We start from the raw sequence: 288,358 nt of genomic DNA, 5'->3' as shown, positions 1-288,358 counted from the left end.
TCCTCCTGCTGGTCATTTCTTACAGAGCAATAATATTCCATAACATTCATGTACCACAATTTACCCAACCATTCTCCGATTGATGGACATCCATTCAATTTTCAGTTTCTAGACACTACAAAAAGGGCTGCCACAATCATTTTGGCACAAACATGACCTTCCTATTGTCGCCTTATATTGTCCTATATTGTTATCCAACCTCGATTGTCCTATTTTTTTGGACAATAAAATAGAATTTTAATTTGGTAGGGGTTAATAAATGTATTAATTTAGAATACACTTTGCTTTATGAATCATGTTGGAGAGAAAAAGTGAAGCAAAAGGAATAACCATGGAAGAGAAAAGGAAAAACAAAGTGAACATAGTACATGGTGCTTTACATTTTTTCTCCTTAATGGTTTTTTTTTTTTTTGTTTTGTTTTGTTTTGAATGAAGATGGCATTTTCTGTCCAAAGTCTATTAGGATTGCTTTGGATCAAAACCAATTCTTTCCTATCTGTCACAAATTCTTGCTGTTATTTCGTACAAAGTATTCTTCCTATTTTTGCCACCCACATCCTTCCCTGTTTCCTAATTTCTTCCCCTTTGCTCATATGTCGCCTTCTTCATCCACAGACTTGGAGCTGCCACTTGGCAGAAGGCTCTGTCAACATGCCCTGGAGGACCTCACCCTGAGTTGACCTCCCCACATGGCACTGTGGTGTGGAAAAGAAAACTAAACTAACTCAACCACCAGGCTAAATGTCTGCCCTCCACAGAATGGGCCCCACTTCCTGGCAGAAGCTTCCACCAGTGGGCCAAGGCGTCCCTCTTCCTCAATCAACCTCACCTCTTTATCACATAATGGGTAAAATTAAAAAAAAAAATCAAAAACAACAAATACAACAATAAAAAAAACAGACAAGCTGACCCACCTCAATCCCTCCTAGGATGAATGTGTGCCCTCCAGAGACTTGACCCCAACACCTGGAAGAGGCCCTTGACAACAGGCCGAATGGAAAGCATTGTGCCATCTTTGGAAAAAGACCCCCCTGCCCCCCGCAAAGACACCGATGACCCTCAACATCCAGTCTGAATGTCTGAACTCTACAGATGTGCTTCCACTACCTGGCAGAAAGCTCCACAGAGGGGCAAAGGGCGCTCCTCTTCCCCAGTTGATTTCCCCAACTTTCCCTTGAAAACCTGAGGGAACAGATGCCTGACATAAACCTCCAGCATTCACCATGATGCCAGCAGCTGGGCTGGCCTTGGCAGTCCCTACCCCTGGAAGAGGCCGGTCTCTGGGCTGACCAATCACCACCCCACCCCTCTCAGCCGCCTCCTCCCTCAGGCTGCAGCACCTGCCTGCCACAGGCTTTAGGGACTCCAGCCAAAGGCCCCAGGAAGAGGCTCAGCCCCTCATAAGGGAAAATTGCAAACACCAGTCCAGGATCACATTCACAAAGATGTGTAAATTGAGAATCAAGAATTGCTAATTGTACATGAAGATTCAGCCAGCCTTGGTCCCCAGGTCTCTGGCTTATTGGATGCTGTTTGGCCAATATCTTAAACATTCTTGAATTACAAATTGAATAAAATTTATTAATACTTCAAGATAATAAATCCCCATCCAAAGAAGGCATATTATTTTCACTTAAATTTTTTTCTTTCTTGTAGTTTTTCCTTTTTGTTCTGGTTCTTCTTCATAACATGAGTAATATGGACATATATTTAAAATTATTTCACATGTATAGCCTCTTATCAAATTCCTTATGGTTTGGGGGAAGCAGGAAATGAAGGGATAGAAAGAAAAAAGTTTGGAACTCTGATTACAGCTGATTATAGAAAGCCTTGAAAAGATTTACATGAATGGATGTTGAGTTAAACAAGTAGAACCAGGAATACATCATACACAACAACAGTAAGAATAGTCAATGATCAACTGTGGAAGACTAGGTATTTCTAAAGCAGCTCAGTGATCCCAAGCAATTCCAAAAAATATTTGGACAGAAAATGACATATGTGTCCAGAAAAAGATCTAAGGAGAATGAATGTCAATCATCACATGTTATGTTTATTTTTTATTTTTTATTTTTTTTAATCTCTCCCATTTGTTTTCCTTTTGCTCTGGTTTTTCTCTGACAACATGATTCATAAAGCAATGCGTATTAAAAATAAACTTACAAGACTGAAACGTGCACTTCCTCACTCTCTCCCTTCATAATCCCTTGTAAACCTGGTTTCATCTTCATCTCTGCACTGAAATTGAAGTTTCATAAAGGTAACCAAGAAATCCTAAACTTATACTCCTTAGGCTTTTTGATTTGATTTGACTTTTTAAAAAGAATTTCTTCTCACTGGAAACTGAGGAGATGCCCCTCACTTAGAGATTGGCTAAACAACTTATGGTATATGACAGTTATAGAATGTCATTGTTCTATAAGACATGATCAGCAGAATGATTTTTGAGAGCAATGGAGAGATTTACACAAACTGATGCTAAGTGAAATGAGCAGAACCAGGAGATCATTATAGGTGGCAACTGCAAGAGTATACTATGATCGATTCTGATGGACATGGCTCCTGTCTACAATTTGGGGATTCAGACCACTTCCAATGATCTTGTGATGAAAAATGCCTCTAGAGCCAGAGAGAGGAGAGTGGGTACTGAGTGTGATCTCTTTGCAGTGGTGATTGATGGATTCTTTCAATGCATATATCCCCTTGCATTTCTGGAATACTGGAACAATTTTCCTTAATGACCTCTTGTGGAATGCTATCCAGGCTCTTTATTTTCATGGCCTGAAGGCCATGTAGACCAATCATTTTTAACTTGTCTCTCCTGGATCTATTTTTTGGGTGGACTTTTTTGCCAATGAAATATTTCACATTTTCTTTGATGTTTTAGTTTTTTGCAGTTAGTTAGGTTGATTCTTTGTTTCACAAAGTCACTAGCTTCCATTTGCCCTGTTCTAGTTTGTACTGTGTGATTTTCTTCTGTTATCTTTTGTATCTCTTTTTTCATTTGGTTTATTATACTTTTTGAGGAGTTAATTTCTCCAGAGTTCCTTTCCCTCATGCATACCTCTTAATTCTTCTTTTCATTTTTGTCTCCTAACACTTTTCTTTGTTTTTTGGAGTCCTTCATGAGCATTGCCTGAGATGCCTCTTTGGGCTTGAGCCCAACTCTTTGTGGTTATTCTGTCCAGGTCTGAATTTGTGTTTTGGTCTGCCAGTCACTATAGTGACTATGCATAGTCAAGCTTCTTTTCTGGTTTTTGCTCATTTTTTTGGGGGGGGGGGGGTTTCCTCTTTTTTTTGCTTATATGGTCAAGCTCTGTCACTGGGCTGAAACAAAGCTTCCTGAACAACTGTGGGCCTTGGCTTTTTGAGTACAGGAGACCTTTGTGTTTGTATGGGGTAAATGTGCTTGCTCTGTGCAAAAAAACAGCCTGGTTTCTCAGAGTTTGCCTTCTGATCTGGGCCTGGAAGTTGCCCCCCTCCCCTGATTTGCTCCTGTATTGAGCCAGGACCAGGTTCTTAGTTGCTGATTTGCTGTGATGAAGACCCTATCACCAGCTTTCCCAGAGTCTGTCTTACCTAGGCTTAACACCTATTTCATCCCAGTGAGACTGACCTTGTACTTGAAGGGTTTTCAGTCTATCTTGAGCTGAAGAGTGTTTTCATTCCATCAGATTCTGTTCAGAAGCAAAGAAGAAAGGAAATAATTATTTATTAAGAGCCCACTGTGTACCAGGCACGTAATAAGCACTCACAAACATTATGAGACAAGGACTCTGGGAGGTAGGTGCTATTATTCCCATTTTATAGTGAAGGAAACAGATAAATAGAGGTTAAGTCCCTTGTCCATAGTCATGTGGCTAGAAAGTGTTTTAGTCCAGTTTTCTTCAATCTAAGCCTAGTCTTCTTTCCACTGTACTACAGCTGCCTTGAGGAGTATGTCAGAATGTCTACTCCAATTGAGAGCCCAAAACTCTCAAGAGAAGAAAAAAAAAGGCACTGTGATCACTCACAAAAACATATGCTTATATGTTTGTGAATGCATGTGTACATCTATCTATCTATCTATCTATCTATGCATATATATGCTTATGTGTATTATTTATATAAATACACATGCCTATATTGTTGTTCAATCATTTTTCAATCATGTATTTTCACGACCCCGGTTGAGGTTTTCATGGCTAAGATATCAGAACAGTTTGCAATTTCCTTCTCCATCTTATATTACAGATGAGGAAAGCAAGGCAAGCAAGGTTAAGTGACTTGCCCAGAGTCCTACAGATAATATCTATCTGAGGCCAGATTCTTCAAATTCAGGAGATGGGTGGTGTGCTTCATCATGTGCCCCTAGAATCACAGTCAAACATTGCACTGATCAGAGTTTCTAAGTTTTCTCCACCATGTTGGTATTACACGATAGGGCATTGCACTATAAAGTTTGATCCCCTTTAAGGCCAATTCCACAACAAACATAGACAAAAGCAAACAGTCCTTTTTAATGTCATTTTTGTCTCTGTCTGAGCCTTTGTGCAGAATGTCTGTATTATGTTTTTTTTTTGTTTTGTTTTGTTTTGTTTTTTTGTGAGCTAGATTCTGCTACCTAGAAAGGTTTAAAATGCAGCCAACAAGAAAAACCTTCAATGCTGTAGTTAAAAAGCTGTGAAAGATTTCCTAGCATCCTTGACAGGGAAAATGCCTAACTTTTTCCTGTGGAACTCAGCTCTGGGAAAGCTGTGGACTACAGATAGAAAATTAACCGATTAAAATTAAAATAACATCTTAGCTTCTCAAAAATTTCAGAGGGATGATTTCAAAGTATGACAGTTAGTCGCTTTAAGATTGCAAGAAAAATTTCAAAGCCATTGCAGACAATTCAAGGAATTTACCCCATTGTGAGAGAAAGGAAAAAGAAAAAAAAAAACTAGGTACATATTTTTGTTATCTCTTTTTTTGACTCCTATTTTTACATGACAACATTAAGAATAGTTGACATCACAACATATCCCATGACAACATTAAGAATAGTTATGATGGGCAAGAGCAAGCTAAGCCCCTTCTCTGGGGTCTCTTGTCAATTCCCCTTAATTTGTAAGCTTGCCAGTTTTCTTGAAGCCATCAGGGTACCTAAGGTCATCAGGCCTGAGAAATGAGCTTTTTTAGGATTTTAGAACCAAAACTAAGAATGTGTTTACTAAGAATGTAAAAGCTTGTTTAGTGACTGGTCCATTGCACCACTATAAACTTAAACATATAAAACATGTTAAACAAAAATTTTCTTATGTGTGTAATTGCTAGTAAAGTTTTAGAAATAAGGTATCTAGCCCTAAGCTGCAATTAGTAGAATTTGCTATTAGATCACTATTGATCAGAGAAATCCAAATGAAGGCAAATCTGAGATACCACTGCACACCTGTCAGATTGTGTAAAATGACAGGAAAAGATGAGGATGAATGTTGGAGGGGATGTGAGAAAACTGGGACACTGATGCAGTGTTGGTGGAATAGTGGATAGAACCAACCATTCTGGAGAGCCGTTTAGAACTATGCTCAAAAAGTTATCAAACTGTGCATACCCTTTGATCCAACAGTGTTTCTACTGGGCTTATATCCCAAAGACATCTTAAAGGAGGGAAAGGAATCCACATGTACAAAAAGTGTTTGTGGCAACCCTCTTTGTAGTAGCAAGAAACTGGAAAATGAGTGGATGCCCATTAATTGGAGATTGGCTGAATACATTATGGCATATGAATATTAGGGAATACTATTGCTCTGTAAGAAACGACTAGCAGGATGATTTCAGAGAGGCTTGGAGAGACTTACATGAACTAATGTTAAATGAAATGAGCAGAACCAGGAGATCATTATACATGGCAACAATAAGACTATATGATGATCAGTTCTGATGGGTGGGGCTCTCTTCAATATTGAGATGATGCAAATCAGTCCCATTTGTGCAGTGATGAAGGGAACCATCTCCATCCAGAGAGAGAACCATGGGAACAGAGTGTGAAACACAACATAGCATTCTCACTCTTTCTGTTATTTGCTTGCATTTTTGTTTTTTTTCTTTTCCTCAGGTTTTCTTTTTCTCCCTTCTTCATCCAATTTTTCTTGTGCAATAAGATAACTGTATAAATGTGTATACACATATCAGATCTAACACGCATTTCAACATATTTAACATGTATTGAACTACTTGCCAGATAGGGTAGATGATGGTGGGAAGAAGGAGAAAATTTACAACAAAAAATTATGCAAACGTCAATACAGCAATACCCATGTAAAAAAACAAAAGCTTTAATAATTTTAATAATTTTTTTAAATTTGCTATTAGAGATAAAATCTCTTGTGAGTGTAACTGATATTCTTTTGAGCTTTGAAGTTGACTACCTGATCTTTAAGTCACTAACCCCCCATTCCAGAGAAATGCCATAAGTTATTCAGAGGAATGCCTTCTTGAATTTTCATAGGTGGATATCCAACCTGGGCAAGAGTTGGGAGGAAAACCGTAGTATCTGCTTAAGGTGGGATCCTTCTGACTCAGTTTCCCAGTTCTGTTTCTTTGTTTCTGACCTGATTATTCCTGAGAATGAATATAAGGTGGAATTGTTACTGCATGATTGGTTGTCAAACAGATCTAAGGATGCTTTATCCTATCATCTATGTGCACTGAGGCTGAAGCCTGAAAGACCCGTTTTGAAGTTATTATAATCATGTCTCTGCTTTTTTCTCTTATAACAAATCCCTATAATAAGATCAATAGAAGAGATAAGCCCAGTCCAAGTATCTCAGTGGACACAATGGTTTTCTGCCTTAGATCTTAAAGATGCTTTCTTTTGCAAACCATTGCATAAAGAATCAGAGTTTCTTTTTGCCTTGAAGGGGCAAATCCAGGGAAATATAACTCCCGCCAATTAACATGGGCATTCATGTTTAGAACATGGAAGTAGTCAGGGTTTTCATGACAGCCCCCTGGCTACCCAATATGTAGATGATATCTTAATCTTCAGCCCCATCCAAGAGGCTTCTCTGGCTACAGCCATACAAACCCCTAATTTCCAGATCCCCTCCCACCACCCAGGATTATTTTTTTTATTTTTTTTTTTTGTCTAAAGGCCCCCATTGCTTATCAGTGTGTTAATCACTCCCTGATCCCTCAAATAAACAGCTGTGTGCTTTCCTGGGTTCTTTCCAGGCCACTCAGACCTAGGTTACAACTATAATACTTCCTTTTCACTAGACTCTTTATCAGGACCACTTCTAATCCTATCATGCTGGCTTCTCCCACTAATAATAATTGCAAGCCAGAACCATTTAGCCCATGAACCTTTGATTCAAAAAAAAATCTACCTTACTATATTAATTATCCTTCAGCTATCCTTAATTATGGCCTTCACTTCATCAGAACTAATTCTATTTTATATTCTATTTGAAACAACTCTAATTCCTACCCTTATTATTACATGATGAGGGAGTTAAAAAGAACAACTTAACGCAGGCCTATAATTCCTCTTCTATACATTAATTGGTTCCCTTCCACTCCTCGTTGCCCTCCTTCATCTTCATATTAACCTAGGCTCCCTCCATATACTAACCATGTCGCTAGCGTCACCGACTCTAGACCCCTCTATATCAATCACCTTACTCTGATATGCATGTATGACAGCATTCATAAGAAAAATACCACTATACAGCCTTCACCTGTGATTTCCAAAAGCGTATGTGGAGGCCAATATTGCGGGCTCTATAATCTTAGCTACCATCCTGCTCAAACTAGGAGGCTATGGTATTATACGAATCACACCTGTGCTACCTATTCATAATTCTTTCCCTATGAGGAATAACAAGCTCTATTTGCCCACAACAGAAAGATCTAAAGTCTCTCATTGCTTACTCCTCTGTAAGCCACATAGGTTTAGTGATTGTTGCAGCTCTAATATAAAACTAAGGGGGGTTTGTATTATTATATTAAGCTGAATTTCATACCTAACTTTAATTTTTGCCAAAGCTCTCCATGATTCTATTCAAGGCTCTGCACAATTTCCCTACCATGGGGACCCTGATCAGGCCAAGGTTTTTAAGACTGAGGTCTTTAGGTTTATCAAGCACTAGATTGCTATAGTTATTGACTATTTTGTGCTGTAAATCTAACCCATTCCACTGATCAACTATTCTATTTCTTAGTACTAAACGGTTTTAATGACTGCTACTTTATAATATAGTTTTAGATCTGGCAAAGCTAAATCACCTGCTTTGGCATTTTTTTTTTTCATTAAATCCCTTCTTGACCTTTTGTTCTTCCAGATGAACTTTATTTTTTCTGTATCTGTACAATAATTTCTTGGGAGTTTGATTGGCATGACACTAAATAAGTAGATTAGTTTAGGTAGTGTCATTTTTATATTCACTCGGCCAATCTATGAGCACTTGATATTTTTCCAACTTATTAGATCTGACTTATCTGGTAAGTGCTTAGGAGTTGCATTCATATAGTTCCTGACTTTCCCTTGGCAGATAAGATTCCCAAATATTTTATACTATCGACAGTTACTTTGAATGGAATTTCTCTTTGTATCTTTTATTGGACTTTGTTAGTAATATATAACAATGCTGATTTCTGTGGATTTATTTTGTATACTTTGCTAAAGTTGGGTATTGTTTCTAGTAGTTTAGTTGTTTTTCTAGGGTTTTCTAGGGATACCATCATATCTGCACAAAGAGATAATTTGGTTTCCTCATTACCTAATCTAATTTTTATTCTTTTTCTTCTCTTATTGACAAGGCTAACATTTCTAAAACAATATTGAATAGTAATGGTAATAAGTTTCACTCCTGATCTTATTGGGAATGGTTCTAGTTTGTCCCCATTACATATGCTTTAAATAGATGCTACTGATCATTTTAAGGAAAAGTCCACTTATCCCTATACTCTCTAGTGTTTTTCACAGAAATAGGTGTTGGATTTTATCAAATCCTTTTTCTGCATCTATTGAGATCTTATTTTTGTTAAGTGTGGTTATTGATATAGTCAATTATGCTAATAGTTTTCCTAATATTAAACCAGCCCTGCAATCCTGGAATAAATCCTGCTTGGTCATAGTGTATCATCCTAGAGATGACTTTCTGTATTTTCCTTGCTAATGTTTTAAGATTTTTGCACGAATATTCATTAGGGAAATGGGTATTTTTTTTTAACCCACCCAGTTTAGATATCAGTACCCTGTGACATCAAAAGAATTTGGCAGGAGTTCTTTCCCTATTTTTTTCAAATAGGCTATAGTATTGGAATTAATTCTTTAAATGTGTGGTAGAATTCATATGTAAATCCATCTGGCTCTGGAGATTTTTTTCTTAGGAAGTTAATAGCTTGTTTTGGGTTTTTTTCTAAAATGCAGCTATTTAAATAATTTATTTCCTCTTCTGTTAAACTGGGCAACCTTTATTTTTGTAGATATTCCTCCATTTCATATAGATTATCAAATATAATGACATGTAATTGGGCAGAATAACTCCTAATTATTGCTCTGAAATTTCCTTTTAATTGGTGGATAGTTCTCCCTCTATTTTTGAGACTATTTGGTTTTTTTTCCTTTTTATAATCAAATTAACTAAAGGTTTATCTACTTTGTTGGGGGGGGGTTTCCGTTTTATCAATCTCCACTTTTGTTTTCATTATTTCAAATTTGCTATTTAATTGAAAGTTTTTAATTTGTTCTTTTTCTAGCTTTTTTGAAAGTAAACCCAATTCATTTATCTTCTATTTTATGCAAGTGAGCTAGCTAGAGATGTAAAATTGCTTCTGACAACCACTTTGGCTGCACCCCACAAATTCTGGTATTTTGTCTCCTTGTCATGGATGAAATTATTACACCTATGATTTGTTATTTTGTAGTAGCAGAGAAACTGCAAGACAGATTGGTTTTTACTCTTTTAATGGAGAGAGTTCAGGCTAAATGACTGAGACAGGACACTTGTCCAAAGCATTCAGCCCAGAGGAACTGAGGCAAGGAACTTATACAGAGGTTTAGCTAAGGAAGATTTGCAAACAGGATACATACTCTGAATATACAATCTTAGAGGAGAAACAAAGGCAGATAAGGGAAAGGTGGTCAGGCAAGCCACAATTGCAGGAAAGGATCATAATCTTGACAGGATAGAGATCAAGCTAAGAAGGTTGAGGGCAGGAGACAGGCAATGGGCAATACTCAAAGGGAGGAGGGGGAATTATCCTAGCAGGGATAGAGATAAGGCACCTGGATTTTTTGACACAATGGCATATAAAAGTGATTGGAACATCAAGGTTTTTCCTGACTCAATTCTCCCAGTCCTAATGGCAAGGAAGAGGAAGCAGAGGCTATAACTATTTTTATTCAAGGTATAACATTTCCACACAGTCTCTAGTGAGTATTCAAATCCTTGAATTATTTTGAGGATCTCAGCACCATGATTTTGACTGACTCTACCTGGGAGCAGATAAGTCAAACAAGATTAATAAAGTTACAAGGGCCTATGGTGAGAGCAAGAATCTCCCTGATAATGCCAAAGTTGCTAATAGCATTCCTTGCTCAGGATGGCACAGAGGCCTCCCCATTGCAAGACGAGCATATAGGGTCCTCTGCAGTTCTGGAGCACCATCTCAGCCAGGCAATCCAGTTTGAGATAGATAATTCAATATAAGTTAGGCTGCAGCCATTTGTGCACTTCACTCGGCATAGTCTAAGAGAGATGGCACCAGTGCTCAAGGCAGTTTGCTAGCCAATCCTTACCCAACCTGGAGGGGAAGGAGAACTGCCCACGACTATCAGAGAGGCTCCAAGGGGGAAGAGTGAGACCTGAAGTGGCTCCCTGATCCCCACCTAGAAGAATAGACAGGCTAGGGAACACCGCCACTAGGACACAGAAAGGGTGTGAGAGCATAAACACTTGAGGAGCCTGACACTAAACTGCAGTGCCCTTTGAGGATATTGAAATATTAATGAACTGGGGATACAGGACTAGAGAATCTGATCAGAAAGGCTCATGGACACAGTCACAAGACAGGTGCTTGTACCTTGGAGATTTCGAAGTGAGATTTTTGGGTTGTTCCCAATAGAGGGTAGATTGAGAAATGGTCCCAGGAATTGAGTCAGCCAGGGCAATTCCAACAAAATAAGGGGATTTGAAATTAAAGCAGAGACAACAAATACATCCCAGCTAGGGTTTAAAAATAAATGTACAGGGGAAGCTAGGAGACAAAGTGGATAGAGCACTAACAATCAACTCAGGAGGACCTGAGGTCAAATCTGGTGTTCTTCCTAGCTGTATGACCCTAATTGCCTCAGCAAAAAAAAAAAGTACAAACAGGAACCTGCTGCCTGAGGTTTAACTTTTGTCAAATTCACTTCCCACCTCTCCCTTGGCTGATGTCCCTTCAATCTAATCCTTAGTGAGTTATCTGATGTAGGTGTTTTCCCATTCTTTCAAGTGCTTCTAGGAAAATCCACCAGCTTTCATGGTCCCTTATCTCTTATCCCCCCTTTTATTTTATCAAAGACATCATCAGAGGGGAAGTAGACAGGGCTCCAATTGTCAAGTAGTCATTTCACATATAAATCCTGAAAGTGAATTCAAGTTCCCATACATAAAGCATTAGTACAGTAAGGGTTTGCTGCTCCAGTATTTTTGTAAAGATCCCTCAAATAATTACATGTTCTGAAAGGAACATTATGTTCAATTATGTAATACAAATACATACTATAAGCATGCTTTTCAGCAACAGTTACCCAAATTTTAACCCAATATTTCCATCCTAAATCCTAAATACATTGCAACAGGGGACCCAGTCATTCATCAACCAAATCAATGGGGCTCAAAGTTCATTAGAAGAAGGGGCGATGGTCTCATCTTCAGAAACTGCTTCCTGCTGAGAATGGGCGTAGACTTGAATCATCCTACAGATTCCTATTTCTTGCGGTGGTGTGCTAGAATGCATTGAAGCATCTGATGAGTTGAGCCAGGTCCTGGAGCAGGTCAATACAGCTACAACTTGACCAAAATCTAGAATAAAAAAAAAATCTGACAAATAAAGGTTAGAGTAGTCAGAGATAGAAAGACTGGCCCACAAGATGTTGAGAGGCCAATATAGATTGGTCAATAGCTTCCCATATAGGGAAACATGCTGGTCTCACAGGAGAGACAAATGTTAAAGATGTGTCAGCTGTGAATAAAGAAAATACCAGTGAGGTCTCACAGACCATTATGTCAATTGTTCTTACATTATTTTAGGAATCTTTATGATCCTTATTAGCTACAAACACACATATCTACTAATTGGTGGATGACTAGGTTAAATACTCATTCACCTAATCATTAAGGATATAATGACTACATATAGTCAGATTGGAATCAGCCAGGAATTATGTAATTGAAGTGTATTAATGGTTTTCATTGACTATTTGTTCTGATTATAGAAATCAGCTCTAGGATGAAAAAGCATGAACATGGCTACAATATAATATAAAATCAGTCAAAAGTGATTCTTCAGCACATAGATGACACAGGATGCCTTAACTCGGTTATGCTTCAGGTAATTGTCCCACTTCCTTTCAGAGGTGGAGTACTGACTTGATGATCTATCACACATTCATATCTGAATTTAAAACTCCCAAATAATATAAGCCAAAGTGCCAAGAGATTTTATCTCCAATAGCAAATCTTGTTAATCAAAGCCTTAGATGGATCCAGCTCTCAAGGATGTCATATCCTAAACAGATATTAACCATGACCTAACATTGATAAAAGTAAGAGTCATCCAAGAAAGTTCACAGCTTATTGTTCATATCTAAGTAGATGCCTTATATAAAGGTCAGCATTATATAAATCGTTTTGCTTTTAAAATGCCCAATACATAGAGTAAGTCTAAATTGCATTTTATCTATAGCAGAAACATGTCCAAAGGGCCAAAGGCAAAAATCTATTATTCTCAGAGTCCCTTTAAATAATGGGTACACTTTAAGGTGACTCCAGACATTCGATTAAAACTCACACAGAATATCTTAATCACACATAAAGGAACATTGTCAGAAATAACCTTAATAACTTTTTCATTCTAAAAAATATTAATTCATCCTTCTCCAATTGAGGATTCCCGATAAACCTTTGGAAATATAAATAAGAGATAGAACAAGATGTATATAAAACAAAAAAATCCCATAAACAATTGGAAATATCCCATCAGTTCAGATAAAAATCCTGCTGCAAATACTTCAAGAAAGCTCTGGATCACATTTGTTATCATAGTCATTAAACATGAAGACCATTATGCCCTTAAATAAAAATTAAATAATATGATGAAGACAGATGGAGACCTTGGTAGAAATAATCACTTTCAGAGAACTTGTAGAATCTATGATACAGTCTCAAAAATGACTTTGCCTGAAAGCATTCATCAACTTGAAAAAATAAAACATTTAGTGATTAACATAATATAATGAAGGCCGTTCCTTTAAAACATAAAATGTTCTCTGCAGCAAAGAGCCAGCTAGTGTGTCTTCCCTTCTAAGAAGCAGCCACAGCCAGGGAGAAGGAGAGTCAGTTAAATCCTCACCTTCCCCTCTCCAGTTCTCATAATTAACTTTTAGAGCACCAAGTCTTTCTCATTATTTAGCCAGTCAGTGTGTTTTCTTTCTCCAAACAAATGACAAGTTTCTCCCATTAAGGGACTTGCCTCTTTCTGTCCAACTTCACTCCTTTCCCCTTTTCCAGCATGCTTTCTCTCGTTCAATCATCAACACTATCCCCCTGTAACACATCCCATCTCTCTCTCTCCTCCCGATTCCCACATGCTTCCAAAACCATTAATCCTTAACCATTTCAACAATAACCCCTACACAATTATCAATTCCACAAGTTTCACACATGATAGCCACAAACATAACATAACCTATCAAAAAAAAAAAAAAAAAAAAGATAGGAATCTCATGTTAAAACAGTCATTTCAAATTTAAATATACACAGCACTTAAAATTACTTAAAATCAACACTTTTCCAGGTGATATTAGTTATTTCCCTCAGCAAATGGATCCCATGTGTGTAAAATCACCTCTTTTCTCCTTTTCTTTGTTTTCTTTTTTTTCAAAGATTTTAAGATTCACAAGATAGTTAATAGCTAAATAACTTTACAAAGCTTATACACATATTCGAAAGAGCTGACAAAATTTTAAAGCATAACTTAAAATATTTACAAATTTCCCAATATATGTTTTAGAAGGTAACATACTTCAACTAATTAGGATATGTGACCTCTTCAGTTAAGTCATCAGAACTTTGCTTTAACAAGCTATTTTAAAACTAAATCAAATAAAATATCGTTTTAAATTTTTTTTTATTAATGGTTCAATATTCAAATTCCCAAGATCTCATACCCAGAATAGATTAAGTATGCACAAGGCAAAAGTAATTTTCTCCTGCAATTTCAGAATCACAATATCATTTTGAAGAAAGACTAAGCCCCCCAAAATTCAGCTTGTAGAGGAAGCTTAGAAAACCTCCCCTGTCCTAAAAGTAGACCTTAGCTTTAAAAAAAAAAAAAAAAAAAAAAAGAATCTTCCTCCCATTCATTCATTAGGATTGGATTATTTCATTTCCAATTAATTTTTGGTCTAGTTTTCCCTGGCCTTCCATTGCATATGATTTTTATTGCATCATGAGCTGGGGAAAAAGGCATTTACTATTTCTGCCTGTCTGCCTTTGATTTTGAGGGTTTTATGTATTGGTATGTGGTCAATTTTTGTATAGATTCTATGAACCTCTGAGAAAAAAAGGAAATTCCTTTCTGTCTCTATTTAATTTTCTCCAAAGGTCTATCATACCTAACTTTTCTAACATTCTGCTTTTTTTTTTTTTTTTTTTTTTTTGATTTATTTAGTTCTGAGAGAGCAAAATTGAGATTACGTCACTAGTATAATTTTTCTGTCTATTCTTGCATCTCTCTTATCTTCTCCTCTAGGAATTTGGATGCCATAGCACTTGATGCATATATATTTAGTATTCATCTTGCTTCATTATCTATGGTACCCTTAGCAAGTTTCAGTTTCCTTCCTTATCTCTTTTAATTAGATCTTTTACTTGATCTGAGATCAGGATTACTTCACCTGAAGCACAATAAATTCTGCTCCAGCCCTTTCCCTTTACTCTGTTTTAAATGTGTTTCTTGTAAACAACATATTCTAAGATTCTGGCTTTTAATGCAATCTGCTATCCACTTCCATTTTGTGGGAGAGTTCATGCCATTCACATTCACAGTTAAAATAGTGTAGTTCATTTACCTTAAGTTATGCTTTTATCTTTCCTTTTCCTCTTCTCTCTTCCCCCATATTTTGCTTCTGATCACCACCCTCCTTCAGCCAGCCTTCCTCCTTTAAACCCCCCCCCCTTTTCATCTTTTCCTGACTACTGTTTTTCCTTCAATTAGTCTTGCCTTTTCTTTTTCCGTTTCCCCTCCCATTTTCCTATAAGATGAGACAAGTTTCTCTGTGAAAACAAATGTCTGATAATCTCTCTTTGCAATACCAGCAGCAAAAGAGACAGCCCGAGTAGGGCTGATGAGAGCGAGATTCACATGATGTTCAACATCCTTCCTTCTTTCCCTCGGTTATAATAGGTCTTCTTTGGCTCATTGTAAGATGTAATTTCCCATAAAAAATTTAACCTCCTTTTCCTTCTTTTTCCAGTGCAATCCTCTTTCCACCTCTAGTTCCTTTTTCATATTATCATAAAAAAAAAATCAAAGTATATCCATACTCTCTTAAGCGTCCTAATACCAGAAATATAGTTCTCAAGAGTTCTTTCCTTTTTTGCCTTTTTAGGCTTCTCTTTGAGTTTTCTGTTTGGAGATCAAATTTTTAGTTCACCTCTGGTCTTTTGATAAGAAATAGATGAAAATCGCCTGTATCCTTAAATGCCCATCTTCTTCTCTGTAAGATAATGTTCATTTTAGCTAAATAGCTTATTCTTGGCTGTAATACAAGTTCTTTTGCTTTTTGGACTATCACATTCGATAGGTGGAAGTTGCTAGGTCCTGGGTAATCCTGATTGTGTCTCCTCAGTATTTAAATTGTTACTTTCTGGCTGCTTGCAAAATTTTTCCTTTGTCTAATAGTTCTGAAATTAAGCCACGATATTCCTTGGATATTCCATTTTGGTGTCTCTTTCAAGAGGTGATCAGGGAATTCTTTCAATGGCTATTTTTTACCTTCTGATTTGAGGACATCAGGGCAGTTTTCCTTTATGATTTCCTGTAAGATAATGTCTAAGTTCTTTTTTTTTCATCATGGCTTTCAGGAAGTCCAATAATCCTTAGACTCTCTTTCCTAGATCTATTTTCTAGGTCAGTTGTTTTTCCTAGGAGGTAATTCATATTTTCTTCTTTTTTCTTTTTCTTTTTTTTGTTTTGTTTTGTTTGACTGATTCTTGAAGTCTTATTAAAGTTATTCACTTTCATTTGTTCAATTCTAATTTTTAATATATCATGTTCCTCATTTACCTTTTTAGGCTCCTTTTGTACTTGGCCAATTGAATTGTTTTAGTCATTGCCTATTTTTTCCATTTCACAAATTCTGTTTTTCAAAAAGTTGGTATCTTTTTCATACCTATTTTGTAAGGAGATAAATATTTTTCTATTTCATCAAATCTATTTTGTAGGGAGTTACATAATTTTCCCATTTCATCCAACTTTTAAAAGTTTTCTTCAGATAATTTCTGGTTTTCCTTTTCTATATCCTCTTGCAAAGATCTCATTTCCTTTCCCCATTTTTTCTTCTCTTTTTTTAAGATCTTTTTTGAAATCTTCCAAGAAAGTCTTCTGAAATGAGGACTAGCTCATTTTCATTTGCAGACTTGATGTGGAGTTGATTGGCCTTTAGGAACCTCAGGGTTTGAGGTCTGTTCTCTCTCTCTCTACCTAAAAGTTGTCTAGATTTCCTTCTTTTTGTTTCATTTTTTTAAAGACTGAGATCTGCTCTTAAGGCAAAAGAGTGACAGATACTTTAGTTTGCCCTGGGGCCAATGTCTCTGACTGACTTCCAATGCTGGGTAATCTCAGCCAGGTGCCAACTCTTTCTGGGGCTCATCAACTTACAGTTTGTGTTTTGTATTCACTTTTCAGTAGTTTTGTAGCATATCTGCTAACACCTGCTTGCAACCAGGACAGAGTAGGCTAAGAGCCTCACAGAAGAATCCCCAGTGGATGTTGCAACACTCTGGCTCCTCAGCCAGATCCTTGCTCCAGGTTTCCTGTGCTGCAGACTGGGCTAGGCAGACTGTCCCCTTGCTTGTTTGGAACACACCTCTTCTGAAGTTCTTCCAAAGTATGGTCTTCTGGGAATGTGTTGTGATCCAGATAGTTGTGGGTTCCATCATTCCAAAACCAGTTGAGAGACTTATAGTTGAATATAGAGGAAGTTACAGGAGGTTACAGAAATCCTTGTCTTATCTCCACCATCTTGGCTTCACCTCTTTTTTATTTTTTAAAAATCTTTTTAATTAAACCTTTTTATTTTCAAAACATATGTATGGGTAATTTTTCAACATTGACCTTTGCAAAATGTTATTTTCCAAATTTATCCCCTTTCCCCCACCGCTCCCCTAAATATCAAGTGATCCAATACATGTTAAGCATATTAAAAATGTAGATTAAATCTAGTTTATGGATACATACTTATACAATTATCTTGATTCACAACAACAATCAGATCAAAAAGGGAAGAAAAATGAGAAAAAAAATAAAATGCAAACAAACAATAATAAAAAAAAGTGAAAATGCTCTGTTGTGATCCACTCTCAGTTCCCACAGTCCTCTCTTTGGGTGAAAATGACTCCCTTCATCAGAAGATCATTGGAATTGGCCCAAAACACCTCACTGTTGAAAAGAGATACATCCATCAAAGTTGATTTCTATTAAATCTGGTTGTTGCTATGTACAATGTTTCCTTGGTTCTATTCATCTCACTTAGCATCAATTCAAATAAATCCCTTCAAGTCTTTCTGAAATCATCCTGTTGATCCCCTTTCTTATAGAAAAAATGATATTATATAACATTTATATACCATAACTTATTCAGCCATTTTCCAAGTGATAGGCATCCACACAGTTTTCAGTTTCATCCCACTACAAAAAAGGCTGCCACAAATATATTTGCACATGTGTGTTCCTTCCTCTCCTTTACTACAAGTGGGTTTAATTGCTTCAGTTGAAAATTGTCTATTCAAGACCAGTCAATCAGTGGAACAGATTAGGTACAAAGGACAAAAAAAGGTACATCTATAGCAATATAGTGTTTGACAAACCCAAAGATACCAACATTTGGGATGAAAATTCATTATTTGAAAAAAACTGTTGGGAAAACTGGAAATTAATATGGCAGAAATTAGATATGGATCCATACTTAATACCATTTACCAAGATAAGATCAAAATGGGTCCATGATTTAGGCATAAAGAATGAGATCATAAATAGATTAGAGGAACAGAGAATAGTCTACCTCTCAGACCTGTGCAGGAGGAAGGAATTTATGACCAGAGGAGAACTAGAGATCATTATCAATCACAAAATAGAAGATTTTGATTACATCAAACTAAAAAGTTTCTGTACAAACAATACTAATGCAAACAAGATTAGAAGGGAAGTAACAAATTGGGAAAATATTTTTACTGTTAAAGGTTCTGATAAAGGTCTCATTTTCAAAATATATAGAGAACTGACCCTAATTTATAAGAAATCAAACCATTCTCCAATTGATAAATGGTCAAAGGATATGAACAGACAATTCTCAGATGAAGAAATTGAAATTATATCCACTCATATGAAATCACTACTGATCAGAGAAATGCAAATTAAGACAACTCTGAGATACCACTACACGCCTGTCAAATTGGCTAAGATGACAGGAACAAATAATGATGAATGTTGGAGGGGATGTGGGAAAACTGGGACACTAATACATTGTTTGTGGAGCTGTGAAAGAATCCAGCCATTCTGGAGAGCAATCTGGAATTATGCCCAAAAAGTTATGAAACTGTGCATACCCTTTGATCCAGCATTGCTGCTATTGGGCTTATATCCCAAAGAAATACTAAAGAGCAGAAAGGGACCTGTATGTGCCAAAATGTTTGTGGCAGCCCTTTTTGTAGTGGCTAGAAACTGGAAGATGAATGGATGTCCATCAACTGGAGAATGGTTGGGTAAATTATCGTATATGAAGGTTATGGAATGTTGTTGCTCTGTAAGAAATGACCAGCAGGATGAATTCAGAAAGGTTTGGAGAGACTTACATGAACTGATGCTGAGTGAAATGAACAGAACCAGAAGATCACTGTACACTTCAACAATGCTGTATGAAGATGCATTCTGATGGAAGTGGATATCTTCACATAAAGAAGATCCAACTCACTTCCAGTTGATCAATAATGGACAGAAACAACTACACCCAGAGAAGGAACACTGGGAACTGAATGTAAAATATTAGCACTACTGTCTATCTACCCAGGTTACTTATACCTTCGGAATCTAATACTTAGCGTGCAACAAGAAAATTGGATTTACACACATATATTGTATCTAGGTTATATTATAACACATGTAAAATGTATGGGATTGACTGTCATCTAGGGGAGGGAGTAGAGGGAAGGAGGGGAAAATTTGGAAAAATGAATACAAGGAATAATGCTATAAAAAAAATTTTTTTCACTATATTAAAGGGTTGTGTCATTCCTCAAGCTAAAATTAATAAAAAGAAATTTAAATTTAAAAAATGAAACTTTGGATGGAAAAAATTGTTTCCTAATTTCCTGCTTCCATCCAATATTGTCTGCATTGATTTTGTTTGGACACAAACTTTTTAGCATAATATAATGAAAATGATCTAATTGACTCTAAGGTTTTTTTGGTCATATGTTTCTTCCTTCTCCACAGATCAGAGAAGTCCACTTTCCTTTGTTCTTCTAAGTTGCTAATATCACTCTTTATGTAAATCATTAACTTATTTTGACATTATCTTGGCATTAGGAGTTAGATGTTGGCCAACTCTGTTTCTGCCATTCTATTTTCCAATTGTCTCAGCAATTATTCTGAGTGAGTTCTTATCCCAGAAGTCTGGGCTTCTCAAACACTAGAGTACTACTATAGTTATTAATTATTGTGTCTTGTGAACCTATCCTATTCCACTGATCAACTACTCTTATTCCTTTCCATTTCTCCAAGGAAGCCCTGTCTACAAGAAAACCGTATTATGCCTATATGGGAAAAGGACTCCCCAAACTCTAGGAGAAACAGTCCTATTTGTGCTCTTACAAAAAGGGAATGGGAGGGCTGCAAGGAGTTGGCTCCATGGATCCCCTGTAGCCGATGCCAATGGGCCTGGGCATGCCTCTTCCTCAGTCAAGGACAAATTGTCCCTTTATGGGAGAAGGACCCCACAAATTCAACAACCTACACTCCGACCCAACTGACCCTAAAATAAGAATATCTTCTCGTCACAGAGTTGGCTCCCCTGCCCAACAGGAACCACTGCCAATGGCACAAGGCAGTACTCTTCCCCAGTCAAGTTAAGAGTTGCCCCTTTATGAGACAAAGACACAGAAATACACGAACCAAAAGGCCAAACCAACTTACATCAATAGAAGCATATGTGCCCTGCACAGAGTTGGCTCCTTTGCCCAACAGAAATCTCTACCAATGGAAAAAGGCCATAATCTGCCCCATCAATGTCTAGTTGCTACTTTGGGGAGAAGGACCTTTCAAATTCACTAAGCAACCCAGACACAACTGACCCCAACAGAAGAATCTGTGCCTTGCACAGAATTGTCTCTCCCACCCAGAGCAAGCTTCAACCAGTGGGCAAAAAGTGCTCATCCTCAGTCCTAGTTATCGAGTTGCCCCTTCCTAAGATAAAGAGCTCCCTAATGCATCAGAGAACCTCACCACAATGCTGAGAGTGTGCCCTGCACACTCGTAGCCCCACTGCCCGGCAGAAGCCTCTGCCAACATGACAAGTAGCTCCTCTCTCCTAAACCATCTACAAGAATTTCCCCTAAAAACCTGAGGGAACACACAGAAGATTCTCCATGGACCCCACAGGGGGAATGCACCAATGAACATTGACCTCTGTTGCCATGCCAGGGGAAACAGGAAACCAGTCCCCCTTTATCAATCACCTATCTACATCTGGAGTATCTGCCATTGGAAAGGACTCCACCAAGAACCCAAGCGGAGAGGCTTAGGCTGCTTATCTGAGCAATGAAGCCAGCCTTGGTCTTAGGGGATGGGGAAGCTGAGTGTGTACAAAAAAAGGACTAAACCAGGCCCTGGCCTGGAGGAGCTCCCAATCTAAGGGAATGATTCCTTGCACACAACTCTGCACAAATATCCATTTTATATGAAATAGAGGAAGGAACAAACTTGTCCTTTGCGCTTCCCTATGAGTGAAATAATGGAGAGGACAAAGAACAGTGAGTTGCAGAGAGTCCAGCTCTAAGCCAAAGGCCAGGTAGGTCTGAGTCCATCTCTGCTCCCTGTACTGCTGCTGTCATTGCCAACCTCCCTCTTCTATTTGCTGATTCCTTCCCCTTTGCTCATGGGCTGCCTTCTTCATGCACAGACTGGGCCCCACTCTCCAGCCCAATAAGTCTCTCCCCACACGCCAGGACACCCAGGAGACGAGTTGTTCCTGCTAGAAAAGCACCCCACAAACTCTAAAATAACAGTCCTCAATGACAGGGCTACACAGTGTTGCCGCCACTAAAAAATAGCAGGAGCTTCTGCCAACGGATCAAGTCTGCCACATTCTCAAGGCAACGCCAGATTGCTCCTCTGTGGGAAAAGGACACTCCAAAATCAAGGGCAAACAGTCCTATTCTTCCACAAAAGGCTGAACGTGAGGGCTGCAAGCGTTGGCTGCACTGAAAAACAGAAGCCTGTGCCTGATGTGCCAAGTGTGCTGTTTATATGAGGACAGGTCAGGTTGCCCCTCTTTGGGAAAATGACCCCTCCAAACTGGAAGGCAAACTGTCTTATCTGTGCTCTTACAAAAATGGAATGTGAGGCTGCAAGGAGCCTGCTTCACTGATCACCAGAATCCTGTGCCAATGGGCCACGGCACTCCTCCAGTGCAGGTCGAATTGCCCCAATTGATGGAAATTCACCAAGCCACACTCCAAATGCACTGACCCAAAAACAATATCTGCCCCTCACAGAGTTGTCTCTCCTGCCCAATAGAAGCCGCTGCCAATGGGAAAAGGCCATTGTATTCCACAAACGAAGGCTAGTTGTCACTTCCGGGAGAAAGACCCTCCATATGGACCAACCCACACTCTGACCCAGCTGATATCAAAGGAAGAATGTGTGCTTTGCACAGAGTTGTCTTCATTACCCAACAGAAGCTTTTGCCAATTGGCCAAGGCCGCCATCTTCCCCAGGCAAGGTCGAGTTGCTCCTTTCTGGGAAAAACACCCCTTAAATAAAACAAACCAATCCCCAACACAACTTACTTCTGAAACTGAATGTCTGCCCTCCACAGACTTGGCTCCCACTGGGCAGAAGTTTGCACCAAGGGCTAGGGCGCTCCTCTTCCCCAGTCAATCTCACATTTCCCCTGAAAACTTGAGGGAACAGATGCTTCTCATAAACCTCCAGCATTCACCGTGGTGCCAGCAGCTGGGTGGGCCTGAGTACTCCCTACCCCTGGAAGAGGCTGGTCTGTGGGCTGACCAATGACCTCTCCTGCCTGCCATGAGAGGTCAAAGAGTAAGCCACTGCATCCCTGTCAGCCTCTTCCTCCCTCAGGCTGCAGCACCTGCCTGCCACAGGCTTTAGGGACTCCTGCCAAAGGCCCCAGGAAGAGGCTTAGCCACCCTTACAAAGGAAAATTGTGAACACCAGTCCACCCTGTTCATCAGATAGATGAGGATGTGCAAATTGAGAATCAAGAATTGCCAATTGAAAATGAAGTTCCAGATAATCTTGGTCTCCAGATCTCTGGCTCATTGGATGCTCTCAACAGGAAAGATATTGGCTGTTCTATTTGCACAGTTTCTTAAAAATTAAAAATTGGATATAATTTTAACTTTTTAGTGTTTAGTAAGTTTATTTTTAATAAGCATTGCTTTATGACTCATGTTGGGAGATGAAAATCAGAGAAAAAGGAATAACCATGGGAAAGAGAAAAGAAAAGAAAACAAGTGAACATATTTCTACTTGGTTCTTTTTCTGAATGCAGATGGCATTTTTTAATCCAGTCTATTGGGATTGCTTTGGATCTCGAAAGCACTGAGAAGAACCAATTCTTTCCTAGTTGTTGATCACAAATTCTTACTGTTATTTTATATAAATTATCTTTCCTTTTGCTTGCTCCACTCAGCATCCTTTCTGGTAAATCATTCCAGGTCTTACTAAAATCACCTTGTTCGTCATTTCTTATATAATCCTAGTATTCCCTTGCCTTCATATACCACCATATTTTGTTCAGCATTCCCCATCTGATGTCCATCTACTCATTTTCCAGTTCTTTCTTACCACAAAAACAAACTGCACATGTGGGTCCCATTTCCTCCTTTATAATTTCCTTAGGATATAGACCAAGTAATGTCACTGCTGAATCAAAAAGTATGAGCAGTTTTTTAGCCCTTTTGTCATACTTCCAAATGGTTCTCCAGAATGGTTGAATCGAATTCTAAAAAAATGAGTGGGACAAACAACAAATCACAGAAATATTCTGAAATTTCATCCAAAAGAATGACAAAAATGAAACAATATACTAAAACCTATGAAATACACAGCCAAAACAGTGAGTTCTTATATTTCTAAATAGCTATGTGAGTAAAATAAAAATTTGATATCAATGACTTGGGTATGCAACTACACAAGCTAGGAAAAGAACAAAAAAACAACAAATTAAAACTCCCGATTAAATATTGGCTTAGAAATTCTGAAATTCCAAGGAGAGATTAATAAAATGGAAACTTAGGCAACTATTGAAAACTAAGAAAAAATTTTATGAAAAAAAAAAACAACAAAATAAATATATCTTCTGTTAATTTGATCAGAAATAGTAAAGAAAAAAAAATTACCAGCATCACAAATCAAAGGCAGGAACGTATCATTATGACAAAGAAAGTAAAGCAATAATAATGATCTATTTTTCCCATCCAAAAGGAGCACATCTGAAGATCTGTCCCAAATGGATCAATACTGAGAAAAATACAAATTGCCAACATTAACAGAAGGAGAAGTAAATTGCTTAAACAGTCCCATTTTAGAAAAAGAAATTGAACAAACCATTTATTAGAAACAATCGTCAGGGCCATTCATAAGTGAATTCTACTAAAGATTTAAAAACAATGAATTCCAGTATTATGTAAATTGTTTGGAAAAAGGGGTCAAGAAGGCGGACAGCCTAATTCCTTCTATGGTACTAATTACCTAAAGCAGGAAGAACAACAAGAGAGAAAAAAGTACAGACGAATCTCCCTAATGTATATTGATGCAAAAATCTTACATGAAATATTAGCCAAGACATTACAGCAAATTTTTCCCAGGATTAATACACCATGAGCAAGTGGGATTTATGCCAGGAATACAAGGCTGGTTCAATATTAAGAAAACTATTGGTATAACTGACTATATCAATAACAAAACCAACAGAAATCATGACAATGACAACAGATGCAGAAAAAGCTTTTGACAAAATGTAGCACCTATTCATAAGAAAAACACCAGCCAGCAATAGGCTTCAAGGGAGCTTTCCTTTAAATAAGCCATAACTCTCCAAAACAGCAAGCATTACTCGTAATGGAGAGATTTATCTGGGTGAATCTAATAAGATCAGAGGTGAAACACGGATGCCCATTACCACCACTATTATTCAACAATGTACAAGAAATGTTGGTTTGAGCAAGAAGAAAAGAAAAAGAAATGAAAGGAATTAGAATTGGCAATGAGGAAATCAAACTATCTTTCTTTGCAGATGAGATGATGATGTGCTTAGAGAATCCTAGAAAGCCATCCAAAAAACTACTGCAATCAACAACAAACTTGCTGGATATAAAATAAACCCACACATATCATCAGCATTTCTCTATGTTACTGATAAAACCCATCAGCAAGATATAGAAAGAGAAATGCCTGTCAAATAATGTATACCAAATGAAATACTCGGGGTCTAACTACCAAGACAAATCCAAGAACTATGTGAACACAATTTCAAAACCCTTCTCATACGAATAAAGTTGGGTCTAAACAATGGGGAAAATATCAGTTGCATCTGGGTAGGGTCTGTTAAGAGTAGAAAAATGCCAATTCTGACTCAGTCTATGACTTCAGTGCCATAAACATGAATCAGGCAAAAATGTATTTTATAGAAGTACAAAAAATAACAAAATTCATATGGAAGAACAAAAGGTTAAGAGAATATCAAGGGAATTAATAAGAAAAAAATACAGAGGCTACAGGCTTACATTCTCCAACTTATAAATGCTCAAAGGATATGAACAGAATTTTCAGATGAAGAAATGTTAACAATTTCTAGGCAGATAAGGTGCTCTAAGGCACTCCCACTACACACCCCTCAGACTGGCTAAGATAACAGGAAAAGATAATGATGAATGATGGAGGGGATGTGGGAAAACTGGGAAACTAATACTTTGCTGGTGGAATTTTTAACTGATCCAGCCATTCTGGAGAGCCATTTGGAACTATGCCAACAGGGCTGTCAAAACCTGTATACCCTTTGATCCAGCAGAGTATCTGCTGGGCCCGTATGCCCAAGAGACCCTAAAGGAGGGAAAAGGACCGACATGTGAAAAAATGTTTGCGTCAGCCCTTTTTATACTGACAAGAACCTGGAAACTGAGTGGATGTCCGTCAGTTGGAGAGTGGCTGAATAAGTTATGGTATATGAGTGTTATGGAACATTATTGTTCTATAAGAAATGATCAGTAATTTCGGGAAGGCCTGGAGGGACTGACATGAATAGATGCCGAGTGATATGAGCAGGACCAGGAGACCACTGCACACGGCAACAGCAAGAGTATACAATGATCCATTCTGATGGTCCTGGCTCTTTCCAACAATGAGATCATTGAGGACAGTTCCTATGATCCTGTCATAAAGAGAGCCTTCTACACACAGAGAGGGGGCACTGGGAACTGAGAGTGGATCACAACATAGCATCTTCACTCCTCTTCTTGTTTGTTTGCATCTTTTCTTATTTTCCTTTTCCTTTTGGATCTGATTTTTCTTGTGCAGCATAATAATTGTACAAATAGGTATACATACGACAAATTTAACATTTTTAGCACAATTATCATGTATTGAATTACTTGCAGTCTGGGGGGAGTGAGGACAAAGGGAGGGAAAATTGGAACACAAGGTTTTGTAAAGGTTAATGTTGAAAAACTATCCATTCCTATGTTTTGAAAATAAAAACCTTAAGTAAAAAAGAAGGAAAATAAAAAAGGATGGTTGCTTAGCATTACCAAACCTAAAAGTATATTATGAAGCAGCAATTATCAAAACCATTTGCTCTTAGCTAAGCTAACAGAGTGGTTGATCAGATGAATACATGATCAAGGCTTATAATTATCTAGTATTTGATAAAGCCCCAAACACCAGATTCTGGCATAAAAACTCACTATTTGATAATAAATCTCAGGGAACAGTAGGAAATCACATCTCAGAAACTCGGCTTCCATCTCCATCTCACACCCCATGCCAAAATATGGAAAAGATCTCCACCCAAACCAAAAGTGGTCGGAGAGCCGTGCCATGGGGCCACTGGGCAAAGTCTATCTGGCAGGAGAGGCAGGCTTCCTGGGAGCAGGTGCTCCAAGAGAGGCCTGCGGGGGAGGGGTGGTAACCAGCACCATTAGGCTTTCTTTGGGTACATATTGGCCAGGCTGACAAAGGGGCCTAATGGTTGCTGGCAGCTTGTGGGTAGAGAGGAGGCAGGTTGGACACAGGGAGTGGAGGCTGTTCTTTCCCAAGGGAGTAATTTGTGGCAGGTCCAAGAGAATTGGATGCTGGCTTGCCTGTGGGAGTGGAAGTTGGCCAGAAGGAGTTGAAAGACCCCGGGGGGGGAAAGATGATGTGCCCTTTCCTTATTTAGCATGGGCCTGTCCCTGGGACCTCTGAGAAGATGTCTAAGAGTCGGGGAGCTTGGAGAGCAGGGCTGTCGTGCCTGAGGGTAAACGTGCAGCAGCCCCTTAGCAGATTCAGCAAACCTCTCAAGGGGAATGAGAGCCCCTCTGATGTCCCTTTCCAAACATTACTGACGACTCTGTGTTGGGCCACGGCTTGCAGTCAATCTCGAATTTCCGCTGCACACTTCATGGTGAAGTCCTGGCTGTCAGGATTCCCTTTCTTTGCAGTTCTGTCGCCCCAATGAGCATGTGAGCCCTGGAAACAGTGTAAAAGTTCCCTCTCAATCGTTTCCCCAGTTTGAAGCTTTGGGGAGGGCAGGGAGTTCGGCCTTCTGAGCAGAGACTCCCCAGGAGAGAGGGTTAGCCCCCTAAGTACTTCTGAGCGTCACCATGGAGTCTCGTAGCCATCTGTGCCCATCTTCCAAAAACCTGGACCCATCAGTAAACTCTTCACCATCTAGGGAAGCATGTCACCTAGAGAGGACTGAATGTAAAGTTTCCTCACTACTATGAATAACATCACTGGGCTGTGTTCTGTCAGGAAACAGGGCAGCGGGTGGCGAGGGTGACACAGGCAGAGGATTCAATTAGGAGGATCTACTAGGAGGGCCTGATAGTTGCCTTGCCTTCAACTGAGATGTCCTGGAGCTTCTAGAATGGTCTGAAAGCCTTGGGCAGTTTTCAACCTGGTTCCTAACTGTTGGTCAGTAACTGTTTTTAACTACTGTTAAAATTTGTGGCCCTATGGCTACCTTGTGCAATTTCTTCTGAATGTCTGGAGCAGCCTAAGAATGACAGTCATGTTGAGGGCAGTGGTCCCTTCAGGTGAAGAGCAGTGCAGATAGGTGTATTTCTTTTCAGTTTTTATATCCAATTTACATTAACTTCATTTGTAAATTTAAAAAAAACTAACTGAAAAGCAGAAAAAATATAGAAATAACAAAGTAAAAATATTGCCCCATCCCAGCAGAACTGCAGGGAGAATTCAAAAGATATATCAATAAATTTTCTTTTCAAGAAACTGTTTATAATTATAGAATTTTGGTTTTATATTATTTGATTTCACAACATGCTGTGGATCTCTCAGATTCATTAGTGCATTGGGTCCCATCCCAATTTCAAGAATTCTCTATTACTTGTATTCTCAAATTCTTATTGCTGTGTTAGAATATACATCTTATTTTCTGTTGTGTCTCAAAAAATATTGGAACTACACTCACATTTTGTGATTTGGGCTGTCTGAGAGAACCTACCCAATCTACATTAAGAAAATGCCACCTGAAATCACAGCCAATAAAGGAACTTGACCTTTGGAGATAAATCCTTTTTCTCTCCATACATACAGACACTTTGCCATAATCTTTCATTCTTTTAGTTTTCCTGTGGTCATACCAGGGAGTCTCTCAGTTGCCTCCCTTCCATTTCCTTTACTGATGAGGAGAGGGGCAAAATGGTTTGGAGAATGGTGGAAACTAGGAAAGGAATCTGAAAGAATTAATCACTTTCATCCATTGTGTTGAGGCTGGCTCTACTTACACTCAACCATAGTAAACACAGAAAAGCAAGGCCTGGACTCTGCTACATTATCTATCAGGGCCTTATGGGACTGCTACTCCTTTAGCTGGGTGGATGGGGTAGTTGGGAATGAGTTTTTAGGACTTAGTTGTTGACATCTTTTTCCCTCCAGGCAAGAGAAGAAACAGGATAGTTGGGGGGGGGGGGGAAGGGGAATGGGAATCAATCAATCAACATTTAGCAATACTTATTCAAGATACAAAAACATAATTATAAATACTAGGACAACAAATACATAAACTAGAACCCACAAGAAAAATACAGAATTTATAGACAGTCACATGAGAAGGCATTATCCTAATAGAACAGTTGGAATCCTTTAGGAAAGAGGGGTACAGGGTCATGAGGTTGATAGCAAGGTGAGTGAAGGAAAGCAAGCCTCTGGGGGAGGAGTGTGGTAGAGGAAGGACTTAGGTTCTGCAGAACTAAATGGAAGAAATGTAGGCTAATTAAGAGAGAAGGGAAGGGGATGACTGATTCTGTAAAGCTGGGTGCCCGGAGTTGAGAATTTCACACAAGGGTGAGTTTGGGGGACCGAGATTATGCAATGTGCTTTGGACACATGGATATTCAGTTGCAAATTGGGTCAGATTCAGAATGTGCCATGTTGGGATTACTAGGTGATGATTTCTGGAGACGACAGCTCGTTACAGTGCCATGGTTATTGTATGGGAATTGGGGAGCACAGCTGAGGAGGTAAACTACAGGCCCATCAACATCTCTGAGAGTGTTTTGCCCAGAGATGACAATTGGAGCCTCATCCATTTCCAGGACATCCGAGTAGGAGCACACAGAGCAAAAAAGTGACTGGTGACAGAGGCGTAAGGGGGTCACCACCCGGGGTCCATGACATGAATAAAGATCCTGCCAAATAGCCAAGCAGGACACACAAGTCAGGAAAGAACCCAGAGAGAGCAGAATCGGGAAAACTCTAAAAGAGAGTATCCTGAGGGAGAAGAAAAGGCAGTCACTCCCCAAAATGCTGCCAGACAGATGCTGAAGGAGGAGAATTAGACAGGGGTCTTTCAGCTTTTGCACTACAGAAGTTATCTTCACTTTTCAATGAGTAAAAGTCATCTGAATGAAGAAGAGAGAAGCCAGAGTACAGAGAGTTTAGGAGAAAGAATATCAAAAAACATTCAATTTCTACTGTGGGTCAAACCCTGGACTAAGTCCTGGTGGTGGGGTGGATACAAAAACCTGGGGAACCTCCCAGTCTCCATGGAAACAAATCTGTACCAATAAGTGGTTTACAAGGAAAATTGAAAGTAAGGAAGTTGTCCCTTGGGCTTCCCTAAGTGTGAAAGGTGGGACAGCACAAGCAAGAGCTGGTTGCAGAGGGTCCAGCTCTAAGCCAAAGGCCAGGTATCTGAGTCCATCTCTGCTCCCTGTACTGCTCCTGTCTCTGCCACCTTCCCTCTTCAATTACTGATTTCTTCCCCTTGGCTCATAGACTGCCTTCTTCATCCACAGACTTGGCCCCACTCTCCTATGGCAGAAGCCTCTCCCCACAGGCCAAGGCTTCCCCAGGCAATGGATTTCGCCCTTATGGGGAAAGGATCCCCCAAACTCCAGGGCAAACAGTCCAACTCAATGTGCGGGCTGCACAGAGATGGTTCCTGTGAACACCAGAATCCTGTGCCAAGGGGCCGAGTCGCTCCTCTTCTCCAGACCACCTCCCAGCATTTCCCCTCAAAACTTGAAGGAATAGATATGATGATGGTTGGGGTCCCTTTAAGATTCCTAATTACCCAACCCATGACTGACCTTGATTCACAAATTCTGGTCAAAGGGACCTTTGAATATCCGGCCCCAGCCCCCACTCTCAGCTCAGCTTCCCCCAGCCCTCACCTGATCTGGGCTAACTGAAAAGTCCGCCAGAACTGGCTACCGCCCATCATCTTTTGGGTATAAAAGAAACAAGCTGGAACGCCCTCATTGCAGGAGCCCTCCCAGCCAACACATGGTATCCTTCCAGTCCTGTAAGGGTCCCTGCCCACCAATGGCCACCTTTGCCCTGGCGTCTTTCTAACTGCGCTTTACTTCCAAATTCCTACAATAAACCTTTTATTTATCAATCTAGGTTTTCAGGCCTGTAAATTCATTTTACAGGGGACGCTGCGCCTCATGGGATCTATGCGGCGACAAATGGGGTTCCCCCTTTCCTTTCCCTCATTAGTTGGTGGCCCTCACGGGGACCCCGAAAATTGTTACCCTGAAAACTAACCTTAACCTTTTCAGGTCTTTCAAAACCAATTTTCGTCCTTAGCAGCTCGAGCAGCCTCAGGGAAGAATATCTGTGTTCCTACCCTCGTCTCACTCTATCTCTAAAACAGCCAGCACCCAGACCAGGCTTGGGGTGCGAGCAAAGTCTCCCATGGAGACTACTTCTCTTTTCATCTCACTCTGTCTCTAGAGGCCGCTTCTAGAGCCAAGGCAATTCTAATCCCTTTATCTTGCCAGAAAAGCCTGCCCACAGGCGGGAGACACTGGGGAGAGTGTCTCTTCTTCACCCCTCCCCCACCATGTGGCCAAGCCTCTCGGGTCCCAGGCTGGCAGTCTCCTTGATCTCTTCTGGGGGAGACATCTGTGTTTGAGCCCCTCTCGCACTCCACCATAGTGGCCAGGCTGTAGCCACGAGGAGACAGTCAATGGATCGGGCGAACTTGGAGATGTGTCTCTACCCAACTGTGTGAGCCTTCACCTTCGCCACCTGAGAAGCACTGGGTAAGATAACATCTCTCCCTTCCCCCATCCTCTCTCTTTTCCAACCTCTCCCATGTGGTTTAACCTGCCATTTAAATGCTCCCATCCTGACCCCTTCTTGGGGTACAGTGGGGAGATTTGGGGACTCTTTTCAAGATCTCTAGAAACGTGTCTCTCATAGATAGCTTTTACCTGGTTCTTAAAATGAGCCAAAACTTCCAGCCCTCTCAGAGAACTAGCTTGTCCCATACCTTTTAAAATGGGACTCGGTTTCCTGACCATGCTCTCTAGGCTGGATTTAAAAACTGCCCATTTTCTTTCTAAGCCTCAGGGCATATTTACCTGCTTTCTAAAGCCTAGACAGAACTTAAACCAGCTGTTCAAGCCTTTCTCTGTCTCAGTAACCTTGCAGGTGGGAGCTCCTGACTTTTCTCTTGGTCCGGGACTTTCTCTCGATTGGATGCCCCCTATGCTCCCTCTTACAATTAAAAGATGCCCTTTCGAAGTTCTGGTCCTGGCCAGGCTAGAGCTTCAGAAAGGAGATCTTTGTAATTTGGGCTGGGGAACAAAATTCTGAATCCAGGCAAATTAATTTTTAAGAGAGTGAAAATAGTTTCTTTTGATTTCTCCTTTTTCCCCCCATCCTGACTGCAGGCAGGCAGGGGTGAATTAAAGTGATTGAAACTATTTAAATGCTCCTTAACTACTTTCAATTTGGCTTCCCGCTAGAATCTTTCTCTGTTCTGGTGTGCGACCGTTCTTTTTTACTGCCTCAGTTTCCTTAAACTGTCTCTTTCTTGACTGAACTTCTCTGGCTTCAGTCCAGGAAGTCAGGGATATAGAATTAAGAATAGATTCTCCCTCTAGCTGCCTTTTAGAGAATGACTACATTAACACCTGAATTCTATATGTAGAGTTCCAATCTCTCTCTACTCCCAACCCCCTACTTGCTTCTGGAGTCGCTTATCTCCAATTAGGGTCTGACCTTTCTAAATGCCCCAAACACCCCCACACCCTAAGAAGGGTGGGGGTAGGGGTAAGGTCTTTTGTCTTCTACTCAGCCACTATTCTCTGTATTAAGTACCTTGTATGTAGCCTGAGAGCTGCCTTCCCCTCCCACAGAGTAGGGAGGGGTCACGTGGGATTTCTCTTCCGAGAAGGTTTTGAAATAGGCCGGCTTTCAAATTAATTGATCTTTTTAAGACTATTGTTCTGTATGAGAAAAACTTTTAACTATTGCTCTGTATAAACCTGTTTATTATTGCTGCATAGACCTGTTTACTATTGCTGTTTCAGGAAATTTACTAGTCTGTTATGCATAATCCGATAATTTCTGTAAACGGGGGGGGGGGGGGGGGGGAAGGAAACTGAGATTTCAACTGGTCAGAAAATTGGGAAAAACTGATGTCTTATTTCAGTTCAGGCCGAATAGGAAACTATTTTACTCTTTGCTTAGAATTTGCTAGACTATGATTGGCTGACTTATGTTTTAACTTTGAAATCCCTTATTCAGTCTTTGGGATTATTCTTTAAAAGCAATCAAAAATCAGACACCTGTCCAAGAACTGGCAGCCTCTCTGATCTGTTTCTCCCTTCCTGTTACCCCAGTTCCTTAATTATTATTTCAGCATTTCGACATCAGGACTTTAATGGTTTGGGGCGGCCTGTCTTGGTCTAATTGCATAATTTACTCAGAAATCTGTCCTCCCTAGAGAGAGAGAGAGAATGAAGCTCTCAAACTCCATTTTTTGTCTCTCTCTCTCTCTCGGAGCCCCAGACTTGGGGTGCCTTCTCAGGGCAGCAGGACCGCCTTGAGCACTGCTACACAGAGGCTGAGTTAAATGCACAAATGACCACAGACCTAAAGACTGTCCATCTCTGGCTGAGATGCCCCCCACTGCAGAGATTCGAACAGGGAGGCTTGTGTGTCTCTCTGAATAAGGAGTGCTGTTCTATGCTAATAATTCTGGGGTTATCAGGGAGAAACTGGTCCTTGCCACAAGTCCTTGCGTTTTCTAATTTTAGTCTGGTTTGTTTATTATTGTCCTAATTCAGTTTCCCTAATTATCCTGACTCAGTCCTGCCTCAGTTTCCCTGCCTCTTAGTCCTGCAAAATCTCCCCCTGCCTCTTTATCAGAATACTTGATATGATCTCATGTTTCAGAATAGCCTCTCCCATCCCAAGCTATGGGAATGTCTTCCAATATTGCTCTTGCCTCTATTTCAGTCTTCCTGGTTTACTATTCATGAGATAACACCCCCCACACACAGACTCTGTCATCGAGGTGAGACAGCTCAATTTCCCGGGACTTGATTGACGCTGTCTGGAGCTCTAACGCTCAAGCCAAGCATTGGTCATTGAGACGTCATGGCACAAGCTCTGGCGAAATAGAAAAGGTAAAAAATTTTCTTTTTTTTTTTTCAGCAGACATTCAAGTTGCTTCAGGCCTGGATACAGATAAGGGAGAGGCTGCAAAAAGTTGAAAAAGCTTTTTACCTGTCCACTAATTTCTCCCTTAGGGACGCCTAAAGGGAATGAAGGCTATAGAGTTGTTGGGGTCTGGTTACTAACAGATTAGCTAATCTCTCTCCACCCACCTTAACAGGGCTTCCCTGCTGTTAGTCCCTTTGAATCGAAAAGGTTGGGAAAAGAACAATAACCACACTTAGCCTGGGTTTCTATGAATGTCATCCATACTTCGGTAGGATTTATTTCTAAAAGTTTAACTGCTAACTTGTTGAATTCTCTTATGTGGAATTAGACATTCTGTATATGATTGTATTTGCTTTGGGTATTTTAAAAACAGATTTGTATGAATATCATCTACTTGGCTATGAACCTATGGGGACAAATAATTAATGCAATTCAATTAGGTCATACCTTGCTGTTTCTAGCCTGATTATATGTGACCATTTTAGCCTAAATGCTTGGCCGAATAAGCATTTAGCCTGGTCATGTCTGCTACTGGACAACTCTGTAAGACCCAAACTGATTTCTAACACCTGTTGGTTTCCCTTTATCTCGCTAACCTAAGACTCTCAGTTCTCTTCTCAGGGCAACTCCTGCCTCCAGACACTCAGAAAGAAGCAGAGATGCCCTTTTAATGCAAATCTCTCCTAGACTTAAGCCTTAGAAGACCCCAGTCTCTGCCCTGAATCCCAGCAGAAGGAGCTGCCTTCTCACCACCACAGCAAACACCACAAAGGTTATGGCCCCCCAGCATCCTGCTCCCTGGTAGGAATTTGAGGTCTGGCCTTGTTTCCCTTTTATCTCAGGACAGCCCAAACACCTCAGGGGCCGGTAAGCTGGGTAGACTATGCTGATACTTTTCACCCCTCCTCCATAAAAAGTGGGGAAACTAGGAAGGAAAAGATTCAGGATCTTTGCTTATTGAATAACTAACTCTCTTCAAGAACAGCACAGTTTTTCCAACATTTCCAAGAGCTTAAACTGCATTCTTATCTTGATCTCCAGCTCTTAAAACTGGGGAGATGCCCATCCCTGGATCCTGCCTTACAGAAGAGCAGTGGTTCATTAAATCTACTAGATAATAAGGCTTCTTGCCTCCTCTGGCTTCTGGTCCATACCCACTAATCCCAAACCCAGGAGAAATTAGCTCTCCTGAAAATTAAAAGTGAAAGAGCTAGGCTACAAATAATCTTTTCTCAGCATTTTCTCCTATTTCTCTGTGATAGTTAGATGGGCCATCAGACAAGCAGCCCACAGAAGGGACCTGATGCATTTCTTGCTAAAGGCCCCATTCTCCTGAATGTCATCATCTCCACCCTGGATGCCACCCCACTTTTAATCTGTTCCCGAGATCTGTTTTCTCTAGGCTTCACACTTTGGATTCTCAGCTGGCCTTTCAGCCTGGAGAACATTGACTGGGGACAACTGACTGGGACACCTCGATGCCCTGCTGCCATCCCCCACACCTCACGCCTCACCTCCTGGCATGGAACCCCAAATCTCTACGACCCTTGTCAGCTCAAAGCAGTTAAAGAGATCGACGCCCCTTTTCCCACATGCATCTGGAGGCGATGGTTTGAGGGAGGAACAAGACGAGAGGACTCCACTACTCTGAAGATCTTTGGAGAAAATCTTCAACCTTTCCTTAAATGAAGGACACTGTCCCATATTTTCTTTTTTCTTAAATGAACTTAAGTTTCAACTGTTTAAGGGGGGAACTGATGAGGGTTGGAGTCCCTTTAAGATTCCTAATTACCCAACCCATGACTGACCTTGATTCACAAATTCTGGTCAAAGGGACCCTTTGAATATCCGGCCCCAGCCCCCACTCTCAGCTCAGCTTCCCCCAGCCCTCACCTGATCTGGCCTAACTGAAAAGCCCGCCAGAACTGGGTACCGCCCATCATCTTTTGGGTATAAAAGAAACAAGCTGGAACGCCCTCATTGCAGGAGCCCTCCCAGCCAACACATGGTATCCTTCCAGCCCTGTAAGGGTCCCTGCCCACCAATGGCCACCTTTGCCCTGGCATCTTTCTAACAGCTTTACTTCCAAATTCCTACAATAAACCTTTTATTTATCAATCTAGGTTTTCAGGCCTGTAAATTCATTTTACAGGGGACGCTGCGCCTCATGGGATCTATGCGCTGACAAATGGGGTTCCCCCTTTCCTTTCCCTCATTAGATAGATGTTGGCTGAGACAGAGAGCATTTACCTCCTTTGCAAGGCCAGGGCAAAAAGGGAGCCCCCCCCCCTATCTCCGCCTACCCACATTTGGAGCCCCTGCCTGCCACAGGCTTTAGGGACTCCACCAAGGCCCCAGGCCCAAGAGGCTGGCCCTGCCCACCTTCAAATGAAGCCACCCCAGTTCCAGGGGTAGAGCCAGGATGGCCGAGAGGACGCAGGTTTCTTTGTGACCTTCTCCCACAGCCTTCAGACAATTACCAAATTCAGTCTCTGAATTAGCTCTTATTCGTAATAGCAGTATCCACAAGTATTGGGAGTGCAACAAATGACCAGAAGAAGATAATTTCAAAGATTGCCAGAAAAGGTCTGTTTTCTGAGGCACGGAGGGAGGTGGTCCAAGCCCAAGCAGGCTGAGCACAGACACCAGTGCAGGCAGCACAGAGCCAGGGCAGTGTGGGCCCCCGATGGTGGAGAATTTACAGGGAGGAATCTACAGAAGTAGTGTTGGCCCTGCCCTGGATGCAAGCCCAGTACTTCAGCAGAGAAGTTAGAAAAAAATTCTTCACTAAAGGTAAATAGTGAACTCGGAAATGCCAAAATCTAACTTGTGGCCACCAAGGCTTATGTGACAGTGAAGTTATGATGACAGTACTTAAAGAATGTGGCTATATGGGATTTGAGGGGAGCTAAAGAAGCAAATGGCAATACAGCTGAGAGTTTGGGACTTCTCCCAGAAAGCATGTTTCTGTACACATCTTCAGTGTTTCAGCTGTCTGTGGATGATTGCTGGCAAGAACTGATGGGGGACTGTGAAAGTAGCACATGCTAAGAAGAGAGGTAGGGATCCTAAAAGACTGGAGTCCCTTGAAGGAAATTTACTGTTGAGGCAATGGCAGAAATCACATGTGTGTAATGGAAGAGTGATCTAGATCGTTGTGCTTTTGTTTGGCTCTAATCATTTCACCAAACAATATTTCATAAGTAATTACTTTACCACTAGGCACTATACATATATATATATACAGAGAGAGAGAGAGATCATTATATATGGCAACATCTAGATTATATAGTGATCAATTCTGATAGATATGGCTCTTTTCAACAATGAAATGATTCAGGACAGTTCCAATGACGTTGTGATGAAGAGAAGCATTTACCCCCAGAGAGAGGACTGTGGGGACTGAGTGTGGCTTATAACATAGCATTTTCTTTCTTTTGTTGTTGTTTGCTTGTATTTTGTATTTTCTCTTTTTTTCCCTTTTTAATCTGATTTTCCCTGGGCAGCATGATAATTGTATAAATTTGTATACATATATTGGATTTAACATATTTTTTAATGTTTAACATATATTGGATTACTTGCCATATAGTGGAGTGGCTGGGGAAAGGGGAGGAAAATTTGGAACACAAAGTTTTGCAGGGGTCAATGTTGAAAAATTATCCATGCCTATGTTTTGAAAATAAAAAGCTTTAATTAAATATATATATATATATATATATATATATATATATATATATATATATATATCTAGTCAGAAGGGCAGCCTTAAGTGAATTGTGTGGGCAATAAATCTGAGAAGCATAGATTCTATGCAGCTGAAATTTTGTTTGCCTTTAGATAACCAGGAAAATACATCAGAGAAGTTGAGGTCAACCAAATCCTAGGGACAGTTTTGCCCTAAGTCAGTTGGAGAGGGAAGGAAAAAGTTGCATTAGTAAGCATTAGTAATAGGGGTGAATGAAAGTAATCATGCAGGTCAAGCAAGTCTGAAGGCAGCCTCTCCATGTACTAGTATGGAAGGAAGCTACATCACAGAATCACTTGATCCCATCACATCTATTTACAAATCTGAATCAGCTATGGAATAGTTTCTCATGCAGAAAAGTGAAATGGTAAGTAGTAAAAAAAAAAAAAAATAAAATCATAGGATGATTAGAAGAAACTCTAATAATTAATTACTACTAGTACAATCATTTGGAAAGCTAGTATTATAACTTTTGTGTGGACAGAAAGAGTTCATGCAAGGCCACTGCAGTTTATATTTTACCTTACAATTTGATCATGCAAAAATGGGATCTTCTTTCCTGTGGCCCTCTCTATGATGCTAACTCTTCCCTGTGCATCAGCCCCTTCCTGCCCCTGCTGAAACTTTCTCTCCTGCCTGTTACACTGTCTGATGCTCATCTTTTTTCTCTTCTCCCAATCCTTTTCCCCATCCTCATCAGCTACTGTAAGTCCACCAGACATCAATGTCAAGATACTGAGGTTGTAACCAGAGAACTCCAGTCCTCCTGGGATCTTACAAGGCTTTGTACCAAAAGGAAGAAAAACACAGCAAAGGAAGTGACTCCCGTCCTAGTTACAGAATTGTCTTGTGAGACCATGTGTTCTGCTAAGGGAAAATGTACTCCCCAGTTGATCCTCCAGGTAGGTCAAAGAATCATCTTCAATATTTAAAGACATAAGGAATAGGCATGCAGAAGGTGAGGTCATTCCTTTAAAGTAGTATCAGCGGAATAAAACAGAATGAACTCAAAACTCAGCAATGAATTAGGAAAACCTAACCTAGTCATAAATAGTGAGAACCAGTCTGAAGGTATCTTCTCGTAATGTTCTGTGTATGCAGGATGTGGAAAAGTCACATCTCTCTCTGTGTCTCTCTGTCTCTCTCTCTTTGTCCACACACAATTTATACATATACTTATACACATACACATTCACTTAGCATCAGTTCATGTAAGTCTCTCCAGGCCTCTCCAAAAACATCCTACTGATCATTTCTTGTAGAACAATAATATTCCATAACATTCATATACTGTAACTTATTCAGCCATTCTCCAATTGATGGGCATCCACTCAGTTTCCAGTTTCTTGCCACTACAAAGAGGGCTGCCACAAACATTTTTGCACATATGGATTCCTTGGGACTTCTAGGGGCAGAGCCAAGATAGTGGAGATGACACATGTTTCTCTCTGACTTTCTCTAAAACCCTCACAATAATTACGAAATCCAGCCTCTGAATTTGCTCTGGACTGTCAGAATCCACAAATATTGGGAGTGCAACAAATTATCAGCAAAAGATAATTTTGAAGATCGCCAGAAAAGGTCTATTTCAATCAGAAATGAGAGGGAAGCAGCCAGTGCAACCAGCTGAGTACAAATGCCAGCACAGACAGCACAGAATCCTGTGGCAGTGCAGACTCTTATGATGTGTCAGAGAATCTACAGGATGAAACAGATCTGTTTCGATCAGAAATGGGAGGGAGACAGCCTAACACAAACAGATGAGTACAAACACCAAGGCAGACAGTGCAGAGCCCCCAGGCATTGCTGACTCCCCTGGCATTGCAGATACCATGTGGCAAAGAATCTCCACAGGAAGGAATCTACAGCACTGTTGGTCACTCTACCCTAGTTGCAAGCCAGTAGATCAGAGAAGTTATAAAACATTCAACACAAACACAAAAGATCAAGGAAATCGTAAAGGAGGAAAAAGGACCCACATGTGCAAAAATGTTTGTAGCAGCTCTTTTCATGATAACGAAGAATTAGAAAGGGAGTGGATGCCCATAGATTGGGGAATGACTAAACAAACTGTGGTACATTAAAGTAATGGAATATCAATGTTTTATAAAAAAATATGAATCAGCTGATTATAGAAAGGCTTAGAAAAATATACATGAACTGATGCTGAATGAAACAAATAGATACAGGAATACATTATGCGCAATAATAGCAAGAATGTGCAATGATCAGCTGTGAAAGACTTGGTACTTCTAAGCAGTTCAGTGATCCGAAGCAATTCAAATAGCAATTTGGACAGAAAATGCCATCTGCCTCCAGAAAAAGATTTTAGGAGAATGAATGTAAATATGCTCTGTGCACTTCTTTTTTCTGTTTTTTAATCTCTCCCATTGTTTTCCCTTTTGTTCTGATTTTTTTCTCTCAACATGATTCATAAAGCATTGTGTATTTAAAAACATATTTACAAGATTGAAACCTGCTCTTCCTCACTCTCTCCCTCCATAATCCCTTGTAAACCTGCTTTCATCTACATCTCTTCATTGAAATTGATGCTTCTTAAAGGTAACCAATAATCTAAACACATAATACTTAGGCTTTTTTATTTGAATTTTTTTTCTGAGGCAATTGGAATTAATTGATTTGCCCAAGGTCACACAGCTAGGAAGGGTTAAATGTCTGAGACCAGATTTGAGAGAGCAGGATTTCCTAACTTCAGGGCCAATGCTCTATCCACTGCACCACTTAATTGCCCTGATTTGATTTTTTTTTTTTTTAAGAATTCCTTCTCACTGGAAACGAGTGCATGCCTATCAGTTGGAGAATGGCCAAACAAGTTATGGTATATGAACATTATAAAATATTATTATTCTATACAAAATGATCAACAGAATGATTTCAGAGCAGGCTGGAGAGATTTACATGAACTGATGCTAAATGAAATGAGCAGAACCAGGAGATCATTGTACATGGCAACAAGAAGATTATATGATGATCAATTCTGATGGACATGGCTCTCATCAACAATTTGGTGATTCAGAATACTTACAAAGGTCTTGTAATAAAAAAAAAGTCATCTATACCCAGAGAGAGGACAGTAGGTACTGAGTGTGAACCATAGTATAATATTTTCACTGTTTTGGTGGTTGTTTGCTTGCATTTTGTTTTCTTTCTCATTTTTCCCCTTTTTGATCTGATTTTTCTTGTGCAGCATGATATTTATGGAAATTAATATAGAGGAATTTCACATGTTTAACATATATTGGATCACTTGCTGACTGGAAGAGGTAGGGAGGAAGAAAGGGGGAAAAATTAGAACACAGAATTTTTAAGGGGTGAGTGTCAAAAATTATGTAGTGAGCTGTTGTCTCTAGAAGCTGCCGGATCACTCTCTGGGAAGAGATCTGCTGTGTCTTCTACTCAAATCTCTCCGACTGATTCTTCTTCCTGTAACAAACCGTTGTCTCCATGCAGTTGCTGTTAACTCTTGTCCAGAGAAGTGACTTCCCTTCCTGCAGAGAGCCCCGTCAAGCCTGATGCAATGCAGAGTCTTCTTCTTGAATCCTGGCTCTGAATCTCCTCCAGCTCTTATCCTTCTCCAGGCCGATCTGCTCTCTGGGCCCAATGCTGTCTCTTTTATCCTCCCAGAGAATGGGCGTGGGATAATGCAAGGGCTTCTGGGAAGAACCACTTCAGCCAATGAGTTTGCTCCTTCTATCAAGTCAACCTGAGTTCTCACCTTGTAATTGTCCAACCTGAATTCTCACCTTGTCACTATCCAGACAACCTGAGTTCTCACCTAGTAATCCTAACAAATTATCCATGTATATATTTTTAAAATGAAAAGCCTTAATTTAAAAGAAAAGGAAAAAAAAGAATTCTTTCTCCTTTAACTCTCTGCATCACTGGAATTAATCTTGCATTCAAAATCACTGAACTGTCTAAGTGTTTTCCTCTGTGTCTAATCATTTCTGGGTATCCTTTATTGGATCTTTAATTGAATAATTCATTCTCTTTAATCACAGAGATCAAAACTCAAGAAATGTGACTTGTCTTTCTAGGCAGCAGCACATGACACTAGCTTCTTCCTATTCAAATCTCTCCATTACACATCATTCTTTCATTGACACATTTTATCCTCCCTCTCCTTCATATAAAAGAAAATTTAGTGCTTTCTTATCTCCAGGCCTTTGTTCAAGCCATTCCTTATGCCTCAGTTTCCCTGTCTGATCCTTCCTCCAACTGCCCTCATCTTTCTCATACACCTAACAACAAAGTCTTAACATGTAATATTCTTGTTGATTTTCTGGAGATCTTGGGACCAGCCTTCGTTTCAACAGAGTAATCACCATGAGAAGAGCCAGATGTTAAAAAAGTCCAAATCCTTATTATCTCCTTCAAAGGGTTGTCTCCTTCTTCTCTTGAGATCCTCCGGAATGTCTTGATTTCTATGGGGGAAGCAGAAGAACCACCATGACTGTCTCTGTCTTGAAGTTTGTCTCAGTCCAAGAGCTTGTGCTCCAGCCTCCATCCCTCTGTCTTCTCCGAGTCTGTCTCCAAACCCTTTCTGAGTCTGTCTCTGACTCAAGAAGGGCCTTGGTCTCATTGGAGAAATAAAGAACAGGCCTATCACCAAGGTGATATGAGATGAAATGAATGAATCTGGCTGAGTTTGTCCCAGCTTATATACTCTTATATTATAATTACATTATCATAGGTGTGAATCTTGTAGAACTATATTAAGTACTAAGTACATGAACTATTTAATCATCATGCTAAACTAGATAACCATTGTATTTTCAATTCCACTGAGTTAGCACCTTGTAAGAATCCTTGTTTCAAGTACAGAGTTTTGGCTCATAACATTAACATATGCACATTTTAATTATGTGTAATGAACTATACTCTCCAAACAAAAAAGAAAGCTAAAAAGAGAAGTTAGATGTGTCAGATATTCCACCTGCTCTTTGTTCTGAGCATCTGGACATTCATAAGCATAGAAGTCATGAAACTTCTGTTTCCTCAGTCTCACTTCTCACCTGCCCCTCTTAGTGAACATCTCCCCACAATGCACGTGATACCCACAGAGTCTATTCTATTGTAGCTAGATGACACAAACGTTAGAACATTAAGCCTGGAGTCAGAAAGGCCTGAGTTTAAAAATGAGCTCAACTACTTATTAGCTATGTGACCCTGGCTAAATCTCTTTAAGAGCTATCTGACTCAGTTTCCCCAAGTGTAAGATAAGGATAAAAAAGGTTGTTATAAAAATCAAATGAGAATTTTTGTAAAGCATTTAGCATAGTGCTTGGCACATAACTATTGCTTATTAAAAGGCTTGTTTCCTTCTTTCTCTTTACTGTGTTTAGGCAGTTATGATAATAGGATTATCCTCTAAGGTACCCAAATTGATATTACAATTTCCTAATTATTTTATCTTTAAGAGAATCTTTTAAAAGATTCTTGAAAATAGGAAAAAATTGTTAAAAAAATGTATCTCTGATAAAGACTTCATTTCCAAATATATAGGGAATTAAGCCCAATATTTAAAACAAGTGCCAGTTCCCAGTGGAAAAATCATAAAAGAATATGAACAAGCAGTTTTCAAAACACATCAAAGCCATCAATAATCATATGAAAAACCATTTTGGAGAACAATTTGCAACTATGCCCAATGGACAATAAAGCTTTGCATACCCTTTGACCCAGCAATACTGACTAAGACTGCATATGTCTTTCAACAAAGGGAAAGAAACTATTTGAACAAAAATATTTGTATCATTTTTTGTAGTAGCAAAGAACTGGAATCTGAAGGGATACCCAGCAGTTTGACATAACTGAACAACTTGTAGGATATGATTGGGAGGGAACATTATTATGTTAAAAAAATGCTAAAGGGAATTGTTTCAGAAAAAACTTAGAATTGCTTGAATAGATACAAAATGAAGAGAACAGAACCAGAAGAATATAGTTCATACACAATAATAGTAATATTGTAACAACAATCAACTTTGAAGGAGCTGCCTATTCTCATCAATACAATGCCCAAGACAATTCCAAAGGACTCATGATGAAAAAAGCGATCCATTTTCAGGAAGAGAACTGCTGAATTCTGAGTACAAATTGAAGCATTTTCTTTCACTTATTTTTCTTTGGTTTAACATGGTTAATGTGTTTTGCATGACTTCACATGTATAATAGATATCTTATTGCTTGTTTTTCAGTGGATGGAGAAAAGGAAGGAGGGTGAGAGAATTTGGAACTCAAAATTAAAAGACGAATGCAAAAAAAAAATGTTTCCTTGCAACAGAACCATTATTATTCCTGTTAATCTCAGGAAACTGAGTCCTGGGAAGATTAATTATCTAAGAAGCATAAGATCTTAGAACAGAAGAAAACAAAAAACAGTAAATACAGTTGGCAAGGGAAATCAAAGATTATTACCAAAAAAAAAATACTCTGGGGGAAAAAAAAAAAAAAGCACTCCACCCACTTCCCAATCAGCACTTTCATTGCCAGGTAAATCTTAACCTGTTTTTTTTTTAAATTTTACTTCAATAGAATCTTCTCTCCTGATCCCTTTTATTATCCCTATATAGTGGGAGAGAAATAAAATTTACATTTAATTGTTTCTATCATACCTATTTCATCTCCCATGGTTCTTAGATACAGACTGACTTCTCTTAAAGTTCTAACTAGTTTCTAACTACTTGGATGGCCTATAGATATGTCCCTGTTATTGGACATTTAAGGGCTTCAAGGGGGCATTGACTTTTTTGCTTTATCCTCTGACTTCAGAATGTAAATGTGCTGGCAGTTGTGACTGTATTTCTTTTTTAAAATTAAAGTTCTTTATTTTCAAAATATATGCTTGTATAATTTTGAACATTCACCCTTGCAAAATATTGCATTCCAAATTTTTTCCCTCTCTTTCTCCTACTCCCTCCTCTAGATGGCAAGTAAGACATTATATGTTAAACAGGTGCAATTCATCTATACATATTTCCACAAATATCATGCTGCACAAGAAAAATCTGATCCAAAACGAAAAAATGGGAAAGAAAACAAAATGCAAGCAAACAATAATAAAAGGAATGAAAATGCTATATAGTGATCCACACCCAGTTCCCACTGTCCTCTGAGTGCAGATGGCTCTCTTCATCACAAGATAACTGGAACTGGCCTGAATCTTCTCAGTGTTGAAAAGAGCCACATCCATCAGAATTGATCATTGTATAATCTTGCTGTTACCATGTACAATGATCCCCTGCTTTTGCTCATTCCACTTAGTATCAGTTCTGGTCAGTCTCTCCAGGCCTCTCTGAAGTCATCCAACATATCATTTCTTATAGAACAATAATATTCCATAACATTCATATGCCATAACTTATTCAGCCATTCTCCAACTGATGGGCTTCCACTCAGTTTCCAATTTCTTGCCACTACAAAAAGGGCTGCGACAAACATTTTTATTCATGTGGGTCAGTAAGCCCAGTAGAAACAGATGTGACTATATTTCAAAACTTTGGTCCTTCAAGATCGGTGATTTCTTTGGTATGCCATAGGGCATATTATATATATATATATATATATATATATATATATATATATATATATAGAGAGAGAGAGAGAGAGAGAGAGAGAGAGAGAGAGAGAGAGAGAGCGCTATCTCTGTGATTTGTTATAATGAATGTGGGAATTGTTATGATCAGTACATCTCAACTAATTTAGGCTGGTTATCGGGTGACAGGTACACAGTCCCTCACTGAACTTGAATTCAGAACTCTCTAGCTAGAGATCTTGAGGTCTCTTGGTATAAAATCCAGCACTAGAGGAGAATTTATCTTTTTTGTTGTTTGGCATAATGAACTTTTGTATATGTGTCAATCTTTTTGATTCGATCTCCTAAGTATCTCTTACATCTGGCCCTCCTCTCCATTCACAACACTTCCTATCTCTAGTCTAGATCATTGCAACAGTCTATTAAGTGGTCACCTAGCAGTAGGTCCCTGCTCTTTCCAATCCAACCTCCTCAAAACTGCCAAAATCTTCCTCAATTCTAAAAACTTTGACATTTAAAGTCTTTCATAATCTAATTTTGGTCTAAGATTGATTGAATTTTATTTTGTTTCATACACATTCAAGCTGGCTGTCTTGTGATTATCCAACCTCAACATTCCATCTTCCACTTCTTTGCCTTTATCAAATTTGCCCTTTATGGTTGAAAGGCTGTCTTTTGTCACATCTGTCTCTTACACAAATGTAGTGCTTTAATAGAAGTCTATTCAAACAAGACATAGGGGAGTGCCTAATACCTGAAACTTGATTTCAACTGAGATGCCCAAAGGAAGGAAGAATGCACAGATACATACACATACACACACAGGATTGGGTATAGAAATGCATTTCATTCAGTGGGGAATTAGGAGAGTATAAGGAGAAGGGGGAATTAGAGGGAGGGTTAATTAAGGGATGGATTAATCCTTAACAAAATTTAAGGAAATATAGAAATATTTAGACATCTTTTTAAGGTAGCAAATACTTATGTCTCAAGTAAAATTTAACAAATTCAACCTGAGGCATTTCAGCAAGATCATATTTATTTCAGGGATATATGCTTCCTGTTAACAAATGGGTCAATGGATTGGCTCTCTTTATGTCAAATGGCTCCAACAAATAGATAACTCCCCCTTTTACAGATTTTGGGGAGTACAAAACAAAGAACAGAATATTTCATCATGATATTGAAGACAATATATTAGTTACAAAGCTGAGATCCAGAGAACAATATGATTCATTGGAAGTTTGGAATGGGGGCTAACAAAGACTCCCCCTTTTCATTCATGAGACTAAGAAGTGCTCATGTGAGTGCAGTTGCAAGGGTTAGAGATGACAGTTTTGGTCATTGTTCAGTCATATCACTATAAACCATTTGGGAAGAGCTGCTGGTTCAGAGTAACAGAACTGTCCTTTTGTTCTCTGCTGTGCACTTTTTTTACTTTATTCTTTTTTCCCCTTTTCATTCTCTCCCACCACCCCTAAGCAGACTATAGTTAAGAAAAGGTATACCTATGTATACATATGTAGATACATACACACATGCACATACAAACCTCCATATATGTACACATGTATAGCTTTCCTATCCTTGCTGATTCTTTGCTTTAATTTGGCTCCTAATTTGCCTGCTCCCCCCATGGATCCCTTCTTTATCTTCTATCACACACTTTGTTTTCTATCTGCCCAGTTCCCCCTTATTTTTTTTAGAAATTTTTTTATAGTATATGTGTAGTATTGAATTATTTAACCCATTCTCAATGTGAGTAGATTTTCAGAACTATGAGCTCTCTTCCCTTGAATTTCTCTGTCTATTCTTCCTCTGCATCTCATTTGTATTACAGAATTACTATTTTTACCTTACCTCTGCCCCAATCTGTCTTTTGAGCTGCCCTATTGTTGATGTCAGTGTTAAACATATGTATTAATTGTCCATGTTGAGTGCCTTGAAACTGATCTTTGATATGGGTTCTTATGTTAAATTTTCTCTAAAATTCATGTTTGGTTGACAGAAAAGTTTGCTGCAATGTCAAGTTTGTTGAATGTCAATTTTTTTCTCATTCGATATTAGATAATTTTGTTGGATATGACTAGCTCCAACACATTTGAATTGTTTTTTAATTGCTTCTTGGAAATTTTTCTCTCTAATTTGTGGGTTTCAAAATTTGGACATAATATTCCTATCTGTTTCCATAAAGGATCTCATTGAGGTGGTAATTAGTGATTTTTTTATATTTCTACTTTCCCCTCATGCTCCATCATTCCAGGACAACTTTATTGGATTATTGATTACATTATTGTGTCAAGGTCCTTTTTTTGGACACAATTTTCAGACAGTCCAATTATTCTTAAGTTTTCTCTTCTTGATTTGCTCTCCAGATCTATTGTTTTTCTTATGAGATGTTTCACATTCTGTTCTTTTTTTTTTTTCATTCTTTATAATCAGTTTTGTCATTTCTTGATCTCTCAACTTCATTGGCTTCCCCTTACCTAGTTCTAGTGTTCAAAGAATTACTTTAATCTTTGAGACTCTGTATCTCCTCTTCTATATATACTTTAGTTTTTCCTCAATAACTTTTGTTTGATTTTTAAATTCTTCTATAAACTCTCTCTGGATAGGGAGCTATTTCAGGCTTTTTAGGGTAGAAGCTCTTTTTTTACTTCAATGTCCTCTTCTAAAAATGAATACCAATATTCCCTGTTCCCCAGTGCATTTCGATGGTGGGGTTCTTTCTTCTTTGAAGATTCATTTTAAAAAAATAAAAGGTATTAGTGTAAGACCCTCTATTCATGGCAGTCATGTCTTTAGTTTTACTTGAACTTTCCCCTGTGACCTAGAACTCCAAACCAAGAACTCCATCCTTCAGCAAGTGCCCACAGCCAGTAGTATCCCTGTCTCACTGCCTCTGCATTCACAGGTGTGCTGGTTCCTTCTCTCTCAGGGCCACATCCCAGCAGCACAGCTGGGCCTGACTTTCCTAATGAGCTGATGTTCCCCTCAGTCTTCCGGGGCTCAGACTCCACATGCAGTGTGGAAGATGAAAATTGTGTTCCTGTTGAGGCTCCAGCCACACCCAGCTTATCCCAAGTCTCCCCACTTAATGTTTTTGCAAACTGAGCTTGGAAGTGTTTGCATATCATATGGAGTCAATCTAGGTTCAGGGTCTTCAGATCTTCTCCATTATATTGAAGGACTTTGTTCTGTCCCAAGTCTTCTTGATTTTTCACCAGTCTATGTTTACTCTGAGATGCAAATTTGTTCTATTTGTGGGAGAAATGTGGAGAGCTTGAAATTACCAACCTGCTCCACCATCTTCCCAGAATCCTCAGTTCTTGTAAATATTTTCCAGGTTTTTCTGAAATCATCTTTCTTGTCATTTCTTATAACACAATAGTATTCCATTACAATCATTCACTGTAAGTTTTTTAACCATTCTCCAACTGATGTAGAATCTAATTCTTAGCCATTACAAAAATATATTTTCGCAAAAATATTTGACCAACCTACTCTGCCATCTTCCCAGAATCCTCCTCTAACCCCCATTCTTTTCAAGAAACTTTCCCACAACTTGGGAATGATAATGTAACAAGCAGGAGTGACAAGGCACAACCTTGGAAAAAGTGTGTGAAAGAAAGGAAGTTGGACCTGATATCTTTATTCCATTATGTCAAGGCCCAGGCTAGTTCCTCTGAAGGGTTCAGAATCAGTCCTTGTCAGGATAAGCAAAAGTCCTTGTCTCACGTTGCACGCCAATATGTAAAGTTCTGTTGTCTCCAGAAACTGCCGATCGCTCTCTGGGAAGAGATCTGCTGTCTCAATCCCAGACTAGACTCTTCTTCCTCCAGAGAGCCGTCCCGACTCTGTCCTAGAGTAGACTTTTCTTCCTCCAGAGAGCAATCCCACTATCCTTCAAGGATGTCTACATTGTCATCCAAAAGCCAGGGCTGCCATCTTGTGCCTTGACCCAAACAATGAGCACTTCTTGAAAAGAGAAAAGGGATCATCATTAACCCCAATTACCAACCTTCCCACTGATTATGTGAACCCTAATCCTACAGTGTTGTTTACCCTGCTCTTTGCTATCTTTCTCTCTTGGAATTTAGCCTGCTTTTACTAGCATTATAATTATAACAAAACTTTGCCTTTCAACTTAGAAATTATCAAAGCTTCCAAAAAAATTTTGGGACACCTGTGACACTAATCAGGAATACCAATTTATTTTTAAGGATCCCCTACCCCCTTGAGTCTCAACATAAGAAATATAAGTGAGATACTTGTAAAGCAATAGCTCATTTCTGGGCACACAGTAGATACTAACTGCTTATATATTATAGATCTACAATCTAATAATCAACAAATACTCATTGCATTAATTGTAAGTAGTTTCCAAATTCCTATTATTTTCAGTATCATGCTTGGCATTGCAGTTAAGGTATTGTTCAAAGATTTTAAAGACCCCAGTCTTTCCTGGTACCCTGTGCCACCATCACCCAGAACTAGGGTGGGGGAATATCTTGGGAGAATCATAATTCTGATGCAACTTTTCCCTACCTATGCACATTTCTGTCTTCAAGAGTACAGCTAAATGTCACTAGTTTCCCTTTTATGTAATCTTGACAATTTTTTTTTTGCATTGGGTGGGGCTTATTCCAAGGTTGTATGGCCCTACCTCTTGTTCTCTGGCCACAAGCCAGCCCTATGAGAATATAAAGCCCTTTTTGGAGGAGCCCCTCACCTGTCCTGGGCTCTCCTTCCAGCACCATGCAGATCACCTTCAATGGACTCAGAGCCCTGGTGACCGGTGCAGGGAAAGGTGAGAATGAAGGGGAAAGGGTTGTCAGGGGGAACTCAGGTCCAAGATCCCAATCCTCCACAAATGTTGCCTAGATTGTGGGAAAGATGAAAGATTAAGCTACAGGATGTTCTTCCAGATGAAACACTGAGAAAGTATTCTCAGGTAATTAAAATATTTGGGAAGAGAATCTGGCTTAGATTATATTTTCCTCATCAAGAACCCATCTGCTGAAGCCTATCCAGCCCTTCTCAGAATGTTTTTAAATGCATAAAACAAAATCATAGGATTACCAAAAAAAGATAATTACATTGAAATACAATTATCAAGAAATATTTTTTGACGTTCCAAGACCTCAGGTCAATAACCTCTGGTTTTAAAGATCAGGGCCTGTGGGGTATGTGTGTGTATGTGGGCATGATAACTGAACCCATCCTGTCTGCTCCTTAAATCAAAAGCACCCTCTTCCCTCATCCATAGTATTTTGTGAAGAGTTTTGGGGAGGAGGGATTTAAGGATGCTACAAATTGACTTCAGGTAATGATAGTGCAGTGAAGAGAGCTCTGGCCTTAGATTTGAATTGAAATTCAGCTTCAGATACTTGCCAGCTGTGCAACCCTGGGCAAGATTTCACTCAGTTTCCTCATCTAGAGAAGTAAATGGCAAACCACTCCAGTATTCTTGCCAAGAAAACCCTAAGTGGGGTCACAGAGTCATATACAGCTGAAACCACTCAACAACACAGGTTTAACAGAAATCCTCAAATCCTGCCATGAGTCTTAAGGCTAAGTCTTTATCCTTCTCATTCAATCCTCCTTGCCAACATCAGGATCCAATCTAGGATATTTAGGGAAGAGAGACAAGAGAAAGGAAATCCTGCAGCCTGCTCTCATTGCTGCTGGAGAGGTTGGGAGAGGGGGAGGAGAGCTTGTAGAAGAGGGCTGGCCCTCTTAGGTATAAAAAAGTTTGTTTGTTTGTTTTTTTCTCCCTTCAAAACTCAAAGAAAAAATATTCAAAGCTTAGGAAGATTCAGAAGGGTGGGAAACATGTCTCTGAAGAATTTGTGGAACAAAGCTAGTATGCATTAATTGGACAGGAATGTATGATTAGCTTGAGATAATCCTAAAGAAAACCACACAGGGGCTATATTTCTAACAGCCCATTATCTTTGCAAAGAAATCTGAACTTTGCTCCATTCAAACCTTGCATAATGAACACGGATTAAAAAAGTGAAGAATACTTGCTAGCACTAGAAGGTATTGTTTAATCTTTTGCAGCACGTTCCAAAAGTCTTACGGCAATTTAAAGCTTAATTTTAAAAGTTTTACGATTTAAATTTTAAGTTAAATTAGTTTAAATTTCAAATCAACTTTAAGTATTTTTAAAGAAGGAACAACCTTGAAGTATGTTGGAATTCACAATGTCCCTTTTGCTCAGTGAGGGACCACAGAGTAGAGAATTAACTGGGATCAGAAGTTTATATAAATTTGTTCAAGTTATTCACTGTAAGGGGCAGCTAAGTGGTGCAGTGGATAGAACACCAGCCTTGAATTATGGAGGACCGGAGTTCAAATCTGGTCTCAGACACTTAACACTTCCTAGCTGTGTGACCCTGGGCAAGTCACTTAACCCCAGCCTCAGGGGGAGAAAAAAAAAAAAAAAGATATTCACTGTAGGCTAAGAACCCCAGCTATGGCAGTTTTTGGTGAGGAGTGAGACAGCAAAGGTAGCATTTTGGAGGAATACTTGTAGTCAGGGCAATGGACCTGAGATGCCATAGATCCATTTGCTCCTACAGGGATTGGAAGGGATACAGTGAAGGCGCTGCATGATTCTGGGGCCAAAGTGGTGGCTGTGAGCAGAACTAAAGAGGACCTGGTCAGTCTTTCCAAGGAGGTGAGGAAGTTCAGCCCTGAACCCCATTCCCCACTTTCTAAATCTCATATCCAGGCAGAGCAGTGCTTGCTAATCTTGGCATGGGGAACCAAACATCTTTTTAAATAAAGAATTATTACATTTTTTTAGTTTTGTACCCCTTCTTATGAGTATCACAAAGGGTATGGACTCCTCAAAATATGTTTTTAAATGCATAAAATAGAATAAAATATAAAGGAAACCAATTATATAAATGCATAAAATAAAATACAGATTATATCCAGAGACCATTATCAAATTACAAAGAAAAGGTAATGGGGGCCAAGGTCAAGAACTCTTGATTTCAACCAACATTTTTTTTTATTAATTACAGTTTTTATTTACCAGATATATGCATGGGCAACCTCACAGCACTGACAATTGCCAAACCCTCCCCCCCCAACCTTTCCTCTCCTTCCCCCTCCCCAGATGGCAGGTTGACCAATTCATGTTAAATATGTTAAAGTATAAATTAAATACAATATATGTTTACATGTCCAAACACTTATTTTGTTGTACAAAAAGAATCAGATTTTGAAATAGTGTACAATTAGCCTGTGAAGGAAATCAAAAATGCAGGCGGACAAAAATAGAGGGATTGGGAATTCTATGTAGTGGTTCATAGTCATCTCCCAGAGTTCTTTCCCTGGGTGTAGCTGGTTCAGTTCATTACTGCTCTATTGGAACTGATTTGGTTCATCTTATTGTTGAAAATGGCCACGTCCATAAGAATTGATCATCATGTAGTATTATTGTTGAAGTATATAATCTCTTGGTCCTGATCATTTCACTCAGCAGCATCAACCAACTTTTAAAGATAATTCTGTTGGAGCCAAAGAGATCATCATGTTCCTTGATACTCCAGATGCCACCCTATGTGTGAGAGATGAGGCAAAGGACTTGGAGAAGCTGATACAAGACAGGGGGCAGAAAAAGAGATTTTAATTAGGGAGTAGAAATAGGCCAACTGGAAACTAGCTGTTTACACCAATTATTCTTACTACCTGAAAGGCTGGCTCATGTTATTTTTAAGCAGTCAACTGAGCTTTCAAAGGGCTACTAAATTTCAGTGTTCTGAGCCCAATTTCAATCTTTAACTAGAAATAAGCTCTAGGCCTTCACCTTCACAGCTCTTGAGACATAAGATCACAGGAGACAAAAAATTTAGAATTGAAAATGACCTTAAATCATATAATTCAACTACCTCATTTTATAGATAAGGATGTAGAGCCATAAGGAGGGTATAATTTTGTCCATGGTCACATAGATCGCTTCAGTTTTCTCTTTACCCTATATAGTTCTACCCATTTCTCCTCTCCCCCTTTCTATTTCCTATTTCCTTTCTCCTCTTAGGGGTATATTCATGACATTTGCCTCTCTTGCTCAACAGTGTCCAGGATTAGAGCCAGTCTGCGTGGACCTGGGAGATTGGGAGGCTACCTCACGAGCTCTGGGAAACATAGGTCCTATAGACCTATTGGTAAACAATGCAGCTGTTCTTCTGAATGAGCCCTTTTTGGAGGTCTCCAAGGAGGCTTTTGACAGGTTAGAGATGGAATTAGAGGGAGGGGGAGAGAATAGAAGAACCAAGACAGGCTCTGGGGGGCTTGAAGGGGCCCTAAGTGGGTCAAGGAGTAAAGGAGTTAGGATATAAACCAGACAGAGAAAAGAAGCATGAAAGTTCCACTCCTTTCTTTTTTGTTTATTAATCTTTTTATTTTCAAAACATATGCATGGATAATTTTTCAGCATTAACGCTTGCAAAGCCTTTTGTTCCAATTTTCCCTCCCTTTTCTTCACCTCTTTCCCTAGATGGCAAGTAATCCACTATATGTTAAACATGGTAGAAATATATGTTAAATCCAATATATGTATACATATTTATACAATTATCATGCTGCACAAGGAAAATAAAATCAAACAGGAAAAATGAAAAAGATAATAAAATGCAAGCAAACAACAAAAAGAGTGAAAATGCTATGTTATGAACCACACTCAGTTCTTTCACTCCTCTCTCTGGGTTGTATATGGCTCTCTTCATCAGAAGAACATTGTTCCACTCTTTTCTAGAAGAAGAGCAGATCTCTGTGCTTATAAGGAAGTGGATGGGGAGGAAAAGACAATGCTGGGGAAGTGGAGGGTAGGGATGATAGAGAGTTGGGAGAAGGCAATAAGAAACAAGATCTCAGCCCTGCTACTAATTACTTATGTGATTTTGAGTCACACTCTATTTAGGTTTCAAATTCTACTTCTCTAAAATCATCTGAGTTAGATGATGATATCTTAAGGTTTCTTCTAGCTCTAAATATGCTATGAACCCTGGGGAGAAGGGAGGCATCCATGACTGATACAGTATTTGTCTGTAGGACCATCAATGTGAATCTTCGCTCTGTGATCCAGGTGTCCCAGGTAAGGATGATAGACCAATATCTAGACTCCAGCTTCTTAAACTATTGTGACTCCATATCGGCTCTTGTAACTGAATGTAGGGGTTGTGAAATTGTGATTTTTATTAGTTAATGTTTTATTTCTTTACCTATTTTATATACCTATATATCTGAGGCCACATAAGAATTTATCAGGGAAAATGGGATCATGAATGGAAAAAGTTTAAAAAGACCTGGTCTAGTTAGAGGCCATGGTCAATATAATTTTGGAGCCTGGGGATCATCAATCAGCAAGTCTGGTGCAAATAAGTCACTAATCGACTTTGTAATTAATGTAATAAACACATATTAACTGCTCCCAGACTTTTTGAAGAGCAATCGGGTAAGACAAATAAAAGTTATGAAAGTAATACTTTTTGACCTAATAAATCCAATATTGAGAATATATCCTGAAAGTGTTATAAAACACACACACACCCAAGTCATGTCTAGTCTTTTCATGGCTACATTATGCTGTTTTTTGTGATTGAGTCATTTCAGTTTTCCCTGACTCTTTGTGACCTCACTTGGAGCTTTCTTATTAAACATTCTAAAGCATTTTCCCACTTCCTTTGCCAACTTATTTGGCAAAGAAAACTGAGGTAAACAGGGTTAAATGATTTGCACAGGGTCACATAGCTAGTATTTGTGTGAAGCCAGATTTGAATTCAGGAAAGTCAGTTTTCCTGACTTCCAGCCCAGTATTCTTCTTTATTGCACCACCTAGCAACCAGACATTGTATGTAATAGCAAAAATAAATAAATAAATAAATAAAAAGCAGAAGAAGAAAACAAAAGAAATCAAAGCAAACTAAATGTCTACTAATAAGAGGCTGGTTAAATTATTGATGGTGCATGAATGGAATGGGATATTAAAATGTTAAGAACAAGCATGAGAAATATAATGAAATTTGGAAACTTGATAGTCTATTCTCCAATAAATTGAGAGGGAAATAAGCAAGTAGGCAGTTTTCCAAAGGAGAAACATATTCTCCAATAGAAACCTTTTCCCACCCCTTAATGTCTTTTTCTTTGATGTGATCACATCAGAGTCCATTCACAATCACATCCTCAGTCCCTGTGACGCTCCCCTTTGTCTGCCCCAGTGTCAGATATAGTTTGCAAGAGTTATAGATACAGCTTTCTCATCTAGGCATGTGAACAGTTTAACCTTTAAATAAATATTTTCCCCTGTTAACCTTTCTATGGTTCCCTTGAGTCCTGTGTTTGCAAATTAAATTTTCTGTTTTAATTCTATTTTATTCTATTTTATTTTTTATTAAATTATTTAATTTATTTTATTCTATTTTAATTCTAAGTACCGACTGAGCACTTAGTAAGAACCTATCATCTCATTATCTCATTAGCACTTAGTAAGAATCTAACATTTTCCAATAGAAATAATTAAGTCTCTGACTTCAGTGAAGATCCATCTTTTCTCCTGAAAGATGATGCTAAGTCTCACTGGATAGTTAATTCTTGGTTGTAACCCCAGGTCCTTTGCCTTCCGGAATATGGTATTCCAGGTCTTCTGATCCTTTATTGTAGAAACTGCCAAGTCCTAGGTAAACCTGACTATTGCTCCTTGATATTTGAATTGCTTTTGTCTACTAGCTTGCAATATTTTTTCCTTGATAATATAGTTTTGAAGTTTAGCAACAATGTTCCTTGTGGTTTTCCTTGTGGAATCTCTTTACAGAGGTGAATGATGAATTCTTTTGACGAGTATTTCCTCCTCTATTTCTAAAATATTGGGGCAGTTTTCTCTAATGACTTCTTGTAGAGTGCTATCCAGGCTTTTTTTTTTTTTTGTCATGGCCTGCAGGTAGGCCAATAATTTTTAATTGTCTCTTCTGGATCTATTTTCCAGGTAAGCTGTTTTGCCAATGAGGCATTTAACATTTCTTCCATTTTTCATTCTTCTTAGATTGTCTGACTGATTCTTGCAGTCTCACAAAGTCATTAGCTTCCATTTGCCCTGTTCTAGTTTTTAATGTGTGATTTTCTTCTGTTATGTTTTGTATCTCTTTTTTTTTTTCATTTGGTTTATTCTACTTTTTAAGGACTTGTTTTCTTCAGAGAGTTTTTTCCCCCCTCAGTTCTTTTCTCATTTTTTTCTTCTCCCTCTCTTCTTTGCCTTTTGGAGTCTTTCATGAGCATTGCCTGAGAAGCCTCTTTGGGCTTGAGACCAACTGATCTCCCTCTTTGTGGATATTCTGTCCTCCTCTGGGTTGGTGTTTTAGTCTACCTTGCCATCATAGTAGCTTTCTATGGTCAAGCTTATTTTCTGTCCTTTTCTTTTGCCCTTTCCTCTATTTTTTACTTTGATGGTTGAGTCTGTTCCTTGGGTACAGGGGGCACTGTCCCAAGCTTCCTGTACAATTCTAACTTTGGCTTTGAGCACAGCACCCCTTTGTGTTTGCAGAGTGTAGCTTTGCCTACTCTATGCAGGTAACAACCTGGTTTCCTAGAGTTTGCCTTCTGAGCTGGGACTGGAAGCTGTCCCCCTGCTATGCTCCTCTGCTGAGCCCTGAGGGTCTCAGTTGCTGATTTTCTGTGATTAAGACCCTCCCACTCAATTTCCCAGTGATGAATAACCCTTTCAAACCCCAGTGAGACTGATTTTTCTTGAAGGTTTTCCAGTCTGTCTTGAGCTGGAGAGAGGTTTCATTTAGTCAGATTCTGTTCAGAGGCTCGATTTTATGTGGTTTTCTAGGGAAACTGGGAGAGCTCCAGCAGCCTCCTGACTTTACTCCAACATCTTGGCTCCACTCTCAGAATTCTTTCCAGGTCAACAAAAATTTTCAAGAGCCAAGGGCTAATTGTCTGCAGAGTTCTGCTGTCTACTTCAGGAAGTAGGAGTGGATTTTTCTACATAGGGGGTCTTCAAACAAAGAATGAATGGCCATTGATCTTATAAGTTGTAGAAGACAAAACAGAAATGATTGGTTTTTATATTTGATCTGAGTCTATCAGGCTCCAAACAATGACCAAATGGAGCTTGGGCTGGGACCTCTTGGTGGTGAGAATCAGAGTAGTTTTAGTTTAAGGCATGGTCCTTAGGAAAGAAATCTAGCTAGTAAACCCCAAGATACTTTAGGAGAGTTCAAAGATCCAAAAGAAACAAAAAATGGCTCTTAAAAGCATCCATAGGAAAGGGTATGATACTCTATGTGACCAGAGAAAGGGAAGAAAGGAAAGAGTGACTTTGCATAGCCCTCCCTCACTTTCATGTCATGCCATCACCTTCCTAATGTCATGGTCCTTTTCGAGAATAAAGGACAATATCAACAAGTTGTAGAAGAGATTCCTGTTCAGCTGATACAATTGTTAGAATTCTGGATCTGGAGTTAGGAAGATTTGAGTTCAAGTCTGACCTCGCTACACTTATTAGCTTTGTAGCCCTGGACAAACCTCTCTCAGGGGATCAAATGAGAAAATGTTTGCAAAAATCTCTTTGCTTATCTTAAAGTGCTATTTAAATGGTAGCTATCATTATTATTGAGGGCAGCTAGGTGGCCCAGTGCATAGAGCACTGGGGTTAGAATTAGGAAGACATCTTCCTGAGTTTAAATCTAGCCTCAGACATTTTTTAGCTTTGTGATCCTAGGGAAGTCATTTAACCCTGTTCGCCTCAGTTTCCTCATCTGTCAAATGAACTGTAGAAGGAAATGGTAAATCTCTCCAGTATCTTTGCTATGAAAACCCCTAATGTAGTCAAGAGGAACTCAAGCATGACTGAACAACAACTACTACCAGAGGAAAAGTGAATGAGAATGAATAAGTAAATAAAATCCTAATGGGAATTTTAAGAGAAAGTAACCAAAAAGTTATGATATTTTATGAATTAATTACAATACATGTAGATGTAAAATATTCATTAGCAAGTTTATTTAGTCTTGGTGGTGTTCAACATTAAGTTTTTAATGATATTTATTTTTTTTTAAAGAATGCATTTGAGAGGAATTAGTTACCCCTATAACTATACTTTTGGCCCTCTAAATTTTAAAGCTCTGGGATAAATCCTATTTACCCCATTCCAGTTATAGCTCTAAGGAGTAGAAGGCAGTGAAATCAGGATCCCTCTCCTTCCATTGGTTTCCAGATCGTTGCCAGAGGGATGATTGCTCATGGGATCGCAGGATCCATTGTCAATGTCTCCAGCATGGTCTCTCAAGCCACTATTCCTAACTTGACCAGCTACAGTGAGTGTCCTCTCTTCTTTGCCTGCTCCTACCCAGTCCCTGAATCAATCCCTGAGTTCTAAGTCCATGGGCAGAATGGAGTCCATTCCTTAGTTAAATTTGAGGCATAGTGCATTGGATTCAGAATCAGAAGAAGACCCATTCTGAATCTTAATTCTGACACCTCTGTGACTTTGGAGAAACTGAGGCTTAGAAAGAGAAATTAATTAGACCCTCTTTAGAAGATCATAACAGAACTCTCCCTGCTAGCTCTATAATCGTACTACCCCATTCTCCTCCTTCCCCTCTAAAGTTCTGGTTTTTCTACTTTCCGAGGAAGCCCCCTACAATCTTCTTAGGGATAAGAATCACTAAGCTTAAGGAAAGCAGTGTGACTCTCCCAGACTGGGTTCCTTATAGTTTTTCTCCTTTCCTTCATTCCTCTAGGTTCCACCAAAAGTGCAATGGACATGTTGACCAAGGTGATGGCCCTGGAGCTTGGGCCACACAAGGTGAGAGCTCTTGGGGAATGAGAGTTACAAGTAAAGATATGGAACTAGGAACTCTTAAGACCTATGGGAATAGGGAGTCGGAAAAATTCAGGCTGAGGGCTGCCTCTTTTGGTATTCAGATCCGAGTAAATACAGTGAACCCCACAGTCGTCCTCACTAACATGGGAAGAAAGGTCTCTGCTAATCCAGAATTTGCTAATGCTTTAAAGGAACGCACTCCTCTGAAGAAGTTTGCAGGTATGCATATGTCTGTATCCATAAGTAAGGTGAGGAGGATGACCATTGTCTCCCTGCCCCAGCAGGATTTCATCAGAGAATTATAGATCCACAGCATAGCTGGGTGGTTAGGCTATGTCATCTCTCCTTCTGCCCAGACCTTCTCTGCTACTCTCCCAACTTCCTGTTAATATTAGGGTGGGAGGAAAGGAGCCCCCAGGCCCAACTCAGCCCCTCCTCTAAACAGAGCCAGTTCTATAATTTTACTCTCTTGCTCCCCACTTTGAAGAAAAACCCTTCCTCTTACCTTATCCCTTCTCCTTGCAGAGGTGGAGGACGTGGTTTACAGCATCCTCTTTCTTCTGAGTGACAAAAGTGCCATGACCCATGGCTCAGGCATTCTGGTTGATGGCGGGTACCTGGCTGCCTAAGCTCCAGTGGGGGGGGGGGGGGGGAGGGAGGAGTCCACAGAGATGAGAACAATGAGTGGGAATTCTGCTTCATTCCCCCCACTCCCTCCCTGCTATAAAGTCCTACACCCTCATTTCCTTCTCCTACTCAATCATTAGTCCTTCCCAAACCACCTATGGTTCCTACCCCAACTAAACAAAAAGGTCCCACCTTCTAATCATCTCCCAGGAGTAGTAGCTTCTTGGCTTTCTCAGAAAAGCCTTCATTTCAATCCCACTTACATTCCCTTCCCCTAATGCCCCAGTGGATAAATCTCAGAGAACACTTAGATTCTACCTGTGATTCCCTTGGCTCTCATACACCAGTAATTCTTTGGGAAGCAAAGTCCTATAACCCACTCTTTTTTCACCCCATTTCCTCCTCTAATTGGTTCTAGATTTGGAATCGGTACATTCCATTTTGATTCTAACCCTAGCTCTAGATTTTAGTGCCTGGTCTGGGAAAGTCACAACCTCTCTGGGCTTAGGGTTAGACTACATGGCCTATAGGCTTCCTTTCCATCTCTAGTCTATAAGCCTAGCAAGCAGAGGATTCAAGCCTGTAACACAACAGTGAGAAGGAAGAGAGTTGCTTCTTTCCAGATACTACTGGGAATGGTGGGAGTCAAGGTGAGCCTGGAGACAGGGAAAGGTAACAATCATCAATAAATCTGACATGGAAAGACTTTGAGATTCTGCATCTCCTTAAAAGTATATGAAATCATGCCCTGAGCTAGGAGTCCTAAGGGCTGGGTTTTAGTTCCTATTCTGATAAGACCTTGGTCAGTGACTTTAGGTTTCATCATCTTTATTTTTTAATAGCATTTTTTCCAATTGTATGTAAAGACAACTTTTAATATTTTTTACTTTTTTAATAATTTATTTTTACAAAATTTTGAGTTCCAGATTTTTCTTCCTTTCCTCTCTCCCCTCTTCCTAAAACAGTAAGCAATTTGATATGTTATACACATGCAATCATATAAAACATTTTTCCATTATTAGTTGTTGTAAAAGAAGAAATATCAAGATTTCCTCATCTTTTAAATGAGAAAGTCAGACTATTGTGATCTGCACTTTCAACTCTGATAATCTAGTTTTGTACATAGAAATTAGGATCCTAATACTTGAATTGAGAGTACCTTTCCCTTGAAAAATCCTTGCTCTTCAACAAAAGCAATTTAACAAGTCTTTATTAAGCACCTATGATATACAGACCACCAACTAGGCAATTGGTGGAGACACAATTCTTTAGTTGTTTTTTGGAGTTTACAAACAAGGGAATGAATCTCTTAATTAGTCATAGTGATGTGAACTCTAAACCAGTCCATTCTGTTCCCTTAATCGGGAAATGCTAGAGGTAAATTTTCCCAGACTATCTTGTTGCATATAATGATGTGAAGCCAGAACTCTTAATCTGATCCTCTGGCCTCCATTGTTAGTAATTCTAATCTATTCATTCAGTCTCCAAACTCTGAAACATATCTCTGAACAAATCTTGGGGTTTGATCAGTCACACCTGGCTCCTCCTTAATCCCTCCCTGGCTTCTTCCCAACCCCTTCCATACTACTGCCCTACCTCTCTAGATCCTGCCTCTGCTTCTCCCATTCCCTGAGATAAAGGTTTCCTGAAGGAGGAAGCAAGATGTAATCATTATGATTCTGCTTTGCTTAGTCACAACTGATTAAGTCCATGAATTATATCATGTAATAAATGGAAAATCTTTGTAACCTGTGATATATGTCTAACCTGATTATTTCATGTTGCGAATCATTATGTCCTCCCAAATCTATTTTATGAATTTATTTCATATTACCACTTAATACAACTAGAGGTAATAGGGACCTCCATGGTCCCCAACTGACACTGATGCGGTTTGCCTGGTGGTCTAGATTCCTGGTGGTTTAGAGGTTAGTAGCAATAAAAGAGTTGTTTGAATCAACTGCAGGTTCTAGGAGTGAAAGAATTCACTCATTCCTGAATATTAGTTGCAAAATGAAAGTTTATTGTTGGATAGAAACCAGTTTACCAAGAGACTGACTTTTATAGTGGCAGATCTATGGGAAAATGGAGTTTTTTTACTGAGAATGCAGTTCTCAGCCCAAGCAGATCAAACCCATTGGGAGCTGGGACAGCCCAAGCAGGTCAGATCCAGTGGGGGCTGGGACAGTTCAGATCTCCTATTGGAATTAACATTTCAAACAGATGCTTTTTTTATTATTAATAGTTTTTATTTACCAGATATATGCATGGGTAATTTTACAGCATTGACAATTGCCAAATCTTTTGTTCTAATTTTTCCCCTCCTTCCCCCCTCTCCCCAATGGCAGGTTGACCAATACATGTTAAATATGTTAAAGTATAAATTAAATATAATATAGATATAGATATATATTTATATATACATGTCCAAACAGTTGTTCTGCTGTACAAAAAGAATCGGACTTTGAAATAGTGTACAATTAACCTGTGAAGGAAATCCAAAATGCAGGTGGACAAAAATAGAGGGATTGGGAATTCTATGTAGTGGTTCATAGTCATCTCCCAGAGTTCTTTTGCTGGGTGTAACTGGTTCAGTTCATTACTGATCTATTGGAACTGATTTGGTTCATCTTATTGTTGAAGATGGCCCCGTCCATCAGAATTGATCATCATATAGTATTGTTGTTGAAGATCTCCCAGTCCTGCTTATTTCACTCTGCATCAGTTCTTGTAAGTCTCTCCAGGCCTTTCTGAAATCATCCCAAACAGGTGCTTTTTGAGCAGGATTTCTAAATGAATCAAAGGTCCTGGCATCCTGGAAAGACAACTTATCTGGGGGGGTATGCCTTCCCCAGCAGGAGCTGAGAATCTGAAAGGGATCACAGATCAAAAGGGAACATAATTTCTTTAAGGGACCACAACCTGCTTCAGCATCTCAATCACCAAGTGTCTTATACACTACAGCCTCATGTATGAAAGTTATCAAAATTATTTTATTTTTTATATGTTGCAAAGTGTCTAATATTCAGTGTATAAGTAGAATGCTAGACCTAGAATCAAAAAGACCTGGCATAACTTCCTAGCAAAGACTACCCTTCACCATTACACTTAAATTTTCTTAGTTTCAAGGATAATCTTGAAAGGAATTACAATCACCACTTTAACTTCTAAGCCTCATCTATTTCCATTTACACAACCCAAGCACTCACAATAATGACACATGTAGATCTTTAAAATAATTAATTCAATTTTAAAGCAAAAGAAAAATACATTACAGATACTCAAATATTAAAGCAAATGTATGAATGGTAAAAGATATTACAATCCATATGTGAGGGATGTAGGAGACCCTTACCCAAAATGATTACTCAGAGATCACTCAGTAGAAGGCAGAAAAGTTGTTTATTAAAAACCTCTGGAGGATGAGCCGTCCCATCATGAGATAAGAAAGAGAAAGCTTGAGGTAGGAGGGCTAAAGAAGTAGTAAAGATACATAATTTTTATACAAGAAATTACATCACATGTAAGAGAGCATTGAGAAGGGGAAGGGGAGGCATCTAATTGGTTGTTGCTATTTGGAGAGATTGGAATGGAAGGTCTCTGTTTCCCCGAAATCTCCTGATTTCTAGGAAACAGAAAATCAGGCCTTCAGGCTTAATCAAGCAGATAGTCCAGCTAATAGACTAAATATCGATAAATGTCAAATACTGATAAATGTCATCAGCTCAGGTTAAGTAAATGTGTTTATAACTGGCCAAGGCTCAAGTAAATGAGCCTGCACATATTATACAGGTCATAGGGGAAACACAGAAATAATGAAAATAAAATACAGAAAAAGAGTTCATACATTCCTGTGAGTTCTTCACCTTATCTCTGTCTATTCCATACACATATATAAACCTGGGGCTCAATTCCCTACCAAAGCTTTCAGTATCTGGCAGGAAAGGGAAAAGAAATCTGCCAAATAGTACATGAGTGAGAAAATTCCCCTGTGCTCAAGATAATTTACAACTCTGTAACTTTAATTTTAATGTCCTATTTTTGCCCATAAAAATTTATTGTGGAGCTGAGTTTCCATGCTAAACAGAAGTTCCTGCTAAAATGATTTGACCCATGCTATAATTGCGTAACAGGTCACTCACCATATAACAACCAAATGAGTAAATAAACTGCTTCTGATAGCAGAACACACATCACATTAAAGCAGATGCAAAGCCTGACTTTGCCTTTCTGTTAATCCTTCTCAAACCAGAGGAGGCAGTGGAGAGAGCAATTCAAGAACCCCCAAGGAATCTCCCTTCTTTGTAATTTGGGATTAGAGAGCCATTAAAGTTCTACACAGTTATCCATTTCCGCATCACGACTTTCCCCACTGGGGTTTACATAAAAGACCAGTTGGCATAAGAAATGAAATAAGAATTTTGGGGAAATTTTCAGGAAGCCACAATCAACATGCAAAGATCAGCAGAATGACATAGAAAAAGTTTAGAAATTCAGAAATAAAAAAATATGTAATATATGTATAATATCAATATCTTTTTAACTCTTCATACCATAATAATTCAGATTTCTTCTCTGGTACAAATGGAAGAGCAAAACATTTTATGCAGATTTTCTAGATCTAGGGGCTACATTAACACCCTGCCCCATCCTTCACCCCAACCCCATATTGTGAAAGATATAACTCTAGTTCTTTACAGAGAAGCAGGATTCAGATCTCTTCTGATGAAGTCACTATAGCTTTTACAGCCTTTCTCCAATTCATCAATAGATCAGTATATTTTTTTTGGGGGGGAATACTTTATTTTTTTTATTAATTTTATAATTATAATTTTTGACAGTACATATGCATGGTAATTTTTACAACATTATCCCTTGCACTCACTTCTGTTCCAAATTTTCCCCTCCTTCCTTCCACCCCCTCCCCTAGATGGCAGGCAGTTCCATACATGTTAAATATGTTATAGTATAGCCTAAATACAATATATGTGTGCAGAACTGAATTTCTTGTTGCACAAGGAGAATTGGATTCAGAAGATAAAAATAACCTGGGAAGAAAGACAAAAGGGCAAACAGTTTACACTCATTTCCCAGTGTTCCTTCTCTGGGTGTAGCTGATTCTGTCCTTCATTGCAGATCTTTTCTCAGCATCAAGTTCTCATCATAGCTATTCAGCTATGTCTTTTATTCTTGACTTGTTGAAACTATTTACTCTCCTGTTTCTTATTTCTTCTTATCACTTCTCAAAAATCTCTTTTTTGCCTTTTTAGCAACTTTTAATATCTTAAATAAGAGTCTCCTGGTAATCAGTAGCTCATCTTTAACTTAAGAGGTAGAACTCCAGTACTGAAACAAGCGTTAGCATTATATTTAATAAACTCAAAGACCTCCCTTACTAGGGAATGAAAACGACTGGGGAAATAGAACAGAAGTCTGGTAGAAATTAAATTCAGATCAACATTTAACACCATATAGAAAGAAAAACTCCAAATAGATTCAAGACAAAAATAAAAAGTCAAATTAGAAGTATAAGGAAGAAATTACTTTTCTGGTCTATAAATAGGGGAAGAATTTAAGATTAAACAAGGATAGAGAGGATCACACAAGATAAACAGACAATTCTGATTATATAATTTTTGCATAAACCTAATGTAGTAAAAATTTAAAGGGAAACAATACTGAGAAAATATTTTTTGCCACAAGTTTCTCTGATAAAGGTCTTGTTTCCAAAATACATAGGAAACAGACAGATTCATCTTTACAAGATCAAAAACCATTCTCCAATAAGTAAATGTTAAAAAATATGAACAGGAAGAAGTTACCAACAATTTTACAAACATGCTCTAGCTCATTAATAATTAGATAAATGCAGATTAAAGCAACTTGGTGGTTCTAGCCCATGCCTATTGTGCTAGCAAAGATGTTAAAAGAAGAAAATGAAAAATGTTGGAAAGGAAGTATGAAAAGATACACTAGTGAACTGTTGGGTGAATTGTAAATTTATCCAACCATTCTGGAAAGCTATCAAATTGTGAATACCTTTGATTCGGTTATATTACTACTATACCTCGAAGAAATAAAAGGAAAAAATTGAATTCACATGTACAAATTTATCTTTTCATGAAAATTAAGGCCTATCCTCTTGTGGAATGGCTAAATAATTATATGAATAAAAAGATATATTGTTGTTCCATAAAAAGTATGAAATCGAAAATTTCAGAGAAAACTGGGAAGACTTGTATGAATTGATTTCACAGTGAAGTAAGCATAAGTAGAAAAAAATATATATGTACAAATATATATAACATATATATTATTGAAGAAACAAATTACATTGAAAGATCTTAGAGCTCTGCTCTATGTAATATTAAATCATGAATCCAAAAGGAAAAAATATGAAGAATGCCCTGATGAGAGAGTGGAGATAAGCTTAAAATGCAGAGACAGCTAGACATAGCTAATGTGGGAATTTATTTTGCCAAACTATATAGATATGTTATGAGAAATTTATTTTTTGTTTTTGTTTTTAATTTTCTCATTTGGGGAAAGGAAGGGGAGAAATACGGATTAATTAAGAATACATGTTACTTGAAATAAAAAAAAATAAAATTCAAGAAATCCATCTTTCTTTCTGGTATGAGCATGATGATCCTTCCCACAGTCCTCTAATAGTTATTTGATTTATAATTTTTTCGGTTAAAAAATTCAAAACTTTAAAAACAATCACATAAAAATGAGCTACCAGATGGACCAAGTGCTTAATGTTCTGTTTTTTTTAAAGGTCTTCTCGGTACATTTATCTGGGCAGTTACTTTGTGCCTCTCCTCAACATTTTTTTTATTTTATTTTTTTTTATTTTGAACTCAAAACAGAAAAAAGATTTATATATACATGGCCAAACACAAAAAGAAGATGGTATATAAAACGGTGAATCTTTTCTTCATACTGCTCTTTTTAAAATATACAAAAAGCCATCTATCACTTCCAAAACTGTCCTGTTTGTCTGAATTTCCTTTTTTCTTTCTTCTGGCATTTTAAAAAAATGTTTCAATGTTCCTCTATTTATTTATTTATTTATTTAGTCTCAGTATTGTTATCTCCCCATAACCCTCCCTTAATTAACCCAGACGAACAGAAAACAACAATTTTTGAGGTCCTCTTAAGAGCTCATAGCATATGAGCCCTTTGATCTCAGAGGCAAATGAATGAGGCAAGAGACTCATAGTGTGTGAAAAGAGCTCCAATTTATTGCAACATACAGCCTTGTTGATATACATTTTCGCAAGCGTGATCACCAAGTGAACGACAATCCCCAATCACCATTCAAGGAAGCAGCTCGTGGCCTTTGCCAAATGCATGATACCTGCCAATAGGAGAGTCAACCCAGCAAATTTAACAGTTCACTCAGAGGCGAGAGGCCCTGTCATGGCATCCCTGCTCGAGAAACTGTGACCCTCAGACTGAACTGTTCCCATGGTCATGAATCATTGCTCCTTGCTTAACAAGGGCATTTCTGCAGCGTGGCAGAAAACTTATTATGCACCAAAGGTCGAGGTGGCCTCTGTACTCCCTCTTGGCAGAGTCTCATAACTCAGCAATTCCCCATTTTTATCTCTTAGATAAAAAGTTCTTTCTTGAGATGCAACCTCTGATGGCAGATCAAGGATGGTGGAGAAAGATCCATAAAAGCATCCTAATATTACAGGGCAACAACAAAGCAATAAGAACATAACACACAGGGCAATCCATGATTTTAAGTTTAATCACCATGAAGAGGTATTATCAAACCAATGTATGATTTTTTTCAGTTTTATCTGGGTTCAAATCTTCATGAGAAGCTTTCTCTATGTCAGATGTTTGTTTATATAAACTTTCTATGTCACCTTCAATTGTGTTATTGAGAAATAAACCATTCAAATGTCTCTTGATACTGTCCCAATCATAATCTTGTCATTATGATTTGTGACCATGGGAACAGGTTCAGTCTGACAGTCACAGCTAGTTACTCCTAAGCAGGGATGCCATGACAGGGCCTCTTGCCTATGAGTGAACTGCTAAATTGCTGGGTTGACTCTCCTCCCATTGGCAGATAACCGTATTTGCAAAGCCCAGGAGCTGCTTCTCTGAATGGTGATTGGGAATTGTCTACTGTTCGGTTGCTGATCACACTTGTAAAAATGTATATCAATAAGGCTGCATGGCATAATAAACTGGAGCTCTTTTCACACTCTTATGAGTCTCCCACTTCATTTATCTCACCTCTGAGATCAAAGGCTCATATGCTTTGAGCTCTTCAGAGGGCCACAACAACTGGAGCCCAGGGAACAGGGACTTGAAACAGTGTCAAAGCAATCCCTGCATGGTTCTACATGGTCAAGACAATCTCCAAGAGGACGCCAGAAGGAGAGCCCGCCAAACTGCGCTGTTTCTGGATCAGGCAGAGTGCAATAGAGACAGTTAACTTAATGGGGCAGAAAGTAGGCACCCTACTCCCTTCAGACAGGGAAGCATATATCAGGACTATATACAAATGCATAAGAGAGCCAGTGTGCCTAGTTCAATTAGGAGATATTAGGAAATTCCTGGACATTGCTTACAAAGTTTCTCCCTGGTTACCTGAAGAATGCTGTTATAATTGTGAGAGATGGATTGTTTTTGATGAACAGCTCACCACTTATGATAAGCAATGCGCAAGAGAAATTTTTTAAAAGTCATTTTACTATATATAATCTCATTAAACAAAGTCTGAAATCAGAACCAGAAAAGATGAGGAAATTTACAGTTGGAGCACAGACAGTCTCATCTCTTAGCAGTAAATGTTTCTCTCCTGAGCCTAAGGATGATAATGAATGGCTTTCCCCCCTCCCCTGCCACCACCGCCTTCAGTCCCACTTTATTTTTGTTTCTATACGGACCTACACCTTTTCAAAGGCTCTCCTAATGTAAAACCTAAAAATAAGAACTGAAGAAAAACTGGAAAAAACTGAAAGACCACAGCGACACTTAGTGGACAAAAAGCAAAAGGTAATCAATATATTCTTTATCTTCAAAAAGTTTTGCAACAGGCTAGAGAAGACAAGTGGGAAGAATTATATCCTGTTATAGAGGACGATGACCCTTTTTAAATATTTTTATTATAACTTTTTATTGACATTAAATATGCATGGGTAAATTTTTACAATTCTTTACATTATCCCTTGCACTCCTGTTCCAACTTTTCCCTTTCCTTCCTCCAATCCCTCTCTTACATGGCAAGCAGTCTTATACATGTTAAATATGTTATAGTTACAATATCACAATGACACAATCACAATAGTTACACAATCTATGTTATAGATACAATATATGTGTGCAGAACTGAACAGTTCTCTTGATGCACAGGGAGAATTGGATTCAAAAGGTAAAAATATTCTGAGAAGAAAAACAAAAATGTAAACTGTTCACACTCATTTCCCAGTGTTCCTTCTCTGGGTGTAGCTGATTCTGTCCATTAATCAATTGGAACTGAATTAGATCTTTGTCGAACAAATCCACTTCCATCAGAATACATCCTCATACAGTATTGTTGTTGAAGTGTATAATGATCTCCTAGTTCTGATCGTTTCACTCAGCATCAGTTCATGTAAGTCTCTCCAAGCCTCTCTGTATTCAGAGAATGACCCTTTTAATCCAGACAGTGAAAACACAGACATGAACCACTTCCCTTTAAAGTTCTAACCCAGTTTAAGGACTCAGTTCATAAATATGGGCCCATCGCACCTTTTGTTATGTAACAACTTGAAACAATGTCACAAGCAATTTTGTGATTAGAAAGCACTCTCATGGGAAATGTTGACTCCAGGCCAGGCAGTGTTCTGGATGACAGAATTTTTAGAACAAACAGATTTTATTGCCACTCAGGTTGCTCCAGGAACAAGCATGAAGTTATACTTTGAGCAACTTAGATGCCCCGTGCAGATACTGGAGATCAAATTCATTTTACTGAAGAGACACACCTCCGAATATCCCAACGTCCCAGAACAGAATAGAGCAGGATTCCTGCAGAAAATGGTGAAGTGGACAACTACCCAAATAAGACAAAAGATGAGAGAACCTTTCACTGATTTTGTTGCTCGATTACAGGATGCTGTAGGAGGTATAGATAGGATATTAAAGGCTTTGTTAAGGGAAAACTATAATGCAGATTGTCATAGAGCAATGATTGGACTAAGAAGAGATTGTACCATAGAAGAAATGATTCAGAGATATGACAGAGTAGGTTCACAGTATATCAAGCTGAGTTGATGTCAGAATATGTGATTGCTGCTAAGAAAGGTCAAAAGGGGAATTGTTAAATTTGTGGTAAACCAGGACACTTTAAGGAACAGTCAATGGGGATAGACCTAAAACACCATGTCCAAAATGCAAAAGAATGGGACATTGGGTTTCAGAATGCAGGAATCAGATAAATGAGGTCAGGGTCCCCCAGGGAGACTCAAATACCAACCTGGGGAATGACAGCTCAAGTTGGGACAGATATAAAGCAGGAATGGAGGAACAAGTATGCAGCTTTAGACATTAAGGGACACACAATAAAACTCAAAAGCAATGATTATTATTGCCTACCCCTCATGCTGTTTGTGAAGTGCCCATTCAACAGTATCAAAGAGGAAAACAACTAAAAATCTTTGATATAAATCCTCTCCTACCCCAGTATTCATTAGCTATCCTGGTCATACAAATATACGAGGAAGTGCCTGTTTCTGTAACTATGATTAACACTTACAATATTGAAACATATCTTAACAAGGGACAATGTATAGCTCAAGTCATTCCATCTAAACTTAGAGTTAAAACAGAAGATAATAGTGAATTAGCCCCACAGATGGGTCCAAATTCAGAGACTATTGTACAAACATATTTTACAAAGGCTATCGCATCACTTAGCCAATATTGACCCTTACTTTGAATAACCAACAGTTTAAAGGATTAACAGACACTGGAGCTGACAGGACTGTGGTAGCTGCTTCTCAGTGGCCCCCTTGGTGGCTTATGATTTCAGCTATCAATGAGTGTCAGGAGTAGGAGTCAGTAAGGAGGCTTTGATGTCCACTAAACTAGTAAATTGGCAAATAGAAATATAGGAACCATTTTTCTTTAATAATAGATTACATTATTAACTTATGGGTAGGGATGTATTATACTAATTAGGGATGAAAATCACAAATTTTTAGGCATTGATGATACAGCTCCCATCACTCCAAAAATGACTTGGACTACCAACACACTGGTATGGGTGGAGCAATAGACCCTGACCAAAGAAAAAACAGCCATTCTACATCAAGAATTACAAGAATTAGACACATTAGAATTGACACATTTAGGAAACAAACAGCCTATGGAACTCCTCTGTATTTGTTATAAAGAAAAAATCTGGTAAATGGAGAATGTTAACAGATTTGAGACAAGTAAACTCAGTCCTGGAAAACATGGGTTCTTTACAATCAGGTTTGTTATCACCAAACATGATCCACAGGGAATGGCCCTTACAGATAATAGATATTAAGGATTGCTTTTACTCTATCCCTCTTCACCCTGAGGTCAAGGATATTTTTTTTCCTCAGTACCAATAATTTTCAAGGACCTGTGAGATTTCAGTGGAAGGTATTGCCACAAGGTATGAAAAACAGCCCTACCATATGCCAATGATAGAGCCATTAGCAAAATAAGGAAACATTATTCTGGTGCAGTCATCCTCCATTACATGGATGATATTTTGGCTGGTCATTCACAGCCTGCGGATTTGGAAGAGATGTTACAAATGACAAAAAGAGAATTAAAACACTTAGATTTGATAATGCCATCAGAAAAAATTCAAGGACACCCGCCTTTTAGTTATTTGAGTTTGACTGTTCAGCCAGAGAGTGTATATCAAAAATCACCTGAATTCCAGGTACACACATTAAATCAGGTTCAAAACTTGATTGGGGACATTCAATGGCTTAGGCCCTAAGCTTGTATACCCAACACTCTGATGTTCCCTTTGTATAAAATGCTAGAGGGCAATCCTTGGTTAGATTCCAGCAGGATGTGGACTCCTAGACAGAATAAAGCAAATAATATAAATAATAGCAAAAGCAAGCACTCAAAGGATGTTTTCACACACACACACACACAAAGTTGCATGGCTCTGTTATTTTAGCTTTTGTACAACCCATAGGATTTATACATAAAAACAATGACATTTTTATGAATGGCTCAAAGACAAAAAGGTCACTAGAATCATACATGATAGCTGAAATAGCAAGGAAAACATTGCTCAGAATTATTCAATTAATAGGAGAAACAGGAATTATATGGATTAACATAGACAAGGGAAGGATAGATTAGATTGTTTAATAGCTACTCAGGAAAACTCGACCATTTTGTGAGGGTTAGGAGAGGTAAAAGCAGGAAAAATCCAATGGATATTTCCCACAAAAACAAAAACACATCCACTTAAAGGCCCTAATGTGTTCACTGATGCCACCAAGCAAAATAAAATGGCTATATATTCCATACAGTTGGGCATCTCTAATGTATTTACTACACCTTACACCTCTACACAGCAACATGAGTTGTATGCCATTATACAAGCATTGAAAATAGACAAACCCATCAATATCATTTCAGTCACTATGCAGTTGGAGTGATCTAGAGAATAGACAGAATATATAAAGGCTCAAACAGGACCTATCTTCTCATTGTTTAAGGAGGTAAAAGTGGTGGTTTTTTTAACTTAGATCCAAAATTGTATTCTAAATTTTCTTTTTTATAAAGCTTTTTATTTACAAAACATGTGCATGGGTAATTTTTCAACATTAACCCTTGCAAAACCTTCTGTTCCAAGTTTTCTTCTCCTTCCCCCATTCCCTCCCCTAGATGGCAGGTAGTACAATATATTTTAAATATGTTAAAGTATATGTTAAATCCAATATATGTATACATATTTATGAAGTTATCTTGCTGATAGAAAAGAAACCTGAGAAGGAAAACAAAAATGCAAACAATAACAGAGAGAGTGGAGATGTTATGTTGTGATCCACTCATTTCCCACAGTTCTCTCTCTAGGTGTGCTTGTTCTCTTCATTACCAAACAATTGGAACTGGTTTGAATCATTCAAGAGGTGATTTTTAATGAGAGTTAATCATTTTTATATAATGTACATCAGCTCTCATATGGATGGGCTGGGACCTATATTCAGAGGGAATAAAATAGTGGATGGTCTGCTTACACAATGTGTTCTCCTCTGCCCTCTAGAATAAGCAATAAAAGCTCATGAACATTTGCATCTGTCAGATCTTTCTGGAGATTGTATGGAGTACCCTGGCAAGAAGCAGCAAGCATAGTAAAAAGATGTGTGGCTTGTGGACCATATACCCAAAGACCTATAAGGCTAGGGACTAACCCCAGAGGTGACAAGTCAAATGATATATGGCAAATGGATGTTACACATAAGGAAAAGACATGCATTCATGTTATTCAGGCTTTGCTCCCCTCTCAACAAGGGGAAGCTGCTTCACATGTAATAAATCACTTATTTTACTGTTTTGCCTCTATGGGTATCCCACATACCATCAAGACTGATAACAGACTCTCATATACCTCAAAAATATTAAAACCGTTCTTACAGGAATTCTCCATACAACCCTACCCGACAGGCCATTGTAGAGAGGACTAATCAGACCCTCAAGAGATTAATCAAAAAACAAAAAGAGGGAGATGAAGGTAGGGTCACTCAAAAAGATATAGATAAAGCAGTGTACACAATAAATTACTTAAAATTTTATTCAAATGATTTAAGTCCAGCTATGAAATACTCTCTGGTGAAAATAGAGAATCACGCAAAGATAACATCTCATCTTCATTAAGAAGGCCCCCTAAGAACGAGACCATGGTAATGAAAAAGGGTCATGAAGGATGAGAGGGACCCCATAGGGTTCTAATGTGGGGGCCAGGATATACTTGTATCTCCACAGGAGAAAATCTTCCCCAGTGGATTCCCACCAAACATAAAACAGAAGAGGAAAAGAAGGAAAAAGAGGTGACTTTCCAAAAGGAGGAGATATGCCCCCAAGATTACTAGCAAGATGATTTTTATATATACCAGATGTAGTGCTCACAGGAAATGCATCCCTAATAATCAGGGACAAATTTCACCTTGAGAAATACAATGAACAAATGAGCAAAGGTAAAGTACAATTTTGCTGGATTTGTGAATAGGCTTCCTTTGTGCTGATTGTGAAGGAATTGTGTTGCACACAAGTGAAGAACGTGACTTTACAAATGCCAATTTTGGGTATGAGGTATCATGTAGATTTTACTTGTTGGAATTGTACAGTAAGTGATTGTTTAGAAAATGAAATTGAAGATCAGACTGTGTTTGGGATCACTAGAACTCATGTATCAATGCTTCCTGTCAAAAATGAGAAATGGTATCATATTAAGACTGATCATATCCAATACCATAATAAAAAAGAAGGAAACAGACCTTAGTCCTGTTAGAAAAAAGAGATGTATCAGTTGTGCCACATTAGGTGTCACTATGTTGGTTTCACTTATAGCTTCATCAGTCTCTCTTGCAATGTCCATATGTAATGTACAAAAAGCATAGTACAAGCGCTTATATAGAGGAACTAGCTAGGAATGTCTCAGTGGGTTCTGCCCAACAAGCTAAGATAGATGAACAATTGTATCAGATGATAAAAGATTTAAGGGAAGTATCATTGGAAATAGGAGCAGAAATAATTACTGAAACTTCAGGTTCAAGTACAATGTGACTACAAATATACAAAGGTTTGTATAGCAAAACCCTTTGCTGTATAATCATACAGGATAAGATTATGATTGGGACAGTATCAAGAGACATTTGAATGGTTTATTTCTCAATAACACAATTGAAGGTGACACAGAAAGCTTATATAAACTATCATGTGACATAGAAAAAGCTTCTTTTGAAGATTTGAATCCAAATAAAACTACTGAAAAAATCATACATTGGTTTGATGATACCTCTTCATGGTGGTTAAAATTAGAATCATGGATTGCCTTTTGTGTTATGTTCTTATTGCTTTGTTGTTGCCCTGTAATATTAGGATGCTTTTATGGATCTTTCTCCACCATCCTTTCAGAGGTTACAGCTCAAGAAAGAACTTTTTATCTAAAAGATAAAAGAGGGGAATTGCTAGGGTATGGGACTCTGCCAAGAGGGAGTACAGAGGCCACCTCTACCTTTGGTGCGTAATAACATGATGCCATGTTGCAGAAACACCCTTGTTAAGCAAGGAACAATGAATGATTCATGACCATGGGAACAGTTCAGTCTGAGGGTCACAGTTAGTTGCTCAAGCAGGGATGCTTTGACAGGGCTCTGGCCTGTGAGCAGATTGCTAAATTGCTGAGTTGACCCTGCTCCCATTGGCAGATACCATGTATTTGCAAAGCCCACGAGCTGCTTCTTTGAATGATTGGGCATTGCCTACTAAAAGCTTGCTGATCATGCTTGCAAAAAAGTATATCAACAAGGTTATATGGCATAATAAACGGGAGCTCTTATCATACTCTATGAGTCTCCCACTTCATTTCACCTCTGAGATCAAAGGACTCATATATATGAATATAATGGAACAATATAATTGAGCCATAAAAAATGACAAAAGGAAGAGAAATGTGGACTCTATGAACTGATTCACAGTGAAGTAAACAGAATCAGGAAAACAATTTATACAATAACAACATTGTAAATACAATTTTGAAGATTTAAGAACTTTGTTTACTTTGGTAATCAATCACAATTCCAGAGGACGGATGATAATTAAATGCTCATTATATGTCAGACACTGTGCTAAGTGTTGGAGATAAAAAGAGTCTGTTCTCAAGGAGTTGATATTCTAATGGAGGAGATAACATGGAAACAGCTATGTACCAAAAATATAAATAAAGAGTAAAGTGGAAGCAATTTCAGAGAGAAGACACTGGCATTTAAGGGAATCTAGAAAAACTTCTTATTGAAAGTATGACTTAAGCTGAGATTTGAAGGAAGTGAAGGAAGCCAGGAAGCAAAAATAGGACAGAAAATATTCCAGACTTGGGGGGCAATCAGAGAAAAGGCCACTGAATCAGGAGATGGAGTGTCTCCTGGGAGAAGCATTAAGAAAGCTATTGTCACTATTACAAAGTACATAGAGGGAAAAAGCCTGAAGAGGCAGGGAAATGTGAAAAACTTTAAATGCTAAATAGTGAGCATTATATGATATGCTATAGATATTTCCTAGGGTGTCACTGGAATTTTTTGCAGGAATTTATCTTGCATGTCAGGGTGGTGCTTTAATCCACTTTCTGACAGGGATGATGGATCCAATATTCAGAATGAATCATAAATATTTTTGGATTTGGCTGATATAGGAATTTGTTTTGTCAGACATTATGTATTGTTAAAAGGCTTTATTGTTCTTTTTCAGTTGGGAAAGGGATATAGAAAGAACTAAAAAATAAATGCTAATTGAAAAATGTTTTTTTAGGAGCAGTTAGGTGGTGTAGTGGATAGAGAATACTGGAGTCAGGAGAACCTGAGTTCAAATCTTTGTTCAGATACTTATTAGCTGGATGAACTTGAGCAAGTCACAACCCCAAATGCCTCAAAAAAAATTAATTTAAAGATAAAAATTGTTCTGACTTTGTGTTTATTGTGGTTTTCAGGAAATTCATTAATTCTTAAATTATATCTCTTGTTTTCCAGGCCACTTGTTTTTGAAATCACATAGGTTATTAATTTTTTCCCCTTTTGATTTTGGGGAAATAGTAATAAGTTTTACTACTTTATTTTCTAAGTTACTTAATCCTCTCCCAATTTTTTTTCTTCCACGCATTTTATTTCATTTTTAAAGCTCTCATTTTATTTCTTCTAGCTATTCATATAGTCCCTGTGTAGGATCCATTTTTTTCCTTTGAGCATTTGATCCAGAGCTGATCCATTTTTTCCCCAGGTATCTTTAGATTTATAATAAGTTTGAAACTGATTAGTGACTTCTTTGGTTTAGTCATCTCTCCACTGTTAGTTCATAAATTGGGATTTTGTGTCAGGGATATACTCTACCCCTTGCTGCACATTTAGGTCAGTGCTGACCTGGATTTTCTTGCTTTAGGTAACCTATATTTTTGCACCGACTTCCTCCTCCTAGTGTGAGCTCCCTCTGTATCTTGAAGATTCAGGAGGCAGTTAGCCTTTGGTTGCTCTAGTTCAAGCTGCATCCCACGGGTCCCGTTATTTGCTATTGGGGACTTCCGAGCAGCCCAGGGACTTTCCTCCCAAAAAAAAAGCAAACGGGCGCCGAGGGGCGAGGTGAGTGACCACCAGGAAGGCCGGCGTAGACGATGTGGAAGGGAAGCGTGTATGTCGGGGCCTAACACATAAACGCGCACTTATTTAATGACATTATACTAGATACGGGTACCCGCACGGATCAAGGGCAGGAGGACTCTCCTCCGCCAGACTAGGTAGTGGGAGACCGGGGCCGGGAGAGTTAAAGAGGGCGGCCCGGGCCTCCCGGACCACAGCTCCGCCTTCGTCCCAGCTTTTAGCCAATCACAACCTCTCGGCCGGCCCCACCCCGGGCCATGCTAATATGGCCGAAGCTATTCGAATGGTACCGCCTCCCCTCCTATAAAGCGACTTCTGATTGGATATACTGTCTTTCCTCCCCTCCTTCTTTCCCCGGGTTGGGCCCGGGCTGCAGCGGTGGACTTCAGAACCCTTTCCAGTGCAAGAGGGATAAAAGCTATCGAAATGCAGCGAAGTTTCGTCGGGCGCCGGGCGCTGGTCACCGGAGCCGGCAAAGGTGGGGCCGGGGCCCATGCTGCAGGTGGGGTTGGGGCAAGAGTCGAGGGCCCTGGGAGCCGAGCGGTCAAAAGGACTCAAATGCGGGCCATCCCTAAAGAATCCATCCCTGCGCCTCTTTGGACGTTTCAGGCATCGGGAGGGACACGGCCAAGGCGCTGCTCGCCAGCGGAGCCCAGGTGGTCGCGGTGAGCCGGACCCAGGAGGACCTGAGCAGCCTGGCCCAGGAGGTAACGGGGCCCAGCAGCGCCTGCTAGCCGAGGCTCGTCCCGCCCACTAGAACCTTGCTCCTAGCCATCTGGGCACGTGAGTCCGGAGGAGGCTGCCGAACGCCCGCTGACCCGCGGGTCAGCCACGCCTCTCGTGCCTGTCTTCCCCACCAAAAACAGCAGCAAAACCCGGGGGTCCCGAAGCCACAAAGTTGAACTTGGTGCAAAAGGTCTAGCGTCACTTTCGCTCTCAGCTCTAATATTAGACCGGGTCCTTATACTTGTTGGACCTCGCTTCCTTATCTTTAAAACGGGGATAATGTAACAGAATCGTGGCCGCGGGCGTTTCACCCGGAGCATTTCTAGGTTTGCGAAGCCCTTTGTGCCAGTCGTGTGATCCTCACTGCCAGGGAGGCTGGGTGTTAGAATTGTTTTTAAGCTTCTCTGTGGTTTCATTCATGAAGAGAACCCCTGAGGAGAAAATCGCTTCTCCCGAGCCGCTGCCCGGGGCACCGAGCAGTTACAGCGCTGGCTCTGGGCTAGGATCCCTGTGGGAACCGGAAGCCAGTACTCCCTTATGCAGGCTTGCCCCCTTCCAAATTCCGGTGCCTCTCGTTTAGTATTATGTCGTTTTACAGATGAAGAAACAAGTCTAAAGGGGCTCAGTGATTTGCTTAGAATTGGTCAATGGCAGATGTGGAATCCCATGTCCCACAAACACAGGAACTCCCGCCAATGCGCTCTTCCGAGTTTAGATGTACCACAAATGGCATGTGCAAAGTGCAGGGCAGCTAGGTGGCGCAGTGGTTAGAGCACCAGCCCAGAATTCAGGAGGACCCGAGTTCAAATCTGGTCTCAGACACTGTGTGACCCTGGGCAAGTCACTTAACCCCAGCCTCAGAAAGAAATAAAACTTTAATGCAGGCTATTTAATATTTCTCTCGCCTTCAATGCCTCTTCCACTCTACAGAGTTGATGCTTCAGGTCTTGGGGCTATACTGTGAGAATCACCTTCTAATTTAGCCCCTAATTCTGTTCTCCTTCTTGTCTGTATTCTACATATCCATGTCCATTCCATCTGAGGACCTCAGAGGTCACACTGGGCACAGCCCTGGCACTACTGGAGCAGAGGCTGCTCCCCCCAGCAAAGTTTCTTAAGTAATCTGACTTCTGGCTATTGTGAGTAGAGGAAGTTGAGTGTGTGAGGAGGTATCACAATGGTTAGAACCCTGGAATCAAGAAGACCTGTGACTCCTCAAATACTTAACTAGAAGCATGATCCTAGGTAAGTCATTCAACCTCAACTGCCCCCTATCTCACCCATCCAAAAAAAAAAGTGTAAGGAATGGGCAGGGCAAGGAACCTTCAGTTTCCCTGAGAAATCCAGCAGTGGCTCAATATTTAGAACTGAGGGATCCTGTTTTCTGAAGGGCCTTAAAGTACCCAGAAACTTTGCCAGGGGCTACAGGAATCTTCTGGAAACTCAAGAAGCACCTCTTCCTGCCAATGTCATTTTGTAAGTCATTTTAAGGTACTTCCACTTCATCCTTTAAATCCATTAATGGAAAAATTCCCAGATTATTGGAGCCTGTGGTCTTTTCGTTATCGTCTGACCACACCACTTTCCCACTCTCTCAATTTTGTTCCTTCTTTCTGAACTCCCAACTGAGTTCAGGAACTCTCCATGGGAAGCTTTTCTCCCATTGTTACCTAACATCTTTTTCAATCCCCTGAAGTGCCCAGGAATAGAGACTGTGTGTGTGGATCTGGGAGACTGGGAAGCCACCGAGCGGGCTCTGAGCAACATCGGCCCTGTGGACCTGTTGGTGAACAATGCAGGTGTAGCCTTGCTTCAGCCTTTCTTGAAAGTCACTAAGGAGGCTTGTGATAGGTAAGTCCTAGGGGGCAAAAAAAATAAAAATACAAAGGGAGGATGGCGGGTTAGGACTCTAGATATCCACACTGGAAGTTTTCCCCTCCAGAGAAAATGAAAATCTACCTTAATTGCTCTAAGGAAGGAGCTAGGTCCTTTAGCTCTGGTTGGGAAGCTTTTTTTCTCTTCTAGCTATGACTGTCTGATGTCTATCCCCAGATCTTTTGATGTGAATTTTCGGTCAGTGGTCCAAGTGTCCCAGGTGAGTTGTGACACCAAATTTGGGGATCACAAGGATTTTTTGAAGTCCCTTGTTCAAACCTTCTTCCCTTTCATTCTTCTGTTTCAATCCCTGACTTTCTCCGATTTATAGATCATTTCCAAGGGATTGATAGCCCGGGGAGCCCCAGGAGCTATTGTCAATGTCTCCAGCCAGGCCTCCCATTGTGCCTTAAAGGATCATGCCATCTATTGTGAGTACCCACCCCAGTTTGCCTTCCTTCATTGTCCTTTCTATAGCAGTTCATTTCAACAATTTGAACCACTAAGCTCCAGTTTCCTGGAGCTGGAAGGAACCTGAGAGATCATGTAATTAAAGCCCTTTACAGGTGAAAAAAAGGTTGCTCAGTGAAGTATCCATAGGAAATTGGTGAAAGGCAGGACTGGATACCAAGTCTTTTGACATTCAGACTAAGGCTTAGTCTTCCCGTTACCCCAACCTGCCTCCAACTGTTGAGTTCCCTAATCCTGACTATCTTGGCCAATCAACAAGCATTTATTAAGCACCTACTGCATGCTAAGCACCGTGCTGAATATTGGGGAGACAAAGAAAGGCAAAAACACAGTTCCTGACCTTTGGGTACTTCTCCCTCTGAATATTTGCCAACTATTTCTCTTAATTCTTCTAAATAACTGACTTAACTCTTTTACTCTCTTGCTTTCCACCCCATGATCTCTCACCAGGCTCCACAAAAAGTGCCATGGATATGCTAACCAAGGTGATGGCTCTGGAGTTGGGACCCCACAAGGTGAGAGCTGAGACATCTAAATCTACTTGTAAGAAAACCCAGATGTTTTCTTCTTATCAGGAAAATAAAGTTCTGCCCTCCTCTGCCCTGGGAAGCCCAGAGCTAGAATAGTCTCTTCAATTCTGGGTGCCACATATTAGGAAGCACATTAAAGAGAAGTTAGGATTTGGAAGACAGGCTGCATGCAATTGTATCTCAAGTTAGTGTCCTTGGGGACTGCTTAGGTGCTGTTGTAGATATGTCATAAGACCTGGAGGCAAGAATATCTGAATTCAAATCTGTCCTCAGACACAAGCTGTGTGATCCTGGGCAAGTCACTTAACTGTTTGCCTTAGTTTCCTCATCTGTTTAATGAGCTGGAGGGGGAAATGGCAAACTACTCTGGTGTCTTGGCCCAGAAAACCCCAAAATGGGGTCACAGGAAGTCAGTTGGACTAAACAAGTCTTTTGGTGAGCTAAGTGGCATGGTGGATACTGCACTGGTCCTGGAGTGAGGAGGATCTGAGTTCAAATGTGATCTCAGAAACTTACTAGCTGTTTGACCTAGAACAAGTCACTTAACCCTTATTGCTTCAAACAAAAACAAGAAAGTCAAGAAGAAAATATTTTGTTATAACTGTGTTCAATATGGTTATTTTTTTGGAAGAAATGTTAGATTTGTTTGCCATGATCCCAGTGCCTGGCTGAATGGATAAAATGGATAAAAGTTTGAAAGAAGCAAATGTAAGCTTGTTATCAGGGGAATAAAGAATATCTTTAGAACAATTAGAACTAACCCCAAGTGAAAGGAGGCTGCTTCAGGAGGAAGTGAAGGTAGGGGTCTTCAGACAAGAGCTGGATAAACAGAGAGGCCTCATGACCTGGAGGGTTGGGCCACTTTCCTGAGATCCCTTTCAGCTCAGATTGTGAGATTTCCCAGATGTGGCCATGGCCCGAAAGGTCAACCCAAATCTTTCTAACCCAGATCCGAGTGAATACAGTGAATCCTACGGTAGTGATGACTGCCATGGGCAGGGCCAACTGGAGTGACACCCAGAAGTCAGAGCCCATGCTACGTCGAATCCCACTGGGCAAGTTTGCAGGTAAGTCCTCAAGGCTAAATACCATCTGCTCCCTCCCTTTTCTCCCCAATTGTTTCTCTTTGGGGGCCTTCCAAGAGGCATAGAGCAGAACTCCACCCCTTGCATTTGCCAGGGGCACAAGAATGCATAATCCTCAAAGTGGAAGGGGCAGGTGGGAGTTGGAGCCTAACAGATCAGGGAGACATACCTGCCTCCCAAGCTCTAGATATCACCCCATTCCCCTTGCAGAGGTAGAAGACGTGGTGAACAGCATTCTTTTCCTGCTGAGTGACCAAAGTGCCATGACTACTGGCTCTGCTCTGCTGGTAGATGGAGGGTATCTGGTGGGTTAGGAGGCCTGCATCCTGAACCAGAGAGAGGAATCTGCTTTGTGTGCCCATTAAATGTTTATAATCTGCTCCTTGAATGCAGGTTATTCTGCCTAAAGAGGGAGGGGTACTGTTGTAGAGGTAGAGCAGGGAAATTGTGACACCAGTGTCCAGCGTCTTGGAGAGTCCAGTCTAGTTCAGGCTTTTAAGTATCCAAAGTCACCCTACACATTAAGTTAGATCTTTGGGCTCAGGACAAGCTGGGTCAAAACCAATTTGGGGCTTTTGAGGAAAAATTGAGACCAGCAATAGTATAGGAAGGACTCTTGGCTTACAAAGTAACCATCAAGGAAAGCTATCGTTCCCTCTGTAATGACTTAGAAAAGCAAGCTAACTGTGCTCAGGACAGGGTCAGCTCCCAAGAAAGGAAAGGCCTGTGTTCATGGAGAATGTTTATTGTATAAAATAAGGGATGATGGCCCTGTCCTGGGACAAGATGAATAGACCCCACAATCATATACTTCCACCCCCACCCTCCCCAACCTGGGAAGCTCATCCCAGGGCTACCCTAGTCATGCCCCTTTTCCTCTCTGAGAGAGACCCTGCTCCCTCCTGTGCTAGCTGGAGACCTGGATTCCTGGATCTCTGGGTACAGAGCAGAGTGGGAGGAAGCTTCAGGCTGTGCTTCCCAGACCTGAGTAGGAGGGAACAGTGGCTTCCTCTCTCCCTTATCAGCCCTCCCTCCAGTCCCTCCAGGACAGCATGGCCTGCTCCTTGTGCTGATCTTTCTTTTCCAGAGCCCCAAGCCTCCCTTTCCCACCCCACTCCCATTCTATATTCCCACTCCCTACACACACGTCATCTCAGACTGAAGGGAAATCAAACATTTGAACAATGACACCATACTTAGGGGTTTGAGACATTATCCCAACCTCCTGGCTCTTGGGCTTCTAGCCCTTCTCACCACTCAGGCCCCCTGGAGTAGGAGACTCTGGGCAAGGTTTAGAACACAGTACACTTCTTTCCAGGTTTCTTAATGGGTGGGGGACACAGCACTGCCCGAATAGCTTCATCAAACACTGTCTTGAGCCCCCGCTGAGTCAATGCTGAGCACTCCAGGTATTTGACAGAGCCTGGGAGCAAGCAGAAAAAGTCTCAGGCTGAAGATGAGAGTGACAACATCCTGATCTTATTAAGTGGCTTATCAAGGGGCTTGTTATCCCCCTTCTACTTCCCATTGCCCTGACTCACCAATCTCTCGGGCCATGGCCAGGCCCTGGGGGTAAGTGATGGGGGCCAGCTTCTTGTCCCGAAGCCGTTCAATGGTGTCCTTGTCATCTCGAAGGTCAAGCTTGGTGCCCACAAGGATTATTGGTGTATTAGGACAATGATGTCGCACCTCAGGGTACCACTATGGGAAGAGGTACAGAATGCTAAGGGGTTTATCCATGGTCCATGTTCTCTAGCCATGGGTCTCTCTCCTTCCCTGGGCCTCATGCTTTTAGAAAAGGAAGAAAAGGGCCTAGTGTTCCTAGGAATGGCCTTCTTTCCTTCCCTTGCCCATATTGTACCTTGGCACGAACATTCTCGAAGGAAGCTGGACTCACCAGGGAGAAACAGATCAGGAAGACATCCTATGTAGGAAAGGGTGATCAGTGGTTTGGTGGTAAAAGAAGTTTTCCCCACCCTCTACTTTACCTATCTTGCCCAGCTGTAGAATCCCAATCCTGACCTCCAAATCTGGATATTGAAATTTCATTTCTTCCCAGAGCCCCAGAGGAAACAGGGAACTGCAGAGACTACATACAGTCTGGGGATAAGAGAGGGGTCGAAGCCGATCATAGTCTTCCTGCCCAGCTGTATCCCAAAGTCCCAGGTTCACTGGCTTTCCATCTACCATCACATTGGCTGAGTAATTGTCAAAACTGGAGGGACAAGAGATGGAAGTCAGAATTGAGGGATTTGGCACCTGGATTCCCTCCTAGAGTTCTGCATAGGGATCTTCAAAAGTTTTAGCGTCACCACCACTGCCCTGCCTCCTCCTCTCAAACCCTTCAATCAGGAACACTATGTCCCCAGGGAATATAGATTGTAGCAAACTTTGTATTTGCTCTCCCATCTCCAAGGCCCTCTCTTCTCTTCCACAGTCAAGGGCCAAACCCATACATGCATTCCTTTTCGGAGCCCTTGTCTTTCATGTCCCTTCTAGCTGGGTGTCTTCAAGTGCCCTGTTCCAAGACCAGAAGATTCCCCAGGTCCCAGATGCTCACACAGTAGGGATGTATTCTCCAGGGAAGGCATTGGTGGTGTAGCTGATTAGCAGGCATGTCTTCCCCACGGCTCTTTAGGGAAAAATGGCATTAACCAGAGGATGATTCCCAAAGTCTTGTCCATAGCCTTCCCCAATGAACCCTCCCATTTGAGGGATCTACCCTTTCTCTTTGGGATGTTGTAGCCCAAGGACTGCAATGAGGAGACAGAAGTCTGGGTTCTACATGGTTTCCCCATGGTTCTACATGCCTCTCCCAGGTCCAGCTTTTCTGGGGAGGCCCAAGAAGTGGAAAGGAATTAGAGAAATGGAACTTGTTGGGTGGGGTTAACGTAAGAACAGGAAGTGATGGGTATTCTAACAATTTAAGTGAATTTAGAAAGGGTACAAAGTGGATGAAAAAAGGAAGAGAGAGGCACCTAAGACAGTGCCAGGCTGATTTTAATGATTGGCTGGCTCAATAGCAACCTCGGGTCTATGGTAAAGAGAGGAGGAAATAAGCAAGTGCTGGAACTCCTCAAAGTCTATTGGAGGGGATGAAGTAGTTATTCCTCCACTGTACTCTGCCTCCTGTGTCACTAGGCCAGTAGGAATCAAAGGACTCAAAAGGAGGAATCGAGGGAAATGGGTTGGGACACCTGGGAAAGAAATTCATACTCAATTCAATAATCTGGGCAAAGTGCTAGGAAAACAAAAGCAAAAAATCATACAGCTGTTGTCCTCGGAGTCCAGCGAATTGAAAATGCGGGTAGACAAGGTCTGAAGATGGGGGGGGGGGGGAATTTTGGAGTTGGAAGAGACCTCCAGGTCATTCCTACCTGATGTAAAAATTAATCTCCGTAGCATCCGCCCCTGACCAACCGTGAAGCAATCACTTCATTTCTTCGACCCCTCATGTTACTGCCCTTTCCTGGGGCCGGCAACCCACCCCACCCCCGCCCATTATTCCCTCTCTACCTCCGTTCCAGACCAGATGCTGACCGAGGGGCCGCCTAGGTTCTTGCTCAGCCCCAAAGGGACAACGCTGTCAGGGCGTGGCACATGTGTGCCCTCCGATGGGGGGCGGCGGGGACACGCCGCGCCCGGCTCGGGCTGTTTCCCCGAGCAGGTGTCAGCCCAGTCACCTGGCCTCGTGGGTTCTCAGCAGCCAGCGGACGTGCCTTTTCATTCCCCCGGACCCTGCCCCCACCCCGAAATGCAGACCCACCCTTAGTAGCCTTGCACGGGACCCAGCCCCAACCTCTCAAGCCAGGGTGGTGCCCCAGACTCCGCCCACTGGCCCCCAGAGTAGATCCCAGTACCCCCAGAGCCAGATTCACCGCCCCTCCGCCCCGGTCCCCTGGCCCGCCCCGGGCTCACCCGTCGCCGACCACCACGCATTTGATCGCCTGCATGTGCCCGGGGCCAGGAGCCGGCTGCGCGGGAGCCGGGGTCTGCGAGCTGAACCGCAGGGAAATGCCCCAGAGCCGCAGCCACCGCGGGGACTGTACAGTCGAAGGGGCCGGGCCGGAGCGAGCGAGCGGCAGGGGCGGGAGACAGCCGAGCGCCGCGGCCGGAGACAGCCGAAGACCCGAGGCTGAAGAGCGGGCGGGCGCCGCGAAGGTGGGAGGTGGAACCCCAGACCATTCCCCGCCCACTCGGGCGGAGGTAACTCTGTGGCCCAGGGTCAATGGGGCGGCAGGGGCTTAGCTCCTCCCAAACGGGCTCCCTAAGACCTCTGGGATGGGTAACTCAATTTTGCCCCGTTTTCTGGCAATGCGGAGATGGTTCCTCCCACACTCACGGGGGGAGTGCCGGGCGGCAGGACACGCCTGCAGGTTGGGATGGAGGAGTAAAGGGATCCTTGTGGGGCCGCAGGACTTCAGCCAGGGCTGTGGCCATCCATCCTCGTGAAAACTAACATCTCCTATCTTCTCGCCAGTTACTAAGGAGAAAACTCCAACAATTATTTTGCATTCTAATTATCAGTGTACTGAATGTACCCTGGCAGGAGATTCCCAAGTTCCTGGAGCTAGCTAGTTTTGGTTTTGTCTTTGTAACCTTAGCACCTAGCTCTGTGCCTCTATTAAGTAGGTCTTGTGCTGTTTGGTTTTAATTTGAGGCATTTGGAGAATGAGGCAGAGGGCCATAGTAAAGGAGAGAAGAAATGTACCACTCACAAAAAGAGAGCAGCAGCTTCTCCCTCACTACATTATCCACTTCCTCAGGGCCAGGCTCTGCTTGCTTCAACATTATGATGCTCTCAGTGTTTACCTTCGAAAGGTGAAGGCACAAAACAAACTCCGATTCCTTTTTCTTGCTCTTATCTACACCAAAGCAATAGCTGGAATATGTTTTAGATACCCCCTGGAGCTGCAAGCAGGGGCCAATACCTTTTCAATAGCAGGCACTCAAATATCAATTGATGAATAAGAATTTGATTGAGTGACACAAACCTTGGTGATGGGGGAGTGGGGAAGGGGAACTTTCAGGAATTCAAAACTCCCTGGAGAGAATACTTTTTACAGGGAGGTAGATTTTGGCATCCACATACATACAAAGATACTCAGATGTTCTCTGAACAAGCCTTTGTTAAACAAGGGGAAATTCCAAGGCCCCTTTCCTGGCAGCTGCTGGAGGTTGCCATGTGGCCACCATTGCCAAAAGGGTGAAGACTTATTAAGGAAGAGTTAAGTCTTTAAGGAAGGCAGCACAAGACGATAGCAGATAGGGTCTTGTGTTCAGGGAGAGCGATGCACAAGCACCGGAAGCCCTGGTGTATCATGAAATGCACAAGCTCTGTATTTCAGAAATATGCCAAACAATTAAAAAAAATCACCATGCCAACTGTAGGGCTGGGCCCCAACAGTGTGCAAAACAATGTCCACTGAGTGAGTCTCAAGGTTCAATTTTAAGAGTGTTCATAACATTATCTGCTTTGTAACTGGCACACCTTTAGGCACACGCAAACACACACACACACACATAAACCCCCAGCTAGCTCTTGGGCAGAGATATCGCAGAGTTCAAATTTAGTTCTGCTCCAGGTTTCCTGTCATCTTCCAGCACTCTCTTTAAGGCACATGATTCTCAAAATAGGTTGGAGGGGCAAAGATTGGTGGCTGCCCTTGGTGCTCAAAGAGGACCAAAATGACATCACTATGTCAGGGTCAAGATACAGTGTGTTGACTGTGGCTGAAAAGACCAATATGAGCTTAGAAGATTCCCACCATAGAGCAAGTACAAATAGTCCATGTGAACATTTGTAGTAGAGATGTCTGAAGCACATCTCACATTTCCTTTGAGCTATAGCAAAGGGCAGAGAAGGGAATTGTTAAGTCCTTGGATCCCAGGGTGCATTTGGTTAGCTGATCTGCTTTATAAACAAAGGCAATGCCCATAGATTTACTTCTGACACAGTGGGCACTGACCAGCCAAGACTTTTCACTTAGACCTAGACTGGGGAAATTCCTTTGGGACAATGAAATTCAAATCACATCTAAAATGCATTTTTCAAAAAACACAGCATGGTAGCCTCCATTCTCCTCGGTCATCAGTGTAGCTTTAAGTTGGAGATGGGATAGGAAAGCCATTTTGCCTTGTGTGAAAGAGGTGAAGGAAGGGAAGAAAGTTGGGAGAAACCCAGATTTCCCACCTCCCTTGATAGTAGTTCTCTGGCATCAACTGTACTTCCATGAGGAATCCTCAAATGCTCAGGAAGGTCTCATTCTGTATTTTTCATCTTAGGTTCCAAGGAGGACCTAAGAAGATGGAGGATGTCTCATAAGCAAGCAGAGTTGAGCTCCTTTTGTCTTGCTGCCACCATTACCTCTGCTTTATACCCAGTCCCAAATCTCCCTTAACTCTTATTAGTTGTCAGGGTTTGTAGTCCCCAGGGGAGAGCCTTGTACATAAGCCAAGATGGCGTTCTGTAGAAAGCTTGCTCGCTGGGCCTCCTCCTCCCGCAGCCTGTTGATCTCAGCATTCTTGAGCCTCAGCTTTTCCCTGATAGAAGCATTCTCACTCTCTTTGTCCAGTAGAGCCTCCCGGTGGCTGCTTGACATCACTGTGGGGAGAGAAGTTCAGTGAGCTTAGATCCCTCTGTCTTGAATAATGCCATGTGCAGCAGACAGACCAGAAGTAAGAGGCATTTGCCTGTCTCCTCTCACTCAGGAAAGAGGAGCCTACCTGTGCTGCTGTTTCAGCTAGAGACCTCACCTTTGATCTGCCTTTCCAGGGCTGCAATCTTCTCCTTTAAGCCTTCCTGGGCTGTCCTCTCTGCCTGCAGGTGGCCGATCTGCTCCTGCAACTCCACTCGCACCTTGTTCACCTCAGCCACCTTCTCCTGTTCCTTGTCTCTCACCTCCTATTGGGGGAAATACTGTGAGGAAAGGAAGTGAGAGCTTAGCTGTGGCCTGTCTGCAGGGAAGGCCCTATTCACTCACCACCTGCAGCTCTTCTAGCTGTCGCCTCACAGCTTCCATCTGAAGGCTTATCTGGTTGTTCTTGGTCTGGCTTTCAGCCACAGCTTGTTTCTGCTGGAGGCAGTATTCCTGAGCTTCATCCCGAGCCTGGGAAATCAGCCGTATTTTCTCTTCCAGATGAGTCACTCGCTGTTGCTGCAAGTTGCAAAGAACAACAATGACTGGGAAAAGATTGGTCAGTACTGTGGACTGTCACCCTGAGAGAGCATCCCTAGAAGGGTCTTGGCTTCCCCTCCTCCAATACTTTCTACTGCATTAGTCCTGCTCCCAGGACTTCTTAAAATCTAATGAATGAACTGAACCCAACTCAATGCCTTCTCCACAGTAACAAAAGAATTTTACAACTTTACAATTAGGAGCAGTTGTTCAGTTCCTTTGTTGCATACAATACTGCTTGAAATCAATGGGTCAATGGTAGAAACTAGGCATGGACCCACATTTAACACCACATACTAAGATAAGATCAAAATGGGTCCAAGATTTAGGCATAAAGCACGAGATCATAAATAAATTAGAGGAACATAGGATAGTCTCTCTCAGACTTGTGGAGGAGGAAGGAATTTGTGTCCAAAGGAGAACTAGAGATCATTATTGATCAAAAAATAGAAAATTTTGATTACATCAAATTAAAAAGTTTCTGCACAAACAAAACTAATGCAAACAAGATTAGAAGGGAAGTAACAAATTGGGAAAACATTTTTACAGTTAAAGGTTCTGATAAAGGCCTCATCTCCAAAATATACAGAAAATTGACTCTATAAGAAATCAAGCCATCCTCCAATTGATAAATGGTCAAAGGATATGAACAGACAATTTTCAGATGATGAAATTAAAACTATTTCCACTCATATGAGTGTTCCAAATCACTACTGATCAGAGAAATGCAAATTAAGACAACTCTGAGATACCACTACACACCTGTCAGATTGGCTAAGATGACAGGAACAAATAATGATGAATGTTGGAGGGGCTGTGGGAAAACTGGGACACTGATACGTTGTTGGTGGAGTTGTGAAAGAATCCAACCATTCTGGAGAGCAATCTGGAATTATGCCCAAAAAGTTATCAAAATGTGCATACCCTTTGACCTAGCAGTGCTACTACTGGGCTTATATCCCAAGGAAATACTAGAGAAGGGAAAGGGACCTGTATGTGTCAGGGTGTTTGTGGCAGCCCTTTTTGTAGTGGCTAGAAACTGGAAAATGAATGGATGTCCATTATTTGGAGAATGGTTGGGTAAATTATGGTATATGAATGTTATGGAATATTATTGTTCTGTAAGAAATGACCAACAGGAGAAATACAGAGAGGCTTGGAGAGACTTACATCAACTGATGCTAAGTGAAATGAGCAGAACCAGGAGATCATTATACACTTCAACAATGATATTGTATGAGGATGTATTCTGATGGAAGTGGATATCTTCAACATAGAGAAGAGCTAATCCAATTCCAATTGATCAATGATGGACAGAATTAGCTACACCCAGAAAAGGAACACTGGGAAATGAGTGTAAACTGTGAGCATTTTTTGTTTGTTTGTTTGTTTTTTGTTTTTCTTTCCAGATTATTTTTACCTTCTGAATACAATTCTTCCTTTGCAACAACAAAAAAATTCGGTTCTGCACATATATATTGTACCAAGCATATACTATTAGATATAAGATATAATATATATGGGAATGCCTGCCATCTAGGGGAGGGGGTGGAGGGAAGGAGGGGAAAAATTCAGAACAGAAGGGAGTACAAGGGATAATGTTGTGAAGAAAAAAAAAATTACCTATGCATATGTACTGTCAAAAAAAATGTTATAATTATAAAATTAATAAAAAAAAGAAATCAATGGGTCAGAGGCAGCTAGTTGGTGCGATGGATAGAGCACCAGCTCTGAAATCATGAGGATCTGAGTTCAAATGTGGCCTAAGATATTTAACACTTCCTAGCTGTGTGACCCTGGGCAAGTCACTTAACCCCAATTGCCTCAGGGGGGGGAAAAAAGCCAAAATGAATGGGTCAAAAGCTGTGGATTAAAAAATTTTTAACTAGGGAAAATAATCACTGCAATGAAATTTGTTGTAATAAAATTTGATCTGTAAATTTTTTATTAAAAAAGCTTTATTAAGCTTTTTATTTTCAAAATATATGCACGGATAATTTGACAATATTGACCCTTGCATAGCCTTGTGTTTCAAATTTTCTCCCCTACCCCCCTCCCCTAGATGGCAAGCAATTCAATATATGTTAAACATGTTAAAATATATGTTAAATCCAATATGCATATAGTTGTACAATTCTTTTGCCGCAGAAGAGAAATCAGATCAAAAAAAGGAAAGTAAATGAGTAAGAAAACAAAATGCAAGTGAACAACAAAAAGAGTAAAAATGTTATGTTATGATCCACACTCAGTTCCCACAGTCCTCTCTCTGGGTGTAGATGACTCTCTTTATAAGATCATTGGAACTGGCATCAGTTATCTCATTGTTGGAAAGTCATGTTCATCAGAATTGATCATCGTCTAATATTGATGTTGCCATGTACAATGATCTCCTGGTTCTGCTCATTTCACTTAGCATCAGTTCATGTAAGTCTCTCCAGGCCTTTCTGAAATCATGTTTCTTATAGAATAATAATATTCCATAACATTTATATAGCACAATTTATTCAGCCTTTCTCCAACTTTTTCCACTCCGTTTCTAGTTTTTTTCCACTATGAAAAGTGCTGCCACAAACGCTTTTGCACATGTGTGTCCCTGTCCTTCCTTTAAACTGATCTGTAAATTACATTGGTACTTGTTTAAATGTCTTCTCAAGCTCTCTTCATGTGTCCTGCCTCCCCCATTAGATTTGTAACCTCTTAAAACTAGGGACTCTTGACTTCTATTCTCAAGCATTCCATTTTTGTCTTATATCCCTCAATACCAATAAAGAGTTCAGATTTCAGTGTTGACCAACTTACCATTTCCAGGCGTACTTGGCTCTTGGCCTTTATCATCTCCTCCTCTGCCTGACTTCGCTCAGCCAATATAGCTTTCTTCACTCGGTTCACCTCCTATTCCAACATAGACATGAAATGTTTAGGTCGAGTTTAAGTCACTCATACCCATCCTCAGGAAGTGACCTTGCTCTAACCACTTAGCAGGACTTTGGCCAAAGTCAGCCTTTCTGGGGGTGGAAAGCTTGGACTTGTAATTTCACTGTAGAAGGAATTTCCCCAAAAGAAAAAACTTTTACCAATGATGATGAACAATTATTCTTAACCTAAAGAATCAGAGTTGTCTGGGGACACTGAAACTTAAAAGACTTGCTAGGATCACCCAGCCAGTGTATGTCAGATGTGAGACTTGAACTTAGTGTGGCCCTAATCAAACTGAGACCTGTTGAAGACCTGAGCTTAAGAAGGCCAAAGTCTCCCACTGCATCCAGGCCATTTCCAGTCCTGATCTATATTCTGGCCACTGGACCCAGATGGTTTTGGAGAGAAAAGTGGGACAGGGGACCTTGCACAATCTTCCTCTCCCTTAAATCCAATTCACTTGCATGTCATGGCATCACCTCCCTGATGTCATGGTCCTCTTGGAGAATGAAGGACGAACAGTAACATCCATTTTGCCATAATACTTTTCAACTTTAGCCCATTGTACTGAACTTTTTTTTTTTTTTTTTTTTTGGCTGAGGCAATTGGAGTTAAATGACTTGCCCAGGGTCACACAGCTAGGAAGTATTAAGTGTCTGAGGTTAGATTTGAACTCAGGTCCTCCTGACTTCAGGACTGGAGCTCTATCCACTACACCATCTGGCTGCCCCTCAGCTATTTTCTTAACAGAGCTTTTTGCCAGGGTATCTCTCACCTCCTACCCCTCCCCCAAATGCATTATGAGAAATAAATGGCCTTAGAAAAAGGAGGATCCTTTCATCCTTTGCCTTAAGCTCTGGGTTGTCACTTCCAATCCAGCTGAAGCCTTGCTTCACCACAGCCTGCTTCCTAGGTCACTTCTGGGTTTCTGGGTATTTCCCTTAAAAAGATCAAACTAAGAAGCAGACACTAGAAGAGAAAATAAGAGGGTAACTCAGAAGTCAGAATATTCTTAAATCCAGGTCCACTAGACTTCTGCTGACCCTGAAGTACAAGGAAGGTAGGAAGGATGGGTGATAACTCCACACTCCAGAGGCTTATTTCCAATTTTTTACTCTGAGATATGTTAGTTGTGGGTAAGAATCTCCACCTACCTACCCCCACCCACCTACATTATGAATGCTTACCTCCTCCAGGGAGATTCGTACTGTCTCCAGCTTTTGTATCCTCTCTTGTAAGGCTCGTTCACTCTCCTCCATTCGACGAGTCAAGTGTTCTACCTGTTCAGTAACAAAGATGTAGTGCTTGAAGACTGGAGAAGACCTTCTCCCTAATAGTTTTCCCAACAGCCTCTGGATCCCTTCTGAATCCCATTTACTTCCTTCTGAAAAGAGCTAAGTTGAAGGCCCAAAAAGTCTCTAATTCTATTATTGGGGGGGGGGGGGAACTGAGGTGGAAAGATTGTTTATCCATTTGAAAGTAAATTCATTTTCAAGGAGAAATTAACTTCCTAATTTTAAGATGTTCTGACTGCTCTCTTTACTGATAGCATAAGTAGGTTTTGAGTAAGGCAGGTAGCCTCAGAATCTGGGAATTAGGAGGCCTCAATAAAAATCCCTCCTCTAACTACTTAACCAGTTGACCTTGAACTAACTTCTCTGATTCTCAGTTCCCTAAATGCATCCAAAATGGGGGTCAATAGTATCTGAACAACCTATTTTTCAAGATTATTATAAGGATTAAATAAGAATGTAGGAAGTTATTTTGTAAATGGTAAAGCACAATTCAGTTTTTTTAGGTTTTTTTAACCAGTCATAAATCAATGTAGAGAAATTCCCAGTAAGGAGCTTCCTCTGCTGGTACAAATCTATACTTTCAGGACTAGAAGGCTAAAGGGATTTGCCCAAGGGTTCACCGCCAGGGTGTGTCAGAAGGATACAAGATCCAACTCTACCTTTAGTCTGCCACACTCTTTCGACTAACTATAAAAAAACACGGTTGGCCTATGAATAACCAAGCATTAGGAGACCTAGGTTTAATTCTAACTCTGCTACCACTTCTCTGAGTGATTTCTGGCAGGCCACTTTACTTCCCTGGCTTTGCTTCCTCCTCTGTAAAATGAAGAGTTTGGCCTAGACAGTCTACAAGGTTTCTTCTCAGTTTTCTGCTCTTCTAAGTCCCTGAAGAACTGTAGTCTTCCAGAAACCACTCCCCAACCCGTCTATCCCATTAGACAGATGTAGTGCAGGTTAGCTTATCAAAGTGCCCCTGGTGGGTTTGGAGACACCAATAAACACAACATAAGCTTGAGAGACTAAGGAGGCTCTAAAGTTCTACTTCTCCACAAGACAGGTTTGGATGCTTCTTTACCTCTTTTAGTCGGAGGTTTTCAGAATCTTCTAAGCTTTGTTTGAATCTCCTCTTCTCCATTTCCAGGCGCTCTGGAAACTCAAAATAGGGAGATATGGGTCACACTTTTCCAGAAAAGTGGACTGGTGTTCCCATGTGATCTTGCTGTCCTTTAGGGTCCTGCTCCCCACTCCCCCCAACCCTCCCCCAGCACTCACCTTCAGCCTGAGTTAATCGTAGCTTCAGCTCCGATGTTATGTTGGTCAATTCCTGTTTTGTCAGGAATAGCCGCTCCTGCTGAGTCTTGCTCTTTCGCTCTAATTCATCCACCTAAAAGGCCAACATAATTTAGAACAGAGGTGTCAAACATGTTGCTCCAGTGCAACCTGAACCAAATTTAAAAATATAATTGGGGAATATTTTAATAAAAATACAAGAAAACATAACTAATGTTAATATGTGTTTTTCTATGTGGTATAGTGGTTTCTGTTTCTTTGTAAGTTTGACATCAGTGATATCAGGCCCACTCAACTCTACCTCTAGACAACTCTGCCTAGACAGAGCTGCTGCTCCTTAGCTAGAACATAAAAACATGCTCCAGTCTGTTAGCCTTGGCCTGATCCCCTACCATACCTGGCTGCGTAGAAGCATATTTCTTTCATTGGATGCAGCCACTTCTTTCAATAGTTTAGATTCCCGATCTGCAGCTTCCTAGGAATACAATAAGATGAGAAGCAACTTGGATAAAGCTCTTTCTGCCATAACTCCGAGGCCTACATGATATCCCTCCTAATTCATCTACCTATTGCCCAATCTTCCCCTGGATCACTGAGTCCCTCGTCCAGTATACCTGCTGCTCTAGCTTCAGTTCCTTGGATTGTCGCTGTGATAAGTTTATTTGCTCCTTCTGTGCAGTGGTCAACATCTCACTTAAGTCTTGGACCTTCTGCTCAGATAGGGCCAAGGCAGCCTCATTCATCTGCAGCCTATACGATTAAAGAAGAGATTTATTAGATTAGAGCTTATCCAGTGCCTCCTGGGTACAGCACAATGGGTTAGGGAGATGTAAGAAATCTGTTTGGGAGGATAAAACAAAATACAAGGAACTATAAAAACATAACAATCGCACTAGAAAACTGCATAACAAAGTGCTGTGTGAGATCCATATGGAAAGTCTGTGTTTAGGAGGGATGCTTTTTAAGACTGTACAAGTTTCTTCTGATCACTGCTTTAAACCCAGCCTGACTTTTAAAAACTCCCCCTTCCTTCTTTTCCATTACCTTAATCTCTCTATTCCAATTAATCTATCTAAAAAACCAAACCCAGCCAAACTTACCCCTTCCATCCTTTCCTTTTTTCTGCCAGTCCATATTCTATCCCACCCCTTCAAAACTTAGCTCTTAAATTCAAAATTCATCCAATCCAACTCTTTATTATGCATCATTTTTTTAAAAGCACACTTGATGCCACCAATTCACTATTTTTCCCTGATGGTCTGAAATGCCCATGCCCGTGTGTTCTCATGTTGTGACAACTCTGTGAAAGTTAGGGACAGAAGAGGTGATTAATATATTTTGATACCTTCAGGGAACCTACTAGGGGTAGCCCAAATCAACATCCTGCCTACTCCAGCCCAGCCTATTACATACTTGGCCTTGAGGGAGTTGATGATGGAGTGACGCTCATTCAGGGCCTCTTGAAGCTGACTCACTCGGACTGCCGATGTCCTAAGGAATGGCAAGAGAGATAACTGTTGAAACAAACCCAAATATTCCATAAAACAGCCACTTCTCATCTCCTTCTGAACTGCTCACCTGCAATTCCTAGAAATCTCTTCTCTCTGTTTATCAATTGTATCCATCAGGTTCAGGAACTGGAAAAAAACAGATATAAGCCATATAAAAATGGTGAATCCTAACATTTTAATTGAAATCTGGGACAAAGGACCTAATTCCAAATCAGCAGAAAACTAAGTAACGATCAGGTTATGCCAAGAAGTCTATCCTTCTAATTTCACACTTCATCTAACCAAAGGACTCCTGTATCACTAGGCTGTCAACTACTAGGAAGAACAAACACTTGGGACTGAGAGATTCTGGGGTCCAAGAGCAGAACATCGAGTCAGAAAAACAGGAGAATCAGATGAAGGGACTTGACTAGGGAGATACTGAAAAAACAAAAGGGAGAAGTGGATGGCATACCTAATGATGACCAAAAAAAGGATGAGCTGATTTAACAACTCCTTTTCTGAGAGGGAGAGAAATCTTAAAAGAGTAGGAAGAAAGGGGAAAGAAGACTTGTCTTCTCTTCACCAACACAATGTCTATAATGAACAGGACTAAGGAAATCATCTCCCTGAGGGTACGCAATACAAACATAAGCACAAGCTGCAGATATATCCTCCAGGGAGGAGTCTATGCTATAAGCGGCTTCCTCCCTGTGACAGAGGTGAGATGGCAAGTGAGAAGGAAAATTGCTTACCTGTTTGGATTTCTCTTCTTTAAGGTTTTGGACTTCTTTGCTTAGCACATAGGTCCGGTTCTGATTTTCCTGGAGTGACACCTGCCTGTCTAAGTTGTGATCCATGGCTTGTTCTGTGAGATGAAAGCAGTGTCAACCCCTTTATCCCTCTTCATTCTGGGAAAATTGTCACATTACATGGCAAAGAGCTAGATAACCCACTTATAGCCAGACTGTTCTTTTGGCCTGTCCAGAAACTACAGCTAAGGATAGGTCTCAGGACACTAAGGACTACCAACCAGATGTGCTATCTATTCTAGTCACTTTTACAAATTTACAACTATTACAATAGATGAGATATCTAATAATCTCAAATGATAAATAAGTATGAACTGCATGTGATACTACTTCAGGAATCTTCTTGAATTTTCATTTAGGGTAATTTTAAAATGAATTTCCATTCCTGAGAATACTGAGAAGATATAGGAAGGGACTTAGAATATGGTAAGGAATATAGAAAAAGTGGGCTATAACTTTTAATTCTTTTTGGACAGTTGACAAACTAGAACATATCTCTACCTCCCCACCCAAGTGAATAAATGAACGTTTAGTGCATCATTATTTTTCCCAAAAGGTAGTTTGGTACAATGGACGGAGTACCTAACTGGAAGCAGACCTGAATTCAAATTCTGCCTCAGAAACGTACTAGCTAGCTAGGAGTCTCTGGGCAACTCATCCTCTCAGAGTTTCCCCACCTGTAAAATGGAGACAATATTTGTACAACTAATCCCTCACAGGATTACTGAAATGAAAATACTTTGTGTAAATTTTAAAACATTAAATAAATGTAAAATTACTATTACAGTGGCCCTTAAAATCTCCAGGGAGTCTTGCTCATATAGATAAGATCCTAGGGTCCTGTAGAAGCATTGACTTCTCTGGCACCAGCCCAGTGAACAGAGAAGAAGAGAAAATTCTCAGGCTATGCTGATTTCATCAATAATAGTTGCTACTACTTACCTGTGCCTTAAAGTTTGTAAAAACACTTTGTATTTGATGTAAAGCATTTTGCAAATCTTAAAACCATAGGATGTTCCACTCTAGTTTGGATTTCTAAGTTACCTCATTAGAAATTACTGATGCTGGAATAAAACTTATTACTTCCAGTGCTTTCACAAAACACTTTCTTAGAGAAAAAGTCTTATACTATCAATAGATAGATATGGAAAAGAAACTTCTCTACTGAATACTAGTCCTATGGAGTTAGATTCTTTCCTACCCAGCTGACATCTCCACACAATATTTAACTTTCTCAAGAGACAGGATTCAATCAGAGGGATTCTCCAGGTCTCAGAACTGTTTTTATATCTCATTTCAAGACAGTTCTGAGCTGTTCCAGTTCCCTACAGCCCTGCCACTTACCAACAGCTTTCAAGACATCCCCTGGGATGTTGTTTCCAGCTAGCTCAAGCTTCCTTAGGGTCTTGTTGTTGGAAAGACAATTTACAATTGCCCGGCCTCCCAAGAGTCCAATGTTATTCCAACGAAGATCTGAAGGGGAAACGTGACAACATCAGGGACAGAGAACACCACCAGAGGACAGAAGAATAAAAAAGAAGTCTTGCCATTAGTTGCTAATTCTCCCATTTTAATTAAAGGTACTATGGAATCAAAAGACAGCAGCTATGGAACCTAAAGTAGAGCAGGAGGCAGTATAAGGGATCAAACTCGCGCTTTGATTTGGGGAAAAAAAGGAAAAGCTCTATTTCAAGTCACCATTTCTTCCTCAATTAGAAGTGTACATTTGCTTACCTGCCACTTTTTGAAAAACATGAAAACTGCAATAGTAAGTAAAGAAGGAGGATGGCAAAATGCTTAAAATGGTCAGGGTACAGAGAGGATGCTAATTTGTATAGGTGTGACAGCAGTATAGGAAACATTAGCTAGTTCCCTAGTGGTTCAATGGATAGAGAGCCAGACTGGTCTCAGGAAGATATGAGTTCAAATGTGGCCTCAGAAACTTACTAGCGTTATGACCTTGGGCAAGTCTACTTGGCTTAGTTTCCTCAACTGTCACAAGGGGAATAATAACAAACTCCCAGAGTTGGTGTGGGATCAAATGAGATGGGATTTATAAAGTGCTTTCACACATCTTAAAAAGTGCTATAGGGAATGCTAACTATTCTTCTTATCGTTGTTCATTTTCCAAATTGTGTCCCAAATTCCCTTTGCACCCTAAGGCCCGCTCTAGTTCTATGGCCAGGAAAATTAAGGAGAGACAACTTTCTCCTGCTGCTAGGTCAGTGGCATCAAGTCTGGATGGAACTTCCTTACCTATATCTTGAAGAGTAGAATTGTTCTTCAAGGCCATGGCCAGCTCTTCTGCCCCCTTGTGGTTGATCTGATTGTTTCGGAGGTCTAGTTGCTGCAGAGTAGTATTGGCCCTAAGCCCCTCACAGAAGAGAGAAAAACTTTCTTCCCACATCCCCAGGTTGTTCCACTCTAGAATAAGGCTGTGAAAAAAGCCATTGTCAGGACTGAAGAGGCTTGACATAGAAAAGCAACTTATACCCATGAAAGCTCATGGAAATGAATAGGAGAATGGTTTGGGAGCTTTTCTCATTAGGAAGAACCCTGAGCCATGTTGATGAGAAGGGAGGCGGGGAGTCACCCTCTTACCTTTGAATGGACTTGTTTTGTCGAAGGAGTTTGCCCAGAGCCTCAGCTCCCATAGCTCGAAGGTTATTACCCTAGGACAGATGGACTCTCAATGTGACTTCCTTTCTTGAGTAAGCCTGTGTACCTTATCCTGCTACACAGAGCTTTAAAAATGCTCCCTAAGGCACTATAGAAGGAAGTTAGGGACTGTCTTCTTTTTTAAAGAAGATATGTTTTCCTCAAAATCAGCATCACATTCTCTCATTTGACTAGTGCCATTTAATCATTCATTTATTCAACACTATGAATTAAGCACTGTAGAAAGTACATGCTCTCTACTTTTGAACTTAAGGATTTTTTTGAATTCAAGATGTTTGTCTAGAACACATTTAGACACACAATTGTGAGACATGTAACCTAGGCCATTCAAATAATATCTCTGTAACTATTCATACTTAGGGAAGGCTAATTTGAGTTCCATAGGCCACCAGAGACTGACTACCTCACAATAAATATTTAGTAATTCCCATTTTCCCCTCTATCTTTCCCTATGTTTCTATCTGCTTACCTTTAAATCCAGATATTTGACTACTGTGTTTGAACAAAGTCCTTGTATGAGCAGTTTAGATCCTGTAAGAAACAAGAAGTTATTTCTTTTCTAGGAATAAATGACTTCTTTGGGTCACTCCTATATTCCATTCCTATATTCTCCTTTTTCTGTCAGCAGGCAACTGGTCAGACCCAAGAAAGAGATTTTTTTTATTTTGTTTGGTCAGAGTTCAGTTATACAAATGAGCCAAAGTTGATCATAGCAATGAAATGCTACTTCAGCTTACTACAATCAGCTAGCCAAACACTAGGTTTACCAGGTTAGGAAATTCTAAGGCTGAGACTTGTAAGGATTCTCCAATTTATAATAAGAAATTATATTTAAACAACATATACTTAAAGGTTGTCAAGTTTCAAGCAAAGAAACTGATGTTCACAGAGGTAAATTGTTATCACATAATAAGCTTATTTCTAAGCCAATGCACAGAGTTTGGTATCTGCCTAGAGGAAGCAAGAGAATAGGATAGTAATCTCATTATTGTGAAAATCTAGAGAGATAGATAAATATTTGGCCCAAAGTCCCTTGCAGAAGAAGGAAAAACTTTCTTCTCATCTCCCTAGACTGTTCCACTATAGAGTGATGTTGGAAGAAGAGATACCATAAGAGCCAAAGGAGCCTTAGGGGATTTGGCTTCTGAGTGGCAACCCAGTAGTTATATTCAGTAAATTAATGCTGATGGAAATATCAGCAAGTAAGTGTATCTGAGGCCAGAACTCAGACAAAGAGATCAGAACTGCATAAGCCCAAAGAGCAGCCAGAGCTTATAGAATCTAACCTGGCTTCTGACCAAGTACCCAGAATCATCATTCACCTTCTTCACTCATCATACAGTCACTTAGGAGGACCATTGAAAACAGGATGTCATTTTGCAGGAGCTTCCCCAGAGCTCCACAGGTGTCAACTGATAAACTCTGGGTGGCCAGGTCCAGCTTGTTCTTGCGATGACCCTCCCGCAAATCATGTAGTTGCTTGAGGACTGCTTCCTGGGGCTCAGCTCCACTGTCCTTACATAGCCGGCTATAGGAACGACGGAACTCCTCCATTGTCCCAGGAAAACTACAGGGGCTTTTTCAGTATGTTCTTTATAGTCCAACTTTTCTGTGGAGAAATTCCAGAATGAGAGAATTAGCAATTCCAAAGCCTCACAAGTTATGATGTGATTCACTCCATCCTTGGTAGAGCTGAATGATGTTCCTGGACTAAGCTGTCTTCACCATTGCTAACTTAAGATATCCACAGATACATAAAACATAAATCAGAATCTGATAAATGCAAAAGAAGACTATAAAATGCCATGAGATTAGGTGATGAATAACAGTACGGTTTCTAATGATTCACACTAATACTAGTTATAGGAGATACTGTCTTACCAGATAAGGGATGCAGGATGAAATTAGAAAAAATAGGACAAGTGTTGAGAAGTCATTAGGTCCTTTTTCGTCTTCTGTATTCTCCTTTCCCACCCAAAATACCACTTCAGTTATTGTAGAACAAGAGTACTAATAATAACTGGATGAGCCAGGGAATTAGGGAGAGGACACATGTAGGAGAACTATATAAAATGAAGTTCCTAGGGATAATCTTGTCATGCTGGAGGTCCTCTTTTTTACTGGGGTGCTTCCCAGGGTAATGAAGAAGGGCCCAAGAAAGTTGAAGAGTACAATGCAGTCCTGAGCATATTAAAAGGCAAACCATCATCATAATGTTTTTATTAATAAAGTTTTTTTATTTTCAAAATTTATACATAATTTTCAACATTCACCCTTGTAAAACCTCATATTTCAAAATTTTCCCCCTCTCTTCCCTCTATTCCTTCCCCTAGATGGCAAGTAATCCAATATATGTAAAGCATGCAGTTTTTCTATACATATTTTCACAATTATCATACTGCACAAGAAAAATCAAATCAAAAAGGGGAAAAAGTGAGAAAGAAAACAAAAAGCAAACAAACAACAAAGAAAAAGTAAAAATATGCTGTGATGCATATTCAGTACCCATAGTCCTCTCTCTGGATGCACATGGCTTTATCACAAAATCACTGGAACTGGCCTGAATCATCTCATTGTTGAAAAGAGCCACATTCATCAGAATTAATCATCATGTAATCTTGCTGTTGCCATGTAAGCCACATTCATAAGAATTAATCATCATGTAATCTTGCTGTTGCCATGTACAATGATCTCCTGGTTACTTCACTTAGTATCACTTCATGTAAGTCTCTCCAGGCCTCCCTGAAATCATCCTACTGATCGTTTCTTATAGAACAATCATATTATATAACATTCATATACCATAACTTCATTTCCCAACTGATGGACACCCATTCAGTTTCCAGTTTCTTGCCACTACAAAAAAGGCTACCACAAACTTTTTTGTCTATGTGGGTCCTTTTCTCTCCTTTATTAACTCTTTGGGATACAGATCCAGTAGAGATACTGCTAGATCAAAGCATATGCACATTTTGATAGCCTTTTGGGGATAGCTCCAAATTGTTCTCCAAGATAGTTGAATCAGTTCACAACTCCACCAACAATGTATAAGTGTTCCAATTTTCCCACATCCCCTCTAACATTTGTCATTATTTTTTCCTTCCATCTTAGCCAATCTGAGAGATATGTAGTAGTACTTCAGAGTTCTTGTGCATTTCTCTGATCATTTGTGATTTGGAGCACCTTTTTATATGACTAGAAATGGTTTCAATTTCTTCCATGTAAAAACTGTCTGTTCATATCCTTTGACCTTTTATCGATTGGAGAATGATTTGAATTCTTATAAATTAATCAATTCTCTATATATTTTAAATGAAGTCTTTACCAGAACCTTTTAATAAAAAAATAAAAAAAATTTCCCAGTTTATTGCTTCCCTTCTAATCTTGGCTGCATTGGTTTTATTTATACAAAAACTTTTTAACTTAAAAAAAAACCTTTAATAAAATAACTTGAAATTTTGCATTCTATAATGTAATCCAGTTCTTGTTTGGCCACAAATTCCTTCTTTTTTCTACAAATCTGAGAGGTAGACTATCCTTTGTTTTTCTAATTTGCTTATATCACTCTTTTATGTCTAAATCACATCATCATCAATCTTACTGTCTTCCCTCTACTCCAGTGAAGACGAACTAAAACCCTGAATCCAAGAATGGCAGAGGGAATACCGGTATCTCCCAAACTTCAAGACCCACAGCCATCAGTGAAAGAAGAAATCATTGTGGAGAAGACTACTTCCTTATGGTTACCAGCAATAATTGCCAACAAGTGGATAAATACAAGAGCCCTGGGAATAGGAACATGCCCAAAATCCATCAATCCAGTTCTACCTCAGACTCCTCTCACAGCAATTGTATGGGAAAGCAACTTCTGTGGGGAAAGGGATAGCCATCGTCATCAAGCAGCTACCACATACAAAAGCAGGCAACCCAGCCAATCTGGAGTAACTCAGCATCCTGGGGAAGAGACAGGAGGCAAGCGTAGGCCAGGCAGGTCAATCATCACCTTGACCTCCATCTCCCCTTGCAGACACCCAGGACTCTGAACCCAAGAGCCTGGGGAATAGCAACACTTCCAGCACGGTGCCCTCAGCCATCACCCTGGGAGTCAGCCCTTGTAGAGATGCAGCCTAGCAACTACTTCTGCAGGTGGTATGGGCCCAGCTCCTGAAGACCCAGAAAACAAAGTTCTGCCCCGGAGTCCTTGACACCGCCAAATAGTTCACCATCAGAAGCTGCTGTAATTTTATCAATGGCAATACCATCTGCTTTGTCTCAGTACCCGAAGGACCATGAGGCTTTTCCCATGTGAATTGCAGCTGAAATCTTCACATGTGTGGTCACTACCTCCGTTAGAAAGCGATCTCCTTGAGAGTTGGAACAGTCTTATTTTTCAGTTTCTAATGCTTAGCACGTAGTTAACTATAATAAAATCCATTTCATTCGTATAAAGAGGAACCTAGACAGAATGCCAAATAGAGGGATAGAAGACAGAGCGGTGTGTAGCTGGGACAGGGTCCCATGGAAAGGATAGGGAAGGGTCTGCACAGAGGAAACGGTGGTGTAGAGAGCAGCGATGTATTAGGGAGATGGGGGAGGCAGCGACAAGAAAGGCAGAGAGAGAGAAGGGGATGGGGAGGAGATAAAATGAAGATGGCAGTATATGAGGGGAGCAAGTGCTGTGCGGGGGGGAGGGGAGGGGGGGAGAGGCACTGAATGGGAAAGGGGATAATGGAAAGAGGAGTGCATTGGAGAAGAACTGGTGTCCTGGGGGGAGTGACTAAACAAGAGACGGCATAGAGGGAACACTGAATGAGGGAGGAGGGACAAGGATAGAGAGGGGCCAGCGGAGTGAAGGGTCGATGACGTGGTGCTCCCCCGTCCCCAAAATTCTAGAGGAAGGTGGGCGCAGTTACTGACTCCCGCTTACAGGGTAGGAGGCTAGCATAGGTCGTGGGGTCCCATGTGCTTTTCCATTTCCCCACACCCCCCACCACAGGCGTGGGTTCGAGGCCACCCCCCAGCCACACTCCAGCGCCCTCACTCGCTAGGAGGAACCGTCAACTCACTCACCGGCCGCCGCCAGCAGCGCCTCGGTAACCAGGAAGTGCGGGGTGCGCTGGGAAAGGTAGTTCAGCCTGGACCTGGAGGCGGTAGGAACTACAAGTCCCAGGAACCCTCACGGGGTCTTGCTTAAGAGACCCGTGGTGGGCGGATGAAAGAGGCGAGAACACGCGTGCGCCGGTTTCGGGAGCTGCTTGGACTAAGAGCTAAGAGCCGCAGCCCGCGGTGCCTCTTGCTTCTTCCCGCCGCCCTTTCTCATTGGCTGGTTCGATACCTGGGGCGGGATCCCTGAGCTGTAAGCTGACTTCGGCTGTCTAGATGGAGGAAGACGGCCCTAGCTTTAGGAAGGTAAGGACTTGTCTGCGTTTTGGGAGGCGAGTGTTCCCCGGAGACTGCGGAGCAAAAATGGGACGGGGGTCGCCTGGGGCTAGGAAGGGCGCAGGAGACAGGACTTATTTGGAAATAAGAGCGGAGATGCTTTCTTTTGGAAAAAAAAAATAACGATCTCCTTAAAGGTCTGATCCTGGCCCTTCCACCCCCCTGTAGACTGCCCTGGTTATTACAGTCCTGTCACCCGCAGATCAAATGCAACTCCCCTGGCTCTGAAACCTTTCCTGAGGCTTCTGACACCTGACTCCTCTCTGCGAGCTCTGTGGCCGGCCGCCTGCGTGCTGGTGCTCGCCCCTGACACGCCCTCTCGCAGTGGTTTCCCTGGGCTGTTCCTCTTGCCTGGAGTGCTCTCCCTCCTCCTCTCCGTATCCCGGCTTGCCTGGCCTCTTTCAAGTCCTGCTAAATCTCACCTGAGAGAATCTGGCCCTGTCCTGCTTATTTTTAGTGACTCCCTCTGTGGTTATCCGTTTAGAATCGGTACACAGTTGCTCGCATAGGGTCTCCCCAAGTAGACTGCGTGCCTTGAGGGCAGAGGCTGTATCTCCAGTTTGGAGCACGGTGCCTGGCAAGTGCAGTTATTGTTTAGTCAGTTTCACGTTTATCAGTTTCGTGTGCATTGGCGTTTTCTTAGCGAAGAGACTGGAGCGGTTTGTCATTTCCTTTTTCAGCTTGTTTTACAGATGAGGCAATTGAGGCAAACAGGGTTTAATGACTCGCCCAGGGTCACGATGCTGCACGAGGGTGTTTGGTTCCTTGTGGCACGGATTCTCTTTAATTCAAAGCTTTATTTCCCCAAAACTAATGGGCCAAATAGCATGGGTAACAACAGAAACTTTTTCTTAGAGCAGCTTAGCCACAGGATGTGTTAAAAATAGAATTAGTCAAAACAGAAACTTGGTTACCTGGTGGTAACTTACAGGATAAGTCAATCTAAACCTACCTATTTTAGTGATTTTATGAAATGTTTAGGTTAGTCATTTTCATAAGCTGTTCTGTGACCCAAGGTTAGGATCCAGCTTGTCTTCTACACCACCGCTAGGAATTGTCTGAGGCCAGATTTGAAATCCTTAAATTCAGGGCTTGACTCCAAGCAGGTCCTGACCACGGAGCCCCCTAGCTGTCCCCTCTGTTAATACTCAATACATGGGTATTTCCTGAATGGGCTTGAGAAAAGACATGTGTGGTATAGTGAATCAGGAACAACTAGATCACATCCTGTCTTGTGACTATAATAGTTTGAGGCCAAATCATTTAGCCTCTCTGATACATAATTTCCTCATCTGAAAAATTAAGATAAAAACCTGTAGTTGTGAAATTCAAATGAGATTTGTGTGTGTGTGTATGTGTGTGTGTGTGTGTGTGTGTGTGTGTGTGTGTGTGTGAGAGAGAGAGAGAGAGAGAGAGAGAGAGAGAGAGAGAGAGAGAGAGAGAGAGAGAGAGAGAGAGAGAGCGCAAATATAAAGTGCTTTGTAAGCTTTAAAATGACATTTTGTAAAGTGCCTAAACCCAGATTCCACCACTAGGCATTTATCCAAAGGAGATTAAAAAAAGAAAGGATCTATATGCCCCATAATATTTACAGTAGAACTTTTGTAATAGCAAAGAACTGGAAACAGACTAGATATCAGTTGGATATCAGTTGGAGACTAGCTAAACAAGGGGTACATGAATATAATAGAATATACTAATTTTTCTAAAGAAACAATGAAATTGCAGTGACCACAAAACAATAGAAAATGAATGTTTGGAAATAACAAAGCACACATGACCTCAAAGAAGATATAGGAGAATTTATAGTACCAAATAGGGCATGAAAGAGGTGAAGGAAAACGCCAAATATTTTAGGACTGTTGGGAAAGGAGAAACTAGGGTCTCTAAACAATAAACAAGGGCCATATATTGATTTAACCCAACTTTATCAGTGTTTTTTTGTATTTTTTTTTATTTTGTTAAGCTTTTCCCAATTACATTTTAATCTGGTGTTAGCCACATTCAGAAGTGATACTGGCGAATGCTGACTCTTCCATTTCCTCATTTCTCAATCCCTTACAGCCCTATTTCAGACCCCACTACTTCATAACTGCTAAGTAATTATCATTTATATCTAAACTTAATATAATCAAAATTTTCTATTTTGTGATCAGTAATGATCTCTAGTTCTTCTTCCTCCACAAGTCTGAGAGGTAAACTATCCTATTTTCTTCTAATTTATATATAAATTCATTCTTTATGTCTAAATCATGAATCCATTTTGACCTGATCTTGGTATATGGTGTTAAGTGCAGGTCAATACCTAGTTTCTGCCATACAAATCTCTAATTTTCCCAGCATTTTTTGTCAAACAGTGAATTCTCATCTTTGGATTTGTCAAACACTAGATTATTAAAGTTATTGACTGTTTTGTCCTTTGAACCTAACCTGTTCCACTGATCAACTAGTCTATTTCTTAGCCCATACCAAATGGTTTTGATGACCACTGTTTTATAATATAGTTTTAGATCAGGTACAGCTAAGCCACCTTCATTTGATTTTTTTTTCATTAGTTCACTTGAAATTCTTGACCTTTTGTTCTTCCACATGAATTTTGTTCTTTTTTCTACTTTTTTAAGAGTGTGATTGATATAGCACTAAATAAACAGATTAGTTTAGGTAGTATTATCATCTTTATTATATTTTACTCGCCCTATCCAAGAGGACCTAATATTTTTCCAATTGGTTAGATCTGACTTTATTTGTGTGCAAAGTGTTTTGCTCAGATAGTTCCTGACTTTCCCTTGGTAGATAAGTTACTTTAAATGGAATTTCTCTTTGTAACTCTTAACTGTTGGATTTTGTTAGTGACATAAAAGAATGCTGATGATTTGTGTGGGTTTATTTTGTATCCTGCAACTTCGCTAAAGGTGTGGATTATTTCTAATAGCTTTTTAGTAGAATCTCTGGGGTTCTCTAAGTATACCATCATATCATCTGCAAAGAGTGAAAATTTGGTTTCTTTGTTACGTATTTGAATTCCTTTAATGTTTTTCTCAACTCATTGCCAAAGCTAGCATTTCTAATACAATACTGAATAGTAATGGTGATAATGGGCAATCTTGTTTCACTCCTGATCTTATTAGGAATGGTTCCAGTTTATCCCCATTACATATGATGCTTGCTGATGGTTTTAAATAGATGCTACTGATTATTTTAAGGAAAAGTCCACTTATTCCTATACTCTCAAGTATTTTTAATAGGAATGGATGTTAGATTTTATCAAATTTTTTTCTGCATCTATTGAGATGATCATATGGTTTTTGTTAATTTGGTTATTGATATATTGAATCACATCTCTTAGTTGTCTTCTATATAGCTATTATACTGAGGCTTTTGTCACCTCTCATTATAGTGTCAAAATAAATCTCAAGAACAAGTTTAATCATAACATACCTCTGTTCTTACCTTTTGCATCTAGGATAAAATACAGATTTCTCAGATGGTAATTTTTTTTAAGTGAAAAAAGTAGTTTTTAATCAGCACTCAGAGTTCATCAGTTTTGGGGGGGGGTTTTGGTTTTTTTTTTTTTGGAAAGTAGGTAGCAGTTTTCATTTTGGGTCCTTTGGAATTGTCTTGGATCAATTTGGAATTGATCTGGATCAGAGTTGCTGCATCTTTAATAGTTGATCATAGTTATAATATTGCTATCACTATGTATCCTGTTCTTCTGATTCTGTTCACTTAGCATCAGTTCACATAAATCTTTCCAGGCTTTTCTGAAATCAGCCTGCTCATCGTTTCTTACAAAACAGTAGTATTCCATTACGTTCAAATAGCAAAACTTATTCAGCCATTTCCCAGTTGATGGACATCTCCTCAATTTCCAGTTTTTTGCCACCATACACACAAAAAAAGCTATTTTAAAATATATTTGTGATTTAAGTCCTTTTCCATTTTCTTTGATCTCTTTGGATTACAGAACTAGTATAGTATGCATAGTTTTTAGCCATTTGGATGTTGTTCCAAATTGTTCTCCATAATGGTTAGACCAGTTCATAACTCTACAAACAGGGCATTAGTATCTCTCTTTTCCCCATATCCTCTTCCCATTTTCCTTTTTTCTAGTAAATGTTAAGCATCTGAGGTGGGATTTGACTTCAGGAGCCACCTAGCAGTTCCTGAATATTCTTTTTTGAATACATCAATCATTTGAAATAAAAGCTCCTTCTCTTTCTTCCTCATTTCTTCATTAATGTATTCCTTTTTCTTGTTAACCCAAACCTTATGTTCATTTAAATTCCCTCTTCTTTGAAGATAGTGAACTTCTAAAGAGACTTGTTTCTCATTCTTTTTGAATGTGAGCACCTTATCATTATATTTAATTCAGATTGCACAGATATGTATAACTTTCTGGGCATTTAGAAATCTCTATTCAGCTCTGGTCTTTGTTAGGAAAGGTGTAAAGGGCTAGAACTGAGCAATGCACTTGGATAGTGAAGCACGTGAGACTAATTGCCAATTGGACAGTTCCCTATTAACTTGTTTGAAGGTTGACCTTCCCCAGCTGTTCTGTGCTGACTTTATTGGTGGGACAAAGAGGGGGGAAGTGACGTGTGTGGGAGAAGTCCCTCCTGGCGTTTGAGGGAGAAAGGTGTGTGTGAGATTGTTAGACCTAACCCCCTGACCTTGACTGTAAAAGATCAAGAATAAAGACGTTTAGTGATCCTGACTCTGATTGATTTCTGGGAAGACAGAGTTCCAGCATTTTTTCTTTTTCTCTGTAGTTTTTCATGGTATATTATCCCTGATTGTAAGCTTTTCCTTTTTAGAATATCATATTCCCAGCATAGATCCTAAATGTGGTTCCATGATAATTGAATTATTTCTAGCTGCTTGAAGTATTTTTCCTTTGACTTCAAGATCTTAATTTTGGCTAAAATGCTCCTGGGAGTTTTCATTTTGGGGTTTCTTTCAGGGAGTAACTGTTAGATTCTTTCTACGTTTACTTTTTTTTTCTATTGTTCTGATAAATTAGGTCAGTTTTCTTTAATAGTTTCTTAAACTAAGCTATCCAGGTTTTTTTGTTTGGTAATTTTTTTAGGTAGTCTAATGATTTTCCTGATCTGTTTTATAGGCCAAGTGTTCTTATAATAGTGAATAGCTTATATTATTCCATTTCTACCCCAATCTTTTGACTCTGTTCTAACATTTCTTATTGCCTCAGGGAGTCATTGAGTTGTTTGCTCCATTCTATTTTTCATGAAGTCCTAATTTTGGTTAAACTTCCCACCACTTAAAATAAGCTATTTATCCTACTTCTATTTTTTTTTCCCTTTAGAAATCTAATTTTGTTGTATTCTTTTGCTTCACTTCATTCACTTGTTTTTTTGTTTTTTTTTCTAGTTTTTCTAGTCCCTGTGATCGTTATTATTATTATTTTTCTCCTGAGGCGCTGCTTGTTCTTGTTGTGGAATTATTTTTCTGAATTTACATTTTACCATTTTAGTTTTTCTTAATTTTTTTTCCCATTTTCTTCAGTATTTTCTTACATTTGTACAATATTTTGACCTGTATTCCAGTGTTTGCAAACTTCACACTAGGGTTTACATTGACTTCCCTGGTGTGTATTGCCTCTCCAAGCCTCACTTACCTAGGCATTTGATTTTATTCATCACTGTTTCATCTGATATGCTATTCATATATTTGATAGGGATGAGTGAAAAAGGGACAGATCTAGACCTTTGCACAACCTTTCTTATTGCCATTTTTACTGTAAATATGAAATGAATTATATTGTAAACAATCTCCACAGATGATTGAGTTGTTTGCTCCATTTTTATTTTTTGTGAAGACCTAATTTTGGTGAAATTTCCCACCATTTAGAGTAAACCGTTTATCCTACTTATATTTTTTTCCCCTTTAGAAATCTAATTTTGGTAAAGGCCCGGGAGCCCTGGGTCTTGGTTACTCAATTGCCAGGCTGAGTGATTGTGGGAGCAGCAACCTTCTGCCTGGTATACCAGGCTCAGACATCTCTATTTCTTTCAAAGATGTCATGATTCTTTCAAATATCCAGGTTTTCAACTTTGGTGTCATCCTAAATTCTATTCTCCCTCCAAATAGCCAATTAGTTGTCAGATCTTGTCATTTCTACCTTCAGAGTAATTCTTGTATCTGTCCTCCTCTTTCTACTCACCACTTTAAGGACCTCATTGCTTCTTACCTGGACTATAAGCACAAGCTTCAAGTTTCTCCCCACTCTGTTCTATCCATCACATGGCTGGCAAAATCATTTTTCTAAAATATGGGATGTTTCTCTGAACACTCTTCATAATCCAGCCCTTCCTAACTTTCCAGTCTTTTTATACCTTATTCTATATATATATATAGAATATACTCTGTCTCTCATTTAAGGAATTTTCTATGACTATTCTCAATGCCTGAAATTTCCTTTTTCCTTTCCTTTTTTATCTTGAATATAGCTTATTTGAACATATTTGTTTGCTTAAATTTTGCATTCCTTAATGGTAGTAACTGACTTTTACTTTTCTTTGTATCCTTAGTACTTGGCTCAGTGCATAGAACAAAATAGGTGCTTAATTAATATCGTTGAGTGACTAACCACGTCACAGCTTTAATCAGTAAACTCCATTCTGCTATTTCAGAATAAAATATAAAGTCCTGTACTTGGAATTTAAATCCATTCAAGGTTTAAAATGAAATAAGCTCAGGAATTTTTAAATCCTTCTAAAAACCAATTTTACTAATAGGAAAAGATGAAGAGAATATGAATATATAAATGCTACTTTCTGCTACAGAATCAACACACAACTCCTAGGGGAGCCATGACTAAGGTGAAGTTCTAATGCCATTACACTCTCTTAATATATCTATAATAAAATGTGTTATGATATAATCTAATTATTAATACAAATCTCTCATATTTCCAGTACAGAAAACCCTTCACCTTTTTAAAGGCTATTTTTATTCACCTACCACTAAAATCCACTCCAGTACAAAATGCTATGCAGGGCTATGGGTAGAAAAATCAGAAAGAATGAAAGGGTTTAGGATCAAAGGAAAAGTAGGAAGGAGCTGGCAATCCTTATGATTTTTATGATAGGCATTATGTTGAGCTTACACTCCACTAGCATGATCTTGGGAAAATCAAGATGAAGTTTTGGGATAGGGCACTGAAGGGATTGCTAACTTTAACATGCAGATCTTTTGGATAAACAGAGGGAAAAGGGACTTGATTTTTTAAAATCTGTCATATATTATTATTGATTTATAGGCAGGCTCTCTCAGTTGTGCTCTCTGGTGGATGAAAAGGCTAGAGGCATTGCTTGGGTAATAGTGAGAAATAGAAATAGAAAGAGGCTTGGATGTTGGAAGCTAGACCATAAATAGACACCTATGGCCTGTCAACAGTTTTATGAACCAGTTTGACAAAAACCAGGTCCCTCTTCTCTTTCCTTTACTGCTACTACCTCTTGGCCTGGTGCCTCTCTTCGGGCCTTGTGATACTTTTTTTTTCCCCTTCTTGTTATATTTTTCCTGAGCTCTCTTAGTCTTTGTTTTTTCTTTTTCAATTAACAAGCACATATTTTCTTTACCTCCTCACCTCCCCCATTGGGAAAAAACAAAAGAAAACCCTCTTGGGCATAAACAAAACAAATCCTGTAGGTTCTTCTTATTAAACTTTTAGCCTTTAAATGAGCATTTTGTAATCTGGAGGTCCATGAACCTGTTTTAAAAAATATTTCAATAACTAAATAGCACAAAATTAGTTTTGTTAGGTCTTTCAATTCATACTTAAAACATGTTGAGGAGTCTATATACTCCTACCTCTTTGATTCCTAAAAATCCCAGATGAAATCCCATTGTCTAAAAGAAACCTTTTCCATGCCCTCTTAATGTTAGTGCTTTCCCTCCATTATTTAATTCCAGTTTATCCTATGTATCAGTTGTTTGCAGAGTTATTTGTATGTTGTCTTCTCCTTTAGGGCATGAGCTCCTCGAAAGCAGGAAACTGTCTTTTCCCTTTCTTTGTACCCCCATGGGATTTTTACATTTTTTTTTGTTTTTCCCCCCAGTTACTTATGAAAATTTTTAGCATTAACTTTTATAAGATTTTCTCCCTCCCCTCCTTCTGAAGATAACAAGCAGTTTGATGTATTTCTACATGTGTTATCATATCAAACCTATTTCCATATTAGTCACAGTTGTGAAAGAAGAAACAAATTAAAAAACACACACAAGAAAGGATAAAATAGAATAAAAAGCTTTGATCTGCATTCTGAGTTCATCATTTCTTTATCTGGTTATGGATATTTTATTTCATAAAGCCTTTGTACTTATCTTGAGTCATTGTGTGGTGATTTCCACTGTTTAGCAAAGTGTAGGCTAAAAAACCCTGGCATGGACATTGATGTTCACTGAGTCTTCTATTTTAACTTTTGTTACCAAGGTATTGCCAAATTAAAAAGTGACATCTTTCCTCCTAAAGTACATTTTCCCTTAAATAAGTTGAACAAAACCAATGAATAGAATGATTATGACTTATAATACATGAGATTTGGTAGCTCTTTGAACCTGGAGTAAAGATGACTGGAGTTCAGCTTCAAGTCTCTTAAACCTTTGTCTCAGCTTCCTCAACTGTGAAATGGAGACAATAGGGATTGTTGTGAGGATCAAATGAGATACTATTTTTAAAATGTTTTGCAAACCTTAAAAAAGCACTATATGAATGCTGTTATAATCTTACTGAGTCATTCACTTACATTTGTTCAATTCTAATTTTTAAGGAATTATTTTTATGTTAGCCTTTTTACTTCCTTTTGCATTTTGGCCAATTGTACTTTTAAAGTTTTGTTCAGTGGATTTTTTTTTTTTTAATTTTGCCAAATTTGTTTTTTTAAAGAGTTGTTTTCATCAGTCATTTTCTGTGCTTTCTTTTCCAAGATGTTGGCTTTTTCCTCCAAAACTTTCATAATTCTCCTGCATGGATTTCACTTCTTTTCCCCATTTTTCTTCTCTCTCTCTTTTAAGATCCTTTTTGAGCTCTTCTGAGAGAACCTTTTTTGTTTGATAGCAGTTCACATCTCTTTGAGGCTGCACACATGGGCATTTTGCCATTGCTGTTCTCTTCTGGTTTTAGTGTTCTTATCTTCTCGTCACCTATTGTTAGCTATACTTTGGCTAAGAGCCTGCTAGATACTCCCACTTTTGCCTTGCCTCTCTGTACCACACCTGACTGGGCTCTTTTTATCCCTGCCAAATTCAGATAGACCTTTCCTGAAATCCTTTCAAGATATCTTAAGCTGGGAAATTATCTTCCCAATGTTTGTGGGTTTTATCACTCCAAAATTCATTCAGAGACTTGACCTAGGGTCAATTCTGAGAGAAGCTGGAGAGAGTTCTGGTCAACCCTAAATGGGGGGGGGGGGGGGGGGAATCTCTCTGCCATCTTTCACTCTGCTTTTTGAATGCTGTAATGATCAAGCACTTGGGTAAAATCTCATTTCCAGAACTAACCAGCAGGTGGTGCTAAGAACACACTTTTTGGGGGGTGGTGGGGTAATAGTTCCCATGATCTTAGTTATCCATCCTACTGATGAAGAGGAGTTATATGTTTCTACTCATAGTAACTACTACAGTGTTATTCTAGGGGGGATAAAAATCAACTTAGCTACCTCCAACCTACTTAATTGCTCTTTATTTGATGGAATTCCACAAGGGTGCTTCTGGGATGTCAAAATTTACAACTGTTCTTCAATTCGTTTAACAAACATTGATTTGAATGTGTTATGGTGAACTGCAAGGGGAATGCATGGTAGACAACATTTTCAAGTATCATATAGTCTAATGAAGAGGAGAAATGTACATAAGTAGCAGGAGAAAAGACATAACTAGAACAAGGTTTATTTGGCTACGCAAAAGTGAGTGGCTTAAGATAAAGCTTTGATTAGAGAAATATGATCAGAGCAGTATATTTATCAGATCACTTTAATAATCTCACATCTGTGTGGAAAATGTGTACTGATTCTTTCAATTACCCATATAGAAATATTGTCTTTGGCCTTTGATTTTACTCTTTATTGGGGGTTTTCTATACACCCTTGTCAGCAGGAGATTCAGCAATTTCCCTTTCATATCTGGGCATTTAGAAATGATCCATTATTAATTCTTTTTTAGACAAGATATCTTTGGGTAGTGGCATTTGCCTAATGATATTGCTGGGTCAAAGTTTAATGACTTTTTGGGTATAGTTACAAATTGCTTTCCATAATGGCTTGACCAACTCCCAGCTCCATCAGTAATATATTAGAATGTCTATATTTTTGCAGTTCTTCCAACATTTGTCATTCTCCTTTCTTATCGCTTTAAAATGCACATCAAGGAAATTTTTAGCATTTATTTTTATAAGATTTTGAGTTCCAGATTTTTCTCCCTTCCTTTCCCTTTTCTGGGGATATAGTTTGATAGTTTGATGATATTTTGATGATAGTTTGATATATTTTATACATGTGCAATTATGTAAAACATATTTCTATATTAGTTACAGTTATGAAAAAAAATTGATCAAAAGAAAAACAAGAAAGAATGAAGTGAAAAAATTATGCTTCAATATGCATTTAGAGTTCTTCATCTTTATCTGGATAGTGTTTTCCTTCAAGCAAATCCTTTGTACTTGTCTTAGATTACTATGTTCTTGAGAAGAGCTGAATAATTCAGTTGATCATCACAGTTTTCCTGATTCTGCTCATTTGCATGGGTTCATGCAAGGCTTTCCAGGTTTTTCTGAAATCTGTTTATTCAACATTTCTGACTGCATAATGGTATTTCACGATACTCATAATACCATAGCTTGTCCAGCCACTCCCCAAATGATAGCCTTCCCTCAATTTCCAATATTTTGCCACCACAAAAAAGGGCAGCTATATTTTTGTACATGTAGGTCCATTCCTCATTTTTATGATCTCTTTGGGATACAGACCTAATAGTGGTATTGCTGGATCAAAAGGTATGCAGAGCTTGGCTGTCCTTTGGGCATAGTTCCAAATTGTTCTCCAGGTTGTTGGATCAGTTCAAAATTCCATCATCGATGCATTAGTGTTCCAGTTTTCCCACATCCTCTCCAACATTTATTACTTTCCTTTTTTGTCATCAGCCAATCTGATAGGTGTGAAATGGTATCTCAAAGTTGTTTTAATTTGCATTTCTCTAATTTAAAATTAGAGCATTTCTTCATATTCCTGCAGGCAGATTTGGTTTCTTCAACTGAAAACTGCCTGTTTATACCCTTTGATTATTAATCAATTGGAGAATGGCTTATAGTCTTATAAATTTGACTCCGTTTTCTACATATTTGAGAAATGAGGCTTTTATCAGAAACATTTGCTGTAAAGATTGTTTCCCAGCTTTCTGATTTCCTTCTAATCTTGGCTGCATTGTTTGTAGAAAAGCTTTTAGTTTGATAAAATCAAAATTTTTTTTTGCCAATCTGATGGATGAGGATGAAGTTGCTTTAATTTATATTTCTCTATAAGTGACCTGCATATTTTTTTAAATTAATTTTATAATTAACATTTTTTTGACAGTACATATGCATAGGTAATTTTTTTTTTTACAACATTATCCCTTGTACTCCCTTCTGTTCCAAATTTTTCCCCTCCTTCCCTCCACCCCCTCACCTAGATGGCAGGCATTCCCATACATATTAAATGTTATAGTGTATCCTAGGTACAATATATATGTGCAGAACCGAATTTTGTTGTTGTTGTTGTTGCAAAGGAAGAATTGTATTCGGAAGCTAAGAATAATCTGGGAAAAAAACAAACAAACAAAAAAAAAATGCTCAGAGTTTACGCTCATTTCCCAGTGTTCCTTTTCTGGGTGTAGCTGATTCTGTCCATCATTGATCAATTGGAATTGGATTAGATCTTCTCTATGTTGAAGATTCCATCAGAACACATCCTCATACAGTATCATTGTTGAAGTGTATAATTATCTCCTAGTTCTGCTCGTTTCACTCAGCATCAGTTGATGTAAGTCTCTCCAAGCCTCTCTATATTCCTCCTGTTGGGCATTTCTTACAGAACAATAATATTCCACTGCATATTTTTATATGCTTTTTGATAAACTTCCTTGAAAATCACCTATTCACATCCTTTAATCATTTATCAAATGGGGAATGTCTTTTGTTCTTGTAGATTTAAATCACGTCTTTCTATGCAGGATATTCCAAAATTTTAAGCTTTAATTGCTTAGAATTGCACTAAGACTTTTGAGATGCACACTGTTTTAGGTGAGACCTTTATCAGAGAAACTTGCTTCAAATGTTTTTTCTCCCATTACATTTTCCTTTTAATGATTTTGGTTTTGTTTATGCAGAGTTTTAATTTTATGTAATAAAATGTCCATTTTTAATCTTCCTCTCTATTCTTCTACTTCATAAACAACAATTCCTTTATTTATGGATGTCAAGAGTCACAATTGCTTACTTACTTGTTCCTCTTATTTATTTCATCCATTGTAACTAAGTCTTATGCATTTGGGCCTTTTTAAAAGAGATGTTGGTTTAAACCTAATTTGTGCCACATTACATTCTACTTATTGTCAAATTAATTGTTCCTTCTAAATCTCAGGTCTTCGGTCTTATTGAACATTATGCTATTATGTTTGCTTCTATGTTAGATATCCCCAAATTTTTTCACTGATTGATCTTTTTTTTTTTTTTTTTTTTTTAACCAACATCAAATCATCTCGATAATTATTGCTTTGTGGTATAATTTGAAGACTTCTGACTTTTTTCATTATTTCCCATAAGATTTCTGCCCTTTCATTCTTCTAGCTGTAATTGCTTTCTTTCAATTATCTTAAATCAGCTTTAGGCTTTTACATGTGGCAGATCTTCATTCTACAATTTTTAACACTGCCAAATCCTATTATATGTTCCTACCTTAAGTTCTTCATCTTGCTATTATTCCTATAGGATACCCAAGCTGACAGTAAATTGATACTTGGACCTGAAGTTGGAGATCTATCACCACCACCACCAAGCTTAGAAAAGGACTTAAAAGAGACTTGGAAGACAGATAATATTTAAATGTATTTATGCTTTTCACTGTAGTATTTGGGATTGTAGATGGGACCCTTCCTAGCAATGGCTGAGGGGTGGGGAGGAAACAGAGAGGGAAAAACAGGAGAATGGCAGAAGCAGATTTTACTTTTGTAGCTGGTGGTTACCATATGTTCCCAACTCTTACTCTTTTTTTTCCCACAGGAGCTGGTCAACAAGTTGCTGTTCTTACACTTTAAGGATGACAGATGCAAAGGTAATTTTTTTTCCCTTTCTTAATTTGTTTTTTAAATCAAAGCTTTCTTTCCCCCTTTAAATTATTGGAGATGCCCTCCCAACTCCCCAAACAGAACCTTCTCTGATAATTCAGGAGCACAATGAAACTAAAAACAAGCTAACATATAATCCATGTCTGACAACCCAGACTTCATTTCACACCTAGAGACCTTTGCTGATGAGGAGAGAAGCAGGTTTCACACTCTGAACTCATAGTAGGCTACTACATTGTTTGGAGTTCAGTAAGAACTCAAGATCAAGTGTCTTTTAGTATGTTCTCTTTTATGGCATTGTGGTTATTGTGGAAGTTTTCTCTTGGTTCTGTTTACAGACTTAAGTTCATAAAAGGCAAAGGTGATTTTCCACTTAGAAGCCAGGTTTTAGAATCAGAATCTTCTGAAGTTGGTGGCACTGAGAATCCACTTAGCACAGCACCTGATCCTTCCCCCCAGTGATATTGAGCAGGCATGTGCTCAATGCCAACGGGATACAAAGAGATTAAAAAAGGTTGCATAATTGGTCAAGAAGAGATGGAAGATGGCATTGATTATCCAGGCATGAGGCCAGAAAAGACTTAAAGCTGGTGCCAGTCCATGAAGAGATAAAGGCAGATACTAAATCAGTCCAGAGCATGCTTAATTTCAGGCTTCTAGGGATGGGGCATGCAAGTAATTCTATTCTGTTTCCTTCCTAGTCAGTGGAGATGCTCTGCAGCTCATGGTGGAAATGCTGAAGATCTTTGTCCAAGGTGATTTGATAGTTGACTCCCTTTTTAAAATTCTCACTAATCTCTGATTTGTGTTAGAGCCACATTGGATTTCTCCCAGTTCCTTAGAAGGAACTAATCTCTGCATGGAATATGCTTTCTTGCATTTTAATTGGCTTTAAATCCTGAGGCCCAAAAACTGGATTAATAACAATTCAAGTCAATTCAACAAGCATTTATTGAGTATATAAGAAATGCTGAGGAAATGCCTAGTTGCTGGAAATACAAAGACAAAATGAAAAAGTCTCTTCCTTCCCTTCAAGGAGCATATGTGGTACTTAAAGCAAGCACCTGGCACAAAATTCAAGACAACTTACAAGGAGGAAAATTGGAAAGTGTATCGGCTTTGAGTTCACAGCTCAAAGTAGCAAAGTATTCCTGGGCAAAATAAGCAGGAGGCTCAGTTGTCTCTCATGTTGAGCTGCTTATAAATCACATCCAAAAGCCAGAATCGTGTACTTCACTCCATCGCAATTTCACTTTTATTCTTCTATGTTCATGTAACAGAAGCTGCAGCTCGTGCAATAAGACAAGCCCAAGCTGAAGACCAGGAAAAAGTTGACATTGAACAGTTTGAGAAAGTGTTGCCACAGCTGGTAAGGAACCACTGGCCTTACTTCTCAGTGCGGGGCTGAGGGATGTGAAAAGAAATTTCTACAAACAAACAGGGTACACTGAAACCAATTTTTTTTTTTTTTTTTCGATAAGTGAACACACTGGCCTAGTTATGAATCTAACCCTAGGTAGGATAGAGCATGGTTACTGTTGATAAGTGGTTTAGTAGTCTAACTTGAAGATACTGAGCTTTCTCTTCTCTCCATCCAGCTTCTTGATTTTTAGAAACAGCAGCATTGGAGAAGATGGAGATTATCGGATCAAGCTGAGCTACCTGTAAACCTTCTCAAGTCATCTACTTGCTTTTAACCATTATAGGACAGGGAATCAACTATACCAACATTTTGGCTGGTATCTTATTTCAATAAGAAATTCTAAGAGGCCAGATTCTGTTTACTTCCTGACATGACTGAACCAAATCAAAGAGAAAAGTCTATAGCCACTGCCTGCCCGATAATTTCTACCACAGCCGCTTAGCATCAGGATGAGGGTCCCTTTCTTTCCCTTCTGCCAGAGTTGGAAAATAAGGAAGTTTTATGTGTTGTCTTCCTTGAAATAGCACATTGGGGGGGGGGGTAAAGGAGGAGGAAAAAAAGGATAGTGGATGAGGTACTGGGATCAAGGAAAGAACTAAGAGGGGGCAAGCCAGGTCATGCTGGAACAAAGTGAGGTGCTCTAGTTCCAGTAGACTTGGATTTCCTGCCCCAGGGGCTTTTCATTTAAAGATCAAGGTGCTGGTGCAGCCATCTATTCTTAGCTCCCTGGAAAACAAAAGCTGTATGTCCATGGTACAAAGGAGTCACCAAACCCCTGCCTAATCTCCAGTGCCAGCCCCATGACTTCAGCAGAGATCCCCCAACTATGGCCCCAAGATGAGCTCCCCACTGAACACCAAGCTCAAAGCCAGGTACCTGATCTTTAGTTTATACACAAACAGAGCTTGGTGCTCGCCTTCTCCCAACATTCTTGCTGCCATCTGACATCAAAGCTAGTTTGTAACCTTTTAACCATTTGATATTCCCCTCAGAAGCTGCTTCCCTGAGCTATAAATTTGTTCTCACAAAGCAACATCAATAAATCAAAACTGTCTCCCTCCCTGGCTTAGCCTTTTCACTGCCATTAATCACCCAAAGTCAAGTTGCTTCAAAGCCTTATTCAGCTCCCTATCCCCTTCTCCCCCTCCCCCCATGCTTTTTTCTCCATCTTTTTAGGACGAAAGCAAAACTCTTAAAAAGGACAGAATAACAAACAGCATGTGTGTGAATGTCCCAGCTCTCACAAGCCAGCTCCCCGCCGGCAGCTGAGAGAAGCTGTGAAATAGGAAACCTTACACATGTGGGCATGAGCCGCAGCCCAGAGCCTGGCTTGCCTGGAAAACGTTACTCTCACTGCAGCCACTGCTCCAGAAGCTGCCGCCGTCGGGCAGGATAAAGTAGTGTTTGTGTGGGCTGGCCTCAGGCTCTTGAAAATTGTGTGTTGGAGCAGTGGCCCGGGGTGTGTGGGGAGAGCTGGGAGGGGGGTGGGGAGAGGTTGATGACATCTTCTGGATGCCACACAGGACTGATGGGTAGAGGGGGGTGCCACAGAGGGCACTGGACACCCAGGTCCACTTGTCCTGTTAAGTGTCCTCAGACATGCATTAGGCAACACATGAAGGAGCAATGAAGGTGGGCTCTTCCAGCTTGACTGAGGTGAAATAGTTTCCTAAGCGCATACACATAAACAGCCCTTGATAGGCATCCAGGCACTATGGTCCCTAAACTCCTGTACAAACGGATTCAAGGAGGGTAAAGGTTCTCTGGTTTTAGGGACTGGGAAAGTGAAAGGGAATAAATGGGCTCTCATCCCAAGTGGAAGAGAAAGTCTGCAATCATACCATCACAAATGTGGGCAAGAAAGGAACAGAAGCCATTGAATCCAAACTCTTTTTCTATAGTTGAAGACAAGCAGGTCCCAGAGAGACTGTGACTTGCCCAAACTTTACAAAGCACCATCCTTGCAATTAGATGGTGATAGGGACCCGACCTATGATTTCACAGGTACAAGGGACTTCCAATTGGCTGAAAAAGTTTGGGTTCTGGGCAATACTCCCTCTCCAGTGCCATCTAGTACCTAATAATCATGGACACCTGACTGCCTTTCTCTGCCTCTTCCTTTAAGAGCCTTTGAACAAATTACTTTGTTCTGTTACCACCAAAATGAAAAAGTGAATCTCTGATTTAGACTAGGGTTCAGTGCAGTGATATAAGAGTTCACTAAGAGGCTTGACAGGGTCCTAACTTCCACAGAACCCAGCAGATGTCTGCTCATCTTCAGCCTGGATGATTTTTGTACTCATGCCATCAGGAAAGGCCAGCAGGCATAAAGCATAAAGATGGTTGGCCAAAAACATGCCTGCCAACTTCTAGCATCCACCCTTTCTTTGCTCAGGACTTAGTCTGAAGGAAGCAGCAGAGGACATTTGCCTCTCAGGCTCACTCACATCTATTTAGCATTTTAAGGTTTATAAAGCACTTTCCACACACAAGGGCCTTGTGAGGTGGTCAATGCAAATACCAATACCTATATGAAAATATTATTGTATGGATGAAAAAAATGAGGCCCAGAAACAGTATTGGAGCTGAACCCAGGTCTCCCAAAGAGCTCTTTCCAAACTGGCTCTTTATTTGGTTATCATTTCCCCAACCCCCTCTATGGGGAAGGAGGGGAGTCCTAATGGAAGTGGACACATTTTAGGAGTCTTCCCACCATCCCTTACATTACGTGCCCCAAACATCACTGAAGAGAGCTATTTGCAGCAGCAGAGATAACCACTCACTTCATAGAAGCCAGGAGTCTAAAAATGAGCCCAGAGGCACTTGCAAAGTCTGCAGCACTGCTTCAACAGGCAACTGCCTGAAATCAGGTGGCTGAGGGAGCACAGCTGCACTCCCACCCAGCCAGAACTTGAAAACAAAATCAGCCCTTTGACTCCACTTTTGTCAGTCTGTGCCTTTGGTGGGCAGTAAGTTTTTGAAGTGACTTTTAGATTCTTGCTAATCTACACCATTGTTTTTCCAGTGTGGGAGCTGTAGCTGATGATGTTCTAGGATTAGTATTGACTATCCAGAAATGGCAGGAGACACAGGGCCTGGTTCTGAATACTCTTCAAAAGAATTTGAGAAAATGGGAGCCTTTTACTGCCTCCCTCTTGTACAGTACTTAATCCACCCCTTGATCCAACACACCCCATCTCTCCACCTTTCTCTTATTCCTTTCCTTCTCTCAGTAAGGTTTTGTGCTTCAAAGCACTTGGGAGCATGTGGAAGTAATTAGACCTGAAGGGAAATGCTGGCTGGTATGGGGAGACAATGACAAGTGCCAGGAACCCTGGGCGCCCCTTTTAGCCACTTTGAAGTTCATTCAGATGGTACAAAGCTCCACTGTGCTTTATTCCTTTGGGAAGAGGTGTGGGTGTGTCTAGCCCAATGAGAAGAAATGGGAGTAGCTACTGGAAACCCCTGCCTGGCCTGGGTACTACTTGCATAGGGCACACCCACAGCTTGGTCTTAGGAGAGTTACAAAGTTCTTAGATAGGGACCTATAAAGTTCTTAGATAGATAGGGACCTACTAGGGAGATCCTGAGGAGTAATAAGATGGCCACTGCTCCATTTCCTTCCTTCTCAGACTCCCTCCCTGTCCTGGTCAGCCAGACAATGAGAGATAGCCAGATCCTTGGCTGCTCCAGTTTAGGCAAATGATCACATGAAAGGTTCTTTTCATTGGAGTTTTGTTCTGTTTAGCAGGGAGGTCATTAATGATGTCAATTATATAAAAAAAGAAAAAATCCAGGGCTAGAGGCTGAAGCTCATGTCATTAAGGATATCTGTGTTTCTTCAAGAATAGAGCTCCTGGGACAGGAAAGTGATTACATTCTCAGAAGGGTTTAACTGGTGAATTTATTTTCTTTCCCACCCTACCAGATCAGAATTTTAAGGACTGGGAAAGTGAAAGGGAATGGGCTCTCATCCCAAGTAGAAGAGAAAGTCTGCAATCATACCATCACAAATGTGGGCAAGAAAGGAACAGAAGCCATTGAATCCAAACTCTTTTTCTATAGTTGAAGACAAACAGGTCCCAGAGAGACTGTGACTTGCCCAAACTTTACAAAGCACCATCCTTATAACTAGATGGTGATAAGGACCAGACCTATGATTTCACTGGTATAGGAGACTTTGGCTGAAGAAGCTTCCTTTACCACTGCAAGTCATTCTCTGTAATTTATAGTCTTGGAATTTCTGAGTGGACTGAAAGAAGAAGTGACTTACTTAAAGGTGTTACATCAATATGTGTCAGGACTTGAACCCAGGTATTCCAAACATCAAGGCTCTCTCTAGCCATATGATCTCTCCTTGAGATATTATTGCCCCTGTCTTACAGATGAGCAAACTCAAAATCAGAAAGATTATATAGTATTTGAGCCGAAGATGTGAATACAGGTTCAAATTTCATTTCATATGAAATTGGAAAGTCCTAATCTTCTGAACCCCTCAGAATGAATTTCTGTTGGGCCAAGAAATCCAAATAGTAAGAGGTAAGATCAATGAGGTTCCTCTTGTTTACCAGCTATTTCAGTTCACACTTTCATCCCATTCCCTTGGCAATAAGAAAGGAAGACACTGGGATTGATTAGGAGGAGCACACCAATTCTTTATTCCCAGCTCAGGTGGGGAGTAGATAGGAGTAGCAGGAGTAGAGGAGGAGTCCCCTCCTTTCATGATGAGCTCTCACCTCTTTCCAGCTGCAGTACAAAAAGGGGAGGAGTTAGTGATCCTTAGCCCCAAGCCATCTTTCCCCCCCATGAGATCCACCTTCCACAAAAAGTACCTGCTAGTTTTAGCCACTTGGGCACTTTGCCAAGATTCCTCCTCACAGGCTGAGCAGTTCCTGCAACAGGCTGTGAGGGTTCTACTGCCACTTCAGTGGGCTCCTCCTGTTCAGACAACTCAGGCTCAAGGGCTGGCAAAAGAGCTGGCGTTGCTGAGGCCCTAGACATACACCTGAGCAGGCAACCAAATAAAAGGAGTGTGGGTAGGTTTAAGGGTTAAATTCAACTTAAACAGTGTTTCCCTCCCCCTCAAATAGTACCTGCTTGGTTCCTGAACCCTCATCCCCCTCTCTCCAATTCCCAAGACTTACCTGGCCACCAGCACATCAGCAGAAGATGGAGAGATGGTGTTCTCCAGCAACTGGGGCTCCAAGTAGAAATCTGTGCAAAACCCCGAGTCCCACCCTCAGGTGGACTGAAGGAAGAGTGAGTCCCACAGCTGTCCCCAGCCTTTAGCTCCGGACAACATTCTCCCATGGCTCCCCTGGTTGTCCTTAAGGACAGTGTGACCAATGTTGATGTCCTATTCCCATGGGGAACACAATCCCAAGGTGGGACATGCTGGAGCCATAGGGTCTGCCTGTCTCCTATAACCTAAATGAAGGGTGCACAGTAGCTCTCAGGTTCTGCCAATATGTGCGGAGGTCCCCCTTCCAGGCCTCTTCAAGAAATTTTGTTCCCTCGCCCTCCCCTTTCAGGACCTTTGCCAGTGATCTTTGAAAAGCTTTGAGGCAAGGCAGGGGTGGAAGGATTACAGTTGCTGGAGTTCTGTCTATTAATTAGCTCAGCACAGCCAAAGGGTTCTCACTCACCTACTGGTTCTTCAGACCCAAAGTGAACAAGGGCAGCAGGAAAGAGGTTAGCCTGCAGGAAGGCAAAGAGGTGTCACAGAAAGACCAGGTGAGGCTAGGGACTGGGAAGGCAGGAAGACACAGGGTTCAGAACAGGGAAATAAATGGCCTTGAGGAGGACAGGAAGGAAGAAAAGAACTCTAACAAAGCCACTGCAACTTTGACAACCCCCTCAGCTCCAGATCTGTGGTATTCCCTAGTGTGTCTTCTGTGCTATGGCTGCATCTCATCTACCTCTGCTTACTGCTTCAGCTTCAAACATGACACTCTTAAGTCCTAAAGGAAGGGGTCTCATGTGGAGGAGTAGGACAAAAGAATCCTACTGCCCATTCTCCCAGTACGTGGCCTTCTAGATTGTTCCTTTTATGTCAGATGTAATCTGGAAAAAAAAAGTTCTTATAGGGAGTAAGTGTTGGAATTTTTTAATAACCTCTTCCTTATATGCCCAATTACTGAGGTGAATAATTAATATTCTGAAGGAGATAACTAAGTACAGCATCTCCCAGCTCAAAGTTCTTTAGTTCAAAGCCCAGCCTTTAGCTCTTCATTTCCCCACTGCCGCCACTAAAACTTCCCCGTCAATCATGCTCTGGGCACACACATCAAAGCTGTGTGTGGGAATGGCCCCAAGGGGTCAGAGAAAATTCATGGCAGGATCTATGAATGAGTCCAGGAGACAGAACGACAGAGCTAGGAGCAAGGGGAGGGGGGAAAGGGGGGGGGGAGCGGGAGAAGAAGAGGGAAGGAGAAAGGGGAAGAACTTTGAAGGGAGGTAGGAGGAGAGCAACCGAATAGGAAAAGGCAACCTCACCAAGTGTTGGGAGTGCTGAGATGATCTGCTACTGACAAAGAACAAACTGCAAATGACAGATTCCCATGGATAGCCACCAACCGTAAAGGGGCTATAACTGAAAGAGGAGTTAGCTACTTCCTCAATTCCTCTCCCACTGCCTGATGTTCTTCTCCCCAGGATCCAACTAATTCATCATTGTTTTCCCTTATTCTTCCATTCCCCCCAATGCTTTGCTTGATTCTTTTGAATGATTTGTGGAGCATACAGTATCAGGGTAAGAAAACTAAAAAAGGAAAATAATTCCTTCAAATTCATTTCACTTACTAAATTTCTAAGTCCCATCCAAGGTATCCCTGGGCAATGGGAATGGATGGCTTCTGAATAAAGTAAGGGAAGCCCCCACTTCCTTGGCTCTTTGCTTTCTTCAATTCCTGTGGATTCCTCTGGAATCCCGATCACATTCAAGTGTGGCAACTGGTTTCTAATGAAAGAATAGTACCTAACACCTAGCCATACACATCAACTTGCATTCTACAAGTAGACAGCTATGCTGTCAATCTTCTGAGATTCTCACTATAGACGAATGCTAATCTCAGACATTGAGCGAATAAGAGTACTAATTAGGTTCTGCACTCCTCCTAAACTGCCAAACTAGGCCTGATAAAGATTGATCATAAGGTCTGCAAAGAGGATGTAAGGGGCTAAGGAAAGGATTACCATCCCACATCCCTCAGGTTTCCTCTTTCCACCTGTGAGAGTCAGGCACCAAGTTTTGAAATACTATCATCTTTGCTGAATGATTTTCTACTTCCAGGCCCATGAGGGAGTGCTATAGTGACAGCACTCAGTACCCAAGGCCAAACATAGACAGGTGGTAAAGAAATGCAGCCTTAGTCCTAGCAGCTAAAATCCTAGCAAGCTGTTAACTAGTCTAAGGTCAAAGGCCTCACAACCTGGTACCACCTTAACTTTTCTGCCTTAAATCACAGCATGACTCTTCTCCTATTCTCTACTCTGGCCAAATTACATTATTTGATATACTGTACTATTCTCATCTCCCTTTGTTCCCTTGCCCATGCTGTTCTCTCTCTTCAGGATTGGAATGACTCAAAGGACACTTCTAGAAAGCTTCCCAGGCAATAACCACCCTTTACATAGTTCTCACATTTCACATAGCACTTGGTTTGAATTTCCTTTAAAATTCTGCATGGTGATTGATATCTACTATTTGTGTCTATAACATAGCCCTCCAAGAGATAGCTGACATCTCTAATACTATCTTTTCTATCCTCCCTAGTACTTAACAAACTTTAGGTACTTGCTTGACATTGTTTAAATATGAAGTTTTGCCTGGGATCCAGATGCATTTGCCTGTGAGGGTAAAGCCTTCTCCAGTTTGCAGCAGAGCTGCCCTTTGGATCCCCAAAGTGAGAGTTTTCCTCTCTGATAAACAAAAGCCTCAATGGTTACAAAACAGATATCAGATTCCCAGTCCCGGCTGAGGGGAGCATTTCCTGGAGCTAAAGAAAGGTCCCTCTTCTGAGATGTCATGTCTTAAGCTTCATTGTAGCTAAGTAGGCTTCCTTAGCATGAGAGAGGTGGGACAGGAATGACCAAGGAGGGTATGCTTCTATGGATTCAGTTTATGCCCATGACCAAGTAAATTGTAAAACATCTTGTGGGCAAGAACTGTGTCCCCTCTTGTTTCTATTTCCTAGCACAAGACTTTTTCTATGCTAACTAAATCTTTATGAAGGATGAGCTAGTTTTGTCCAGAATTGCCTAGACTTGTGGCAGGGAGGGGTAACATGTTTTTCTGGGGATGAAAGGGGACGTTGAATCTGTAGAAAATAGTCCTCTAGGCCTTGCCTGGAGCTTTCAATGACTCCTATATGCCCCCCTAAGTATTCTCAGTGAAATCACTCATTCTTCATCCTACTTATGCTATTTCTACTTAAATATAAGTTCTCAAAGAGATTACAACTGATCACTGAAATACATATATCCTGTTACATGCTGAGTACATGAAAGGGCAAGCTAATAAAAACAAGTCTGGCTTTCTTTAATACTTCCCTAATAGGGAGACTTAAGACTTCTTTTTCAGAAAAAGCAAAATGGAGATGATGGTCCTGAAGTCAAGCCTGTATTAAAAAGGCCCTTCTAAAGATCCCTGACATTGCCACTCTACCCTCAATCCTTAGTCTTCTGAGCCATATACATCAAACAGCCTGCCCCAGCCTTCCTTTAAATTCCTGCTACAATTCTATTTCTTTCACTGATTCTTCCCTAGCCCTCACCCCTACATTATAATAACCCTTCCTCCTCCAAATTTCTCCTTCATAACCCCTTGCCATCTAAGCTCGGGGTAATGTGCAGCTGCTAAGACAGAAAACATTCTTTCCATTTGAGACTGTGAGCAGCTTTAAAGTGCATTTAGTCCATTGGAAGAAAGGGGGGAAGGGAACATTAAAAGATTAATAAGAAAATGAGAGCTTCAAAGAGCTACGCACATGGACACTGAAATTTAAGCTACCGCCCTGCTTACACACACAAAAAAGCAACGAGCCTTTTGAAAATCCAACTGCTGAAGATCCAGGATAAGAGAACAGCCTGGGGTGCAGAACTCAGGGGTAACTTGTCAGCCTCTTTAGGAGGCCCAAAACATCTAAAACTTGTGAGCAAAAGAAGAAATCAGAGTGGTCAAAGAGTTTTTTGGAAACCTCAATGTCAGAAGTGTCACAGACACCATGCCCACACCTTGCCTGTGGTTTTGCTTTGGTGTTTTGAGTTGTGAAAAGAAGGCCTTTCCTCTCTCTTGACTTTCAATAGTGGCACAGGATAATGGGCTTTAGTTTAGAACCCAACTTTTTAGACTGTGGTTCGACCACAGATGGAGTCTTATAACTGAATGGGGGATTTTTGCAAAATTATGATTTATTTATCAATAAATGTTTAATTTGTATATCTATATAACAGGAGTCACATAAAAATTTGTCAGGCAAAAGGAGGTCACTAGTGGAAAAGTTTAAAAAGCCCTGGTTTAGAACAGGAAATAAGGAAAATGAAGTGTAAAAAACTCAAGATTACATGGGTTGTAAGAGGCAAAATTTAAACCCAGATCCTTGGGACTACAAAAATCCAGCATTCATAAACTACAAGCCAGCTATTCACTGCAGCAGCCTTTACAAGTCTCCAGTATCACTAGCTCATTGTTCAAGAACTATTTTCATCTGGTAACCCTGTAGACTATCAGGAAAGAAAAAGGGACAATACTCAATCACCTGCTTTCCCTCCTTAGTCAATTACATAGAGATGAGCCTGGAGAGCCTTGTGTGCTCACCCTTTGGAATTCAAAGGGATGTTTTTCCCTTTTAAGTTGTTATCAGAGCTTAAAAGAATTCCAAGCTCTAGGAACAGGAAGGATTTCTCCTGGCTCCATATATTCCCAGGATATCACCATCCTTTTTTCTAGAATCTGGTTAAAATTAAGGCAGCACTAGGCTGGGAATGGAAGCCCAAGGACCCAAATGGCAACTCAAGTGGAGTAAAATGGAAAAAGGCCAAAGACAAGATGAGGAAAGTACCAATCAGACAGTTTCTGCCTGATACAGAGGCTCGAAGGGAGGAAGAAAAAAATCTGAACCTAGAGTCTATAATCTAGCCTACACTTGAAACTGTGACCATGATGTTATTTAAGTCAATTAAGCCTCAATTTTCTCATCTATAAAATGGGGAAGGAGGAAAATACTTACTTCAAGGTATTTGTGAGAATCAAATGAGAATGTATGTACTCAACATTTTATAGCACTTTATAAATGTCAGTTATTATTATTGCTAGGATATGGCAGCACAGCAAGTGACCAACTGTTCTCATTCAATCTTTAAGAATATGGTCATGGCCATGGCCCTCTGGTCTGTTTTTTCCAATTAGTATTCTCTTTCTAATCTAAGAGGCCCAGCTCTAAGGAGATATAGTGCTGTTCAGCACAGCAAAAAGGAAAGCAAAGGAAATTCTTCTTTACCAGTTTGCTCAGGGGCTAAGGACTAGAAGAAACAAGGAGTCCTAACTGGTAAGCCCCTGATGCATATTCTGAAGCAAGTGAGGGCACAAACACAAATACACACCCTTCTTTGTAACAGTGTTGATGGCAGAGATTCCTATGCCCGTCACACTTCTCTCTATTCCCAATTCTTTCAGAGGTGGTCTATCAATAAAGCTTATCTAGATAGGTGAACATATAAAGCAGACATATCTGTTTCTAATTTCTGTATACCTTTCTCCAAGTCTAGGACATGTTACAATATGACCCTTTATGATGAGCTTTCCTCTCAATACATGCAAAGTAGCAATTGAATAGTGGTGGATAAAGGCCACAAACTTCCCTGCCATCACCAGAGCCCAATCACTCCTCTCCTCTATCCAGGCTTCATTTTTTCCCCATCTATAAAATGGGAGAGAATAAGACCTACTTATCATTTAATAACATACTAAAAAGATTATTTATCTTTCCCTTTCTCTAAACTTCTCTATTTCTGTTGAGGCTACAACCATTCTTCCAACTTTTGTAAGTGAACAATCACTACTATGTCAACCTCAGCACTTATTTTCCCTTCCATCAGTCCTCCCCACCAATATTCAAAGCTAGTAAGCTGCCTGTCTTAGCAATTCTATTTCTACAATCTCTTTTAAATTCATCCCTTTCTCTTCATACACCTGGCTGAACACCCTAATTCAAGACAACACTGATAAACTGTACCTATGGAATCCCAAAGATTTCCCTGCCTCATGTCTCTTCCCAACTCCCACCCATCCATCAAACAGAAGCAAAACTGACACTCCTAAAAAGGCCTGAAAATGCCCTTGCCTTGTTCTAAGAAGTTTCAGTGGCTCCCTATTACTTTTAGATAAAACACAAATTCGTCTGTTTGTCATTTAAAGCCTTCATAGGCTCATGCCTATCTTTCCAGGTATTTCATACTCTTGATTCTCATATACTATCAAATTGTCTTATTTGCTTTTCTCCATATACATCATTCCATCTACCATCTCTGGGCCTTTGCAGATGTTGGACTCCCCAGGCTCCTTCCTCAAACTACCTTCTCTCCTCTTCCCTCACCTCTTCTCCAATTCTTGGAATGAAATCTTTCCTCAAAGATACCTCCTAGGATCCCTAGCTTGCTTCAATAATCAACTGGGATCCACTGATTACAAGGTCGTTCTCATTCCCTCAATTGTTATAGCAATACTTTCTGGCTTTAATTAATAAGTATTTATCTGTAAGTCTGTTGTATACTGTACTCCTGATAACATAAGCTGATTTAAGGTAATTATGACTATTTTTTATTTTTGTATCCCCATCACATAGCACAGTGCTTTGCAAACACAGACACTTACATGCTGAGTTGAACTGATTAAAAAACCCAAGTCAGAGAAAGCAATCAACCAACAAGAATGAATTGTTGATTTAATTAGAAAAGGTGAAATTTGAACCAAATCTTGAAGAAAATGGATTCTCAAGAGGCAGAAAAGAGAGAGGGAGGAGAGTGTTCCAGACATTAGGGACAATCAATGCTAAGGCTGAGGGATGGGAGATGAATGTATCTTGTGTGAATCAGCACAGACAGCCAGTTTGTTTAAACTGTAGAGTGTGGGAAGAGGATGAGACAATATAGAGAACACTGAGACCTCAATGATATTACAAAACATTAAGAAATAACATTAGGATAGCATCCTATTCTAATAAGTTCTTGGTGTCCCTTAAATCAAAGGCTGAATGAATCAATCAATCGGTTTTGGGGAAGGGATCTTAATTCTCTAGACTAGATCACTAGAGTATCTTGTTTATTGTAAACAATCGAATGTTGGGAATGTGAGAATATTTTTTTGTTTATAAAACTAAGAGGAAAGGTATCCCTTTGTTTATTCTGAAGAAGACTGAAAGAGAAAGTAAGTGCATAGTTTGGTTTGGGGATATTTTTTTCCAAAAGTGCACCCCATTATTTAGTAAATCAAAAACACCAAATTTAAACTATGTATCTTTGTTTTACTTTGTTGTGAAATTTCATTTATATTGTATTTTTTAGATTTTCAAAGCATTTTACTAGCATATTTCACTTGATCCTTGTAATCTTCGGAGATGGACACTATTATTCCTACTTTATAGATAAGAAAATTGAGACTGAGAGAGTTTAAGGATTTGAATTCACCACTACCTAGAGGATCTATAAAGCTTGGATTGGTGGCAGCTAGGTGGCACAGTGGATAGAGCATCAGCCTTGAATTCAGGAGGACCCAAGTTCAAATCTGGTGGTCTCAGACACTTAACACTTCCTAGCTGTGTGACCCTGGGCAAGTCACTTAACCCCAGCCTCAGGGGAAAAGTTTGGATTGGAAGCTGCATGATTCTGCATAACAGGTGAAAACTCTGCCTGCCTGAATCTCTCTCCATGCAAAAATGTTTACATATTAATAAATTGTCTCTGATGGATTTTTGTTCCACAAGGAGTGATATATAATGGGGCTAAAATAGCAGGTCAAAGCCAAATTGTGAAAGGCTTTACAAGTCAAATAGATGAGAAATGAAAATAGCAGAAAAGTCCTCACAAAGGGCTCTGTAATTCACTCAGTCACCAAATGGGTCTACAATCCTCAGGCAAACTAAGTCCCCCCCAAAAGCAGGACAGAATTTTTTTTACCACTTAGCAACCATCCACCATTCTACTAACCTCTCCTTTCCTTAACCAGCCCTCACCTGAGACTCCTGCTTCTACTGCAAAGCTTTGGCTGTGATGTTTCCTTGGCTTCTCGGGCCTCACTTTATAGCCTTAAAACCATCTGCTGTAATTTACAGATGAATCTTTTAAAATGTGGCATTTTATTTTGATACCACAAAGCTCTCCACACAAAACTCAAACAACCTCCATGTCTCATGTTCCCCTTACCAGATCCCAATACCATTTCAAAAAATTTCTTTCAGTCTAGGATACATTTACATAGCACTGTAAGGTTTACAAAACACTTTCCTTACAATCAGATAGGTAATACAAGTAATTCCAATTTTAAAGACAAGGAAAGTGAGGCTCAGAAAAATATAATAGCATCAGAGAATCTCAGAGTTAAAAGGTTAAATTACTTTTCTAGATCATATGGCTTATTAAGACAGAATTAATTTTCTAGTGGTAAAGTTGGGTCTGAAAGGATTATGACTTTTAATACAATGTAAATTGGGAAAGAGAGTAGGGGAGAAAGGGAAGAGAATAGAGGAGAGACTAGATTATTCTTAAAGTCCATTCTTACAGACAGACAAAAGAATCATGAAGGACCTCTATGAAATACAGGTGGCAAATGAAATTATGTAAGAATGGAAGGCTAAGTGAAAGAGGAAAGGTTTGCCCCCTTGCTCAAAGGGCTCTGAATTTAAGTTTAAATCAAATAAAAGATCCAAGAAAACCCTACTAATTTGCAGAGGATAAAAAAAGCACTGAGAAAGTTAAGGGGGAGACAGGAAAAAGGTCTTAATTTCAGATAAGAAATATTACTGAAACAACAGACCACTAAGCATAAAGGAAGAAGCAAATTCATGCACTTTGGGGAAATGCCTGAAAAACCAATTCTCATAAATGGAATGCAGAATTTAATTTCTCTCATCCAGCACTTTGATTCAGTAACTCTCCTGGATTCTTCTGAAGTGTTTCTAATGCCTAGAAATTAATATTCTTTCTCTTGGGGCACTAGAAAACCAATCAACAAGAACTTAGCTCTTATAATTTGTTTTGTTCTGAGAGCTAGAGATACAAAATAAATACAAAAAAATGCCTGATTTGACAGGCATTTTCATTCCACTTGGGAGGATAACATGTATATGAACAGGATTGTATAAGACTCATAAAGTAGACAAATGGCTACTTTAGAACAAGGTTCTTATTTTAGGAAAAAAGGAGGGGGAAAGGGGTCCATGAACTCTTCTTGTTTTGTTTTGTTTCAAATTTTGATAATTATTTCATTATAGTTCATTTCCTTTGTAATTTTAAGTATTTAAAAACATTATTATGAGAAGAAGTCCATAAGCTTCCCCACACTGTCAAAAAAAAGCCACAATGTGACAAAGGTTAAGAATCCTTGCTTTAAAAAGAAAGGCACTAGCAGTGGGAGGGGCTCAGAAAAGGTATCCTGCAGAATGCAGCCTTTTGGGCTGAATTTTGAAGAAACCCAGAGATCCTAAGAAGGGCAAGTGAGGAGAGAGAACATTCCAAGCAAAAGGGTCAAACAGTATGGAGGCACCAAGATGGGAAATGTCATGTTCAAGTAGGTCACTATTGCTGGACCCAAGAAGGGCAGCCATGAACTATAATTTAGGAAAACTACTTCGGCAACTTCATGGAGAATGAAATGGAGGTGGGGGAGGGAGGGACTTAGGCAAGGAGATCAATTAGAAAGCTGATGAGATTAGGGTGTGTGAAGAGAGAAAAGGACATATGCAAGACACATTGTGGAAGTAGAAATAAAGTGTGTATATATATATATACATATATATATATATATATATATATATATATATATATATAATACACACACACACATATATGAGGATTCAAAGATGACAATAAAGCTGTCAATCTGGGGACCGGGAGAATAATGGCGTTCCCTATAGAAGGAATTTGGGGACTGGAGTGGATAAAGGAGAAAAGATATGCGTTTTATTTTGAACATATTGAGATATCTGGGCAGTATCCAATTTAAATATCCAACAGGCTATGAATGATATGGAACTGGAGGGCAGGGGAGAGACTAGAGCTGGATATTTAGATCTGGGAATCATCAACCTAGAAATGATAATTATGCTCATACATCTCCCAAGGATTTTCCACTGAGATCTCCCTAACTTGCTGGGACCATCTTTCTTCTAGGTCTCCTTACATTTCATGTTTCACAGTGCAAGTAAGATCACCAAGTGAGATTGTATAAGAGAACAACAGAACCCAGAATAATAAAGAGGAGAGACCCAACCAGTGTTGCAACAATTCTCTACCTGCTTCTTCCTTTACTACCTTTACTACCAGCAAAGTCTCCAAAATTAAATCTCACATGGTTGGCAAGCATACTCCCAAAGCCTTTCCAAACCATCCTAATGAATTAGGGAGGGGCAGTTAGATGGCACGATAAATGGAGCAGTCTCCCTAGAGTCAGGAGGACCTGAGTTCAAATGTAACCTCAGACACTTGATACTAGCTGTGTGACTGTGGGCAAGTCACTTAACCCCAACTGCCTTAAACAAAAGAATGAAGGAAAGGTAGAGATTTAAGAAGAAAAGGGATACTCCTCTGGATGATATTAAAAGTCTCCCAGAACTAAACAAGGAATTTTCTATATACTATCAGGTAAAAGAATTGTTATCTCTCTGGATGTACCAAAGCTGACTTTTAACACTCAGGATGATGTTTTTCTCACCTAGAAGGATCCTGGACTACAATCACCTAGCAGTGTCTATTCAGGGAATTCAAATTAATTTTGAAGATTTCATTCAGTTCAATGATCTGTGGAAAGTTCTATAAATAATACTAAATTCCATTTGTTTAACTGAAAGTATATCAGCTACCACTTAATTTCAAGCTAGCTGAATTAACCACAAATCATATTTAAACCATGTGCCACATTTTGCAAGAATCAATTGCCTTTAAAGTCACTGTGGGAAAGATAAATTTGAATTCCATAGTGGTTAAGCTGAAACAGAGCCTTTGCTTCATCCAGCATTTTACCTAAGCCAAACATAACTAGAAAAGTGCATATGAAGAGAAATAATTTCATATTACAAATTCCTAAGTACAACGAAAATGATTTTTTTACCCATAGACCAAACTACTCTATTAGCAAGGATAATAAGAAAGTTTGGAATCACTGAAGAAAGAACAGAATCCTCTGCTGAAAAGGTCTGTCTTGAACAAGTCTGGCTGATGTGACTGACTAGGAATTACAAGCTCAGGGAATAACAGTGACATTAAGGAAAGCTGGCAACTGTTTCTGAAGGATTTTCTCTTCCCCTCACACCTACATTGACAGTTAAATCCACTCTTTTCTTTAGAGCTAGGACTGTTGGGTCTGGGGAGGCAACAACTGTTTTGCCAGATGTCATATGACGCCCTGTCTCCCTGTTAGCCCTGGGTAGCTGCTTCTAGCTCCCCAGGGATACCAAGTTTGTCCAAAGATTTCCAAGTGTGCTCAATTCTTTATCCAAGCTGGAAACACAATTTCTTTCTTTGGTTCTTTGTGGACAGCAAGTGTCTGAGGAAAACAGGCAAGGCAGACAGTAAGGAGGCTACTAGGACAGAGGAATGAATAGCCCAAATAAGTGTCTGGCCTCACAGAATGACAGTCCACTTTTTAGTCCCTTGATCCTGAAACAACTTCTCTTACAGCTCTTTTGTTGTCTTCCAACAACCTCCCTTTGCTTTTTTTATAGTAAAATGAGCCAGAGTAATCATACATGCACTCTGTGGAAAACAGGAAACTCCCTAAAGGCATGTGAGAAAGGAGGCACAATTAATTAGTGTTAAGAAAGTGCTTTGAGATCCATGGATGAAAGACTCCTGAGCTACATACAGTATCATTATCATTATATTGGACTTCAAAGCCCAGATTCTTTAGGATTTCATGAATTCCACCTGACCTGAAGAAATGTGAAAAAAGGAGAAAAAAAATAAAGAATATATATATACACAGAACACACACACACACACATGCAAATAATGTGCAATGGATTATACACATATGCCATTCAAAATCTAACTGGCCCAAGTTTACAGCCCTCAAGCAAGTGATGTCTGCTCCTAGACACCAGGAAGGAAAAAAAAAAAAAAGGAGATATCACCAAGAAAGCTTTGGAAATGAGGAATGGACGTCTGTATCCTATCTCCTTCCTTTCCCAAGATCTTGCTCAGGTACTCAGTAATGAGCACATAAAAAAAGAGAGGGAGAAAGAGACAGGGGCAGAGAAAGACAGATTCCACAGAAGAGTTAACTTCTATAAAAAACTATAAAGATGGTATTTCCCGTTAGCCCTCAGAACGACTTTGGAGGGTTGGGAGAAAAAATGTTAAATAGGAATATGGACATATAAGCAACCCAATTACATGAAAGAAAAGAAAGGCTTTGACGCAATACCTATTCTTTAACCAAAAATTCCAGATTCCTTTAATAACCCTCAAACCTTGTTCAGCCTTCTATATGCTATTCTGTGAGTCTTAGACTCACTTGAAAAGAGTAAACTATAGGCTATAAGAATTCCTAAAGATCATCAAGAAAAAGATATCTCAGAAACACCTTTACTGATTCATTCTAAAGCAGATGATTTGGTTCAGGAAGTTCTCACTGGGACTAACCTAAATTCCTCTTCTTCTAGTTTAGGTCCATACCTTTTTGTTTCTTAGTATAAAATAATTACCGATTGCCTATACTATGGCCAGAATTATATTAGGATTCTATGAAAACTAGAACTGGAAACAGAATTTTTCTTGAGAATAAGCAAAGTATACTTTCTCCATTAGTATCTAGAAAGAAGATCTAGATCCTTACTTCCGGCTGAGTGACCCTGAAGTCTTCCTATCACCCCAAATCTGCTAAAATACTCTTTCTTTAGGAATACTAAGTTACAGACATGGGAGTGATGGAATAGCTCAAGAAGTCAGCTCATTAGCAGAATCTCTTTGACCCTTAATAGTGTTGCTAGGTACAGGACAAAGGAAAAAGGAAAAAAGGCTTATCAAGAACTCAAAGCAGATTTTAAGAGCAAGAAGAAACCAAAAATCTCCATAGTAAGCAAAGGTAAGAGAGCAAAATCTTAGCAGTAGTGGGAGGCCAGAGATGCTTGCAAGAGCTAAACAGTTCTAAGCTGGAAGCTAAAGGAGTAAGGAAGGGGACAAATGCTGCACTTTTCTGGGAGTATTCCTCTATCATTCTGATTGTGGGAATAGTTTGGGCACATGAAGGTAAAAAGAACAAAGGTCCCTACTACCTTTGTTTAAAACTTAATCAGAAACAGACCACCATACCCTTCAATAGCTGTTTCCCTGCCCTCAACTCTAGCACAATCCATGATGAGATCACAGGGCTGGACTCAGGTTGGGAGGGATCCATTCCTCTGTTTCAGGCCTCAGTTTCTCTTCATAAAGGAAAAGTATCCTCAGGACAAATAATGAATTGAAAGAAAATGCTGAACTTCATGGAGAAAGGCATCAAAGCCCCATCAAGGATAACATCCATTTTGGAAGTCAGACACCATGGGAGAGGCTGCATGGGTGGAGAAGGCATGAGATGAGGGAGAACCTATAGAGATTAAGCCAGCTCTTTAGGTGTCTCAAGTTCCATGGGAAAGGCTAGAAGATAAAGAATGTGTGTATGTGTACATGTGTTTAGTTGGGGGGCAAGGATTGCTACAAACCTCTTTATCATACACTCACCATCCCCAATCCCCCTCACCCATAACACCCAGTCCCTCTCCCCAGCAAACTCTAACATTATTCAAATCTTACAAGACAAATCCCTATAAGTTTGTCTTTCCCCAAGGCAAATGTCCCTTTCCTGGAGTATGCAAGAGCCTTCCGAAGCCTCCTCTCAATCAGGACCAGCCACTAGCAAGAAGGGGGGGAGGGGAAGAAGGGGAGACCAGCCAACAACAACAAACTTGCCAAGGAAATGAAAGCCCCCTCAGCTTCCTCGCCTACCACTCACCAGGAGGAGAAAGACCTCCCTTTAGTCACTGCCAGCACTCTGATCTCTGGCAGGAAGGAACATACTCCTGGCAGAAGTGGTGCCAGGTCTGGCTGGCCCCCTCTGCTGATTGGGGGCAAAGCTGACAGATGAAAGGAGATGGTTGCTGGTAGTAGAGAGCAAAGTGTCACCTGGAATCAGGCTTCTCCAGGTGGGATGGGGTGATGGAAGAGTAAGTTCAGTGTCCAATGGACTCCACAAGTCTGGGGCCTCCTAATTGGAACCATATGGGTCATGGGGCCCAGAGCTCTAGTCCACACTCTACAATGATGCATCTTCCAAATTAAATGTTTATCAACAAGCTAGCTGCCAAGCAGAGAGACTAGGGAGAGGAGTAGGTACCTGCTCATGAAGTCTGGTGGAAAAGGGGAAAATTGAGCAGAGTTAAGGGAGACATATGAAAGTTTCCTGGATATATATAGGGAAGCTCAACTTATGAACACATAAGGAGGGAAGGAAATATATTAAGACAAGGTTTAAAAGAAAAGCAGAGCCCTCCCCCACTACAGATCTTGGGCTCCTTTTCTTGAGTTGTTTTTCAGTCATATTCTCTTTGTGACCCCATTTGGGGTTTTCTTGGCAAAGATACTGGAATGGTTTTACATTTCCTTCTCCAGCTCATTTTATAGATGAGAAACTAAAGTAAACAGGGTGCAGTAACTTGCTTACAGTCACAGAGGATTGAGGCTGGATCTGAACTCACAAAGAGGATCTCCTTGACTCCAGGCCCAGAACTCTTACCTATTTGGCCATTAGCTGTCCTAGCCTAACCTCCCTTTCAATATTTACCCATCCCTTCCCTCTTCATTATAAGATCATTTCCATTCATTCCCTTTCCATGAAACATCTTTATTTGGGTTCTTATTCATCAACTTTATCATTTTCCCCTTTATTTTCCGCTCAGGGCAGTACCCTTTTCCCCATAGTGGTCATGCTTCAAAAGATAAAAGAAAAAACGGGAGGCTCCCCATTCATAAATCATCCCCACTTCAAATTTAGGTACCTCCTGCTTCAAAGGCCCATGGAGTAATCATCTGTCATTTGAAAGGGGTTAATAGCTGTTATTAATTAAAATATCTGTATTGGCTTTGAAAAGGAAATCATTAAGGCAGCTATGCTGGGGAAATACATGAAGAAACTCTTGGAGGAGTATGGGGTAAGGAGGGGCAAGGAAGAAAATGCTTTAGAAACATTCCTCTCTAGCTCAGGGTGCCAGTTACTAGTAGGATTGGGATCCAACTGCTTCTTACCTTGACCCCATGGTTAAGGGGGAAAAGAAATGGAAATGGCAACATTAGTTAAAATTAACTTCTAAACATTTGTGACCTGGGAAGGTACCCTGCAAAGCCCTAATATCCAAGGAAGAAAGGCTGATGACAACACCTACTTCCTTCAAGTGGATCCTGAGGGTACATGGTGCCCTGTAAATCAACCAAACTTAGCCAAGCAAGAGAAAACCCCAATGCCAGGGTAAGTTGAGTCCCATAAAATAAGGGACAGAAAGTAAACATAAGCCCAAGTAAAAACCTAGAATCAGTCTTTCTGATTCTATTCAGGGACTCTATGCACATCAGTGTGTCCCAGCTCTTGGGACTGGACAACAGTTACAAACTCATCCCCTTTAGTGGGGCCCAGGGAGGAAGTAGAGGATTTTTATAAAACTCCATTCTAAATAACTTCAGAGTGGGCCTAATCCCTTTTTAATTCAATCTGCCTCTAAAAGGCTTTATTATATACTTGGCAAACAAGCTGCCATTAACTTTCTTTCCAAGTACTTGGAGCCTCATCCAGCAGCAGACCTTCCTAACCCAGCTGAGAGACTGTAGCCCAATGGGCAGACTCCTATGAGAAACCAGAGGCAGAGTCTGTACTCAGAAGGAATAGACAGATAAGACATGAAACTGGCCCTAGTACCACAGAGGAAAGTCAATCCAACTAGCTGTGACATTACCTGCTATATCTGGTAACCACTAAAGCATATATGGGACATTCCCTTAGCAGTCTTTTAATTGAGCTAGGATACTATTTGGCACACTTTGGATAACCCACTATCAACCAACACCCAGATTGGGGAACAGCCCTGGTACCTGGAAGAGAGTCAGCGTGTTGTCACTCAGGATAGTTTTTGGAGGGGCAAGGACTGTGGAGAGAAAAAGTTGATTAGATTAAGAGTAACCTCTGCCCTCACTCTTTCTAGCTCCCAAAACAAAGAAGCCAAGATATAGAGGTAAAACAGAATGGAGGAATTACTGATTGTGCCCAAATTGGTCCAAACCATCACTTGGCAGCATCCTATCTTCTGTATAGAGGAAAGAAAACAGATTCAGAGTAAGTCCCTTTCTTAGAAAGGACTCATACAAATTAGTCCTTGCTCTCCCTTGGTAATTCCCCTAAGCAACAGAAGATTTGGGAAAGGAAAACTACTACATAAGGCAACTTTCCTACTATTATTTCAGAAATAGAAGGGATTTAAGGGAGGAGGAAGAAATTAAGAAAGAACTTACACAGGTAAAAGGACAATTCAGGATTTCTCAGGTGACTTCTCACAAAGTCTCGCAAATCTCCTACTGTAGGACAAGATGAAAAAAGGATTAAAAGGGAAAGATACATCAGTATTTTAGCAGGACAGACTCATGACTTGCCTACAAAGAATCAGAAACAAATTTTAAGATCTGAGCTCCCTAAAACTCTCCGTTTTCCTTTAGGAGAAAAATAGGAAGAGGCTGGTGAATCTGGCTTGAGACATTTTTTCTGGATCCTCCATCGGCCTTACAATATCAGCTTGCAGAATTCAGAAATTAACCTTTTGAGAAGTCTATCAGTAACACTGTGTTGCAAAATAGGCAGGTCTAATCCTTTCTGGTCCAAGGTAGCAATGAAATTTTCATTTTCTCATTTAATCCAAGCATCAACAATAAGAATTTGAACCCTTTTCATCTCACACAATCTAAGTATACTCTTCCTTGGAGTGCAGGGAAGCAGCACAGAAAGGCAGCTGTTAAGCAGCAGGGGCTCCTTTACTACCAAAATGTCAAGGTTTTTATTTGGAAAGGCAGCAATGCTGGGAGCTATGAGAGAATGCCAAATTATGTCTTCACCAAAGTATACTCCTCTATCTTCTTTGCAATGTATACCTTAATTTTGAGCTCTCTTTATCTGCTCTATTTTTCCTCTCTTTCTGCTACACTGAAGCAATCCCACTAACTAACTATATCCTGAATTTGCACTATTTAGCATACAGATTTCCATCCTGCTCCTTGATTAAAATAAAAGTCTGTATAGGGTTAAATTTCTCTGATACAGGAGTAGATAGCTAAGTAACAGGAAGGTAAAACTAGATAAGGATGAAGAAAAAAGCATTAGTGTACAATAATAACCTTAACCATCCTCAATAACACCCCCATTCTCTCCTTTCATTTGATCTCTGATAATGAGCTGACATGCTTTTCTTGCCAACACAAACTCTCAATCCCCCAATCTTTTTCAGAACATATTCTCAATGTATCCCCTCTTTCACCTTCTCCTCCTCTTTCTCCATATATTCTTTCCTCCTCCATCTTCTGTCTTTCTATCTTCTCTGCTTTTCAAACATACCCAAGTCTCTTTATTAAGAAAAGCCTTCAAAAGACCCTTCCATCCTCTTAAAATATTACATTATTTTCTCCCTTTCTCAGTCAAAAGACAAGATAAAGTTATCTACATTACATATCTATCTCTCACTTTCACTAACTTCTCAATCTTTTGTATTCTAGCTTCTAACTTCATCAGAAGTAAAGCTCCTCTAATCAATTAATAATGATCTCTTAACTGCTAAATCTAAATGTCTTTTTTTAATTCTCCTTTTTTCCATCCTCAATATAGTTTCTTCTCTGGGTTTTCATATTACTTTCTCCAGTTTTCTTCCTATTTAGCTACTTCTCAGTATGCCATTAGTGGCTTATTCATATCATACTACTTAATACTACTTATCTCTAGGTGTTTCTCAAGAATCTCTTTCTACGCTGTCTTCATCAATCTCATGTGTTTGTTATCTCTATGCAGACAATTTGCAGAACTACAGAACTACCTCCAGTCTCTCCCTTGAGCTTATGATGCTTATCACTAACTGTCTACTGGTCATTTCAAACTGGATATCTCAGAGAAATCTCAAACTCCACATATCCAAAATAAAACTCATCTTTCTTCCGAATATATCCCTCTTCTTCCAGGCCCCCAGGTTTATCGTCTCAGTGTTGCTAGCACTTACCACTATTCTGGATCCCACATACTCAATCAGGTGCCATATCCTGCTATATCTAACTCTACAACAGCTCCTACATCTAATCACTGTTACTTTCTCATACCATACCTCCAGTTCAGGTCCTCATCACTTCTCATATGGATTATTCCAATGATCTCCAAACTGGGCTAACTCCAATTTGCTTTCCCCCCTTCACTTCTTTTCCTTCCACTCTAAATGGGTTGCTTCAATCTTCCCTCAACTAATAAGGCACCCAGCCAATCCATGTCTCACTATTATTCTTCTCACTTAGGTTAGACCTTGTATAACTATTCTATTAGCTCTACTATCTAGGGTCTTTTCTCATCAAGGTTCTTGGACAAACCAACATAGTATGAGAAATTAAGACATGGGAAGGAGAAGTTTCATAAAATCTAAAAATACTACTAAAAGATTTTGTAGCCTACCTGTTTCATTTGGGCGAAAGAAGCCTTGTAGGATGTATCGGTCAGGGAATAGAATTCTCAGTGCAATCTAGGCCAACAGAGACAGCCCACCCCCCAAATAGCAAACTCAGATTATCATGAGGAATAGTAGCAGCCAACCCCAAAAACCCTGAGCCCAGTCACATAGAAGAATAATCTATTTCTTAGTCTCCTAATTTTCTTAAAACTTCTGAGGTTGACAAAAAAAGAAGGAAAAAAAACACCCTAGGGCAATACAGACCATAGAAACCACCATTTCCTGCCAGCAGCTAATTCATTCCTCTATGGTTTTTGCTACATAATATTATAAAATCACTCAACTAGGTCCTCATAAGATCCCAACCCCATTCAAAGCTTAGTCCTGAAGAGGACTGGCTGAATTCTCCTAGGGCCCAACCTCCCATACCTTTGGATAGCGCTCTAGTTTTTCTTTCATCTGAGCTTCTCGCAAAGATCTGGTCACCAATGGTGCTTCTTCTAGGCGCTTCCTGAGATGGAAGTAAAACAGAGGGATATAGGAAGTAGAAAGCAGGAAAAGAGGTTTCAAGTTTCACTCTTTCACAAAAAGCTCTCAAGTTAAAGCTATTTCTGGGGTTCATTTTATTTGTCCTGACCCCGGAAAATTTACTCCTTTCTACCCATAAAGAAGTTCTAATTATATATGGAAAATGCTAGCATGATCTATGAAGCATATCTAGGAAAGATTTGTGTTCTCCCTGAGTTCCATCACATCCTTTTTCCCCAGGCAGATCCCTGGACATACTAATAGGTATCACCTATTAGGACATCTATGAGGTGTCATTTAAAAAAGCATTAGATCCCATAGCTCAATGTCCTTTTTCAAAATACAGTTAGGAAGAAAGTATATCCTTTCTGGAAGAGGAAAAACATTCTTGTACATATACCTTTTCCCCATCTACTTACAGCCTTTGGAAGTAGGACCTGAGGCTTTTTGGGGAACACAGGATAGATGTAACAGTATATAAAAATTGGAGAGTAAGGAAAAAGAAGATAGATGGCAGATGGAAAATCAAAGATTCACCTTTCACTTTTCAACTGAGCCAAGCGTCTCCTCACATCATCCACAGTGATCTCAAAAAATTCATCAGGAAGCTCTGCTGGCCAGGCCTGGAACAGATCCTCCAGATCTGGGTGGCACACCACTGTCTCTCGCTCCACAGGCTATAGATTAAGAAGAGAAGTATATACTTTAGCCATATTTTTGGAGAACCTATAAACAAGAATCTTCCAACTGTTCATTTCAGTTTAGTAGTAAGCCATGTTGCTAGAGAAGTTGAATCCAAGTAAGCTAGAGAGGGGAGAAAAATGGCAATTGGTACTACTATAAGCCACCCTTATGCTGACCTTTTTTTTTTTTTTAAAAGGCACAGAGGGATGTATAATTTTATTTGTTTGCACACACATACACATGCGCACACACACAGATCTACATGTATATATCTATCAGTTCTTTTTCTGGATACAGATAGCATCAACCCTTAGAATTATTTGGAATATTTATAAAAGAATAACAAGTCAAAATCATTCTTAAATACTGCTATAACTATATATGGTGCTTTCTTACTTCTGCTCATTTTGCTCTTTGTTATTCATGTTAAGTATTTATATGTTCATTGAGCTTCTCGGTTTTTTTGTTTTGTTTTGTTTTTTTGGTAAATTTTGTTTTATTTTATTTTTCCAGTTACATACAAAGAGGATTTTCAACATTCATTTTTTATGACTTTTTCCCTACATTTTCCTCACATTTTTTGACTTACATCCTATCCCCCCTCTCCAGCTAGCAAGTAATTTGTCATAGGTGATACATGTATTTTCACATATATTTTCACATCGCTTGAGTTCTGCATTTCTTTTTTTTTTTTCTTTTTTTTTTTTTTGAGGCTGGGGTTAAGTGACTTGCCCAGGGTCACACAGCTAGGAAGTGTTAAGTGTCTGAGACCAGATTTGAACTCGGGTCCTCCTGAATTCAAGGCTGGTGCTCTATCCACTGCGCCACCTAGCTGCCCCCCGCTGACCATTTCTATAGGCAATTACTGTATTAAGAAGACTACATAGGAACTATTATCTATAGATGAGATTCCTCAGCCTAAAACTATAGATCACTGTGTCTTACACCCACATGGGATGAACAGGAGCTGCTCACTTCAACCAAGTCAAGTTTCTTGACTTGAGAAAAACGATGATTAGAAGCTTCTCCAAAGGTAAATGAAGCCCCGATCTTCTTTTTCGGACTAAGGCAGTGGACATAATCTCCCTCCCCAACCTCTTCCATGTTTAGCAGGCACACCAAAGATGTAGTAAGCATTCAAGAAGAGGTCTATAGTCTCCTGGAAAGCAGAAATGTCATTCTTGTTACATCTCTTTCAGGTGTCCTGAACTCTCCTAATTTGCGAAATGTCTATTCATGGAAGAGATGGTCCTTTAAGTCTTTACTCTAATTTGTCCATGGCTCTTGGCAACTGTGGCTGGGATGCACTGTCATCACTACTTCCTTCATAGGAAAGTACTATAAAGTGCTATGAGGAGGTAGGAAAAATAGTACTGAATTTACACTCTGTGCACCAATCCTTAGCAATTGTCTACTTTGGCAAAGGACTACACAAAGTCCCAAAGACTACTTGTCACCACCTTTCAAAAATCTATGCCCCTAAAATGAGGTATTGAGTTGAATAATCCCAGAAAATATGCTGCCCCAGACCCATCCATGTTAGGGTCTCCATTCAGTGCAGGGAGGAGCAAGAGCCAAATTAGAGCTTTGGCAAAAACCAGGACACTACTGAACTGGCTGCTCCCTCAGACATCCACCAGTCTGGCCCACCCTTCCTTCCCCTTCACGAGGCCCCCTCCCTTTGCTCACCCTGGGGACACAGGAAGGGAGAGAGTCACTCCTGACTGTCAGCAAAGACAACACAAATTACAAGGCACAGCCAGCTCCATTTGTGGTCCAACTGAGTAATTTCAGAAAGTTAAACCAGTGAGGTCGTGTGGGTGGGACACCTCAGTGGCTTTGAGAAAGCCCAGTGGAGCCGGGCCTAACTAAAGGGTAAAGGAGCTGATTGTAGCTTTCCTCAGACCCGGAGGAAGCTTACCATCTGCCAGTCTTTCCCCTAACAAAACAGCCAGACTCCTTTCTATTTGCCTGCTTTGGTTGCCAGAGGAGAAACAGGTGACCTGAGATGGAGAGCAAGTGAAAAGAAGGATAATGGGAAAAGGCTCATTTTTTTCAGGAGAGGTCTCAGACAGACTTTGGTATCAGCTTACAGAGGGGCTCTGGCACTCCAGACTTTGTAGCCATAAAGAAAATTAATCTTTTCCTTACTCTGTTCTGAGTTCTCAGGACCTCCTCCTCACCCCCCAGCCAGGGCTTTGTTTTGTGTTTTTAACTGCTTTGAAAAGAGAATCACACATGTCTTGCTTGCTTACCTGACAACTTTAAAGGAAAAGGATTATTTGGGGTACCATATTTTCTATAATTTTCTATAAGACTTTCTTCCCATCTAAACCCATATACTGGAAAACCACTGGCCCTTCTCTTTTAGAAGTGATGCTTTCCATCCTATAGCTACCTAGTCCCCTTTAGTTCCTTTTTTCTGTCTCCCACATGGATTTTTTTCCTCAATTTATCTTTGTCCTCTTCCTAATGCTAGCTGGTCTTAGGCAAGAGAAGGCAAAGGATAATTTCCACTTCCCTGGGAATATGAAGCTTTGGAGAAAGGACAGGTCTTATAATTACTATGTACCCAGCACATTGCTTACCACTTTTTTTTAGGAGTGCCTCAACCCCTGCACAGAGGAGCTAGGTGGCACTGTCATAGATCACTAGGCAAATCTGCCTTTAGACACTTACTGGCCATGTAACCCTGGAAAAGTCACTTCGCCCTGTTTGCCTCAGTTTCCTCATCTGCAAAATGAAGCAGAGAAGGAAATGGCAAATCTCTGCAGTCTTTGTCAAGAAAATCCCAAATGGAGCCACAAAGAGTCAGATATGACTGAATTGACTGAACAACAACAGCCCCTGTCACCTTAGCAGATCTGGTTAACAAGAGCTGGAAAAGGCCCACACAAAGATGACTCTTAGGTTGCTAACCAAGGCCCCTGGGGTCTTTAAGGCTAACCTTTCCAAAGCCACAGCTAACTTCCCAGCCATTGTGGGCAACCAGTGTTAGAGTTTTTCATAATGGAATGCTAGGCGCCAGGCTGCCCCCCATGGCCACAGAGCCCACATTCCTAAAAGACCAAGAGAGCCAGCTTCTGTTTCTGAGAGAGAGAAGAAAAGAGACATTGCTCCTCAACCCTGAGGCCTCCCTCTCTACCCACAGAGACAGCCCATGGGGAAAAGGCCTGAGAGGTTGGGCCCAGTTTAGGAACAGCAAGGGCAAAATTGGTACGTGGCAGATTGGAATTCTGAACTCTTTTCAGGTCCTTTCCATATAGGAAGTCAAAAAGCCTGACTTAAGATCGATAAAGTACTTTGGATTTAAAGTGTGGCATAGTGGAAAGAGTGCTTGTTTCACAATTAGGAAGAACAGGGTTCAGGTCTCACATTGGCCATGGGCTATCTAGGGGACCCTGAGTTACTCCCCTATAGGGCTCTAGGACAACCTTCATAAACCACAAGCTGCAGAAAAAGCGCTGCTCAATATAGGAAAGGAATTCTTCACTGGGAGTTCCCTTTACTGATGACATCACAAATCAAGTCAAAAACAAAATATGCAAACAATTGAATAATGATTTTATTACTAGGGATATCTCTTTAATAGAGAAACCACAGGTTTTGATGAAAAGATGAGTTCTATTTGGAAAGGAATGGAAATTATTTTTACAAATAATCATTTACATCCATCTCATTAAAACTCATCAACCACTTGTTTGGATGTTAAAAATTAACACAGATTTGTGATCTCATCAACATGAATCCCTCCAATGGTAGAAAAGCAAGCTATCCATGCATTCTTATTCCATGTGAACTTGTCCATTGTCCTCCAGATGTTTTATTGAGGATTATCCTAACATGCTACATGTCATCCTTCCTCTAGATCTTTTTATATTTCATAGTACAATTATATTTCTGTTATGAGTATAATGTAGTTCAGTTTAACATACATTTTACACACTGACTACTGATGTCATGCATTACAATTTGGGGGCAAGTGATGGGACTGAGACAGGAAAGAGAATTTACTTGAAATAGAAGAAAGTTAGTAGGGCTACAATCTGCAGGTTTTAACTGCTCTCAGGTTTCCTCAACTGCTAAAGAAGGTTATTTTGCATCCCTACTGAGGAAAAAATAATGAGTTTTGGTTTTTTTAAAATCTGATTTGGGATCTGATTTTTTGTTTAAATTACTGTTGAAGCTTGGAGAGGGCTCAGAAACAAGAGGGGTAAAGCTAAATGAGTAATTTTACTAAAGCTGCCAGAAAAAGCCAGATCACCTACTACTCACATGGGTCTAATCATATCCTACAAGAAAGGGAAGCTCTGTGGCATTTCTGGTAGGAAACACCACTTTGACTCCAAATATGGGAATTAGAAGCCAAGAGACACATCACAAGTCAAGGAGCTTTAAGCACGAGCTCTTGGCTTTGGATACTCTCCCAGGAAACAAGATTTTTAGCAAAATGAAGAGAAATGGCTTAAAAAAAAAAAAAAAAAAAAAAAAAGATAGACTTCATATCACCAAACAGAACAACCTTTGGAAGCACAAACTACAGGAGCTAGAAATCAAAGTAGGACTTAATAAGAATGCCAAGAGTTGGGCTGAGTCTTTTTTCTAAATGCTGAGTAAAAAGAACCTATGGCCCAGAGAATTCAGCAGGTAGGTTCAAAAAAGCTATACCCTAACAAGGTCAGTTGCCCAAAGCTATGGAATACATCAGCTACACTCAATTTTATTTCAGATTTCAGATTTGGGTTCTGGACTTGTTACTTCTGATTCTTTGCCTGGCAATCTGGTTCTGATTTTAAATTCCTTTGCCCTCTGTTCTGTAATCACTGCAGTTTACTGTAACATCCATCCTAGGTATATTTATGGGGAAGCCTTTAGAGCTAAGATACTTAGATATCATTTTTAAAAATTTGTAATTGGTAAATGATGATGGAAAAAACTTCAAAAGTTTGAGTTCACAAGATTATCAACTTAAGATAAGACCTTAGAGAACAATTAGATATACCACTTCATTTTATACGTGAGCAAACTGGGTCCAGAAGTAAATAACTTGCATGAAGTCACAAAGTTCAGAAAAGGCAAAGATGAGATCAAATCCAGGTCCTGTGATTCCAAATCTAGATCTTTACCTTAAACTATACTGCTTCACTATTATTAGAATGTACCCATATAAGCTGGAACAGATAACTATCTCTCTCAGACAAGTTTGTAATAAGAAATCCCAGCATTAGTAGCAAATTCAACTGAAGGTAGAGGTATCTAAACTAAGTTTAACTTATTTATTGCTCCTAATACAGGGGTGAAAGAGAACAAAGACAGAAAGCATATTTGGAAGGCTGAAGAAGTAAAAAGTCAAAATATTCTGGAATAAAGAAGACTAATCTAGGGAGCTGAATTTACGGGGGAGGTTGAAAAAGACGAGAAAGTATAAATGGCAGGATTACTGAACTTTAAGGGAGATGTGGTTGCTGAGTGATAGTGGTACACTTTAAAAGTGGCAGTAAAATACAAAAAATACATCAACTCCTCTCCCTACATCAGATAAGAAAAAAAGTTTCATAGTACCATGAATTGTAGTATCTTTAGAAAAAAAAAAAAAAATGTGTGAAGAAATTCAGAATAAAGACCAACAGTGGGGTGGTGGGTGGTCCAAAAGGCACACCAGAAGGGAAGAGCAGACGAAGAAAAGGACTAGGGGAGGTCAAGAAAAAAAAGACAGTAGCTGGCAAAGGCAGCTTGTTAATCTTTTACTGATCACAGGTACCTTATATAGCACAGTTTTTGGGACCATATAGCACATTGGGATGCAGTCCATCCCGATGGAATGGAGTTGATGGCATCTTAGGAACAAAAAGACCAAGAAGAAAGAAGTCCCTTGGTTTGAATAGTATGGGGGAGGTGAAATTATCATTGCAAAACTATGATGTTATATATTTTATTTGGAAGAAGGGGGATCCTCTAGCTGACTTGCTAATTTGGAGTCTTTGAATAGACAGAGAAGACCTCCAAAAGGGCAAAGAGTTTGTATTTTTCCCTTAATGGTCCTCTAAGGAGGAGCAGAAGTTTTGATGGATGAGCTAGGGAATAGTGAATGCCAACTTCCCAGGAAGTGGCTTATGAAGTCTTTAGTCACTTCACTATAACTGATCTGGATACACAACAAAGAACGACTGACTGTTCCAGAAGAGCTATCATCTGTGTTATGCCCTTGATATTCCTGCTCCTATTCTGGCTCATCTACTTACTATCATCAGCTATTAGGAGAACCACTGTGAAATGTGTAAAGATAAGAGTGTCACATGGATGAGATCACTGAGACTCATGATTTCATTATTCCAAAAAGGGGACAAAAAGTCTAAGGTTTCTGTTTTTTCTTCTTCTCCATGTTACTATCTATACTAGAGAGTTCAGTCAAGAAGATATCGCAGCATCAAAAAAGAAACACAAAGTCTCTGGGATCAGCATGCCACTATAAGAGAAAGTAAAGGAAAAATAGCAATCCAATGCTGGCATACATGGAAGGGGAAGAGGAATATTTTTGATTGCAGGCCATGGAAAAGAGAGACCCTGAGAAAGGAGGGGATATCATCATTTTGTTCCAAACCTTTCCCCTTTTGCCATTAATACATTTAAAAATAAGATTTGTACTTCTTATAAAACTTATTAAAAATTCTCAAAGAATCCAGTCACAAATGTCAGATACAAGATAGGGTAACAAGAACAATAACATAATTGGGGAGATACCTGGATGGACATGACCTAATGGGGGGAAGCACCTAGGATAACATAATGGGAGGTACTGAAGAGGCTCCTGATAGTCTAATGATGTCTAAAATGGATAAAGACCTTTATCCCATCAAACATTAAGAGGGAATAGTTATAACCTGAGGCTTAGAAAGATAGAAGAGTACTGTAGATAACAGGGGCTGCCTAGAAGCACAGCACAGACTACTATGACACTGGCTATGGGTCTAGGCAATGGCAGAGATGATAAGGGGTCAGAACACTTGATCAGAAAGAAATTCCAGGCTCAGAATCAGGTGCTATTTGGCAGTTTCATTACATAGTTCCAGTGAGGAAAGGTGTGGCATTAGTGACCAAGGAATAGGTATCATTACTGGATAAGAATCAAAAGGGTAATGACCAAACTTTTCCTAGATGACATTAATTTCAAAGTACTGAAAACTTGTATATCCCCATGATGAGGTTTAAATGCCCTCAATTTCTGGTGGTAATGAGGTTAGTGGAAATAAGAAAGTTGTTAAAATCCCCTTTATGCAGCCGCAGATTTACAATGAAAGAATTCACTTATTCTCAAATTATTAATTGTAAAATGAAAGTTTATTGTTGGATACAAACCAGTTCTGTCAAGGGACTGACTTCTATAGTGGCAAAAGAAATGCAGTTTTACACTAAGAGAATCAGCAGGTAGAGTCCTAGCAGCTGAGCAAGCTACCATAGGCCTTCTGCAAAGAACTGAGCTGAAAGAAGCTGTTATAGGACTTCTGGCCAAGATGGCGGAGAGGACACACACCTATTTAGTCTCTGTCTTTGCTCTCAGAATTTATTTCATGACAAGCCTCAGAATTAGTGCTTGATTGGAAAAAAAAAAAATCAACAAATAATTACCAACAAAAGACATCCTTGAAATTCCCCAGAAAAGGTCTGTTTTTGCTCTGGGGTGGGGATGACCAGATCAGGTGCAGGCTGAGGGCAGGAAGCAAGAGCTTCACAGGCAGCTCACACTGCACAGATTGGAGGGGGGAGGGGTACTATCTCTGCCATTTCTGGGGAATAACCTTTACCACAGTGTGGATATTCTGTCTTGGCAGCAAGCCAGGATCAGCAGAGAAGCTGGAAATAGAGGAGGTAAAGACTATAACCCCAAAAAGCTAGGGTCTCTTGGGATCTGGTGTCTCAGCGAGTCTTAGAGCCTCAGAGTCTCAGAGTTTCAGAGCGCAGACGCAGCGCAGCCATTGCTGTCCTGCTAGTGCCACACTGCTGCCCCCCGCAGCCCATAGAGGAAGCCGGATAACACCATCCAGCCCCCCCCAAAAAAAGCAGGGTACATTTGTTTTTCTTGTTAGTTTATTTTCTTTGATTCATCTCTGACAAAATGAGTAAAAAATTAAAAAGGACTCTAACCATTGACAGCTTCTATATGGATAAAGAGCAGACTTTAAACCCTGAGGAGACTAAAAACAGACTATCTCCAGATGAATCCCCAAAGGGAGATATGATCTGCTTTCAATACACAAAACACTCATACAAGAAATCAAAAAGGCTCTCACAAGAGAGCTAGAAGAAAAATGGGAAAAGGAAAGGGAAGCTTGGCAAAAGAGTCTGGTTAAGTCATCCCACTCATTTAAAGATAGAGTGGATAAAGAAATCAAAAACTTGAAAAACAAAATTCGTGAGTTGGAAAAAGAAAATAGCTCTCTAAAAAATCAAATTGGAGAAAAGGAAAAAAAAAATTCCCTACAACAAAACAACTCACTTAAAAATTCAATTGGATAATTAGAAAAATATATAAAGAAAGTGAGCGAAGAAAATACATCATTGAAAAGCAGAATTGAACAAATAGAATTGAATGACTCGAGAAGACACCAAGAATCAGTCAAGCAAAACCAGAAAAATGGAAAAAAATGTCAAATACCTCCTTGGGAAAACAATAGACCTAGAAAATAGATCCAGGAGAGACAATCTGAGAATTTTTGGGCTCCCTGCAAAATATGATGTAAAAAAGAACATGGACACTATTCTCCAGGAAATTATCAAAGAGAAATGCCCAGATGTTTTAGAAACAGAAGGTAAAATAGACATTGAAAGAATTCATCGATCACCTACTTAAAGAGACCCTAAAATCAAAACACCAAGAAATATAGTGGCCAAATTCCAGAACCATCAGATTAAGGAAAAAATACTGTAAGCTGCTAGAAAAAATCAATTCAAATATGGAGGAGCCACAATAAGGATTACCCAGGATCTAGCAGCATCCACATTAAAGGATCAAAGGGCTTGGAATATGATATTCCAAAAGGCTAAGGAACTTGGTATGAAGCCAAAAATAACTTACCCAGCAAAAATGAACATCTTTTTCCAGGGAAGAAAATGGGCATTCAACAAAATAAGTGAATTTCATCTATTCTTGATGAAAAAACCGGATCTAAACAAAAAGTTTGATCTCCAAATATAAAACTCAAGAGATTCCTAAAAAGGTAAAAAGAAATCTTGAGAATTATATTTCTCCCATAAGGACATATAAAGAATACATGTGTAATTTGTTCTAGAAATTAGAGATGGAAGGAAATTGTACCAGAAAAAGGGCAAAGTGGTGGTATTCCAAAGAGACAAAAGTAACCTGTTATATCTGAGAGAAAGAATGGAGGAGGATGAACATAGTGTGTATCATATTCTCATTAGAATTGGCTTAAAGAGAAAAATATAGACATATTTGATTTGTGGTGAAACTCCTTCAATTTCATTGAAAAGTGGGAGGGGAAAAGTGAAAAGGGAAGGAGTAAGCTAAGTAGAAGGGAATACAGAAATTGTGAAGAAAAGGGGTAAAATAGGGGAAGGAACTCTAAGGTGGGGAGGGATACTAAAAAGGGAAGGCTGTGAGAAGCAAGTGGTGCTCACAAGTTTAATACTGGGGAGGGAGGTAAGGGGGAAAGAAAGGAGAAAAGAATAAGCAGGGGTTAACAAGATGTTAAGTAATACATTATTAGTAATTTTAACCATCAATGTGAATGGAGTAAACTCCCCCATAAAGAGGAAGCGGTTAGCAGACTGGATTAAAAGTCAGAATCCTAAAATATGTTGTTTACAGGAAACACACCTGAAGCAGGGTGATACATACAGAGTAAAGGTAAAAGGTTGGAGCAGAATCTACTATGCTTCAGGTGAAGCCAAAAAAGCAAGGGTAGCCATCCTCATCTCAGATCAAGCAAAAGCAAAAATTGATCTAATTAAAAGAGATAAGGAAGGGCACTATATCTTGCAAAAGGATAGCATAGATAATGAAACAATATTAATATTAAACATATATGCACTAAATTGTGTAACATCTAATTCTTAAAAGACAAATGAAGAGAGCTTCAAGAAGAAATAGACAGCAAAACTATAATAGTGGGAGATCTCAACCTTGCACTCAAAGATGATAGATCTTTGGAGAAAACTAAATGGAGACAGAAAAGAGTACACTTTCTTCTCAGCAGTTCATGGAATCTATAAAAAAAACTGACCATATATTAGGACATAAAAACCTCAAACTCAAATGCAGTAATGCAGAAATAGTAAATGCATCCTTTTCAGACCACAATGCAATGAAAATTACATTCCATAAAAAGCCAGGGGAAAATAGACCAAAAAATAATTGGAAACTAAATAATCACACATTAAAGAATGATTGCGTGAAACAGCAAATCATAGACATAATTATTAACTTCACCCAAGAAAATGGTAATAATGAGACATCATACCAAAATGTATGGGATGCAGCCAAAGCAGTAATAAGGGTAAATTTTATATCTCTAGAGGCCTATTTGCATAAAATAGAAATAAAGAAGGTCAATGAATTTGGCTTGCAACTAAAAATGCTAGAAAAGGAAGAAGTTTAAAAAACTCCAGACAAACACTAAACTTCAAATTCTAAAAATAAAAGGAGAGATTAATAAAATTGAAAGTAAAAAAAAAAACTATTGAATTAATAAAACTAAGAGTTGGTTCTATGAAAAAAACAACAAAATAGACAAACCCTTAGTAAATCTGATTTAAAAAACAAAAGAGGAAAATCAAATTGTTAATCTTAAAAATGAAAAGGGAGAACTTTCCCCTAATGAAGAGGAAATTAGAACAATAATCAGGAGTAACTTTGCCCAACTTTATGCCAATAAATTCTATAACTTAAATGAACAGGAAGAATACCTTCAAAAATATAGCTTGCCCAGATTAACAGAGAAAGAAGTAAATTGGTTAAACAGTCCCATCTTAGAAAAAGAAATAGAACAAGCTATTAACCAACTTCCTAAGAAAAAATCCCAAGGACCAGATGGATTTACATGTGAATTCTACCAAACTTTAAAGAACAATTAACTCCAATGTTATATAAACTCTTTGAAAAAACAGGGATTGAAGGAGTCCTACTAAATTCCTTTTATGACACAGACATGGTACCTAAACCAGGTAGGTTGAAAACAGAGAAAGAAAATTATAGACCAATCTCCCTAATGAATATTGATGCTAAAATCTTAAATAAAATATTAGCCACAAGATTATAGAAAATAATCCCGAAGATAATACACTATGATCAAGTAGGATTTCTACCAGGAATTCAGGGCTGGTCCAACAGTAGGAAAACTATTAGCATAATCGACTATATCAATAACCAAATTAACAAAAACCATATGATCATCTCAGTAGATGCAGAAAAAACATTTGACAAAATCCAACATCCATTCCTAATGAAAACACTTGAGAATATAAGATTAAATGGACTATTCCTTAAAATAGTCAGGAGCATCTATTTAAAACCATCAGTAAGCACCATATGTAATGGGGATAAACTGGAACCTTTCCCAGTAAGATCAGGAGTACAACAAGGTTGCCCACTCTCACTATTACTATTCAATATTGTATTAGAAACACTAGCCTCGACAATAAGAGTCCAGAAAAAGATTAAAGGAATTAAGAGTAGGTAATGAAGAAACCAAACTATCACTCTTTGCAAACACTTAGAGAACCCCAGAGATTCTACTAAAAACATATTAGAAATAATTCACAACTTTAGCAAAGTTACAAAATAAATCCACATAAATTCTCAGCATTTTCATATATCACCAACAAAATCCAACAGCTAGAGATACAAAGATGTCAGTAGTATAAAATATTTGGGAATCTATCTACAAAAGGAAAGTTAGGAATTATATGAGCAAAATTACAAAACACTTGCCACAAAAATAAAGTCAGATTTAAATAATTGGAAAAACACTAAGTGCTCTTGGATAGGCCAAGAGAATATAATAAAGGTGACAATACTCCCTAAACTAATCTATTTATTTAGTGCTATACCAATCAGACTCCAAGAAACTATTTTAATGACCTAGAAAATATAACAACAAAATTCATATGGAAGAACAAAAAGGTCGAGAAATTCAAGGGAATTAATGAAAAAAAAAAAAAAAAATCAAATAAAGGTGGCCTAGCTGTACCTGATCTAAAACTACATTATAAAACAGCAGTCACCAAAACCATTTGGTATTGGCTAATAAATAGACTAGTTGATCAATGGAATAGGTTAGATTCACGGGACAAAATAGTGAATAACTATAGCAATCTAGTATTTGACAAACCCAAAGATCCCAACTTTTGGGATAAGAATTCATTATTTGACAAAAACTGCTGGGAAAACTGGAAATCAGTATGGCAGAAATTAGGCATGGCCCAACACTTATCACCACATACCAAGATAAGATCAAAATGAGTTCATGATTTAGGCATAAAGAAAAAGAACATAAATAAATTAGAGGAACATAGGATAGTTTATCTCTCAGACTTGTGGAGGAGGAAGGAATTGTGACCAAAGGAGAACTAGAGATGATAATTGATCACAAAATAAAAAATTTTGATTACATCAAATTAAAAAGCTTTTTTAACATGAACTGATGCTGACTGAAATGAGCAGAACCCAAAGATCATTATACACTTCAACAATACTGTATAAGGATGTATTCTGATGGAAGTGGATATCTTCAAAGAGAAGATCTAATTCAGTTCCAATTGATCAATGATGGACAGAATCAGCTACACCCAGAGAAGGAACACTGGGAAATGAGTGTAAACTGTTTTTCTTCCCAGGTTATTTTTACCTTTTGAATCCAATTCTTCCTGTACAACAAGAAATTCAGTTCTACATATATATATATATATTGTATCTAGGATATACTATAACATATTTAACATGTATAAGACTGCCTGCCATCTAGGGGAAGGGGTGGAGGGAAGGAAGGGAAAAATCAGAACAGAAGTGAGTGCAATATATAATGTTGTAAAAAATTACCCATGCATATGTACTGTCAAAAAAAAAGTTATAATTATAAAATTTTAAAAATTTAAAAAAAAAAAGAAGAAGAAGAAACTGTTACACTGAGTATCTTGGTGGGGGTTGGGAGAGCCCAAGCTGATCAGACCAGGAATCCTCAATTGAATGAGAATCTAAAATTTCTATGAGAGTTGATTTGTCCGTGAATGGTATTGCTTCCCTTATCCTGGGAGGATGGGCCCTGTCTCTAGACTTCTTGGAGCCTGGGAAATCCTGATCTCTGAGATCAGAAAAGGGTACACAATCTCAGAGTGATAATTTTAAAGGGAACACAACTTCAGTAAAGGGAACATTCCCCTCCCTCTTCACCCAGACCTTTTAAAAGGCCAAATTGGTCGAGTGGAAGCTAATGACTCCAAGAGACATCAAAAAACAGTAAAATCAAGTGAAAAGATTGGGGGGGAAATTAAAAGTTAATATGAAATACTTCAAAGAAAAACAAGTGACTTGGAAAACAGGTCAAGGAGAGAATTTAAGAATTACTAAACTATTTGAAATCTATGATTAAAATAAGAACAGAGACATCACATTTCAAGAAATTATAGTGGAAAATTGTCCAGGTACTTTAGAAACTAAAGGGATATTTACTACCAAGAGGAACTGATTTAAATTCTGTCCTCTTTGACTTTTTTTTTTGGGGGGGGGGGTTAGACTTTTCTCCCTTTTTGAGGGAAGTTCCAAAGTCTCAAACTCTCCTCTGAAAGAGCCTCTCCTTTCAGGGCAGTTAAGTAGTCCCATTAAGTTGGAGGTTGTGGGCCTTCAACTCTACTGAGTTGAAGATTAGTCCAGAACCACGCCCAGTACCTAACACTCCCAAGATAAGTAATCTCTTTTCAATTGGAGATCTTGGCTCAAAGCATTGTCAACATTGACTCCCATCTTTGACACTCCATCTTTGACCATCCTCTTGAATCTCCTGACTTCTTCACTCCTCCATTAAGACCAAGGCTGGTCCCAAGATCCTCCAGAGAACTAGTCTAAATAGTATTATTTTGGCACCCCGATATATGGGGGCTTTAGAAAGCACACTACATTTTGGCTCCCAAACAGGGACCTCCAGAAGGACGCAACATTTTGGCACCCAACGTGGGGCACTAGAAAGCAGTACATTACATTACTTAACTCCCAATTAATTTTGAACTGAATTAAAGAATTAGCTGGATAATAAAAGACAACTCTATACCCCAATCTTTGCAAATATCCTAGACAGTGCCCACTAAGAAGTCTGTCTTCCTAGCAAGTTGGCTTCTCAGTACCAATAAATCCCTTTTTGCTACACAGATTTCAGGTTTGTGAATTCTTTTGCATAGGATCTGCATCTCTCACCAGAGGGGATTTTCCACCCCAATTCTTGTATGTCATTACAAATATCACTGACTTCATCAGAGCCAAGATGATGGAATAAGGCAGGGACTCCCCTGAGCTCTTCCCTAAATCTCTCCAAATAACCTTTAAAAAATGACTCTAAACCAATTTTAGGAAGTCAAAACTCTCAAAAAGATGGAGTAAAAGAATTTTCCAGCCCAGAACACTGGCAAGAAAGGTCTATCACACCAGGATGAGAATGGAGCACAATCAGATCACCAGATCAGCATAGTTCTGGCCCCAGCAATCCAGGAACAGATCTTAGAAAGACTGAATCATTTATGGTTTCCAAACCTCTTAGCCCACAGAAGCCAAAGACAATTTAGAAGGTCAGCAGAAAAGCGTTGTCACATTTCCATGACAGTAGAACACAGTCCAGTGCAGGCTGCACCAGCACACCCCCAGCAAACCAGGAGCAGATCTAATCAGCAGCAGCAGCAGAAGCAATGGCTTCCAGAGCTTTCAGCTCATAAGATGGTAAGGGAGGATCTAACAACTGGTCAGAAGGAAATTACATGGATCTCTGCTATCACTGAAGCAGGGTCTTATATCTTACCCAATGTTTCCCCACTGACTGTGACCTTCTACATCTTTACACTTTTGGTAATCACTGGAGCTAGACTCTAACTCCCAAAGGATAAATAATCAAAGTTTCCAGATCAAGTAATTTATAATCATATGGGGAAAAAAATGCTCACATTCATTACTGTCTGGAGAGGCAAATTAAAACAATTCTGAATGAGCATCACTCTATTACTTTGCTCATATCTGAAGATCTAGGCTGCAGTGCTGGGTGGCAATCCCAGGGCAAGGAAGAATACTAGCACACTAGAGCCTGTAGCTATACACTGGGAGTGGTGACCTATTTCATAATTCCAAAGCAGAAAAGTGTGTTTTCTTTGGTCACAGAGCAGAGCACAGGCCAGGAGAATAGTAAACACTTCTTCCTACATCATACTACTTTGAAAGAACTGAAAACATACAGGTCCCTAAAAGTTTCTTTGAAAACAGCTGCACAAAACCCCTGAAGTTTAGGACAATGCATCCTCCATTCTGTAAGCAGAGCCCTATGTTAACAAAGCGTTAAAAGCCAAATAATAGCCTGTGGAAATGAGCAAATAACAGAAAAAAAGATTCTGACCTACTACAGTGACAAAGTAGATCAAAACACATACTCAGAAAGTACCAAAGTCAAAGGTCCTACATCCAAAGCCTCCAAGAAAAATATAAATTATTCTCAACCATGAAAAAACTCAAAAAGGATTTTGAAAAACAATTTAGAGAGGCAGAGGAAAAATGGGAAAGGGAAATGAGAGTGATACTAGAAAAAGCTTTTACTATGGAGGGAAAGAAGGAGGAGGAAAAGGGAGTGAGTTAAACTCTCATTAGAATTGGCTTAAAGAAGGAATAACATATACTTAATAGGTACAGAAATCTATGTTATGCTATAGAATGATAGGAAGAGAAGGGGATAAAGGGAGAGTGATAGAAGGAGGGTAAATTAGGTGAGGGGGTACTCAGAAATAAAACACTTTTGAGGAGGGATAGGGTGAAAAGAGAGAGAACAGAATAAATAGGTGGGGGAAAGAAATACAGTTAACAAGAATAATTGTGGGGGGGGAACTGAAGCAATATTTTCTGATAAAGACCTCATTTCTCAAACATATACAGAACTTTATAAAAATAAGAGCCATTTCCTGTAGAGAGCCAATACTGAATAAGTCTATGATATTACTTGAGACCTACTCTCTATTAGTGGGATCGATTCAAACTATTGAGTCACTATCTCTCTAACAATTATAAAGACATACTTGGTAAATTTAGGACAATATGAATGGAGAATTCATGCAACAGAAACAAGGCATTTTATCCATACTATTTACCACTTAACAATTAATTAAAGACATACTTGAAATTATTATGCATTAGTATAATAATTTCTGCTATTTATTAGTCTGTTTAGACAAGTACTTTGATACCGATAAAATATCACAACTACTTACAATTCTGTTGATGTTAATGAGCATCACAACTAGACTATTTACAATTCTGTATTATTAAGTATCCTAGTATTGATAGTTAAGCTAGATACTGAAATGTCAAAGTATGGATTGTGCATTAACCCTAGAAGATATATAATATCACCTGAAGATAACTAGTATACTGTAACACTAGCCTAAAAAGTATATTAAAGGTATATATATATTTGGCATTCAAATTAATAAATGGAGATTACAAAGCGTATCTTCCACCTGGCCTCGGATATCCTTTTTTTTTTTAATTTTTAACTTTTTTTTTTTTTTTTTTTTTTTTGGACAGTACATATGCATGGTTAATTTTTTACAACATTATCCCTTGCACTCCCTTCTGTGCCAAATTTTCCCCTCCTTCCCTCCACCCCCTCCCCTAGCTGGCAGGCATTCTCATATAGTATGGATAGTAGGATAGTAGGATATAGTATATCCTAGATATAATATATGTGTGCAGAACCGAATTTTGTTTTGCACAGGAAGAATTGGATTTAGAAGGTAAAAATAACCTGGGAAGAAAAACAAAAATGCAAACAGTTTACATTCATTTCCCAGTGTTCCTTCTCTGGGTATAGCTGATTCTGTCCATCATTGATCAATTGGATCTGAATTAGATCTTCTCTTTGTTGAAAATATCCACTTCCATCAGAATACATCCTCATACAGTATTGTTGAAGTGTATAATGATCTTCTGGTTCTGCTCATTTCATTCAGCATCAATTCATGTTAAATCTCTCCAAGCCTCTCTGTATTCATCCTGCTGGTCATTTCTTACAGAACAATAATATTCCATAGCATTCATGTACCATAGTTTACCCATTCTCCAATTGATGGGTATCCATTCATTTTCCAGTTTCTAGCCACTACAAAAAGGCCTCAGATATTCATGTTGTGTCCTATTTTCTAGAACCCCCAAGTTGGGGTGACAAAACATACTAGTGCTTTCTAGAGCCCCCACACCAGGGTGATTAAATATACCTTCCTAGTGGAGAAGGGATGAGGCAGGACTCCCAAAGATAGTGGGGAAAGGAGTCCATTTATTTCAAGGGCTTTCCCCTTAAAATAATGTAACAAAAACAAGTCTGAGCACATAGGACTAATATAAACAATTTGCTATGTAGTTTGCCACTTGGTATCACTCTTCTACCTGCTATCACTCTGCTTCAATCTTAACACAGGTTGTCACCACCCCCTGACTTCTCAGAAAGGCCAAGAGTCTAATTTAAGGGAGATGGGGAGCTAAACCAGACATTGTTAGCAGGTTCCCTCTGGGCTGAAGGGTCTTATACCCTTATATATATCTTATACCATACTCAGAGTTTCCCCACTGACTGTGACCCTCTCCATCTTCACACTTTTGGTATTCACTGAAGCTGGACTCCAACAATTCTCCAATAGATAAATAATCAAAGTTTCCAGATCAAGTAATCTATAGTCATATGAAAAAAATGCCCACATTCACATGCACTAGAGAGGCAAATTAAAACAATTCTGAAGTACTACCATATACCTATTAGATAGGCTAATAGAACAGAAAAGAAAAATGAGAAATATTGTGGGGAAAATAAGATATGAATATGCTGTTGGTGGAGTTATGGACTGATTCAACCATTTTGCAGAACAATTTGGAAGCATATCCGAAAGGCTATAAAAACTATTCCTATCCTTTGACCTAGCAATGCCACTACTAAGTCTATATCCCCCCAAAATATTATTTTTTAAAAAGGAAAGGGACCTATAAATATTTATAGCAGTTCTTTTTTTTTGGGGGGGGGAATAAATAGAAGTTAAAGGGAAATCCATCAGTTGGGAAATGGCTGAACAAATTGTGGTATGTAATTATGTTGAAATATTGTTGTTCTATAAGATAGCATAAGCAGCACGCTTTCAGAAAAACCTGGAAAAACTTCCATGAGTTGATATAAAATGAAATCTATTATGTGCAAAGTAACAGCAATATTGTTAGATGATCAGCTGTGAATGACATAACTATTTTCAGCAATACCATGATACAAAACAACTTTGAAAAACTTATAATGAAAAATGCTATCCACACCAAGAGAAAAGTGATGGTATCTGAATGCAAACTGAAGCATAATTTTTTTTAAATTTTTTTTCCTGAAGGTCCTCCCCCCACAAAATGACATTATTTCCTTTCCTCTATCCCCATCACCATATAGAAAATGCAAGGAATTCAATGTAAGTTATACATGTGTAGTCATGGAAAATATTTCTATAATAGATTCAAAAGTTTTAAAAGCAAATGTTAAAAATTGTTCTTACATGTAGCTGGTTAAAAAAAAAAAAAGAAAAAGAAAAAAAGGAAAGAAACAGAGGATAAAGCAGAAAATGAAAGAATCCTACATGAAAACTCCAAATAAAAACTCCCAGAAATATTATAGTCAAATCCTAGAACTTCCAGGGCAAGGAGAAAATGTTGCACTCAATCAGAAATAAATAATTTAAATACTATGAAATCACAGTCAAGAAAATGCCCAAGGCCAAAAGATAGAATACCTTGTTTAAGGGGGCCAATGTCACTGCATCAAAGAGTACTTGGCAGGGAAAAAGGTAAGGAATAAAAATATTGAAAAAGTAAAAGCAAGCTAGGTTATGAAAGGCTTTCAGTGTTCAACAGAGGATTTTTTAATTGATTTTGGAGATGACAGGAAGTCATTGGAGTTTACTGAATAAGAAGCATGGTCAGACATGTGCTTTATGGAAAATGATTAGTGGCTAAATGATTTGGAGTAAAGAGAGACTTAAAAAGTAGCCAGGACATTACTACAGTAGTTTAGTCTTGAAGTGATGAAGTCTAGACCAGAATGGTGGCAGGATCAGAGGAGAGAAAGATCAAATTCAAAAGAGGTTGCAAAAGTGAAAACAACAGGTTGGATATGGGGAGTGAGAGGTAAGAAGTTGAGAGCCTAAGGGATTGGGAAGAGGAGGCACCTCTCTATAGAAATAGGGCAATTGGGGGAAAAGAAAAGGCAGAGAAAGGAAGCCTTCAAGTATTCCTGATAAAAAGAACAAACTATGGAGAAGAGAATAAAGAGAAATCTAAAGCAATATATATATATATTTGGTCAACTGAAATGATAAAACAATGACATAAAGTTGACATTCTAACTGAGAGAAAAGACATGTTATTATTAGAATTCTAATAACTTCAAAAATCACATATAGAGAATTAAATAAGAAAAAAGGAAGGATTGAGGGTACTTTTATTCTATTTTGATGGACTTAAGAAAAAACACATTGAGGAAAAAAAGAAAAGGAAAGAAAGTTATTTTCCAATATGTTCATAAGTGAGACATGCTGAACTAAGTATACACAAAATGAGGAAAGGGAAAAGAGAGTAGCCATCACATGAATTTCAGACACATTTGCACACAACAAAGGAGGGCTGAATATACACACACAGACACACATACAGATACACAGACACACATTTTGGTGTGCAATTGCATTTAAAATAAACAGGAACAAGTAAAAAGGAGAGAGGCACTTAAAAGGGAGGCTAGTGTTGAGGAGGAAACTCAAATTTCAACTTGAAACAGTGAATCATTTAAAGAAAGGAAGAGTATTTTTGTTCATCTGCATTTTTTATTTCCTTCAAAGGCTAATTGTACACTATCTCAAAGTCCTATTATTTTTGTACAGCAAAACAACTGTTTGAACAAGTATACATATATTGTACTTAATTTATACTTTAACATATTTAACATGTATTGGTCAACCTTACATCTGGGGGGGGGGGAGAAGGAGAAAAATTGGAACAAAAGATGTGGCAATTGTCAATGTTATAAAATTACCCATGCATATATCTGGTAAATAAAAACTATAATTAAAAAAATAATAAAGAAAAAAATAAAGAAAGGGGAAGGGAATAAGCATTTATTAAGTGCCTACTGTGCTGGGTTATTTGCAAATATTATCTTGAACTTCACAACAATTGAAAGGCAAGCACTTTAATTATCTCCATTTACAGATGGAGAAAATGAGACAGTAACTAGCCCTAGGTTACATATTAATTAAGGGCCAGATGTGAATTCAGGCCTTCCTTATTTTGGGCCCACAGCTCTATCTATCAATGGAGGGGCCTGGAATTGACAAGGGAGCCTCAAAACTCTCTAAAACTCGTTCAAGGAGAAAGTCTCCTTGAATCCTGCCCCAAGAAACCAAGATAAAGTGGTTTATCCTGGTGGGAATAGTTAAAGTAATCTCATGAAGCTGGACATCTACATTTCTATTGATCCCTATTATTGGCTCAAAACCACTCCCAGTAAGTGGTCTCATCTAGGCCTGAAGGCAGTGACAGCATTGAGGGAATGTCATTGGACTGAAACTTCTGTCTCAGATTTCCTTATAAAAACGTCAACTTGGGTCTCAGTCCTTGCAGAGGACCTAATATGCCATCCCTGGCATAGCAAAAAAAAAACTCTGCCTGCTGAAATGATATTCTCTTTCAGCGTTACCCTCTCTTTAGCTTTCTCATTTATTTCCCTAATGGGACTTTATACCTCTCTGTTGGGATCTCTCTACTAGAAACTTTACTTCTCTGCCAAAAACATTGCCACTTAAGGAATTCAATCTTTCTATTCATGCATAGCAAAGTCTGATTTCCCAAAGCCAATAATAAGCCTCTTTTTATCAGTGTAGCTTTTCAGGTTTGTAAATTCCTTTACGAAGGACCTCTGTGCTGCCAAAAGGGGGTTCCCATAACTCCCTACCCTGTGTCAAATCCTAAAGGGGATTTAGGGAACCAAATCTCTTCATTTGGTTCCCTGAACCCCAAACATGTCACTAACTTCATCATCAAACTCCCTGACCACCAGGACCCCTAATCTGATTGTTTTAGTTCCTGAATCTAATCTCATCATCTAATTCCCTCACCAGGAACCCGGAAATCTAGATCTCATCATTTTAACTTGTTATTTCATGTCACCTTAGTCTGAGATTATGAGATTATGCTTAGCTATACTTATTTTTTTAGTTCACCCAAAGCATAAAAAAATTCTACTTCAAACCTTTATTGTGAATATTTGTTTCATGTATGTTTCTTTAAAACAACATATTATCAGATTCTTTCTAAGCCATTCTACTTTCCTTTTAAATTTTGTAGATTGGTTTAACTTTTTCATCTCAATCACATCATTTCTTAGCTTTTCAACCTCCTTTTTGCAGAGAGAGTGAAGGTAATGGAAAAGAAGAAATAAGACCAACACCAGAGATATGTATTTGAAGAGATCTGCTTTCATTCTGATAAAATTAGATTCAGGGAACCTAAATGATGAAATTAGGGGTCCTGGTGGTCAGGGAGTTAGATGATGAGGTTAGTGACAGGTTTAGGGTTCAGGGAACCAAATGAAGAGGTTTGGTTCCCCTAAATCCCCTCTCAAAAAGAGATAAACAAGGAAATTAATGATAGTGAATTAGTAAAAAATGCTAAGACTATCAATGAAGCATTTTTGAAATTTACTGGAGATACAAGACTAATTATACATGAAACTCATTTTTTAAAAAATATACAACATATCCCTAAACTGTTTCTAAATCTCCTTCTATTTTTGTACTCTGTACATACAAATCAACCTCTTTAAAAATTACCCCTTTGTAACTCATTAGAATTGTTTATGTCAATTTCATTCTTGAGAACTTCTCATTCATCTCAATGTGACCTCTTTTCTATAAACCCTTTGAAATCTGCCCTCCCAAAGTCTAAGAGTATTTCTGGTTATTCTTATCTCTCTTCTCCTATATAATACATTTTAAAATGAAGAGGCTACTTCCCCTCCAAGGTTCTGATTACTTCTAGTAAACAACTTTTTTTTTCCTTGCTGGTGATATTCAAATGTATAACAGAAGTGTTCCTTCTTAATTCTGCTATCTTTTTTAAAATTTAGAATATTTCACTGATACCTTTTATTTTTATATCATCTACCCTTCCCTTTAAAATATCTCCCCAACAACTGCTGAAAGCCATCTGTTATAAAAACTTTAACAAATAAATGTCTAAGATAATTCAACAAAAGCAATCAATACTTTTAAAATATATGTAATGTTTCAAGCATACTTATGGCTACCCTATCCCGTTGCAAAAGTATTTGTGTTTATGTGCCCATTCTTATATCTCTTTTTTGAAGTCACTTATTCTTTTGAATTTTGCAACTTTAAAAAAATTATTTTGTAGTACATGAAGAATCCTTTCAATATTGTTATTGCCCATGTCTTCCATAACTCAGATGTCTCCTTTCTTGAGTTCTTTAGAATTCGTTTTTTATTATGATATATGTTCTATAAGAAATAATCAAGGGGAGACTTTAGAGAGGCCTGGTGAGTCTTACAAGAATTGAAGCGAAATAAAGTGAGCAGAACTAGATCATTGTACATGGCAACATCAATATTACATGATAATAATTCCAATGAATGTGACTCTTTATAACAATGAGATGATTGATGCCAGTTCCAATGATTTTGTGATAAAGCCATTTGCATCCAGAGAGAGAACTATGGGTACTGAATATGCATCATAGCATATTTTCACCTTTTTTTGTTGTTTGCTTTTTGTTTTCTTTCTCATTTTTTTTCCCTTTTTGATTTGATTTTTCTTGTGCAGTATGATAATTGTGAAAATTGCATCAGTTTATAATATAAAGATTTTGCCATGTTTTTCTGAAATCTCCCTTTCCCATTATTTCTGTTACTATTATTACTGTTATACTAAAGTGTTAGGATTACCAGGTGAGAACTCAGGTTGTCTGGACAATGACAAGGTGAGAATTAAAGTTGACTTGACAGTTCTCTGGCTCAGACCTTTGGTTTGGGCCTTTAAAGGGAGTTTACACTTTAGGAATTCTAGGAGGAGCAAGCTCATTGGTTGAAGTGGTTCTTCCCAGAAGCCCTTGTATGATCCCACGCCCATACTCTGGGAGGATAAAAGAGGACAGCACTCCAGAGATAGAGGGAGTCTCTGCTCTACATCAGGCTTGACGCGGCTCTCTGCAGGAAGGGAAGTCACTTCTCTGGACAAGAGTTAACGGCAACTGTCTGGAGACAACGGTTCTCTACAGGAAAAAGAATCTGTCCGAGAGATTTGAGTTGACACAGCAGATCTCCTCCCAAAGAGCGATCGGCAGCTTCTGGAGACAACAGCACAGTACGCTAAAGTATCACAGTACTCCATCACAATTATAAGTCACTTACCCAATTAATAATCATCCCCTCAATCTCCAATTCTTTGCCACCTCAAAGAGAGTAGCTATAAATACTTTTCTTTTTCTATGATCCTCTTTGATGTACAGACATGTACATGGCATTGCTGGGTCAAAGAGCATATATAATTTTATAACCCTTTGAGCACAGTTTCAAATTATTTTCCAGAATCGTTAAACCAGTTGACAACTCCCCCTGCAGTCTGTTAGTTTTTTTGTACCTTCTTTTACCAGACTGTTAGTTCTCTTTTCATAATTTTCTTGCACCACACTTCTTTTTTCCATTTTTTTTTTTCTATCATTCCTTTCTTTAGCCCTTCCAAGAATTCTTCCTGGGCTTATGTATAATTAGCATTTTTCTTTGAGGCTTTGCTTGTGGCTTTTTTCAGACAAATATCTTCTAAATTTTGGTACTCCCTGCCACTATAGTAGTTTTTTATGGTCAAGTTCTTTTTTGTTTGTTCGTTTTTCAATCAATTTCTTGACTTTGAACTTTATGTTAAAATTGAGCTATATTCACCCTGGGGTGGTAAGGCACTGTCCCAGTTTTCAGACTTTTTTTACTTTGTGGTTTTCAGAGCTATTTCTGGAGGTTTGTAACTTTTTGGTGCTTCCAAGGTAGTGTGATCCAAGAAAAATTGTGGTTACTGTTCTACTGGTTTGTGCTTTACTCTTTCTCTTTCTGCTCCCTTGCAATCACATGAGCACTCCTCTTAACCCAGGTTCTCTGATCTTCCAAAGATACAAACACTAATGCTCTTTTTAACCCTGGAATTTAAACTACAGCCCCTAATCCCTTCTGACTGATCAAAAATGCTCCTCTCTATCCTAACTGTATATGGATAATAGTTGCCAACCACCTTACTGGCTAAGCTGAGAGCTCCCAAAGCTGATGCTACTGGGCTCTCAATTCCACTGGTGATGCTGCCACCACATTCCAGGCCAGTTCCTATCAAGTGTCACAAGATCCCTCCTGCCAATCCCCTACATTGTCTTACTCTGACTTTTTGTTGGCTCTGTGACTCCAAAATTTTATGTGAAGAGGTATTTTAAAGTTGTTTGGAAGGGAATGTTGGAAGAATTTAGCTGGATTGATCTCAGTACACTACTATCTTAGCTCTACCTCCACGTATTGTCTTCATTATTTATCCTCTTTCTGTTTTTCTAGATCACCTCTGGTTCATAACTTGTCTAGTCACTCTCTATGTTCTATATTCTTTACAGTGAAAACTTCAAAGGTAACCATTCTGGGCCCTTCTCACTAAGCAGTTTCTGCCCATCTCACAGAGTTTGCTGCACATATTCCCATTTTTCACTGTGCTTTGCCAAAGGAAAAATACCAATTTCTAAAGAGAAAACATTGTCACATGGAAGTTAAAGCAGCTAAATCTTTAACCTGTATCATCCACAGTTCCCTTTATTCCCCATGTATCTTAAAACCCCTCTGTGGGTCCATACCCTCCCATTCTCCTAAATATTAGTTATCCCTAAAAATTCTATTCCATTCCCACCCCCATCTTAAGGCAAATATTAATCTTTTCAAGTACCAAATCTCCACAGATGACTCATCACAAAATCCCAATGCTCTTCATAGAACCTCTAATTCTCTTCACTCATTGGAGTATTCATTGGTGGAACACCTGCCCAATATTAGAACAAGACCTTCTTTTCCCCTCCCTTTTAATTCTCCTCTTTTCTCACCCACTTCCCTATCGACTCTTCTCTTCTCTTCCTAGATGATCACAGAGGTCATCTTCACCTCACTGATAACTTATATCTCCACTATTATCTCTAGCCCTATCTCTGTGTGTATATTTAGAAAGAAGTCTTTTTCTGGTCTCTGTTTCACTGTTGCTGTGATACCCTTGGCTGCATTTACTTTACTTTCCTGTATTTCTGTTATCAGGAGTATTCAATAACCAAATAATCTTCTTCAGGTTTGGTTTTCAAAGACTGTTTTGAGCACCTCGTTGTTACCGAACATTTCTACATTTATTGTTAAGTTCAGATTTTCAGAATAGGTCACCCTGTACTATATATACCCTGAGCTCCACCACTTTTCAGAATATATTCTATTCCCTTCTATGTTTTGTGATGGACAAAGAAGAGTAATGTTTTATTCAAAGTTCCTTTGTATCTGAAGGCCTTTCTTCTAGTCATATATATAACTGGTTGATTCTGAATTAAACCATTAAATTTAACTACTATTATGTATTAAAATTGGCAGCCTCAGACTGGGGTTTGTTTGTTTGTTTTTTTTTTTTTTTTTGGAAGCAATCTATTCATTCTTTCAATTGGAATTTCCTTCTCTCTGTTCAGAAGTTCTAGGCAGTTTTCCTGTAATTTTTTGCATCTGATAGTAAAAAATTTTTGACTTATCATCCTTTCTTTGGAACTTATACGCCTTGCAGCTTGTATTAATGCATCCTGCTGTTAAATAATCAGGTTTTGTTTGAATGAAGAACATGCTTTCTTTTAGTGATTGTTTAAAAGTTTTCTTCTTCTAGATTGTCCTTCACTTCTGCATATCTGCACTCCAAATCAGCTGTTCTTTCTGAGTTTCTTTCTTGATTTCAAGAGTTCAAGATTCAAGTTTTTCCATTCTACTAACTTATTTCTAATGTACAGGGACTTAAATTCTCCTCTCATAATTCTCATATTATGGATCCATCATGATCTCTTCAAATTTATTAAGTCCTCTTGATACATATTGTGGTACCTTTACGAAACCAGTCCTTTTTTTGTTTCTTGAATGAATTTAACTTTTAACTGTTTGAGGGGGGAATGGTGCGGGTTGTGGTCCTTAAAAACTAGTCCTTTCAGATTGATTTATTCCTTTCTGATTCCCAACCCCTCCTAGCTGATGCATTACCGATTCAAGAAGCTAGGACCTTTGATTCAAAAATGCTAGTCAAAAGCACCCCTTTGAATTTCAATAGGAGATATCAGGGCTCTCCCAGCCCCCATAGGATCTGAGCCAACTTGGACTGTCCCAACCCCCATTCTAATGATCTGCTCAGGTTTCCCAACCCCCACCAAGCAAATTCTAGCCATCACTGAAACCCTGCAAGGAGCCAACTTGGGACTCTATCCACAGCCCCAGACTTAAGTGGAGTCCTCTCTTTGCAAAGATGCAAACATGGCAGCCTTAAACCTGGCATGCCAAAGATCTCTGCCCACTGGAATCCTGTTTCTGGTGCCCTCTTATCTCTACCTTCACCTTTTACTAACTAGACTTTAACCTTACTTCCAAACCCATAATAAGCCATTTTTATCAATCTAGGTTTTCAGGTCTGTAAATTCCTTTACAGGGGACTCTTGTGCCACTACTAGACTTCATTTAACTTCATATCCTTGCGCCAAATCCAAAGGGATTGCTGGGGAGCTCTATTTGACTCCCTGTACCCCAAACCTGACACTAGACTTCATTTAAACCCTAATTTCATTTGGGTACCTCAATTCTAGACCTCATCACTCTGTCTCATCAAATGTTGAATTATTTTCCATGTTTTGCAATATTTATCCAGAGGCCTGAACACATGAACGAATTAGGAAAGCCATTTTTTCTTTTCTTAATGTTTTTTCTCTGTTCATTTAATGGCTTATATCTAAGATCTTTGAGCTTTCTTCTACTGAGATCTTTGATAATTTCAGTCAGTTTTTTTCCCCTATTTCCCCCTATTTCTAAACTTGTGACTCCCTTTCTTTTGATGATAGTTCTTCCAGGGAATTAGTTTCAGCTTCATCCCATATTGGATAACTCATGATTTGCCAGCCTAGGTTTCTACCCTACGTGACTTTTCAGGGACAAAATTTATTTCAATTCCAAATATGTGTACTGTCCTTTCCTCTCTGTTCTTTTACTCTCCTGGAGATCTTTTGCAGCAAAGAAAGTTATTAGAATGCTAGCCACCAATGCCTCAGCAAATTTGCAGTCCAAGGCCTGGATCCCTAAGGTATTACAGTGTAGGACTAAGTTTGTTGCTAGCTCAGGGGTCAGAATAACTAGTGTAGTCATCAATGCATGGTGGGCAAGGGACAAGTCAAGTGTCATGAGTCATTAGTTCATGGCTTTTTTGTTTTGTTTTTTAAAACCTTCTTTTAGGTTCTTAATTTCCTATGGAAACCACGACAGCTTAAGATGCAGGCTTTGTCTTTGGTACATATTTTTTGCTTTAAGTTGCTTTGTTTTTGGTGCATACTTTTCTGTGTTGGAGAAGTATAAAAGATCATGAGAATCAGAGAAAATGTCTTCTCCATCTTGTTGGTCACCTAACCAGAATTCCAAACTATTATCATAGAAATTTGATGCAAAATTTCCCTACTCCTCCCTCGATGAATACTTCTTTTCTTATTTTTGTTGCATTTTTGTGTGAATGAAAACTCTTTCAAATGTATTTAATGAAAACTATTTTATCTTTTAGAATTATCTTTCTACCTTGTATGTTTATATGAATTCACCTCCTTGTCAAAACAGCCAAAGATGGTTCACTAGTGTATCTTCTAATTATTTTTATGACATGATCTTTAAAAATATTCAAGTCATGCACCAATTTTGAATTTACTGCAAAATGTGGTGAAGGATATCGGTTTAAGCCTAATTTCTGCCAGACTACTTCACAGTTTTCCTAGCAGTTCTTATCAAAAAAGGAATTCTTTCCTAAGTAATTTATATTTTGAGGCTTATCAAATATTGGGTTATTGGATCCCATTATTTCTGATTCTCCCTTTTACTTTGCTATTTTTTTTTTTTAAAAAGCTAATACGGGGACAGAGCCAAGATGGCAGAGAGGACCCACATTTCTTTCTAACCTTCTCCTACTTCTTCCCTCACACTAATTATGAAATCCAGCCTCTGAATTAACTCTGGACTGGCAGAATCCACGAATATTGCAACAAATTACCAGCAGAAAATAATTTTGAAGACTGCCAGAAAAGGGTACATTTGGTTGGGATCCAGAGGAGGCGGCCAGGCAGAGGCAGGCAGGAAGAGCACAGAGGCCAGCATACACTGTAGACTCAAGGTAAGGTATGTTTTCTGCAGGGCAAAGACTCTATAGGGAGGAATCTACATCAGGGTTGGCCACTCTGCCCTGGTTGCAAGCCAGTAGATCAGTAGAGAAGTTATAAAACATCCAACACAAACACAAAAGGTAAATAAATAGTGAACCCGAAATACCAAAGTCTCTTGGGACCTGGCCACGCCTACAAAGCAACTGGAGTGAGTCATCATGGACCCAGCTGCTTGTAGAGGAAGCTTGGAAAACCTCCCTTGCCCTAAAAGCAGATCATAATTTTTTTTTTTTAAATCAATAGAAAGGCAAAGAGATCTATAACCATAGTTTCTATAATGAAAGAAGACAGATTTCAAACCCTGAGGACACTAAAAGAACAAATTATCTCCAGATGAAGCTCCAAAAGATGGTATAACACGGTCCTCATCACACAAGGCTCTTCTAAAAAAAAATAAAAAAGGATCTCAAAAGAGAGCTAGAAGAAAAATGGGGAAAGGAAAGGAAAACTTTGCAAGAGGGTTTGGAAAAGGCATATAACTCGTTAAAAGATAAATTTGATAAAATGGAAAAAGAAAACAACTCCCTGAAAAACGGAATTTGTGAATTGGAAAAGGTAAATAACTCCCAGAAAAACAGAATTTGTGAAATGGAAAAAGAAACTCCTTTAAAAACAGAATTTGTGAAATGGAAAAAAATTCCATAGAACAAAACTCATTTAAAGGCTCAATTGGACAAACACAAAAAGAAGTTTTAAAAAAAGCAAATGAATAAAATTTACTAAAAATCAGAATTGAACAAATGGAAATGAATGACTCGATGAACATCAAGAATCAGTCAAGCAAAACAAAAAAAAAAAAAAAAGAAAGAAAAGAAAAGAAAAGAAAAAATAGCATTAAAATGTAAAATACCTACTTGGGAAAACAACTACCTAAAAAATAGAGCCAGGAGAGACATTCTAAAGATTACTGGACTCCCTGAAAACCATGATGAAAAAAAGAGCCCAGACATTATTTTTCAGGAAATCATCAAAGAGAACTGCCCTGATGTCAGTGAATCAGAAGGTAAAATAGCCATTGAAAGAATTCACTGAAAATCTCCTTAAAGAGACCGCAAAATTAAAACTCCAAAGAATATTATGGCTAAATTTCACAACTATCAGACCAAGGAAAAAATATTACAAGCAGCCAGAAAAAAAAACAATTCAAATGCTGAGGAGCCACAAGAAGGATTACTCAGGATCTAGCAGCTTCTACCTTATAGGATCAAAGGGCCTGGAAGGCAAAGGCAAAGGCAAAGGAACTTGAAATGGAGCCAAAAATAAACTACCCCGTTAAATGAGCATTTTCCTCCAGGGAAGAAGATGAGCATTCAATAAAACAGGGGAATTCCATTTATTTCTGATAAAAACACCAGAGCTTTAAAAAAAAAAAAAAATCTACAAATATAAGACTCAAGAGAAGCATGAAAAGGTAAAAAGAATTCTTGAGAACTGTATTTCTGTTATGAGTATACACAGAGAGTGTATGTACAATTTGATTTTACTGTTATAATTTTTAAAAGAAACCAGAAGTTGAAAGGGGATTGTACCAGAAAAAGGGAAAAGTGGAGGTAAAAAAAACAGGGAAATTACATCTCAGGAAGAGACAAAGGAAACCTATTATATTTGAGGGAAAGAAAAGAGGGGAATGAACATTGTGTCGATTACTCTCATCAGATTTGGCTCAAAGAGAAAATATTAGACATATTTGGTTTACAGAGACTTTTCTCACCTTATTGAAATGTGGAAGGGGAAAGGTTAAAAGAGAAGAGGTAGGCTAAATAGAAGGTAATACAGAAATAGTAGAGGAAAGGTATAAGAAAAGGGGAGGGACTCTAAACAGGGGGGACTGACTAAGGCTAGTAGTGCTCAAAAGTTAAATATTGGGGAGGGGGGAAAGGGAAAAGGAAAGAGAAAGTATAATCTGGGGATGATAAGATGGCAGGAAATACAGAATTAGTATTTTAATCATAAATGTGAATGGGGTGAACTCTCCCATAAAGTGTAAGCAGATAACAGACTGGTTTTAAAAAGCCTGAATTCTACAATATGTTGTTTACAAAAAACACATTTAAAGCAGAAAGATAATAGAGAATATAAAAGGCTGGAGCAGAATCTATCATGCAAATACAAAAAATCAGGGGTAATCATCCTGATCTCAGAACAAGCAAAAGCAAAAATTGATCTAATTAAGAAATAAGGAAGGAAAGTATATCTTAGTAAAAAGTACCATATGATAATAAAGCAATATTAATAATAAACATGCATCAAGTGGTAAATTCCTTAAGGAGAAGTTAAGAGAGTTGCAAGAAGAAATAGACAACAAAACTATAATACTGGGAGATCTCAACCTTGGACTCTCAGAATGAAATAAATCAAACCATAAAACAAGTAAGAAAGAAATTAAAGAGGTAAATAGAATACCAGAAAAGTTAGTTAGGTCTTTAGAAAAATTGAATGGACACAAAAAAAAAGAGTACACTTTTTTCTTGGCAGTTCATGCAACCTATACAAAATTTGACCGTATATGAGGACATAAAGACCTCAAAATCAAATGCAGAAAGGCAGAAATAGTAAATGCATTTTTTTTTATTGAATGTAATTTTTATTGCATTTTTTCAGAACAGGATGCAATAAAAATTATAGTCAATAAAAAGCCAGGGGAAAACAGAGCAAAAACTAGTTGGAAACTAAATCTCATCTTAAAGAATGAATGGGTGAAATCGCAAATCATAGACACAATTAATAATTTCATCCAAGAGAATGACAATAATGAGACAACATACCAAAATTTGTGGGATGCAGCCAAAGTGTTGATAAGGGGAAATTTTATATCTCTAGAGGTTTACTTGCATAAAATAGATCAATGAATTGGGCTTGCAACTAAAAAAGCTAGAAAAAGATCAAATTAAAAACCCCCAACTACCAAACTAGAAATTCTAAAAATAAAAGGAGAGATTAATAAAATTGAAAGTTAAAAAAAAAAATCTATTGAATAAAACTAAGAGTTGGTTTTATGAAAAACCCAACACAATAGGTAAACCTTTGCTGAATTTGAAAATAGAAGAATAAGAAGAAATAGAATAAGAATAAGAAAATCAAATTGTTAATCTTAAAAATGAAAAGGGAGAACTTTCCACTAAAGAAGAGGAAATCAGAGCAATAATTAGGAGTTACTTTGCCCAACTTTATGCCAATAAATTTGACAACCTAAGTGAAATGGAGGAATACCTACAAAAATATAGATTGCCCAAATTAACAGAGGAGGAAGTTAATTGTTTAAATAGTCCCATTTTAGAAAAAGAAATAGAACAAGCTATTAACCAACGCCCTAAGAAAAAATCCCCAGGACCACATGGATTTATATGTGAATTCTACCAAACATTTAAAGAACAATTAACTCCAATGTTACATAAACTCTTTGAAAAAATAGGGATTGAAGGAGTCCTATCAAAGGCCTTTTATGACACAGACATGGTACTGATACCTAAACCAGGTAGGTTGAAAACAGAGAAAGAAAATTATAGACCAATCTCCCTAATGAATATTGATGCTAAAATCTTAAATAAAATATTAGCAAAAAGATTATAGAAAATCATCCCCAGGATAATACACCATGACCAAGTAAGATTTATACCAGGAATGCAGGGCTGTTCCAATATTAGGAAAACTATTAGCATAATCGACTATATCAATAACCAAATTAACAAAAACCATATGATCATCTCAATAGATGCAGAAAAAGCATTTGACAAAATCCAACATCCATTCCTAATAAAAACACTTGAGAGTATAGGAATAAATGGACTATTCCTTAAAAAAGTCAGGAGCATCTATTTAAAATTGTCATTGTAATGGGGATAAACTGGAACCTTTCCCAGTAAGATCAAGAATGACACAAAGTTGTGTCATTACTATTCAATATTGCATCAGAAACGCTAGCTTCAGCAATAAGAGTTGAAAAAGAGTAAAGGAATTAGAGCAGATAATGAGGAAACCAAACTATCACTCTTTGCAGATGATATAATGATATACTTAGAGAACCCCAGAGATTCTACTAAAAAGCTATTAGAAATAATTCACAACTTTAGCAAAGTAGCAGGATACAAAATAAATCCACATAAATCCTCAGCATTTTTACACATCACCAAGAAAATCCAACAGCAAGAAATACAAAGAGAAATTCCATTCAAAATAATAGTCAATAGCATAAAAATATTTGGGAATCTATCTACCAAAGGAAAGACAGGAATTATATCAGATAAAGACAGGTTAGGTTCACAGAACAAAATAGTCAATGACAATAGCAATCAAGTGTTTGACAAACCCAAAGACCCTAGCTTTTGGGATAAGAATTCCCTATTTGACAAAAATTTCCAGGAAAATTGGAAACTACTATGGTAGAAACTAGGCATTGACCCACACTTAATACCATATACAAAAATAAGGTCAAAATGGGTTCATGATCTAGACATAAAGAATGAGATTATAAATAAATTAAAAGAATATAGCATAGTTTACCTCTCAGATCTGTGAAGGAGGAAGGAATTTGTAACCAAAAAAGAACTAGAGATCATTATTAATCACAAAATAGATAATTGTGATTATATTAAGTTAGTTTTTGTACAAATAAAACTAATGCAAACAAAATTAACAGAGAAGCAATTAACTGGGAAAACATTTTTATATTCAAAGGTTCTGATAAAGGCCTCATTTCCAAATTATATAGAAAATTGACTCAAATTTATAAGAAATCAAACCATTCTCCAATAAATAAATGATCAAACGATATGAACAATTTTCAGATGATGAAATTGAAACTATTTCCACTCATGTGAAAGAGTGTTCCAAATCACTATTGATCAGAGAAATGCAAATTAAGACAATTCTGAGATACCACTACACACCTTTCAGATTGGCTAAGATTACAGGACTTTTCCTGTCATAATGATATTTTTTTCATTCATAATGATGAATGTTGGAAAGGATGTGGGAAAACTGAGACACTGATACATTGTTGGTGGAGTTGTGAATTGACCCAGCCATTCTGGAGAGCAATTTGGAACTTAAAAAGTTATCAAACTGTGCATACCCTTGACTCAGCAGGGTTACTACTGGGCTTATATCCCAAAGAGATCTTAAAGGAGAGAAAGGCACCCACATGTACAAAAATGTTTGTTGTAGCCCTTTTTGTAATGGCTAGAAACTGGAAACTGAATGGATGCCCATCAATTGGAGAATGGCTAAATAAATTACGGTATATGAATGTTATGAAATATTATTGTTCTGTAAGAAATGACTAACAGGATGATTTCAGAGAGGCCTGGAGAAACTTACATGAATTGATGCTAAGTGAAACGAACAGAACCAGGAAATCATTATAGATAGCAATAACAAGACTATACAATGATCAATTCTGATGATTCAAACCAGTTCCAATTGTTCATAATGAAGAGAGTCATCCACATCCAGAGAGAGGACTATGGGAAATGAGTATGGACCATAACAGCATCTTCATTCTTTCTGTTATTGTTTGCTTGCATTTTTGTTTTCCTTCTTAGGGTTTTTTTTTCTTCTTTCTTTTTAGATCTGATTTTTCTTGTGCAGAAAGATAATTGTATAAATATGTGTGTGTGCATATGCATATATATGATTTAACACATATTTTAACATATTTAACATGTATTGGACTACCTGCCATTCTAAGGGAGGAGTTGGGGGGAAGGAGGGGAAAATTTAGGTTTTGCAAGGGTCAATGTTGAAAAATTACCCATGCATAAGTTTTGTAAATAAAAAGTTATAATAAGAAAATAATAATTTTTTTAAAAGTAATACCAATGATTTTGGGAAACTATTTTACAATCTATTTTAAAGTATAGAATCCTCTATCTCTTAATAAACTAGATTATTAGTAATACAAGCCAAGAAATCATTAGCCACTCTGATTTTACCAAAAAAAAAAAAGCATTAGCAGATGCCTAGACAAAATTAAAGTACCAATAAGGTACTTCAATAGTCCTAATTCATGTTTTCATGTGATCTGTGTTTCACAAATTCATTTATTTCTGCCTTCTGTACAAAATATTTGTAGCGTATTTTAATATCACTTTTGGTTTTGCCTCCATCATCTTTACTCAAATGCTCTGCAATGCTTCTTTCTTTTGTTTATTATATGTATTTCTTCAACAATCTATTTTTTTTTATTTTGTTATTTTTTAAAATAAAGTATACACTGGGGTAGCAGTTTGGTAGCATAATAAGATTACCAGGTCTAGAGTTAGAAAGACTTTTCCCCCTTTTCCAAAAATTTGTTTTGTTCCTTTTCCCTCCCTAGACATTACTTTGAATTTAATACTGTCTATTCACATTCCAGTTTAGTCTCCCATCATTTTTGCCTACATGATTCAATGCCTCCTAATTAGTCTCCTTCTGATCTTTTCCCTCACAATCCCATCTTCTTCACAGCTTGTCATATTCCACTGACTCTTCCACTTGTTCTACCACATCATTCAATAACTACTCTTCCTTTGAAGTTTATAAAATCCATATTTATCAGCCAATTGGAATTTTGGTAGCTGCTATCGATCCCTAGGACCTTCTCCTTCCTTCCTTAATGAGTTCAATGCCTGGTTCACAGTCTTTTACCCCCAACTCCTAGCCTCAAATTAGAAGACTTCAACATACATATTGATACTTCCTCAAATCTAGTCACCTAGTTCCTCAAACTTCTCATTTCCCATGACCAATTCCTTCCACCATACACCTACACAAACGAGATCATATTTTGATTTTGCCATCTTCCTCAAATGCACCATTTCTGTGTTCATGAAATCTGAAATTCCTTTTTCACCTGGCTTCTCAAACTTTTTCCTCTCATAATTCCTTTTTACCTGAAAAATTATTACGTGACCCTATCTCTAATCTGAACTGAGGTGTTTTTGGCAGTGTGCATGTGCAGTGCAAAGTGCACAAGTGTGTTCTGACCCAAGGCTATAATGAAGTTGCATGCTGCAACACGGACAAGCTCTGCCAGAAATACCTTGGATTCATTACATGTTTGATTTTGAATTAAACTTTAGTCATTGCATTCAGAAATCTTGCCTAATTTTTGCAACTCCCACATTGCAATAACCCACAATTTAAGAAGCTTTGCTTTATCTAATTCCAATCTGCTATCTTTCTATCTCTCACTTTGACTTAAAATCCCAAAAATCAATTAATTCTCTGTACTTACTTCCAATACTTCTACCCTTCAATTCTTTCCCAGGTTGCTCTGTTATCTTTTAATTGCACTGGTCATAAACTTCTTCCTTTCCTATCCTGATCCTTTGGGGAAACCAGTTCATCTCTATTATGTCCTCTTCTCAAGTTCTTTGTCCCTTAATCCTACTGGAGATTGGCCAAGGGGGGGGGGGGGAATCACAAAATTGTACTAACTAGATCTACCAAGACAAACTTTCACACTTTCCTTACTGATTCACTATTGCAGTCACCATGAGAGCTCTTCCAAACTTTATTATCCTTCAAGACTCCCATGGTTCCCTCACTCCCACCTCCATAATCTCAGCTGTGCACTTTGTCTCATATTGACAAAACTGAAACTGTTTATTGAGTGCTTATTCTTCTGGCCTATTTATCTCACATCATCATTAAAATACTTTTTACCACTTTCTCCATCACTCATTTCACACAAAGAAGTGGCCCTTTTCCTGGACAAAATTAACCCTCCTCCATATGCACAGGTGATCCCATTCCATTCCAATTTCTACAGTATTGACTGTCATCATCCCTAATCTCTCCCCTAGCTACTGGCTGCTTCCGTACTACTTACAAACATGCTGTCTCTCCATCTTCAAAAAAATTTAACTTAATCCATCCCAGATAGCTATTATGCTCTATCTTTTCTCCTTTCTCTGTCTAAATTTCTAGAGAAAGTATCTATAATTGATGCCACCATTCCCTTTCTTCCTATCCCTTAACTCTCTTCACTCTGGTTTCCAACCTCATCACTCAAATGAAACCATGACCTCAAAAGTTACCAACAATCTCTATCATCAATTCTAATAGTCTTTTTTTCAAAGGCTCTTCTTGCTAGTTTTTTTCATAACCCTAATGTCTTCTAGACTAACGTTTTCTGGTTTTCCTTCCTGCCTTGTTGTTCCTTCTCAAGCTCTTTGCTGAATCTTCATCCAGATCACACACATTTACAACATGAGTTCCCAAGGTTCTATTGGGGCTCTTTTCTCTTCTCCCATTACTTACTAATGTGATCTAATCAGCTCTCATAGTTCCAATTATCTCACATCTGATTCACATCTCCAACAGTCTACTGGACATTTCAACATAGACAGCTAACAAATATCTTAGATTCAATGTATACAAAACTGGACTTTTTTCCTTTCCCCCAAACTCTTAAGAGTTTCACTACGCGTCAAACAAACTAGCAATCTAGGTGTATTTTCTAAGTCTCCTTATTCTTTTGTACTTCTCATTTCCAATCAATTGCCAAATACTATAGATTCTACCTTTACTACATCCCTCCTATAAGCCCCATTCTTTCCTCTGATACTGAAACTCCCATGATCCAGGCCTCATTATCTCATGCCTACACAACTACAATACAGCAACCTGCCTCTTAATCCCCTTGACTCAAGTCATTCTCATTCATCTTCCACTCACTCATCAAAACCTAAAAGGCAAAGTTTGACCATGTCACTTTATTATTCAGTAAAGTCCAATGACTCTCTATCACTTCTAAAAAAAATATATGACTTTGAAAGCCCACCATACCCTAACCCCTATCTATAATGAACTGGATCATTCACCAGAAAAGATCAAATATAAAAGCCAGAAAAAAGTCTGGCTTTCATTCTCCTATTTTAATAAATATAATTTTAAATCAAATAACCTGAGCCAACCCAATAAGGCATAAAAATTAATCAATGAGTAAGTATTTGGTAAGTGTCTTACCATGTGTACAGTTTTATGCTAAGCTCCAAGTACACACACAAAAAAATTAAATAGTGTCTTCCCTCAAAAAGATACTCTATATATACGAAGACAATATGTATTACATATACACATTATATATAACATATACACATACAAAGAAGTTACAGGGAGGCACTAACATTTGGGAGAGAAGGCAGAGTCTTAGACTCTCTAGTTCTTAGAAAGACAGCAAATTGGTATCTAAATTGAGCTTTAAAAGAAATAAAGATTTCTAAGAGATAGGATTAAGGATAGAGAATACTCCAGATGTAGGTCACAACCTATACAAACATATGGATTTATTAAACGACTTCTAACAGCACTTTTTGTGCTAGCAAAGAATCAAAAACAAAGTGGATGGTCATCATTTAGAAATGATCAAGCAAAATGTAAAACACAAATATAAAAGATTATTACTCATTGTAAGAGAATGAACATGAATGCAGAGAAGTACATGTAATCTAATACTAAAAAAAAGTAAATATTATCAGGAAACAAGTGCTAAATGACTGCAACAATATAAATGGAAAAAAAAAAGAAAATGGATAGGGAGAAGTATACTAGGAAATATAGATGACATAAAAAATTCTTACTTTCAAAAATATATTTGATAACTTTGGGAAAAGTAGGTTCAGTTGAACAATCCTATCAGAATAGAGACTACAGAAGTTGAGAAGTCATGGGAAGGAAAAGAAATAAAAGCAATGAATACAACCAGTAGTTTACTCCCATGAGAAAGGGAGCAAAAAGAGGTGAAGCAAAGGTGTTTTGTTGTTGTTGTTGTTTGGGTTTTTAAGGACCTGGGCGTGTTTATAGGCAAGAGGCAAAGAAACAATACATAGAGAGAAACTGAAGATTAGGGAGAGAAAAAAAAGGAATATCATTGTGGATGTAATTTACCAGAGGAGATGGGAAAGAATGGGATCAAGGTTACAAATAATAAGGTTGGCCTTGCTTGCAGTTCTTGGAACATGCAAGAACAGATAGTGTTTGAATTTTAACTATATGTAAAGACTCATTTGCCCAAAAGCTTCCAATTATTTTCTATATATACTCAAGAATCTTACCTTATGATGTCCCAAGACTAGACTTTTTCTAGCCCACAGGGCAATTGTGGGGACTAACTAGAGAATGTTTGGAAAATACTTGTGGTTTCTGGAAAAGAAAATTAATACCTATAAAGAAACATTAATGAAATTAGAATAAAAGAAAATGTGGTACAATGAAAACAGTATTCAGAGTTAGAAGACTTGAGTTCCCACTCCTTACTCTACTATTGATACCCTATGTTAACAGTGAGGGAGCAGCTAAGTGGTGCAGTGGATAGAACACCAGCCCTGAATTCAGGAGGAGCCGAGTTCAAATCTGGTCTCAGACACTTTAACACTTCCTAGCTGTGTGACCCTGGGCAAGTCACTTAACCCCAGCCTCAGGGGAAGGGAAAAAAAAAAACAAAAAAAAACAGTGATCACTTTACCTCCCTGGGCCTCAGTTTCTTTCATTTAAAAAAGCCCTTCTAGCTCTGAAATTCAACAATTCCAACTAAACCAAAAACTAAAGAAAAGGCTTCAAAGTCATCAACAAACATAAAATAACCATGTTCTTCATCTACCCAGAAGCCTAAATAAAGGGCCTAAATGGCAAAAGAATATTCAGTAAAGACATTATTTTTAAAAATGTTCTGTATAATAATTCATTATCCTCACTATGAAGAGTACTTTGGGGAACTAAAGAATCTTCTTGTCTGGAAATTAAGTTCTTATGTGGGATCAAGAAAATAGACTAGGAGACCTCTGGAAGTATATTTTAGAGCTCTTCAAAATTATCTATTGATAAAACATAGAGCAAGGAAAAAAAGAAAAAAACATTAAGTAGTTAATGAAGTGCATTGACAATATTAAAGTGATGCATAAATATGAATTACAATATTATTATTATTAGGAGAAATATGAGAGGTTTCTGCAATTGTGGTTTAGTAAGAACCCAAGATGGCAGCTCCAATGACTGGCTAGGTCCAAGATAACCATTATGTAAAAACAGTATCATATGGTCCTTTAATCCTCACATATTTTTAGGTCTCCACTTTACCAGATAGGAAGCACTATTCAGAGTAAAAAGCCATGGAAGTTGAGTTGTGAGAACTGCAAGGTGCACACGTAGTTAAAGATAACTCTCTGGAATATTTGGGACAGCCTTTTTCAATCAAAATTGCAATCAAAAAATTGCAGAGTTTGGACTTGTAGCTGAATGAATGGCTTAGAAGATTCACATGGGCTTCAAAGTTATGTCATAAGTGGCTTTACTGGCTCAGTTAAGGTTTCATTTTCTGAAGAATTATTTTCCAGTACGTTATTACCCATAAAGAAAAAACTTTAAAAACTATTTGGGGCAACCTCAACTTGAGAATTTTTAGCTTTTTCTGTATATGTGATGCTTTATTAAAAAAAATTTGGGGTATTCTTTGAAAACTGTTTTTGCTAAAAGAGAATTCTTGCCCTTGAGGCTTTGCTTCTTAATGAATCATTACAAGAACATAGGCCAAAATCTTCCTAAGTTACTCACACTCCACCTAATTCAGATCTTTGCACGCATAGCAGCTATTAACTGAAGAGAAAGGTGCCCACAGCACATGGGGATAGAATCAAAGGCAACCAACTTCTATGAGATCATCAAGCAAAAGACATGCCCCAAGAGTATATGAAGTCCTGAACCTTTCATTTCATAATAAAGATGTTAACATGTCTTTAAGATTTCTTGATGTTACAATTCAATGTGCAAATTCAAAATCTCTACAGATTCAATATCAGAACAAATCTAAAAAGTCACAGATCTTGAGACCAAAGAAATGAGTGATAACTTAACAATTATTAAAAAAAAAAATACAAAACCTTGGGCTATTTAGAACATTTTAATCATCAGAAAATAGTGTGAAACATTGTTGCTTCAGAACTAGAATTCAACAAATAGTATTCACAACAGGCTATAAATGAAACAAAAGAAAGCTAAAAGCAGGACAAATCATAACCAATACCACCAAAGACTTAACAATTTGACAGGTATTTATAATTTATCACACTGCCTCTCAGAATTACTCACAAATGATCCACTACCTAATTTTTTTAAATGGTGATACTCCTCTTGCTGACCATAGATCTCTATAGTCTCTACTACTATCTCTACTTATACCTCATTCCTCTGTGTTAAATGTTTTTGATCTCTATGCTATATTTCACAATATAGCTCTTTCCCACTGAAGTGGTTATAGGTTATATCTAGGTTATATCACAGGACTCTATCCTAATTCTGCTATTTTCTCTTACCATTCCTCAAATTTCCTTTGCTAGCTCATTATGAGTATCATGTCCCTTTACAATGGGGCATTCTCCAAAAATCTGTCCCTTTCTTCTACATTCTCTTTTCCCATCCACTCCATGGATTCAATTATCATCTATTCAGATTCACATATATATAACTAATGGATATTTCAAATCGACTATTAAAAAGTCATCTTTTAAAAAATCATCTATGTGTGATAATCAACTACGATAGATTTAGCACTTCTTAGCAATACAATGATTCAAGACAAATCCAATAATCTTGGGATGAAAAATGTCTTTCACATCCAGAGAAAGAACTATAAAGACTGAATATGGATCGAAGCATATGGTTTTCACTTTTTTTTCTTCTCATAATTTTTCCTTTTTGTCTTGATTTTTCTTTCACAACATAAGTAATATGGTAATATGTTTAAAATAACGATACATATGTAACCTATATCAGATTGTGTGCTGTCTTAGGTTGGGAGAAGAGAAGAAAGTGAGGGGAAAAAATTGTAATTTAAGATCTTACAAAAGTGAATATTGAAAACTATCTTTCCATGTAATTAGAAAAAAAAAGTAAATAAAAATAAATTAAATCCATCTAAAACTCAACATATATAAGACAGAACTTATAATTTTCCCCCTACCCCCTTCCCAATTTCCAAAGAAGGTATCATCATTCTTCTAGTTGTTCAGGTTTATAACACTGATAGTATCCTCAACTCCTTATTTTCACTCACTCCACATACCTACCTAATTAGTTGCCAAATCTTACTGTTTCTATTTTCATCTGTTCTGTTCTTTCTACTCATATAGTCAATATCCTTAGCTCAGGAACTCTTCACCTCTTGTCTAGACTAAATAAACTCCTAAATGGTTTCTGTGTTCTGTCTCTATTGCAAACCATCTTCCAGACAAGTATCAAAGTGATTTTCTTTAAGTATAGATGTGACATCACTCCCTTAATGAATGAACTCGTATCATTTCCTATTTCCATTGTAATAAAACATAAATGTCTTTGTTTGCTTTTTAAAGTCCTACACAAACTGGCTCAAACCTATCTTTTTAACCTCATTAAACATTACTCCCCTTCTTACACAGTATGGTCCAGTCACACTGCCCTTCTTTCAGTTTTCCAAACATGATACCTCATCTTCCATCTTTATGAATTCTGGAATATATTCTTTCCATACTTCTGCTTCAGAGAATCCCTTCCTAGCTTCGAGATTCAGTTCAAGTAGTTACTTCTACACAGCCCTCCTGTTCTTTCCACCTGCTAGTGTCTTCCTTTCCTCCCAGCCTTGCTTAATCAGGTGCTTAATAAACTGCTTATTCATTGTCTGATGTCTTTGACTAGTTAGAGGCTGAGGGAGTCTCAATGATGCTGCAATGAGAAGGAGCCTGGACCCAAGGGAAATGTGAAATTTGCTCTGCCTATTTATCTGGCCTCTGAAGTAACTAAGCTGATCTATCTGATAAATGCCGGAATTCCATGCTTCATCCTATCTAGCCATTCTCCAGGATACCTTTGCCTAATTAATACAGGCATCATGACATCTACCCTACCCATCTCTCCAGTGGGAGCAGCAAAACTTCAAACCTAAATTTCTTTTTATTTTTTTAATTAATTTTTATAATTATAACATTTTTGACAGTACATATGCATAGGTAATTTTTTTTTTAACAACATTATCCTTTGTACTCCCTTCTGTTCTGAATTTTTCCCCTCCTTCCCTCCATCCCCTCCCCTAAATGGCAGGCATTCCCATACATATTAAATATCTTATAGTATATCCTAGGTACAATATATATGTGCAGAACCGAATTTTGTTGTTGTTGTTGTTGCAAAGGAAGAATTGTATTCGGAAGGTAAAAATAATCTGGGAAGAAAAACAAAAAAAAATGCTCACAGTTTACACTCATTTCCCAGCGTTCACCTTCTCTGGGTGTATCTGAGTCTGTCCATCATTGATCAATTGGAATTGGATTAGCTCTTCTCTATGTTGAAGATATCCACTTCCATCAGAATACATCCTCATACAGTATCATTGTTGAAGTGTATAATGATCTCCTACAAACCTAAATTTCAAAAGACTTGTCTACTCCACTCCAGAGAGGTTAATCTACTCAACTTTAATATGAGACTACACAATTTAAGCAAGATAATATTTACTTTAATTTTCTATATGTAGCCAGCTCTAGATCATGCCTCATCCCATATAGTCAATCATCAAGGACTAAGCAGCATAGGGCATCTTGCCATCTGCCTTGATACCAAGAGTATATCCCATATCCCATCCCTACTTTTCAACCTCTTGCGCAGGGAACAAGAGCAAAGCAACATTATTAATGCCACTGGAAAAGGCAAGACAATCAACAGCCCTATGGCTCTGTTCACAATCCCTATCACTATTTAAATCAAAGTTCCTTTTCTTGGTTGCCACTCCCCAATGTGTGTTATATCTTCCATAAATTCCTTGAAAGCAATGACTATTTTTGTTATTTTCTAGTCAAATATAGTACAGATTAGGTACTTAATAAAATTTAATTTCACATCATGTATACAAACCAGACAGGTGGATATTTTTCTAAATAATGTGGTAATGTTAGCATAAAATGATGAACAAAATATGATCCCAGATTTCAAGGAGCTTATAGTCTAGGAGAGAAGGTAAAATGACTATAATACAAATTAGAATAAAATAAATGACTAGAAAAGATACAAAGGACCTCCTGAGAAAGGGAGGATTATTTCTGGTTAGGTAATCAGGGAAGGCTTCACTAATGAGATGGTGTTAAAAATGGATCCTGAAGAAAGGCAAAGATTTGAAGAGACTCCTGAATATTGTAACAGTAAGCAAAGATGATATGGACAAAGATGAAAAGGAAGGAAAAGGCAACATGCATTCAGGAAACATGGGGCATGCAGCTGTAATGTAAAGTGTATGAAGGGAAATCCATTAATTAGAACCCCAAATACTCAAAAGCATTGATGATTTTATTCATTATGGTATTCCCTTCAATGACCCAACTCAGAACACATTCATTCCTGCCCATCCTATGGTACTCTTTTCTATGTCTTCTAACACAAAGGATCCACTTAGCATGTTGGAGGTTTTCTTTCATTTTGACACAAGGATGCCGGAAAGTCCAGCCATCCCCTAGTCATCCATTGTTCTTCACCACACACTTCATCTTATCCATCTTCTCTCCCTATTGTACAATTTTTATAGCAACTATGACTCAAATTCTTCAAAGTTTTTCATTGGTTGTATATTGAAGACTCTTCATATACACTAGGCATTTCACCATTTCTCTCTTGCTAATACTCATTTTTAATTCTTTAGAGAATACTATAATCTTTCTGTCACATAGCAACATTGGCAAATGTTGGTATTAAAGTTGGTTTTGCTTTCATGGATGCTAAGAATCACAATCCAATGGGGACTAAACAGTAGTGTCTAATATAATGTAAATAACATGTGTATGGTATAATATAAATAACATATACGTACATATATGATAGATATATAAAACACTAGATGGTTTGAGATCATCTATTTTGTGGCTATCATTACGTACCATGCCATCCAATCCTCTACTTTGTTCCCAATTAATCAATAAGCATTCACTAAATACTTATCAAGTCAGATATACTCAGTAATTGTAAATTCCCTGAAAGCAAGAACTGTTTTACTTCTTAGTTTGTATCTCCACTAGTTCAATGCCTTGCACAAAATAGGCCTAAAAGTTGGTTGAACTAAATTCAACTGGTGATTTTGTATACCAGATAAGAGGAGGGAGATATTCCACATAGCCACCACTTCCCTTTGTTTTTTTACCACTATAGTTGTTGATTAATCTCTGCATTTCATGAGAGAACTACAGAAAATACTAACCCTAGAGAGTTTGGAAAAAATTGAAAGTCATTTTGCTTTCAGTCATTAAAAAGGTCCAACAAGATCTGTCTCTTGCCACACTGCTTTAAGTACTAGTCTCATAGATCTCAAATCACAAAGACCTCTATTTCCTGATGAAAGGGAGAAGATTCACATCATCAGTGACCCCACTCTAGAGCACAAGGTTCTATACTATTGATAATCATAAAAGGAAAATCTTTTGCAGAAATATCAGCTCTTAATTTTGCTAATGTCTTGGATGACGTTCTTCATATGGTACAAAGTAAATCAGGAGCATAAGGGTGGGCAAAATTTCTACTGAAAAGGAAAAGTACAAAGTCATTCTCCCAAGGGAACTTGCCCTTTTCATTCCTCTAACTTATTTAAAGTTCAGAGCACAGAATCACAGATTTCAGACTAGGAAGGATCTTAGAGGTCATGAACTATACTAAGTTCATTTTATAGGTGAAGAAACTGAGGCCCAGAGGGATTAAAAAAAGTTGTTGAAATATGAACCTGGGTTAAGTAATCTGACTCCAAACTCAATGTTCTTTAGATCTTCTACTAAGGTTAAACCCTGGGGATAGGATTAGAAAACATTTTGGGCACAACTAAAAAAAAAAAAGGATGAATGATGATTAAGTCAAAATGAAACCTTGAGAAAAATTCCAGATCAATAATAACTCCATGAGATACAAAATAAAATTGATAGACAGCTTGGATTGTGGTTTTTACCTTCATCTGAAGAGATGACACTCAGTATATATCAGGTAAACAGGTAATAAGCCTGGTAAAAATTCACTACTGATATAATCCCCAAGTCAAGGAAGGAATCTGCCTGACTGCTTGAAAAGACCTAAGCCCTTAGCAGGCCACTTTAAAAAAGAAGCATTGCTCACTTTATACCCAAATCACAAGACAACAGTGAAAATCTGATTCTTCCCTAGGAGGTTGGAAGATGAAGAATTTATCAGTCAAAAAAAGAAACTAGTTTCTAGCCATGTTTAATAGGGAAAAATTAGAAAATTAAAAAAAAAATACATGAGTAAAAAAAAAAAAGGCATGTAACTCTTCTCAGATAACTCAAAAGGAGTAAGATGAAGGAAAAGAATTAAGGCCTAAACAATGACAAAGACACAGAATTATCCTATAACATGAGGGTTTATTTTAAAAGATTTCCATAAATTCTTAACAGTGGGGTGATGAATTAGAAGTTCAGAATACATTTTCAAACACAGCTAATGTGTAGATTTATTTTGTATATCTATATTTGTTAAAAGAATGTTATTTTTTGGGGGGGAACAAGGGGAGTCAGGGAGAGTATGAAAGGTGGGAGATATTTAAAAAATTATGAAGAGAAAAAAAGCATTAATAAATCATTTTAAAAATAGACACAGGAATCAGAAGAAAACTCAAAAGGTAAGACAAATATTTAGAGCAATGCTGGAACTATTACATCCTATTTTTCTGTTGTTCTTTGTATAAGGAAATGCTCATGTTCATTAAATTTTGTCAGATTTATTTAAAAAAAGAAAAAAGAAAATCCCAAAGAATCAACAACAACAACAACAACAAAAAAAAAAAACTGACAGTTAATAGCTCTGTCAGCCACAAGGTATAAAATAAATGCACAAAAAGTATCATTATCTCTTATAATTTAAAAAAATCCAGAAAGAAATAATTTTAAAATAAATCTCATTTAAAACTATAAAATCATAAACAATTTAAATCAATCTACTAAAGACATATAAATACAATCACAAAGTACTCCTTAATAAAATAAAGGATGTTTTTATAAAAAGATGGATATTCATAGTTCTACCAATATAATAAAATGTTAATTTTTTTAAATGACATACCACTAACTTAATTTACAGATTTAGTGCTAAAGCAAATCACCCAACCAAAATTAATTTAGAGGAAGAAAAGTCCTAGAAATAGAAACAAAATAGGGGGGGGGGGAGGTTTTGGATGGAGTAATAGCACTTCCAGACCTCAAATTACACTACAAAGCAGCAACAATTTGGATATGGCTAAAAATGAAAAAATACACTAATGAAACAAACTAAATAAGCAAGTATCAGAATGAAGTATTTATCTCTATAAGTTCAAAATGAACATGACCTGAATAGTAAAGGTCATATTACAAAAAACAAATTTTAAACATTCTGATTACATATTTTCCATACAGATATACATACACATATATACACATGCACATATTTATATAAAAACTTCATAAACAGGAATCATTACAAAATATAAATAATTTCAATTACATTAAACTGAAAAACATACACAAACAAAATGAATGGTACTAAACTAGAAGAGAAGGAAAAAAAATTAAGATATGATATCCTAAGGCTATCAAGGAAATTAACATTACTTTATAACAACAAAAGTCATTCCTCAATGAAAAAGTGATCAACTGTGATGGATTTGGCTGTTAATGAGGTGATTCACAATGGGAGGAGAGGGAGGAGAGGAAGAGAGGAGGAGAGGAGAAGAGAGGGAGAGACAGGGAGAAAGAGAGGGGAGGAGAGAGAAAGAAAGGGAAGGGAGGAAGAGGGGGAAAGAGCACTGTCTGCACTCAGAAAGAAGGTTTTTGGGACTGAAATGTGGATCACAATATAGTATCTTTTGTTGTTTACTTGCTTTTTGTTTTCTTTGCCATTTTTTCTTGTGCAGCAGTGTGTGTGTGTGTGTGTGTGTCTCATGATAAATGTGGAAATATGTATAGGAAAAAAAGTGATTAAAAACAAACCTGAGATTTCAATTTATACTTAGGAACTGTCAATTAATCAATCACTAAGCACTAGCACTAGCCAAATGTTGTGCTTAGCACTGAAGGTATAAAGGCAAGACCACAAAAACAATTCCAGTCCCCAAGAAGCTTACAAACTAAATGGGGGGGGGGGGTACAACATGTAAATAATTGAGAACATATATAATAGATACAGAGCAAAGGAAGGTCACTTAGAAGGATCAAGTGCCTAAGGGGATCAGAGAGGCCTCCTAATAGAAGGTAAGTCTAAGAGCTAAGTCTTGAGAGAGAGGGTTGCCAAGAGGCAGAGGTGAGGAAGATTAATCCAGGCCAACTAGTGAAAAGGCATAAAGACACTATGGAGTATAGTGTGCAAGAAACAGCAAATAAACATGCAAACATGCAACAGGGAAAAAAAAAAAAAGCAATCAAAATGAAGCGAACAAACCTACAAACTCACAAGAAACCATGAAACTTAGACTGCATAAGCTTATCAGACTCAGTTAAGTGTTAATTTTTCTAAATTGCTTTTTTTGATTCTTTTCGTGGCTTGTAGATAAGAGAAAGGAAAGATATAATTTTGTAGATAAAGGCAATATAAAACAAAAATACTAATAAAAATAACATTTTTAAGAAGTCAGTTCCTAGAAATAGCAGTCTTCCTAATTGGCTGACCAATCAATCTACCAACAAATTTCATTAGACATTCCAACTGATGAGTATGCTTGAGCTGCTTGGGACAACAAGACCCCATTATACTGCCAAAACATATGAGGCCTCCTCCCCTTTAATTGTCTCATGTAGCTGACAGCCCAATTCATACTGGCGATCATCAACAAATTCACTACCAGTTATAACAGCAACTAGTTTTGACCCTAGCTAGATAAGTCTTAGCAAACAATGGGTCTCTTTTAAATTCTATTTTTCTTCTTATACATGGATATGGAATTAACCATGGCATGTACAGTACGGGAGTCAGAATGGTCTCATCTACTGCCAGCATAAATGAAAGATATGGTAAACCAGGCAAGAGAGTTTTCCAAAAGTCAGATTTTTGCCACAGTATGACCATAAGTATATCAAAATACTCTGGGCCAGGCAATACATAGATTGCAGATAGCCATTTTACATACTCTAGAAGCAAGTGAATAAATTCTCTCTACAGCAATTAACACCATATTATAGCATTCTGAATGAAGTACCCCTGAAAACTTGGGATGGTACCACTTCAAGGTAACTGCTACCTTTCATTATTTTTACTATGTCCACTAACTGTGGGGAACACATCACAAACACAGAGAGAGGTTAAAATGAAAATGGAACATACCTGAGATAATCAACTCACATCAAGTCTCTTTCCCCAGAGGGAAAAGAAATACACATATTACAGAAATACAGAATGTCTGATGAAATTCATAAGTGTAACCCCTGAACAACAACAATTTTTTTTAACCAATCTATTTATGCATCCTTACCTGGTTTGTTCATGACTGAAGTGTTCAAAAAATGCTTGTCCCAGAGCAAGCAAAATATTCACAGTTCACATTTGTATTGTATCTTAAGATTTATATACTTTTCCAAATAGCAAATCTATGAAATAGATATTGTAAGTATCATTATCCCTCTTCTACACATAGTAAGACTGAACCTCAGAGGTCATATTACTTGCTCAGGATTACACAGCTACTAAATGATAGAATTGGGAGCCAAACAGTTCTATCCCTACCCAGTATTTCTTTAAAAAAAAAAAAAAAAAGTGAAAGAGATCAATCACTCTTTGGGTTAGAAACAAGAGGGCAGGTATAATTAAGGACACAGGCTAAGCTTTGCAGCTTCACCTAGAGCAAATATCACATATATCTTTGATCAATGAACTGGACCTTTCACCAATGTGGGTCACTAAAGGCCATGAAATCTTCAACAGGCTGAGGCCATCAGGAGGGAAATTATCAGTATCTGTTCCCGATCACTGCTCTGGCCCGGAATGGAGAATCATAAGAGAATTAAGGAGATGAGAATAAGGTTAGAAGGTGGGGGGTGGGAGTTTTCCCAAGCACATCTTATTTAACTTCAAAGAATAGGGCTGGATGTTTCTGGACAGCGGCAACCTCTCTCAGTGCATCAAGTTCTGATCTCCAATATAGTATCTTCTAATAATTAATGTTTTGACATCAAAGCCTAAAGCGCTTGGGTCTGTAAACCATCCCCTGTCCCTAGCTTAGGACCTGCCCATATTTTATCCTGTCTCTTTATTTAAATCCCAAAACTACTCACAGGCAAAAACATTAATGGGAAACTTGGAAACTTTTTTTGATTACTAAAGTGTACCTTTGATGTTCACCCCCCCCCTTTTTCCAAAAACTTGTTTTGTTCCTTTTCCCTCCCTTTCCTTTCCCCCCAGGACTGAAAAGGGACACAAAGCAGATGTCATGTGGCTAGACAGCCCTCTGGGTGTGCTGCTGTTAGTGACAAGAGAAGAGAGAATGGAAGGAATGGGGGAGGGAAGGCTCCATAATCAATCAGCTGCATAAGCTTATGAGATCAAAGGCTCTGAAAGCAACTAAGTCACACACTGTTTAACATGAGGGCGGAAATCACCAAACCCTAGGCACCCCCCCCAATATACTGCACCCCACCCCCAAATTCTGCCTAGGCAGAATTGGCAGCTATGCCAAAAGGATCACTCTGTCCAATTGTTAAGAGTCTGGATTTAAGGGATTTTCTTAACAAGAATCTTCTTCCCACTGGGCAAATATATACAGGAAGACCACAGCCTCTCTCCTATAGAAATAGGAACTCAGGTCTACCTGTTATCTATATATCCTAAACAAAAATAGCCACTAGTAAGTCTCTGGAAAATCAGAGCAGAAGTTTTGGAACTCAAAGGCAGAACATGCAAAATGCCTACAATCATTTAAGAATGAATACTCAAGTTGAAAGAAACAACATAAAACATTTTCCCCTAGAATTCTGAAGACCTGGGGGAAGTCATCCAAGTAGAAGAGGCAGAAGTCTATACCTTTTACATAAGTACCAAATTAGTATTCAACACATGCTACTGGTTTTGATAGCAGGAGGCTTAAACAAAGAGACAAGCTATATTCCATATGGTGGTCAAAATATAGAACAGAAGTTCCTAAAAGCATAGGAACCATTGCCATTCCTGATTAAAAGCAGCCTTGATTTTCCCTTTAGTACTAATTCACAACTAAGTCACATTACTTCATTTAATGAATATTTTTCTAAGCACTTACTAAGTATAAGGTCCCATACTGAACATCATTTGGTAGGGAAGGGGATAGATTAAGGGACAAAAGATATCAAAAATGTATGGGACCATATCTTTCTTATCTTCAAGACTCTTATTCCCACTAAGACTTATTACTATATTGAGGGAAAAAAGGTAAGAACACAGAAAACCAACACTAACTCTGAAACCACGATTTGAATGACAATAAAATAGCATTAAGGGCAAAGTCTCCCAACTTGTTCAATGATAAATTTATTATTTCCATTAATATTATGTGAAAAAAAATTACAAACTGGATTCCTTCTGGGAATGAGAGGCTGTTTGAAAGGTTTGAAAGAAGATGGCAACAAAACTTTTCCCCCCCTGAGGCAACTGGGGTTAAGTGACTTGCCCAGGGTCACACAGCTAGTAAGTATTAAGTGTCTAAGACCACATTTGAACTTAGGTCCTCCTGACTTCAAGGCTGGTGTTCTATCCACTGCACCACTTAACTGCCCCAATGGCAACAAAACTTTAAGATGAAAGTATACAAAAACCTGTTTCAAACTGTATCCATTCTTCTCATTGATCCATCCTCAGGAAAAGTAAAATTGGCTCAATGAAGAAGTATTTGATCAACTGACCCTTTCCCATAAGTGGATTCTGTATTAGAAGACCTTGGGAGAACAAAGGTAGAATCTCTGACCATAATTTCTCCACCATGATGGTATTCCACCCACTGCAATGCTACATAATGCAATCAAGATCAATATCTATGAGGAAATCTATAAAAAGCTACATTAAATAAAGCAAGGAAAAAAATATACATTGACTACAATATAAAAAGGAAACAGAGACAAATGAACAAAAAAAATTAGTTATAAACATTTTATATGGAGAAATTCATGTAATAAAATGTAGAAATCTATAAAGTATATTTAGCTGGTTTATTGATGATTAAACAATCTGATGGCCAAGAGTGGAAAGTGAGGGGATGGCTAAATAAAATATGGTACATAAATATGAGGGAATTTACTATGTTATAAGAAATGATAGAGAGGATGGTTTCAGAAGAACCAGGTAAGACTTATATGAACTGACACAAAATAAAGTGAACAGGACTAGGTAAATAATTTATATAATAACAGCAATACTGTGAAAATAATAAACTTTGAAAAACTTAGTAAATTGGATCAATACATTGAACTACTTTAATTTCAATGGATTCATGATGAAATGTGTTATTCACTTCTATGTAGAGAAATAACAGACTCATAGGGCAAAATTATTTTCTTCTCTTTATCTTTTATTTTTTGGAAGGAGAGACATGATAAATATATGCGCTTATTTTGCATGACTACATATTTATGCTGAGGTTTGTTTTTCTTAACTTCTCAGTGGGCAAGAGGAGGAAATGAGGGAGAGAATTTAGAACAAAAAATAAAGTAAAAAAATAAAACTAATTTTATAATCTTTAAAAAAAAAATAACAAACACTTAAATGCCTAATTCACAGCCTCTATCACAATATAACTGGGGTAGAGCTTCTATACCTAGCTTGAATGCACACATGAGATAAGAAAAGCTAATCCCCACAATAGATTGGTATCTTTCAGACTGGTTCTGCCTGAAAGGCTTATCTGTCTTCTACCAAATCCATAGTCCTTTTCAACTACTCTAAACCAGAAGAACCATGGAATCACCAAAAATGAAAGGTGAAAATATAAGCAGAATCATATATTGCTAAGAGCCAAGAGATTGGAAAGAATAAGATATTTCAGAGAAAACAGGTTTTTTTTTTTAGGGCTTTTTCTTTTTTGAGGGGGGGAGGGAAGAGCAAGGGACAGAACTAAGAGATCAAAAGATGGCCATGAATGGAATGTCTATATAAGAATACATCTTTCTAAGAGTGTTCTATCAAGTCTCCTTCTCAATAATAATTCCAACTGGTTTAGGACATTAACAGTCATATGGACTGACAGAAGGGGTCAAGAAAGGGCTGACTTCTAAAAAAGCAACAAGATTCAAAATGGGCCCAATAATGTTCACTAATGATCTGCACTAATGATCAGGCATGGGGAGGACAAGTAATTTATCAATGAGATTCTCAGACTACAGGAAACAGGGAGGTGTTTAAAATATCAGTAAGAAGTGAGGAAATCACACAAAAGGACTAGGAGAAGCCCACAAAAGAAGCCATAATATGAAAACCAACCCATCCCAAACCATACCTGAAAAATCAGCCCTGGGCAACTCACTTTGGAGTTTGGGAGAAAAAAACTGGACCATAAGCAATTAAGAAATTGAGTGTAGTAACATATGGCTCTCACAGAAGAATGTCTCAATTGGGACATTGCAAGAGTTAAACAACATAGGACACTCACTCAGTCCTATCAGATCAGGGAAGGATTGGTTCTTTTCACTACAACGTCTAAAAGAATATATATCAACTATATATCAACTGTGCCACAACTGCACAGAAATCAGACAAAGGGTAGAGAAACCAGGAGTTTGAAGAACAGGAAGTTATACATAACCAGGCTAGTGAATGGTCCAAGAGATACAAATTCTGGCCCAAATATAAACAGAACAAAATAATTCTGCAACAGTACTCATAAATCTGATAGGCAGGGTCAACTGTCTTTGTTTTGCTTAAGCTTGTCATCTTTTTAGGCTACTGTCCAATCCTTCTTTTCCCTGCCAGAATTCTCAAATGACACTTAAATTTTAGCCATCATCTCTAATTCCTATCCACCCAATTTCTTTGCCTCATGAACATAGTTTCTTCTGCTCATGCTAAATCCCAACATTTCTGTCACAAAAGGTCATGAATGAACTCCTAATTAACATATCCAACAGCCTTCTCTCAGTTGCCCTCCTACTGATCTCTCTATGGCACTGACATTACTGACAACTTTTTTGAAATTCTATTCTTCCTTCACTTCTAACACTGTAGGATGCATTTTCCTATCTTTGGGTTTTCCCTTTGTTTCTTCCTGTTTTTCTCCCTAAGACTTGCTATCACACAGTTCACTGATGTAATTTTAAATGCCACTTCTACAATGATGACTTCTAGACTGACATCACAGTTCTAACTTCTCACAGAAGTCACAGGCAGGATGCCAACTCATATGTCTTCACCTTATGCTCTCACCATGTAAAATGGCAAATCTTCTCCCACTAAACAATGTCTTTTTGTTGACATTACTATTAATAATATCAAGATTCTCTCACTCTTCCAGGCTAAAAACTTTTGAATTGCTTTTGATTATTCCCTCTACTTTAATATCTACCTTTAACTTTCCTTTTCTTGATTTTTTAGTTTTCCTTTCAAAACATATGCATAGATAGTTTTCAACAGTCAAAACCTTGGGTTCCAATTTTTTTTCTCCCTCCTTTCCCCACACTCCCTCCCTCAGACAGCAAGTAATCCAATATATGTTAAAAACATGCGATTCTTCTATACATAGTTCCACAATTATCGTGCTGAACATGAAAAATAAAATCAAAAATGAAAGAGAAAAAAAAAAAAACCAAACAACAAAAAAGGTGAAAATACTACCTTGTGATCCACATTCAGTCCCCACAATTCTCTTTCTGGATTCTACCTTCAATTTTTCATCAATTTCTGTCATTTCTTCCTTTAAAATATTCCAAGTATAAAAATTGGGCATAGCAATAATTTTCATATCATTTTATTCTGTGCCAGCAAGATTCATGTTTCTGCTGACACTACGCTGACTCAGAACATCTAATCTTGATAAGATGAAACCAGACTGAATTGTTTTCCCCACTTTTAGTTAGTTCTGTCAGCTGAGTGCTGAATTTCACATCATACATATAGGTTTCACTACTCAAGTTTTCTTTTGTTTTTAATTATGACCTTTAAGGATGTATATTAATAAATCCATATAAATATGTATCTTAAGGAGCACAACATAATGATTCTTAAAAAGATGTTAGAGCATTTGTTACAGTTGCTATAGGAAGTCAAAGGTTCAAGGATCATTCAAATTCACAATGAAATGCAAAGGAAAGTACTGCTGAAAACAAACAAACAAAAATCAACCAAGAACTGATATCTATGAAAAGTCTAATATTTTTAGAAAACAAGCAAAAAACCTTCAGACTTGTCAGTGGAAAGGTTTTTCCTGATACTTCTATGGTATAATGTAGGCTTCTTGAAAATGGAAGAATAACAAAACCACCCAAAAATGTTTCAAGGATATTTTTAATTCCACTGGGTCTGAAAATCTTGTCTACATGAAGGGAATGATGAATTCTGATAAATATACTGATAGACCAAGAATCTGAATTATTCTGAACTTTATAGAAATTCCTAAGAGAAGATGGAATCTTGTACAATAAGACTTTGCACCATGCCACATAGTATCAAAAGTTAAGAAATTTATCTTCAAGATGGAAATAAATATCTTTTAATGAGTTGCCTACTTTAAATCCCATTGAAAATCTAAGGAACAGTTAGCTGTAAAAGTAATTTACTATACTATGTGATTAAATTGTGATTTCTTGACAAAAAATTAAATAAAATCTGTGCAAAATCTGTGAAAGCAATGACATATCACGTAAAGCAAGTAATACAGCAAAAGGACATTTGCAAATTAAAACATTTATAAAAAATCTAAATTTATTTTGTTGCCAATAATTCACTTACAGTCATAATAGGGCTGCTACTTGCTTTCCATTAGATGGTGAAAGGCATCAACCTGTACCTATATACTTTTCCATTCTTAATTTTTCACATCTTGGAATCTTGCTTCTCATTTTTGAAAATTATATTTTAAAAAAAATATTAGAAGAAATCAGACTCATGGCCCTGAATTTTAAATTATACTTGTAAAGCTAAAGAAATAGCATTGGAATATAATGCAGTGAAAAGCTGAAGGAAGAAGCCCTGTGTTCAAATACTAAACTTGCTACTTAAGTACTTATGTAATTGCATTAAGTCACCTTACCTTTTTGGTCCTCAGTTTCCTCACATGTAAAATGAAACAGTTGTACTAAATCAGCTCCAAGTTCCCTTTCAGCTCTAATCCACTGTGATTCATCCCTTAATTCTTTATTCATACAGCCACTATCTTTATTTAGCTCTTTACTACTTTACACCTAGTTTATAGTAACACTGTATTTACTAATCTTGCTATAGCTCCTTCCCACTCTAATGCATCTTGCTGCCAGATTACCTAATATTCTTTTCACTATTTTACTCCCTTAGTTAAGTATCACACTCAAACTCTTGACCTTCCATAATCTGACCCTATCATGACAACTCGAACTTATTTCTTTCTAATTACAAATATAAGCCCATTTCCAATCAGATTATTCTTTGTATTGTACACAATACACAGCAGGCTAATTTCCACTTGTAAGTTTTTGCCCCTGATACTTTCTCTACCTATTATACATTGATTGTTCCTCTTTACTTGTCCAATGTGTTATACTGAAACAGTGGACTCAGAGGTAAGAGGCCTGGATCTGAAACCCAGGTCTAACACTGTAACACAACAACAACAACAACAAATCATCTGACACCTATGGGCTTCAGTTTCCTCTTCTGTAAAATAGTAATATCATTTCCATTTTTGATCTTGTAGAATGGTTTGATTACCACAAAACTCTCCATAAAGAATTCCTCCACAACTCTAATCCACATAGTTCACAGAACTCTTCTAAGATGTCTCCCTTCTTTGAATTCCTAAGGCACTTAGAGGAATGCAAAACTGTTTAGTATTTAACTGCTTCCAAATTATTTCAAGTGTTGGTATTTTCTTCTCTTCTTAGATCATTAGCTCCTAAAATTCAGGAATGATATCTTCTATCTTTTCCTTCTCCCTCATATTCCCTAGCTCATTGCTGGACAAAAAGAAAGTACTAACTACTAAATCTAACATGGAAAGCACACACAACACCAGCACGTCCTTTTAAAGAGTCAGAGCTTAATACTATCTGTTCTCCCTAAAAAGGAAAAAGTATCCCTAATACCCAGTAGAAAATAGATTTTTCATATTAAAAAGGGGAAAGTAGAGAAGCCATCTTTGAAGAAATCACACTATCACCTCAACTAAGGAGTAGATTTGTAACATCAAAGTATTCTACTAGCCTTCCAGAGGCCTCAGTTGGCTGAAAAGGATATCCTTTAATAAATCTCATTTGGACACATAACTACTATTTCATGGATTTTCTCATTTTCCTTGCTCTAGTATGGACACTGAGTTACCAAATAATCATTCATGTGGAGAGGCCTTTACTGCCAAATACAAGAATTAAACACAGGCAGGTGAAAAAAATTTTGCTTAGCTTTTTTTGTTGTTGTTGGCCAAATGAAATGAATATGAGAAACTAATCAAGTTTTTTTCATTTTGGAACTCCTAGAAAATTTTCATTCAAACTGACATAATCTATGGGCCTAATTAATGGCTGATTTTGCTTAATTATTTTTTTCTTTGTCATAGAAGAGGGTTCAATCTGAAGATAACTGTGAGATAAAGAAAAGACTAATCAGTAAAATATTTATTTTAAATAGCAATTTATGAACCCAACAAATAAATGATGCAATTTGATGATTTGGAACCAAACTTGTAACTTGATTTAAAAAATATAAATATAGCTATAACAAAAATTTTCATCCTCTTCTATTTAGTTCCACCCACTTTCCTATTCACTTGCCAATTAGCAGGTCAATGATAATCATACCTACTACATAAATAATCAGTAGTAATCATAGTCAATGATTAAGAGAAATAAGCATTCCCTTACAGATATACATATTCAGTGCAGAGGGCTGCAAATAGTGGGGGAACTCTGGGTAAGGTATAAGACCCTTCAGCCCAGAGGGAACCTGCTAACAATGGTTTGGCTCCCCACCTCCCTTTCATGCTGCCACCCTTCCTAGGAGAGCATGACCGCCCGTGTTCTACTTGAAGCAAGAGATATTTACAGTAAAGAGAGGCAATTACATATACAACTAATACTAGTACTAATAGTAGTTGTAGTAGTAGTAGTACTAGTAGTATTAGTAGCAGTAGCTGTAGTAGTAGTAGTTGTAGTGTGCTTCTCTAGAGCACCCAAATATACTGTCTGGACTAGCTCTCTGGAGGATCTCAGGACCAGCCTTGGTCTTAGTGGAGGAGTAAAGAAGGGTGGAGACTCAGGAGGTCAAAGATGGAGTCCTTATTTCACATCCTCTCAGCCCTTAAATACCTTGGTATGATTACATCATTACAGCATATTAAGTATGTGCCAGCTAGAGAACCATTATATTATCACATCACACAGAGCAAGTGATAACTATAAGCCACCCTGCTATTGATATGTAAATGCCTCTCTTTATTCTAAGTGTCTCTTGCTTCAAGTAGAACTCAGGTAGTCACACCCTCCCTGACTTCACAGGAAAAGTGAGAGCACCAAAAAGAGGTGGGGAGCCAAACCAGACATAGTCAACAGGTTTCCTCTGGGCTGAAGTCTTATACCTCACCTAGAGTTTCCCCACTATCTGCAGCCCTCTACATCTCCTGCTTTCTTTTGTTTTAATTAAAACAGATATACATAAATCCATCAGCATGGGAGGTATTGTACAAGCAAGTAGTAATGTAACAAACAATATGACTCAACATGGTATTATAAAAGATTTCCATGAGTCCCTAGAAGGAGGGTATTTAAATAACAATCACATATACACCTCCTTCAGCAGCCAAGAAATAGTCCAAAATCAATCTACTGTCCATCACTTAACGTGCCAGATTGTCCATCACTTAATGTATCAGAGAATCTAATCATTCCTGCAGGTTTTAATGAGTCCTGTATCAGTCTCATTAACAATTTTTGATGTTCATGAGTTGTTATGATACAGGAGCCACCTGCCAGTGGCTGCTGAAAGTCTAACTCAGACCTGTGAAATGGTTCTTTTCATGTGAGAGGATGAGAACAATGATACAAGGAGACTGAGAGGCTGTTGCATTGTCTGACCTCTCTCCTCTTCCCTCTTGCCTCCAATTTATTTCATTCCCAATCCACAAGAAACATCTGTATTAGTAAAGGCTACTTATTGCAACTCCTTCAAATGTTATGATTCACAAAAGTGGACGCTCTCTGAGAATTGACCTGTCTCTTCACCTAGGCATGGTCCTTAAGAATGAGTCAAATGGCATACACATTGGGTTAATAGCCATGCTCTTTCAGTGGCATAGTCAGAGATGGAACCACCAGATGTTTCCTAGTTCTCAGCAGGTTCCCTTTGGGCTAAAGGGTCTTATACCTTACCCAGAGTTCCCCCACTATCTGCGGCTCTCTACAATTCAGAGATCCACTTCTATTACAAATCCCCAGGAAAATCCAAGCAGAAGATATTAGAGACAAATTACATTTCTTGAATCCCTCTTCCTGGTTTCTTTTATACCACTGAAAGGAGCCATATATATTATCACTGTACCGTATTACTTCATGTCACCCAATATCACATACCTCTTCATACATAAGTCCTGTAATTTTGGGAGGGAAAAGAAGTGAGATGAGGTAAGGAAAAGATCAAGGAATATCATTATTTTCAAATAAAAATCAATTGACAAGTTCTGAGTAAAATTTAACATTAATTGTCATGAAACCAAGACTAAAAACTAGAAGGTCATTTTTCACTGTTTATTCCTTTTTGCTGCAATGTGTCAGTAGTCTATTATAGTGGAGTAAAAGGACTAAGTAACAAGGAAAAGAGGAAGAGAGTTCTTATTCATAAATAAAACTTGTGGTTTTCCACAATGTGTGCAAGAATCACACTGAGCAACATCCTAAAGATATTTAAGCTGAAGTGAAGATTTGAAGAGATTAAAACTGAACCCCAGAAAAGTCCCTGATGATAAGAAGTCTTAGACCATGAAAAAATTTCCAAAGGATGCCAATAAAAATTTCATTTTTTGAGTCACTGAAAATAAGACTGGAAAAAGCCCTTAAAACTAAGAAAATTATTCTATAGTGTCCTTCAGGGAAAAAACTGAATAGATGTGTCCTAACCAGCATTTCTCTTTTGAGTGTCCTTTTAAATGTTTTTACATGATTGCAACTAGCTAGGATATGACTTAGACAAGGTCAGTCTGATTCATAATGGATAAGAGGCAACCTTCAGAAGCATAATGACATTGACTATCATCCAAAAGTCTTAAAACAGATGATCAGACAATTTCAATGCTGGTATAACTATGAAAGTTTACCTAAAGTCAAGAAAAATGTCTTCCTGGATATGCAGCCTAGGGGCAAGTTTCCATCACAAGTTAAATGGATAAATTGTGGAAATCTCCTTGGTTTGTCTAGACAGCTTAAGTTTCTTCATTTCCCTTTGCCAATATTTGATAAGAGAGGACACAGATGAATTGAGGAAATAAAGTAAACTAGATAAGTGTAACGTTAACATGCATATGACATGCTGGGGTGTGAATTGCAAATGGGCTGATGATCTGAATAACAGAGTAATGGCATAAAAATTCCTTAGCACAATCCAAAAGGCAAGACTGTTAATCTAAATCACCTTTTATGGCAATCCCAACTATTGCCATGGGCTCAATTATCACCTCTAAACAGATGACTCCCAGATCTATAAATGTCATCCTTATCTTTCTTCTGACTCCAGTCTGGCACCACCAACCAAGCGCTAATCATCACTACTTATGTTTCATAAGTATATATGGCTCAGCATGTCCAAAAATGGAACTTAATATATTTCTTCAAATGTCCATGCCCTTAATACAACATACAAAAGAAAACTAATATTGCTATTAATAACAGATAGAATTATGCTATTATTCTATCAAACCAAGGAGTCCAATTACTCACTACAACAAAAACTTCAGGGAGTACAAAGCACTGTGCTAAGTACTTTATAATTATTATTTTATTTGCTCCTCACCATCACCCTGGGAGATAGAGGTTAGTTACCTTTATCCCCATTAAAGTTCAAGAAACTGAGGCAAAAAAGTCACTGACTTGCCCAGAGTCCCATACCTAGCAAGTGTCTGAGGCCAAATGTCAACTTATGGAGATGAATCTCTGACTCCAGGCCTGGCACTCTTTCCACTGTGCCATCTAACCACTCCTGAAAAAGCCCAACAAAACATATATGGTAGAAGAGTTGTGATTTTTTTTTTCTTTCTTAATGGGGAAGAAGAGGTAGAAAAAAATAAATAAATGCTTGTCATTTTTAAAAATTGTGCTAAAACACCAATTTCTTATACCAAACTTTCTGATTTCTGCTAAGGCTACTATCAACTTTTTTCAGTCCCACTGCCTTACAGCCTCAAAGTTAAGCTTGCCTCTTCCCTAACAAGTCCTGTCATGAAGGGCCAGGTGGCACAAAGGATAGGGTACTGGGCCTAAGTCATAAGTTCAAATCTGGCCTCAAACACTTACTAGCTATATAACCTCGGGCAAATCACTGAAGCTCTATTTGCCTATTTCTTCAACTACAAAATGGGATAATGATAGAATCTACCTTCCAGGGCTATGGTAAAGACAAAATGAGATATCATAAAGCCTTTCACACAGTGTGTGACATACCCACTCACATAGTACCTTACACTTCTCATCTACACTACAACACAATCCCAATACTACGTCCTTCTCCAATACATATTCCATTTAATACCAATTAATATCCTTAGAACATATGTTTCACCACATCAAAATCCCTCCCATTATTTAAAAATCATCAGTGGTCCCTAAAGCCTTTGAGATAAAATATAAACTATTCAATCTGCCACTTTCACAATGTGGCAGTTCTCATTTACCTTTTCCATATTTATTTCATATACTCTGCATCTCACCCCAGGCCCTGGGCTCTACTGGTGAGCTTTCTTCTGATTGACCTAGGTAGCCTTGTCACTTCTCTGGTATCTCCAAATCATGTGTCTACCCCTTTTATCATTTTCATCCCATTGGAACCCTGGGATCAGGGTTCTAGTAGGTGGAACTCTCACTCTCTTTTGCCCAAAACCAAGTCACCCCTAACACAGCCAGATAGCTTCAAATTCTTGGCCAACCTCTCCCCTCACCTTTCTATCCTCCTGTATTCAATGCTAATCCCTTTTATTCAGGAAGTCCCCAAGTCTTGCTGGGGGTTTAACTTTTAACCATCTGTATAAATTAAGATTCCTCTATTAGAAGATCAGCTCCTTAAATAAAAGGATTGTCTTGCCTTCTTTTTGAGAGCACATAATAAATAAATGCATTTTTCTCTTACTCACTCATTTACAAAGCCTGTGATCCAGAGAATATGAACTATTTAAGCTGTTACCCAAATCTGAAAATCTACAGGGCTGCTAGTTGACTTAGCAGATACAGCACCAGCCTTAGGGGCAGGAGGATCAGAGTTAAAATCCAACCTCAAACTCGTACTAGTGACCCTGGGCAAGTCGCTTATCTCTTAACTGACTCCAAAAAAAAAATCTACTTCTAGTCTCCATGCCTTTAAAAAGGCAACCAGAAATGCACACACTCATGCTGGGACTTCTTTCAAGGCTCAGTTTATATGCATCCATGTGGCCTTTCCTGGAATCTGTAGTCACTAATCTTTTCTCCTTCATAAATATCTTTGTTTTTGTTTATTTACATGTTTCATCCTAACCCTATCAAACATAAGCTGCTAAAGCGCAGAACTTGTTTTACTTTTGTCTTTGGTTCCTCAGCACCCAGGAGAGAACTTCAGACTACATCCCATGATTTTTAGCAGTGTAGCAGTTAGCAGTTAGCTAAATTTAGCAGTAAATTTAGTATCTAAATTCTGCTCTATTTAAGCTAATACTCAAATTAATTTGCATTCTCTGAACATGAAACGGCTGAAAATATGGGAGAGGGTTAGGGAAGTGGGGTCAGTTTTAAAAACTGAATTAATTCATAACCTGGAAAAACAAAAGGTCAGACAAAGCAGAAGATTGGAGAAGCTATTAACTCAACCTTACCACATGACAGATGTAATTGTTTAAACGAGGTGTCCCAAAGCTCCCCTCCCTGCTCTTTCCCCACCACTATTCTGATTAGTGAGTGGCTCCTGTGACTCACTATATCCTTACCTCCTGGATTCTCAGTCCTATTCTTCCCATCCCTACTCCAGCTAATTTTGAAACCATAATAAAATAACACTACCACTGATACTGAAAGCATTATGTCAATTTACTAATCTTGGACTCCATCATCATGCTGTTAATTTTCTAAATCAATATGCAATCTTGCTCCAGTCTCTTTTATACATTGTCTCTCCTATTAAGATGTAAGTTTCTCAGGGCAGCTAATGATGCAGTGGATAGAGCACCTCCCTGAAGTCAGGAGGACCTGAGTTCAAATGTGACCTCAGACACTTAATACTTCCTAGCTGTGTGACCCTGGGAAAGTCACTTAACCCCAATTGACTCAGCAAAAAAAAAAAAAAAAAAAAAAAAAAAAGATTTAAGTTTCTTGATGTCAGAAAGTCTCTCCTTTTATATTTGTATCTTCAGCACTTAATACAGTGCTTAGTATGAATTAACATTTAATAAATGTCTTTTCACTTGTTCATTCTCTAATCTTTAAGCCACTGAACAAGGAAAAAATATACCTTCTTTAGCACTATTATTGCCTCCTATGCTAATGGAAATGCAGATTTAAAAAGACTCTTGAGTCCCATGTACACTGAAATTTCTAAAATATTTCTTACCTCTTCTGGTTCTTGTTCCTCCTCCTGGCCAGGCTTGGATTTCTTTGGTTTAGAAGGGCCTCCAGGACTAGAAAGAGATTTTGGCAACTTGGCTGAAGATGGCACCAGATGTCTTGAAGGTATAGAGGAGCCTCCAAGACGCTGCCCGCCCCCAGAGAAAGGAACAAAGGAAGGAGATACTGATTCCTTGGAACTCAGCCTCATTTCATCATCCAACCGTTTAAGGCCCAGACAATCTATTTGGCTGATCCCTGAAGCAACTGCATCATCTGGTCGGCTCAAATCACCACTGCTTAGCTCACCAGAGCCCAAAGAAAGCAGAGAGTTGCTGGTGGCCTGATCAACAGAGACAGATGGGACAAGGTTTCCTGAGAGTTTAATCTTGGGAACCACAGCCTCCTGCTTGTCAGGTGATTCACACATCTTCATGGAAAACCTGTTGGGAGAAAACCAAGACAATAGTAAGCAATATTAGAAACAGGAAAAAAAAAAACCCACCTCCTCATTGCCCCTAGGATTTCCTGAGTCCCACTTCTTAGCCCATAGTGATAAAGGGTAAATGGCTCCAAACAAAGCCTTTCTGATGGAATCAGCAAGTTAACCCAATTAGCTTGACTGAACAGCAGAGGATTTGGTCTGTTTCCCCTTCTCTACACTGCAATGAGCAAAAGTAAACACCAATTCAATATCATGCACAAGTGAAATTCACTCAGGATCTAGAAAGCTCTTTAGCTAACCTAAACAAATTAGGAGGAGCTGATCTCAAACCCAACCAGCAAGCAAAGCCACAGGAACCAGCTTTCCACAAAAGCTGTCAGAGCCAGGCTTCAAACAATCTTTTAATTAAATATTATTGAGATCTCAGACAAATAACTTGCATTTCTCACCCAATCAATACAGTACCTATTAATTTGTACCTACAAAGAAACAACTAAAAAAAAATTCAGAAAGATGCAGAAACAAGTAGGTCAACTTTGGAACAAAGAATGTTAAATTTGTTACATACTTTAAAAAAAAAAAAAAAGCTTTACTTAATAGATTCATGGTTTCATATACAATCCTCTTGTTCAGCTCTTCTTTGTAACTAGAAATATTCATGTTGGTTGATGTCTGTCAAACTCATAATAATACATTTTCCAAAATTTGTATCCAAATAACATTGTAAAAAGCCTGAGCCAACATCTGCAACCATGGGAAACACATCTGGGCAACAGTTTTAGATAAACAGGCAAATGCAGTAATTACTGTGAGGATGCAATTTTTTTTTTTTTTTTTTTTTGCCTTTGAACTTTTTTTAAAACACATTTTTCTGATGTCTGAAACAAAACAAATTTACCACTATAAATTCACCAAAAAAAGTCTCTGACAGGAAGACTAACTTCCTCCACCTAACCTGATGATGGCATTGCCTCCAGTTAAGCCCAGTGACTTCAGTGTGGTCTTCTGTAAAGCAGCACTCCCAGTTATCTGAAAGGAGACAAAAATGGGGAACAGAATATACTTTTGTCCAAGATACCTAGAGGATAGCTGGTCAGATAATAAGTAACAGGCAGCTGCTAAAAGAACTCTTGAAGAATCATACATTTAGGATTAAAAGGATTAAAAAAGTATTAAAAAAAAAATACATTTAGGATTAGGACCTTAGAAACCACTAAATCCAGTCCTTTCGTTTATTAGATGATGAAACAGGCACAGAGCAACTAAATGACAGCTAGTAAGTATACAAGATAAGATTTAAACCTGGCTCTTGCTGACTCCAAGTCCAATCTCTTCTCCACTAAATTACACTACCTCTCTTCTACCTCCCTCTTAACTCAAAAAATACTCTTTAGTCTTTTCTAATTTAAAAGATTTCCCATCTTTCTAACTAGGGCCAGAGTCCTTTCTCCAATTCCCTGTATATCATGTGATACTTTTTCTTCCAAACTTTTGACTTTCTCATAAATGAAATGGCAGAATGATATATTACTAAGAAGTCAAGAAACTTCAATATTCTATTGTCACATTTATCATTAAGTAGTCATTTAACCTCTCAGCGCCACATTTCCAAATTCATAAAATGACTGGATTAGAGTTGATGATCTTTTAAGGTCCCTTCCATTTTATGATTGGATGCTCTATAAATCAAACTACTCACACTGAATGGAATAGATAAAAAAGGGAATTCAATAGACAAAGTGCCAACAGATTTGGAGAAATTTTCTGGTCAAGCTTGGGTAGGAAAAAACCTGGAGTATTATTAGGGATTGAAAGCTGAAAATGACACATGGAGATCTCTGTCAAAACATTTTAGGGAAGAAATAAGAAACAAGTCAAAATCAACTACTGCTTTTCCATCTCTAGTTAGCCCTTCCCCACAAAAAGCCTGACTCCAAACCCAAAAGAAAGGGAAAAAGGGTCAAGCTTTCAGACTTCTAAAAGGTCATATCCAAAAACACTCTGCAGAGTTCCAATCATGAGCCAAAAATCAAATCTAAAAATTATTTCAATGATTAATGTTCTTTCTAACTTAAAAAAAAATTACTAGTATATAGCCATCAAAATTATTGTTGGATTTTTTGGTTTGTTTGGAGGAGGCAATTGGAGTTAGGTGACTTGCCCAAGGTCACATGGCTAGTAAGTGCTAAGTGTCTAAGGCCACATTTGAACTGGGTCCTCCTGACTCCAAGGCTGCTGGCTGCTACTCTACTCTATCCCTGTGCCATCTAGTTATCACAAAATTATAGCTTTTTTGCAGGCAATGTAATGGTTTTAAAGAAGACTACAGATTCAACAAAAAATTAAGAGAAATAACCTCAGGAAAGTAGCAGAACAAAAAAATTGGCAAAAATCATCACTTTATAATTAACAACACTCAGGAGGAAGAGAAAAAGGAAATTACATTTAAAATAATTACAGAATATACACAAGGTCTGAGAGTCCACCAAAAACTACAAGATTCCACAGAACAAAATCTAAATAACAGAGAAACAGATCTAAATATTTAAAGAGAGACTAATTGCACATGGTTAGGTTCCATTAACATAATAAAAAATGTCACCTTTAGTTAACTTACTTATTCAGTATCATACCAATCAAATCACCAAAGAGTTATTTTGTAGATCTAGAAAAACAATAAAATGTATCTGAAGGAACAAGATCAACAATCTCAGAAAGAAATAATGAAAAAAAAATTTGGAAGAATGGGAGAAATGGGATCTAGCATTAACCATACCTCAAACTACAAAGTTAATCACACAAAGGTAAGTAAATATAGTAGCCTAATGTTTGATAAATACAAAGATACCAACTAAAGTATTAAGAATTCATGAACTGAGGAAAATGCTGGCAAAACCATAAAGCAATCCAGCAGACATTAAGTTTGTACCAACAACTCAGGCTATGTATCATAAAGAGCTCCAAGTAGAAGTGTGACTTAAGTATAAAAGTTGGCATTATATACGGAATTAAAGGAGCAAAGGAAAAATTACATTTTTCTGCAACTATGGGTATGAAATGATCAAATAAAGGATGGAAAAAAATCACAGAAAATAAAATGGGATAATTTTGATAATGTAAAATTAAATCATTTTTATACAAACAAAACCATTATAGTTAAAATTGTAAGGGAAACTGTTAACTGGAAATAAATCTTTGTAGCAAATTTCTCTAATAAAGGTCTAATATCTACTATGTACAAGAAATAGATTCAAATATATAAGAATAAAAGCTATTCTTCAAAAGATAGTCAAAACATATAAAAAGGCAGTTATCAAAGGAGAACTATGATATATACAAAAACATGCAAATCACTAAAGAGAATTCCAAGTTAAGCAACTCTGAGGCTCCATATCTCATACCCATCAGATTAGCAAAGGTATCAAAAATGGAAAAATGATAATTGTTGAAAAGATTATGAGAAGATAGGCATGACTGGTAGATCTGAATTGGTCCAGCATTTCTGGAAAGCAATTTGGAACTATGTCCAAAAAGTGACTAAACTGTCCATATGCTTTCACCTTTCAATACCACAATTAGGTATATACCCCAGGGATCAAAGATAGATTTAAATGTCCCAAACATACAAAAATATTTATAGCAAGTCTTTTTGTTATAGCAAAGAACAGAAAACCAGGGAGATGTCTATCAATTGTGGAATGGCTGAGTATAGGATGAAAAATGAACTAATGCACTAATGATGCCAAAAAAGCATTAAAAAAAAAAAAAAAAAAAAAAAAACACTCAGGAGCTCAGGAGACACAAATAGGACATTTTTTCAAATGAAAACTATGTAATGTAGTCCTAATTTCAAACAAATCTTTTTTTTTTCCCTCTATATATATGGAATTGTCTTCTGTTCTTCTACAAATACAAAAATAATCCACAGGTTGATTGATGTTTGTCAGCTTTAAATAACAATAAAAATGTCCAAAAAAAAAAAAAAAACTTGACTGTTACATGAGCAAAAAAATTCAAAAATAATGAACATATATGAAATAGGATTTACATAAATTAAACCAACTCATTTAAAAATATGCATAATTGTTACTATGATACATGGTAATTAGGCATAAATAGTAAGCAGTTTCCACAAATGACTTGTAATCAGTATTTCTTTTATACAGCCAACACAAATTTTAAGTCATTATCTTTTCTTTGTTAGTTGTCCATTATCTTATCAGCATTGATGGGACAGTTTGGTTTGATACAATATAGATTTAATCTTTGTCCAATAAATACAAAGATCTTGATCATTCCCCTCCCCACAAAGGTCTAGAGCTGTTTCCTAATATTCTTTCCTATAACAAGTACCTACTGTTCCTTTTGAGTTACCCCTAAAGTAATCCCATTTCCCAAGTAAAGAACTGAGGGGGGCAGTCTAAGAGAACAGAAAATGGTTCCTTAAGTGGGATCTAAGATATCTGTTACTCATACATACAATAACTCCATTATACTTACTCTTCTACTCCACCCCAAAATGGAGCTTGAGCCTCATCCTGACCAACATTTGCTTCTCAGGGGACAAACTATCTTTTATCTTCATTGGGACTATATAAAAATTAGGGGAGTGAGGGAGGGGAACCTCACTAAAATTTGATTTGCCCACAAATCTTGAGTGGAGATATAAGGGAACAATATAAACTGGTATAATGTATGATCGATCACCCTTACTAGACAATAGGCCCTAGAAACAGCAAACACATTGTTGAAATGAAGAATACTCAAATCCAGACTCATTTACTAGCTATATAATATAGGCAAGTCACTTAATCTACCTGCTTTTATCTATTAGCTGAGGATTTTATCTATAAAATGAGAAGAATCATAGCCTTTACTTCCTAGGGCTATTGTAAAAATAAAATGAAAAAATGTGTGAAATATTTTACATACCTTAAAGTATTATATACATGTTGGCTATTATTATAAGATGGTTCATATAAGAAGAAAAGATAATGAGAATGGATTCTGGATTCCTAACATTTATACGCTCTCAGACAGATGGAAGGAGAAAGGGATCAACTCAAGGGAGTATTTCTTTTTTCTTTTTTTTTTTTTTATAATATTATCCCTTGTATTCATTTTTCCAAATTATCCCCCCCCTCCCTTTACTCCCTCCCCCCCATGACAGGCAATCCCATACAATTTACATGTGTTACAATATAACCTAGATAAAATACATGTGTGTAAATACCATTTTCTTGTTGCACAATAAGCATTAGATTCCGAAGGTACAAATAACCTGGGCAGACAGATATTAGTGCTAACAATTTACATTCACTTCCCAGTGTTTCTTCTCTGGGTGTAGCTACCTCTGTCCATCATTGATCAACTGGAAGTGAGTTGGCTCTTCTTTATGTTGAAGATTTCCACTTCCATCAGAATACATCCTCATACAGTATTGTTGCTGAAGTGTACAGTGATCTTCTGGTTCTGCTCATTTCACTCAGCATCAGTTGATGTAAGTCTCTCCAAGCCTCTCTGTATTCCTCCTGCTGGTCATTTCTTACAGAGCAATAATATTCCATAACATTCATATACCATAATTTACCCAACCATTCTCCAACTGATGGACATCCATTCATCTTCCAGTTTCTAGCTACAACAAAAAGAGCTGCCACAAACATTTTGGCACATATATGTCTCTTTCCGCTCTTTAGTATTTCTTTGGGATATAAGCCCAGTAGTAGTACTGCTGGGTCAAAGGGTATGCACAGTTTGATAACTTTTTGGGCATAGTTCCAAATTGCTCTCCAGAATGGCTGGATTCTTTCACAACTCCACCAGCAATGTATTAGTGTCCCAGTTTTCCCACATCCCCTCCAACATTCATCATTATTTGTTCCTGTCATCTTAGGCAATCTGACAGGTGTGTAGTGGTATCTCAGAGTTGTCTTAATTTGCATTTCTCTGGGCAGTAGTGATTTGGAACACTCTTTCATGTGAGTGGATATAGTTTCAATTTCTTCCTCTGAGAATTGTCTGTTCATATCCTTTGACCATTTATCAACTGGAGAATGGTTCGGTTTCTTATAAATTAGGGTCAGTTCTCTATATATTTTGGAAATGAGACCTTTGTCAGAATCTTTGCTTTTAAAAATATTTTCCCAATTTGTTACTTCCCTTCTAATCTTGTTTGCATTAGTATTGTTTGTACAGAAACTTTTTAGTTTGATGTAATCAAAATCTTCTATTTTGTGATCAATAATGATCTCTAGTTCTCCTCTGGTCATAAATTCCTTCTTCCTCCACAAGTCTGAGAGGTAGACTATCCTCTGTTCCTCTAATCTATTTGTTATCTCACTCTTTAAAGGCAGTATTTCTAATAGAGAAAACTCAACCCTTCATCTTCTTTCTGGGTAGCTTAATAGATGTAAGTCTGGTTTACTTTCAGGTCTGTCAAACCCTAACTGCTTCATTTTTAGTCCATGTCATTTTCTTAGTTTTAATAATCATAGATATTTTGTCTTGCTAATTCTCTTACCTTTTCTACCAGAGAATTCTTCTGCCCTCCCTGAGGCAATTGAAGTTAAGTGACTTGCCCAGGGTCACACAGCTAGGGAAATATTAAGTGTCTGAGGCCACATTTGAACTCAGGTCCTTCTGACTTCAGGACTGGTGCTCTATCCACTGTGCCACCTAGCTATCCCCCAGAGTACTTAAAGTGAAAAAAATTAAATTCAGTTTCAAAGGAGTGTCTACATGGGGCAAAGGGCTCTGCACACTCAATAATTGCTTAAGACTAATACTAAAGCCAATAGCCAAAGGCTCCCTCTCCACTGCATTAATTTAGCTGTTTTTAGGCAACACAACCAATAGGTTTATCAGTTATCTTTCTAGGCTGTCCTCAAAGACCTTAAATACAGGAATCTGAAAACTGTAACAGCTAGGTCAACACTTAAAAAAAAAATTCCTTTTCTAGGTAAATAAGACAAAAAAGGAAATGGGATAAATAGAATTGAAGAAGGGACCCAGAAACTCTAAAACTCCTTATAGGAGAGATTCTCCTGGGACCCCTCCCAAGGGAAACAAGATAACAGCTTCATTCTGTGGTCTAGGTGGGGCTGGTTCAGTCCTGAACTAAAGAATTCCAACCCAATTCAATTGAAGATTTTCTATTCAATTCTAGGTGGGGCTAGAGCTCAAGCTGAAAACCAGCTTATAGATAAAAAACAGCCAACTTGGAACTCCACCCACTAGCCCAGCTCCCATGGAACAGGCCTGGCTTATAGCCAAAGCTACTATTATAAAAAAAGCCAATCTTAAACCCTCTTTTTGCAGAGGTCCTAATGCATCAAGCCATGCCATGCCATGCCATGGAAACCTCTGCTTGCTGGAATATGTTCTCTTCCAGCGCTACCCTCTCTTTATCTCCCTCACCTATTTCCGTAAAGAGACTCTATGCCCCTCTGTTGGGATTTCTCTAAACTTTACTTCTCCGCCAGGACTCCTCCACTACTTGCTGGACTTTGCCACTATAGAAGTCTGCCTTCCTGTTCATGCATAGCAAAGGGTGACTTCCCAATGCCAATAATAAACCTCTTTTACCAATCTGGGTTTTTGGGTTCATAAATTCCTCTCTGTGCCCGGGGGGAGTTTGCAAAACTCCCTACCCATGTGCCGAATTCCAAGAGGGTATAGGGGAGCCAAACCTTTCCATTTGGTTTCCTGAACCCCGAATCTGCCACCATACCGCATCATTTAACTCCCTGACTACCAAGAACCCTAATCTCATCATTTGATTCCCTGACAATCCTAAATCTGAAACCTCATCATATTTTGGTTCCCTGACAAAAGGAAACCCCAAAACCTAAATCTCATAAGGATCCTTTGTGTATCATTTCAATTAGACTAATCAGAAAGTAGAACAGTTTGTCCAAAAGTAAAGATTTACCTAAAGTTCACTGAAGAACAAGTAAAATTGTCTCAAGCTTTTTTTTTTTTTGGAGGGGAGGGGGGTAGCACAAGGTACTGCTTTTAGCATCCTATTTGGGGGACACATTGAGGAGCATTAGCCCCAAGGATGCAGAAAAGAAGCATGGACCAAGGCAAAATTCCTATGAATAAGGATGTGAACTATGAAAACTCCCCTTCTTCAGTCATATAGAAGAGGAGTAATTAAATTGAACAGTCCTGAGTGCTTCAGTGCAGAGATCCGATGGCTTGTTCCAAATACTTTTTGATTTTTAGACATCCACCACAGTCTTCTAATCAATTCCCCAAGACTATCTCTAGAAGTCTCTCCTGCACTAGTATGCCAATATTCCACTCCTTAAAGATGTCATGGTCATAGCAATAGATAAAACCTCCAGATGGAAGGCTTCTAGAGAAAAGCTCATGAAATCCCGTATCTTCCATGAGCCTTTCAGGAAAAGATCAGATATATTGATTACTTCCCCTTTCTCAGGAGATCTAAACACAAAAATTTCTCAGTTTACCCTCTGCCACTCACTCTCCACCCATATCCCAAAACTTTTCATTTGACCAGTCTATGATAGATGCTTTACTTTAATTCATGTATTTAACATTTTCCTTCTAAGGCACATTTCTTATAAATATGTCTATGTCCATGTACCTCCCTCAAATCATAAGATCAAAGAAAACAGAACAGATGATATATCTTTGTGCAATGTATATCAGAAACAATGTATATAAAAGCAGGAAATGTCAAACTTTAGTTTAGTATTCGACTGTTGGGGACACAACTTGATTATCTCAATAGCAGAATAAGATTCAACAACAGTGGTTTATGAGAAAACCAGATTTCTAGAGCTTCCACAAATTCCTTCTGAGGACCCAAGTTTGTGCATTTGTAAAGTAAGAGTTGAACTAGGCGATCTCTTTTACTTCCTTCTATTTTTAACCATCTACAATTCATTCCCCCAGTCAAGATCCTCCTATTTGATCCCAATCAAGGAAACCTCTTCTCAGACTTCTGGTTAACCTATAGGTATTTGTTAAGTGCTTATTAGATTGCTAAGCATTGTGTTATAAGGGGAAATGGAAATAGTCAGCTATGCATTTAAAATGATTTCTGGAAAACAAATCATATGTAAATAAAAGGACATTTTCTCTCTTCATCAATCTCCACTCAAGGGGAGAAGCTCTGCTCAGGGTCAAAACAAACAGCAACAGGGACTTGGGGGTTGGGAGAGACCTCCTATAGCTAAAGAAAGCACTCCTTAAGCATCAGTCTCAGAAAGAAAAGAGTTAGAAAGAAAAAAGAAGAGGGGAAAAGGAGGGAGGAGCCAGTAGGAAGAAAAGCTAGGCTTCAAGAGCCAGGACTGTTGAACATCACACAAAAAACCTCCACACTGCAAAAGGTTTTGAAAGAGATCAAAACATGGTGCAAAGCAAATATTTATTAAAACAAAACCACTTTTGTGACTCTTGGGCTTTGAGAGACATTGAAAAAACAAACAGGGCATTGAGTGAGGTTTATAGGAGCAGCCGCCAGGCCAGTCTATGGTTATGTTCCAACGAAGCTTGAGCTGCTTTTTTCTTCCCCCCCCCCCCACCTTTTTCCATAAAACACATCAAGCTTTGAAAAGATCTAACTTTTCTCAGTCACACACTTTAAAGACAGGTTTGAAGAAGAGAGAATTTTCCAAGTCGGAAAGTGGCATTAAGTTTGTATAGTAATTTAGGAGAGGTCATAGGGAAAGGGAAGCCAGAATTCTGAAGGGAGTGGGGGGGAATGGAGGATGGGAGTTATTGAGCCAGAGAAAGCTGCTAACCTACCTCATCCCTCATGTAAACACAGACTGGAGTAGATTCACACAGCTGCTCCACACACTCCCTGTAAGGAGAGGAAAAGAAAACAGCTTAGGTTCTCTGAAGCTGAAGTACAGAGAACACCCAGGTGCCAGTCACCATGACTCCTAGCTCACAGGACAGCTAGGAGGGAAGCAAATGAGATTCCCGCAGCACCCAGACTAGTCAATGTGGGAGGCATTACCCATGCCTTCAAAGCCTAAAAAGTGAAGGAATAAAGCTACCACACACACACACACACCCACAATCAAAGCTGTATTCTGAAGATACAGGACACGAAATTTTCTCTCATGCTCCTGGTTATAACACTCATCCTTACTCAGACCAAATCTGGTATTGCCAACACTCAAATTAGAAACAGACTATTCCAATATGGAACACAACAGAAAAACACAGGTCTAGAAATCTAGAAATCTGTGTTCTAATTTTTTCTTTACAATTAACTGTGGGACTTTTTAAAGTCAGGTAATTGTTCCAGGGCTTAAAGAATTATGTAAAATGAAAGGGTGGGCAAGAATGACAAAAGACAGATTTCTGAAGAAAAGAATTTTGCTGTGACCCAAACTAAATAACCACTTTTTGTGTTACTATGCAAAAAAAAAGCAATTTAAGATTATTAAACACATACACACAGGGAGAACTGCTTCAATATCAAAACAAAGGAGAAAAAGGTTCTAATAAAACAAAAGGGAATCCTAACTTATATCAGAAGAATACAGAATAGAAAATATGACACAAGATAAAGGACCAATGAATAGCTGCAACTAAGTAACAGATAATATGCTTCTTACATAGGACAACACTGAATCCTCTTTTCTTCCCCCTGCCTCCAGGCTGGGGTTAAGTGACTTGCCCAGGGTCACATGGCTAGGAAGTATTAAGTATCTGAGATCATATTTGAACTCAGGTCCTCCTGAATTCAAGGCTGGTGCTCTATCCACTGTGCCACTTAGCTGCCCCATATGGCTTAGTTTAAAATTAAAAGAAAAAAAAAAAATCCAGGATTTTTGTTTGTTTGTTTTGGGTTCTTTTTAAGGATGAGCTAAGATGGAATTATAGAACCAGAAGGGTAAAGCAATGGAGGCAAAATCTAAAGGGACTGTCACCGTTTTGCTGGATATAAACTGAAAAATTACATGAAGAGTTCAGGAAATGGATCACAAACTTCAATCCCAAAACATGCTGTAATAATAACAAAAGATAGCATCAAAAATTGTTCTTCATTTGCCTTAATAGTTATATAATTCAAAAAGTAAAAAAATGAGAACTTTTATTCCAGATTCAATTATTAGCACTAAGAAGGAACTGATCAATAAAGTGGTAATTATGGAAACCCTGGGAGTATAAGACTTCTACATCTAGAGTTGATGAGAGAATGTGGAAAGGCAGCTTTTATAAAACTGAAAGGAAGAATAAATAGAATTCTACTCAACAGAAGTCGGCCAAGAAAAGATGGATAAATAAAATTCTGAAAATATAAAAACAATACAAAGAGGGAAAAAAGGGACTAAATCTGACTGGGAATTTAGCAACAAACCAGAATTTTTCAATAAAATGTACAGAAAATGGAAGCAGAGGTGGGCAAAACATGGCATAATTTTATATGAATACCATTTATATTACTACCAATAGTAATCTTAGAATGAGGTAAGGCTGATAGTAACCCACCCCCACCCCAAACCAAACCAAGCCAAAAAAAGGGGTATTTTCTTCTTAGCTACACTGGGAAAAGAGATCAAAAAAAGCACAGAAGCACTTTGAAAAGTACAAATAATGAATGATGGAGAAAAAGCAGATCTACTCAAATTTTAGCTTCTGTTTTCTCTACCAACAATAACCTTTGGGTTATAAAGATCTACAGAGAACTGGCTAAAAGGAAATTGATAAATAAAAAGGTATAATAAGAGTACTTACTATTTGCTGTCTCTACATTGTCAAATTTTTACAATATGTTGGTTAGTTTTAACTAACTTTTCCCCCCATTTTATCTTTTGTCAAAGGAATGGCTCAAATATAAATAATGTAACAACAAATAATCAATAGAAAAAAATTGTTTAATTACCAGCTAAATCACATCCCAGGATACTGAAAGAAAAGGGATGTGCCTAATGCACCACTATCAGTGATTTTTTTGGAGAAACATGGAGAACTATTACTGAATAAAACAAAGGCAAGTTTTGAAGCTGGTTTTCAAAAAAAAAAAAAAAAAAAGCAGGGAACAGAATGGAATATATAAACTACAGTGAGTGAAGTCAAGACAGCAGTAAGAAAAAAACATTTTTACCTCTCTCAATATAAGTCCTACATGATAACCTAGCTAGACTGAATTCTGATCAGGAAAGCCAAAAAAATTCACAATGAATCATTTTCCCAGCCCAGGGCAGCTTATAAAGACAGAGCAGTCTAAGAACTCTAAGGAGGAAACTGCTCAGGAGTAGCAGCACTGGCAGCAATAACAGGACTAGGATCATTCCAGTGCCCAGGGACCAAAAGGAAACCTAGATGAAGCACTGGGAAGAAAGAGATCCCAGAGGACTCTTGAACTAGCAGGAATGAATGCTAACTAGAAGTCATATTGACAAAAGGACCCCAAAACTCTCTGAAAACTCCTTCAAGGAGAAATTCTCCTTGAATCTTTTTCTGTGAGACCCATCCCAAGGAACCAAGTTAAAGTGGTTTATCTTGGTGGAACTAGTTGAAGTATTCAATTCCAAGATTTTCTACCCTTATAGTTGGCTCAAAAACCACTCCCAGTAAGTAGTCTCATCTAGGTCTGGGGGGAGTGACAGCATTGAGGGAATCTCATTCAATTGAAACTTCTCAGATTTCCTTATAAATCCGGCAACTTGGGGCCCAATCCTCGAGAGGACCTAATATACCATTCCTGGCATAGTAGCCTCTGCCCTTTGGAATGATATTCTCTTTCAGCACTACCCTCTCTTTATCTCCCTCACCAATTTCCCTAACGAGACTTTATGCCTTTCGGCCAGGATCTCTCTACTGGAGACTTTACTCCCCAGTCAGGACCTTGCCACTAAGGAATTCAGCCTTTCAATTCAGGAATAGCAAAGGCTGACTTCCCAATGCTAACAATAAACTTTCTTTTTATCAGTCTAACTTTTTGGGTTCGTAAATTCCTTTACGAAAGGACCTCTGCTTTGCTAGAAGGGAGTTCCTACAACTCCCAACCTTGCAATTCTAAAGGGATTTAAGAGAGCTAAACCTCTTCATTTCGTCCCCTGAAACCTGATCCTGCCACTAACCTCATCATTTAACTTCCTGATTACCAGAAACCCTAATCTCCCTCATTTTGGTTCCCTGAATCTTATCTCATAAATATCATTTATTATCCAGTTCTGGGTAACAGAACCAGGGTGATATAGCAACAGCAACTGAACATGAGGCTCAAGGTGACTAGTAAGTGCAAAAAAAAAAAAATTCCAGAAATTTAGTTGTGGAGTTATGAGTACAGAAATCTGAGCAGGAACTTTATTCTGACATTTAGCATAGCATATAAACTTGAAGTGGAAAAAACCTGGAAACTGAAGAGATACCCAGCAATTAGGAAATCACTAAATAAGTTGTGTTATATGAATGGTAATGGAATATTACTGTGCTACAAGAAATGATGAAGGAGATGGTTTTAGAAAGATCTGGAAGACTTAAATGAACTGATACATATACAAGGAGAATGAAGAGAATAATGTATACAGATTGGCAATCTTATAAAAATAATTAATTGTGAAAAATTTAGCATTTTTGATCGATACAATGAATCCCTCAAAATTCCAAAAGACTCATGATGAAAAATGCTATTATGGGAGCAGCTAGATGACACAGCAGATAGAGCATCAGTCCTGAAATCAGGAAGACCTGAGACAAGAAATGCTTCCTATAGCTGTGTGACCTTGAGCAAGTCACTTAATCCCAAATGCCTGGGAGGAAGGGGGAATTAAGAAAAGAAAATGAAAAATGCTACCTACTTCCAGATAGAGAATTGATGGACTCTGAATGAAGCATATTTTTTCCTCTTTTTATTTTCACAACAAATGTTAATGTGGAAATATATTTAGTGTCACTTCATTTGTACAATAGGTATTATATTTTTTGCCTTCTCAATAGGTGAGGAACGGAATGGAAGGGGAGAGAATTTGATGCTGAAAATAAAAATTTTTTAAATGTACAATTTTTTTTAAAATGTAAGAAAGAACTAAAAATGCTTTTTAAAACCAAATTAGAGGGGTAAAGGAAGAAAGTGGGAAAAGAAATGAGAGCTCTACAAGCTAAAAAAGGACACTTACTAAAAGAGGTACAAAGTCTTACTGAAGAAAATAATGCATTAAAAATTTAAATTGGCCTTATGGAAGCTAATGACTCCATGACACATCATGAAATACTAAAAGTCAAAACTTTTGTTTTGTGTTTGAATGTCAGATTTTCTGGAAAAAAAAAAAAAAAGAAGAAGAAAATATTAAATATCAAGTGGAAAAAACTGGAAAATAGATTGAGGTGAGATAATTTAAATATCACTAGACTATCTAAAGCCATAAATGCATCAAGATATCATATTTTTAGAAATCATAAAAGATAAATGCCCAGATATTTTAGAACTAGACATCAAAATAGAAACTAAAAGAATATACTAGTCATTTCATGAAGAATATTCCAAAATGAAAACTCCCAGGAATACTGTAGTAAAAATCCAAAACTTCTAAGTCAAGGAAAGACCACTACAAGCAGTCAGAGAAAGAATTCATATACCATAGAACCAACCACAGTCAGGACTAGACAAGTTTTGCAGGGATTTTTTTTTGTTCATTTGTTTTTGTAATAGCAGCTTTTAATTTTCAAAATATATGCAAAGATAGTTTTCAACATTCATTTTTGCAAAACTCTTGCGTTCCAAACTTTTTGCCCTCCCTTCCCTCACCCCATGCTTAGAAAGCAAGTAATCCAATATATGCTAAAAATGTACAATTCTTCTATACATATTTCCACATTTATCAGGCTGCGTAAGAAAAATCAGACCAAAAAGGAAAAAAAACAAGAAAACAAAAAACAAGCAAAAAAAAAAAAAAAAGTGAAAAAACTATGTTGGATCACACAAGTTTTAACAGCAAATACCATTAATGAAAAGAGGACTTGGAATATGATATTCCAGAACACAGGGGATCTAGGATTATAGCCAACTATAACCTGCCCAGAAAAATTAAGGATAATAGTTCAAGAGGAAAAATGAATATTTAATGAAATAGAAAACTTTCAAGCATTCCTAAAAAAAAAAAAAAAAAAAAAAACAGAACTAAACAGAAAATCTGACATTCAAACACAGGGCTCAAGAGAAACATAAAAAGATAAATATGAATGAGAAACTATAAAGGATTTTTTTAAAAGGATTTAAATGTTTACACTATTATATGGGGAGATATTATATGGGGTGCTTGGGTATGATTCTACGTTTGCATAATTTCAAAAGAAGAATGGAAGAATATAGAAGAGAAATAGAGTGAAAGAGGAGTTAAGAGAATGGAGGTATAAGGAGAGAGTAAAGGGAAGCAGTAGAAAGAAACATGACTTTAATATGGGGAATAAAAGGGAAAAAAGAAAAGAAAAAGTGTAAGAGCATAGGATAAAGGGAAATATACAACTAACAATCACAACTATGAATAAATGTGAATGGGATTAACTCATCTGAAAAATGAAAAAGGATAGTAGAATGGATTCGAAATCAGAATCTAAAAATGATGCTTATAAGAAACACACCTGAAATACAAAGTTACACAGAGTTAAAGGGTACAGTAGAATGTATTATGCTTCACTTGAACTGAAGAAGGCAAAAATGGCAATCATGATCTTAAAAACAAAAAGCAAAAGCATAAAAAGATATAATTAAAACTTTATTTTATCAATAGATGCCATACACAATGAATCATATGCTCATTTGAGCATAAATGTACTAATTGACATAGTATTTAAATTCTTAAAAGCTAATGAGTTACAGAAGGAAATAAAAAGCAAAACTATCATAGAGAAGGTCCTCAATTCATCCTCTCACACCTAGATAAATCTAAATATAAAATAAACAAGAAAATAAATTAATAGAATCTTTTGAATAACAGATCAAAAATTCATTGAAAACTAAATAACATAATCCTGAAAAATGGGTGAGCAAAAGAACAAATCACAGACACAATAATTTCATTAATGATAAAGACAAAATACTAAAATTTGTGAGATAAAGCCAAAGCATTTTTAGAAGGGGAAAAAAATCATTCTCTCTAAATACTTATATCAATAAAGGAGAGAAAGATAAATAAGATCAATAAATGAGGAATACAACTTAAAAATTTAAAAACTAACAAATTAAAAATACTCAGTTTAAAAAAAATTAAAGGAGAAACTAACAAAATTAAAGTAAAAAAAAAAATCCCACTAAAATAATAAATAAAACTAAATCTTGTTATGTGAAGAGGAAAAAAAAACCAATAAAATAAATAAACCATTGGCTAATTTGATTTTTTAAAAAAATCAGTATTAAAAAATGAGAAAGGTGAATTTATGATTCTTAAAGATGAAATAAAAGCAATTATCAAGGGCTAAACTGTAAGCCAATAAAACCAACATTCTTAATGAAATGAATATTTTTACGAAAAGAGAAACTAATATTTTAAAAATAACCTATCTTAGAAAAAATTAAATTAAACAAATCATAAATTAACCCCCTAAGGAAAAAGACCCGGACCAGATGGATTGACAGGCAAAAATCTTCTACCAAACATTAAAATAATTATATGTATCTTAGCAGGAAAATTACCAAATAGTTTATGGTAGCTATAGTTATTTTTATGACAATTATGTGAAAAAACAGGTAAGGAAGGAAAATTACCAAATTCTTTCTTAGATACAAATATGGTCTTGATACCTAAACCAGGGAGAGTCAAACAGAAAAAGAAAGCTAGCCCAAATTCTCTAATGAATATGGTGCAAAAACTTAAAATACTAGCAAGATTATAATAATGTTATCACACACATCATATACTATGATCAGGCTGTATTAATACCAGGAACGAAAAGCTACGTCAACATCAGGAAAACCATAAGCATAACTGACCATATTGGCAACAAAATAATTATTTCTTTTTTTTTAACTTTTTTTTATTAATTTTATAATTATAATTTTTTTGACATTACATATGCATGAGTAATTTTTTAAAAACATTACCCCTTGTATTCATTTTTACAAATTTTTCCCTCCCTCCCTCTGTTCCCTCCCCTAGACAACAGGCAATTCCCAAAATAATTATTTCAATAGGTGCAGATTAAGCTTGGGAGAAAATAAAATACTTATTCCTATTAAAAACACTAGAAAGCAAAGGAATAAATGGAGCTTCCCTAAAAATGACAAGTGATATTTCTCTAAAACCAAAAGCAAGAATTATCTATAATGTGGATAAACAAAAAGCCTTTCCAATAAGATCCAATGAAGCAAGTATATCCATTATCACCACTGCTATTCAATATTCAACAAGAAATGCTAACTATAAAAATAAAACAAGAAAAAGAGGAATAAATGTAGGCAATGAGCAAACAACTATTACTCTATGTAGATGATATAACAGTTTATTCAAAGAATCTTAGAGAGTCAACTAAAAGACTAACTTCAACAAAATTGTAATATAAAATAAACCACACAAATCAACATTACCAACAAAACCTAACAGAAAGAGTTAAAACAAATTCCAATCAAAATAACTATTGATAATATAAAACATTTGGGAGTTTACCTGCTAAGACACACATAAGATGAACACAAATAAACATTTTTCATACAAATAAAGAAAAATCTAAATAAATCATGGGTAGGTGAATTCAATATCATAAAAGTGATAATACTCCTAAATTAATTTGCTCATTCTGTGTCAAATCAATGAAATTACCAAATGACTTAGAGAGTTAGAAAAAAATAACCAATTTCATCTGGAGGAACAAAAGGTCAAGGCTAGCAAGAAATTCAATGGAGAGACAAAGCAGAGACTAACACAAACTATACTACAAAGTTGTAACTGTCAAAACAATTTGGTACTGAAAAAGAAATAGAGAGGTTGATTAGTGGAACAGGTTAAATACACAATATACAGAAGCAAATGGGCAAAGTAATCTAGTTTTTATAAAGCCAAATTAAGCTACTATGGCAAGAACTCACTAGGTGACACAAAGTATTGAGAAAACTGGAGAAACTAAAAGCAGACCAATACCACATAACAACATAAGCTCCAAATGGGTACATGATTTTAAACATAAAGGGCAAAATAAAGAAATCTGATGCTGAGCAAAACAAGCAGAATCAGGAATACATTGTACACAATAACAGCAAAAATGTACAATGATCAACTATGAAAAGCTGGGTTCTTTTCAGTAATTCAGTGATCCAAAGCAATCCCAATAGACTTTGGACAAAAAATACTGAATTTTTCTGCATCCAGAAAAAGAACTAAGACAACTGAATGTAAATCAACACATACTAGGATCACTTCTTTTTTCTGTGGTTTTTTATTTCACCCATGATTTTTTCCTTTTGCTGATTTTTCTCTCCCAACATGATTCATAAAGCAGAGTGTATTAAAAACAAACTTTATACAATATTAAAAAAAAGAAGTAGAAATTTGTGGAGCTTAGAAGAAATTATCTGTAAGATATAGGGATAGGGAAAGAGATCTGGAGGTAAAATGGATAATTTTTGATTATGTAAAATTTAAAAGTTTTAGCAATAATAAAATTAATGCAATTAAAATTAGAAGAAGGGCACTAGAGGAAAAGCATTAAAATTTTTTCTGATAAAGGATTCATTTTTCAAATAGAGAACTGAATCAAAAATAAAAAGTAATCTCCCAATTAATAAATGGTTAGAGTATATAAAGTTTTCAGAAGAAGAAATCTAAGCTATCAACAATCTTATGAAAAAATGATCTTTGTTGTTTTCAACTGCATTCAACACTTCATGACTGCATTTGAGGCTTTCTTGTCAAAAATAGTGGAATGGTTTGTGGTGTCCTATTCCTGCTCATTTTACAGATAAGGAAACCTCAGCAGGCAGGGTCACTTGGGGCATGATGGCAGCCGATGCTACACCCAGAGAATGCCCAGAGAGAAGTTCAGTACCCAGAAATGACCAATCAGCCAGGAAGCAACCTGATGGGAGAAAGGGATCACAATTGGGGAGAATAGAATTGTATGCAGCTGGAACAACTGAGATATTCCCTGGAAAATGAAATCTGTTCCTCTCCAGCCTATGGATCCCTTGCCTACAGGCACTGTAGGCTTGACTATTTCACCTCCTGAGAGTACTTACAAAACAGTATCCATCCATACACTGATGTGGGAAACTGGGTAACGTGTAGCTAATATCCCAGTTACTAATATAGGTCGACAATGTGTGACTTATCAACCAGGAGAAGTACTAACATCAGGTTTATTGATATAGATCCCTAATAAGCAATCTGGTGAATTCCCAGTATTTGTTGTAAGAAAGAAATCTGGAAAATGGAGGATATTGACAGATTTAAGAAAGGTAAATGAACACATGGAAACATGGGAACTCTTCAGCCTGGACTTCCATCTCCTACTCAATTACCTAGAGAATGGCCTCTTTGGGTTATAGACATTAAGGATTGTTTCTATTTTATCCCTCTAGATAAGGAGGATATGAAAAGATTTGACTTTTCAGTGCCCAACATTAACTTAGCTGAGCCTTATAAAAGATATGGACAATTTTGCTACAGTGAATGAAAAACAGCCCTACTATGTGTCAAATGTATGTTGCTGCTGCTCTTACTCCAGTAAGAAAAGCATTTCCAAAAGTAATGTTATTCCATTACATGGATGATATATTGGGATGTGCACCTGAGGAACAAATGGTAGAAGCATGTGTACAAAAGACCATAGAAACACTAAGGAATTACAAATTGAACAAAGCTCTAAAAAAAATTCAAAGGCATGCTTCTTTTCAATATTTAGGATATGTAAGGTGCTTACAGTACAAAAACTTTCCTTAAGAACAGAGAAGCTAAACACCTTAAATGACTTCCAGAAATTGATAGGAGATATCCAATGGATGGGTCCAGTGTTAGGCTTGACGACCTATCAATTACAACCATTATATAACATTTTAAGAGGAGACTGTTTTAAACTCACCACGTCAGCTTACAAAAGAAGCTCAAGAGACTTTGAGAAAAATTGAACTGGCTTTATCCAATGTGGTTGAAAGAGTCACTCAAAAACCCTTGGAAATATCAGTTTTTGCTACACAAGAGGCACCCACAGCAGTCCTTCATCAAGGAGACAGTGTGATAGAGTGGGTAAACCTCCCAGCACAAACCAGAACAAAGTCTTATTCCTTACCCAGTGCTTGTGGCTAGAATTTTATTGAAGGCCATTAAGTAAGCAGTACAATTATCTGGGATAAGACCTAACAAGATATACACCTTTTATACTAATGCACAAATTAATGTGTGCTGTGAAACCATCCCAGAGTGGTAAATTTTATTAGCCATGGCTCCAAATTTTACAAACGGGTCTTCATTAAAGATAACTAGACTATTACATAATTGGCTGTGAATTCTTGAAGAAAAGGTTTTTAAAGTTCCTCTTAAAGGATCAACTATCTTTACAGATGCATCCAAACATAATGCGCTGTATACTCTCATGACAACTATAAAGATAGTAGTCAGAACTCCTTTTCATTCCATTTAGCAGAATGAATTGTATGCAATCATCCTGGCTCTTATTTATTATCCAGGAGATATAAATATAATATCTGATTCGGCCTATTCAGTAGGTGTGGTACAAAGAATTGCCACAGCCCAAATAAAATTTGTAGCCTCTAATACATATCAGCTCTTTTAAGAACTTCAAGAGCAAATGAGAAAGCATCCAGGTGAGATTTATATCTTGCATGTCTTTCAAGAAGCCCAAGAATTTCATTCTAAATATCATCAGGCTGCCCGAGCTTTACGGTTACAATTTGGAATAACAAGAGAGGAAGCTAGAAGCATAGTAAAAGCCTGTCCAGCTTGCCTTCCTTTCCATGCTCCAACACTCCCTCCAGGGAAGAATCATCGTAGTTTCAGACCTAATAAAATTTGGCAAATGGATGTGACCCATTATAAATCTTTTGGTCATCTTTTATCCATGTTGTGATAGACACCTTTTCAGGATTCACTTTTTCAATATCAGCAGCAAAAGAGACAGCCCGAGTGGTCACTGAATTTCTTATGCAAGCATTTGTTATTATGGGTGTGCCACAAGCAATAAAAACAGATAATGGACCTGAATATACTTATAAACATTTTGCACACTTTTGTGCACAATATAAGATTTTACATACTACTGGCATACCCTTTAATCCTCAAGGACAGGCAATAATAGAGAGGAGAAACAGAGACATTAAGATGCTCCTCCAAAAACAAACAAAAAGGGGAGTCAAAGGTAACCCTATAGAACTTCTAAATCTAGCCCTTTATACTATTAATTTCTTGATTTTTGACAAAGATGTATTGGTTCCGGCCGGAAGGCTTTATAACCCACCAAAAGGGCAGTGTCCAGTGCGAGCAGGTCCACTATCTTTAGATAATCGCCAGATAATATGGAGAGACCCAGAAAGTGGTGAATGGAAAGGGACCAGATAGGTTAACTGCTTGGGGGAGAGGGTTTGCTTGTATCTCTATAGATGGAGAAGGAATCAGATGGGTGCCAACTAGCCGTATTCACTTTGTCCATCGGAGAAAGACGGAGCAGATCCTTGAAACGAAGAAGACGCAAGAAACATCAGGTGGTTCCGTCGCTGACTGTGCCCACCACTGAAAGAGCATGGCAGTTATGGCGTTTGACTCATGGACATCAAAAATTGTTGGACTTCAAAACCCAGGAATCATTGGATTTTCTGAGAAATAATAAGACTGTTGCAGGACTTCAAAATCTGCATGAATCATTGGATTCCCTAATATATAAAAAGACTTGCAGGACTTCAAAATCTGCATGAATCATTGGATTCCCTAATATATAAAAAGACTGTTGCAGGACTTCAAAAACTTGGGGGAATCACTGGATTCCCTGACACGTGAAGCAATGAACAATAGATTGGTTTTGAATTATCTCTTGGCTGCTGAAGAAGGCATATGTGTGACAGTTGTTTACATACCCTCTTTCTAGGACTTCTGGAAATCCTTTACAACACTATGTTGATTTATATTGTTTGTTGTATCACTATTTGCATGTACAATTCATGTTTGTTACACCACATTGAGCCTGCACTGACTGTGGGAAGAGTCGCATTATTGCTATATGTTTGTGTAATACCTCCCATGCTGATAGGTTTGTGCATACCTCTTTCTAATAAGATCCTCCAGCCAAGAAACATGCTAGCAATCCCCACCTCCCTTTGATGCTTTTCATCTCCCTTCCTGAGATGTCCAGGGGGGTGCATGATCACCTCATTTTTGGGGTTCTCACCTCCCTGAGAAGTCAGGGATGGCATGACCACCTGTGTTCTAAAAACAAAAGAAAGCAGGAGATGTAAAGGGCTGAAACTGAGTTGATGGACTGAGGTCCAAGCACTTAAGGCTAATTACCAATTGGATAATATTCTATTAGCATATTCTTGGAGAATGGCCCTGTCCAACTATTCTGTGCTGGCTGGATCTATAGGTATAGACAGAGAATTGAAAGGGATCAGAGGGTGAGGTAAGACAAGTGGGAGTCACCTTTTGGCAGTGGTGAGAGAAAAAAGAGGTGTGGAGATTCCTGTGTCCATTCCTCTCATTTCAACCAAGAATAAAGACCAAGGACTTTTGCTTATCCTGACTCTTATCCAGGGTGCTAACTCGGTCTTCACAAGATGGCACTGAAAATACATTAGGAAAGTCATCAAAAGTCACTGGCTTGAAGAAAGAACTGCAGAAGGGATAACCTGGAAGCAAGAAAACTGCTTAGAAGGTTACTTATAATAGTCTAAAAAGAAATGTATTACCAATATAACTAAGATATGGAGATACAATGGATGGGACTTAATATATGACAAGATCTGTGGAATGAGAGAAGAATCAAAAACAATTCAGAGCCTTGACAGGTTTATTCCACATCAAAGATTACTGCTGCAAAAAAACTACCTTCCTCATTTAAAAAACAATTGGACAAGAAGTGCAACCAAATTTTACAGAGAATAGATGGAAGGCTGTATACTAGAATGATTATGAATGTAGAAGGGAAGAGGTAATGTGCAAGGGAAGAAGATGAAGTCACTTAAAGCTGTCCTGTGCTACATAAAGATGAAGCGACATTCTAAAAATATTCAATAATTCTTAATGTCACTAATACTAATACACTTTTTCCGCTTAATCTTTCTTTGTCACTCCTCTCATAGTCATAAACATATATTACAGTGAGGCAAAGATATGGGTTAAAGATAGATAGATTCAGAACTGCTTGAATGGCTAGACCAAAAGAGTAATCATTATTGGTTCAAAGGTTTCTAGTGAAACACTAGAGGGAATTATGTGCTCGCCCCTATATCAATGACATGATAAAGGTATGGAGAGCATGCTTGCCAAATTTGCAGATGACACAAAGCTAGAAGAATATTTCACATTTTAGATGAAAGAATCCAAATTATCACAACAGGTTAGAACAGGGGAATGAACCTAATAATATGAAATTTTAGGGGAATAATGTTTCTATCCCAAGTGTACCTAGGACAAACATGGGGAAAGTTGTGGCTAGAAAGCAATTCTTCTGAAAAGATTGTAAGAATTTTAGTAGTAGCTCAGTAGAAAAGTAGGTGGTAAAATGTATAGAGTGCCAGGCCTGGAGTGCGAAATAAATCTTCCAAAGTTCAAATCTGGACTGAAGACACCTAATAGCTGTGTGACCCTGGTAAAGTCACTTAACCCTGTTTGCCTCAGTTCCTCATCTGCAAAATGAGCTGGAGGAAGAAACAGCAAACCAATCTAGAATCTCTGCCAAGAAAACTTGGGGTCACAAAGAGTCAGAAATGACTAAAGCAATTGAACTCAATACAAGTCAACTAAATAATCTGACATCCCAAAAAGCTAATGTTTTGAACTAAATTAAACTCAGTACAGTGTCCAAGAGTAAAGAGAGAGTAGAATACAGTAGGATTGTACATCTACAACATTCAGTGCTGAGCACTACATTTTAATAGTTTATTTAAGTTTATCCAGGAAAAGGGTGATCAAGTTGAAAAGGCCTTAGGATCAAAACACAAAGATGTGAACTAGATAACATTTAGCTCAAAAAGAAGAGATTTGGGGCAGAAATGCTGTCTTCTGTAGCTCTCTTCAAGAAACTAAAGAGCTATCACATGAGGGATTAGAATCCCCCCTGCTTGATTCCAAAGGCAGAGGTTAGAAATAATAAGGTAGAAGACATAGAGAGACAGATTTAGGATTCATACAAGGAAAAACTTCCTAACTACTGAAGCTACTCCAAATTATAATGGGCTGCCTCTAACAGTAGCATATTTGCTCATGAGCAAAGATTAGATGATAATTATGGGTATGTTCTAGAATGGATTCTTGATCAGTCTGATGTTTAAGTAGATGGTCAGTTTCAATTATTAATTTTTTTTATTTTGATAAGAATAAAAGCTTCTGACAAGCCCATCACTAAGGTCCCTCAAATACTAACATTCTGAGTCTAAGATTACATGAACCATTTCTTGGCAATCCAAAACACTATTCCAAGGCACAAAATTAGTTTGATCCCAACATTCTTCAACCAAGGATATTCTTTAGAAATAAAGAATAAAGGATTTATGATAGGATAACTTAAGACATCATTGGGTACCTCAAAAGCATACAGAAAACTCAGCATTTTGACTTCTACTCCTGGTATGAATAATATAATAATAATAAGTGTAGAAAATATTCTAGGATATCTCAAAATACATCAATTCCATCTTGCTAATAACTCAAACCTTTCCACTTGTACTCATACACTTTCCCTTTTTTATTTATAGTTTGGTCTGACATTGGCCTACTTTGGGGTGGCACTAAGGACCTATAAGGTCATGTAAATTTCAAAACTGGCACCAAAATAAAAATATCCTCATTTAATTCTGCACCAAACCCTTTACAAATAGCAAGCCTTCACTTTAAAATGCTATATAAATATGAGCTTTAATGTGGAAAATAATAGCAAGAACAAGTTAGAATCTGGAATTGTTTAAATGAGATTTCCAGTAAGCAAAGAATTCATTCCATTAAATACATTTTGAATACCTACTATGTAGGCAATAAAAAAATAAATTATGACATGGTTTCCTGTCCTCAAAGAGCTTATAATTTAGGTGAGAAAACAAGACTTATAAAAATGAAACAATTAGAAGAGCTAATAATTAGGTTCTAAAGAAAAGAAGAATTAGGATAGGCACTTCAAAAAAGAATTACACAAATTTGCAAACCTAGCAGAATAAGAATTTTTCTTTAAATCTGGGCTAGCAATGGCATGGAATTCAGACAATATTCCTAAGTTAAGAGAAGAAACAAGAAAACAAAGGCAAGAAAGCCTAGAGACCTCAATATGTTTCTGTCTCTGAAACAGCAGAAACTTCATTTCAAGACAAAGGAAACAAAGGAAAGAAAGATAGCTTTCACTACATACTCTTTAATCTATAGAGACTTCTGCTAGATATATAACTCCCAAAGAAATCAAAGGTTAAAAAAAAGGTCCCAAACATACCAAAATATTTATAGCAGCACTTTCTATAGTAGCAAAAAACTAAAAATATATTCATCAATGCAGCATGACCAAACTACAAGGAACAAGAAAGTATTGAAATATTATTGCACCATAAGAAGCAATGACTGACAAAGAGAAGCATGGAAGACTTATATGAACCTCCATAAAATAAGCAAAACCAGGAAAACAACATGTACAACTACATCAATATAAATGAAAAGAAGAACAACCACAAATCAAAAGTGAATGTCGTGAAATTATGAAACTTTGATAACCAAACAGCTTGGCCCCAAAGAAGGAGCATACAATTCCCCTCCCTTTTCTGCAAGAAGGAAAGGGAAAGGAAAGGGACAGTGTGGAACAAATAGATTGTTGGATAAAGCTGATGTTTTGCTGAACTTTTTTTTTTCTTTTTTATTCATTATTATAAAAGATAACTGGAAAAGGAAAAGGATGGCCAAGGAAAAGAAATTAAGTAATGTTAAAAGCAAAAGCAACCAATAATAATTAAAAAGAAAAAGCACATGTAAGAGATTGTCTTACTGTACCCCTTTACCTTCTGAAACACAAACCTAAACAAGATGAGAATATATCCTAGTTGAAAACTAACAAAGGAAATTCTAATACCTCTCTCAGTAAAGTTACTCTGAATGGAAAGAATTAATCTAAGTAAACCAGTTCATTCACTTCCAGGAGTACTCCTATTTCAGAAGACAGACCTAAGGGCTACTTATTCCTAGGAAATTCTTCCCTCCCACATATGGATCTTTCCTCTTTAAAGATTCTAAAGAAATATCAACTTTGTAAAATACACTGACCTGAATAAGTAGAAGAGGAATTTACAAAGGCTTATCCTTTTCCTCCCTCCCCTTGTCCCCAAAACAAAATGTTCCTGCCCAAAGTATACTTTAGGTTTCATGCAAAAAAGCACAAGGAAGCAAGACAGAAAAGGTTCAGTTTGAGGGTAAAGTAAAAAGTGCCACATGGAAAAGAGATAGAAAGGATAATTTATTAAGCAATCCCCAAGGTCTTGGAAGAAAAATTGAGAAGACATTTGACAGGCACGAACAACTAGTAGGACAATTGAAAAAGACAATAAACAATGAGAAAAAGATGACAACAGATGTACTGGGTAAAGGGCCTAGAATACAGCCTCAAGTTGAAATCAATCATTCCCTGGCTGAAGTTCCAACTGAAGAAGAGGTTTTGAATGTCATTAAGGCTGTTTTCATATGGCAAAGCACTAGGTGCTGATTGTTTCAAGTGTGATTTACAAGGTAGGGGGTCCATTCCTCATATAAAAGCTGACTGAAATTAGATTATATACCAAGAAAAAGTTATACTTTAGGACACCTCCATTACCCGTCAGTATAAAGGTAAATGGAATCCTGTGACAATTACCTGCCATGAGAATGGTCTCTCTCTCTTAGTCATTGCTGGCAAAATTCTTTTCGGAGTCCTCCTTAATAAGCTAATCCTACCTAGAAAAAAGGTCATCTTCCTGAGAGCCTGTGGGCCAATGAACAGTTAATAAGTATTTATTATCTGATAACTCCAGGAAAAATTCCAGGAGCAAAATAGAGGTCTACATACAACATTTGTAGATCTGACCAAGGCCTCTGGCATTGTCAAATAGTGAGGGCTTATGGAAAATTATGTCAAAATCCAGTTGCCCAGAGAAATTCATCAGTATAGTACATCAATTGCATAAATGACATTCTTCTTACCCAGGGTTCTAGAATACATCCAACTAATACAAATAAGGTAAAAGAGCCTATATATCTTGTTAGAAGATTTTCCTACAATTTATCCAAAGGGATTAAACCTTTAGTTAATCATATTCAATTTGCTCTTTTATTCCATAATCACTACATTAACACAAAATCCATTAAGAACTATACTGGAATCCAACCATTCTGGAGAGCAATTTGGAACTATGCTCAAAAAGTTATCAAACTGTGCATCTCCTTTGATCCAGCAGTGTTTCTATTGGGCTTATATACCAAAGAGATCTTAAAGAAGGGAAGGGATCCACATGTGCAAAAATGTTTGTGGCAGCCCTCTTTGTAGTGGCAAGAAACTGGAAACTGTGTGGATGCCCATCAATCAGAGAATGGCTGAATAAAGTATGGTATATGAATATTATGGAATATTATTGTTCTGTAAGAAACGACCGGCAGGAAGATTTCAGAGAGGCCTGGAGAGACTTACATGAACTGATGCTAAGTGAAATGAGCAGAACCAGGAGATCATTATACACGGCAACAAGACTATATGACAGTCAATTCTGATGGACATGGCTCTCTTCAACATTGAGATGATTCAAACCAGTTCCACTTGTGCAGTGATGAAAAGAGTCATCTATACCCAGAAAGAGAACCATGGGAACATAGTGTGGAACACAACATAGCATTCTCACTCTCTCTGTCGTCATTTGCTTGCATTTTGTTTTCTTTCTATTTTTCTTTTCTTCCTTTTTGATCTGATTTTTCTTGCACAATAAGATAACTGTATAAATATGTATACATATATTGGATCTAACATGTATTTCAACATATTTAACATGTATTAGACTACCTGCCAGCTAGGGGAGGGGGGGGGGGAAAGAGGGGAAAATTTTCAACAAAAGGTTATGCAAGGGTCAAAATTACCCATGCATATGCTTTGTAAAGAAAAAGCTTTAATTAAAAAAACAAACAAACAAACCAAAAAAACCCTATACTAGACTGATAGCAGAGGTCTCAACTGGGATGAACTTTTTTCCCTGGGACCATTTCAGAACTCTAGTCTAATCCCTGAAAGGGAAGTTTGCTACTATACCACCTGAATCTATTATTACTTCCTTTATTTATTCCCCCTTTCCTAAAATATCACGAAGAAGACAGAACTATTCATTCTTATGGCATTTCCACTGTACTTTAAGCCAAATGGTCTATGGAAAACTAGTCAACTCTTTGCCCATTCTATCTTCATGTTTTCTCACAGTCATTGCCATGAAATCTATTAAAGCAAACTCAATAAAGAAGGATTTCCAGAAGTTCTTGGTTAGGTCTCCACTCTCAAAGACAGAGAGCTCTAGACCTGAGATGGAATCTGGACCATTGGAAGAAAACAAGTTACTAGTTTATGAAGCTGGCCAGCCAACAGTAAGGTTTTTGAATCTAAAGTAGTCATTTTAAAACTTGTGCAGCAGGTCAGCATCCCTGCTGTGATAGGATTAGTATTGTCAAACATTGTTTCTCTGAGTTCACTGAATATGAGGTATGTGCTCTTCCTCATTACCAAAGAACAAAAGAACAAAAACACCAGGAACCCAGGTTTCATCAAAAGAAAACAAGACCAAAGGGGGAAATCAGGACAGTCTGGTCAAAGACCAACCAATTCTATCTAACTCTCCTCTTGGAAGTCAAGCAGCTAAAAATCAGAAGGCAAGTTGAATTCTAGTCAAGGTAGATTAAAAGTCATAAAGAAAAATCCCTAAGTAAAGGAGAAGTGTTTAAAAACTAAAATGATAAATGCAGGTCTCTTCTATAAAACAGGCGTTTCATACCACATGAATTGAAAAAACTGGCTATCCCCAAAACAGTCATACTATCGTATCATCTCCAAATCCAGTCAAAGTCTTGAGATTTCAGGTTGAAACACTAGAATTCCTGGGAAGGAACTCATTCTAAAACCAAACAACATTGCATTCTTATTCTCTCTCTCTCTCTCTCTCTCTCTCTCTCTCTCTCTCTCTCTCTCTCTCTCTCTCTCTCTCTCTCTCTCTCTCTCTCTCTCTCTCTCTCTCTCTCTCTCTCTCTCTCTCTCTCTCTCTCTCTCTCTCTCTCTCTCTCTCTCTCTCTCTCTCTCTTTCTCTCTCTCTCTCTCTTCTCTCTCTCTCTCTCTCTCTCTCTCTCTCTCTCTGTGTGTGTGTGTGTGTGTGTGTGTGTGTGTGTGTGTGTGTCTCTCTCTCTCTCTCTTGTGATTCTTCCCATGAGAGAGAACTTCAATCCATCTCTGGGAACTACAAATCACAAACAGAAAAAAAGAGGGAGAAAAACAAACAAGAGATCCTTAATGGCTTTGTTTTCTTCCCTGAGCCCACTGGCCTCCCTCTTTCGTGATAATACATTACATGCGCCTTTCGAGGCTGTCCAGCACATCAAACGCCCAGCAATGGCTTTGATGTGTGGCTCCTCCAAAGGGAAATGGCAGGCAGATTAGATTCCCTCATGTTAGGATCTGAGAGGGCCTGTAAACATCTTGTGTGTGAGGACTGCAGCACGCCGAGGGGAGGAGCAGCTTGCAATCGCTTCCAGACCTTCTACAGTCCCAATTAGCAGAGATCTCCCTTCAGAGGACAGTGGGGACCCGGGGGGGAAATTCCAGTGGATTTAGGAGACTTCCCCTCACGCACTAAGAAGAACCATTATGCTTCCTCTGTACAACTTTTCCCAAAAAGTTCTAAACATCTCCAAGGAGAAAGAAGGCTTATAGTTTATGGAGAAGACCCAGAAACCAGGGTTCATACCTAACATGCAGGAGCCCCATGGCAAAACAGAGCTGTATAGATGGACCATGGGAGAGTATATTACAGGAATATTTTATCACAGGAATATTTAAGCCACTTAAAACAGACAGACAGACAGACAGACACACACACACACTTTTTTTATCTCTTCAAAGAGAGTACAATGGGCATAGGAAAGGCCAAGTATGTGCTGATTGATTTGTCTATGAGAAGCAACTGAAGTCTACATTAATAGACCTATTGTTTACATAACACCTACTAGCAAAGGTAAACAAATGTATTCTTTTAGTAAAAGTTAAATGCCTGGTACTATCTGCTTTTGCAGAAGCTACTTTTTAACTAAAGAGCTCATCATATTATATGTCTATCCATCCTACTTCCATAAAATGTACAGTTCTTGACAATCAGGCTCATTAAGTCAGGGTAAGGTATGGTATTTGAAGCTCTTTTGTATTCTTGGACCTTCTGTTTTGGTTTAACAGAGCTGGAGTTGGGACACACAAAACTGCAGCCAAGTTAAACCAAAAACCATAGCCACTCCCTACACCAGAACAAAGAAACTGACAAAGGTGCAACTTCAAGACTTAAGCCGCTCTTCTCTGCCAACTCAGATGCATCATCAAGAGAAAAGGCAGCATCTCCAAGATGTGGGATGGAGACTCCTTCAATAAATCAATCAACAAGCATTTATAAAGTACCTACTTTATGCTAGGCACTTTGTGTGAATACAAGCATAAAAAATTAAATAATCCCTACTCATAAGGAGTTTTACTTAATGTGGAAGGCAAGTACATATAAACTAAATACAAAGACAATACAACTTAATACGAGGAAGTTAAATACAAAGTATTTACGGAGAGAGGGCACTAACAGTTGAGGGAACTAGGAAGAGCTTCACATAGAAGATGATATTGAACCTGTGTCTTGAAGAAAAAGTAGCATTTTATGTGGAAAACTGAAGATATAAATTCCAGGGATTAGATAAAGTAAAGGCCCAGAACCAAAAGATGAGACATATTCGAGTAATGATGTAAAAGGAAGCTACAAAAAGAGGTTGAGATTAAGCTCTTTGGGGTCCAGCCAGGTTAAAAAAGCTAAATAGAGAAGCTTATATTTTACTCTAGTAGCAAAAGAATCCATAGAAGACACTGAACAGAAAAGAGACATGGTCATATATGTATGATTACCAAAAATCACTTTGGCAGTTGGGCAGAGGATAAATTCGGACATCACACAGGAAGGCATAACAATAACTTAAGTGAAGGGGGATGAGGGGTTAAACTAAGCAGGAAAAAAGGAACAAAGGAGAAAGATGCTGTAGTAAAAAAAAAAAAAAAAAAAAAAAAAAAAAAAGGAAAGACTTGGCAATTCTGCTATCCAACCAAAGTGACTTAACACCGTGCTTTACACATACACACACACACACACACACACACACACACACACAGAGCAATCTATCTCCTATCTCAAAGTCAGTTCCACCTTCTTCATGAAGTCTTTTTAGACTATCTCAAACACTAGAGTACTTCCTCCCAGGTTTATCTTGTATTTAACTATTTTGTATATGTTTGTATTTTTCACTTGATATTCATTTTGCATAGAATTATATACATATATATATATAATTATAAATACATAATATATGTACTTATACTTATTGTCTTCTTCCCCCCAGCAAGATTCTTTCAATCTTTATACTTCTATCCTCAGCACCTGGCTTAGTAGTCTAGCACATGGTAGACACCTAATGAACTGCTGAATGATTGAAAAAGCATGAACAAAAAATCTACAAAAAAAAGTGGGAGAAGACCAGAAGGTGGTGCCTTCAACAAAAATAGAAAGGCTGAGAAAAAGTATTGGATTGGGGGTAAGAAAACAAATTCTATTTTGGATTCAGTGTAATGAGAATACATTCAGGAAAGCAAATGATGAGATTAGGGTTCCTGAGGATCAAGGAGTTAAATGATGAGGTTAGTGGCAGGTTCGGGGATCAGGGACCCAAATGAAGAGGTTTGGCTCCCCTAAATTCCCTTGGGATTCGGCACATGGGTAGAGAGTTTTGAGAACCCCCTTCTGGTGGCATAGAGGTCCTTTGTAAAGGAATTTACAAACCCAAAAAGCTAGAGTAATAAAAAAAAGTTTATTAAGGCATTTGGAAGTCAGCCTTTGCTATACATGAATAGAAAGACTGAATTTCTTAGTGGCAAGATCCCAACAGAGGAGAAATCCCGACAGAGATAAAAAGTCTTAGGTAAGGATAAAGAGAGGGTAACGCTGAAAGAGAATATCATTCCAGTGGACTGAGGAAACATTTCCTTGGCATAGCAAAGCATGGCATGGCATGGCATGGCATGTTAGGTCCTCTGCAAGGAGAGGATTTAAAATTGGCTCTTTTATAATAGAAGCCTTTGGCTACAAGCTGAGGCCTGCTCCCCCTCCTGATGGGAGTTGATGGGTGGAGTTTGAGCTGGAATTGAATAGAAAAATCTTCAATTGAATAGGGTTGGAATTCTCCAGCAGGACTCAACCAGACCCACCTAGATAACAGAATGAAACTGTATGTCCTGTTTGGTGGGGTCTTTACAGTGACAGGATTCAAGGAGAAAGTCTTCTTGAAGGAGCTTCTCAAATGTTCTACCTCATGGCTCATTCCCAAAATCAGAGACAGAGAGAAAGAGTTTTGGGGCTCCCCGCATCAAGTGAGTTTGTGAAACATCTAGTTTAAATTAGGGCTCAGGGAAGAGATCGGGGCTGATATATGAGATCTGTAAATTATCTGGAGAGAGATATAATTAAACCCACAGGAGTTGATGACATTAATGACAGAAAGTACAGGAAGAAAAAAAAGAGCCCAAGAGAGATCCTAAGGTTGGATATGAATGGTGAGTAAGCAAAGTATGCTTATGTTATAAAAACACAGGAAAAGAGAATATCCAGGGGGAAAAAGTGGGCAGGAGTGTCATATGTAACAGAAAGTTCAAGAACAGTAAGGATTAAGAAAAGATAATCAGATTCACAAATATGAGGAAACAAACTGGTTTTATAATGAAATATTATTGTGCCATAAGAAACAAATATGATGAATACCGAGAGGCATGAAAAGACGACATAAATTGAATGCATAGTGTATTAAACAAAGCCAAGAAAATGATATAAAACAATTACAACAGTGAAAATGTAAAGAAAAAACAACACAAAGTAAATATGCAAAATTACAAAGAAAACAAGCATAGTTTCAAAGCAGAGATAAGAGACGATATCTCCAAATCCTCCATTCATTTCCATAGAAGAGAGAGGTCCCCAGATGTACAAACTGAATATATTTTCAGAATTTTCTTCAATGTATTAATCAGTTCTACAAATTTCTTTTTTCTTTTTTTTCCCTTTCTGTTACTGAAAAAAAAAAAAAAAAAAAAAAGCATGAAATGACTATCTGAGAAGGAAAAAGAGAAGAGATAAAAGGGAAATTTTAGATACTAAAAATAAAAGATACCAATATTTTTTTTTTAAGAGGTCACTGATAACTTTAGAGAAAGCAGTTTTAGTTTAATAAGGCTGGAAATAAGAGGAGAGAAAATGGGACAATGAGCATGGATATTTTCCCAGGTTTAGTTTCATAGAAAGTGAAAAGATATAAATATTTAGTCAGTCAACTATCATTTACTAAACAACTACTGTGTGCCAGGCACTATGCTTACCTGGTAAGCTGTGTTTTAATGGTTTAAAAAAAACAATACTCAAGAAACAATAGTCTTAACTGAAGAGAGAAATTGCAAACAACTATAAGATATATACAGAATAAATTGGGAGCAATTTCAGAAGGAAGGTATTAAGATTAAAGACTGAGAAGGCTTCTTGCAGAAGGTAAGATTTTAGCTGAAATCTTAGGGGGGCCAGAAATGCTAGAAGAAAAGAAAAAAGGAGTTAAAGGTAACATGACAAATTGCTAGTGAAAAAGCTAGAATCAAAAAGAACTGCACATGAGGAACAGCAAGAAAGAAAATATCCCAGAAACTGGAAACTACGTGGATGCCCATCAATTGGAGATTGGCTGAATAAATTGTGTATATGAATGTTATGGAATATTATTGTTCTATAAGAAATCATCATTTAACTCCCTGACCCTCAGGAACCCTAATTATCATTTGCTTTCCTGATGATTTCAGAAAGGCCTAGAGAGACTTACATGAACTGATGCTGAGTAAAATGAGTAGGACCAGAAGATCATTATATACTTCAAAAACAATACTATATGACGATCAATTCTGATGGATGTGGCCATTTTATACAATGAGATGAACCAAATCAGTTCCAATAGAGCAGTAATGAACTAAACCAGCTACACCCAGCAAAAGAACTCTAGGAGATGATTATGAACATAGAATTTCCAATCCCTCTAATTTTGTCCGCCTGCATTTTGGATTTCCTTCACAGGTTAATTGTACACTCTTTCAAAGTCTGCACAGCAAAACAACTCTTTGGTCATGTATACATGTATTGTATTTAATTTATACTCTATCATATTTAACATGTATTGGTCAACCTGCCATGGGGGGGGGGGCGGGAAGGAGGGGAAAAATTAGAACAAAAGGTTTGGCAATTTTAAATGTTGTAAAATTTATGCATGCATATATCTGGTAAATAAAAACTATTAAAAATAAAATAATTTTTAAAAAAAAAAGAAAGAAAGGGAATATCACTAGATTGCAGAATACATGGAGGGGAGCAAGATATAAGAATATTGTAAAGATTGAGGGTAGGGAGGAGTCAGGTTATAAAGGGCTTTAAAAGTTAGGAAGAAGGGATGTTTGCAAAACAAATTGAAACTATAAATGGGACTTGTCATCCTTAAAGGTAAAGAAATAGGATATAGGCTGACAAAAGGACCTCCTCTTCTTTCCCAGCCCTAGATTAAAAAAGAGTTCATTACTGAACTGGACACAGTGAGTTTAATATGTCTACATGACCACCAGTGTAATATATATCCAATAGACAGTTGAAGAGATGCAAGCCTGGAAACAAAGAGAGAGATTAGGGCTAGAGAAGCAGATCTGAAACCCATCTGCAAAAAGATAAGTGAATGGTGGGGTCTAGTGAAGGTTTTTTTTTTTTTTTTTTTAAGATTTTTTTAAAGATTTGAAGATGATAGGAAAAAAAACTAGTAGACAGGGAAAGGATGAAGATTAGCGAGGGTATAAATGAGTGAGCAATTTGGAGAAAACAGAAGGGCACAAAAAAAAAAAGGCACATGAAGAGGGAATGGGCTCAGGAAAAAGAGTCTTAATCAGAGACTTGAGTAAAATAGGAGAGAATGGGAGATGATATGCTTTACCTCCTTTTTTCTTCTAGCATTTCTGGTTTCCCTCAGATCCTATCTACAACTCTACCTTCTCAATTTTTAATCTTAATGCCTTCCTTCTGAGATTGCCCCCAATTTATTCTGTTTTCATGGCAGATGGCCACAAATCTCAACAAAGTAGGAGGTGAAATCCAAAGCTGAGAGGGAGAGGTAAAAGAGAGATGTGGGAGCTTTGGGGGGGAAGGGGGAGGGTGGTGGAAGGGAAGATTTGGAACAACTACTGTGGGGAATGAAATAAGAAGTAGAAAATGAATTAGATAGTAAAAGGATCTATTTGTGGCAGTGACAGTTCAGTTGAAAATGGAGAATAAATTTGTAGCAAGATACCTGAGTTGTGTGAATTCCTTTACCTTTATTCAACATCTGTGGAAGCAGCTGTAAGAGTAATAGAAGGTTATAATTTGACAAGGAATGGTATGTGATAGAATAAAGTGATTTAAGAGTTGATGACACTAAGGAAATGAATCAATTAACCCTAGGATTAAGACTAAGAAAGAAAGTGAAGTCCGAACATGGATAAATAACCTGTGAAAGTACTGAATGGTAAAAGGATTGAGGCAGGGTCAATTCAGAAAAGGCTTAGGAAGGGTGAGGCAGATGGAAAGATTTAATGACTGGAGGTTATGGTTAGAGAAAGGAATGTCAGAGCTTTTGGTCATGGAAAAGGACCATTTGTGGGTAATGGTTAGATCCATGGTATGACCACCCCTTTTTGTGGTTGAAGTGGAGTGAAGAAGTAGGTCTTAGAATTTAAGGGGACAGAAGATTTGGAGGTTAGGAACTTTGAAGAAGCATCAGTATGAAAGTCAGAAGTGTTCTAGTTTATGTGTCCTAGTTATACTCTGTCTCACTTAAATGCAATTTGATAGCAAGTCAAGACATCACCCTGTTGATGTACCTGGTTCTCTTCTAAAAGAAAGACAACAACAATGATAAGGGCAAGAGTTGAGAAGTAAAGGAAATAAGTTGAGAAGTAAAGGAAGCAAGTAGGTTCTGACTTCCTTTGGAAAGAAGAAAAAATGACTTGAAGAGGCTGATATACAATAGTCTCCATGACTTGAATACGACTAAAAAATAATCTCAGCTCTGCCCTCACACAGAAGTACAATACTAGCCTATGAATGGGCTTCCAGGTCAGGCCTTTACATAAATGAAAAGAAGATATTACATATATATTAAAAGTAAACTATCCATGCCCCTTTATTCCCCTTGCTGTCACCCTCAGAGGCCAGTGAAATACTGTCTAATAAAAGAATTTAATCCTCTTGCTACAGTTGAAAGAAAGGAGGCTACTTTAAGGAAAAAGCAAAATAAAACCAAACTAGGATACTAGACCACTATGTAGACTTCAGGGAAAGAGGAAACAAATACCCAACCAACAAATGTACTGAATCCCAAACCCTTGTTAGCTCAGTAAAACCTGACCTCTAAAGAGAATTCTGCCTTTTCTATCTCATCTGGGTACCATAATGAAAGCAAGTTAGAGAGGCCAGGACAAATCAGGAATTGGGGTAGAATCCAGGCAATTGGGAAAGAACAAAGAATAAATTCATTACATTGAAACTTTAAAAGTGACTTGTCCCTCTAAGGACACAGAAATAAATATAGGTTGATAAAACGACTTCCCCAATACACATTTATGCTGCTCCTCGCCCCAAGGTCCAAGAATAACAACACATTTTCTATTCATTTTCAAATGTATAAAATGAATGAAAGGGAAAAAAAATTCATGTTGCTTATTTGCGTGAGATCTACAGACACTAATACCAATGATCTCTACTTTCTGATAAAACAACCATAAAAATTTTGGAGGAAAAGACCAAAAGAATCATAAGGCAGTATGGTTTAGAGAGAATCTGGGACCCAGAGTCAGTAGATGCCTAGAGTCAAACCCAATCTGTATTTCATCAGGAGTAAATCACTAAACCACTATGAACATCAATTTATCCACTTGTAAAAATGAGGATAATTATATTTAACAGTGCCCACCTCACAGGGATGATTTGAAAATCAAATGAGACAGTGTTTGGAAAGTGTTTTGCAAATTCTACAACACTACATACATGTCTATTATTTATTATTATTATTATTATTATTATTATTATTATTATTATTAAAGGGGCAAGTTAGCCAAACAAGGAAAAAGAAATGAACACACTATAGTCTGCACAATTCACACCAGTCTTAGCATCTCAACTAGTGCAGTCTTCCAAAGCCACAAAGAAAGCAGAGAGGAATTATCTTTGGAGCAGAGTTTATTACTTTGACATTTACAAAAAAATGCTACATTGTTCTTGAATCGACTTCAGACAAAATGCAGCTTCAAGCAAGGGTGTAGCAAAAGAGAGGCAAATGGAACACCCCAACCTCACTAAGCCTGAAAAATCTCAATTAAGTACAGGTTGCTGTCTAGGTCTGATCAGGTCATACCATTATCAGACAAATAAAGCAAGCTCTGAGCTAAAAATGTGTTGACTGTCTCTTCCATCAAATCAGCTCTACTTCTCTTCTAAACTAAGATGATATCAGTGAAGAAGGCTCCAGAGGGAATACCTTGCATGAAACTAGTAATTGGATTTCATGCTTGTGGGTCCTTGTTGTTCATGCTCTTGTTTTCTAATTCTCACACTCTAAATGGGATCAGGAAACCTGTGTCCAAGGAAGAAAAAGCAGATCTGGAGAGCGGGGCAAAACAGAAAGAAGGTGGATGCCATTAAGTTTGCATCTCTTACATCTTGAAAGCAAGTGGTTTTCCATAGTTGTCAGTCCCAAGGCTTATCCAAGAGTTACCAAAAGGAAGAAAAAATACTACAACTTGCTTCAAGTAAGGAGAGGAGACAAAGGCAATTTTGCTTTATCCTTCAAACAATGTGCTGTGTTTGTACTTTTGCCAGTAGCATGTAACCTCTATGTATGAAAAACTGCAAGTCAGTCTTCATTCCAGAAAATAAAATGTAAAGGCTGGAGGAACACATCTACTCACCAGGTTAACAAGGAGACTGAAGATTTTAGAGAAATGCTTCAGAGATATAACAAAAAAGGAAACAAATAATTCTCACTTACTTTGTATCAAGACAGTAGAAGAATATAAAACCAGAATAAAAAAAAAAAAGACTCAATGAACACTTGAACACATAAAATATATACAGTTCTTTACAGAGAAAGGAAAACTGAAGGAAACTCCACAGAATAAGGAGATAGATGACATCAGGTGGCTAGTGGCTTTTTGTTAAAGAGTACTGAAACAACTATGTAATATCATAATATAAACAAAAAAAATACATGTATTTGGGAAAAGACCAAAAGTGTCCCAACAACTAATGGCTATTATCCACTTGTGGTTATTCCGAATACATGAAAAGATTAGAAGAAACAAAAATAATATTCCTAAGGATTATTTAGTCCTAGTTTAAAAAAAGAAGGTAGGGCAGCTAGTTGGTGCAGTGGATAGAGCGCCAGCCTTGAATTCAGGAGGACCTGAGTTCAAATCTGACCTCAGACACTTAACACTTCCTAGCTGTGTGGCCCTGGGCAAGTCACTTAACTCCAACTGCCTCAGGAAAAAAAAAAAAATGATTTAAAGCACATAAGGACACTTACTAGAACATTCCCTCTAGCAAAAGCAGAGAAGTCATACGTTTCTTAGAGTATTCTAATAACTTTATCCTCCAAATGATGGAGATAACAAAAAATAAAATGCTATTCTGAAACTGATCCTGACCAACAAGGAGAAACTGGTTGATGAATTAAAATTAACAGGAATGTTAGAAGCAAGTAATCCATCTGTCATAGTTTATGAAATTGACTTCTGGTGAGAAGAAATCCAATTCCTTCACAGCTAGTATATATTCCTCTTTTGAATAGCTCTAACTGCCCGAACCTTTCATCCCTCAATTTCTATCAACTGCTCCTAATTCTGTCCAATGATGCCAACAGAGTAAATCTAATCCTTTTTCTATGTAATTGTTCTCCAGGCCTTCAAATACTTGATCATAGCTCCAACATGCCCCCTAAAGGAGAAATCTTTGAAGAGGTACAACTCCCTGCATTATTCACTCAGCTCTTAAAGTTGTTAGTTCTTTCATTTTTATGAAGTATTTATATCTTTTTGGTAAGCAATACATTCTAGATAGCTCTTAGCAATTAGACACTTATAAAGTGTCTGGTACTCTGCTAAACTCTGAAGATACAAAGATAAAAGTGAAAAATAGTCCATGCCCTGGAAAAGTTTAATAGGGAAGACATGTACATATTTAAATATACACCTACTATGCATAAAATAAAAGACCAGCAATCTAAAACATAGACTGATTTCACATGGCTAAAGGTAGGACATGTTTGCCTATTTACCTTCAACAAATAATGCTGTAATATCCTGCCCAACTTGAGAGTGTTAGATGGAACTAACAGAGCAAAGCACAAGCTTAGCAGAAACATTCCCTTCAGAGCCAAATGATGAAGGATAGCACTGTTTCACATAAATATGAAGCTTTGGAGGAAGAAAGCTTTGGTTTGTTTTTTATAAAAGATAACCAACTCTGTTGTAAAATATGTTCTTTCCTAGAGAGTTTATTAATAAAGGAATTACTATCTTGCTTTCTCTTCCATTTAAAGATTACCAAAGTATTATGTCACTTTCTGAGAGAAAATCATCCCAAACATCTTATTTTTCCCCTAAAAGTCCACTGACTACTTTGCATGGCTTCCAGAATCTTCAAAGAAAATTAAAGCTACTTTCTTCACTAGTATCCAAAATTAAGGACCACAACTGTGAACAGGAAATTTAATGAAGGACTTTATCCCAACCTTCCTATAGAGAAACTGCTAAACCACCATTCCAATTCCAAGTAAATTAATCTTAAAGTCGGTTTTCTCAAAAAATAATCCTAGAGCACCAAAAGCCAGAAAAATCCCAAAAATCTAGCCCAATTCATTTGGAATAAGCCAATCCTCTTGATTTACAATCACAGGTCTGGCAATAATTAAAGAGAGAATTAAGGATCTCCTAACCCCTTAAGAAAGAGTGTCAAATGTTCACTTTATTTCTTACCTGGTTTGTACAAAATGAACAAGAATCTCCCAGAGTGTCTGTCGAGAACAAAATGTATCTTGTAACCTAGTGCCATCATCCAATTGCAACGCAATCCGAACCTATGGGAAAAGAGAGCATAGAATTAGATCCATAATTAACAAAGATGACAGCATTTTTTTTTTTTATCCTCAAACCCTAAATCAAACAACCTAATTGCAAAGATACAAAGAAAAAATGCTACCTGATGACTTTCCCTCAAAACATAATTTGGGATTTATATGAAACATTGGGGATAGAAAGTATTTTAGAGAAAAGTTTCTTCCTCTCTGACAACTGATAACAGACACAGAAAAATCACCAGTCCAGGAGTCATCTAGATTTCAGTTCCATATTTTCAAGTATTTTTCTACTTCAGAATGGGCACTGGGGAAAGAATGAAACTACTTTTTTCCTAAGTCCTACTGACAAATCCCATAAGACTGACCATTCAACTTGGCAAATGAGGAAATGGAGAATAATACTCAACTCTCCCAGAGCATTAAAAACAAATGCTGAGATGGTCCCTGCTCATAATAAATTTCTACTCTACTAAGAATCTAAATATTTTTTTTGTTTTGGGTTTTTTTGTTTTTTGGAGGTTTTTTTGCTGAGGCAATTGGAGTTAAGTGACTTGCCCAGGGTCACACAGCCAGAACGTATTAAGTATCTGAAATTAGATTTAAACTCAGACCCTCCTGTCTTCAACGAAGATGCTCTATCTACTAGGTAAGCCTAGCTGCCATTAAGAGTTTAATTATTAACTATTAATTTAGAAGACACTAATTCAGCATTGTACAATAAATTTCTTTTCCCCAATTTTATGATCAATCTCATTCCATGTTTTCAGATTCCCTTCTGGGATCAAAGCCCTGCTCAAACAAAACTCCCAAACTTTGAAATATCTCTTTCCTACACTGTTCAGAGGCTTGGAATACAACTAGCTTAAAAACTACAAAATTTTTCCCCCTGATAATTTCTTGACATCCTCCTATAATCCAGATATTTCTATAAAATCTCTGAACAGGCCATTTTCACTTCTAGAGCCTGCTTCTTCAACTCTATCCTAATTCCTGTATTCTGCATAGGGATTCTTTTCACTATCCCTTTCTACTCAACCTAACCCTCTTTTAATAATCCTCAAGCTACATAATTTCATTTCTAATAGGTCCCATATTTTAAAGCAGAATTTCTCAAATTGTGTTCCATGAAATGTAAAAAGAAGTTCCATGAGAATTTTCCTTAGTAATATTTTTCTTTCTAAAATAGTCATGAAATCACAGATGTATCAAAAATATTTACCATATACAGCAAGTTTGGAGTATGAAAACAACCTTCATTTCCCCCTTTTCTGCCCCCAAACTTCTGGGCATTCTTTATCTCTAAGGCATTTCACAGCACCACTTCTCTTTGAATTAGCATTGTTAGTTCTACTCATACAGCTCAAAGCCCTAAATTCTTCTGTAAAATAGAAATGATAAATAAAAGTATTTGTTTTTTCAAATAACAACACGGTTCAAACTAGTACTGACTTTTCTATCCAAATAATCCAAATCAGCAAACTACTAACATCCTACCACCTAACATCCTTAGTAGGAGAGACAAAAAATGGGAAAAATTGGAGGAAATCTAGAGGTATTAGAGAAATCCAGATGTGAAGTACTAATATCTTAGACTTGTCTGCAGTAAGAAAAAGAAAAGCTTATCAAAAAGAAACTGTAAAAGAAACAATATCTAGCTATACAAAGTTAAGAAGATACAAGTTAAATAAGACCTACAAGGGTTTCAGCAAGGGACAAAGGGGAAAAAGAGGATGGGAGGATCAAGAGAAATAGAAGTACCAATGGTAGAAATAGACTGGGAAAAGGAATCAACCTAAAGCTAAGGTGATGAGTTCAATTTTTAAATACAGCAAGTTAATAGTGACAATGGGCTATTGAAGATGTCCTAGAATTAAGATACTAGATCTCATAAATGAGCAAGACTAGAGAAACAATATTTGGAAGTACTCGAATTATAATTGGAACAGGTGAAATTGATGAATTCTTGAAGGGAAAGAATCACAAGGATAAGAAGAGATCCAAGAACTCAGCCCTGAAGAATAGCCGTAAGAAATAAGACTAATCAAAAAAAAAAAAAAAAGAAAAAAGAAAGAACACTTAAGAAAACAGGAGAATCAGAAGAGTATAGTATTGCTTCCCTAAGTCTTTTCTTCCTTAAGCTTTTCCTAGACACAACCAGCAGAGGTACATATAGCATTAATAGTCACATAATCTAATAAGGTAAAAAGCAGTTTAACCTAAAAAAGTTGTTTCTTATGAAACTTGCAACCTATTAGAAGTTTCAGTGACTTCTAGGTCACATAAGCAAGAAACAATTGTGATGGACATTTTTTCTGATACCCACAATCTTTCAAAACTCTCTAAAACAGAAATTATATATTAAAGATAAAGCAATTTTAGCTTTCTCCAATGATCTAAAACACCCAGAAGCCCAAAGAAAGTTTTAAAAAACTATAGATTGACACTCACTTCTCTCAGTACTTCTTAAGGATGATACACGAGTAGGGATTTACAACAAAACCCTGCCCCACACCTACATTCCCCTTCTTTCTTCCCATGCCACAGTCTATGGCTATGGAGATTTGTTCAAGGAATGACAGACAAAAGCATGTGGAAGCCCTTCAAAAGCAAAAGTCTGCTGAGAGACATAACCCCAAAGCACCAGCATAGTAATTCTGCCAATGGTGAGCAGATAACCCCTTAACACCAGCACTGCAAAACCATAATGTGCTAATGGAATCCCATAACAGCAGCACAGAGGAAGTAGAATAGGACAACAGGGCAGACTACCAGAGAGAGAGTGGGGAGTAAAGCATTCCATTAAGAATGAGAGAAAAAAGCACAGCATCCAAAAAGGACCAGAGACCTAAGCAGGTGAATCATGGATTACACTGCATGAAAGGAAGCTAAAACACTTTGAGATCTAACCTCCAAGGAAACCGCCATCAGAAAAGACAGGATCAGAAAGTAAACAGGGAAATTGGGAGAGAGGGGAAAGAGATTCAAAATCTAAGGAAGAAGAAACATTGAATATAAGCAGATAAATCAACAAGTAAAAAATTATCAACAATAAAATTAAATATGGCCTTCAGATCTAGTCAACAAGTTCAGGTATCTATAAATAAATACTGCAAAACAAAAGAAAATGATCCAAAATTTGATGTGATGGAGGACTCTATGGAATGGAACCACAACATGTTCCTGAGTATTGATAAGAAAAATGAAAATTATGAAAGCAAAATTTGTGGCTTGCATAACAAATATAATAGAATAAAAGAATTGAAATCTGCACAAATAAATCTCACCAAAGAAACAAGAGAAAACCGATAGAGAATATAAATATTACAGAAATGAAGGACAATCCCAGAAGAGAAGAAACAAAAACACTATGAAAAATATGCTAACTATTCAAGAAACACACAACTGATCATGAAGATAGGACATATAGACACAATCTAAGAATCATAGTCCTCCCAGAAAAACATAACAAAACAAAAAAATTTAACATCAAAATGCAGAAAATAATAGATGAAAATTATCCAGAACTTCTGAACATAGAAAATGAAATACCAATTGAAAGAATTCACAGATCACTATTGGAGGATAGGGGGGCTGAGAGGGGCCACACACTCTCTCCACACTCCCCCAAAAAACTAAGGGTGTAAATTCTAAGACACAGCAGTTCAATTTAACGATTCCATTTATAAGCAACAAGTTCTACAAGTAATCAGGAAAAAGACCTTCAAATACAAAGGAAAGGAAATCCAAATAATGTTAAGACTATTATGCACCCACCAGAATATATAGAAAGACATATAACAACAACGTGTTTTCAAAAAGCAAAGAACTTCACAACGCAGTCCAGGGTGTCCTACTCTGAGAGTCTGAGTTTAAGCATACATGGAAAAAAAAAAATCAGAATTAAAGAGATTAATTGCTTCTTGAATACACCACACAACAGAAGTGCAGAAGGAATAAATAAATGCAACAATGGGATGGATAGCAACAAAGTGCAATACGAGAGAGCAGCAAGAGACTTCTTTCTAAACACAAGAAAACAGAAATTCCATGAAGGTAACAGTGAAGAGGTGGAACTGAGGCATTATGGACAGAATATGTGACACCCTGCCTATGATTAATGGATATTTTTTGGTGGAACTACATTATAACATAAGAGAGTACACAAAAGAAGGAGAAAAAATAGGAGCATAATGAAAAATGTATGATATGCCAGAGTCAAATCTAAAGTTAACAATGATCAGAAAGTAACCCCTGTGGTCTCAGAAAGAGGAAAGCCTACAGAGAAGCAGGTGAAAAGAAGACGATGAATTGAAAAAAGGGAAAAAGAAATAGGCCTTGCTTTGGTGGTGAAAGGTTACACTAATGAATGCTCCTATGGGTAAAATGAAATGTTCTATGAAGGGAAAAGAGGACACCTGAAATAATGGGCCTTATTCTAGGAGTGAGACAAAATGGAAAAGGGGAATTCATGCAAATTCTAGATAGAAGTAGCAAGAACTACTGAGGGAATCTGAAAGCCTGCAATAGGTAGGTACTTTGGAACTTCTATGGAATACAGAGAAAAGAGAAAGAATAGCCAATTATAGGGTTTATGAATCAGAGAATGAAGGTGTAAAATAGACAAACAGAATGGATAATGAAAAGAGTAGGAAAAATTTCTTTTTGGAAAATGGCAGGAAAAAAAAATTTTAAGTGAACAGAACTAGTTGAAGGGCAGGAGATGAGGGGTTAATCTACTTGACTGAGAAGAAAAAACAGGGGAGGGAAGAATTTCCAGATAGAATCAGGAAAGAAAAGGAAATAATAAAACTCCAAAAGTTAAGAGGTAACAAACAAGAGAAGATCAAACTTAAAGGAAAAGAGCCAGTGGGAACACAGCCATCTTAAAAAAAAAAAAAAAAAATTAAGATAAAGTAACTGAAGGAGCATGGTACTTAACGAGGAGGAGGAAGAAAAACTTACCTAAAAAAAAAAACCCACAAATATAAACTCTCACAACTTTAAATGTAAATGGATGAAACAAGCCAATAAAACAAAAAAGAGCTACAGACTAGATAAAAAAACAAGATCCTACAAGTTATTGTTTACAAGAAAAAACAAGACATACACAAAATTAAACTGAGAGGATATGCCTGGAACATAATAAGCACTATAAAATATTAGCTATTATTAAATAACTGGGGAAATATTCAATGCTCATAGCTAGGCCATGACAATATAGTAAAAAATTACAATAGTACAAAAATTAATTTATATTTTTAAAGTTATGTCAATCAAATAAGCATCAAGGGAAGATTTTATAGAACTTAACAAAATAATAACAAAATTCAAGTAGAAAAACATAAGATTTAGAATATTAAGGGAAACAATGACAAGAAGGAAAGATGAAGGTGGACTAGTCCTTCCAGACTTCAAACTATATCATGAAGCAGCAATCTTCAAAACCATTTGATATTGGTTAAAAAAAAAAAAAAATAGATCAATGAAAGTTTCAACAAAGGACATACAAAAATAATAGAACTCAATGATTCAATGTTTGATAAAAAAAAAAAAACAAAAAAAAAAAAAAAAAAAAAAGTTATCCTAGTGAAAAAAGCCTTTTTTAATAAAAACTACTGGGAAAAAATGGAAAGCAGCCTGACAAAAATTAGACTTAGACTAACACCTTACACCATATTCTATGGATAAGTGAATAAATGGATATACAACTTTAATATTAAAGATCTTACTATAAATAAAATTAGGATATAAATAAATTTACTATAAACAAAATTAATAAAATTAGTCTTAACCACATAACTGAAAGAAACAATTACAAAAAATAAAATAACTTAGATTACTTTATGAAAAGCTTCTGCACATTCAAAATTAATGTACTTCAAAGACGGGAAGTAATCAAATAGGAAAAAAATCAAATTTCTCTGACAAAAATTTGGTACGTACACACATATACACACACACATTTAACACATAAACACTTAATAAATACAAATAAAAATAAGTAATTTCCCAATAGACAAATGACCAAAGGATTTCAACAAATCTCAAAAGAAAAATTTCCAGGTATGTACAATCATATGGAAAGAATGCTCTAGATCCCTAATAATAAGAGAAATATAAATTAAAATAACCTTACCGTTTCATTTCATATCCTTCAAATTGGCAAAAATGACTAAAAAATGGAAACAGTCAATATTGGATGGTTGTAGAATAATCACACTAATACCCTATTGGTAGAGCTGTGAAACATTTTAAGGTTTTAGAAAGCAATTTAGAATTATGCAAATAAAATTACTAAAATTACTATTCCCTTTGAACCAGAGATTCCATTATTGGGCTTATACTCCAAGCAAGCCCTTGTTATAAAGAAAGTCCCCACATAATCCAAAATATTTCTAGCAGCCTTATGTGTAGCTAACAATTTGGGAACAACTAAAGAAATTGTGATATATGAACGTAATGGAATAGTGTACTGTAAAAAACATTGCATGTGATGAATACTGAAAGCATGGAAAGATCTATATGAACTGATATAGAATGAAGTAACCTAAACCAAGAAAATAATATAAGCAGTAACTACAACAATAGATGATATAAAAGAATACTTTGAATCCACTCCTTTAAGGTGAGAAGTCCACTGGTGCTATACATTATACAAGTTTTCATATTTTTTCACTGTATTGATTAATCAGACTGATTATTTTCCCTCTTTATAAAATATCAAATGGCTTTCTCGGAGGAGGGGGAAGCGGGGGAAGGGCAGGGTACTTGAGATAACTAAGAAACAGAAAAGATCAATAAGAACTTGGGATTTTTTAAGTTTTAAAATAAAAATAAAAGCTTTATCTTTTCACAAAGAAAACACAATAAAAACAACAAAGTGTAAAAAAGAGCTTTAAGGACCAGTGTAATGTTTAGTGAGAAGAGAATCATTATAAAGTGATGACAGCATTGTTCATTCTGTAAGTATTTATTGAATCCCTACTGAAATCCAGGCATTGTCAGGTGCTGTGGAAAATACAAAAAGTAAGATATGATTCTTATGCTCCTACAATTCATGATCTATTAGGAGATAAAATGTATAAAAACCACTATTGTGCAAGATGTTATGTGAAGGGTTCAATATGAAAGTTATAAAGTGTTATGCTAAGTTGGTGGAGAAAGAGATACCATGAAAAGTTATAAGTTATATGTACCATCTTTCTCATTTCCTTTACTTGGCCCTCTACCTTCCTTTCTCTCCTCCCCATTAAGGAATTAGAATACCAGACAGCCAATCAGAAATAGTATGAAAAATAGTTCTACTCCAAAATTCTAAAATTTAGATTTTAGAATTTAGATAAATATAAATAAAATTTAGATAAATCTAAAATAGATTTCTATTAGGCTAACAAAGTTATCTTCTCCAAAAGAATTCAGTATTTTTTTTACATTGAAGCATAATCCTAAAGCAAGCCTTTTGACAATACAAGTATATCATAGTTCTGGAGTGTAGCATTTAATAGGTATATATTCAAGCATCAAAAGTTTTGGAACAAAATGGGTCCATACTAAATTTTGTCCAAGATATCACATTAGCCCTAAATAATGTTTTATTTCTCCCTTAAAATAGAAAAACACTAATAGCAAAAGCCAATGAGGATCTGACAAAGCAATCCAAAAATCCATTAGTATTCTTGCAGAATTATGCAGAAATATCCCCAAAATAACTCCTATCCGAGGTTTCTGGTTTGGATGAAAATATGCCTCTTTTATTCTTTTTGACAGTCATGGAGAGGAAGGCAGGTGACTCATTTATTTACAAATACAAGAATAAATAGTGGAAAGCTTAGCCATTCCCACCCACCCCCCCATCAGTGGAAGAAACTATCTACTTGGAACTAACAAAGATGCCACTTGTGATGATCCTCTCTAACCCAGAGACCATGTCTCCAACTACAAGAGTCACTGAGTCAGAAGGAAGAATGTGATAACCCAAATGAGCAAAGGCAAGTAAAATAACAGGTCTTAACAGTAGATGTGTAGCTAGATTTTTGTGAGGATGAAAAGACTGAAAATGTACTTCTTTACACACACACACACACACATACACACACACACACACACACACACACACACACACACACACACACACACACACCACAAGACTACAGAGAGGGGAAAATTTCTGTAGTATATACATGACATGCTGGAATAAAATTCCAACATATCACATCCCTGACTTCTCCAATATACTGGCTTTTCCTTTATGAGCGCTAATGAAATTTTATTAAAATCCTGAAGTGTAGTAAAAAAAAAGAACAATGAATAAAGAGATTCTATCCCAGGTTCTGCAATAGTATGGCTTTATGAAAGTCATTTAACTGCACATAATATTCTACCTCCTATCTCCCCACTTTTGAACAAGCTGCCTCCTATGTTCAGTGTTCTCCTTCATCTCCACCTCTAAAAAGTATCTATCTTTATTGTTTCATATTTCACTTCTCATTCGATTACTCTCCTTAGGGAAAGGGACTGTCTTTGTCCTCTTTTTATAGTCTCAGTGCTTAGCACAATACTTAGCACATAATAATAATGTGTGTTAAAAAGAAATTTGACTGACCGACCTATATGAGGCCTTTCCTGGTCCTCCCCACTGATAGTAGTCTACCTACCAACCCCAAAATTACTTTGAAATTACTTTATGTAGTATTTGATCTAACAAGTATTTCAACATATTTAACATGTATTGGACTACCTGCCAACTAGGGGAAGGGGTAGGGGGAAAGAGGGGAAAATTTGCAACAAAAGGTTATGCAAGGGTCAAAGTTGGAAAAATTACCCATGCATATGCTTAGTAAAGAAAAAGCTTTAATAATTTTTTTTTTAAATTACTTTATGTACATTGTGTTTTCACCTGGTAAAACATAAGCTTTTTGAGGACAAGAACTACTTTATTTTTGTATGTTCAGTGCCTAATATTGGACCCAACACTTATCAGTTACTCAATAAAAGCTTGTTGAATTTAACTGAATTAAGTTCTCTGGGGACTCATTTTCAACATCTATAAAAGGAGGGAAAGGGGCCAGATGATATAAGAGGTTACTTGCAATTATAATTTTTATGATTCTATGACCAGAGAGTTAAAAGAATTGTCAAAACAAAACAACAACAACAACAAAAAAAAACCCAATAAGCATAACTAGAACATTTCATATCTCATACTCCAAACTGCCCAAAAAACCATACATTTCAGAGAAAGAATCTGAATTTCTAGTTCTTCCCCAATCAGAGCATTTACCTAGACCTGCCCCAAAAGAAAAAAACTTTCTCTTATTAGTCTTCTTTGTAAATTAAGGCACTTCTTAGAACAACAAAGTTTTCCTCAGGACTCCACATCTAGGAAACAAAAGATGCACTAAACATCCTGACTTCAACCTACCTAAAACTACTGTCATCACTATCTACCACACCATATCACTTTTTCTCAGCTTGTTCTTGAGGAAGCTATCTACAATAGAGCTGCCTCTTCTCCTCTCACTTGTTACTAAAGCCTCTGCAATCTGGCTTCTGACTGCATTATTTAACTGAAACTGATCTCTCCCAAGTTATCAATGATCTCTCTATGACCAAATCTTTTCTCAACCTTCCTCTTTCTTGACTTCTCTATAACATCTGACACTGCTGGTCATTTTCTCTTCCACAGGAATACTCACTTTTCTCTGGATTGTCATGATATTGTTTTCTCCTGATATTCCTGCCTATTGGGTTGTTCCTTTTCTCCTGTCTCCCTCCTTACTTGAGAGAGACTCTCAAGGCTCTATCCTAGACCCTCTTCTTTTTTTTTCCTTTACCTCACCAGCTCCCATGGGTTGGATTTCCCTTTCTATACAGATGACTCACAGATCTACACATCTAGCCCCAGTCTCTTTCCTTCATTCCAGTCCAGCTGGTATTACCAACTGCCTTTTGGTCATTTTGAACTCGATGTTACACAGGTATCTCCTATTCAACATGCCCAAAAGAGAACTTATCTTCATCCCTAAACTTCTCATATTAATTTTCCTGTTACTGTTGAGTGCAACACGATTCTTTCAGGCACACAGGATCAAAACTTCATTGTCACACTCTATTCCTCACTCACATTCATTGCATATTACCTAATCCATTGTCAAATCTTGTTTGATCTACCTTCACAGAATTTCTTACTGATATCCCCTTCTCTCTATGCATAGTCATGCATTCAGTCATCACCTCATGCCTGGATACCTTCTATAGCCTTCTGACTGTCTCAAGTCTTTTCCCACAACATATTTGATACTCAGTTGCTGAAGTGGCTTTTCTTAAGACCTAACCAAGAACCCCCCACTACAACATAAACCGCAATGTTCACTACCTCCAGTACCAAATATAAACTCTTCCTTTCGATATTTAAATTTCTTCTTAATTTTATTCACACACACACACACACACGCACTTCTCTATGATCTAGATACACCAAACTCATTTTTCCATCTGCCATCTCCCTGCCTTTGTACCAACTGTCCCCCATGAAAAGCTTTCCCTCCTTACTTTACCTTCTTAAATCTCTAAGATTTCCTTCAAATTTCAGTTGAAATATCATTTCTTCAAGAAACCTTTCCCCATCCCTTCATCAGCTAGAACCTTCAGTTCTGAGGTTACCTTCAGTCGACACTGCATATATCTTGCATACATCTAGTTATTTACACATTGTTTCCCCCATTAGAATGTGAGTTCCTTGAAGGCAGGAACTGAATTTAACATTTCTTTGTATCCCTAGTGCTTAGCAATATGTCTGGTATATAGTAGAATTTAATAAATACTTTCTGACTGAAAAATAAAAAAGGAGTGGGAGGGAAAAGAGAATAATTCTGGTCCCTCCAGAAACCCACATACCGTATTTTCAGGTCCCTCCCGACTACGGGAGACTGGCACCATCTCCAGCTTGGCATTGTTAGGAAGATTGGCAAATCTCCACTGCAGGGAAAGATCAAGCACATTCCTCTGAAACCTGAAAAACAAACCAAAGTCCTCACCACAAGCTGATAGCACATTACCCTGAAACCATCTGCCACACCCAACCCCAGTTAAATCCTCCAATAATAAGGAAAGAAGACTAGCAGTTTATCTGCCTGGAGAATCCCACAACCACTGACATTTTCAAATTAGACTAAAAGTTAAAAACCTGCAAGTTTAAGGCAGTCAAAAGCTAGAGTTGTCAAAGTGCAAGACAGACAGAAAGACAAAATCAGCTTTGAAATTCCTCCAAATGTGATGGTCTTAACATGTCACTGAAGCTTGCAAGGAAAATGGATATTCCCCAAGGTTTTAAAGTTACTTGAGGTATTGTGAACGAACAGGGCAAAGGCCAAAAGACACTGTCTTCATTCTCATCAACAAATTATACCTATCATGACTGCTAGTCCTGGATATGGGGGAAGGAAAGGAAGAGAGTAGGAGGGAGACAATCAACTATGTGATCAAAAGCCAGGTAACAAGGATGAGGAGGAAAAATGGGATACTGACAATACACAAACCAGGTAACTTTTCAGTTATCTGAAATTTGGTTAACTGGTAAACACAAAACTTTTTCCACCAATTGAAAAAGAACAAATTATCAGATTAAAAATTAGACTAGAAATTCAGTTAACAAAAGTTCTAGTCTCAGAGCCAAAACTAATTTCACACATCATCCTGAACAAGTTACTTAATATCTCTATGTCTCTTAGCTTTGCAAAAATTAATTACTATAGATATATAATATCTATATATACTATATAGATATAGCTATATAATTTAATAATCATTAAAGCCTTCCACCAAACTAAAGAAGCTGCCAGTCTGGATCAGCAACTAAAAGAACATAGCATAGGTTTGGAAGTACCCTGATCCTTACGCAAAGGATGGAATCAGAGAACCCAAGAGTTGAAGGAGATAAGGTTTCTCAGAAGTAAATGAGGGAAATTAAGATACCAAGATGTTAAGTAGTTAGATGAAATATCAGAGTCCAGGAGGGGGAAAGCAGATCACAGAGTCATACAGGACATGGGTGGATCTCAGAAACAGGAAACCAAAACTTCCACTGATCTTTATTAGTGAACCCTCCTTTCCAATTATAATTTTGGGATGCATGATCTATCACTATTATAACTATTTTACAAATAGAGAAACAGGGATGAGAAAAGCCAAATTAGCTTTGGCCCACAACAATGGTAAAGCTAGGATTACAGTAAACAAAGAAGATCCTGACTTCTAGTTCAGATCAAATGTGGATTCATCACAAAATATATCCTTATCTATACAGAGTAAAGAAAAATAATAATAAAAAAAAAAACCCACTGGAAAGGGAAGGAAACAGAGGGAGAAACAAAAAAACAGTAAATTTCAGAAGTCATGATAAGAAAACAATTCTCCCAGTTACCCCTAATTTATCCTTCCTAAAAATAAAAGAAAAACTACAGTGGAAGATAGAATGAGAACAAAAATAACTTTCCTTCCACTTACCTCACTCCAATCCCCACCAAACTTATAAGAGTAAGGATTTTTTTAGCCCTAGTTGTAGAGGGCTTCAGATAGTGGGGGAACTCTGGGTAAAGTATAAGACCCTTCAGCCCAGAGGGAATCTGCTGACAAGGTCTCCCCACCTCCCTTTGATGTTCCCAACCTTCCAGAGAAGTCAAGGAGCAAGGGATATTTACAGGAAAGAGATGCATTTACATATCAATAGCAGGGTGCTTATAGTTAACCCTAACTCAGTGAGACTGAGTTCCAATGTACTTAGTGTGCTGTAATGATGTAATCATAATGAGGTATTTAAGGGCTGAGATGACTGGAAATAGAGACACTCCATCTTTGACTATGCTCATGGGTCTCTTGCCTACTCCTCCTCTAACACCAAGGCTGGTCCCAAGATCCTCCAGAGAGCTCGTCCAGATGGTATATTTTGGCAACCCAATTTGGAGGCTCTAGAAAGCATACCACATTCTGGCATCTGAACAGGGACCTCCAGAAAGGCACTACACCTAGTAATGTCCCAGTTCTAAGAAAGCACAGCTACTAAATATCCAAAAAATATTATTGAGTCTCACCCCTGATGTGTAAAGAAGAAAGACTGTGTGAATCACCCAGAAATAAAACAAAACATACATTACTATTTTCAAGTGTCAAACTGAGCTCTATTTAGAAAATATCCAGGGTCAGCTAGATGGTGCAGTGGATAGAGTATCAGCCCTGAAGTCAGGAGGAACTGAGTTCAAATCTAGTCTCAGACACTTATCACTGCCTAGCTGTGTGACCCTGGGCAAGTCACTTAAAACCCAAAAAATTGACCTCAAAAACAAAAAAAAAAAACAAAAAGAAGAAGAAGAAAGAAAAGAAAATATCCACAAAAGCAAGTAAGAACTCTGAGAGAGAGAAATTTTAAAGGCCAGAGAGGGAATCTGTATGAAATTTGAAATTGTACAAAGTGGCCAGTACTGAAAACAACCAATGACTTTTCTGAATCAATTAACAACTAATGCAGGAAAGTTCAAGAAAACTGAGAAATCAGTAAACATCAAATCAATATTTAAAGCTGGCTCAAAAATAACTTTGGAAATTGAAATATATTAAGTTAAATTTCGGGCAGCTAAGTGGTGCAGTGGATAAAGCACCAGCCTTGAATTCAGGAGGACCCGAGTTCAAATCTGGTCTCAGACACTTAACACTTCCTAGCTGTGTGACCCTGGGCAAGTCACTTAACCCCAGCCTCAGAAAAAAAAATAAAATAAAATAACACAGTAAGTTAAATTTCTAGTGTAAAAGTAAAACAGATAGTGAGAAATTCAAAAAGAGGTTAAGAGATGTATTTGAGGTTGGAAAAAAAAAAGTGACACAAAAAAATGCCACACTAAATTTTTTTCTATCAATTATGGCATTTTAAAAAATAATAAACATAACTACTTAGGGGATGAAAGCAAAAAAAAAAAAAAAAAACCCTAAACTATCATGATGTCATAGGGAAACACACTCAAGAAATTAATTCCATTTGGCTCCAGACAATCTATGACATGAGCCAAAAACCAGTTATAAGTATACAAAGTGAAATGGCAAATTTTTCTATAGCTGGATCTTCAGATATGACTTAACATGTTCATTAATAAACTGTCAAAAAGAATAGACATACCAGCATATATAACAAATTATAGCAATGAATTAATTAGATATCCCAATATGTGACAAAACAAAAATCCTACCAATGGACATTATAACAACTGGAGATTGTCGAGAAGAGAGATTTAACTTGGAATCCTATAATTAGCTCATATAAAATATAGCTATTTTCCTAAAGAAATAGAGACTGCAAGTTAGATTACTGTCACAATATATGGATGCAATCAAGAAGCATATTCTAGTGGAAACATTTGTTTTTTCATCTGTAAAGTAGGTATTATGCCACTTATCTATCTCACATATTTATTAGATTCTTTGCCTCAAAGATATTATTTTCGCATAGTTATTTCCTCCATAGAAAGTGAAACCATTCTATCCCTTAGCAAAAGATATGTGATCAAAAGTTATCATCTAATCAGCAATCTTCTAATGAGGTGCCTCTCTAACTTAGCTAAACTAAGCTTCTGAACAATAGTTTTTTATTTTTTGTTTTTTGAGGCTGGGGCTAAGTGACTTGCCCAGGGTCACACAGCTATGAAGTGTTAAGTGTCTGAGATCAAATTTGAACTCGGGTCCTCCTGAATTCAGGGCTGGTGCTCTATCCACTGCGCCACCTACCTGCCCCCTGAACAATAGTTATAGTCTTCTGACAGAAGTTATATTTATGTTGTGAAACAAAATTGAAGAAAAAAAGATGTAAAAATATCTTTAAAGTTTTATTTTTCTTCATTATACCTAAAGTAAATATAAATATATAAAACAAAAATAAAATTCTAACAGATTATGGGATATATTGTTTTTCTTTCCAGTCTTCTATGTTCTTAATTCTCAAAATCCTAAGCAGTAGCTGATAAAAACATACTTAAAGACTCAGTGAAGTTAGTGTGGTAACTGCCTTCTTCAATGAAGACTACAACCTCCCCATCTTAACAGAAAATCTTCGTGCATATCTATGGCTTAAAAAGACAGGTATTTTGGAATAGTGGATAAATGAGAAAAAATAAAGAAGACACAGGTTCAAAACCTGATCCTAATACATATAACTTATGTAACTATAGGCAAATTATTTAACCTGTTAATACCTCAGGTTATTTTCTAAGTTATAAGTTTTTAAAAAAGAGTTACTAAATTGCCCCTCTTTATAGATATAATAAGTTTCCACACTAGGAACTCTCTAAATTGAAGAAATTATGGGGGCAGCTGGGTGGCGCAGTAGATAGAGCACCAGCCCTGAATTCAGGAGGACCCTAGTTCAAATCTGGTCTCAGACACTTAACACTTCCTAGTGATGTGACCCTGGGGGGAAAAAAAAAAAAGAAAGAAATTATGAGTTTATGTCCCAATATAACTGAAAAAAAAAAAAAAAAACATTATCACACAGTAATCAAATCCCTGATGATAAACCTTTCCAAAAGTAAAATTCTCCTGACATCAGACATATGTCATTTATTCCATCTGTACTTAAGGATTTCCAGCTTAGTGGGACTAGCCTGAGGTTATATTCCATTGGCTCAGCTTTCAAGAGCCCAAGATCAACACCACAACAAAATTAAATAATGGAGTAGAAAATTAGTGGGAGAAAATTAAGCATACTATGAGAATAATCCCCTAAATCCCCTTTGTGCTTTTCAAATTTAATTAATTAATTTAAGGGCAGGGGGTACATCATCCATGTTCTAGAGATCTAGGTACTGGTCCTAGTAGCAAGAGTCCTACACTGAAAAAGGCAACAATATAAAATCTGACTCACTTCAGATCGTATTCACTTGGATTGAAGTTCTGTCGCCGACAGGTGTCCTCCAAAACCTGCCAAAAAATAAAGGGGGATTAAATCAATGTCTAAAGCAAGCAATTTAGTTATCAGAAATTAGTACTATTTAGTAGCTATGAATTTGCAGGAACTCGAGTCCAGTCCTCCTATTTTACAGATAGAAAAACTGCAGCTAAAGTAAAAGTAACTAAAACGACACAATGATTTGTCAACTGGTATGGGACTAGAAGCCATATTTCCCAGCTCCTCCAGCATACTTCTTACCAAGTCACTCTATGCTACTCTACAAATCCTTCATTTAACTGTTATAGGAAAAACAGCTTTATAGTCCACCCTCAATCTATCTAGTCATCTGGGAAACGCAAGTGGCTGTGGATTAACAAGGCTGAACTGATGAAAACACAAGAGGTATTGATCAAAAATCCAGTCCTACAGCTACAGGGGAAGAAGGGGAGGAAATAATTCAAGAGTTCATGCTCTCTTAAAAGGGAAGGATTGGGGGGAAGGGGAAGGGGTCAATAACCTCAACTGCAAATACAAAATATCAGAGCATCAAATGAGGCTAAAGATTGGACTCCCAAGGTTCAAGTGAGAGACAGGTGGCTATGAAGGCCTTAGACCAGACCTATGGGTTTTGCTCAAAGGCATCACTATGCCAGAATTGGAACTCATCCCTAACCACCTCCTGGATGGAGAGGGAAGGGTGCTGCAGGAGACGCCCAGGCACTGCCTCCCACTTCCCCACCTCACGCCAAGCAATTCCCGCCACTTCCTCAACCCATTCGAGAGGGTTCGCTCCCTAGAGCCCCTCCCCTTCCCCAGAGCCCGCAGAAAAGGTCCGCCTCAACGCAAGACCTTTCGAGGCCTCGCCCTATTGGTCACCCGAAGCCCCGCCCCTCTCTCGGACACGCCCCCGGGACATCCTACACTATCCTATCCTATCCTACCCTACCTCTACCCTACCCCCACCTTACTCTTACCCTCCCCTCCCCTCCCCTCCAAAAGTAAACCGCAAGAGCCCGGGCCTCAGCCCGCCCGCCGCATCTTAAGACTCTCCGAAAGGCAGCCATCAGCCTCTTCTCGCCTGCCGCACCTGCAGTAACGCGGTGCTCGGCGTCACCTTCACCGTGAGACGCCTCCCGTTCGGGGTCAGAACCGACACCGCGGGGCCCCCGCTGCCGCCCGGGGCCGCCATCTTCCGATCACGTGACCGCCCCCCTCCCCGCCGGCTCTTATTCAAATAACTTTATTGGCAAAAGAGCCCGGAAGAACATCTACAGCTCGGGAGGGGGTGGAGCCTTAACTTCACTTCCGCTGCTGGGCCAATACCAGACGGAGAAGCCTACTGTCCCCTGTTCCCCTTCACTACTGACACATCCTCTCCAGAGATCTGCCCTACCAGGTGCTCAGCCCCCCAGCCCTTAACTTTAGAGCCAAGTCTACGCCCGCAAAAGAATGAATAATGTGTATATATAAACGCTTTAAGATTTGCAAAGCGCTTTATAAGTACCTCATAGTAGTTAGGTGCTATTATAATCCCCATTTTGCAGATGCGAAAACTAAGGCAGAGAGGTTAAATGACTTGCTCAGGGCTACACAATTAGGAAGTATCCAGGACAGGATTCAAACCCACTTCTTCATTACTTCAAATCCACTTATTTGCCTCAAGAGCTATTCTGTTGCCTTGACAACAAGTATTTATTAAATATTTACTATGTGCTGGGAACTGTAAACATTTGGTAAGTGTTAGTGTGTGACAGGAACTGCATTTTTGTCCCATGGAACCCAAATCAGGGCAGTTTGGAGTAGAGGGGTGGAGCGAGGAAGCCCTGAGTTTAAATCCCAGGTATGAAAGTTATGTGGCAAGTCCTGATTGGATAAAGCATCACTTACCCGGGCGCAGTAAAACAAGGAGACAAAGGTCTCTTTTAGATGCAAATCTCTAATTCTGGGACCTAAAATAATCCTTTCTCCTTCTCTCTCATATCCTATAAGCAGCCTTGAGGAGGAGGAGGAGGAGGAGGAGCTGGGAGGGAGAAGGATTCTTCAATATATATATTTAAATTTAACATTTGTTTAGCTTCTTCTATGCACCAGAGTGCGTATATGCCTGCACTAAAATGCGTTCTATGTTCATAAATACTATCGGTTCAGCTGCCCTCGGGGAGTTTACCATCCCGTCTCTTGAATGTACAGATAAGTAAATACAAAACCGCTTTGGGAGGAGAGCTTTGTGGAGAGCATCAGTGGTGTTCCTGAGATGAGGGCAGGGAAGAGTAACCTGTTAGAAGGATGGGTTTCAGAGGAAAGAAAATTAATTCTATTGTAGAAAGGTTGAATTTTACATGTCTACTATAATTAATTTTGAAATGTTGAATGGGCAATTAGTGTTCTAGGACTGGAAGTAAGGAGAAAGATTAGGGCTGGATATACAGATTTGGGAATATCAGCATCAAAATGATAACTCAGTGAATCTGATGGGGAGGGGAGAGCCCCTAAAACTGTGCTCTCTGACTTTGGGGGGGAAGCCATGGGAGAACTCTGAGAAACTCTCCTCTGGGGAAGGCCCGTCTCAGGGAATCAAGATAAAGTGGCTTCATTCTATTATTTGGTGGGACTAGCTGCACCTCTATTGAGCTGAAAATTAGTCCAGGACCACTCCTATTTAGCTGGAACTTAAGTGGTCTCATTCAACTGGAAATCTAGGCCCGGGGACAACATTGAAGGAATTTCATTTAATTGATCTCTTATAAAAGAGGCAATTTTAAATTCATACCTTGCAGAGGCCCAAAGCAGGACCATGCTTTGTGAAAGAACCTCTCTGTCCTTGGCGTAGCTGCCTACCAGGACTCCTGCCTTCTGTGAAGACATTTTCTTCTCAGTATTAACACCTCTGCTTATTTCTCTGCCAGGATTTCCCTACTAGGACCTTTATTTCTCTGCCAGGACTGACTTCTCAGTGCCAATAAACTTCCTTTTTGCCACTAATATTTTGGGTTCATGAATTCTTTCACATTGAACCTTTGCCGACCAGAAAGGGATTCTCACACCTCAACTCTCTGCACTGCTACAAACCACATCAAATCTATGTGAGCTCATAAATCACCAAGAGAGAATAGATAAAGAGAAAAAACAAAAATCCAGGAAAATCTCTTGAGTGGATAGAGAATAAAGTAAAGATGACAATCAAGCAAAGGCCATAGAGAAGGTTCTATTTTCTCCAATTGCCAGACTGAAATTGTATTTTATTCTAGAAGCATCAGAAGCCACCAAATTTTTTTTAGTCAAACAGTGACTCAGTAAGACATCCTTGGAAGATACCAATATTTAAGGGACAGGAGATGAATGATGTTCAATAAATTAATCAATAGACATTTATTAAGAGCTTAAAATGTGCAAGGCACTAAGCTAGGTATGGGTGACACAAAGACAAAATGAAACATTTCCTTCCCTCCTGACTTAGCTTATATTTATTCTATTTTGAAATAATGTATCCATAAGTAAACAATTACACATATGCTTATTTTAAATACAAAGTGTGTTGGGGAAAAAGAGAGAAGAGAGCCTCTGGGGTGGCTGCGGAAAGATATCATTTAGAAGATAGTGTTTGAAGAAAATTTTAGAGAAAATGAGAGATTCTAAAAGATGGAAAGGAAAAGAGGGAATTCCAAACATGCAGCATACCAGTGCTGAGGCATTATACATGGAGTGTCATATGTGAGGAATAAGAAAATGAACTTGTTTAGATGAGAACGTACAAGAAGAGGATTTATAGCAAGATTGGAAAAGTAGGCTGGGAACCAGATTGTAAAGAATTTTAAAAGCCAAACAAGGACATGATTTGATCCTACAAGTAATAGAGAGCTTTTGGAGTTTATTGAATTTGTAAAGTGACACAATCAAGACTTGCATTGTAAGAAAATCACTTTGAGAGCTGCACATACATTCATTTGGAGTAAGGGGTGACATGATATAGGAGTCTAGAAGGTTATTTCAGAAACTCAGATTGAAGGTAATAAGGTCATAAATGAGCATCATGGCCATATGCGAATCAGAAAGGCACTGATGGAAGTGGAGGTAGAAATAACATTTGGGATCTGATTGGATATTTGGGTAAGGAAGAGGAGTAAAAACAAGGTTGGAAACCTGAGATGGGAAGAATGGAGGTGCCCTTGAGAGAAATAAAGAAGTTTAAAAGAAGGGGAATAGGGAGGGAAAATAATATAAATTAAATTTTGGAAATGTTGAGTTTAAGATGTCTGAAGGATACAATTACTTTCTGATTTGATCAGCTTCTCAAATAATACTACCATCATTTTATTATAGACTTTCCTTTATTCTTAACTTTCATAACAATCAGTTTGGATTTGTTGTTATTCTTTCCATCTACATTGTTGTAGTCAGGATATATGTTATTTCCCCAGTTCTGCTTGCTTCACTTTGCAGGAATTTATGAAAGTCTTCACATGTTTCTCTGTATTCATCATGCTCCTCATTTCTTACAGCTCACTAATATATATACACAACATGTTATTTAACCATCAATAGGGATACACTTCTTTAAGTTCTTTCCTACTATAAAAAGGACTGGTATCAGGTTTTTTGGCATAAATGAAACCTTTCTTTTTATCACTGATCTCTATGGAGCCTAGCAGTAAGATCTCTGCATCAAAGGTATGACTTTTTAGTCACTTTCTTTGCATAATTCTAAATTGCTTGGCAAAAAGTTTGGATCAATTCACAGCTATACCAATAGTACATTAATATTTCTATTACAAACTTTTCAAAGTTAACTTTGTTAATTAATTTTGTGATTTTTGCCTCACAGCTATCTTAATTTGCATTTGTCTTATAATTAGTGACTTGGAACAAACTTTCATATTATTATTATATGAGTTATATTCACTTAAAAATTAAGTTCGGGCAGCTAGGTGGCGCAGTGGATAGAGCACCAGCCCTGAATTCAGGAGGACCCTAGTTCAAATCTGGTCTCAGACACTTAACACTTCCTAGCTGTGTGACCCTGGGCAAGTCACTTAATCCCAGCCTCCAAAAAAAAAAAAAAAAAAAAAGGAATTAAGTTCATATTTATATGAATTCCAATCTTGGGAATTATTTGGTTTTTTGTTGTTGTTGTTTTTAATATTCCTTAAGCACTTCTCCATCTGGAAATGTATTTTAGTTATATATTTATGTTCATTCCCTATATATCTTGAGCATTAAACCTTTATATTTAATACAAAGTTTTTTAAATTGACTGTCATCTCTCTAATCCTAATTTCAATAATATTTTGTTTTTTTTAATTTTCAGATAAAATTGAATGTAACAAAAATAATACATGTAACCATTTGTGATCACTCTATTTTTTGTTCATTTAAAATTCTCTTTATATCATAGTTATTAAAAAAGTACCTAATTTGTTCTCTTCTAATTTTTTAATACATGACCTTTACTATTCTGGTCACTTGTTCCTTTTGAGTCTATTGTGCTAATATAGTATAAGACAGTGATCTAGCCCTAATATCCCAAAATGCTTTCCAGTTTTCTTGCAATTCTTATGACATAGGAAGTGCTTCCCTGAGTACTTTATTATTTTCAAAGTTGCAGAACACTATTTCAATTGAGTTCATTTGTTTTTTATTCTTTCTTTACTAATCTGTTTCTGTCTCATTGTTTATTTTTCTATTTTTCTCCAGTGAGTGATAGTTTTGGTGATTCTTGCTTTATTGTATGATTTAAGGACAAGAAAGAAGTGCTAATATTTCTACTGTTCCTATTATATCCCTTGATATTCTAAATCATTCGTTCCTCCAAATGAATTTTTTTATTGTTTTTCTAATTCTATACAGTATTCCCTTTGTGGTTTTGATGGAAGTGAACCCTGAAACTGTGTCCCCTTTAAACTGTAAAAGAAGGGAGATTTGGGGTCTCAGATTCTCCCCTGGGAAAAGCATACCTTTCCCAGACAATGCCCTCCCCAAGTTAAGTGGTCTCATTCAGTTGGAAATCTTGGCCTGATATTGAGTGGCTGGAAACTCCAAGATAAGTAATCTCTTTTCAGCTGGAAATCAGCCCCAATCATTGACAACATCAAAGAAATCTCATTCAATTTTGAATTGAAGCCTTAAAATGGGCAAAAGACTGGCCCCCTAATCCCCAGGTCAGGAGGGCCTCAGGCATATAGAGAAATGTTGCTCAACTATGTTCATATGGAATGCTTGCCTAACGAGGTCAGACATCTTGTAAGCTCCCCAGCATCCCCCTTCTCAAGTGAGAAGTCAAGTCACTTGTAACCGCAAAGCAGAACAAGAATTGCTTATAAGCCTGTCTCTACTTAGGTTCGGCACAGAACTCGATCCAGAGATCCGGCCGGTGAATAAACTGCTCTCTAAATTGCAACCACCTTGGCTGTCCTGAATTTTACTGCCTGGGCTATTTCAGCCCAAGCCTCAGACTGCTAATAAAAGACAACTCCGAACTCCAAATCTTTGCAGAACTCTGAAACAGGACTATACTTTGTCAAGGAAGCTCTCTTTTTGGCAAAGCTGCCTGCCAGGACTTTGCCCAATGTGAAAATATTCTTTTCTCAGTGTTAACCTTTGTTATTTCCCTGACAGGAGGACTTGCCACTAAGAAGTCTGTGTCTTCCTAGTAAAGCTGGCTTCTCAGTGCCAGTAAAGTTTTCTTTTCTTGCCACACAGTTTTCAGGTTTTTGAATTCTTTCACATTGGACCAGAGGGGATTCCCCACCCCAATTCTTGCAACTCTTCACTACCACTAGTCTTATCATTTGCCCCTCATCAGTTTGATTGGTATAGCACTAAACCTCTAAGTTAATTTTGTAATGTCATCATTTTTGTTATATTGGCATGTTCAAACTATGAGCTTTTTGAATATTCTTCCCCTTATTTAAGTCATTTATTATTTCATTAAGGAGCATTTAGTAATTGTATCTATTTGTTTCTTGAATGTACCTTGATAAATTGATACCCATATAGTCTATATATTTTAAATGCTATTTCCTTTTCTGTTATTTATGCCTGAATTTAGTTATTTCTATCTAGAAATGCTATTGCTTTTTTTTTTTTTTTTTTTCCAGCTGAGGCAATTGAGGTTAAGTGACTTGCCCAAAGTTACATAGCTAGAAAGTATTAAATGTCTGAGGCTAGATTTGAACTCAGGTCCTCCTAACTTCAGGTCTGGTACTCTATCCACTGTGCCATTTAGCTGCCCCAATGCTATTGCTTTTGGTAGGTTTATTTTTTATTCTGTTTTTCTGCATCTGTTTCAATTAGCTGGAGTTTTGTTGTTTTGCCTCTTCTCTAGGATTTTCTAAGTAAACAATTACATCATCAACAAATAAAGGCTTTGTCTATTTTTTGCCAATATTTATGCCTTTAGTTTCTTTTTCATCTTTAGTTGCTATTGCTAGAATCTCTGAATGACCTGAGAGAGAGAGAGAGAGAATATCATGTTATATATTTAATATCAGAATTTTTATGTATCAGGGCTTCTGCCATCTAACCTCAATTCAGTCCTTATTTATTGTAGCCAAATATTGGAGAAAAAAGGACAGAGTAGAGAAGGATAGCAAGGGGTCTTGAGATAAAGAGAATTGTCACAGAACTAACTCAAGGAGCCTTTTCTTAAATTTCCTCAATAAAATAAGAGGTGATATCTTCAACTGAGACGATGGGATAAGAAGGAGGCATGGGAAGCTTGAAGAGAAAAGAAAGGATTTGGAATAGTTTCTGTGGAGAATGAGACAAGAAATCACTTAGAGAGGAATTAAGGGATTAGTTGTCCAAAGAAAAGGCCCACATATGATTAGTTGATATAAATTCTCAGTGTACCAAATCACCTGAATTGTGTAACTTCCTTCAGCTCAGCAAATATGTGAGTAGGAATAGCTATAACAAATGATGGGAGTAATCCAGGGTTGGGGTTTGACAAGAAATGAGTGGCAAAGGGCTCATCAATTCAAAAGAAGAGTACTATATGGCTTTGAATTAACTGTAAGGTCTCAGTTGGAAAAAGAGAAAAGCAAAGTCAGGGAAGGGATAATGGCCTGAGAAAGCACCAACACCTAAAGGGATTAAAATACATTATAAAGGCCAAGAATATCTTATAAGGATTGAAACATAGGGAGAGAAAGAATTCTTTAAGATTATGGACAGATAGAGAAATGTTAAGATTTTATCATGAGATAAAATAATATGAATAATGGTAAAATCCAGGATATGTCTAACATGGAGTAAAAAAATAGGTCATAGAATTTGAGAAGATCTAAATTTGGGATGTTTAAGGGAGCATCAACATAAATTTTGAAGTCCCCTAATATAAAAGCAGAAGTTAGAAGGGAGAAAACAGTGAGCCAAGAGAGAGGAGGGTAGTATAAAACAACTACCAAAATGAATTATTTTAATTTTTTAAAGGCAATTGGAGGTGACTTGCCACAGCTATTAAATGTTAAAAGTCTGAGGTCAAATTTGAATTCAGGTTCTCCTGACTTCAAGGCAAGTATTTTATTCACTGTGCTATCTAGCTGCCCCAAAAGATTTTAATGAAGTAAACAATAAAGGAAGTGAGACTGATGAGTAATGAGAACAAAGGGAGCATTTAAAATTGGCAGTGAAATATGTGAAGTATTTCAATTCCCCCTCTAGAACTACTGTGAAAGGAGTGTGAGAGATGGTATGGCCAGCACTGGAGAGAAGGACCAGGAATGCATTAATCTGGGTGAAAGCAGATATTGCCCAGTGTAAGTAGAATAAAGGAATTTGAGAAGAAGAGGCTCTGGAGAGACTTACATGAACTGATGCTAAGTGAAACAAGCAGAACCAGGACAACATTAAACTTAGCAATAACAAGATTATACAATGATCAATTCTGATGGACATGGCTCTCATCAATAATGAGATGATTCAGGCCAGTTCCAATGGCCTTGTGATAAAGAAAGACATCTGCACCCAGAGAGAAGACAGTGGGAACTGAATGTGGACCACAACATAGTATTTTCACTCTTTTGTTATTGTTTGCTTGCATTTAGTTTTCTTTCTCATTTTTCTTTCTTTTTGATCTATTTTTTCTTGTGCAGCATGATATTTGTGGAAATATATATAGAAGAATTACACATCTTTAACATATATTGGATCACTTGCCACTTAGGGGAAGGCATAGGGAGAAGGGAGAGAAAAAATTAGAACGTAAGGTTTTGTAAGGATGAATGTTGAAATTATCCATGTATATATTTTGAAAATAAAAAGCTTTAATTTAAAGAAAGAGAGAGAGAAGAAGAGGCCCAGAAGGAAAGGAAAATTATTCATTATGGAAAAGGAATTCCCAAACGCAAAGTAGAAGGGGTGGGTAAAGTTAGGATGGTATATGAAGAGGATAGGTTTGGGGAAAAGAGTATCAAAGTGAGGGTAATGTAATTCTAAGCCACCAGCGATAAAGTAATATAGGAATGAAGAGAAAAGCAGAGTTTGCTATTTGTAAGGGTAGCAATGGAAGTCAGATGAATTGGGATTTTCAAAGTTTCAAAAGCTGTACCTCAAGACCTTTGTAAATCTTTGCACTTCACTGGGTGGTATTGTTGGGATCAAAGCTAAGATGATGGAACAATGGACTTGCTACCTGCTCCCTGGGGTTAGGAGCTTAAAACTTTAAAAAAATTTTTTCTTATTTGTATATTTTGAAATCTCAAAAACATGAATGGTCTCATGTACAAGGAAGAGACAAAAATATTAATGTATAATGTATAATATATATATAATTAATGTATATAAAGCCTTGACTCTTTATTATATATAGTTTAGTTGTTAAAAGTTTCTTATGGTTTGGACTCATACAAAGTCATGGGGAGAGTCACAAAATTATGATTCTTATCTATTATGATTATCATATCAAAATTATGAATATAATTCTTATTATTATCAAATGTTTGATTTGAATAACCACTTTATATACCCATATACCGGGAATTGAATAAAAATTTTTCAAGCAAAAAGGGATCACAAGTTTTAAAAAGTTGAAGAAGCCCTGATAAATATTAAATTCAATATAGTAGTATCAATACTGCCTTGAAAGGGTTGTCTTTATTCCTTTCTGAATTTTCTTCTGCTTCCTTTGGTTCCTTTTTTTCAATCTTTCATTGATGCTCTTTTCTTTTTTTCTTCTTTTTTTTCTACTCCATTACTTCCCATGTTCCCCTTCCTCAAAAAAAAAAAAAAAATCCTGCCTTGTAAAAGAATAGTTTACTAAAACAAATTCACATATTGTTCATGTCTGAAAATGTGTCTCATTCTGTACCTATCACCCATCATCTCTTTATCAGGAGATAGGAAATATGATTCAGTCTTTTGGAACGTATTCTTAAGTCTTTCACACTAGCTTTCCTTTAAATGTTGTAACTTTTGTGTACAATGTTCTACTGGTTATTCTCACTCCATTCTTCATCAGTTTACATAAGCTCTCCAAGATGTCTCAAAACCTATCCTTTTATCCTTTTTAATAACATAATAATATTACATTATATTTATATACCATAAGTTGTTTAGTCATTCCCCAACTGGTGGGGGTACACTATTTCCAGTTAATTGTGACTACAAAAAGTGCTTTTATAAATATTTTTGTATATGTGGGTTCTTTCCTTCTTGTGATGTTCTTCTCTAAAATATAAGTTCTTTGGGAGCACATTTCTTGGGGGGCTTCTGGGAGCAACTTTCCTTTCAATTCTGTTTCAGTAATCCTAAATGCATCCAGAAGTTAAAATCCAAATCCTTTACTGTCTCTTTCCAAATCTTATCTCCTTCACTTGGGGCTCTGCTAGTTTTCTGAAGGCCTTCCAGATCTTGGTTTCAGTGTTCTCCTGCCACCACTTCTCTGTCTTCCTTCTTTCTGCACAACTTGTGAATCTGCTCTACTGAATCCTAGCTCTGAATCTCCTGAAGTCCCCAGTCAGCACAAAGGTGGAAGTTGGAATGAATCTGGTTTCTGTGGGCTTGTGGGCTTCTGACTTGCGAATCTTCCGAAGTCAATCCTAGTTGAGGCTCCTAGCTTATATATGTTCTCTATAGGTGTGAATGTGTGAACTAATGTGTGAACTCCTTTAAAGGTGTGAACTAAGTACATAAGCATTAGCACCTTGTTTCAAGTTCTGGCCCATAACACCCTCTTCCTTTGATCTCTCTGAAATTACATTCCTTTAATAGAGTATTAGTGGAGCCTTTAATAGAAAAGGACCGTTAATAAAAATGGAAGACTTTCAAGTATTCCTAATGAAAAGAGCAGAAGTGAGTAGAAATTTTGAAATACAAACACAAGAGCTGTGGGAGGAAAAAAACTAGAGAAATAAATATGTTTGTGCAAATGGAAGAAACTATATGATGAAGGGCTTATATTTTAACACAATAGAGAAGAATCAAGTATCCCTATAGAACTTTAATGTCTTCAAGGGTCATAGAGAGAGCTAAATAGGAAAAGCAGAAATTTGTAATTATAAAAGGTGAAAAAAGAGAGGGAAAGAATATATTAGAAAAGAAAGGAAAAAAGGTAGGGAACTTTGTATTTATTTTAATCACATTCTTAAGAAGAGTATATAAATATGAAGGAAGAAGGGGAACTGGTACTATATGAATCTTCTTTTTATCCAAATTGGTTAGAGTATTGAAAACACAAACATACCAAGTTTTTGGTATTGAAATCCATTTAACTTACAATGAAACCAGATGGAGACAAGAAGAGGAGCACTGGGGTTAATTTAAAAGGAGAATTATATTGGGGAGGGAATATAATAAGCAAAACAAATTTCAACTTCAGCAGATAGATGATGTTAGAAAAATGGAGGAATAAAGAGTAAAACTCAGTGATCAAAGTGTAGAAGAGAAAACAGGAATGTATAATCTTTGCCTTTCACTACTATTCAGGAAGTCATGTGTAATACAGGGGCAATTATAATTCATTAAAGATTTCTGAAGAAAGGACTCAAACTTAATTTGAAACCAAAAAGTCAGTAGGTGAAATAACAAATCATAATTTTCATTTTATCACAGAAAATAACAATGAGGCAACCTGTCAAAATGTTTGCAATATAGCCAAAATAGTCTTTGGGAAGAAATTTATATCTTCTGTCAATAAATAGAAAGAATAGATCAGTAAAAGGAAATTTTTTTAAAAAAGCTATTTTGACAAATTACATGTCAAAAAACTTTACTCATTTCAATAAAATAGGCGAATATGTATCACACTATAAAATCCTCTGGATTAAAAAAAAAAAAAAAAAAAAAAAAAAAAAACAGAAATTTTAGGTAACCTAATCTCAAAAGTAGAAATTCAACAACCCATAAAGGAACTCTCAAAGATGGAAAAACCCATTCCAAATGGATTTATAAGATATTTAATCAAATATTCAAAGAATAATTAATTCTTATTTAAAATAGTTTCCAAGAAATAAGGAGAGAGTCTACCAAACTTCTTCTGAGATAAGTATGCTTCTGATGTATAAATCTCAGAAATGTCAAACAAATAAAATTCTAGAACAATATTTTTAATGAATATCAATGCAAAAATAATGAACTAAACACTAGCCAAGAAACTATAATAACACATTAAAAAGATTATGCACTATGGCCAGATTGAATGTCTGTGTGTGTGTGTGTGTGTGTGTATGTGTATCAGGAAACTAGAATTGGTTCAATATAAGAAAAACTACAAAAATAATAAACTATAATAATAATAATAAATAAAACATGATTATATCATGAGTTGCAGGAAAAATATTGATAAAATACAATAACTGTGACTTTATCTTTAAAAAAATAAGCTGAGGAATAAATGCACCTTTTCTTAATATAGCAAAGACTATATATCTAAAAATTAAGGGTTAGCATTATCTATAATTGAATAATACTAAGAGCCTTTGCCATTGAGCAAAGATGCTAAAGCAAGAAGAACCAAAAGTAATGATTTTTATATATTTTCTAGTGTTTGAAGTAATTAGTGACCAAAGAAGTAAGATATAAAAAAAATCCATAAAAATCATCAACTTTTCTGTATGTTACCTCCAAAAATCGATTAGGACAAGGCAAGAGGGGCAGAGCCAAGATGTCAGAGTAGAAGCAGCAACCCAGTGAAATTCTCTAAAAATTCTCCTCCAAACAACTTTAAAATGATATATTAAGTAGAATTCTGGAGTGGCATTGCCATTGAAGGTCCAGGTAAGACATTTTTTCCACTTCAAGACAATTTAGAAGATTAGGAAAAGTCTATGACACTAGAGTAGGTGCTGGCCTATGCCACATATGATAGCAGCATTAGGGGAGGATCTTAGAATTGGCTGCTTCAACAACAGCTTCAAGAACTTCAGCTTAGAAGTGGTTCATTTGCAACTACAGGGAAGCAGGGCCTTTTCCTGATATATAGATAAACGTGAAAGTGAAGATCAGGAAAGCAGTGCCACAACTCTACCCAGATCATGCCATCTGAGAAGTACAAAAAAAATTATCCAAGACAAAGTAGAAACTGAAAGAATCCACCAATCACTTACTGAAAGACATCCCAAAATGAAAAATCCCAGTATTATTATAGCCAATTTCCAAAAGTTCCAGGTCAAGGAGAAAATACTGCAAGCTGCTAGAAAGAAGATATAGTTGAGCTATAGTCTTCATTAAACAAAATTTAGTATCTTCTACATTAAAGAAGTGGAGGCTTGAAATATAATATTCTGGAAAACAAAGGAGGCAGGATAACAACCAGGAATAACCTATCAAGAAAAAATGAGCACATTCTTCAGAAGAAAATGGATATATAAACAAACAATGGACTTTCAAGCACACCTAATGAAAAGACTAGGGCTCAATAGAAAATTTGACATTCAAACATAAGCATAAAAAGGTAAACAGGAAAGAAAAATCATAAGCCATTTAATAAAGTAAAACTTTTTGCATTCCTATATGGGGAGATGATAAATGTAATTCCAAAGAGTTTTATCATTATTAGGGCAGTTAAAAGAAGGGCAGGGGTGTGAATCAATTATGTTGAGATAATTTTTTTTAAATGAATGGATGAGAAAGAGGGATTCACTGGGAGAAGAGTAAGAGAGAGAAAAAAAGGGAAAATTATCTCACATAAAAGATACTCAGGGAAGAGCTTTTTTACTAATTTTTTTTTATTTTATAATTACAACTTTTTTTGACAGTATATATGCATGGGTAATTTTTTTACAACATTATCCCTTGAACTCACTTCTGTTCCAAATTTTCCCTTCCTTCCCTCCACCCCTTCCCATAGATGGCTGGCAGTCTTATACATGTTAAATATGTTATAATATATCCTAGATACAATATATGTGTGCAGAACCAAATTTCTTGTTGCACAGGAAGAATTTGTTCAGAAAGTAAAAAAACCTGGGAAGAAAAACAAAAAGGCAAACAGTTTACACTCATTTCCCAGTGTTCCTTCTCTGGGTGTAGCTGATTCTGTCCATCATTGAACAATTGGAACTGAATTAGATCTTCTCTTTGTCAAAGATATCCACTTCCATCAGAATACATCCTCATAGAGTATTATTGTTGAAGTGTATAATGATCTCCTAGTTCTGCTCATTTCATTCGGCATCAGTTCATGTAAGTCTCTCCAAGCCTTTCTGTATTCATCCTGCTGGTCATTTCTTAGAGAACAATAATATTCCATAACATTCATATACCACAATTTACCCAACCATTCTCCAATCGATGGGCATCCATTCATTTTCCAGTTTCTAGCCACTACAAAAAGGGCTGCCACAAACATTTTGGCACATACAGGTCCCTTTCTCTTCTTTAGTATTTCTTTGGGATATAAGCCCAGTAGTAGCACTGCTGGATCAAAGGGTATGCACAGTTTGATAACTTTTTGGGCGTAATTACAGATTGCTCTCCAGAATAGTTGGATTCGTTCACAACTCCACCAACAATGTATCAGTGTCCCAGTTTTCCCACATCCTCTCCAACATTCATCATTATTTTTTCCTGTCATCTTAGCCAATTTGACAGGTGGGTAGTGATATCTCAAAGTTGTCTTAATTTGGATTTCTCTGATCAATAGTGTGATTTGGAACATTCTTTCATATGAGAGGAAATAGTTTCAATTTCATCATCTGAAAATTGTCTGTTCATATCTTTTGACCATTTATCAGAGAATGGCTTGATTTCTTATAAATTAGAGTCAATTCGTTATATATTTTGGAAATGAGGCCTTTATCAGAACTTTCCCAGTTTGTTACTTCCCTTCTAATCTTGTTTGCATTTGTTTTGTTTGTACAAAAGCTTTTTAATTTGATGTGATGAAAATTTTCTATTTTGTGATCAATAATGATCTCTAGTTCTTCTTTGGTCACACATTCCTTTCTCCTCCACAAGTCTGTGAGGTAAACTATCCTAAGTTCCTCTAATTTATTTATGATCTCATTCTTTATGCCTAAATCATGGACCCATTTTGATCTTATCTTGGTATGTGGTGTTAAGTGTGGGTCAATGCCTAATTTCTGCCATACTAATTTCCAGTTTTCCCAGCAGTTTTTGTCAAATAATGAATTCTTATCCCAAAAGTTGTGATCTTTGGGTTTGTCAAACACTAGATTGCTATAGTTATTGACTATTTTGTCTTGTCAACTAATCTATTTCTTAGCCAATACCAAATGGTTTTGGTGACTGCTGCTTTATAATATAGTTTTAGATCAGGTACAGCTAGGCCACCTTCATTTGATTTTTTTTTCATTAATTTCCTTGAAATTCTCAACCTTTTGTTCTTCCATATGAATTTTGTTGTTATTTTTCCTAAGTGATTTAAATACTTTCTTGGGAGTCTGATTAATATAGCATTAAATGAATAGATTAGTTTAGGTAGTATTGTCATCTTTATTATTTTTGCTTGGCCTATCCAAAAGCACTTAATGTTTTTTCCAATTATTTAAATCTGACTTTATTTTTGTGACAAGTGTTTTGTAATTTTGCTCATATACTTCCTGACTTTCCTTTGGTAGATACATTCCCAAATATTTTATACTATCAACAGTTATTTTGAATAGAATTTCTCTTTGAATCTATTGCTGTTGGATTTTCTTGGTGATGTATAAAAATGCTGAGGATTTATGGGGATTTATTTTATATCCTGCTACTTTGCTAAAGTTGTGAATTATTTTTAATAGTTTTTAGTAGAATCTCTGGGGTTCTCTAAGTATACCATCATATCATCTGCAAAGAGTGATAGTTTGGTTTCCTCATTACGTACTCTAATTCCTTTAATCTCTTTCTCGACTCTCATTGCCAAGGCTCGTGTTTCTAATACAATATTGAATAGTAATGGTGATAGTGGGCAATCTTGTTTCACTCCTGATCTTACTGGGAAAGGTTCCAGTTTATCCCCATTACATCTAATGCTTACTGACAGTTTTAAATATATGCTCCTGACTATTTTAAGGAATAGTCCATTTATTCATATACTCTCAAGTGTTTTTATTAGGAATGGATGTTGGATTTTGTCAAATGCTTTTTCTGCATCTATTCAGATAATTATATGGTTTTTGTTAATTTGGTTATTGATATAGTCAATTATGCTAATAGTTTTCCTACTATTGAACCAGCCCTGCGTTCCTGGTATAAATCCTACTTGGTCATAGATGACTTTGTATAATCTTTTTGCTAATATTTTATTTAAGATTTTAGCATCAATATTCATTAGGGAGATTGGTCTATAATTTTCTTTCTCTGTTTTCAACCTACCTGGTTTAGGTATCAGTACCATGTCTATGTCATAAAAGGACTTTGGTAGAACTCCTTCAGTCCCTATTTTTTCAAAGAGTTTATGTAACATTGGAGTTAATTGTTCTTTAAATGTTTGGTAGAATTCACATATAAATCCATGTGGTCCTGGGGATTTTTTCTTAGGGCGTTGGTTAATAGCTTGTTCTATTTCTTTTTCTAAGATGGGACTGTTTAACCAATTTACTTCTTTCTCTGTTAATCTGGGCAAGCTATATTTTTGAAGCTATATTCTTCCAGGTCATTTAAGTTATCCAATTTATTGCCATAAAGTTGGGCAAAGTAACTCCTAATTATTGCTCTAATTTCCTCTTCATTAGTGACGAGTTCTCCCTTTTCATTTTTAAGACTAAAATTTTGATTTGCCTCTTTCCTTTTTTTAATCACATTTACTAAGGGTTTGTCTATTTGTTGGTTTTTTCATAGAACCAACTCTTAATTTTATTAATTCATTCAATAGATTTTTTTACTTTCAATTTTATTAATCTTTCCTTTTATTTTTAGAATTTCAAGTTTAGTGTTTGTCTGGGGGTTTTTAATTTGTTCCTTTTCTAGCATTTTTAATTGCAAGCCAAATTCATTGACCTTCTCTTTCTCAATTTTATGCAAATAGGCCTCTAAAGATAAAAAAATTCCCCTTATTACTGCGTTGGCTGCATCCCACACATTTTGATATAATGTCTCATTATTGCCATTTTCTTGGGTGAAGTTAATAATTATGTCTATGATTTGCTGTTTCACCCAATCATTCTTTAATGTGAGATTATTTAGTTTCCAATTATTTTTTGGTCTATTTTCCCCTGGCTATTTATGGAATGTAATTTTTTCATTGCATCGTGGTCTAAAAAGGATGCATTTACTATTTCTGCCTTACTGCATTTGAGTTTGAGGTTTTTATGTTCTAATATATGGTCAGTTTTTGTATAGGTTCCATGAACTGCTGAGAAGAAAGTGTACTCCTTTCTGTCTCCATTTAGTTTTCTCCAAAGATCTATCATCTTTGAGTGTAAGGTTGAGATCTCCCACTATTATAGTTTTGCTGTCTATTTCTTCTTGCAGCTCTCTTAATTTGTCTTTTAAGAATTAGATGCTACACCATTTGGTGCATATATGTTTAATATTAATATTGCTTCATTATCTATGCTACCCTTTCGCAAGATATAGTGCCCTTCCTTATCTCTTTTAATTAGATCAATTTTTGCTTTTCCTTGATCTGAGATGAGGATGGCTACCCCTGCTTTTTTGGCTTCACCTGAAGCATAGTAGATTCTGCTCCAACCTTTTACCTTTACTCTGTATGTATCACCCTGCTTCAGGTGTGTTTCCTGTAAACAACATATTGTAGGATTCTGACTTTTAATCCAGTCTGCTAACCGCTTCCTCTTTATGGGGGAGTTTACCCCATTCACATTGATGGTTAAAATTACTAATAATGTATTACTTAACATCTTGTTAACCCCTGCTTATGCTTTTCTCCTTTCTTTCCCCCTTACCTCCCTCCCCAGTATTAAACTTGTGAGCACCACTTGCTTCTCACAGCCCTCCCTTTTTAGTATCCCTCCCCACCTTAGAGTTCCTTCCCCTATTTTACCCCTTTTCCTCACAATTTCTTTATTCCCTTCTACTTAGCTTACTCCTTCCCTTTTCACTTTTCCCCTCCCACTTTTCAATGAAGTGGAAGGAGTTTCACCATAAATCGAATATGTCTATATATTTCTCTTTAAGCCAATTCTAATGAGAATATGATACATACTATGTTCATTTCCCCCCTTTCTTTCTCTCAGATATAACAGGTTACTTTTGTTTCTTTGGAATACCACCACTTTGCCCTTTTTCTGGTACAATTTCCTTCCATCTCTAATTTCTAGAACAAATTACACATGTATTCTTTATATATCCTTATGGGAGAAATATAATTCTCAAGATTTCTTTTTACCTTTTTAGGAATCTCTTGAGTTTTATACTTGGAGATCAAACTTTTTGTTTAGATCCGGTTTTTTCATCAAGAATAGATGAAATTCACTTATTTTGTTGAATGCCCATTTTCTTCCCTGGAAAAAGATGTTCATTTTTGCTGGGTAAGTTATTTTTGGCTTCATACCAAGTTCCTTAGCCTTTTGGAATATCATATTCCAAGCCCTTTGATCCTTTAATATGGATGCTGCTAGATCCTGGGTAATCCTTATTGTGGCTCCTCCATATTTGAATTGATTTTTTTCTAGCAGCTTACAGTATTTTTTCCTTAATCTGATGGTTCTGGAATTTGGCCACTATATTTCTTGGTGTTTTGATTTTAGGGTCTCTTTAAGTAGGTGATCGATGAATTCTTTCAATGTCTATTTTACCCTCTGTTTCTAAAACATCTGGGCAGGTCTGTTTGATAATTTCCTGGAGAATAGTGTCCATGCTCTTTTTTTCATCATGTTTTTCAGGGAGCCCAATAATTCTCAGATTGTCTCTCCTGGATCTATTTTCCAGGTCTGTTGTTTTTCCAAGAAGGCATTTGACATTTTTTTCCATTGTTTCATTTTTCTGGTTTTACTTGAGTGATTCTTGGTGTCTTCTCAAGTCATTCAATTCTATGTGTTCGCTTGTGATTTTCAATGAAGTGTTTTCTTTGTTCACTTTTTTATATATCTTTTTCTAATTGTCCAATTGAGTTTTTAAGTGAGTTGTTTTGTTCTATGGAATTTTTTTCCATTTTGCCAATTTTATTTTTTAGAGAGCTATTTTCTTTTTCCAACTCACTAATTTTGTTTTTCAAGTATTTATCCACTCTTTACCCATTCTATCTTTATCTACTCTATCTTTAAATGAGTGGGATGACTTTTCCAGACTCTCTTGCCAAGCTTCCCTTTCCTTTTCCCATTTTTCTTCTAGCTCTCTTGTGAGAGCCTTTTTGATTTCTTATATGAGTGTTTCATGTATTGAAGAGGAGATCATCTCTCCCTTTGGGGATTCATCTGGAAATAGTCTGTTTTTAGTCTCCTCAGGGTTTAAAGTCTGCTCTCTATCCATATAGAAGCTGTCAATGGTTAGAGTCCTTTTTAATTTGTTACTCATTTTATCAGAGATGAATCAAAGAAAACAAACTAACAAGAAAAACAAATGTAGCCTGCTTTTTTTGGGGGGGGGGCTGGATGGTGTTACTGGGCTTCCTCTATAGACTGCGGGGGGGGGCAGCAGTGAGGCACTAGCAGGACAGCAATGGCTGTGCTGCATCAGCGCTCTGAGACTCTGAAGCTTTAAGAACTCACTAAGACATTCTGGGTTGGGGTGGCCAGGTCCGGAGAGACACTAGCTTTTTGGGATAATAGTCTTTACCTCCTCTATTTCCAGCTTCTCTGCTGATCCTGGCTTGCTGCCAAGACAGAATATCCACACTGTGGTAAAGGTTGTTCCCCAGAAATGGCAGAGATACTACCCCTCCCCCCTCCAATCTGTGCAGTGTGAGCTGCCTGTGAAGCTCTTGCTGCCTGCCCTCAGACTGCACCTGACCTGGTCATCCCCACCCCAGAGCAAAAACAGACCTTTTCTGGGGAATTTCAAGGATGTCTTCTGTTGGTAATTATTTGTGCGGTTTTTTTTTACGGTCAAATACTAATTCTGAGGCTTGTCATGAAATAAATTCTGAGAACAAAGACAGAGATTAAATAGGTGTGTGTGTCTTCTCCACCATCTTGGCCGGAAGTCCTAGGAAAGAGATTTTATACTGAAGAGGATAATAAGATGGGGATGGTGAAAATACTTGCAACTCACTCATCAAAATTTGTTCAAGGAAGGAAGAATATACGCACACATACACACACACACACACACACACACATACACACACACAAATTCAATTGGATATAAAAATATAACTTACTCAACAGGGAAGTAGGAGGAAAAGGGGACCAAGGAAAAGGAAAGGAGGTGAGAAAGGGAGGGTAGATTAAGAGAAGCAAGAGTCAGAAGCAAAACAAATTTCTTAAGAAAGAAGGGATGCAGATAATAGATAATAGAATGAATTAAAAGCCAGAATCCAAGAATATGTTGTTTTTAAGAAACACACTTGAAACACATACAGAGTTTTTTAAAAAAAAAATAGTCAGAGGCTAGAGCAGAATCTATTATGCTTCAGCTCAGGTTTTTAAAAAGGGCACAAGTAGCAATCATAATCTCAGAAAAAGAAAAAAAAAAGTTAAGTTATAATCAAGGAAACTACATTTTGCTAAAAGTTACCATTGACAGTAAAGTAACCTTATTATTAAACATATACCCACCAAGTGGCAGAAGATCCAAATTCTTAAATGAAAAGTTAAATGACTTAAAGGAGGAAAAAGAAAGTAAAACTATACTAGTGGGGGAATCTCAACCTACCCACTTCAGATCTAGATAACTCTAACCATAAAATAAATAAAGAAGTTTAGGAGATAAATAGAAAAACTTAGATATGATAGGCCTCTGGAGAATATTGAATGGAAATAGAAAGAAACATACTTTTTTTTCTCACCTGTACATAACTCCTTCACAAAAATTGACCACGCCTCATTTCTAAAATATATAGAGAATTGACTCAAATGTATAAGAATTCAAGCCATTCTTCAATTGATAAATCATCAAAGGATATGTACAGACAATTTTCAGATGAAGAAATTGAAACCATTTCCAGTCATATGAAAAGGTGATCTAAATCACCGTTTACCAAAAAAATGCAAATGAAGACAACTCTGAGATAACACTACCAACTTCTCAGATTGGCTAAGTTGAGAGGAAAAGATAATGACAAATGTTGGAAGAGATGTGGGAAAACTGGGGCATTAATACATTATTGGTGGAATTGTGAATGGATCCAATCATTCTGGAGAGCAATTTAGAACGATGCTCTTTGGGCATAACAAACTGTGCATAACCTTTGACCCAGCAGTGTTTCTACTGGGCTTATATCCCAAAGAGATCTTAAAAGAAGGAAAGGGCAAAAATGTTTGTGGAAGCCCTTTTTGTAGTGGCAAGAAAATGGAAACTGAGTGGATGACTATCAGTTGGAGAATGGTTAAATAAATTATGATATATGAATGTTATGGGATATTATTGTTCTGTAAGAAACTATCAACAGGATGATTTCAGAGAGGTCTGGAGAGACTTACATAAACTGATGCTAAGTGAAAGAGCAGAACCAGGAGATCATTGTACACAGCAGAAATAAGATTACACTATGATCAATTCTGATAGACATGGTTCTTTTCAACAAAGAGATTATTCAGACAAGTTCCAATAATCTTGTGATGAAGAGAGCCATCAACACCCAGAGAAAGGACTGTGGGAACTGAATGTGGTTCACAGCATAATATTTTCTTTCTTTTCTTTTTTTTATTAAAGTTTTCTATTTACAAAACATATGCATGAGTAATTTTTCTACATTGATCCTTGCAAAACTTTTTGTTCCAAATTTCCCCCTCCTTCCCCATCTCCTCCCCTAGCTGGCAGGTAATCCAATACATGTTAAATATGTTAAAATATGTTAAATACAATATATGTATACATATTTATATAATTATCTTGCTGCACAAGAAAAATCAGATCAAGAAGAAAGAAAAACTGAGAAAAAAACAAAATGCAGGGAAACAACAAAGAGAGTGAGAATGCTATGTTGTGGTCCATACTCAGTTCCCATGGTATTGTCTCTGGGTGTAGATGGCTCTCTTCATCACTGAATAATTGGAACTGACTGGTTCTGGTTTCTGTTCAAATACAACCTCAGAACATACTACCTCTGTAACTCTGGGCAAATCAACTCTGATTAATTCAAATAAAATATAAAATAAAGTAACTGCAGACAATATAAAATATTTGGGAGTCTACTTGCTAAGACAAATCTAGGAACATAATTACAAAACACTTTTTACACAAATTTAAAAAACTGGAGAAATATTGTGGATAGGCCAAACTAATATAATAAAAATGACAATTTTACTTAAATTAATTTGCTAATTCAATGCCATACAAATTAAACTACCAAAGACTTCTGAAAAACAATCAAAATTCATTTGAGAGAATAAAAGGTCAAGAATATTAAGGGAATCAATGGAAAAAATGTGAATGAAGTTCTCTTGGTTTTTTTTCTTAAATTTAAACAGAAAAAAATACCATTTCCAAAGTACTAAGTAGAGCATAAAAGAAGATTATGTGTAACTATGGATCTCTATCCTGTAAAGCTTGTCTCTTTAAAAGGATGTCATAAGGGAGCAGCTAGATGGT

At 37.8% G+C, this 288,358-nt stretch overlaps 6 protein-coding genes across 11 annotated transcripts; 3 read left to right on the top strand and 3 right to left on the bottom strand.

The window, feature by feature from the left end:
* Positions 1 to 49,935: 49,935 nt before the first annotated feature.
* On the top strand, positions 49,936 to 61,397 carry LOC141538734 (carbonyl reductase [NADPH] 2-like). The gene is made up of 8 exons (XM_074260477.1): positions 49,936 to 50,001; positions 51,779 to 51,876; positions 53,285 to 53,439; positions 54,261 to 54,303; positions 58,426 to 58,525; positions 58,952 to 59,016; positions 59,136 to 59,253; positions 59,560 to 61,397. Exons 1-8 carry the CDS (start codon positions 49,950 to 49,952, stop codon positions 59,661 to 59,663), a joined length of 735 nt encoding a protein of 244 aa, XP_074116578.1. The 5' UTR covers positions 49,936 to 49,949; the 3' UTR covers positions 59,664 to 61,397.
* A 15,977-nt stretch (positions 61,398 to 77,374) lies between these two features.
* On the top strand, positions 77,375 to 82,108 carry DCXR (dicarbonyl and L-xylulose reductase). Of its 2 annotated transcripts, none has more exons than XM_074260470.1 (8): positions 77,375 to 77,517; positions 77,649 to 77,746; positions 79,462 to 79,616; positions 79,818 to 79,860; positions 79,972 to 80,071; positions 80,562 to 80,626; positions 81,591 to 81,708; positions 81,937 to 82,108. In XM_074260470.1, the coding sequence occupies exons 1-8, from the start codon at positions 77,466 to 77,468 to the stop codon at positions 82,038 to 82,040; spliced, it is 735 nt and encodes a 244-aa protein (XP_074116571.1). In that variant the 5' UTR covers positions 77,375 to 77,465; the 3' UTR covers positions 82,041 to 82,108. The 2 variants fall into 2 exon arrangements, with proteins under 2 accessions (XP_074116571.1, XP_074116572.1); XM_074260471.1 differs by having other exon boundaries at positions 81,908 to 82,108.
* A 350-nt stretch (positions 82,109 to 82,458) lies between these two features.
* RAC3 (Rac family small GTPase 3) lies at positions 82,459 to 85,943 on the bottom strand. 4 transcript variants are annotated; one of them, XM_074260473.1, is made up of 6 exons: positions 85,645 to 85,943; positions 84,287 to 84,358; positions 83,749 to 83,941; positions 83,588 to 83,650; positions 83,268 to 83,427; positions 82,459 to 83,149 (listed from the first exon to the last, which is right to left on the bottom strand). In XM_074260473.1, the coding sequence occupies exons 1-6, from the start codon at positions 85,677 to 85,679 to the stop codon at positions 83,019 to 83,021; spliced, it is 654 nt and encodes a 217-aa protein (XP_074116574.1). In that variant the 5' UTR covers positions 85,680 to 85,943; the 3' UTR covers positions 82,459 to 83,018. The 4 variants fall into 4 exon arrangements, with proteins under 4 accessions (XP_074116574.1, XP_074116575.1, XP_074116573.1 ...); XM_074260474.1 differs by having other exon boundaries at positions 83,824 to 83,941; positions 85,645 to 85,934; XM_074260472.1 differs by lacking the exon at positions 85,645 to 85,943 and adding an exon at positions 85,243 to 85,348.
* A 1,861-nt stretch (positions 85,944 to 87,804) lies between these two features.
* On the bottom strand, positions 87,805 to 104,571 carry LRRC45 (leucine rich repeat containing 45). The gene is made up of 18 exons (XM_074260467.1): positions 104,457 to 104,571; positions 100,709 to 100,995; positions 99,856 to 99,917; positions 99,309 to 99,379; positions 98,964 to 99,142; positions 98,052 to 98,180; positions 96,651 to 96,763; positions 95,984 to 96,042; positions 95,819 to 95,896; positions 95,020 to 95,155; positions 94,803 to 94,880; positions 94,388 to 94,499; positions 94,191 to 94,261; positions 93,008 to 93,100; positions 91,704 to 91,796; positions 88,710 to 88,883; positions 88,483 to 88,630; positions 87,805 to 88,330 (listed from the first exon to the last, which is right to left on the bottom strand). Exons 2-18 carry the CDS (start codon positions 100,938 to 100,940, stop codon positions 88,134 to 88,136), a joined length of 2,025 nt encoding a protein of 674 aa, XP_074116568.1. The 5' UTR covers positions 100,941 to 100,995; positions 104,457 to 104,571; the 3' UTR covers positions 87,805 to 88,133.
* On the top strand, positions 104,549 to 120,646 carry CENPX (centromere protein X). The gene is made up of 5 exons (XM_074260476.1): positions 104,549 to 104,795; positions 118,099 to 118,150; positions 118,865 to 118,918; positions 119,444 to 119,532; positions 119,762 to 120,646. The coding sequence occupies exons 1-5, from the start codon at positions 104,766 to 104,768 to the stop codon at positions 119,774 to 119,776; spliced, it is 240 nt and encodes a 79-aa protein (XP_074116577.1). The 5' UTR covers positions 104,549 to 104,765; the 3' UTR covers positions 119,777 to 120,646.
* Positions 120,647 to 124,220: 3,574 nt separating this feature from the next.
* ASPSCR1 (ASPSCR1 tether for SLC2A4, UBX domain containing) lies at positions 124,221 to 266,577 on the bottom strand. Of its 2 annotated transcripts, none has more exons than XR_012481113.1 (16): positions 266,412 to 266,577; positions 265,298 to 265,353; positions 260,293 to 260,407; positions 249,296 to 249,396; positions 218,588 to 218,645; positions 209,763 to 209,836; positions 208,370 to 208,805; positions 144,573 to 144,712; positions 143,937 to 144,018; positions 143,513 to 143,579; positions 141,331 to 141,393; positions 140,914 to 140,966; positions 125,232 to 125,283; positions 124,731 to 125,013; positions 124,419 to 124,591; positions 124,221 to 124,332 (listed from the first exon to the last, which is right to left on the bottom strand). XR_012481113.1 is itself a non-coding variant. In XM_074260468.1 (16 exons), the coding sequence occupies exons 1-16, from the start codon at positions 266,511 to 266,513 to the stop codon at positions 124,319 to 124,321; spliced, it is 1,656 nt and encodes a 551-aa protein (XP_074116569.1). In that variant the 5' UTR covers positions 266,514 to 266,577; the 3' UTR covers positions 124,221 to 124,318. The 2 variants fall into 2 exon arrangements, 1 of the variants encoding a protein (XP_074116569.1); XM_074260468.1 differs by having other exon boundaries at positions 124,731 to 124,800.
* Positions 266,578 to 288,358: the final 21,781 nt, after the last annotated feature.

This window comes from Sminthopsis crassicaudata, chromosome 4, assembly GCF_048593235.1.
Source record: "Sminthopsis crassicaudata isolate SCR6 chromosome 4, ASM4859323v1, whole genome shotgun sequence".
Classification (NCBI taxonomy): Eukaryota; Metazoa; Chordata; class Mammalia; order Dasyuromorphia; family Dasyuridae; genus Sminthopsis; species Sminthopsis crassicaudata.
This window is presented reverse-complemented; position numbering and strand designations above follow the sequence as displayed.

Coding starts and splice junctions, on each gene's coding strand:
- LRRC45 (XM_074260467.1), bottom strand. CDS start 100,940: ATGGAGGAGTTCCGTCGTTCCTATAGCCGGCTATGTAAGGACAGTGGA. Junction 96,764..98,051: donor GGATGTCTTGAAAGCTGTTG/GTAAGTGGCAGG, acceptor TTCATCTCACAG/AACAAGCCATGGATCACAAC. Junction 93,101..94,190: donor AAAACCTCCGACTAAAAGAG/GTAAAGAAGCAT, acceptor GTTACTGAACAG/GTAGAACACTTGACTCGTCG.
- LOC141538734 (XM_074260477.1), top strand. CDS start 49,950: ATGCAGATCACCTTCAATGGACTCAGAGCCCTGGTGACCGGTGCAGGG. Junction 59,017..59,135: donor TGGAGCTTGGGCCACACAAG/GTGAGAGCTCTT, acceptor TTTGGTATTCAG/ATCCGAGTAAATACAGTGAA. Junction 59,254..59,559: donor TCCTCTGAAGAAGTTTGCAG/GTATGCATATGT, acceptor TTCTCCTTGCAG/AGGTGGAGGACGTGGTTTAC.
- CENPX (XM_074260476.1), top strand. CDS start 104,766: ATGGAGGAAGACGGCCCTAGCTTTAGGAAG. Junction 118,151..118,864: donor TAAGGATGACAGATGCAAAG/GTAATTTTTTTT, acceptor TTTCCTTCCTAG/TCAGTGGAGATGCTCTGCAG. Junction 118,919..119,443: donor GCTGAAGATCTTTGTCCAAG/GTGATTTGATAG, acceptor TTCATGTAACAG/AAGCTGCAGCTCGTGCAATA.
- DCXR (XM_074260470.1), top strand. CDS start 77,466: ATGCAGCGAAGTTTCGTCGGGCGCCGGGCGCTGGTCACCGGAGCCGGC. Junction 77,747..79,461: donor TGAGCAGCCTGGCCCAGGAG/GTAACGGGGCCC, acceptor AATCCCCTGAAG/TGCCCAGGAATAGAGACTGT. Junction 80,072..80,561: donor AAAGGATCATGCCATCTATT/GTGAGTACCCAC, acceptor ATCTCTCACCAG/GCTCCACAAAAAGTGCCATG.
- ASPSCR1 (XM_074260468.1), bottom strand. CDS start 266,513: ATGGCGGCCCCGGGCGGCAGCGGGGGCCCCGCGGTGTCGGTTCTGACC. Junction 218,646..249,295: donor GTTCATTTTGTACAAACCAG/GTAAGAAATAAA, acceptor CTCTCCTTACAG/GGAGTGTGTGGAGCAGCTGT. Junction 140,967..141,330: donor TGAATTGTCCTTTTACCTGT/GTAAGTTCTTTC, acceptor TTCTCTCCACAG/TCCTTGCCCCTCCAAAAACT.
- RAC3 (XM_074260473.1), bottom strand. CDS start 85,679: ATGCAGGCGATCAAATGCGTGGTGGTCGGCGACGG. Junction 83,651..83,748: donor TTCAATATCCAGATTTGGAG/GTCAGGATTGGG, acceptor TTTCCTACATAG/GATGTCTTCCTGATCTGTTT. Junction 83,150..83,267: donor GGCCATGGCCCGAGAGATTG/GTGAGTCAGGGC, acceptor GCTTGCTCCCAG/GCTCTGTCAAATACCTGGAG.